Source organism: Phacochoerus africanus, chromosome 8 (assembly GCF_016906955.1).
Source record: "Phacochoerus africanus isolate WHEZ1 chromosome 8, ROS_Pafr_v1, whole genome shotgun sequence".
Lineage (NCBI taxonomy): Eukaryota > Metazoa > Chordata > Mammalia > Artiodactyla > Suidae > Phacochoerus > Phacochoerus africanus.
The window spans coordinates 116859743-117148100 of NC_062551.1; the positions used below are offsets into that span (position 1 = coordinate 116859743).

Consider the following 288358-nt stretch of genomic DNA (forward strand, 5'->3'; position numbering starts at 1 on the left):
CCAGCTGCCCTTTAAAATAACTACACACTGATCCAAAGCTGTATTCTTAGTTGTATTTGTTTAATCCCTATACCAACCACAGGTTCTTTTAGCTAGAAAAGCAGCAACAAAACTGAATGGATAAATTGATTCTTATAGCAAATGGATATGTCTGTATGGTATAGATATGCTAAAGGTAAAAGTAAATAATCAAGCTTCTGCAATGTCTGCCTTTCCTGTTATAGAAATCTGTTGTAAACATAGGAAAAATGGAATAATTACACTGTAACTGTCAAGATTCTCCATATTATGAATAATATTTAGAATTTAACTTCTGCACATAGAAGCCTGGGATTAGTTCACCCTTACTAGAGAAATTCTCTAAATGTGAGAACAATTTTCTAGGAGTTGAAATTGGTAAAACATTTGCAAGTTAGACTTATTTCCAGCCCCTGCCACCTATGGAGTGGAGTCACCAGGAAGAGCAGTGCATGTGATATGTGTGCCCTTCTCACTTGCTTCAAGGGCGTAATTGAACCATGTTCTTACCTCCCCCATTGCAAAGAAAGTGATGTTATCTAAAATCTGAGTACTGACTTTCCAATGTTACTCATTTATGGAAAGAAAGGAAACTTGCTAGTTAGGAATACCATTAACTTTAAATCTGAGAAGTGAAATATGGAGTTCCCTACAAGGCTCAGCAGAAACAAATCTGACTAGCATCCATGAGAATGCAGATTCAATCCCTGGCCTCACTCAGTGGGTTAAGAATCTGGTGTTGCCATGAGCTGTGGTGTAGGCTGCAGATGCTGTGTTGCTGGTGTGGCTGTGGTTGTGGTGTAGGTTGGCAGCTACAGCTCCGATTCGACCCCTAGCCTGGGAACCTCCACATGCTGTGGTGTACACTTAAAAAAGAAAAAGAAAAAAGAGGTGAAAAATGAAATATGTCTATTTGCTCTTGGAGCTGCTTTGGTTTAGTTCAATGGAAACTATCCAGAACTAGGAATAAATAGGCATTGATTCTGGGTGCATGTCCCCCATGGATACTGGGTCTTTAGCCACATCATCCTCTGGATTTTAGTTCCCTCATGTGTAAAGCAAGAAAAAGATGATCTCTAAGAGTCCTTTCAGTGCCATAATGTAGCAACTTTGGGAAACTAGTCTTTAATCAGTACCTTATAGTTACATATATTTTAAGAATTCAAAGCTCATTGACCTCATTGATTAAAGAAGCATAATAATTATAATGTATTCCCAATGAGGTCTGTTTTCAACATACATTTTCCTAAAAATTAAGTAATACTTCTCAACCTGAATGTTAAATTGCAATTATAAGTCAAGGAGAATTGCAACAAGAATTATTGATATTATACTTTTCATGGCCAGTCAGAAGAGACATTATAATTTTTAATAATTGACAGATTAAATATATCAAACACCAAAGTTAAAAGATAAGCAACATATTAAAAGATATTTGCAGCATATTAAACAAGGATACTGTTTAAATCTAGAATATATAAATAACTTATGCAGATAAGTAAGAAAAAGACAAAAGATGCAATAAAACATAAACAGGATATAAATAGGGAATTCACCCAGAGAAAGTCTGAGTATCAGAAACAGTGCAACTAATACTGTAAGAAAAATCTCTCACTTATTATGCCAACAAATGTTATATGTCCACCACCATCATATATTGACTAACAAGTAAGCAAACTAAAACTTCATTCACAGCTTGTGGGAATGTGTAATGGTATAAGCACTTTGTTTGACACTTAAATGGAATCTAGCAATTTGAAAACATCCATACTCTACAACCCAACAAATCTCCGTGATGTCTACCCTAATAGAAAAATACTTCCAACAAGGTCATAAGGAGACATATACAAAGTTATTCACTGCAAAATTGCTTATAACAGCAAAGACATGGCTGTCAGTATAGAAATGGGTTTAAAAATGTAAACAATAAGCAGAATGGAATAGCGTACAGTAGTAATTTGAATAAAGTAGGTCTATACTTTGGCAAGGATAAATTTTTTAAAAGCCAGCAGCAGAATGATTGAATAATATGTCATTTATATAAAATTTTTAAAGCATCTACAAATCGTATGTTATTCATTGATGCACATTCACATGTAAAAATGTAAAATAAGAACTGATAGAACTTATATCAAATACATAATAATGAAGAGTGGAACAGATGAGAATGGTAGATAATGGAAATTTTAACTATAATTATAATTTTTTATTAAAATTTATGAAGCAAATAATACAAAATGCTAGTGTTTATTAATTCTAGTATGTAATTATTTTAGATATGTCTGTATACTTTATTTTTAAATATTTAAAAAGAAATTTTGAAAACGTGATTTCTAAGTACAATTAATTACTTATATGCTTTGAAATTGTATAAATATTTAGAAATCTAAACATATATTTAGTTGAATAAATTATAGAATCTATACATTATTGTGTATTTGTTGATGCTATTATTTTTTGATCATACAAATTACAACAAAAACTAAGATGAACACACTGCCTTTTTGTTTAATTGAATGCAGGATAGAATGAGTTCATTCAACAAAATTGATGAGAATTAAGCATAAGCTTGGGATATAAAATCTAAAGAATGTCAAGAAAGTGCCTTTGAATTCTCACCTCTACAGAGACTGGAGAATTAGTGTTCTGATAAATGAATATTGCATATTTTTAGAGTATTTTAAACTTAAAGAACTGACAGATTAGAACACATAACTGAAAGACTCTAAGTTAAGAACTTTTAAAAGCATTATATATGGCAAGTGAGTGAGATTGCAAATTTTACTGGTGAAGTCTGATATATGTCAGCCCAGCCTTTGCTTGTAATGAATGTCTCAGCTAAAGGAAAAGTGAACTTAAAGTATAGCACAAAACAATCTCCAGAGATATGTGACATTTACACTGTCTAAGAAAATGTAGAGAAATATTGTGATCCTTTGTAGGGTACTCAGATATTAAAACAGCAAATTTTAAAGTGTAAATTTGTATATTAAAACAGCGAAAATTACAACATTTCTTGGATGTTACATCCTTCAAAATAATCTGAATAATGTCTTTTAAAAAAACAAGGAGAAAATTACTTGTACTTTGCGAAAAATGATAAACAAAATAATAACAGGTGGGTGGAAGCCTTCCACACTAAAGATACTTGTACTAAGACTTTGATTGTCAAACTTGAGCCTGTATCAGCAACACCCAGAGAGCTTATTGAGCATGAATTCCTGGGTCGCACCCTTGGAATTTCTGATTCAATAGATATTGGGGTGAGTAGAGAATCTGTTCCCATGTGCTGTTGCTTCTGCTCCAGGGACCTCACTTTGAAAACCATTGATGTATAAAATGTACATAGTTCAACACTGCCAATTTTATAATGGAAATTCTCAAAATTTTACTTATATATTTCAGTAGGACTTTGTTTTTTTCTGTTTCTAATCTTCTGCTTTTGGCGGGGGTGGAAAGGTGGGGTGGTACAGGGAACTAGAGGGACACCTAGACAGAAAGGACTGCAATATCAGAAGAGGAAGATAATTTCTCCTCATTGAAGGATATTTCCCAATAATTTGACACAGAAGAGCCCTCAGAGATGGAAAGTGTATCCTCTTCGAACAGATTTATTTCCAGACCCTCCAGGAAGACCCTTACCAGAAAAACATTAAAAATTGCCATGCATTTTCATCACTCATGATCATCTAGGCACAGCAGGGTCAATTTTTAAGAATTTGTGAAATTAAGGAGGTTAGTTCCAGTTCGCATAATGTTATAATTTAGAAACAATGCGTCAGACCAATCCAATGTTAGTGTTAATAAAACATGTTTAACGCATCAGTCCCAGAGAAAAATCTAAATTAACTCCAATGATCGCAAATAACTCACCAATCTGTGTGAAGAGAAAGAGTAAGGAACATGAGACTTCAAAAGGATGTTAAGTGGGTAAGTGCTTAGAAGTTTACTATATCCAAGCTATAATACTCTAAATGCCTGTGCTTAAGACATGCATTGTTGTTACTTGTGTTTAAGTCCTTCTTCCAGCTAGACTGTAGACCCCTGAAAAACAGAGTGTGCCTAACTTGTCTTATATTTTGCCATGACCATAACTAAGTTCTGATTTTTGAGAGAGAACTCTCATTTGTGAATTACAAGGAAGGTCTCTGTTATTCATTCAGACTCAGAAAGTATAGTTTACCTGGGAGCTCTGTAGGCTATTGGATTTCCTGTGGCACAGTGCTTGCTAAATTCTTAGCTCCTTACGTCAGAGCTATACTGAAAGTTTTCCTATAAAATGGGGGGTAAGAAATATTGATGTCTGGGCCTTTATAGTCCCTGGGTCTTAGATTATGGATTAGGTGCAAATATCAAATGATCCTGGCAAAATACAAAAGCTAATCTAAATCCAAAATTATACAATCCACCACCCCTTCTCCAAATGCTACATATCCTTCCAACCAGTGATATGCTGGGGCTGAATCACACCAGCCGACAAGATTGTTCACATTTCTTCCCAACTCTGTTCAGTGACATCCATGTTGGAAGTTTGAAATTGGCCATGGTGGGACTACTTTTAAAGCAGAGATGGCAAACCCTACAAATCAGGACTTCTGGTTTTCTAGAGAGCCAACTGTTAAACATTTGCCAGCACACAACTGCTTCCATCTCAATACAATACTACAGCATGTGTTTGTGACAAGTCAACAAGTTTCTGGACTAATTGTCCAGACGGTGTCCCTGTTTCTTATCCATACTCAAAAGAGTTCATAATATTTGGTGAAAGCACATATGTACTCCCAGACTAAGGCACTACTGAGCCCCATCCAGCAGTGACTGAGCCCCATCCAGCAGTGGCAGACCTATCAGGAAAATTCTCCCCTGAATCCTCTATCTATTCAGCAAAGGAATAGTAGACTATCTAAATTAGAGAGACCAGTGCCAGATGTTTGTTTTATACATGTATCAACAACTTATCACCAGACCATTTAATGAATCAACTTTTTTTTTCATAGAAGCACTTTATTTTATAGGAAAATCTCAGGAGTACCAGCAATATGATCTTATGTCTTTTAACCTCTTTTAGATGCTTTGTTTTCTTATTTTATATAAAATAGAGAAGAAAATCCCTTCTTTGTTTATCCTAAAGACTTGTAGGAATCAAGAGACCATGCTATGTAAAATGCTATATAAACTTTAAAACAATCTGCAGCTATTCAGCATGAGAGGCATTTCTTAAAACTAGGAAAGATAGCCAGGCAATTCCTCTTCTTTCTAGTTGACATTTTGAAAACAACACATATATTCCTAAAAATGCAACTTTTTTTCTACTTGAATATACTATTTGGATATATCCATTATTAATGTTACATAGTAACATCATGTACTAATTATATATGGTCTAAGTGAAATCATCCTGGATAAAAATAGCAATAGGTAAAATAAATTTATCCATCTAATATTCAGGATAATAACACATAGAAAGAAGTGATTAATGACAGCAGTTACATTTTCACTTGAAGAATGTCAGAATATTTTGTAAACAATAAAATTACTCACACCTTACAGTATTCATTGTGTTTATTCTCTTTCAACTTGCCTCATTCAATGAAATAAGCCACTTACTTAACTTCCTAGTGCACTTCATTAAATTAACTTTAAAATATCTTGTTAGAGGTAATTTAGCGAACAAAAAGCTCAATATTGTATTCATTAACATCCATTTAGTCAAAGAGACTGTGGTGGATTTACCCATAGATTCATCCAGAATGTGTAGTAAAACTTCAAAGACAGAGCAGTAAATTGATTAGGGGATGAGAGAAAGAAATTTGTTTTTAAAACCTGAATCACCTGGCCAATTAGCATAAAATCAGGCTGTGGATATGACTTTTGCAATCAAACAACTCGGTTCAATTTGCCAAAAGACACTTTTGCCTTAGGCTCTGAATTTACAGCAAGACTCAAATGTAATTCAAATAATGGAAGTGTATGTTTTCTTTTAAACTACCAAATGGATGATTCCATGTGAAAGACATAATTATGATAAAGAAATTTCAGAAATAAAGTGAATAAATTGCTCTGATACTTCTAGGTCAAGACAGTCATTGTGAAGCTATCCGTGGTTCTTTATATATTAGGGATACTTTAGCTGTAGATTTTTACATTTAGATTTTTCTCCAGTTTGTTATTTGTTTTTGGATTTACTTTATTGTGTTTTGTCATGAGAAAGCTTGTTTTTTCAAATATAGTAGAATTTAGCAAATTTTCAATATTACATCTGGATTTTGAATCATACTTAGAAAGACTTTTCTACACTCAGGTTTTTGAGGAGCTCACGCATATTGTCTTTTTCTATTTACATGCAGTTTTTGTATGTAAGTCCTTGGCCTATTTGGAGTTTTTCCTACATATGGTATCTGACATGGATCATCATCTATATCCTTTTTAACCTGGCTAGCCCATTACCACAGCACCATTTAATAAAAAGCTTATCTTTGCCTAGTGATTTTTGATGCCATCTTTATTACATGTTTAATTTCCATATGCAGCTTGGTCTGTTTCTGAAATTTCTATTTGGAACTAGTCTGTGTCTATTTATGGGTCAACGCTATACTGCTTTCATTACATATAGGCTATTTGATGTTTTAATGTCTTGTGAGGCTGGTCTACTATAGTTTCTCTGTTTTTCTCTAGTTATTCTTGCATGATTATTTTTCCACATGAAATTTAATATCAAGTTTTCTAGCTGCATAATGCTAGCTTATTGGTACTTTATTGAATCGTATAAAATGTATAAATTACTTTTGAGAAAACTGACATCTTTATGATGTTGACTTCTTTAGAAGTATAGGGATGTGATCCCTTTGTACAAATCAACCTTTTGTGAATATTTTAAGCTTTTCTTCGTGTTGCTTTTTCTCATTTTCTGTTAAATTTATTTCTTTGTATTTTAATTTTCTTTAACAACTAAAAATGGGATTTTTGCTAACATTTTAATTTCTAACTAGTTATTCAAATATATGAAAATTATTGACTTTTTTATCATATGTATATCCTGCTATGTTACTATTTTGTTGTTTGATAATACGATAATTGACTCTCTCAGGCTTTCTAAGTATGCTATTGTGTCTTTTGCTAATGGAGAATTTTACTTGTTTTTTTCAGATGCCTCTAATTGATTTCTTTTATCTAATTGCCTTAAAGTGAGACTTCTAGTACAGTGCTGGATAACTAAATGATAGAGAGGCAACAGAGGGGGGAGTGGGACTATTTTCCTTTTCCTAACATAATCTATATCTATATTTATATCTATATAAATAACTAACCTTGCATTCCTGAAATAAATACCACTTACTTTTCATTATAGAGTGGGTTTACCTTCATGAATATTTTATTTACTGTTTTGTAACTTTTGTGCTTTTTTATTTGTTTTTATTTATTTTTATTTTTATTTTTATTTTTTGTCTTTTGTCCTTTTAGGGCCACACCCACGGCATAAGGAGGTTCCAGGCTAGGGGTCTAATCAGAGCTGTAGCTGCTGGCCACAACCTCAGCAACGCCAGATCTGAGCTTCATCTGCGATCTACACCATAGCTCATGGAAACGCCGGATCCTTAACCCACTGAATGATGCCAGGGACTGAACCCAAGACCTCATGGTTCCTAGTCAAATTCCTTTCGGCTGAGCCACTACAGGAACTCCATGGTGCTTTGTTTTTATTTAATGGCTACACCCTCAGCATATGGAAATTCCCAGGCCGGGGACTGAATCCAAGCCACAACTGTGACCTACGCCATAGCTGTGGCAACACCAGATTCTTTAACCCACTGCTCTTGATCAGAGACTGGACCTGTACTTCTGAGTGACCCAAGCCACTGTGATTGAATTCTTAACCCACTGTGCCACAGTGAGAACTCCCGTGCTATTTTTATTTGGTTTAATTATTGATTTTAAACTAGTTTCAAAGAGAAAAATCAGGGCATCTTTCTTCATTTATTCTCTCAAAACGTTGTGTTTTGCATCATGATTATCTGCTCTTAGAGGTTTGTAGATTTCTTTTGGGAAACTGGGCCTGGTGCTTTATTAAAGTTACTTAGTAATTTTTAAATTTCTTCTGCAGAAAATTTTGTTTTTTCATTTTTCTTCTATAGAAGCACTTTTATCTCTAAAGATCAGTTTTGGTAAAAGTTATTTTCTGACACATATTAACATAAATTAGGTTTTAAAATTTAGTTGCATAAAGGTTTTCAAAGTAGCCTCTTCTGATTTTTTTTTTCTTAAAGGGCCACATCTACGGCATATGGGAGTTCCCAGGCTAGGGGTCAAATTGGAGTTGCAGCTGCCGGCCTGTGCCAGAGCCACAGAAACTCCAGATCCAAGCCGTGTCTGTGACCTACACCACAGCTTGCAGCAACGCCAGATATTTAACCTATTGAGGGAGGCCAGAGATGGAACCTGCATCCTCATGGACACTAGTCGGGTTCCTGTGAGGCCGCAATGGGAACTCCCTGATATTTTTTTGTATAGTTCTTCTGTTTCAGTGTTATTACTTTTATGCCATTTCTTACTTTGTATGTCCATGTGTTCTCCATCTTCTGTACTAATTAAGAAGTCTAGCACCCCTAGGTAGAATTTCATTAAATTAGGTAAATATTCTGTTTTTTTTCAAAGAACCAATATATTTATTAGTTAGTTAAAGCCATCACTTTTTGTGTTTTACCGCATTAATTTTTTTAAAAAATACATTTGACACAATTGACATACAAAAGACTGTACACATTATATATATAAATTAATGATTTGAAGATACATATACACCATAAAACCATCATAATCTATGTCATAAATATATCCATCACCTGTAAAATTTTCCTTTTGCCCTCTTTGTTTGTTGTTATTACTATTTTTGTGATAAGACCACCTAACATAAGGTATACTCTGTTAGCAAAGTTTTAAGTTGTAAAAAATTAATGTGCACAAATATCAATTAAATAGAGTTGGGAGATGAGAAAGGGGAGCTCTCACACCCTGCAATGATAACAGAGCCCAAAAGGAAGAAAAAAGATTCTTTCCTATGTGACAAGCACTCAGCCTCTGAAAAGCCAGGGACTCTTTTATTCACTATAGCCCTCCCAGCTTCCTTTTCCCCTCTGTAAAAGTGTTCTCTCCCTTCCTGTGTGGCAGCTCACATGTGGCTTTCATGGTTGCAGATTCCAAATTGTAGTTCTCTTCTGATCCCAAATAAACTCATCTTTGCTAGAGAAATATCCGGCAGGATCTTTGTTTTAGGTCAACACTTTGGTGACCCCTGCAAGGACCAGAGAAGACTCTAACAGCTCTGGGACCAGAGAGCAAACAGGGGCTATATTCACAATTGGGCCTATTGTCACGCATTGTTTTTCTTGCCAATCCTAGAGTTTGAAGGTACCTCTTTCTTTTGGATCCAAGCTCCACCCACTTTGCTTCTGGAGGGTTTTATCTGGGACCTATTTCAAGGTTTTATATTTCTAAGTCCTTGTTCAGTATGCAGGTATTCATGTAGCACTTTGGGCAAAGTTTAAGATCAGAATGTCTCATCCAAAGCTGGCTGCAGTTGCCTTTGGCTCCTTCAGTTTGGAGCAGGGGCTCCTTCTCTGAAACTGTGCCAGTTTTTCAGCCTTTGGCCTATTCCTTTAGAAGGTGCTGTTCTCTGGAAACTGGCTGAAAAAAGCCTTTGACTGGTTCCTCCAGGACCAGGCTGTCTCTTTAGAACTGCCTGGGATTAGCTTATTTGAATTGAGCTGTTTGAGCTGTAAACTGAGCTGTTTGAAAATTGTTCTTTACTCTAGAGGGAAAAAAAACCAAACAAAAATCCTCTGAGAAAAGACATCCTAGTTATCTAAATAGTTTAAGGGTACCTCCCTACAGAGACTTGGCTGATTTTATTTTTAAAAACCACAGACCTTCCTGATGTGCATTTCTAAGAAAATGGACCAAGGAGACCAAAGGCAATTTAGAATATCAATGGCCATTATTGAAAACTTTTGAAATACCCAAACTTAATTTCCTTAAAACTGACTTGGACTACAGTAGTTCAAAAATTTCCAGAACTGAATGGAATGTTTATTCAATTGGTATTTTGAGGCTTCTTAATGTTATCAGTAATCAAAAATTGCTTTTCTGCCGAATAAGATTTTTAAGATTGGAGTTTCTCCTGTGGCTCAGTGATAATGAACCTGACCAGTATCCATGAGGACTCAGGTTCAATCCCTGGTCTCCTTCAGTGGATTAAGGATCCAGTGTTGCCGTCAGCTGTGGTGTAGGTCATAGATGCGGTCAGATCCCAAGTTGCTGCTGCTGTGGCATAGGCTGGCAGGGCAGCTCCAATTTGACTCCTAGCCTGGGAGCTTCCATAGGCCATGGGTGCAACCTTAAAAAGACAAAAAAAAAAAAAGACAAAAAAAAAGTAAGATTAGCTTAGGCAAACAAAACTATTAAAGATAAAATGGATCCCAAAGCCATGAGCTCTTTTTCCACATCTTCTTTGTCTCAGGCTCTACCTCCTATGCCATCTTGTCTCCTCAATTCCTCATGGTCAGACTCACCTCTGGCACCATCTTTCTCCTTCCCTTCTACACTGTCTACACCTCTGCACTCTAGCGTCCCACACTAATTCTCTTGTCTAACTTCCCTTTGTCTCTGAAACTCTCCCCACCTCCCTTTCCTCTGAACTTATCAGAAAGTTCTAAAATTTACCTTTAAAATTAACCTTTCTGAGGATCCAGTAATGAAACCTTTAATATTTATTCTCTGGATTAAAGCTGAACTGCAAGCCATAGTCAAAGATTTTTCCCCAAGTAACCCAAGTGCCTCACAGATTTGATGAGGAATTTAATACAGTCAATCAAACTTTTTTTTTTGTCTTTTTGCCATTTCTTGGGCCGCTCCTGCGGCATATGGAGGTTCCCAGGCTAGGGGTCTAATCGGAGCTGTAAGCCACTGGCCTACGCCAGAGCCACAGCAACTCGGGAGCCACAGGAGAAACTCCAATCTTAAAAATCTTATTCAGCAGAAAAGCAATTTTTGATTACTGATAACATTAAGAAGCCTCAAAATACCAATTGAATAAACATTCCATTCAGTTCTGGAAATTTTTGAACTACTGTAGTCCAAGTCAGGTTGTCTGCAACCTGCACCACAGCTCATGGCAATGCCAGATCATTATGCCAGATCATTAACCCACTGAGCAAGGGCAGGGACCGAACCCGCAACCTCATGGTTCCTAGTCGGATTCGTTAACCACTATGCCACGACGGGAACTCCAATCAAACTTATCAATCTGGTTTCTCTGATTCATATCAGCTACTTCATATACTTGTTAGTGAAGGCAGGCCCAGCATTAGATGACAACTTCTAATTGGGAAAATCCTGAAAGGTCTCTAAAATTACAACCAGGAGACCAGCCCACTAGTTATTATATGATCGGGCTCCAGTACTGCTAGGCAACTTCATCCAGCAATTCCCAGGGCTTTTCCAAAGCCTGTTGATTGGAACAAAATTCAGGCTTTCATGCAAAAACCTGATGAACCTGATCATGAATATTACAATCCACTTCAGATTTTTTTTGTAAAACAAACAAACAAACAAAAACTTTGGTCTTTCTGCAGATGTTGATTCCATCTGGGTAGCTTTTAATTCTTATGTTTATTAACAGAGGGAACCATGACCTTTCTCTTCTAGTAAAAATGACCAAGATGGAATGGGAAACTCTGTCCACTCCAGATTTAATGTCTCTTCTACTCTAGATGATTCATCTCAAAGGAAGACTGCCAAAATTCTTAGTCTTCAACTCCAGCAAATGAAGGCTCCTAAATGAAACCAAAACCCTCCTAGTTTCTACTATTATTGCAAAGAGCCAGGACATTGGAAAATAAATTTTTGCAAGTTTAAGCACTTTAGGCAGCTTTAGTCCTCTAACCAGCTTTTTCAATGTCCTCCCCATTCTCAATGACATGGCTCTGAAAATCTATAGGGGCTTTTCACAATCTTCCTTCTTAATTGGTTTGGAGAAACATTTCTCCAGATTAGGAATGAACCTCTTTCATTCCTAATGGACATTGGAGCCACACTCTCAGTGCTCCACCCCACTACCATAAAGTGCCCCCTACCTCATGTACTAAGGCAGTTCAATTAGTTCAAATGAACCTCAAGAGGTTCCTGTCTCTGAACCTATTCCCATTTGTTTAGGCCTTTTGAGAGATACATATTCTCTTCTCCTTAGTTCCTCCACCCCTATCCATGTATGAGGTCAAGAATCCTTACAGAACTATCATACTGGAATTTCTCCCTCCCAAAAGAGTGCAATAATTTTAGAAATTGACAGCAATCATCAAAGTAACCAACCAGGAAAATTAAATGAAACTTTCACATATTTTTTCTGTCTCTGATGACACTAGAGCAGATTCTGGAAATACTGATCATTTGTGCCTATTGAATTAGCTACCATTTTCACTACGGGCAAAATCTCTAACTGATATTGGCAGAATTCACCTCCCATCAAGATTCAAATCAATCCCTCAAAACTTCTTCCCCAAATTAATCAATACCCTATAAGATGCCCTTCAAGGCATAAAGCCCATAACAGGATATTACAAAGCTCGAGGCCTCATTATCCCACGTACTAGTCCCTGTAATTATCTTATTTTGTGGATGAGAAAACCTAAGGGCTGAGCCTAGAGATTTGTCCAGAACTTCTGAGCAATAACATTGTTATCCCTCAACATTGTTATTGTTCCTAACTCTCATACATTATTAATACCCATGGGAATTACCAAAATTCTTTACTGTAATTGATTGCGCAGTGCATTCTTTAGTTTTTCAGTTGATAAAGCTAGCCAATACCTTTTTGTCTCTGCTTAGGAAGTAAAACGATTCATCTGGATAGTAATGCTTCAGGGTTTTCCAAGAGTCCTTTATATTTCCTGCAAATCCAAAAAGCTGATCTGGATGATACAAAGTTTCCCAGTGGCTCTACTTTGTTGCAATATAGGGATGATTTGCTTCTTTGCTCTCTTTTTCAAGCCTCTTCATAGGAATACAGCATTCACTTGCTAAAGCTTCTAGCCTTAAAGGGACCTAATTTTGTCAAAGAAAAATTGCAGTTTGGCCACACCCAGGTTCAATATTTAGAGCATCTGTTAATCGTAGCAAAGTCTACACCTAGATCCAGATAGCCATCATGGTGTCCTAAGTTTTCAAAAACACAAAGCTAAGCACCAATGCGAAGATTTCTCAGACTAGTTGGTTACTGCTGAAATTGGACTTCAGATTTCTCTCTTTTGGGCAAAACTTTATATGTTTTATTAAACTATAACAACCCTGACCCAATGTTATTGGAAGAACCAAACAACCTAGCCTTCATGGCATTAAAGTTGAGCTTGATGAACACACATGCCCTTGGGCATCCCAATTATTGGATTCTCTTTTTCCTTTTTGTATATGAAAGTTACCCTTGGGATACTCACCCAAGAACTTGTAGACCATGATTGACCCATAAGGTATTAAAGCCAGAAACTGGACACTGTGGCATAGGGGTACACCTTTGGCCTTAGAGCCATTATTGCCTCTTTCCTTTTTGTTCTCTGTAACAATGTTTGTATCTCATGCAGTAGAAATTGTCTTGAATTCTCATCACACTCAACATGTCTCAGTCAGCCACTTTACCTCCTATGAAGTCTTTTTGTTAATTGCTCCTCACACAACATTTTTACACTGTAGTAACCGTAACCCAGCTACTCTTATCCCTTCCCTCACTGACGAAGCCCCTCACAGTTGCTTAAAGCTGAGGGATCACCTCCTGATTCCTTGTGATGATCTGCAGGAAATTCCTTTGGGTAATGCTGACTTCTCATAGATCACTGATGGTTCTTATTTAAAAAGTGGCATGGCAAATGTTGTGATGAGTGTGCTAATGCTATTCCTTTTGATATTGTTGAGACTGCATATTTACTTACGGCTACTTTGGCCCAACAAGTTGAATCATGTAGTCTTATATGGTTTTGCACATTAGCCAAGAGCAAAACTGCCAATATTTAGACTGATATTAGATATGATTTCAAAGTAGCTCATGATTTTGGAATGTGGGGGAAACAACATGGTTTCCTTACTTGTAGCAGATATAAAATTTTAAATAGCCATTATGTTCAGGAATTATTGGGTGCCATACTTTTGCCTACTGCTTTAGCTGTTATTAAGATTCTAGGGCATTCTAAACTTGACTGTCTGGAATCTGGGGAAATCACTTTGCTGACATTTCCACAAGGAATGCTGCCATTAACGGAACCAAGAACAGCCCAATCTCTGTCACAAACCAAAGGAATAGTTCCTAAAATGATAACTTAGAGACGCTGGCTAGAGAAGGCCAAAAATTGACCTCAGAAAAGGAAAAAACAAGATTGAAATTCAACAATTTTTGAAGAAAAGAGAAAGCTCTGATTAGGAACAAATAGCAACCCACTACTACTAGAGACTCCTCATCATAATACATGCATTAAACCATTTGTCTACTGACAAAATGATAGCATAAATAATAAAAAGTACCTACTTCACGTATCCCACCTGTTCAAAGTACAACTCGGGGAAGCCTGTTTGTACAGCTCCCAGACATTTTAAACTGCTTAAGGGACCATTCAAGGTGTAGCAAATGGATTTTATATGACTTCTTCCTTCTAATATATATAAATGTTTTAGTCATGGTCTATATGTTTTTTATACTGGACTTAAGCTTTCCCTTACAAACAGGCTCCTGCCTTTTCTATGGCTAAAGTTTTTTTTGGAAAAGATTATCCTTAGAGTTCCCTGGTGGCCTAGTGGTTAGGAACTCAATGTTGTCACTGCTGTCAGTGTTGTCACTGTTTGACCCCTGACCCAGGAACTTCTGCATGTTTGCAGGAGCAGCCAAAACGCAAAAACAAAAACAAAAAACCTTACCTGGAGAACTCCTCTCAAACTTCATAATGACTGAGAAACCCATTCTTCTGGTAAGCTACTTTGACAAGTCTACAGAGTTTGGCCGGTTTTATGGCACTTTCACTGTGTTAAGCACCCTCAATCTTCTTGTTCAGTCAAATACAGTAACAGCATTATTAAAATTCAATTGGCAAAATTTGTAGAGGCCCTCCAAATACCATAGCCAAAGGCATTGTCATTAGTCCTTCTAAATCTCAGATCTACATTTTTGGGAACTCCTAATCTCTCACACTTTGAAATACTCAAAGAATCAGAAGATGTTCAATGCCTCTTTTCTTTCTTTTCTTTCTTTTTTTTTTTTGGCAGTACCTATGGGTTGAACCCGAGCCACAACAGTGACAACACCATATCCTTAGGCCACCAGGGGACTCCAGCCGCTGACTCTTTTGAAACATAACTGATTAAAGGAGAGATACTCCAATATTGCTAAGGCCTAACTGTTTCTATTTAAAAAAAAAAACGAACAAACAAAAACATAGTTTGGTAGAGCAATCTTTTCATGGCGTGCTCTCAGGAGATAAATATCCTAAGCATCACACTTTTCAACCCAGAGATTTCATCTATTGGAAAAGCTACCTCTAGAAGAACACTAGTCAACTTCATTGGAAAGGCTTTTATTGGGTACTTCTACCCAAATTTTGTGCTCCCAAGTCCAAATAATAGACTCTTGGATTCAAGTGATACATACACTTGAAGAAAGTGTGAACTCTGTCTGGATCTGCACATCACCTGGCGATCTGAAAATAAAGATTTCCTAGAATTGAAGCAGAATACCTGTGTTGAGAGTGATTTCTCAAGATAATCAGACTAGGCCTGTTGGAAGTTTGTTGTCAGACCTTTGATGATGTTATAATGCTTCAAAGAATTGCTGATATCCATGATCTTGATAACATATGGAGTTTAGATTTAAAAATTCCTAAGTGTTCTCCCTCCTACCCCTCTTTGTTATTCATATGTGACCTCCACAGATTTCCAGTCCAATCTGAGACACAACACTCAGAAAAGATCTTCCCTGATATTGAAGGACAAAAAGCCACTAAAAGTAAAAATCCGATGCTTGATCAGTGATGCTTTCAGAAAAAAAGATCTTGATCAAAAGGGAGAAATGTAAAAAATTAATAAACAGAAACTTCAATTAAATAGAGTGGGGAGACCAGAAGAGGGAGCTTTCATGTCCTGCAAAGGTAATATAACCCGACAGGAAGATGAAATCTTCTTTCCTGGCAAACCCTTAGCCAATGAAAAAGCCTCAGACTCTTTTATTTACAATAGACTCCTTTTCTTCTCTCTAAAAGCATTCTCCCTCCCTTTCAGTGCAGGGACTTGCATTCTCTATAGTTACATGAAAAGTTTGATATATATCAAATTACTAAATTACTAATTCATTTTCCTTAGTTTTTCTGTATCCTGACCTATATTATGTTATTAACTGTGGTATGTTTAAAATCTCCTATTATTAGTATTTATATCATGTCTCTTTCCATCTTTTTCTTTTTAAATGTAGTTGCTGGAGCAAAAATATCATTTGGAGCAAAAAATATTCGTAAGTTATATATATTGCAAATATTGCTTCTAGAATTAAAATGTGTTCTTTATTATCAAGATTTAATGCTTTATCAGTTGAGTTCTTGTACCAGATTTGCAAATACTTTCATTGCTCCATTCTTGTACCGACATTTGTTTTAGTCTTAGATCTACACTTATTTACATTAAATAGTGTTTTTTCTCAAGTTTTCACAGTGAAATCTTAGACAATTTTGTTAAAGTTATGAAATTTAAGGTTGAGATTTATTTCTTTTTGCCTATGAATATCAAATTGTTCCAGCACCATTTGTTGAAAGGACTATTCTGCCCCCATTAAATTCCTTTTGAACCTTTGTCAAACATGAGTTGACTCTACTTGTTTGGGTTATTTCCTGGTTCTCTATTTTGTTCCAACGATCCATGATTCTGTTTCACTACCAATACCACCTAATATTGAGTAGTATGGATATATAATTTGTGAAATAGTGTAGACTCATTCTTCATACTTTATTCTTTTTTCCCCTTAAAATTTATTATATTAGTGATTACAGTTCCTTTGCCTTTCCATGTAAATTTTTAAAAATCTGTGAATATTTGCCAAAAAATCTTATATTTTTCATGTCTTCCTGTGGGTATTTCAACATCTTTTAGCATCCATTTTGATATATTTGTAGTGATTTTTTTAGTGTCTCTCTATAGTTTTTTTATGGTTCCTCTAGCTATTACATTATACATACATAACTTATCAGTGTACTAGTGTTGGAATTTTACCATTTCAAGTGAAGTTAAAAATTTTGCCTCACTTTATGTACCTTCACCATCCTTCATTTAAAATAAATTTTCTAAAATGTATCTATATACTATGAGAAGCACATTACACAATGTTATAATTTTTACTTAAACTGCAAATATAATTTAGAAAACTCAAGAGAAGGAAAGTCTATTGTATTTATCCCTAGTTTTGTTTATTTTGTTCACCCTTCCTGATATTCAAAGACTCCACCTTTTATTGTTTCCTTTTGTTTATAGACTTTGTTAAAGTCGTTTTTGGGGGTAGGTATGTTGGAAGCAAATTATCTTAGTTTTCCTTTATCAGAAAATGTCTTCTTAGGGATTTTTACCTAATATGGGATTCTAGGTTAAGTATTTTTGTCCTTCAGCACCTTAAAAATTTGTGTCACTTCTCTCTGGCCTGTTTGTTTGTTTGTTTTTGTCTTTTTGTCTTTTCTAGGGCTATATCCATGGCATGCAGAGGTTCTCAGGCTAGGGGTCTAATCAGAGCTGTAGTCGCAGGCCTATGCCACAGCCATAGTAACACTGGATCCAAGCTGCATCTGCGACCTACACCACAGCTCACTGCAACCCTGGATCCTTAACCCACTGAGAGAGGCCAGGGATCAAACCCACAACCTCATAGTTCCTAGTCAGATTTGTTAACCACTGCACCAGGACAGGGACTCCCTCCCTGATCCTTGACAAGAACTTTGCTGTTCAGTCAAATTGATGTTCCCTTATAAATAATGCATCAATTCTCTGGCTACTTTCAACTTTTTTTTTTTTTTTTTTTTTTGTCTTCAGTGTTCAGACCTTTGACTATGGTGTACTTTAGCATGGGCTTTTTTGAGTTTAAGTTTTACACAGATTCTTGAATTTGTAGATGTTTTTCTTTTGCCAAGTTTGGCAAGTTTTCAGCCATTATTTCTCTGAGAACTTTTTTAGCTCCACCATATTTCTTCTCTCTTTCTGGAATTCCAATAATAAATGTTAGATTTTTTTTGTTTAAGTCTTAGAAATCCTGAGTGTCTGTTCATCTCATTTTGGTCTATTTTCCTTCTATTATTAAATAATATAATTTCTATTGTTCTACTTTTAAACTCTGCTGTTGAGCCCATCCACTGATTTTTTTTTTATTTCAGTTATATATTCTGGATCCAACATTTCCATTTGTTTCTTATTTGTATATTGCATTTCTTGCTGAGACTTTCTACTTTTTCATTTGTTCTGAGTGTGCTTATAATTACTACTTAAAGCATTTTTATGATGATTGCTTTAAATCTTTGCCAGACAGTCCTGATATATGTGTCATCTCAGTGTTAGCATCTATTGGTTGCATTTTCTTATTCAAGTTGAGATATCTTTAGTCTTGGTATGAGTGATTTTGTATGCATATATAAACATTTTGGGTATTATGTTAGGAGACTCTGGATCTTGTTTAAATCTTGTGTTTCAGCAGGTGTCTTCCAATGCTGCTCTCATATGGGAAAGGAGGGCTCAGACTTCTCATGTGGTCTCCATTAACACAGCAGAAATAGAAATTTTTTCACACCTGGCATGGATAAAAGTTCCAGATCTGCACTCAGTCTTTTCTGACACAACCCTGGCTTTGGGCAGGGAAGGTAGGGGACAAGGGGTCTTGGGCATCTCATTATAATCGGGTGAGAGTAGAACTGTAAGTTCCCTGCATGGCCCTTGCTGGCATGATTGGGGATGTAGTCATGTTTTTTTCCTGGGGATATTTGGCTGGAATAGCATAATAATGCTCTAAAAGTGTTCTGTCTTATTAGATTGCCCCTTTCTTGTCCCTTTGGTGAGAGAGGCCAGGCCTTTAATGGTTAGGTTTTTGTTTTGTGTTTTTTGTTGTTTGTTTATTTTTTCTGCACTCAGGCATTTTTGGATAGTCTACTTCTCCAATACCCTGTTTGGGATATGTGAGAAAAAAGCAAACCCGGGAAACTGGGTTCCAAAGTTTCCAGCCAATCTTCATTCTTCTTTCTACCTTCCAGAGTTTTCTTACATTTGTTTATATATAATGTCCAGGGTTTTTAAATTGTACTTAGTAAGAGGAATATGGGAATGTATGCATAGTATACTCTATCTCCCCCAAATATGCAGTCTCTAGAAAAATCCTCTTTTTAGTTTAAGCCTAGATAGTTATAAACATTTGAAATTAGATATATGTATTTCATTTATCAAATATTGAGACATTAAAAGTAATAATGATACCAACCAGTTATTAAGTACTTAAATATGTGAAACACTGTATTAGTAACTTTAAAAATAATGTATTTAATCTTCAGAGCAAATCTATGAAGTAGAGATTAAGGAAACTGAGACTCAACATGGCTATACAATTTTCTCAGTTCACACAGGTTGTAAATGATGGAATTTGCAGGTCAGAATGTGAAGTCCTTTTTATTCAGTAGCCCCTTTAGGAATCTTAAACTAGCAGATAAAGATAAGCATGTAAAATAACTTGACAGTTACACTGAACATGAAGCTTGACTGAGTTTGTCGCTCTCACTATACTACCTTCCAATGGCTCACAAACATTTATAATAATATCTCACAAAATGTAAGTGCATTTGTTGTCCATATTTTAATCAGCCTCTTCTTGCTGCTTCTCTCACATGCTGCAGGCATAATAATTTGGAATGAGTCATGACTGAGGAAAGAAGGATATAGCACAGCCACAATCACAACATACAATGGATCTTGAAATAGTCAAACTCAAACCTGGGATATAATGGTCTGTCAGGGCTACCCTGTTCCTTCATTCCCTCCCACTCCTCTCCCATCAGACTTCTCCATTGTGAACTAAGCCTGATCAGGTGTGTCAGGGCAAGCCCCTCCTGCTCATTTGGCTCCTGGTTTTTGGCATGCTCTATCTGATTGCTCTCATCTTGATTTCTAATCCATGAGTTTCGTAGTGCAATTCTCTCTTGCAGCATGAAAGGCAATTTCTTCGAATGACTATCCTTGCTCTTTCTTCCCCAACCTCTTTCCAAAAGACTCTACCTGCTGAATTTTCATTAATCATGGCAGATCTCCTGGAGAGATGCCTTCCTGAGCCCTGACCTAAAGTAAAATCTCCTGAAATAGATGTTCTTTAGGACATACTGTACCTCCTGTTACTAAAGACTGCTTGAATCACATCCAAGTTTGAAATATCCTTCATACTTGTGGTTTCCAAAAAAAAGGATGCACATGTCCCAGGGAACTTGTAAGATCATGTATTAAGGATCTGGAAACAAAAATTAGGTTGTCTGTATTTATAAATTTTTTCTTATAAAAGAAAGAAAAAAACACATTCTTATTTATAATACTTACAGCAATGCTGGTATATATGTCATGAAGGGAATGTCAGGTATGCTGAAGGAAGAGAAAAGAAATTATATGACACAAAAGGCCTGATAGTAGCCTTCTAAAGTCATTGGTTCTGTTTCAAGTCATTCAATGTACTACAAAGTAATGGTCTTATGGAGCAAAATCATCCCTTGCTATCTGCAGGGGATTGGTTCCAGTATCCCCACTGATACCAAATTCTGCTGATGCTCATGTTCCTTACATAATATGACATAGTATCATAGCTTACAATAAATTCATGGATTTGGAAGCCATAGGAAAGAGGGCCCACTGTACATGCTTTTAAATAGCAGAATCTTTGGATCACCTTATAAAGAAATCAGAAGTGACCCTGAAAACCTTTTGTACCATACAGGAGTTTGAAGATTATCCAACGGTGAAGTTCTTAAAACAGTCGTTGAGCTTAAAGATGAGTTACACATTTACACATTTCTTTTTTTAACAAAAATATATTTATTCTGATTTTGCAGATCTTTTATGTGCTGTCAAAAGTATGCTGTGGCTCTCTATATATAGCTTTAAGGGAGAGATACCTTTTTAATAATAATTGAGAAAATAACTGCTTTTACAAAAGAATAAGAGAGAATTTTGAAAATAGATGTTTGAAAACGTTACTGTCATTAAATGAATTTTTTTGCTGACATGATATTAAGAATTCAATTCTAAATAAAATATTTCCATATTTGGCCAACTTTTTTAAAAAAGAACTTGGAAATAGGATTTTCTAACCTGTAATCTTTCAAATGAAGAATTTCAGGGATTTATATTTTTAACAAATTTGCTAAAATGATTACAATCCAACATCATCTTCCAATCAGTTTGCTAAAGCAAATCATTGGCATTGTATGGAAATACATTAGCTGAACTTCAATACAAAATTTTGCATTCATTATTGGCGAATGAGGTTGAAAAATATGTATTATCATTTAATAAGTGCAGCCAATGAAACTTTCATTCCATTAGTTTTATGTATATTTATGAAGCACCTTTTTCAGTTCCATAGCCATTAGAAACAGGACTTGAAGTAAACCTAATTAGAACTCAATTAGCTTTATTTATAATTTAATTAGTTAATTAATAAGTTAATTTAGGAGTTCCCTTTATGGCTCAGCAGGTTACGATCCCAACTAGTATCTATGATTCGATCCCTGGCCTCACTCAGTCAGTTAAGGATCCAGTGTTGCGGTGAGCTGCAGTGTAGGTCGCAGACATGGCTTGGATCTGGCGTTGCTGTGGCTGTGGTGTAGGCCAACAGCTGAGCTCTGATTTGCCCCCTAGCCTAGGAACTTCCATATGCTGCAAGTGTGGCCCTACAAAAAGCAAAAAGAGAAAGTTAATTTAGAATTAAACTATATATTAAAAATAATAAAATATTTAATTACATGATCTCACTAAAAACTAATATTATTTTTTTCAGTGAGAACAAAAAAGTTTTAAATTAACTAAATGAAAAAGGACAAATATCTTATTTAATCTTTAAAACTTTCTTTTTATTGTGATTTATGTATGTTTGATAATTTATAAATTCACTACTGTACTTATATAGTAGACAGTGGTATAGCAGCACATGTAGTGGATTTTTATATATTTAAAAAAATTCTTTGGGGTGTGCACTTGGAAAAATATATTGTAAGACCATTGCATTTGACCTCGTAGGTGCTCTCTAGGTGTTACCTGAGACTAACTGTACATATAGGACCCCATGCCAATGTGAATAGGAATCAAAAAAAAAAAAAAAGCTCCTCATCGCAAACTCACACATTTATAGCTAAAACTATTTACACATAAGGACAACACAGGCACATAGAGCAATACAAAAGTAACACTATAATAACAATAATTATTAAATCTATTATGTTCATTAAACTTTTAGCATTGTTTAAACATTTTAAGGTAAAAGTTAAAATAAAGAAGAATAAAGCTCTTTATGCATACTTTATTAAAATTAATTTTTCAATATTAATTTATTTCCTAAATATCACTTCTGGTCAACAAGTAGTTACTTGGCTCCTATGATATGGAAATACATATTTAAAAGGAAATTTTTCTATTTCCCTTAATTTCCCACTTTAATCTGCATAAAAGTTTCAACTACAGCTGGAGTGGAATCTTCACTGAGTAAGAAATGTCATAAAAAGCATTTTCTTTCCCCTATAAAACAGTTTTAATACATTAGCAATTCTAACATCGATTTATTCTTGGCAGAATACATTCTACAGCTGCTATTTATATTCATTCCATTTTAATATTTTCTTTATCAATTTGTAAACAGGAAGCCAGATAAAAAAGATGAAAAATTCAAGAGGGTTGATGTTGCCTGAAAAAAGGTGCTGAATACTCCTCACCATGGGAACCATCCAGAAGACAAAAACATACACAGATTTCCAAAACAGCCTTCCCAACATTCAATGGCATTAAAGTTGAATTTTATAGGTTTTTTTCCTTCTACATATGTATAAACTGAGAATAGGAACTATTCCCTGTTAGGAGGCTTCTATACATATATCAAAGGATTTTGATGACATTATAATAACCAATAGAGTGAAGCTGGGGCAGTTTGTGATGATTTTGAAATCTCAAGACATTTACTTTCTGTCATAAAATATAAATGAAACAGCTGACAAGCCAACAAAATTCTAAGGGAGCACATTTCACAGGAGAGAAATTTGTTGACATCGATTTGGACTTCGAAGTAGGTTTTATGAACTCACTATCATGGACGTGCTTACTATTACCTTTGTGTTAATTGTGTATTCAGTGAAAAGGTTCAGCACTTCCAGAGGTCAACCTCATCATAGCCTCTTTCATAATTCGATGTATTTCAAAGCTATGGGGCAGGACAGTACTTGGGCTGGTGCTATTTTTATTTGCTTTTAAGTAGAAGTGACTTATCCTGCAAAATGAATATGGACAGGTTATTGTTTTTTTACAATTAGCCATTTATGGTTTAATTTTTTTTCTGCTAAAATTGCAGGCATGGTGTTTTTTATTAGGAAGGAAAAAAAGGCCGATGATGATCAGAAACACTTTCATTGAGCAGTGGTATAAGTCATTGTAACCACAAAGTTCAAGTCAACAGGATGACCCCTAACTGCTGGGAGCTGAAAAGTGCTGGGATAATACATACCAGCAGCAGAATATATATATATATTTTTTTCCCTTTAGTTCTTCATGGCACCCTTACTCCTAGCTCTAAGAGCTAGGATGGTGAACTGCAATATCAATAGTAGCCACCAATTCTGTTGCATAATGAGAAAGGACAACTTACATCCAGGGTATTTGGCTACTAGTCCAACACGTTTACCTATCCCCCTGGTATTTTTTGTTATGTTTTATGTTATATCAACAGTGCAATAAAGACTCACCATTTTACGATATATTCTTTGTGGTGTTGGGTCTTATCTGAGTAAGATATCTAGAATATTTTATCACTTTATAAGCAAGTATATCCATCAGCAAATCAGAATGTACTCTATTTTTGAAGGTTTTTTTTCCCCTGGGGATGCTGGTTAACAATTCTAATATAGCTATGCACGTGTACTGGAATTGAACAATTAAATAAAAGGCAGATGATGGGAGCTAGGTTTTAATTGTTGTACTAGAAGATTATATATATGCAAGGAAATGAGGCTAGAATAATTGAAGTGGTAAGAATTAGTTGAATAAAAATTATATGGACTCATGTTTAGCTTAAATAAATACAGATGGGTACATTTAGAAATGTAGATAGTTAAGATCTATATATAGCATATAGATTAGTATTCACACATATATTTCCTTACTCTTTCAGCTCATAAGAGCTAGGGAAAAAAAATACCTTAGAGCAGCTACCACTCTGGTAGTTTTGTATACATTTCTCCAATTAAAGAACCAGGCTTCTTAGAGAAATGGCTGACTCTAAGATTGGGGCATGAATTATACAAGGTGAACCTTGAGCATCTCATAGTGTCAGAAGGTAAGGATGCAATTAAAAAAAACAGCAATAGCAAAAAGCAAAAAATATAGGAATGGGGTACATCAAAAGGACATAGAAGCCATCTGAAAGAGTTGCAAGTGGCCAAAATTGGAATAATTTGAGTGCCAAAATAAATAATTTGTATTGGTTTACAACCCAAAGTATAAAATATTCATGACTCCATAGTGATTTTAATAATGATTGAATTAATAAAACATGAAGAATAAATATCTCATGCAGAAGAATTCAAAAATGCATGCCCACCTCTCCTGAAGTGTGGACTATATGTAGTAACAACTTTCCAAAAAGCACAATATGGAAAGGAATGAAGAGAAAAGGAAACTTGTGGAGAAATCTGACAAACACTACCTCAGTCAGGTGATCAATCATGTTGATAGTCTGTACTCTGAATTACCTTGTGGTTTTCATCACAAAACTCATAACCCCAGTCTAATCATAAAAGAAACATCAGATAAATTCCAATACAGGGGCATCCTACAAAATATGTGAAAATCTATCTGACCAGAAGTCCTCAAGACCTTCGAGCTCATCAAAACCAAGGAGAGTCTGAGGAACTGGCACAGCCAAGAGGATCCAAAGGAAATCTGATGACTCTGTGCAGTATGGTATCCTTGATGGGATCCAGGAACAGAAAAGGAACATTAGGTAAAAACAATGGAAACATGTTTTAAAGTATTAAGTTAATAAAAATGTATCAATCTTAATTCGCCAAATGTCACAAATACACCATAATAAAAAATATATTAATAATATTGGAAACCGGGTGTGGGCTATAAGAAGAATTCTCCGTAGATCTTTGAGATTTTACTGTAAGTATAAAACTCTTCTAAAATACAAGGTTTATTTAAAAAGGTTATTTCTAAGGAAGGTCCTGAGGATGTTAAGCACCCAATGGATAAGCTTTTCTAAATAAACAAAGATATTCATGCATAAACATAAAGAAAACAGTTTCTTTTACAGCTATAAGTGGATAAATTATGTCAGTAATTTAACTGACTATCCTTGTTTTTATCCTATATTTCAGCAGAATCCTAGATATAATTAAATATGTAGAAATATTTTATACTAGGAAAAAAAAGTACACCATTATGCTGAGGTGTGCTTAGTTGTAGTAGGTGAAAGTATGAAATTTTGACTCAAATTGCTAAAGTTTCACCACAACTCTGTCACTTGCAAGTTGTATGAACTTTTGCAATTTACTGAGTCTTTCTCCAGTCAAGCTCCCTCATCTGTAAAAGAGGTATGACGATCATATATAACTCATAATGTTCTTGCAAATAGTAGGACAAGTCTTTATAACAAGCCCCTCTGACATAATAAATGCTCGATCCTTGTTGCTCTTAAAATTGGCATAACACCAAGAACCATCCATTTCCACGTATGCATTGTCCTTAACATGGACAAATATTTGACTGTATTGATACATAAAAATAAGTCAATACAGCAGTTCCCTGGTGATTCAGCAGGTTAAGGATCTGGCATCACATCTGTGGCACAGGTTTGATCCCTGTCTCAGGAACTTCCATACACCTCTGGCACATATCCACCCTCCCCCTCACCAAAAAAAGTAAATACAATTTCTCTAAATGTAGCCTTGTGGATATGGTCAGAAAATTCCACATTGATAATTAAGGAATTGTAAGGGAAAGTCTAATTTCTTCACTTCTCCACTCCTTTTTCTCTCACTTTTTTTCTTTTTTCTTTTCCTTGTTCCTTTCAAAGGTGGGAGTGACAGTGATTACAAAAGAAACATAAAGAAAAATGGAGAGATCACATTTGAATGTCTTGGCCTAAGATGGCTGGACTTAATTGCACAAGCCTGAGAATTATATTAATCCAAAGTGGTGGATGTAATCACTTAATTATTTGTAACTAATACAGAGACATTCAGAGACATTGCTTAATCAAAATAAGTTAATAGAACAAATGCTGTTTTTGTTGCTTGGAAGTTTATGCATTAGTTCACTCATATATTTGTTAATAACTAATATGTATTAATTCTAGGCTAATCATGGTACTACAGTGCTGGCAAAGAAATACATCATTCCTTTCCTTAGGAAGTTAGAGGGGAGGATGCTAAGGATTAAATACTAAACAGAAAAGCCATTTGACCCATTTCCAACTTCAATGGAAACTATAAATTCAGATGCAGGAAGTTCAATGAACATCACACTTAAGAAACATGAGGCAAAGTACACCCAAAAAAATTTATAAGAAAATTGCTCAAAACCCACTAATAATTTTTTTGAATTTTTAAACAGTCAAATGAAAAGACTCCTAAAGAACAGAGGAACAAAGGTGAGTATTACTGCAGATCTCATAAAAAAATGCAGGTGAGAAGACAATTAAGGGATTTGATAGGGATTGCATACCAGTGGTCTCCTTCCAGTCCTTTCTTGGCAGAAATCAACAAACTGATTCTAACATTTACACAAAATCTGAGAAATCTTGAATAGATAAAACAGCTTTTAAAAAGGGGAACAAGGGAGTCCCCATTGCGGCTTATTGGGTTACAAACCCAACTAGTATCCATGAGGATGTGGGTTCCATCCCTGGCCTCGCTCAGTGGGTTAAGGATCCAGCATTGCCGTGGGCTGTGGTGTAGGTTGCAGACATGGCTTGGGGTCTGCATTGCTGTGGCTGTGGTATAGTCCAGCAGCTATAGCTCTGATTCGACCCCTCACCTGGGAACTTCCCTATGTAAAATATAAAAAATAAAAATAAAAAGGGGAACAAAATTGAAGATCTTATACTTCCTGATTTCAAAATGTATAATAACACTATGATAATTAAAACACTATGATATTGATATAAGAATATAAATATACACACATACATAGGTGTATATTAATATATATGTGTGTATATATATATATGTAACCTAATAGATTGCCCAGAAAAATACATACATAATTAATTACGGTCAATTGATGTTCAACAAATGTGCCATGACACTTCAGCGGGGGAAAGGAATTTTTTTGTCAACTTACGGCACTAAAAAAATTAAATATCCATACGCCAAAAACAATAAATTGATAACTACCTCATACCATACCCCAAATCTATACCATAACATAAAATTGATCATATACAAATATTTATGAGCTGCGACTAGAAAACTTTAATAGGAAAACATAAGAAAATATTTGTGATCTTAGGTAAGGCAAAGATTTCTTAGCAACAACACCATTAAGGATACTACCTAAAAAATTGATAATTGGATTTTATCAAAATTGAAATTTTTTTTGCTCTTTAAAATATACCCTTAAGAAAATAAGAAGATAAGTCATAGACTGGGAGAAAATATCTTTAAATCATATATTTGATAAAGGCCTCATATGAAGATTACATGAAGAACACTTAAAACTCAATAATAAGAACACAGTGACACAATTTTAAAAATGGGTAAAATATTTGAACACATACTTCATCAGAGAATATAGTGTCACTTGGGAAACCAGTTTGGCAGCTTCTTTAAAATGTAAATATATATGTAAGAGACAGTAATTTGAAATCTCAAACATACACTTATGATAAGATATAGTAATTCCACATATAGGTATTTATAAAGAAAAATGAAAACATATATCAACCCAAAGATTTGTATAGAAATAGTCATAACAATATTATTTATAATAGCAAAAAACTAGAAACATTCCAGATGTCCTTTAACTGGTAAATGGATAAACAAAATGTTGTATGTCCATACACTGTAGAATACTACACAGATAAAAAAAAGAAACAAACTACCAATACATGCAAGGAAATAGTTAAGTATAAAATAGATTATGCTAAGTGAAAGAAACTGGATATAAAATACTATACATTGTGTAATTCCATGTCCTGGAAGTAGGAGTGGAGTTTGACTTCACCTGGGCATGAGGTTAATTTTAGGGGGTGTGATCAAAATTTTCTAAAATTAGATTAGGTAATGGTTACACAACTGTATAAATTTCAAAAATAAAAATATCAAACTGTATAGTTACATTGGGTAGATATGTGGTACATAAATTATTCCTCAAAAACTGATAAAACAATAAAATAGAATTCAGAGAAACAGTGGAGTGAATTATAAACAGCTTTTCATATGTTACAGAAATTGAATTTGTTCTCAAAAACATTTACACACATACAATTCTAACGCCAGTTCCAGGCAGTTTCAACAATGAATTCTGCTAAACATCTAAGGAAGAAATAACACTAATATAAAAAAATTCTCAGTATTTTGCTATACAAAGGAGGAAGAGACTTTCCAATTCATTTTATCAGTTCGTCAATACCATAATAGTAAGTATCTCAAAAAAATCTCAAGAAAATAAAATTAAAGACCAATATTCATCATAAACATAAAGACAAAAATAATTAACAATATATTAGAAAAATGAATCCAGCAGCATGTAAATGTATAATAAAAAAAGACCAAGTGGGATTTATTGAAGAAATGCAAGCTTGGTTTAATATTAGAAAATCAATGTAACTCACAATATTAAAAGAATAGTAGAAAATATTCTTATGATCATTGCAATAGATGCAGAAAAGATTTTGATAAAATTTAAAACTCACCCATAGAGGGGAAGAAAGAAACTCTTAGCCTTCTAGGAAAAGAGGAAAATTTTCTTAACCAGGTAAAGAGCATCTTCAAAAATCACATAGTTAACCTGATACTTAATGAAATATGAATCTCTTTACTCCAAAGTTTGGGAATCAAATAACTGTGTTTACTCTCACCAACTGCATTCAGAATTGTTCCAGAGGTCCTAGCCAGTGTAATACAGCAAGAAAATGAAACAAAATGTATTGTCAGAAAATAAGTAGAACTTTATTATTTGTAAGTAATGTAATTGTAGACACAGAAACTCTACTTAAATTTGTCACACGAATAAATGAATTTAGCAAGACGACACTATACAAGATCAATATTAAAAAACCAATTTTACTTCTATATACCATAAGAAAATAATCTAAAAAAAAAAAACACCCTAAAATACTAAACATAGAAAACACCAAAACTTGGTAAGGTAATAAAAGAAAGGAAAATATCTTCTTGAAGTTAGGATAGGTAAAGATTTCTTGGACAATACTCAGAAGCTCCAATCATCAAAGAAAAACATATAAAATAGACCTCATTAAATAGGCCATAACAAAAATGAGTAGACAAGTGACAGCCAGGGAAAAATATTAATAGTCCATTAACAAGCCGGACTCATCTATGGAAAATGAAGTCTGAAAGTAGTTATTTCTCTGAGGGGTGGGGAATGACTAGAAACAGAATAAGGAAACATTCTGAAGATGATGGAAATGTTCTCTACCTTACTGTGGATGATAGTTATTGAGATATATACACTTATAGAAAGTCATCAAACAGAACACATGAGACCTATGCATTTTATTTTATGATAATTATACCCCAGGTTAAAAAAGAATATAAATTGAAGAAAAATTTTTTTTAATTTTACAAAGCAAATACTCCTTATCTGGGGAGAGAAATCAGCAACAAACCCACAACTAGAAAGGCAGAAAGAACTATATTTATGAAATGGGAAACTAAATAAATGATTATGGGTTAGGCAAAAAATGTGTTATATGATCTACACATTTTGGATCTACTACAGAGTTAATCACCTCTGTGTGATTAAGGGGGAGAGTCTCCAGAGAAAAGAATTTTCTACTAAAAAATGCGCATTGATCAAAATTTTTACCAGCAACTCAATCCAAGGTATTGTTAAAAATGCATGATTCATTATTTTGACATCTAAATGTCATAACTATCTTTGATCCTTTTCCTTGGGGATACCTTACCTAAATGTGATAGAATGGTAGAAAATCAGGGGGAGTGGGTGAATAAGAATCTTTTTCTCTGCATCTCTCTACTCTCATACAAAAGGTAAATATGCTTAGCTCCATCCCCACCCCAAGCTGCTCAGGGGCTGTGAAAATCCTGGATAGATTTCAGACACTTCAGGGTCATTGTTCTCTTTTCTGAAATTCGGTCCTGCTGCTTTTCCTTGCTGCTAGGTGAATCTTTTTTTTTGAGTGGAGGTGGCAATTCTTGCACACACAAACACACACACCCTCCATACACACACAACTCTTTCCTGTCATCACGTAAAAAGAAGACAATTATAGATGGCATTTCTCTGGCTACAATGGGCTCCGAAGAGATCTTCCAGTTATTCCTGCTATTTAGCTAATCAATCATGTCACCCCATGGTTACTGGAAGTGTGTTGGCTAAGATGATTGGACATGTCCCCTGCAATAAAACTCGACGGGAAAGCAATAAGAATTCTTCAGTTACAAAAGGAGCCCTATGTCCCCGTCACTTCAATCCAACCTTGTAAAAGTTTCAGAATGGTCTTCTATCTTCCTTTGAGCTTTTGGTGCTATGAATGGAATGGAGAGGATGTTCTACTACTAAATTAACACCCACAGTGTAGACTTCATACACTTTACAACTTAAAATAGCAGCTAGGTGAAACATTAATGGATAAATTACTTGTTAGTGAATTCCTCCGAACTTCTTTTTCAGGGAGTTTCAATTGCAAAAAGTTACTCTTCTGATAAACATGGCAACTGAGGCAAACAGAGTATCAGTAACATGGCCAAGATTCCTTTCAAGTAGAGTCTGAGATAGTAGTACTAATCAGAATTCTAGTCTTCTCCCTTGTGAACTAAGAACATTCTTTCCATACAAAGATGAATTTAGCAGCATGTAATTTTCCTTCTTATCCACTAAATGTGGGATTGAATTAGAGTTTACCTAGAGAAATCTAATTTGTAGTTTTGAAAATAAGCAAAAAGCTGTTAGACTGCAATGTTGATATTCTGATCACATTACATATGCATAAGAAGATAGTATCAAGCAAAGCTTTATTTACATTTCCTAAGTGTTTTCTTCTTTTTTTTTTTTTCATTTTGTGTAAACTAATGAGTGGTGCTGTTAGGAAATATGTGTATCCCTCTTTGCGTAATGGATTAAGTGTGAGTCCTGTTAAACGCTAGGCCATAAATCAGACTGTGTTCTCTATGCCTAATTAAGGGTTTAAAGGGGGAAAAGGTAAATTCTTGAATGAAGGGCTCTACTCAGGAGCAGAGTTTGTTATTTCACAAAGGAAGTAGATAGATAAAGCAAAAAAAAAAAAGCAATTTAAGAAAATGAAAAAGGAAAACTATGAAAATGCTTTAGCCATTTTCTTCTACTTTGCCTCAGATTTAAGAATACTTTAGCTGCTAACAGGTCCAGACATAAGATGAAAATCTATATTTTTTAATTAATGCACTGAAATGTAATAATACTACGAATTGGCCAGAGAATTTAAAATAAGTCTCAACATAAAGGAAAACTGTATGCATTCACAATGCAAATAAAATCAGTTACAGAAAACTTATGAAGAAAATTTACAATTTTTTTCTTTTTAGCTACATCTATTTCTATAATTAGAGTACATTAAAACCTTAAAATAGTAAACTGTTATAGATTTAAAAAACAAAAAATGTTTATCAGCATTTTGACTCTATGTAACTAATAATACTGATATGTGGCTTTACTTCACTTTGCTTTGTATTTCTCCTGAACTACTCAGAGAAATGTGGTGGTGGGGGCAAAGGGGCATTTTGCTATTAAGATGAAAAAAAGGAAACATAACTTAATTGGCTGGACTTTCATGGTATTTACAATAAAAAGGATTAATTTGCTAGATTTCCAATTATTTCTTTTTAACTCAGTAAATATTTATTGTGGCTTGGATTATGACAAGTAATTTGCTTAGTGCTGGAAATTCAATGAATTGACAAAGAAGATAAGCAGTTACCTTCATGGAACTTCCAGACTAGTTAGATCCTAATTTATCATTAACAAAGATATTTTAGGAAAAAATAAGAGTATTAAATGTTCTTATTTGTAGAAATCAGAGATTCTCAGCTGATGCATAATACATATAGTTCAGAAATAAATGTTGCATGGTCATCAAGACCACCTCAGACTTCTCTCATCTCCTCTTCAACCCTTGACTCTATTCTCACGCTTCAACTTTTATTACTCCTTCCCCACCCCACCTTCTGCTCCTTGCTGTGCCTGCTGGTGGGCATATGTGGGGGAGGAGTGGAAGGGATTTCCTTTCATTCCAGACTTCCACAGGCAATGGGCCTGCAGAGATGGCAATGAAACCAATCCTAGCCCTTATTCTTGCCTGGAAGCCTTAAACTTTTCCATCTAGGGTCAACACTTTGATTAGGATTCAGGGTGAAACCTTGTATTTCCTAAGAGATCAGTCTATAACACAACCACTTCTGTTGCCATATTTTGAAGTCTCTCTTTAGAACACTTCTCTAGTATAGCCAGCTCCTCTGTTTTGTTTTATACAAACTGATATTTATTACTGTTTGGGTTTGATCTGTACTGAACACTTATTGATGTTTAAATATCTTATAATAAAGTAAAATAGCATTCCAGGAGATAAAAATATCTGCTGGAATTGATGAGGGGAGACATGCACACCAGGAGGTTGAATTGTGAACCTAAAAGCAGGAATGGAAATAAAGAAAGCAAGGGAATGAAGAGAAGGTGCTGTTACATGCCAAATGAATTTTTGAGCTATTCCTTTTGCTATGTAATTGGAATGGGGTGCTCAGAAAAGGAAGAATTTATAGGACAGTTCTAACTAGAATCTGTGCTCTTTGAGTTATTCTTCTCTCCTCATTTAAAGGAAGGGTTCTTGAAATACATGTCATCTTATATGAAATTTAAATGAATGTTAGCAGTGCTTGGTAGATGTCATCTATCTGATTGAATATTTTCCTAGTTCTAAATTGTCCTGACTTTTACTGCATTTATATTTGGAAAAGCTTCTCTTCATTCCTACAAACTTGAATGTTTAAGTCCTACCTATCCTTCAAATCCCACTTCAAAGGACATCTCTTTCTTAAAGGCTTCTTTAATATCCCCAGCAGAGAGTTATTTCTCTTATTAATTTTCACAAAATGTTACTTGTACATTTCTTGTGACATTCATCACTTTCCACTTAAGGATATTCATGGAATTTAGCAAACTATAAAAGATCTGTAATTGATCCATATATTCTCTCTCCTTACCACAAACATTTATTGAGGGATTTAGTCAGTCATAAAGGAAAGTATGGCTGGATATAGATAGCTATATGATGAAGAAAAGAATAATAACAGCAGCAGTGTCTCCGGAATGGTGGCCCACCTCTGTTCTGGTGCTATGTAAGATACATGCTATTTTGGCTTAGAATATTGACCAAATCTTTAACCAGATTGACTTAATATGGACTATTTGTAATCACATATCCAAAGGTGGTAGAGGAAGAATCTAAGAGTCACTTCATAATACTTGACTCACTGTCAAAGTATGGGTGTAAAAAAAACAGCTTTTCATAAAATGTACAATCAATTTGCATCTGCTTAAGTGGGATTAGATATTTTCTTTAATAATCAGAATTGGTTATTAAAGAATAATACTTTACTGGAGTTCACGTCGTGGCTCAGCAGAAACAAATCTGACTAGTATCCATGAGGACGCAGGTTCCACCCCTGGTCTTGCTCAGTGGGTTGAGGATCTGGTGTTGCCATGAGCTGTGGTGTAGGTCACAGATGCAGCTCAGCTCTGGCCTTGATGTGGCTGTGGCATAGGTCAGCAGCTACAGCTCTTATTCCACCCCTAGCCTGGGAAACTCTATATGCTGAGGGTGCAGCCTTAAAAAAAAAAAAAAAAAGAAAAGAAAAGAAAAAAAAAGAAGAAGAATTTACTGCAAAGCAACTGAATATATATGTTTTCCTTTAGCTGGACAAAATTTAAGCACTATTTCACAGAAAATAACAAATTACAAGTTATAACATATATATGTTATGGTCTGATTGCTTAAAATAGGCATTTCTGAATAGAAGAGAAAACAGAATGGGAATACAGATGTGGACAAAATTCAAATTTATTTGAAATGTAAAGTAAAAATATAATACACCTGGATAGAGTCATGCACATTGCATGGGGAACTTTTTGGCCTATGGAAATCTTTAGCGTGTTTTCTAAATCCATTTTTAAAAAGACAGAAAAGGTGGAGATAATATTTTCATATCTTAAAAAACTAATGTGTTGCTTTTTCTTATTCTAATGAATAAAGTAAATATTTATAAAGAATTAATTAGCTCTTTATGTACTGCCTATGCTTAATTTCGGACATTTTTATTACTTCAGTCATTGGACACCATTCTCAAAGGAGTTACTTTAATTGTTTTCATTCTTAGACATATGTCTTTTCATTAGATGTAAATGTTTGAATTAGGAGTATTTATTTTTAAGCATTGCAGTTTAGAATAATAGAAACAATATGGGATTAGGGTCAAAAGACTTGGTTCAATTCTTAAAACTAATTTAACAGGAGACCTTGAATTCAATGTAATGTTTTTGTCTTATTTCCTCTTTTGTACAGTAGAGGGAAGAATATATGTTTAACTGTGTTGTTTTGAGGATGAAATGAGATAATGTATTTGAAAAAACACAAAGTATTCTTTATATACTTTATTATTACATTCAGGAAATAACCCTGCATAAATTATCTAGTATGAGTGATCTTTTTTTTTTTAAAGAAACTCAAGATAAATACACACATTATTAATGTGTGGGTTATAGAGCCAATTTCTTTCTTTGCTCAACCATAACTTGATTGACCTAAACACTTCACCAGCAATCTACGAAGTTGGAAAGGTTACAGTAAACTTTCAATGCTTACCACATTTTTTGTAGTTCTCTAACAAGGTTAACAGTCCAACTCTTCGTGCACTCCAAACCGGGCAATTACAAATAACTTTTAAATATACAAGCGTTAGTTGCGCATTTGTTTACATATGCATTACGTTTTAAGGTATAGAATGATGACTTGAGGCTCTTTAAAACTTAATCAGTGCTAAGGCACTGCCAGGCATTGATCCATGGCCACCGTGCTTTGGTCTTTCATTAAGATGATGTTGGTGGCTCAACATTACGTCAAGTTGCACCTTCGATAATAATTCTGTTATCAGAAGAGCCTGTTTTTTTGTTTTTGGTTTTTTTGCACCCTTTCAACAAGGCTCTGGGAATCTACCCAGCCCAACAGAAAAGGGTTAAAGAAGTCCAGCAGAGGGAAGTAGTGCGGAGTGAGTAGTGAGTGAGTGTGTGGGTGTGAGCGCACAGGACAGAGGCATCGAGTTGCGGAGCGGACTCACAAGTTCCAAAGGCTATCGTGTCCGTGTCAGACGGCCCTTGGGGGGCCGAAGGGGCATGGCCTGCACAGAGTGGGCAGCGCCCTGCGGATCTGGGGGGTTGGGTTGGAGGTAGAGGGGTCTCGCGAGGGTTTCAGGGCGTGGCTGGAGGGGGGGCGAGCGGCGAGTGTGCGCGGGTGTGCGCGCGAGAGAGGGCGAGTGTGAGCGCGGCGAGTGTGAGCGCGGCGAGTGTGCGGCCGCGTCGCCATTCCCCGTGACGTCAGAGTGTATTGTTGTGAGCGGGGCCGAGCGGAGCATCCCCGGAGCTGTCACCGCGGCGGCCGCGGCGGCGGCGGCGCAGCGCGAGCCCCGCACGAGCAAGCCCGGCCGGCGCCGCCCCCGCCCCGTCCCTGGCCCTGCCGCCGCCGCCGCCGCCCCCGCCCCCGGCCCGCCCGCCGCGCGCCGCCGCCGCCCGCGCGCCTCCACCCCCGACTCACCCCCCTCGCTCCATCCCTCCCACCCGCCGCCGCCGCCCGCGCGCCTCCCCCCGCGGAGCGAGTGCGGGTCACCGGGTCACTGGGTCATTGTCTCCGCGCCCGAACCCCGAGCACCCGTGGAATCCCCCACGTCATCATCAGAACCATCAATGAGATGCAAACATGAAAGACAAGAGGAAGAAGAAGGACCGCACCTGGGCCGAGGCTGCCCGCCTGGTACGTACCGCCCCCCTCCCGCCGCCCGCGCGTCCCACCGGCCCCGCCGCTCGCTCCGCGCCGGCCCGCGGCGGCGAAGACGGCCACTTCCAGCCCGAGCCGCCGCCCGCTTGCCGGGCTCCTGCTCTTTGTTATTCTGCGGGAGTGGGCTCGCCTGGGGGCCCCTCTGTGTGTGTGTGTGTATGTGTGTGTGTGCGTGCGCGCGCTGAGGGGCGCAGCGATTATCTCGGGGAACCCGGCGCCCGCCGCGCCCGGGACCGCCCGGGACACTTCTCCCGGTACTTCGCTCCTGGGGCTCGGCTGTGCCTCCTCCACGGGTGAATTTCCGAGCGCTCGGCCCCGCTCCACTTCCCTCCCTGCTGCTCCGGAGACCTTTGTGTGGCAATTACCACTCCCTCCTGGCCCCTCCACCCCCCGGAATTTCATCAATAACTCTCTGTGCACGGTCTCTGTGTATGTTCGGCGTTTGTGAGTTCATACATTTTACACGTGCATGCACGGTGTGTCCGATCCGGACTTGTGGGGCGTGTGCATGTGGGCTCGGTCGTTGCGTGTCTGTGTGCCGTGTCGTGTGCATTATGTATGCACACTGATACGTGCATGTTTTGTGTGGATCAAGTTCGTCGGTGTCTGTAGGTATTGTGCTCTGCCCGGTGTTTGTGTGTACATTCCATGCACGTGTGTGCAATTTGTGAGTGTGTGTGCCGAGGTGTGTGTGTTTGGTGAAGTTGGGTCAGTGTCATTTGTAGCGGGAGGGTATTAAGAGTGTACAGCTAGGTGTGTTTCACTGCTGGCTTCCTGGGCGGTGTTACTTGGCTGCTTTTCCTTTTCTTTAACCTTTCGGAGCTTACGTTTTAATCAGCGAAAGAATGTCTCTATAGAAATGCTGTTTGGCAGAGGGGCGTCGGCATCTTTGGATTGATGCATGTGTATGTGTGGGTTTTTCTTTCTTTTCTTTTTTCTTCATTTTCTTTTAAAGGACAGCTGTAAACGTTTTTTTTTTTTTTTTTTTTTTTTTTAAGGATATTTCTGTACAGTGTGTCTCAGGGGAATGCAATTACATTTGAAGCTCAGCCTTTCAGGGTTTCGGCTGCATAAATTAAATATTTATTCACTAACTTAACTATCGGTTATAAATTGGCCAAAAGAAATTAGACTACACGCAGCAGTAGGGGGAAAAGACCTCAGGGTATGTTATTGGGTTGACTTTGTAAAGATTGTTTTACTATAACTGGAGTCTTTTTTTTTTTTTTTAAGCTTTTGGGTAACTACATCATGTTCAAGGAGAACATTTGTCAAAAGTGATTATCTGAGTTTGGTTGAAGGGCCTTGCTGGTATGTCTCTGGATTCTGGCAAAAGGGTTTTAGATAATTGGCCCTATTGCCCTGCGAAGAAGTGACAAAAGTCCTTCTTAATTATAGTCTAGTTATTGGTAGCGGAAGTGGCCAGGCCCCTTTACTTAATCTTTTAATTTGTAGTAGTGTATGTTATGATTTCTCCCCGTATCTGCGATTGTGTTAATCACTAAATCACTTACTCTCCGTGGATGAATGGGCAGGTGATAGTCATTTTCTAATGAACTGCATCTGGGAGAGGAAACTTATTTGTGAGGAATATGTGAAAAGTAGCAGTAAGTGTTAAGTAGATGCCAGATTGATGTTATCGCAGAGTTTTTGCTAGAGCTGAGTACATTACTTATTGTTTGCTCAGCCATTAATTCAGAATTGTGTGGGAGTGTGCAAGGCTTTCGAAAATCCATTATTCAGGTTCCTTGGAGTGGCAATCAAGTATTATTATAGAGCTTCAGTGTATGTATTTTAAACAAGTGAACGAGTTGATTTATAAATATTTTAAAATAGTGATTCATGAATTAGCTATGTCTGCCTGCAGCGAATTATTTAATAAATAACAGAATTCTGATGGAATTTAAAGCTAACCATTTGTATTTAATCAGTATATTGTGCTATTCTTGAAAGTACTGTGCTTTATTTGATCTGATTATAATATATCTTGTATTGATAAATCTTGAACTACGTTCCTGAGTTACAGTGTTTTGTTAAAAGTTGCATTTTCCTCTTACAAAGTTCATTGATGGGAAAAGACACTCTAGGAGTCATCAACACAAAAGAATTAATGATAGACCAGATGTCTCTGTTTTAACCAGACATATTGAACTAGTAGTTATAGTAATTTTTCAATTTGGTTCAAGTTATTTTTCCCTTGGTAGTTGTACAAATGTGTATGTATTCAGAGTGTGACAGTTGAAATAAAATACTGAATAAAATAGCCAGTGATTGTTACTGGAAATCTTTTCCAGAAATTTGCCATTTATAGTAGAGACTTATGATCATTCTTAACTTATTTTGTGAAAAAAGAGAAATGGTTCCCTTTGGGTAATAGTGACAGTTTTTCATGTTTTCTTTATGATTACATGAATGCATATAGACTCTCTTCTAAACTTGTGTGAAAAACATTATTACTCTTATAATTGATAGTATTAATTTAACTCAGTGAAAAAGGAATGCCTTTAAGAAAAATTTCCGTGATAGAAATACTGTTCTGTATTGTATACTGCCACTGCTGATTTTGCTGTGGTTGTTGTTAAGGAATTTTAGCCTTTTCTACATCTAATGTTAAATCGAATGTCTGCCTGATTTTAAAACTGGAGACTAAGGATGGATGGAAAAAATACAGCTCAGTATGTGGTTCTTGCAATATATGAACTAAAGAGGGAGTATCCTAATTAAATTAAGAATAACCTTCCAATTGATGCAGCATATACTATGTTTTATATGTATCTATCTATCTGAATCTCTACTGGTTGTGTGTGTGTCTGTGTGTGTGATTATCTTGAACAAGAGGATATCAGGACAGAGGAAATGCAAAATATATTTTCTGAATTAAGACCAAAAGCTGATGTTTAAATGTAACTCCGTATTTATTTTTAAGAAAAATGCATATGGAAGAACAATTCTTTCTAGAGTAACCTAAGAACTTCCATTTGACAGCAGATTTTTTTTTCCTTTGTGAGAAAAGTGTATAGTCTCCAAATCTATAAACTCTGAGGCATAACTCCAGGGATTTTGTTTTAGATAGAGATGCAGCTATCAAGCTCTACCAGTTTTCTCATAGAAGTATGTCATGTTTGTATGTGGTGGGGTTTATTTTAGGAAAGGAGGAATGATGGCATAATTCCCCTGCATTTTCAGGAATGTGGTGATTATTAACAGGCTGCCATTTTAAAATAGTAATGTAACACACACCCCCATTTTTTTTCTTTCTGCCCTGCATCAGTTGCAGAAATTTCAATCTTCAACCTCCCTCCCCCTCGGCCTTCTGCATTGTGGTTGTTACTTAGTGCAGTGCCATTTAATATGGAGTCTGCTCCCAAACCAGATGCATTTTCATCTGTTTTATCTGCTCTTCTAAGGTTGTAGAGTCTCAGAGGATCTCACAATCACATGGAAATATCTTCTGTCTTAATATTTGTAGACCACAATAAGAATAAAAATCAAACCCATAACTCATGTCGAGCTGGGGCTTTGACTTTAATCCTTTTGACTTTTATCTCAAGTCTTCACTCTGTTACTATAAATACAGTTTAAACCATTGTGAAAGGATCTTCATGCTTCTTTGTAAAAAATGGGGATTTGACAGGACTTTGTTTTACTGCACTAAGGGGTTTCTTTGTTACTGGCTTAACATAGAACATACTGTTATTTATATATTTATTCTAGGTTAATTCTTTTTTTTTTTTGACATGCAAAAATGTTGTTGCTTCCAGAAGTGCTTTTTGATAGTTTCATCACTTTGTTCTACAGGGAATGCTGCTGTTAGGATAATGGTTCAATGTATTAATTTGTTCCCTGAGTTTCCTTCTGTTTGTTTCGTTCCTTACAATCTTTGTTTAGTCTCACTGGCACCTGGAAATAAATCTTAACAATCTTCAATAGCTTTGTGCTTGGTAACATGCCTGATTTATTTGCTAGTAGTTTAGATACATTCACACAGATAATGAATATCAGTGGGGTTTTTTTGGTAGTTCAAGGTGACCTTTTGAAAAAAATTTTAATGACAAATTTGCCTCATTGTTGGGAGAAAACAGGCGCAAACCCCTTTATGCCATAGCAGAGTTAACTGAAGGTTTTAAGTAAATTGAATTTTTGAAAATCATATTGTATTAAAAATTAAGTAGGGGGTTTATTAATTAAAGGAAAGTCTGTATGAATCTTTTGCACAGTGAAGATTCTTTTGCATAATGCGTTATATTCTAAATAAACTGCTAGGGTTTCTATCAAAGCTGAATGATAATGGTGGCTGTGAAATTAGAAAACAGTTCATAATTGTTAATTTGGTGGTTGCCTTGCCTTTTGTCTTTGTATTTTAGACATAAGTATCCTTTTTCAGGACGATGAACATGGGGATGAAGGGGAGAGCATTGGTCCCTCTTTTGGTGCTTTCTTACTGAGCTAATGGCACTCAGATTGGAGGTTATGACCAGACCATAGCAGTTGAGAACATTTTTGACTTGTGATTTGGGGTAAGTCTCAAAGGTGCACATGAGCATAACTGTGACCATGCTTACTGGTTTAGGAGCCTGGCTAATGTGTTGAGCAAATGGAGATTTATTTTCAATAGCTTACATTTCGGTTGGCTTGATTCAGCTGTTTTCTGTGATCCACACATAGCATCATCTTTTTATGTCTATATCTCATCATCTTTCTTTCAGATATGGAACCTAAATTTTCACTTTGCAATTTGAAAGATGGGAAAACATTTAGCAAGCTCTATGCCTCTTGCGAAAAAAAGCATGAGTTTCAAGTTGGAAAAAAATATGCTTGAAATAATGAGGAATGTGAACTTCGGCCTAGTCTATAGGTTTTTAATTTTTTATTTCTTGCTGACATGAAAGAGAATTTTAAGAATTGATTCTTTCTTAAGTTTTTCTCTTTTTGACAAATTCTTTGGTAGCAGAGGAGCTAATTGTAGCTTTTAGACTTGTAGAGTTATACCTGTAAAGGAATTTCACCACAGAAAAGCTAACTAAGGTAATTTAATTTTTAATAATGTAATAGTTTTAACGCTCAGTGAAGTGCATTAGAAATGTGAAGTATAGTCCCCAGATATTTTGAGGGCTACATAGCCTGTGGTTCAAGTGCCAGGGACGATACAATGAGATATCCTTAAGGAGTGTAGAGTTCAGTGGAGGAGGCAAGAAAAACTGGAGGGTGACTGAGAAGATACTATCTGTGGGCATCATAGGACCAATCAAGAGGTGCCAGTTTACAGATTTACCAAAGGGAGCAGCTGTGCAGTGTGCAGTGATTGTGGAAGGCTTAATGGAATAGGTGAAATTTGGTTTGTCCTTGAAATGAGTAAGACTAAACAGGTGATGAGGAAATATTCTAAGAAGATGGTACTGCATGGGTGAAGGGTCAGGCAAGAGGGTGAGGCAAGAGGGTGGGTTCAGGGGACAATGAGCAGACCAGCCTAGAAATATCATAAGACTTGAGGAGGTGGGCACTGAAATAAAGTTGAACATTAAGTTATGACCCAATTGAAAATCATTTTAAGATGATTGGACCTTTTAAATTGTAGCATGGGGCTCTTGGGATCAGGGGTAATAGAAACACACAGGACATGCACACTCACACACACAAACCAAAATGAATATTCATTATAGAGAGGGGACACCAGTAGTCTAGGAGTGTCTCTGAATGCTTGCATTACTTGGTAATTAAGTCTAAAACCAAATTTGATGTTAGAAAAATTTCATTTTAAATAACACAACTTTGTTCTGCCCCATAGCCTTTGCCAACTGAGGAAAAGTAAACATCAGTAAGTACTCTACTTTACATTTGTAGAAAACATACAGAGAGCTTTTATTTGCAAAAAAATACTCCTTTGAGATCAATAGGCAGCTAGGGTTATCTCAGTAACTCATTCCCCTAGTGTGCAGTTTAATGATGCTCTTCACCTTGCTTAAAAGGAGCAGGGCTGGTGGCATAGATCTTTTTTAAAATTCTGTGCTACCTTTCTAATTAATAATAATAATAATAATAATAATAGTAACAGTAATAATAGTAATAATAATAGCACAGGCATGTTAACTGATGTGAATGTCTCTCATCTGTGGAGGCATGGAGAGGATCCAAGCGCACATCAGACTTATTCCCTGCCTTTCATTTCTCTCTTTTTTTAAGCATCAAAAGTTTGCACAGTCGTTATTGTTAATTTATAATTTAAAATTCCCTCTCCCCAACCCCAGGGTCTTCAGTAGCAGATCCTGGCTCCTTCCTGATAGGACCAAGAGGAGGGGCTTTGGTATAGAAGGACTTTCCGCTATTTGCCAGCCCTGAGTGCCTTGATTGTTTGGCTTTTGTCCTCGCACAGTTGGTAGCTGTGGAAATCTAACCCTGACTGAAACTTTCCCTGAAGAGCCCTTGGGGAACAAATAGAAACATTATATGATTAGCCACATTGTTTTCATTATTAAACAAATCTACATAAAAGGGTAGCAATTAACAGCTTTATCTGCCTGAACTTAGACACCTACCTCTCCTCTGCCCTCAATATTCCCACTTGAAGTGGTAACAATTAACTGTTGCTGGTTTTAATGTCAGCAACTGACAATGGCTAAATTGGGAATAGGCACTTCTCCCAGTTGATTGACATATAGCCCTCTGACACATTCTTATGTAGTTTTAAGGCAAATTCATGCCCTGGGGTTAGAGCCAAAGGGCTTGTCAGAACATTGACTTTAATAGCTGAAATATATAACTTAAATGACATCCAAGACCTTAGCTTTGGTGGAACTTTTAGAACCTGAGAAATTCTCTAAGGCAGTGCAATTTATACTTAATGGACAGGCTTAGAACTTGAAAGATTTTTTTCTAAATATATAGATGTGTAATTTACTTTATGGTACAGTTATTTACCATGGGTTTATTTTGCTTGTATTTGGCATAAATTAGTTCCAGGAAAAACTAGATAATGATTTAAAGAATAATTTCACAATTGATATTTTTTGGCAAGTGTTCCAGTCTTCTTTACTTATCCAATAGTTGATTTCTGAATATATTATTTATGACTTAAAAAAGGGAATAGAATGGACCCACTTCATCTTTTTCAGAAGACATATGGTATTTCCATGATTTTGTTAACTATCATGTATTGAAACCTATTTTAATAATTTCAAAGGATTGGAAATTGAGATTGGCTCTTTGGACTTGTTTTCCAGCTCAGTCATAGGAAGACATGTATGTTGAGGCTGTTGGTTACTGTTAGATTTTTCTTTTGTTTGTTTGTTTTAATGTCAAGAATAAATGACTACACATGTAATTTGTGCATACATTGAACCTTGATTGACATGGTTGCAGTACTGTTAATTGAAAACTGGATTTGGCTCTTGGTGGGTGACCAGTAGACAAATAGACACAACCAAGCCAAATCAGGAGAAGAAAGAATTTATTACTTGTAGCAAGTAAGGAGAAACCAGATATCTTTCCCAAAGCAGTGTCTCCCTGAACAGCAAAACTGGGGAACTTTTAAGATTAGGTCTTGAGCAGAGGAGAATTCTGTGTGGAATTGGGACAAAAGTCAACAGAGTTCAAGCTTTAGTTGATTGAAATTGGAAGGGTCGTTGTCGTCATTCCATTTTCCACCTGGGTGGGGACCTTAGTTCCTGCAGAACTCAAAGTTTTATTATTATGTGTATCCCTTGAGGAACCAGGATCCTGCCCCAAGACTGTAGTATTGTTTCTTGTCTGCTTCTCTTGCATCCCCTCCCTTGATCTTTAACTATTAGATTTGTTTCAAGGGCAACCCTTGCAACCAGGCTTAGAGCACAAAATGGCTCAGGCCAAAATGGGTTCTTTTAGGTCCAGAAAGGCATTCCTGGTTCTTTCTCTGGGGGAACTGCTATCCTATCTGCTGGTGAAACTAAGTCACAGTATGAACCATCAATACTCTGTATGACTCCCCTCCCCCCCACCTGTACACACATAACACACATTCTCTAACTTTAGAAAGTATTTATAAGATCTTCCTTTATAATATCTTCAAAAGCTCGCAGTCAGAAATTGCCATTCCAAAACTCTGTTTAGTCTAATTTCCTATCCCTTTTAAGTCAGTTCTAGAAATTCAACTTAAACAGTGTTGAATTAAATTCTTTCATATTCTCTTTATTCTCTTTCAGTCACTCTTGCCCTTTCCTGCTTGCTTGAGGGTCTTCTCTCAGTTTCCCATTGAGTGCTAATATATCTCAGAATTCCGCTCCCTGTCCCCTTTCTATTCTCATTTTTCTCTTCTCCTTGGGCAGTCTCACCCAACTCAGTGGCAATTATCTCAGGATGAGGACTCTGGACTGGATCTTTGCCTTAGATTTCAGACTTTATACTAACAATTTCTGTTTATTTTTATGTGCTATGACTATTTCAATAGAGATTTATCCAGTTTGGTTAAATATGGTATACCTCACACACATGTGCCATGCATTTTGTGCATCCAAACAAAGAGTAAAGTAGAGCATTCCCGTCTGGAGGGGACTTAACTTCTATGAACCTAAGCACCTGGTATCTGTGGAGGGTGGTAAATTCTGTCTTCTAAATAGAGCTCACATTTAGCTCCTCCGCTCTTCATTCACTATATTTTACAGAGTTCCGACCTTCCAACTAATTTTGTCTCTGGTTTCTTTTCCAAATCTTACTTGGTGAATGAAGCTGTGTGTATCTTTCTAGAATAGATCTGAGCTTACTTACACTTTTATGGTTAAGTTAAGGTCCAACAGGTTATGGGATGGCCATTTCAATATCAGCAATTCCTTTTTTTTTCTTTTTAAGTGGGTACATAATTGTTTTCCCTAATATGCAGAGTTTAGCATGCTCTGTCCATTTTACATTACATTAGCCTTCCCATTTTGTAGCAATCTATACAACCTTAGATTTATTTTAAATGCTTGTAAAGGACAACAAAGTGGTTATTTTTAACATGAAATAGTTAAATTTATCAGCATATTTTAGCACCTGTGCTCAATTTTATTGCTTGTATCATAGTCACTCTTCTTTCTAAATTATCTCCTTTAACAGCTTCTTTTTTTAAGTGAGGGTCTCTAGGTTCATAAACAGTCTTTGAATTTCTGAAATGTTTTTGTTTTTCCCCACCCCTTCAAAGTATTTCTCATTAATAAGCTTTTGTGTTTGAGTTAGAAACTCACATGAAATATTAAAAGAGTGAACAAACGGCCAAGTCTGCCTATTAGCCATACCCCACTCCCCAAATCCTCCCTATCCTCATAATTTTAATCTGAATACAACCAAGATTGGGTGGACAGAATGGTCAGTGGCAGCCTTTAGGAAGCAATGTCTCTCAAACATGTGGGTTATAGTTCAAAAATCATTTTATTTGCAAAGGTCAGTACATTTTTCATTAAAAAAATTGGAGAAACTTGATAGGAAAAAACTAAGAGATTGCATGTTCTCTCACCCTTGAGTGATAATTTAACTAGTTATAAAAGTCTTAGTTGACAGTTTTTTACCCTTAGTAATTTAGAAATATTTCTTCATTATGTTTTGCATCAGTGGTTGTTATACCTTGTCTGTGGTGAGTTTCATTGTTATTTTTTAAGAGGTAATATGCTTTTTTGTGTCTGAGAGTTGTTACATGGTCTCTTTATCCTTGAAGTTCTGAAGTTTTAATACTCTGTATTAAATATTTGTCTTCATCATACTTCGTACCTATGAAACTGACAACCCTTATGACTTAAACTTATCCAGAAGCCAGATTGAGACTTGAACCCACAGTTTTGTTTGTGTGTGTGTGTATGTGTGTGTGCATGTTTGTATGTATGTGTGTTTATTAGAATCATTCAGCTCGTGTCTGGACTTACTGAAGTTCAGGTTCTTTGTGTCTCAGCACAGAAAGAATTCAGCAAGAGACAAAGTGATAAGTAGGAAATAGATTTATTAAGATAGGATGCTTGTGAGAGATATAATCAGACAGGCAAAGAAGCACTGCCCCGAGGATTAGGTGGGCTATATTTTTATAATCCACAGGAATTCGGAAGAGGAAAAGACTGCCTTCTTCCTCTTTCTTGGAGTAGACATCAGGTTTACTTCATTAGCTCCTCTGGGTCTGGTAAAGAGTGTATTTGACTCTAAGACTAGGACTAACTAGGACTGTCATAATGCTTATTCAAATCAGCAGAAGGGTGGTAACATGTGCTAAAATATGTTGAACCATCTCAGGTTTCTGTATGAAGGTCTCCTACTTTGGAATGTCTTCTTTCCCTTAAATTCCTGTCCTTGGTCCTAAGGATCATTATCTTGCGGAGCTTGAATGCAGGCCTCATTTTACCTTTCACTTAATGACCTCAGGCATCTTGTGCTTTTATTTATAGCTTTATAGTTAAGCAAGCCTGCTTCGTTCTGATGGCTTTTTTGAGTGATTATTAACCTAACAGTGGTCTCCCAAACTTCCCTGGTTTCCCTCTCTATCTATGGTACCTACTGGCACTTCTACAACTACCTGTATAACTATCCTACTAGAGTATACTTTTTTTTTTTTTTTTAGGGCCACACCTGTGGTATATGGAAGTTCCCAGGATAGGGGTCGAATCGGAGCTGCAGCTGCTGGCCACAGCCACAGCTAAGCCAAATCTCAGCCATGTAAGTCTCAGACTTACACCATAGCTTGTGGCAACGATGGATCCTTAACCCACTGAGCAAGGCCAGGGATCGAACCTGGATCCTCATGAATGCTAATTGGGTTCTTAAACTGCTAAGGCAAAGCAGAAAGACCTAGAGAATGATTTTTTTAGAGTATATTTTAATTGTGTTTTTATGCTTTAAAATTTTAATCATGTTGTGATATAGAACTTCTTGTATCTTCACCACGCCATAAATTCTTTGAAATCTTCCAAGAGTTACCTTAGCATCTAATAGTTTAGCTTATAGGTTAGAAATGATTTAAAAGCCATGTGGAAAAGACATCCTAAATACATGGAGCAGGATACAACAATGAAATGTGCTGGCTTTATCAGTCAGAATTATGGATTGCAAGCAAATAAAAAACAACCCTTGCTACCTTAAGTAGAAAATGCTTTTTTTTTTGGAGGCCATAAAGTTATAAAGTCATGTATATAATTGTCAGGGAGAATTTAAAAAAAAAAAGCTAGGAAAATAAGCAGAGCTTATTAGAGGCTGGGCAGCAAAAACATGCACAGTCCTGCTACAAGAGTTGGGATATGGCTTGGGCACTGCTACCACCACTAATGGTCACCACTGTGACTTAGTGCTGACATAGGACACTGCTGTTGTTCCCAATGTATCATCTGAATGTATCACAGTTTGTATCACAGTTTGCTCTGTCTTTATATCCCAGGCTCAAGATTCAAGTTCATACACAGATGCATCTAATGCAGACTTTAGTTCCAACATCTGTACCCTAGCTACTTGGGACTGATGAGAAGGAGTGTGTGGCCTCTTCAGTATTATAGTAGGTACACAGTAAAGGCAACAAGGTTAAAACTGAATACTCCGTCTCTTTCCCACCTCCTGCTCCCAGAAAGTCTGCTCCACCCTTCTCCTCTCAGTGGAAGTGATCACCATCTTCACAGATGCTCAAACTGGACACTTCCTTGTCATCATTAATGTCTTTTGGTATTTTTCTTTCCTTTTTATCCAGTAGTCCCTGAGTTCTGCCAGTTTGATTTTCTTTCCTTCAAATCTTCAAACCCTTATCTTTACATGCTATATTTATATCCATTTCTGCTGTAATTTACTCTGACTCAGGCAGTATATGGGTTAAGGAAAGAATGTAGATTAATGACAGGCCTAAAAGTCAAGGAGATTTATGTTTGAGTCACAGTTCTGCCACTTACTATGTGTTTGACCTTGGGCAAATGATTTCACATCTCTCAATTTTAGTTCAATTGTCTATTAAAGGGAATAATGACATTACAGAGTGTTTAGAATATTTAAATAAAATAATGCACATAAAGTACTTAGCAAAGTGTCTGACTTTAGAAGGTGCCAGTTAATGTTAGTGTCTGGTAGTTCCCTTCTTCTCATTAAGTTGCTGCAATCACCTTATGAGTGGTTTCACTGACTCCAGACTTGCCTTCACTTAGAATTATTGTTCTTATTGCATCCATAGCCACTTCTTTAGAGGTAGAATTGGTTCATGGTGTCCCCTTCAGTCTGACTTAGTCCCTGGAGGAAACATATGGCATTATTTTAAAATAGGTGATTAAGGAAAGTTAGGGCACAGTAAAAGAAAAGAACAAGGAATAGTGAGGGAAAGCATGAAGATGTCATTATCCTTGAAGGGTCAAGAAGAGCATGGAGTGGTTAATGCAGTGATATGGACTCTGACTGTGGGAGAAGGGTGCCGGACAGAGACTGTGATGATAGGTAGTAGAACATAGCCACAGCAGCCCTCACCACTGCAAGGTGGAAAACATGGACATCAACATGCACTTTGACTCCTCTCTCCCTCCATCCACTGGTTTCCAGTTGGCATGACCTATTGGCTGAACCCATCCGTAAGCCAGGAGACATGAGGAAATTCCTACATGTCAGCATCCTGGGTCACGGAGATGGGTGGAGAAGGGGAAAAAGTGAATTTGGAGTGGCTAATGAATATATAAAATACCTCTTTTTTAAAAAACTTTTTCATAGCTTCTCATTTTTCTAAGAGTCTAGTCCCACTTGTTTGAAGATCTTCTTTGTCCATCTCCAGTTTCATTGCTTACTTTTCTTACCATTGGCATTCTAAACCCCAGTCATTTAAAAGCGCAGTTAGATTGTTGAACTAATCAGACTGTCCCATATTTTGTCTTGACTTTGTACATACTGTTCCTTCTCTCTGTAAAATTCTCTCTCCCTCCCCTTCTGTTTCTTTTTATCTGGTAAATTCCTATACTTTCTTCAGATTTCAGCTTCCCTTGAGAATTTTTTTATGTGTTCCCAAAGCACTTCATAGTTGGGACAGTATATTATAATTAGTTTTTTACATTCTTGTTTATAATTTTTTCCTGAGTGCCTCATGCACCACGTCATGTTAAGACGGTGCTGATTATAGTTGAATAAAGTGAATGAGTCAAAGAATTTTTGGAGGAGCTGTTAGAGCTAAGTCTTTCAAAGTTTTCGGAAGATCTATAGAACTATAAAACTTAAAAGTCCTCTTGATTTATTTCTGTGTCCTTACAGAATTGTCATTGTACAATCTAGAGAAGGGATCAGATTTCCTGAGACTTAGACAACTGGTAGATTTTGAAAGTCTCTGTCCACTGTCAGCCCAGTAGCCCTTTTTCATTACTTTGGAGTAATAATTTGATGAGATTAATAGCAATGAAAAATATTTTGTTCCTGCCATTAATATATTAGGTACCATGTGAATGAAATAAGATATGGACCATGACCTTTGGGAAATTAACATAAAAAACCCTTAGGGCCCAAAAGATACTTTTTTGTAATTTTAAAATTGTACAGTGTATAGGAATACAGTAACCTAAAATTAATATTCTATGTTTAATTTTAATAAGGTACAGTGATGATCTATAAAGGCTTTCTATGACTTGCAAACCAAGAGAAGAATTATCTAGTACATTGATCACAGCACAGATTGGAAATTGCAAAGTAAATAATCTCCCTTATACGTGTAAGTAAAATATTTATAAGCCTGATGTCATAGCCTTTTGACAGTGTAGAAGAAATCTGATATAATGATGCAATAGTCTTCATATACCAATTATCCTAAAATACTGCTATTACAAAGTAACTATTAATTAAAGTAACTACCGCTAAAGGAATTAATGGTAATGGCTAATAAGAGCTAATGCATATTGGATAGTCACATGCCTGATGCTACACTAACTTGCTATGTGCGTTGCATTGTTTAATCCTAGGAGCAAATGTAGAAGACACATTGTAATATTATCCAGTTTTTTAAATGAAGAAATTGAGATTTAGAGTGTCTGTTAAAGTTGAGTTTCTCTCAGTTACAAGTGAAATAAATTTAGTGCAAGCTAGCCTAAGTAAAAAGGCTCACATAACAGAAGTCCTAGGGGTGGACCTCAGTTGTAAGCGGGTGTAGAAGTAGAGAATGACATCAGAGTATTTGCTTTCTCTTCATCTTGGGGTTTTGTTTTTTTCTTGACTTAATACTGTAGACAGCTTCTGATGAATTCTCAGGCAAAACAAGATGGTCACTGGACCATCTTTAGAGGACCTGCATCCTCTAAGCTTAGCATACCAGTGTAAAAAGAATCACTTTCCCTCCACTCTCATTATTATTATTATTGTCATTATTTTAAATGCCCTCCCAGGGAAGTATTTGACCTCCTTGGCTTGTATGCTCCTCCCTTACCAACAGCATTGACTAGGATCAGGTAACATGATTGATTACTGCAGAAAGGTCCCATAGAGCAGAAGAAAATTACATAGAAGCACCAATATAAGGCAGATGGAAAGTATGCTGGGAAAACAAATTATAGATGCCATTGCCTTTACTTTTAGAGTAGGTGAATCAACTTGCTGAGCTAGTAAGTAGTGGGGCAATGATTAAAATCCATGCCTGCCTAACTTCAAAGCTCTAGACCTTAGGTGTATTAAGTTTAGATACTTTCTTATTCATTCTTTCTGGTATTGTTTTTATGATATTTGTTTTGCATTTTCGAAATGTTAAAGCCAAGGCAGCCATTGCAAAGATTCTGAAGATTTCCTTGGAGTGTTTTTTCTGAAACATAATTTCCTGATTTAGAGGCTGGAAGTTAACAATGGATGGTTTCTGTTCTGTTCTCCCTCACAGTCCAATTTCTTTAAATAGAGTTATATATGAGTGGTCTTTATATAATATTTATAACATAGTTTAGCACAATTCATGATCTGAATTCATAAAATCTATTATTATTCTGGATGAAGCTTCTAGGTACTTTCTGGATGTAAGTAAATATTTTTTATCCACTGTTTAAATGCCAAATTTTCTTCACAGGGTTGATCATGACCCTTAGGGAATACCAGGGTAGCAAAAGATAGCAAACTATTCTTTCCTGTGGTGGAAAGCCTCACTCATTTCTTTGAATATTGAGATAAGATCAGCATAAAATAATTACTCCTCATTTCATGTAGAATTCTATGGATGTCACAGTCTTCTTGCTGTCACTTCTTGTTTATTCATTTATCTTTTCCTGGAGCTTAAATGAAACAAAGTTTGTGTGCTGTAGAAAAATTCTCTCTTTCAAAATATCGTATATCTCCTGTTCTCATCCTTTCTCTAGATTTTATATGTCTGTCTTGTCACTTTTAGATAATGCTATCTTCACAAAACAAGTTCCAGTAATGAAATAGGAGTAGCAGGACTATGAGCAGGAAAACAAACAAACAAACAAAAAAAATTAAAATCAGTGAGGAGGTACAGATAACTGCATTACCTTTTAATCTTCTAATGCCTTTTCTTTTTTCTTTTTCCAGAATTCACTATTTAGTGAGCTCAGCTTCATGGTAGGAAATACAAGATTCATGAAAGTTAAACATTTTTTTTTCAGTTGTTAAAAGCTTCAGTGGAGAATGAGGCCCTTTTTAAATTACTCCAGTTTTCTCACTCCATCTTTTCATGGTATTTTGTCTCTTATTCTCTTGGTGCGAGGTGATAATCCTAGGTAGCTTTACAGAAAAAGAAACTCGAAGTCCATTAAAGGTGTCATCCAGAAAAATGAATGATGAAGAGGCTGATAGGAGGACTTTAGTAAAGCTTAGTATTTTGTTATAATTTTTTTCTGTGTGTTCGGCATAAACATTTGATTCTTGAACACCATGATGGTTAGGGGCACAGACCATCTGCATGTTCCAAAATCTGTTTAACTTAGAGTTGACACTCCCTACCTGTCATACCTCTGTATTTTTGGTTTACATATCAATAAATTCAACCAGCCATGTTTGAATCATGTAGTATTTATTATTTTTTTTTTCTTTTTGGGGCCACACCCACGGCATATGGAGGTTTCCAGGCTAGGAGTTGAATTGGAGCTGTAGCTGCTGGCCTATGCCACAGCAAAACCAGATCTCAGCCACATCTGTGACTTATACCAAAGCTTGTGGCAACACTGGATCCTTAACCCACTGAACAAGGCCAGAGATCGACAAATCCTCATGGATACTAGTCGGATTCATCTCTGCTGAGCCACGTTGGGGATTCCGCATTTATTATTGAAACAAATCAGGTTGTAAGAGGACCCACACAGGCATGTTGTTCAAGTGTCAGCAGTTGTGTTGGATAGTCTACAGAGAGAGAGAAAAATTGTTTTCTGCTAAGATTTTTTTCTTCTTCACATCTCTTCTTTAACGAATGATTGACTAGGTATTTCATTACAGACTATAGGTTGGCGCATACCTTTTGATTTATCCTCCTTAGGGCCGTGTGCTAGATGGCACTTTCTTTGCCTCTTAAAGTCAGGTATTACCAGGTGCGTGGTTGTGGTTTTGGTCCCTCTAGCCAGTGTTTGATTCACCTTTTTCTCTCTTGTCGGTCTTGATCACAGAAGCTGGTGACAAGATGGAATTTCAGTCATCTTGGTTCTTGATTGGACATAGAGATGTGAGTGAGAAATCAGTGTTTGTTTTAATCTGCTAAGATTTGGAAGTTTTTGTTTGTTTGTTTGATTTTTATACTGTTTTGTGTCTCTACCTGTCCTGACAGATACAGGCCTGATAGCACAATGGATGTTTTTGTTCCAGGCCACCTTTTCCTCTTTGTTTATGGGACACTAAATGCTTAATTACATGTTTAAGAGGTAAGTAAGGCAAACAAGGTTAAGTCCTTTTTTCTTATTCATTACATTCAATGGCTTCGTACCACCATCCTCTCCAGCAAAAATCCTTGATATTTTTAAATCAGAAAACAAGAGAGGATTTTCATTACAAGGAAAATTCTTTTATAGTCTTTCTTCGGCTAATTCTGTTTATGGTTTTTCCTGATAAAATCATTGCCTTTCTTTCCATCTGTTTACTAAGGAGGAAAGTTTTCTAACCAGAAATAATAGAACAATTATGGTTAACAGGGAATTGAATTCCAAGATAGTTGAAGAGATAGTTAAAGGGCACCTGGACATTTTCAAGGAGTTTAGGTTCCTAAGTCCAGACAAATTGTGTTTCATGTTGAAAAGGTATGGCCAGATTTCCACACCATTGAGAAGAGGAAAGCAGACACTGTAATAACACCTCCTTCTCTCTCTCTCTCTTTTTTTTTTTTTTTGGCCTAGAGGAGTACTGGTAGAAAAGAGCACCCCCACTAAGGGATTATATTTCCCAGTCTGTCTCGAAGATTCCTGTCTCCATTTCCCTTCCATTGAGGGCTCGGTCACCCTCGGGCTGTTTCCCACCAGTTCCCACTCTTCTCTAGATACAGTACACACAAACTCCTGACAGCTGACAGACTCCCCTATTGAGCCCTACCTTTTCATGGAAGAAAAAAATGTAGAAAACTTGCCTTGAAAGCCTGCAGACTTTCAGACCACAAGGAATGTGTTGACCATATGCATCTTAAACCAGGCGAACTATGTTGGTCCCGACCTTCAGCTCACCAGTATGCAGCCGTATCTGTGCCAGGCTCAAGAGCAAAAGCTCAAAACCAGATTTCCTAGAATTTTCTACCCATCTTTTGCTCAAATGGAGGTGGAGTTGTTAATGCACAATCCCTTACGTGTCCAATTACATTTTTTATCATGGCTAAATTTATCTGTAGGGATGTTGATTTTCACAGTGAATTCCTTATCTTCAGAGTACTTTTGGCATTTATATGAGGGTGTGGCTACTTTGTTATAGTTTTTATAGGCAGGGCCATGACTGAATTGCTAGGGTCACAAAACAGACTTTGATCTCCTCGTTTTAATTCCCGATAACATAGAGATGGCACATTTTGTGTTTGTCTCCCCTTTGCACCAGGTTACCTACAGACTTTTCCAGTGTTTGTTCTCTCATAGGTCCTCCACACTTGATGGCAGCCCTAGTTATCTCTTAAAACCTGAATATCATGGTAGTTAGCAGAACTCCCAAAGCTTCTTCTGAAGATAGTTTCCACAGGGAGGAATTGATTCCTTGTGGACCTAGTGCCCACTGGCTTTAGTTGAGTGAATCCAGGAGAAAAACATCTGGCCTAATTTATCTTCAGGTGTAATTCAATAAGGCTGAATGGCAACCTCTGGGGGAAATCTAAGTAAGACTTGATGTAAGCACTAATTTAGGGTTGGTTAATAGGTAATTCTTATTTGTATTTCCTTCAAAGGCATAGAGATTTTGATCACTGACAGAGCTTGTCATTTTTCTTCATTGTGACTTCTAAATGTGGCATTATTGTATAATGAGCTCCCTGCCTGGTTGTATGCAAAACTCAACTGGTAAAATCAGGGCTGAAGAAAGCTAGAAAGCAATAGGGACTATCTGATTTCATAAAGAATCTTTTGTTGGCAAAGGTAAGTCTTAATGTTCCATTGCCTCCTGAAAGAGACTCAGCCCATGCTTCATATCAACAAATATGGGCTGACTGAAACCAGTTCTGTTTGCTTTGTGCCCTGATAAATATGGCCTCATTCCTCTAGCACATAGTTTAAGGAACAGGACCAGAAAGGGGAATTGGATGGAAAGTTGGAAAACTTGGCTAATATTACAGTGGGTAATACATCAAGTTGAATATTAAAGTAATTTCCCCAAGACTGTATTTAGTATACATGGTGATGCAGATACTTTAATTATGTCTTAATTACTTGAGTACAATAAATCTGCTGGGAGATCTTTGACTTGGTTTTTCGTATAAATATTTATGGTAGATTTTTATGCCCAATTCTAATTAGAGACAGGAAAGCACATATCACATAAACCTTTTGGTTTATAGAAGACCCGTAGGTTGTATTGCTAAAATATTGAGATACCTGCTTCATATTTTTAAAATGTTGGCCCTCTTTCAGAAGCCTGGGATTCAGAAATTCTGTTTAACTATTATTCATCAAGTTGAGTTCTAGATAGAGACCTCTTACTGCCAGAATTATTTATAGGTTTGCCTGATGAATCCCTAATTTAATATGATTGTTTAATTTTTCAACTGCTGTCTCTGGATGATCAAAGTGCATGTTTGACAAAGGGCTAACATACTGCATTTCCAACTTATTTTGTTAAGAATTTGGGTTGCCAATGATGAAGAAGTAAGTTTTAGTAATAACCACTTTTCTATTCATCTTCTAAATCAAAAATTAACACCAGGTTTAAAAAGAGAATCTATTTTGTGTGTTTTTTTCAGTATCCTGTGAAAGAGGGCTCTTTAATCGCTGCTTCTCTCTGTACAGAAGCCTCAGTTTCTGAGCCTGGCTGCTTCCACAGGACTAGGAACATGGCTTTCAGCACATCTCAGCATCTCATCACATGGCATTATTACCAGAAAGCCACTGTTACCTGCTCTCCTGAGTTTTAGTCTCATGTATGCTGGAGAAGGTCTCTCTTGTGTTCCCCTTGCACCTCTCCGCCATCCCATTGCCTCAGCCTTAGAAGCTAATTCTTCAGTATCTACAGAAATAGGGTAGCTCCCATTCAAATGATGGTATGAGAGGGTGTTTTTTAGAAGAAGAAAATAAAAAGTTGTGTCCACAAATTTAATACATCAATTCTTCCTTGCCTTTTTCTGGCGGTGACGGGGGCAGGGGGTGCTGTACCTGTGGCATACAAAAGTTGCTGCGCTAGGGAGTGAACCCACACCACAGCAGTAATAATGCTGGAACCTTAACCCTCTATGCCACGAGGGAACTCCTCCATTTATTCATGTTGTTTTCATTAATTAGGCAAGTTTTTCTTAAGTGCTTACCATGGGCCAGATAATTAGAAATAAAACAATGACCAAAAAGCAAAAAATATCATGATAATCATCACCATCACTGGAAGAGGGTAGGAAAGGGTCATTTCTATGTAGACTAAATTAGCATTTTGAGTGAATGTGAAAGAAGAGGGGGCTTAGTCTCTTTCCTTTTCAGTCATTTCTAAGTCAATTAGCTGTTTACCACCCTCCCCTCCTCAGCTCTAGTAAACCAGAAGATGTGTCTCCAGAGATGGTAATGACATGTTTTATTGTATTTCATTTTGGTGTGTGTGCTTGGTAAATATTTGTTAAATCAATGAATTATTGAGGAGGTGATGCTGTTGTCTAACTAGTCAGGAGAAAAGGGTTACTATTAACTGTGACAAAGCAAGCATCATTGTTTTTGTCATTCTTCAACATGTAAGTGGTCAGAATCAAATAATCCCATATAACAAAGTCATTTTCTACAATTATCTCAGGATACATTTTGCAACTAATTCCTTCTGGCAGCTACATCTGGATGCTGTGTCATTTCAGGCTAGTCTGTGAGCATAACACTGAAGAATTTTCCTGACTCAGATTGAATGATGAGTAATGTTTGCTTTGGAAAAAATTCAATATACCTGTCTTTTCTTTGCTCCACAATGCTCTACAGTATAAGGTATATAGCTGTGCCTGTTGTTTGAATGTTCATTTTTATTTTGTTTTGGAACTTATTTTCAAGTTGGTTATTAAATATTATGTAATTTATGTAATATATGCATACAATATAAATTATATAATATAGACATCATATTAATATATAATTTAAAGATTATGGAATTAATTTGTACTTCTAAATACAAAAATGATTTAAAACTATAGAATTTCCTCCTTCAGCTTTTGCTCTTCTGTCACTCTCTGGGGTAATGATTATTAACTGTTTGAATATTTTTATATGGTGTGAATGTGTGTGTGGCTGGGGTTTGTGGGTATATGTGTGTGGATGTACTCATTGCTTTCTCCTGGATATCTTTCTGTATTTTCTTTCCAGTGGCTGTGTATTGTTTTGTGGTTTGTGTGTGCCTTCATATATTTAGCCCTCTTCCTCTTGGATTGTGTCTTTGTAAAAAAAATTTTCAAATGATGCTGTATTGAAAATGCAGGATTGAACTGAAGATTTCTGTAAGAAAAATACCTAAAGATGAAGTAGGGTCAACAAATGGGACCACTAATCATTTACATGTTAATAGTACTTCTAAATTACCCTCCAAGTAATTTTGCAGTGTTTGCTACAAGGTAGTATTCTGTGGGGATAGCACATTGTGGTGGTGCAAACGTGGAGTCTGAGGGCATGAGTTTGAACCCTGGTTCTGGTTATTACTTGGGACCAGCCAGATATAAGCAAATTAATCTCTCTGCATCTCACCTCTCTCATCTACAAAAAAAAAGGTAATACGTACTTTGGTAGGTGATTATGAGAGCTAAATGTGTTCACGTAAGCCAAGTTCTTATAAAAGTGCCTAGCCTGTTTTTTATTACAAAGTGCTTTCTAGCATTATGTATTACCTGCTGTTATTAACATGGGCTTCTTGTAAGGATTCCCAAGATAAAGAAATTTGAGGTCTCATCTGATTGCTGCCTCAGAATCAGGAGAATTGTGGCTTTTGCTGTAGATGTCCATATGCACAAGTGTTTTGTCTCCCATATGTGGACAAAAATCCACATTAAGCTTTGTAATTTTTGTAGTATTTTCTTCCGCCATCCGCTAGCCTGCTTTTCAGAGTCATCCTATCTACCTGTAGTACTAAAATATAAATAAACTCCAGGTTGTCATTAGGATATATAATCTCAATCATATTGGACCTTGGGTAATACTATCTAACTGGCTTATTTCACCTAATTAGTCTCAATTGTTATATTTTTATGCTGTTTTTAGATTTTTATGATTTCTACCATCAGATTTATATGTTTGTTTGCTTTTATCAAACTGTCATTGAAATTGCTGTCTCTTTCTACCCAGTGCCTCTGTATGAATTTCCATGAGGCAGTTCTCTTAGTTTAGAAATAGGAAAACTTACCAGCTCTGACAAACCAGTGTTCCTTTCATTCAGCTAATAGGGGTTAACTGATTGTTTGCCTCTGTATTTGAGCTGCCTTGGAATTAGTACCGTGTTTGTGGTCAGAGTCACAATAACGTTGTCATCTTCCATGGTTTCTCATTTTTGAAACATTTCACTGTATTTTCTTCTTTAAACTAATACATATTTTAAAAAGAAGATGTGATAAGGACAATAATACAGAATGGGATAGGAAACAACAGAACATGAGCTTGATGATAAGATAGCAAAAAAAAACTACAGATAATGATCAAGTGTGCTGCTGATAAACCTGGGGAAAATCACAGAGAACAGGGGGGTAATTGTCCAAGAATTTAACCACCTGGGTTTAAATCTTGGTGCCACCACTTTGTTGCTCTGTGACTTTGGTAGAATCAAATTAACACCTCCGTGTCTTACTTCCCTCATCTGTCATCCATAAAACGGGCAGTCATAGTCCCTATATTTGATTAAGGTGGTTGTTTTGAGAATTAAGTGAGTTTATATGCTTGTTAGAATAATGCTTGATTCAAAGTAACTCTTGGGTATTCCCTATGGTTATTTTAAAAAGAGGAAAAATTAAAAAAAAAAATCACAGGCTGTTGACCTTTATCTCAACTCTCAGTCAAATTCCAGAGTATATTAATAGTCAGAAATGGAAGTAGTGATCCCTGGAAGGTATTATGGATTCTCTAAGTTAATTCATGTCAAACTAAATTAATTTATTTTTGATAGGATTATTAGACATCAGCAGGAGAATGTGCCTGTCAGAGCTAGATTTCAGCTGGTCATTTGACACAGTCTCTTGTGGAACTCCTATAAAAGTTATGGACAAATATGAACTGGGCGGTAATATAATTAAATGAATTTTTCACCAGGTTGAACTTCTGTAGACAAAGTATATTGATTGGGTGATCAGTATCATTTTGAAAGGAGATCCCAGCGACAGACACACAGTTTGTTGCTTCGTTTTTCATTACATGATTCACCTGTCATGAAAAACTTGGACTAATTCATCAAATCCTTCTTGTCAAATAGGTGGACATCATTGAATAAAAAGGGAAACTGCACAGTTGGACAAGAAAATAATGATTCCAAAAGAACTTTATAAGCTTGGATGAACAACTTGCACCTGAAAAGATGAAATTTAACTGAGACAAATATTTCTCAAATTTGTGGATACCACAAACCTTACCTATTACATTAAATAATTAGATATTAGGGAGTAACAGCATTTCAGAGCCTGCAAAAATGGATTGAAACAGACACTAGCTCATTAAAGATACATTTCTGTCCAACAAGTTTGGAAAATATACCAGAGAATTATGCATGTGGTTTCAGAAGCAAATGTTGAAAAATGTGGAAGTTGTAGTTGATTGACAGTGTGAGGATGGCTGAAAAAGAGCAAGTGTTGTTTTAGGTTGTATTAGTGTAATTGTATGAGTTAAGAAGAGGAGAAGTAATAATTTTACTATGCAGATCACATTTCAAGAAAACTATATTTAGAATATCAATGGTATTTAGCTAATTTATTTCAGTTAGTATAGTTCCTGAAGATGTCATGTTTTATAAGTGATATTGGTAAACTCAAGAATATTCAAAGAAGGGTGTTTTGGGAAGTAGCCTGCAAGCTAATTTATGTGAGGATTGATGGAAGACACCAAGGAACCATTAGCCTAAGAATAAAGGGAGGCTGGGCCCCTAATAGTGCTTTCAAACAGGTGGCAACATATGATGTGAATAAACTGTTGGATCCCGTTTTACAAATTCATGTAACAAAACTACCTTACTTTAAGCTTTCATAGTAGGAAAATGCTTGTAATTTAATGTTAAATATTTTCACAGTCAGGAGTTCCCATGGTGACTCAGTGGTAACGAACCCTACCAGTATCCATGAGGATGCGGGTTCAATCCCTGGCCTTTCTCAGTGGGTTAAGGATCCGGCATTACCATGAGCTGTGGTATAGGTCATAGACATGGCTGGATCTGGTGTTGCTGTGGCTGTGGTCTAGGCTGGCGGCTGTAGCTCCAGTTCGACCCCTAGCCTGGAAACCTCTATATGCCATGGTGTGGCCCTAAAAAGACAAAAGACCAAAAAAAATTTTTTTTCCCACAGTCCAAGGGAAAATCTGGGGCTATGTAGTAGAAATAATAGGAAAACAGAATTTTTTTCAATACACAGAACAAACTTTTTAATAATCAGTAGGTTCTGAGTAGACTATCTTCACATTTCTGTGGCATAAGTATTTCTTTTTCATTAAATAGATGTTTGACTTTTATTTTTTTGCATTTGAGGGCCACACCCCCAGCTTATGGAGATTCCCAGGCTAGGGGTCTAATCAGAGTTGTAGCCTCCGGCCTATGCCACAGCCACAGCAAGGCCAGATCTGAGCCACGTCTGCGACCTACATCACAGCTCAGGGCAACGACGGGTCCTTAACTCACTGAGTAAGGTCAGGGATCGAACCCGCAACCTCATGGTTCATAGTTGGATTCATTTCTGCTGCACCAGCATGAGAACTCCCAGATGTTTGGCTTTTAAAAATATATTTCATAGGTATCATTTAAATAATCATTTCATATTTTTATTTTACCTTTTTAAGAACATGGTGGAAATCCTGCATGTCTCTCACTTTGTTTTCTTTCTGTGCATAAAAGGAATGTCAACAGTTTGGAAAGATTAGGAACTTACTGAGGTAGAACAAGGTTGCCAGAATCCCACAGGAAATTAGAAGTCATCTCTCAGTTGAATAGAATTTTATCTACAAATAAATAAATAAATGGTGATCACTCTCTGAAACTCTTCTAGGCCTAGAAAGTCATCTCGCTACTCTCAGCTGTGCTCAGGTTTTATGAAGCTGGGCAATCAAAATAATTTCCTTGTAAGACAATTTCCTTGCCAGGTATTCTATGATACTATATATCATAGTTGCTCGAAAGTTTGTCTTTAAGTATGTATTGTTGGAAGGAAGTTGTTTCTGCTGATATTCTCTATTTTTCCTTGGTTTGTAGCACAAGCATAATAGGATAATTTGTCCCTGCAGGGTGCTTTTCTTCCTAGGTGACAGAGCAGTGTCTAAAAGAGTGCCGCATCATATAATCCCTCTCGTTAAACACAGAGAGAAAGGCTGTGGGGTGATGAAACCCGGCGCCGCGTGGTGCAGGTTTGCATCTGAATCCTCAGTGGGATAAATTTGGCCGTGATCAGGCTCTGGGAGGGGTGGCAATATGTGTCTAACCTGATTTGTAGAAACCCTGGTGCAGTCTACACAGAAAATCTCAAAGAGAGACCACATCCAGTGTCTTTTTAAAAACTTTTTTATAGCTCTCTTCTTTGTGTTGAAAAGATTCATGTTTCTAGGCCATGCTCAAAGGGTGAGTATTTTCCCCCAGCCGGTAGTATTAGCCAATGTTTATTAACACAGGTTGCTGAAGGCAGTCATTTGGCACACTGAAATAATAAGCACTTTACACTCACCAACTCATTTAGTCCTCACACCATTTTTATAAACAAGGAAATGAAGAAGCCGAGATTCAGGGAAGGTTAAATATCTTATCTAAGATCAGACAGCTATTGAGTAGGGGCTCCTGGTTCATCTGGCTCCAAAGCTTGTAACCTTCTTTATTATTCTATAAAAAATTCCTAATATACAGCAACTCAAAACTGACTCGGTCTTTATCAAAGCCTGTGGAACGGTGCTGTAATCTGACAAGGCAGACATGAAGGAGGACCAAGGTTTTCAATCTCATGAGGCTGGCAGTGTAGCTGGAAGAATCATTAAACAGATAATGCTAATTAATGACAGTTCCAATAGGTGCTACCAAAAGTACAGTTTAAACCGTTACCTGAGAATTCAAGGAAACATCTGATTCTTAAGGTATGAGATTGCTGAAATGGGGATCATGAGGTAGATCCTGCATATAATATAATTGCTTGATTGGAGGTCCTCAGTTTTTGCAAAAGCCTTGTGCTCATGAGGAGAGGCAGTTCAACTTAATAGAAGGAGCAACCTTCAGTGTTGGCTAAACTCCCCACTTTATCATCTCCGAGTCTCCTTTCTTCTGAGTGAAGTAGGTCCAATTTTCAGGTTATTATAACAAATTTCTGCATCTTTTAAGTCACACATTCACAAATACTACTACAGAATGTCATTTCCCCATCAAATGCATGCAATTGGAATAAAAAATTGTAAGAGTCTTCTTTAAACCCTTAGCTCGTAACCTCGTGTGTTAGGAGCAGAGAGTAACCTAATGGAGGTACAGCTATTGGGCAGTGGACAAGGAGCTGTCACTTTTTACGTGATTCATTTCCTCATCTCACTACTACCATCCATTCAAATTCATGTTTTATCAAAATGACATGGACCTTTGAGATTTCTCAAGAACAGTAACAATAAGGAATGTTAAATATATGAATCCAGGAGTCTATTGTACAAGTGAAACCTCAAGAGACTTAGCTTGGAAGAGTTGTCTAATAAGTGTTAGCTGCTCTTATTGTATTTAAACATTGTCATGATCAATATCATCATGTATACAAGTCCTGTCCTTCCACTTTATGACCTTGGGCCAATTACTGCAACTTTGTACATCTCAGAGGAAGTTAATCCTGCTTATTCTATGCATCTCACAGAGTTCTTATAAGGATTAAAAAAATAAATGTTGTATGTAAGCAAATTAAGTAATATATGTATTGTTCATAAACACTCTGTAGAGAGCTGTATTATGGTTTATTGTTATAACCCCCAAATCATTATACCTAATACATGAGACCTTAAATAACTAATAAAAATTTTGATGATCTGCCAACATGGTTTAAAGGAAGATGCTTTATGTTAGAGAAAGGGAGAGAGCCTGATGTTTCATACTCATTTTAGATTCTACAAATCCAAATGTGAATCATTGATGTGATTTTAAATTATGTAAATCTTTTTTTGTTTGTTTGTTTTATTAGGGCTGCACCTGCAGCATGTGGAGGTTCCCAGGCTAGGGGTCAAATCGGAGCTGTAGCTGCTGGTCTACACCGCAGCCACAGCAATGCTGGGTCCAAGCTATGTCTGCAACCTACACCACAGCTCATGGCAATGCCGGATCCTTAACCCACTGAGCAAGGCCAGGGAATGAACCTGCATCCTCCTAGTTACTAGTCAGTTTTGTTAACAACTGAGCCATGACGGGAACTCCTAAATTATGGAAATCTTTTTATTCTGCAGTCCAGTAACTAAGTTCAGAAAATTTTCTTCAGGGCCTAAAAGACCAAGACTTCAGCCCCTAGTTGAACATCGATGTAATGTGTTTATCTTAGGGATAACTTGAGATGACTTTCTGTTTGAGAGACACCAAAAAAGTCTTGAGTAAGCTTTAAAATGTTTGAGAAATGGTATTCCTGGACTACAAAAGTACTGAAAGAATGAATCTAAAGCAGAAAAATACAGTTTTTACATGGTCTGTGTCCTCAGTGATTTAGCAAACATCTCCTTCCTTCTTTTAACCATGTTGCTGTCCTATTTTGCAGGTTTTTTTTTTCCTCCTATTACTGGGGCATGTAGAAATCTGGGGAAAGAGGTTTTGGAGACGACAGTCTGTCTTGCCTCCAAATTGCATGAATCTAAATGTCTTTGAGATAGGCTCTTATAGAGTTAGTCACCTCAGTAAAGAAGGTGACATCCAGTGTTGTGTTCGCCAGTTCTGTACATCTGTTCACATCCTTCGAAAAAGACAAGGGAATCCATTGCTAGGAAGGCTGCTGATTGTACGTGTGCTTTGTGTCCTAATTCCCCTTTTGGAGAGCAAAGCTGAATTTGAAACCTGTTGGGAGCAGCAGTGCAGAAGAAAGAAGGTGGTTGAGAATTGAAGGGACTTGAGTGCATGAGGCAGAAGCATGAGAAGTGCAAGACCCAGCTCTTGAGGAGAGAGAGTCGAGGGGAATCACAAATACAGCTCTAACACCGGAGAACAATTTATTTTGCAAAGAAAGAAAGGGCATTTTATGTGAGGATTGAAGGCTGTAACAGACTCTGATTTGTATAGAAGAGACAGTGATATCTGGCCAGTAGTTTCTAATGACAGCCTTCTCTTGGCAGTGCGAGCTCTAATAATTCTAGCCGTGGATATTCTGGGGGAAATGGCAGTTGTAGGGGCCTGTTTTTGAAGAAATAAATTATAAACCATCTCAGTTCTCAGCAAAATGTTTTTTTGAAAGAGACTAGAAAAGATTACTTTTTATCCAAAGTAAACAATGTAGGAAAGAAAAAACATGGGGGCTTTGAAAAGGTGGCACGATTCTCAGCATTTGTAGAAAATATGATGCTGTACTTCTGTACTATTGAAACTATTACAAATTCAATTAACTGTTCATATAGATAATAAGTATCACAGTTCAGTGGCTTTTGTATATATGAACAATAAAATGTGAGCATATTATATGGAAAAGTGTATTCATCATAGCAACCAAAAGTATAAAGCACTTAATAAAAAGCTTACTACAGTTTATACAATAAAACTTAAACACATGGAACAATGTGTGTACATTTCTTAAAATTTTAATTAGATGTCTCCTTTAATTCCAGTCTAAATTTCATCTGGAGATAGAAAGAACTGAACAATGAAAAATTTAAGAAGGAATAATGAGAGCAGTGTGTCCTGTCCAGAGAGTGGAGTGTATTGTAGTGTTATAGCAGTTTAAACAGGCTGTTTCTGGTATAGCAATTGATGCAAAGATCAGAGGAACATTGCAGGACCCTTGGATGAGCCCCAAGGACAGTGGTTTGCAGTTTATTTCAGAGACCCTGAAAATTCCCAGAAGTGCCTTTAGCTATTAGAGGGAGTTAAGTATGGAGGCTCTGAGCACTCTCATCTCCAGCTCAGCATCAGCTCTGCTTTTGTACATTTTATGTATCAGGTTCCCACATTTATATGTTGGCTTCACCTCCAAGAGAGTTTTCATCATCCTAGTATTAGTATATGGTAGAGATGTTTGGCTGGCTTATAAAACAAATATATTGGGGAATCTTGACTAACATAAAGGAGGTAGTGGCATAAGTTAGTGCTTTACCTTGATGCAAAAAGACACATTCAAGATGAATTAAAACATGAAAGCATAAAATACTTGCAAGAAACATTTGAAGATAATTATATCCTGTTTGATAAAAGGAATTTCTAAACATAAGAGTAGAAGTCATGATGGAAAAGTCTAATGGAGTTGTTCATGTGAATATAGTAAGCTTTGCATATCTCCCTAAATATCCAAAAAATAAACAGCAAATGGAATAAAGATCTATTATTCATATGCACAGCAATGAATGCTATCCTTACTACATAAATAACTTTTTACACATTAATAAGAAAAATAGTACTCTCCCATGTCATGTCCCATATGATATTCATTTGAGAAAAAAATCTTTGTTCTCATAAGTATTTACAAAGGGGTAATTAGTATAACAATGAATTACACTTATTTGACCTACTCTGTTGGCAAATATTACTAAAAAGATAATATTTAATACTGGCAAAGTTGGGGAGAGAGGTGGGTTCAGTTCAGCTTGGTGAGAGTATAAATTGTTAAAATATTTCTGGGAACAGTTGGCAGTGTATCAAGAGACATGACAGAGCTCACATCCTTTGACTCAACAATAGTCTAAGAATGTTACATTCTCTATGTTCTTCAGAAATGTATTTTTATTAATTGAACATTCAAAACAAGGTCCATGCTTTTCCTCAGTTAAGTGTCAATTATGGTGGCTGTTTTGGAGAATTTAAATTACATGAAGAAAAGTAAGACAGCTAACAATACATACATTACTATATATAAGTATAATTATGTTTTAAAAGTATGTATGAATAGAAAAAAGTGGAAGGAAAACACAGGTATTAGCAGTGGTTAATATTCTTGGTTGTAAGCTTATGGGTACATTTTATTTTCTATAATATAGGTATGACTTTGCGTTTTTCCAGTTTTTACAATCAGAAAAGAAGATTATTTTAAATAACTATGATTCATGGTGAGCTTTAAAATTGGATCTCCTACTTTGTCACAGTTATATCATTATTGTCCAAGAGGTTTGAACCTGTTTTATCTGAAATATGTATTGGTCTTCTTTCTAAAAAAATCTTATTATGAGACATAATATTAAAAGCTATGAATAATCATACTCCTTTCCCTGCTCTGTTGCACCCTGACCCCTGTTTCTAAGGAGGTATGTACAAGGTGGAAAGCAATTGGAAGAAGGTATTAAATTCAAAATAAGTATGACATAGCCATGAAGACATATTCAAATACTAGTTGTATGCAAAAACATCAAGAAAAATAATCCAGAAAGTATAATTTTGCACAATATATGAAGCCATAACACTTCACAGCCAAGACACCCATCATGAGAGCAGTGGGAAGTTGCTCAGTCTGACATTTGGGGCTGGAGATTCACTTTGACTGTGGCTTCTTCCCACTGTCGTGTTTGAGTATGGCTGCCTGAGAGTCTGTTTCATGTCTCTGGCATGTGTCACATTATTTTGATGCTATCAATGTCTTGTTCCATGAAAGTAATTTCTCTCTACCTTTTGTTCTCTGAATGTTCACACAGCTAGTTCAGTGAAGCTTGTTCACCTCCAGGACCCTCTCCTTCTCTGTCACCTTTCTCTGTCTTGCAGGAACTGAGGGTGCCTTCTGGTGTTTTGTGTGGCTTCATCATTTCCTTCCTGCCTCTCATCCACTTCATGATGTAATTCTTGGCACTTTTACTTCCTTTGTAGAGTAGGATGTGATGTCATAGAGAAGGGGACAGGGCTATCCAAATTCTCTCAATTGCTGGGAGGAGCTGCCCAGGTGTGCTGAGGGGCCTGTACTCAGGAAGAGAAACAGGGAGTCCTCCACAGTGAGTAACCCCACTTTCGAGTGCACCCAACTTTCCATTAAAATGTGACCTAGTACACTGGGGTTTCCTCTTCGGCCCTTTCTAGATTGAATCAGTTGGCCTTTTGGACATTCCCAGTTCAGCTCAATTTTCCTCCTTTCTCTCTCTTCTCCTCTGTCCCCCTCTTTCTGCCATTCTGTGTCTCTCCCTGCCAGTTTCCCCTCTTCCTTGCTTGCTTACTTGTGTATGTCTGTTTCTATTGACCTTCTGCCCATATCTTTACTAAGAGACCATTAGTGTCCCCAGCATTGCCTCTCATTTGGGGTGGTGCCCACCGTGTATATAGTCCATGTGACCACAGCATCTCCTTTCAGTAATTCATAAGTACGCACTGTTCTACTTAGTTCTTCTTATTTTAAAAATTCTGTTGGCTTTTTTGTTTTCATGTCTATATCTATGCCTTTCTTTGTGACCTAATCTTTTCCCCTTTCAGCTCTATTATGCAGTTTCCTTCTTGCCTTTTTGTAAAACCAATATTTTTACACTTGAGTCCTCTTCCCGACACAGCTATGCCTATGTTTCTTCCCCCTCCTTCACAGTTTTCAGCTCAGCTCTCCCGTATTCTCCTCCTGCCTATGAGGACAGTTTTCCTTCTTTCCTGTTGACATACTTGTTGCTATACCCTTTCTCCAGTACAGCTCCTGTTTCTGTATTCTTTAAAGAATTTACCAACTGCAGCTGAGCGATTGATCCAGACTGGGGAAAATGGGGGCATTTCCTGGGAATGAGAAAGGGGAGAACAGGAGCGTGGCCCTAACGGTGAAGCAGGGTAGGCTTATGGAACTCATTGGAGAACCTTGATGAGCAAAAGCTTTGCTTGTGACCCAGTTGAAATGTAGCCATTGATAAGAAGAGATCATTTGAACCACGTTTAGAAGCCTTTTCAATTTTAGTTTTTAGAGTGACCCTGTTAATTATTAATAATTATGACAACTCTGGTGAATAATCATAAATTAGGAGTCTAGAGTTACTAAGTTGCATGGGGCCATGACTTCTGCAGAAGCTCCTGTACAGAAAATTTTGGTATCATCTATCCTTGGAGGAAGTCATTATGAAGATGTGTATAGACTTGTTTCTTGGACGCAGAGGTGGCCCCTATAGACCTTGTTGGTGAGCAGTGTGGGCACTGTTGTTTACCGCTTTCACTACGTGTAGTTATGTCCCTGGATAAATAAAGGAGCTTGCTTTCCAGAGCTGAGGGTCTAATGCCTGTGGAAATAATGAACTACTGTCCCATGTATTCCCCATACTTTGTTTAAGACAATTCCCTTCCACTCCAACAATAGGGAGAACAAAAGGGGAGAGAAAGAAAATAGGACTCAGTTCATAAAACTGAGCTAGGCTGAAGGGAAGAGGCAGGGGTTTATTTGAAATAAATTGGAAAAGGCAAAAGAAAGGAAACTGAGCTGAACTGGAAAAAACACTGTAGTGAGATACTTGGGTTTCTGTAGGATTTTTTTCCATTTTGGCCGTGAAGGGTTTTTTTTTAATTAATTTATTTTTATGCAAAAGAAGTTGATCAAAGTGTGAATCCAGTGAGGTTACTTTTGACCAGCAGTTTGTTCTCTGCTATTGGTAGTATTCAGGCTTGTGTTTCCAAGGCCCCGGAAAATTGGGAAACATTTTAACAGCCTGAAAACATGACTTTAAAGATAAAATATTAGCAATTTTTAATAAAGGAAATTATATACCTTTATTAACTTGGTGCTACTTGATTTAACGTTTCTTTTTTTGGTGTGTATGCCTTTGTGACACTTTTATAGAATGGCCCCTATATGTTGCAGAAATTGCCATAAATGTCCAGAAAAAAATTCTCACTTTGGACACCTGATCTGTGTGATGGGACCTAGTTTTGGCATAACAGCCCCTTCCCCCTTTAAAATGTTAAGGAAACATTGCATGATTCACACATATTTTCATCTTGTGTGCTTCCATGCAGTAATCTAGGACTCTTATGTTTATTTTTATTTTTTAGGCACTAGAAAAACACCCCAACTCACCAATGACAGCAAAGCAGATATTGGAAGTCATTCAGAAAGAAGGGTTAAAAGAAACAAGGTCAGTATTCATATTTACATTTTCTATTTTCACGGAATCATAATTGCTACTAATTGCAAAACAACAAGTGTATCTAGATTTTGATGTTATAGTCTATTGTGAATTAAGGAATTACTTGCAAGTTCTTTTGTGACTGCCAAATATTTGGGCGACCCAAGATTTCCTTGGAACTACCTGCTGGCTTAATAAATTACATTAGATGGATTGCTATGGAATGTACTTCATTAACAAAGAACAGCACTGTGTGAATTAGCCTGTAATTGGAGTTATTCCTCTTTCTTTTTTTTGTAAGAGGAGATTTTGTTTCTGAGAGTAGTGAAAGAGAAACACTTTTACAGCCTTAGTAGATAAATTCCAAGATCCAAAGATGAACTCGCTCTGATAAAATTCCAAGTGCCAATGAATGTGCTTGAAAATTTAGTCCTCTTATATTTAGAATTACTCCACTCAGAGCATCATTAATCAACTACTGAGCCTTTTAAAAAGGTTTATGGAGATAGTCACATACCATAAAATTCACCCTTTTAAAATGTACAATTCAGTAGTTTTCACTATATTCACAAAACTGTGCAATCATCACCACTATCTAGTTTTTGAACATTTCATCACCCTAAGATGGAACCCTGGACCCATTAATGGTCAGTCCCTATTCTCCCTAGCCCCTGGCAACCACTAATGTACTTTTTATACCTGTGGATTTGCCTATTCTGGACATTTCATATAAATGGAATTACCCAGTATGTAGCCTTTTGTGACTGGCTTCTTTCATTTAGCATCATATTTTCAAGGTCCATCCATTTTGTAGCATGAATCAGTACTTCATTTTTTTTTTTTTGCTTCCAAATCATACTTTATATTTTACTGCAGAGATATATACTACATTTTGTTTATGATGATTTTTATGTTTATTTAGTTATGGATTTTTTCAGTGTTGGCTTTATACAGCAGTTCAGGGCCATATTACCATATCAATGATATTACTTGAGAAGAAAAAAAAAGTTTGTTCCTGGGTAGAATAACCATAGAGCTGTCATATGTGAATCTAATCATCCATGTTACATTGAGTCAAGTTTTTAATTGTATGAAATTGTCTACCTGTAAGCCATTGAGAAGACAGTGGTCCCAGCTTGGTGAGCAGTTCAGGACCATATCAGTGATATTACTCAAGGAGAGAGAGACACAACTTAGAATAGATTTACAAGGAGATCCTGCTGAATAGCATTGAGAACTTTGTCTAGATACTCATGTTGCAACAGAAGAAAAGCTGGGGGAAAAATGTAATTGTAATGTATACATGTAAGGATAACCTGACCCCCTTGCTGTACAGTGGGAAAATAAAAAAAAATAAAAAAAAAGAGAGAGAGAGAAAAAAAGAAAAGTTTTGTTACAGGGTAAAATAACCATAGAGCTGTTGTCATATGTGTATCTAATCATCCATGTTACATTGAGTGAAGTTTTTTTAATTGCATGAGGTTGTCTACCTATAAGCCATTGAGAAGACAGTGGTCCCAGCTTGGTGAAAATCAAGCCTGCAGAGCTACCTTTTGAATCTGATATGGAGATGGAACCTGCTGAGAGAAATGAGTGTCCTCCTGGGACCAACTTTTCCTAGAAAATCAGTATTACCTGTAACTCCTCTGGCTGTAACATGAGTCACATCAGCTTCTAACTGTTTACAATGCATCTTTTGCAAATTCGAACATCACAATTTAGTGGCGTATAGGACAGCTAGGCTCTGTTTTTCATCTCTGTTTCAGAGGCTTTTTCTGCCTGTTCTGAAGAAAGAGCCTGAGATGATGTAACTAGGCTGTTTGCAATATTTGTCCCCCGACAAGGTGGAGGTAACGATGGGCAGGGAAGCTGCTGACAGAGCCTAGCAGCTCTCTTAGAGGGGATCCTGTTCTTCTAAGCCAGATGTCAGTGTGAGGAGTGAGGGAACAAGACGGGGACACCTGGAAATGAATTTTCTCCTGATGTCTGTCAAAAACCCTTGAAAATATTTATGCCATTTAGAAAGCACTGAAAAATGTTTGTGGGGCAGCCAAAATAAAAGAAGGGGTAAAAACTAAGGATATCAACTCCTGTCAAATGCGGGCTCTGAGCCAGAGGAATCTGCCTATACAGGCATAAAAAGCATCTCGTATACCCAGACATTTGAAATTTGTTCCTTATGATATTCTTCTCCACGGGAGCATGTGGTCTGTTATCCGTTATTATGTACCTTGAGATATAAAATTCTTGTACCATGGCCCTGAACAGGATTTTAATTGCACTTATGATTGTAACAGCCTTTTTTTCATATTTTTTCAAGATGCTGGTCTTCCTAGAGTGTTATATTAAAGGGCTTTAAGTTGTTAAACACAACACAAAACAGCTTCTTTATAAAGACTCCAGACATTGAAATGGAAAGCATAACCCATTCCTCTAAATACAACCCTCCCTCCTTACCATCCCCCCCCCGCCCTGTTATTATGTCCTTCTGTGAAGGGAAAAAAACCCATTTGTTGTTATAAGTATTGATGAACCTGTACCGTACTATTTGAGGTACGAGCAAGAAATTCGCAAGTTAAATAGGAAAGAGGACAGGTGAAGAAAGAGCCCCCAGTTCTGTTTTTAGTTCTAGTCTGTATAATCAGCTTTGTTCAAAGGGCCTCAGACTGTGCATTTTGTGTTCTCATTTCTTTGTTTCTTTGAATCCTCCCTCTTGCCAGTTGCGACAGTTACTTATGCTAGTGTATCTGTGGCCACTCTCCCCTTGTTTTCTAGCTTGCTTCTTAGGATCATCTCTAAAATAAAAGGAGTATATAGATTTTGAGAGGGTTTCAGCTTTCCTCCATGTTATGTATATTGCCTTAGGGAGCAGATTCTGACATTTATTTTGCCTGCCTAAGGTACTGTTGTACTACCTTCCAAATTCTTAGCTATTTTCCAAGTATTTATGGTAGCTGAGTAAATGAAGTGTAACTGTATCTACTTTTCTTAAGTAAAGTTACATTTAGAAATTCCATCATCATGAGGTCACACATAGCTGTTTCATTTCTAGGTATTTATTAACGGTGTGTTTTTTAAGAAATGCAGGCTTTCAGATATGCCTGATTAAATGCAGGGGAGGGCCTGGGGGGGTTACTAATGTGTATTCTTCTGGCGGTCTCTATGAGTGAGAGGTCATGCCGATGGCCTCCCCAAACAGCCAGCCCACCACTGTACCTAGCATTTCTGGAAAAGAGAAGATTGGCCCTTTAGTCATCATCACTCCAAGACCATTTGTTTTGAAGTAATGCCATTTATTTCGTGTACTATTGCACTGACCTCACTGTACCGTAAATTTGTCCTTGTTTGTCTTCCCGCTGGTCTGTGAACTCTTTAAGGGCGGGGTACCCAATCCTCCTGGCATTCAGAAGATACTCAGTAAATATTTGTTGAGTAAATAATCTTCCTCAGGATGTCAATTTGCTGGTCCTTAGTGATAACTTTGGCTTGCATTTAGAGTTAGAAGCTTCTTTTTTAACATTCCAAGTTGTCTTTTTATCCTGTTTAATTGTTTGTTTTAATCAAAAGGAACCTACTGGTTTTGTGGGAGTTCCATTAAATTTATGCATGCCAGTAGTCTCTAGCAGATTAGCTGTGAACAAGTAAGGTTATTATGCTGTTAACTGTTTTCAAACACTGTAGGTGCCTCTGGTTTAAACTTGGAACTTACAATAAAAAAATCCCAATAATTTTGACAAAGCAGATATGAGTATTTGAATGTGTTCAGGATATGTGATATTATTAATTCATTTGACTAAGGTGAAATTCTCGACAGTTTATGGTACCTTTTCCTCTTTTCAAGCAATACTTTAAACTGCGTAATCTTCAAGTAGACAGGATAAAAAGAGGACAATGTTTTAATATGTTCTGTGTATCTTCAAGTTATTGATGAAATGTGTAGTGCATGATTAAATTCTATTTTGAAAGGCTGGGTTGAAATAAGCACTCTCCATGTGTCTTTAAAAAGGTATATGGATATAATAAATGGTCAGAAGGACATAGGGTTTTTGTAGGGGAAAATTAACAATATGATCACAGCATGATCTCCTAGAACTGTATCTTTTAATGAAAATATTTTTGGTAAGTTTTAATTCCCTTCTATGTAATAATAAGATTTCTAGCAATGTAATTTTATTCTGGTCCATCTGTACTGTACCTGCTTTCCTGATTCTCAGTATTTCTGTTACTTTGTGTTTGTGAGTTGTCAACAATTGATAAGACATAGCTGTTTGGAATGCTTTTCAGATGATTGGAATCTTATAATCAATCAAAGAGCCATGTTACTTGTATAAAGGGGATAGAAATATGCACATTGCAGCCTGCGGCTTTTATGGATGGACATTTGATATGCCTGTTTGAATGGCTTGACTAAACATTCCCACTTCCTCAGGGAGAGAGGGTGCTACTGTAGACTGTAGTCTTGTCTGCAGTAATTAAACATATGTTCACAGAAAAAGAGAAGTTCCTGCAGGTACCATGTAGGTTTGGATGACTTTTGGGGTTGTCCTAATTCTGCTTTGCTGTTTTTGGTTTGCTTATTGAGAAGTTATAATTCCTTTATCAAGAGGACTGGGTGATTTTCGATGCCGAGGATATGTTTTTCTCTGCTCATGTAATTTTAAAAGTGATGTTTCCGTAGAAATGTGTGCTCTGTTTTCGTGACACATCCAGGGGCAGTAGGGTCAAGGAGGTGAGGTTTGCAGCACTAACCTAGCGAGAGCCAAACAATCATTCATCAGCAGGGGATAATTTCTTACGTGGAAGGCATTATTGTTACAAGATACCCGCCATTAATGTAGCATGAACTGTGGTATAGTTTTCCTATTATTTGGTAATAGGTAATAGGTAAATAGTTTTCTAATGGAGGCGAGGAAGTCATAAAATAAAGGCATATCACAAAGCAATAAAAAAAAACCTATTGGGTTGGGGCAGGACAATATTTATGAGGTACATTTTTACAATACCATAGACACTTTAGAAGAAATCTATGTTAGATTTCATCAGCCATTTACAGAGCAGCAGCCTATAATAACACATCACAGTAGGGACATTTGAAAAGGTTTATAAACAATCTCTCTTTGCTTGGTATTACTCAGAATATTGACATATTTTTGACTTTGCAATGTTCAGCATGCAATTGACAACCCACGATTTTGAAATTGCCCTTGTATCCATGAGAACTTTTTATCCCCCCCCCCCCGTAATCCTTAGAATAAATTTGCTTTTAGCTACTTGTCTTAAGGTTTTTCATGTTCTCTGTTTTTGTAGTCTGTTATGATATGCTGAAATTAGGATCTCCACTTTGTAGTCTGTTTTATTAAAGATGTTGCATTTTTCTAGTGGGATAAAATGTCAGAAAATTCCATTACCATGTATCGTGACAAACAAAATTTCTTGGCATTTCTCTTGGTGAGATTTACGTTTCTAATTAGTGCTATAGGAGATGATTCTTTCTCACTGCTGAAATGTTTTGTCTAAAGATAAGAAAGAAACACAAATAACTGCAACTGAAAAATCAATTCTTATCTCCAGACTCCATGTCGCACCCCCCTCCCTTTCATACTGAAAGGGTGGTCTCATTTGTTTGTGTCAGGGCATTTTAGAATTACAGTGTTAACTCACAGTGTCATCCCTGCCATTGGCTCACATCTAACTCTCTCCTTGTGTAAATGCTCTGTACAGTTGGCTACTTAGAGAGGGATGAATGAGACAATGGAGTTATTAAACAGAGCCATAGGGCACCTGCATATATTTATGTGTGTGTATTGGTGTGTGTACATCAGTGTGTGTTAACAAGCCTTTAGAATAATTTATTTTAGTTGCCACAGAATTTTACGTATCATTACTCAGATTGGAAATCTCACTCAGGGTCATTCCTAACTCTCTGGCCCATCCCCCCATGGCCGATCGGCCCTTGGGTAGTATCAGTTCTATGCCCTTTTGCAGCTCTTTTTCTCTGTGTCTCTACTGTTTGCCATTCCTTCTTTGCACTTGTAATTTTTTGACTAGACTAATGCAGTATCTTCTTATCTGATCTCTTGAAATCTGGTCTACCCTTTTAAAAATCTTTTTTTTTTCTCAAACACTGACATTTATAGTAGTGTTTCTTAACTGATAATCAGAAATATTCCAAAGAATATATTGCACCTAATAAACTATGAATCAAAAGCTATTGTCAGTTGTATGTTCGGATATAATTAGATGAAATCAGGCATGGTACTTTTTTCTAGTCACATGATACCTGAATAAACATGATATTCTGATGATGTTGGGTTTAGGATATGAATGCATACAGTATTCTTCAGATAAGATTTTGAATTTCTAATATTTGAATTTGGTTCTTCCCGAAATATGTCATTTAGGATGTCGTTTGTTAATATTTTATGCTTTGTACATAATTAGTTTTGAATTAAATGGTGTAAGACTGGTTAAATCCAAATTCATAATTTACACTGTTTTAAAACAACTAATCTATCATAATTAATTTTTTTAACTTAAAGTTACTTTTTTTGAAACCACTCTTCAGAAGGGTGATAAAATTATCTTTGACCATGGAAGCATTTCCTGAGTTAAAAAATGATTGTTGAAACCATTCAAGGTCAGGTTTCAACTCCTCAGCACAACTCTAATCAGCCTGGACTTGGGCAGCTTTAAAGCCTTTGTAGTCAAGCATCTGATGTTGCAGCCACAGTTGACTACAGCTGAGCCTTGAACAACTTGGTTTTTTGAAATTTGTGAGTCCACTTATACATGAATATTTTTCAGTAGTAAATGCTACAATACTACACATTCTGTGGTTGGTTGAGTCTGCAAACATGGAGGAACTGCAGATTCAAAGAACTGACTCTAAATTATATGTGGATTAACCCCCGTGTTGCTCAAGGGTCAACTGTACTTGCCTTTTGCTGTGAAATTTCCTCCATAATCTTTTCACAATTTGGAAAGTACAAGTAGAGCCCCATGAGACGTTCAGGTACTGTGTGTGTGTGTGTGTGTGTGTGAGAATATGTGTGTTGCAGGCACTTCTGATGGTTATCATATTGTTCTACAAGAGTCTATGACATTGGATTGCTGAATGGGGAGGAAGTACTTTTTGGGTAGAATATCTCAAACTAATGTAATAAATTTGCAACAGGACTCCTCCTGGTTCCCATGTTGAAGTCATAAGAACAGTGATTAGTTAATCTGCTCTAGCTGCCATAACAAAACACTGTACACTAGGCGGCTTAAACAGCAGAAATGTATCTTCTCACAGTTCTGGAAGCTGGAAGCCCCAGGTCAAGGTCTCACAGGGTAGGTTTCTGGAGTGGCCTCCTTCCTGGCTTGCAGACAGCCACCTTCTAGTTGTGTCCTTTCATTGGTGTGTATGTGCAGAGGGAGAGGGAGCTCTTCAGTGTCTCTTCTTATAAGGACACAGCTCCCATCAGATCAAGGCTCCATCCTTATGACCTCTTTCAGCCTTAATCACTCTCTTAATAAAGCCACACTGGGGACTAGGGCTTCAACATAGGAACTTGAGGGGTGGGCACAAAAATTCAGTTTACAACAGCGATTCGAAATTTGAAACTTTACACTTCTAGAATTTATGGCTTACCATAGAATTTTTCTAGAATTTTGAGTATCTGATTCAACTTTAAAGGTATTCATAACAATATGTGTGTACTGTGTACTGTGCTTCTGTTTTTACATACATCTAATATGTATTTTCACATGTTGTTCCTAACATAAACCAGTAGAATACTTGGCTTAAGTTTCATGTTCAAATATAATGTGTATATTAATATAACAAATTGATTTGGGTTTTATTTGAAGCCTTTGGTAAAAATAACTGTGGTGATTGCATATAACCCTCAAGACATCAATATTCACTAAGGTGTACAATTATAGCTCTGAAATGGCCATTTCTTAATGCAACTTTTTATTCTGTCAAGCTTTCTTTCTCCATTCTTCCAAATAATTGAACAAAAAAGGTAATTTAGGTGATTTCAGCTTTATCAAGATCTAGGTATAATTTACTCCAGAAATACTGAGCACTCTATAAATATTTCAGTGCAGAAATAGGAGCAGAAATGGATGTAAAATTACATTGTATGAGAGTCTTTCTAAGTATCCTATGCAGGTGAAAATCTTTGGGGAGGAATAGGCATTTAACTGGGGTGATTTTCTTTAATTTTTTTTTCTAGGTGGTGTTTTTCTTTTTATCTTTTATTTCATTGCTTATGCTCTTAATTGCCACATGCCTAACTGATTTTAGTTTTGCTTCGTTGTTTGAACTTGACAACATAATTCAAATGCAAAGCAGTTGATATGCTGACATGGGGACTTCTTTTTATAGTTGATTTGTTTTCAGAGGAATAAAAATTATGACATTTTGTTAAGCCAGGTTTTTTAAAAGCTGCAGTGCATAATTCTCAAGAATAAGTTCTAGTTCTTTCAGGACAATTAGGACTATCCTCTACCTCCTGAGATACCTATGCAAAATCAGATCAGTAATTGTGGGCTGGGATTTTCTCTAAAATTGGGATGATTTCTATTAACATTTTTTAAAAAGGCTTGTGGCTTGTATTTAGGCTCAACTCTGTCTTTGGTGTGTTGGTAAGCAGCTTCTGGCCAGGTTCACTGTGCTCAGGTGTGTGGGTACCAAGCTTTTCCAGGTGCTTAGTGCTCAAATGAGAGGACATCAGAGGAAAGGAAAACAAGTTGGGGAGATGTTACTCAATTAAATACCTACCAAGTGCCTCCTTTGTGCTCAGTGGGTAAGACCATGGGGGGTTTGTGGAAGCTTTAAGGCATATCTTCATTCCATTATTAAGCACATGGTATGTTCTTGAGACTGTGGAAGTTGCTGGATTAATAGATGAATAAAATGAAGTTCCTGCTTTTGAAGATTTAACAGCATGGTTCTAGACCATTCTTTTCTCGTCATTCAGTTATGCCTTTTAACCTTTCCTCTGTGAAGTATATCTTCAGCCTAGTACATAATTGTTTTGTATTTTTATTAAAAAATAAATTTAGGAATTTCTAAGTTCTTTCCTGAATTCTTAAAAAATATGTGATATTCCGAAAAGAAGTGTATTTCCATCATGAATATAAGTTCATTAAGGTTAGGGACACACATCTTTGTGTCCTTAATTTATTTTACCTAGTGCCAAGTTACCATGCTTTATATAGTATGTCAAGCAAATTAATGAGTCAGGACTTGATGACTAAAAAAATACCTAATATCCTTTGATCATTTACTTATATTAGGCCCAATACTAAGGATTTTACATTTGTTATCTTTCTAAAAATTTTCAAAGCTGGTACGCTGATGATATTATATTTACCTTTTTACAGAAAAGGAAACTGAGGCAGATGAGAATACATAGTTTGAGATAGTTCATTCAGCTGGTGAGAGACAAATCTGAGATTTGATGTCTGGTTCAGCACCAGCTACACTTAGCCTTTTTAAGTATTTTTGGCCTGAGCTTGATAGCATTTTTATTTTAAAAAATATTGGTCATATGATTCTATCAAGTAAATGCTCCCCACCCCCACCCCCTTAACAGCCTTTCTGGCTAACTGTTGATTATCGATGCATATTACTCACTGAGATTAAAGTCTAGTCTGAGGATTTGTGTATACTCTTTCCATTTATGGCCTAATTGTAAATAGGGTTGAAAACTTTTTAAATTTCCATTTAGATTTGGAAGATGCAAAGCCTTCTGTGAACTTTAACTGTTATGACCTTGTACAACATGAGGAGGATGATCTTGAGTGAAGATTGGGCTTATGGACAGTATCGAGACATATATGAAAGGCAGCTTGTTATTGTTTGATTTAGAAGGTGATGCTGTGAGGGTAGGAAACATACTTCAGGTAATGGAAGAATGGTAATGGAATCTTTAAAGCATTTCTTCATAGGACTCTCACTCTTTTGTTGATATTGGAGGTATAATTGGAACTTGTTTTTGGGGAAACTCACTAACTGTGACCAGTCAAAGCATAATTGCTGACAAAGGCAATTTTAGAGAGTATCAGTTACTACTTTTGTGAAATAACTGAATGAAAATAGACAAGATTGACTAAACCGTGCTTAGTAGAGGAGGCTAAGTTATTAACATTGCTCTCCTTTTAAGACATACATTTAGGGTAAGAAAAGGAGGTCCAAATGAAAAAAAAAAATGAGTATGGTCAAAACCAAAATGACTGCATTCTTTAGGAAATTTTCTTAAGCAGAGAATAAGCTTTCCTGTTATTGGTAATCTCTGTCATGATCACTTATCCATCCTTCCTCATCCATCCACTGGGAAGTAGAAAAATAACTACTCTTTCATTTTTCTGTTTCTTTTTTCCATTTACAAAAGACAGATGGAACATGCCCAGGCACAGTGCTTTCTCTATCAGGCCACTGCACAGAGCCTGAATTCATGACTTCATTCCTCTCTAACCAGTCTGTATGAAATACAACAATTTGTACAATGATTATATTTCAATTTGTGCTTAATTTGTGTTCCTTTAAGGTGACCTTCTGGTTGCTAGATGTAGAAAAATGGCATCATGAAGATTTGTTGGAGTAAATTGTTGCTAGTGGGATGGTCTAAGAATGGCTCGAATCCTAAATTCAGAATTAGGATTAGCAAAGATTGTTTTGGAATACCCCTATACCATCTCCCCAAGAAGGAAAGTGCTGAATCAGGTACATGGAAAGCACTATTTGGAATTACTTAGAACAGTTCACATGGTTTTATTTTAATTTTTAATTATTTATTTATTTATTTGTCTTTTTGCCATTTCTTGGGCCGCTCCCGTGGCACATGGAGGTTCCCAGGCTAGGGGGCGAATCGGAGCTGTAGCTGCCAGCCTACGCCAGAGCCACAGCAATGCAGGATCCGAGCCGTGTCTGCAACCTACACCACAGCTCACTGCAACGCCGGATCATTAACCCACTGAGCAAGGGCAGGGATCGAACCTGCAACCTCATGGTTCCTAGTCAGATTCGTTAACCACTGCACCACGACGGGAATTCCTATTTTAATTTTTCAAAAATTAAAAATTTTTGGAGTATAGTTGACTTACAGTGTTGTATTAGTTTCAGGTGCACAGCAAAGTAGATCAGTTATACATATAATATACCCATTCTATTTTACCATATAGGTTATTACAAACTGTTGAAAGGATTTCCCTGTGTTATAAGTGGGTTCTTATTAATAATCTGTTTTATGCAGTAGTATGCATATGTTATTCCCACCCCTCTAATTCATCTTCTCCTGCCACATTTTTGGTTTTCCCCTGTGGTGTAACCATAAGCTTAACTTTGTTCGTTTAAAATTAGGATTGGGCGTTCCCATTGTGGCTCAGTGGATACAAACTTGACTAATATCCATGAAGATGCGGGTGCAATCCCTGGCTGCTCTCTGTGATTTAAGGATCCAGTGTTCCATGAGCTGCGGTGTAGGTCGCAGACGTAGCTCGGACCTAGTATTGCTGTGGCTGTGGGGTAGGCTGGAAGCTGTATCTCTGATTTGACCCCTAGCTTAGGAACTTCTATATGCCATACCTGTGGTCCTATTAAAAAAAAAAAAAAAGAAAAGAAAAAAGAAAATTAGGATTGATTTAATTAATTGTTTTTAGATATCATTCTTTTGACTCAAACAACTTAAAACTTTTAGTTTTCAAAGTTTTATAAATTAGGTTGTATGTTAGGTACAGTGGTTCATTCTTATCTTTTCTCATACGAGAGTGATGAGGAGTTACAAAATGGTGTCTATAGAATTTTGAATAGGAGCAGATAATTATCTAAATTTTAAAACTGGCCTTTCCCTTACCCAATTTTCCACCACCTGGTAACCCAAGGAATTTCTGGCCCTTATCTGAACCGTTTCTTGTGGTAAGGGAGTAATGGGCTGAATAATTCTTAATTCTTAATACCTAAGGAGTTACACCCTTTGATAAAGTCGAGACTAGTTTACATAGAAGGCCATTTGCTATTGTCATTATTATCCCAACTTTTAGCCATGCTTTTGAGAATTTATTTGAAAGCAAGCTTCCTGAGAAACAGGGCATTCAGAGCAGCCTCTCCCACAGTAGGATGCAATCTAAGATGTGAATGAAGTTTAACTCAGAGCAATAACATTTTTTTTTTGTTCCTCTTAAGGACTTGTATGTAGATCGTATAGCCTTAAACTTTTATTTTATAGATCAGTAAACCAACGCTTGGAGAAGATGAGTTGTCCACCATAATAGGACTAGTAAATATGTGACGTATCTTTAAACTTAGAAAAGGCTGATCATTTCAGAATTTGAGAAGAATGTGCAAAAGCCCTGTAGTAAGTGAAGGACAAACTGAAAAAGAAGATAAGTCTTCTAAGATAATATTAGAAGGGACATGTCTTTCAGTTGGTTTTCCTGAAGTGATGGTTTTCATTGATCCTGTCACCCTCTATTACCCTGATTTTATTTGCTTCCAATACTACATACTTATAACAAGTTTGGCAGAAGTTAGGGGTGCAAGAGAGATTGTGTTGTAATTTATACTTCAAATATAATCTTTTTTTTTTTTTTGGTCTTTTTAGAGCTGCACCATGGCATATGGAGGTTCCCAAGCTATGGGTCGAATCAGAGCTATTGCTGCTGGTCTACACTTGGGATGCAAGCTGCATCTGCAGCCACACCAGAGCTCATGGCAACGCCGGGTTCTTAACCCACTGAGAAAGGCCAGGGATCGAACATGCATCCTCATGGATGCTAGGCAGATTTATTTCTGCTGAGCCACGATGGGAACTCCAAATGTTATCTGGTATTTTTGTTGCCATCAAGACCTTGCCCGAAGGGTGACTATGAGAAGAATAAGGGCGGGGTTGTGGTTGCCTTATGTTCCTGCCTCAGTAGTAAGCACCACTAAGCTCAGGGAGACACAATGCCTTTGATCATTTTATTGAATATGCTTATTCCAGTTATGCTCTGAAATGCCTATAATATGAGTAATTTGTGAAGCAAGGCTGAATAGCTTTGCCTGCAGACGGTTTGATGCAAACAGGCCATCATCCAGCCTCCATTTTCCCTTTTCGGGTTTTCCTTGTGGACTCATGCAGCCCACTCCATTTCTTCACTCACACCATGATGATATATTTAATTTATGTTTACTCATTAAATTTTCCTCTGTTCTCTATAAAAAAGAATAGCAATCTTTAAATGTAATCACAATAAAATTGAGTGGCTGAGAAGTCCAATGAATAAATGAAAACATTGTCAACTACTGTGAACTTACAGCAAAAATCTAGTTTTCATTTATTGATTCATTTTCCCGGCATTAACTCATTTGACTTTTCTTTATAAATGGATCTTAGTATATCAATACAGTATGAATTATATATAGTGATTATTTTATGGATTAAATGAATTTACACCCAATACAATTTGGAGAATGAATCCTGATCTGTTGTTTTAGTCTTCACTTATAATATGATAATACTGATCTCCGACCTTTCCCCTGCTTATGGTTGTCATACAGATTAAAATTTAAAAATAGATTCAAAGGCCTATTACAACTGCATATTGCTGATTATAATAAATCCTTTGCAATTAGTTTAAATATTTTCAGATTATTTTTCTCAGGTTTTGAAAATTGAGGTCCAAGAAAATATCTCTAATTTGTATTTACTTTATAGCGTAGATATTATATAAGGATAGGTATCATGAAGTCCCAAAGTAGTAGTTAAATACAGTTTTACTTCTCACATTACAGTCTGAAGGTGGAGAGTCCCAGGAATGATGAGATAGCTGTGTTAAGTCAGGATATCCAAGAAGCAGACTCCTCTTGTCTTGTTGCTCTACTGTCCTCAGGATTTTGTCTTCATCTGGTGGTCTAACATAACTTGCCACCAAATTCGTGTTCCAAGAAGCAGGCAAAAGAAGGGGCACACACAGTCCCTTGGTAGATAGGTGTTAAACATTGAGTGCTATAGCTTTCCTCATGTCCTATTTGCCAGACACATTGTTGCATTTAGCCCAAGGGGAAGCTGGAGAGTATAGTGTGTTACAGGAGGCATGCTCCCAGCTAAAAAGTGGGAGTCTTAGCTGTAGGGAAAGTTGGCTATTGGAGAACAGTCACCAGCCTCAGCTGTATTTATTTTTAAATTAAACCTGGTGCTTGGCTTGATTTAGACTAAATATTTATTAAAATTTGTGACATTTGAAAAAAATTACCTATATACTTTATGCAAACACTAACATATTCTTTAAAGTCTGACTCTACTCAGCCTGTTAGGACCTTTACCATTTCTTGTCCTCTATCCTCCACCTCCACAGTCCAATGCAAGTATTAAATACCACCTCCTCAGTGAAGAGGTTTTTAATTCTAGCTTTAAGTCATCATTTTATCCGTTATTATTCCATTATAATATGTGTGTTCCTTTGTTGTACTATCTAATAAACTCTCTTAAATATTCTCTTGTTATAATAAGATTGCAGTTTCCTTAATGGTAGAGTTCATGTCTCATTGATCCTTCTCTTCCCTGTGGTGCCCTTCATATAATAGGCTTATGATACTTTCTGAATGGAAATTTGAGTTCAGCTCTATTTCTGTTTCCAATGTAATGTGTTATCCTGGATAAATCACTCAGTCTTTGTGTATGTGTGTCTTTCTTCTCCAGAAAAATAGGAAAAAATATAGGTCTTTATATGCACCATAGAGCTGAAATGAAGATAAAATAATTTTTAAGTGTACTGTCGATTGTATATTTGATTTGTGAGATTTCATACTTTGCCACATTATTAGGACTTTAGAAAAATTAATCAAGATGGAATGGATTATCAAGTCAAATTTGTATTCCGAGATGTTCTACAGTAGTATTTTGGCACATTTAATAAGAAATATATAATATTTAATACTTAATTTTTAATCTAAAATTTCGTGATAAATTAGGAGAGTGATTCTCATTACTTGGTGTTCTTAATTCTGATTCCATGATTAGATTTAAAACCATTGTACTTGATAAAGCAGAGCCTGAATTGTTTTTAATTACAGTATCTGACAGTGACTAATGTTGGGATTCTGGGATCAGGGATTTTTTCGATTTACAGTATACTAATGGATAAATTGTTCTTCACTAAATGAAATACTTTGGGGAGGATCTTATTTGTAATTTAGAAGGTATATTTCTCCAGCTCTCATACTTGGGCCACGTTAGCTTTTTGAATGTACAGTATAGATGTTCTGATTCTTCTGCTTTTCCACCCTCCAAACATGTATGTTAACGTGTCATATCCTGAAAGTACCTCTTACTGATTATCTAACTGATATTTTTTGGGGGGAGAGATGTGTCTCACAGTTCTATGTATTTGTACCATCACCCAAATTTTGTTTGAAATTTGATTCAGAAGCTTTAAGTATACAAAATGAAATTTTGGAGAATAGTTAGCAAAACCACTTTGCTGTATTGGCAGAGGTCTGCATTTAAACATATAGGAAATGATTAATTTCTGGGAAAATCCACATCATTGTGTGTGCTTCTGTCATTAAGGTTCTCAAAGTTTTGTCTCGTTTAGTACTTTCTGAATATTCATATTATATAAGAAGTTTTCCATTATACTGAAATAGTCTTGCTGTCCATACTACTATAGAATAGAGTGTATTTTACTTTTGAATAGCGATCTGATTTCCAAGATTCTTTTAAATTTCACATATGCTCATCCCTTAGCTTCTGTTGGTTATTACCATCACTGCCTCCCCAATAGCTATGTGTCATCTAAGATCAGATTATCTCCCCTGGAAACTGTTCCCTCAATTCCTAGGCAGAAATATAGTCCCTTCTTTTGTATCACAAGGGAGGTTTTAATGTAACTTTATCACAGTACTTTTAGTTTATGTGTCTTTCTCCCAACTATACTGAGAATTCCAACATAGCTAGAGATGTATTGTACTGTTTATATATCCCTGTATAGTTCCTAGATCATGGAAGACATCTCAGAAGATATTTCATTGAACATGTATTACATTCAGATATGTTTATCTGACAACTGTAAAAGGGATGGTTTGAGGAGACTTTTATTCTTGAATTTTTTTTTTTTTTGTCTTTTTGTATTTCTTTGGGCCGCTCCCATGGCATATGGAGGTTCCCAGGCTAGGGGTCGAATCGGAGCTGTAGCCACCGGCCTACACCAGAGCCACAGCAACGCGGGATCCGAGCCGCGTATGCAACCTACACCACAGCTCACGGCAACGCCGGATCATTAACCCACTGAGCAAGGGCAGGGACCGAACCCGCAACCTCATGGTTCCTAGTCGGATTCGTTAACCACTGCGCCACGACGGGAACTCCAAGACTTTTATTCTTACTATATTTGGTCGGACTCACAGGTTATGCAACAGAGGGTCAATATGTCAAACTTAAGGACTTAAGATTTTAGAGGAGAAAAAGCATCGCATATTGCTAAGCACCAAGAGAACTGTAAGTTTGAGCTAAGCAAGTGGTCTCTTCTTTTCAGAGTGATATTTTCTGAGTCTTTTGCCTAGGTGATGAATTCAATGCATTTTCCTTATGAGAGACATGCCATTTTTTAAATGAGATGCAGTGCAGTTAGTGGAGAGTGTCCAGAAAAACATGAGTATTATGTTTGGTTCAGATGTCTACACAATTTCTGGATATTCGACATTAATGGAATAATGGACTCTAGAACCCAAGTATATCCTGAATGGGTAGAGGAAATTGTGTACTAGATGGACATTACCAAGCCTTTTCCTTTTAGTAACTGGCAAGAATGGGATGAATAAGGCCAGTAGAATAAGTGAAATAAAATTAGAAGACAGAATTCTATTAATTTTAAATGGGACTATTTATGATGAACAGTCTTGTAGTCATTTGCTTGATGCAAGTAATAATTTGGGTAAGCACATAGAAAATAATGCTGCAGTGATTTTACCCATTTAATTTTATTTTAGACATACTCTGGAAATTGAGAAACTTGGTAAATTTCATACTGGGATTGTTTCAGTTTTCAGTATTATATTAGTTTAGGAGAAAGGGGCAAGTAAAAAGGAAATATATAGTCTTAAATCTTGTCTCAGGAAGATAGAAAAAGTGAATTCTCTCATTAAACTTTGAAAACTATATATAATGTCACTTAGTTTCTAAAAAGCCTGTTCACTAAGAAATGAGAAGAAAAATGAGTATTTTTTAAGTTGGCTTGTTCTTGTTCTTTGACATATAATCGCTCCCGGGGCTCATTGATCATTTTTTTAATTATTCCTACCATTGGAAGTTGTTACTCATTCAAAGGTTCCTGGCACTGTCTGCACAGTGAGCAAGTGCAGTCAGTGTAGGGCTCCTGAATCTGTGGAGTCTGGTAATGCTGTCAGGGCAATGGTAGTTAGGATTACAACAGTGGGATTCAGGAGGAAGAAGGCATATTTGGTATTACCAGGCAAAGCTTCATTGGTTAATCTGGCTTTGCTTTCCCATCTCCTGGTAAAGCTAAATTTTTTTTTTTTTTGAATACCGGAATAATTTGATCCTGTATGCCAAGTTTAGAAGACTAGCCTTGGAAACCAATATTGTGTTTTCTCTCTTCCCTCAGGACAAAGTATGTTCCATTTGGGACCGCCTCAACTACCTTACCAGGCAGCACCAGGTCTTCATATGCTTTCAGTTTACCTTCTGCTAAAAAGGATCTTTCCTTGAATGTTCATATTTTTACCTTGAGAAGGCAATATGTCTATATAGGATGGGTTAAGCAGCTATAAATAAATGTGACGTAGTAGAAGCGTGGTTTGTGGGAGTTTTACTTTATATACACATATATAATATTTTCCAGTCTGGTTTCAGACCCCGGCATGGCTTGGAGACAGCGTTGGTGTGTATGAAGGATCTTCCTCGAATGAAGGATTTGGGACAACTTTCCATGATGATTATATTAGAGCCTCAGCTGCTTTCGTGTTGGTCATGAGGTGATGCTGAACCGAATGCTTGAACTAGCAGGAGTGGCTGGGATTGCATTGGAGTGGTTCCGTTCATTCCTTCCGGGTAGGTACCAGCTAGTGATGTTGGGTGCAAATGGACATTGAGGGTCCTCCCGTATGGAACCTGTCGTTGTCGCTCATTCCCCTGTTCACGTTCCGTGGGTTTGAGAAGACAACTGGACACCTGGAGGCCAGGCAGTAACTAGAATGATTGTGAAGAAAGTTAGGAGGGTGATTCCCAGCTTGGTGTCGCTCACATACGTCATTTCTGTTTTGTCAGTGTGACAGTGCAGACTAGAATTGAAACTGAGAAAGTGTGACTTGTTGGAAAGTGAAAATCTGGGAGGCCCCACTGTGCTTTCTGATTTCTCTGTCTGAATTGTGTCAACTGTGGCCATATTTTGCCTCCAAATTCATCTACACACTGAAATCCTATTGCGCCATTAGGTAGAAATATTTTATTTTCCTTTCTGGTATATATATATCCGGAGCCTTCTTCCCTGTGAACAACGACTACATCTCCATCATCTTTCTTGCTGAAGTTGTAGTCTGCTTGTTCACCCTTTCGCTTGGGGCTCTTTTAAGCAGTCTGACTACATTAATAAATGTTCTTAAGGGTGATGGCTGATTTTTCCCAGTGAATGTTTTGCTTTATCTTCACTGGGAGCGCTTCCTTTTTCTAACCCTGTTTTACTAAGAATCAAATTGGGCTGCACTTGTTAATAAATACTGCCTCTCCTTCTCCTTAAACTGCTCAGGCATTTTAAGTTTTTAGAGAGAATTTGCTGGAGTTTCTTCAATTTTGAACAAGGTATTTAGAAGTTTGTTGCCTCTTCTTGGTTGTTATTTATTTATGTAATATTATTTCAGTTATTTTCCTTTATGGTAACAAAAAGCTTGCTGAGTGTTGAACATGGAGGAGTTTTTATTGGGTCCAAGAGTGGAATACAGGTAAAGAAATGAAAAGAACAAACACAGATGTATGTGTCTGTAAATATCATTAGAACTGTCTATTGACTGTCATTTTGGCAAAAGGGCAGGAAACTAACATTTATGCAGTAACTGATCAGTGTCAGGCACTGAGCCAAGCAGTTTCAATTTTTTAGCTCATTTAATCCACACAGTAACATTGAGAAGTGGATGTTATGTCTTCATTTTACAGATGAGGAAATTGATGCTGAGAAGTTAGGTATCTTGCCTAACTTCACACAATTATAAGTAGAAGCTCGTATTTGAGCCTGGATCTGGCTGATTCCAAAGCTCAGTCTTTCCATCACAGCCAAACGTTAGGCCACAGGCAAATATTAGACATGAAGTGGGGAGGGGGTCCCAAAGGGGGGGAGAAACAGAAGAAAAAGAATGCCTATTAAAAGTCTTGAACAAACCAAGAGGAAATGAGAGACATAGGAAAGTATTAGCATAACATTTATTTTGAACATTTCCAGAATTTTCTTAAAGCTCAGTTTAACAAGCTAAGTGACAAAAAGAGCAAGTTTAGCATCATCAGGTGTTTACATTTATGAGATGAAGAGGTTAAGAATTTCAGATTTTTTATCATCTCTTTGTTTGGACATTTGTTCGTTCTCTGTTTGGAAATTGAAGTAATGATACCCCACGGTGGTTCCTAGGGCAACTAGAAAGATTGGGGCATGGAAGCCGATCAGGTATTAGTAGTTATCTGAGGAGAGATAGCAGTTGGAGACCAACACCAGGTGTTTACTGTTTATAAAAACTTTTTTTTAAAAAATGCATTTGCAAGCTTTTCTTTGTGGAACCTCAGCTTACTGTTGCCTTTTGTGTATAAATGGTGCTTGAGACTGAGGAGGAGGTGAATTTTTGTTTTCTTAAATAGTAATATATCTGGATTTCAGTAAATACCTATTTACCTCTTTGAATGAAATTTGGATCAACATTGTCAGTTTTCCTTTTTATATTGATAGACAGCTGTCTCCCAATGTCCCAGTAGATTCATTTCAGGTATAGCCAGAGAGAATGTTGTTTCTGTGTTTATAAACTAACATTTGGCAATAGAAAGGTACTATATTACATATTAAAGTTATTACTGTTATCCTAATATGTCATGCTCTTTTTAATTATGTTCATGGTACCTTAGAAAACACTCAGCCTCCCCAAGGAGGTAAAGCTCTTTAACTGTAATAATTTTCACCTTTAATGCTATGTTTTATCTCCTAGCAGCTCATGAAGTAATGGTCATAATTGAATTCAGCACCTTAAGATTTCCTGACTTAGCTTAAGTGAAATATTGATTTCATGAAATTAAGTGGCAGGTGCATCGAGGAACTATTTCCTGAAAGTTTTAACAGGCTATTTAAAGCCTCAAGAATAATAATTCAGATTAAATGAGTGGGTTGGAGTTGTACTTACTTAAATAAGATGTTTGCCAAATGGCCAGGAGCCATGGTATCCAAAGTTTTGTTTTTTGAAACATTGAAAAATGAAGGCAGAAGAACATTTCTCTTCTCTTATTTTTCCATAAACATAGATATTTCTCTATAATTTTAGTAGCCATTTAATCAGTTACCATTTAATTAGTTGATTAAATAGGGCTCCAGGTTTTAAGTAATTTTTCTTGAATTATTACCTTGGCTCACAAATTCTCTTCCTTTCTACCCTCATTATATTTGCATATTGTTTTCTCTTTTTGTTGCTGGAGTTGTTGTCTGGAGGGTCTCTGTGTGCCTAGCTGAAACATTGATGTTGCTGTAAAATAATGTACAGGAAATCTTGTTTTGTCTAAAGATACATTTCTCCCCATGGGTCATCAAAATGCGCATTTTTTCCCAAAGGAAGATGTTTATTTCTGTAAAATGAGGTAATACATAAATAACATATTAGTAGCATTACTTTTGAAATTTATCAATATGTATGGGTGTATAATTTTATAGTTTTCAGAAAATGTTAGCCTCAAACAGTATTATTTATTCTCTTTTGACATGCATATTGATCTAGCCATTCTTACCTTTATTTCATTGTTTTCCTCTGTAGGGAAGAGTGTTAATTTGGGTTGTAGCAGACATCAGCTTTCTGCGATCCCTACTCCCAACCAACTACATCTCTCATGAATCATATTTCCCAGAGGGTGAAATTAAAACAAGAACTAGGTGTATTAAATTTCTTTTAGGCCTACTGCCAGATTCTTAGATGTATTTTTAGGTGTCGAATACTCAGTTTGGGAAGGGGAGGATGCTTAATTCATTGCTTGTTGTATTTATTCTTCCTTTCTCAGAGCATATTGTTTCCAAAAGAGATCTTACTAGGCCCCTTATAAAGTTTGTTTTTACTTCTGTCTGAATTTTGTGGATGCATTTCATGCTATTCCAAGTAATTATGGTGTTTGAATTTCACAAAGCTTCTATTTCATAGCAGAAAGCTATGTTTATTAAATATATTTTTATGGTAATACTTTTAATCAAGGCAGACAGCTGCACCTGAATGTGTTGCCTTGAGAATGCAAGTGGTCAAAGAAAGAGGAGGTGGAGGGAGGAAGGGAGAAGAAGGCTAAATTAAATTGACATTTGTCCTGTGGTATGACTGCCCATCTTAACAGTAGTGGTTGGTGTAGTTATTTTTAGACATTTCCTTTATCAAACATTTAAAGGTAGAAATTTTCCCATAGCCTGCAAAACTCTGAGTTGAATTCTTTTGACATCCCGCTGATTAAGGCATTTCCGATGAGAAGTACCAGAGTCCTTCTGCAGAGAAGGGGTAGGAGGATGATTCAGAAATGAAATAATGGACAAGGGAAAGCTAATTAAAATGTCCATGGAACATATAATGTGTTAGTTGTGTGTAATGTTCTCAATATTAGATATAAACATCATCAAAATTTAAACATGAATGTCATACCGTTGGAAGAAATTAGAAAAATTCAAATCACCTTTGAGAGGGAATGACTTTTCACAGTTAGAAGCTGTAAAATAAATTACAAAGGGAAAGGTGGACATAATTGACTACATAAGGTTTTATGGTTGCATATCCAAAAAAAAAAAAAACCCATTATGTGACAATGGAGAACATATTTTAGTTACTATTTTTAGTAAATATAGGCTTGCAGTATTATATAGAGATCAATAAAACAAAAAATGTTAATAACTTTAGAACCCTGTGGTCAAAGGTCAGAGGTGCTTCAGTGCATAAAACTAGGGAATAAGTAAGTGCGTAGATAAGACTTGATCTTATTAATCATAGAAATGTAAGGTAAAGTAACCACTGGAGATTGTCTATTAGTTTTCCTAGTAAATTAATGAGTGCAAGCACTTCGACCCTGGCTCCAAATGAGGTGTTCTGCTTGCATACTATTAAGGAGAATGTAAATCCAAACAGCTCATTTGAAAAGCCAATTGGCATTATTTGCAAAAGGTCATTATATAGCTTATATCTCCTAAATTAATAATGCCACTTCTGCAAGCCTATCCTAAAATATCCTTGAATGTAAGTGAAAAAGTATCATATACACTAAAATATTCAAATCAATACTATTTCAATTATAAATAAAGGACATAATTTAAATGCTTACTGGTAGTAGCAGTGGTTCTCAAACTTGACTGCAGTGTAAATCATTTGGGAAAATATAAAAAAATGTGGATGCCTTGGCCTTCATTTAGAAATATTTATTTAAAAAGTTTGGTGTTGCCTCAAAATTTGCATTTAAAAAAATTCCCCTAAAAATTCTAATACACCGCCAGACTGGAAACCACTGACTTAAAACAAGTTGATTATTTTAAACCATTTGATATATTTATTATGGTTGTGTAGTAGTATGGACAGAGTGTAACATAAAATGAAATATTGTGATTCAACATTTAGGTAAATTATAACTTTAAAATAGAAACATACTAGAAACATAGGCTAGAAGAAACTTCATAAAATGTTCAGAGTAGTTTTAAGAAATTGAATGTTTTTTAGTGTTTTTTTATCTTTTCTTAAATTGACAGATATGTAGTGATGTTCTTATTAATTTTTAAGAGAAAAACTATACTTAAAAGAAGGGTTCCTGCTCTCAAGATTCTGGCAGGATCCTCTAGGTAATTTCCTACTTATTGGTTGTTTCTCCCTATGAATATGAAGATTTATTCTGACTTCTAAAATATCATATCCTGAAGTTAGAGTATTACCTCATGTTATTATAATGAAATCCTTCATAGGATTCTTTTTTCTTTTTTTTTTCATCTCAGAAATATTTTCTCATGTAGTTTTTTGACTTTGGAATGTAATAAGCTGAAGCCAGTCATTTTTCTCTTATTACTCTATATCCATGCCTCTCAGTTTTCACCTTTCTGAATACCATCTATAGGCTGATGGTTCCCTAGTGTTTGTCTCTAACCCTAGCAATTAACTCTGTGATGCGTGTGTGTATATCTGAATTTAGGATGCATACCTTTACATTAGTAAGTCCAGAACTAAATTCACCACATTGTTTTCCAAACCATCTCTTCTAAACTGCCAATTTAAATTAATTATACCACCATTTACCCTCAGCCTCTGAAGTAATCCTAAATTCCTTCTGATCCCTTATCATACACATCTAGTCAGTTTCTGTGTCCTACTGGTTTTTGTCTCCAATGTATTTCTTCTCATGTATTTCTTGATTTTCTTTTTTCTTTTTCTTTTCTTTCTTTTTTTTTTTTTTTTTTTTTTTTGTTCATCTCTCTTCCTTACCATCATTGCTCTGTTGAGGTTCTTATTATCTGCAGTCCAATACTGCAGGCTCCTAATGGATCTGTCTTCTAGGTATGTCTCATTCTAGATCTGTCCTCAGCAGGACAAGGGTGTTTTCTTCCTTAAAATCTTCTGGGGCTCTCCATCATCATTTCCTGCATGGAACTCTTAAGCTCCTCTCCATGGAGTTTAAAATGGGAATAAATGTCATGCATATGGCGTGGTATGTACCTTCCATTTGGAATCTGATCTTAACCCTGTCCCCTAACTGCCCTGGAAATACCAAATAATCATGTTTCTGCAGACCACGTTTGGTTCTATCTCTGTGTGCCTTCTTCATGCTGCTCTCTCTACCTGGAATGACCACTTTACAGCCCTTTGATTCAATTAGCGAAATTGAAAGATTAATACCATTGACTAGGGTGGGGAAAATAGTTACACTCAGGGAAGGTAATTTGGACATAACTAACAATGTTTTTAAAGTACCTTTTAATATAAAAATTGTATTTTCTGGAATCTATCCCAGAGAAAAAGTTATACATACTGCCTTAGTCTGTCCAGGCTGCTGTAACAGGATAACATAGACAAGGGTGACTTAAATACAACAGAAATTTGTTTTTCCCTCTTCTGAAGGGTGAAGAGTCCAAGGTCAAGGCACCCTTGGATTTAGAGTCTGGTGAAAGCCTGCTTTCTGGCACAGAGATGTTTGACTTCACATTGAGTCTTTACATGGGATGGGGGAGAGAGCTCTCTAGGGTCTCTTTTGTAAGAACACTAATCCTATGCATGACAGTTCCATCCTCATGACCTAGTCACCTCCCAGTGGCCCCCACCGTCAAATACCATCTCACTGGGGATTAGATTTCGACATAGGAATTTTGAGGAGAACATAATCTATAGCACATATACTAAGGAGAAGTATATGCCAGATTCTTCATTACTTTTGATAGGTAAAATTAGATGCAAACTACATGTTAAATAATAAAGACTTTAAAATTATGATACAACCTATCTAGTCTATAGAATAATATGAGCATTGTATGAATATTAAGAGCATTTAATATTCTATAGAACATGAAGAGCAAAAACTATCCCTTGGGAAAATCTCTCAGTCATGTTATTAAGTAAAAAGCATGTACCTACCAGTATGCACTAACTGCTCTCATTTGTGTTGAAAATAAATATAAGAGACCAAACCACAGAGTTGAATGCATGCATATGTATGAATGAAACTAGGAAAAGCTCTAGGAAGAAACAAGATAGATCTTTAATGGTCATTATTGCTGAAGCAGTGGGCGGGTTGGGGAAGTTGAGAGGAATTTATTACTTTTAACTCTCAGTAATGACCTCCCTTTACACTTTCATATAATTTCCATCATTTATTTATTTGCATAAAAATGTTTAAACATTAATATAAGTCGAAACAAGGTAGGAGGATCTGATAGAGAGAAGCCAAATTGTGGGTTAAAGAACAAAATGATTAACAGTCTTTTTTTTCTGTTTTGAAATTTTTCGAAAATGCAGAACAATATCACAGACCAGTAACCACCAGCTGGAATTAACAGTTGTGGACATGTTGTCATAGTTGTTTTGGATTTCTTTTAAATAAAGTCTGGCAGAAAAAGCTGGAGTCCCTTGATTTTCTTCTCTTCTCAGAGGCAATCAGTGTCATAGATTTGCTGTATAATGTTGTGGTTCAGAATTCTGTAGTTTCACTATGAATATATAGATAAAATATATTTCTGCTTATAGTCACAACCTATTGGTGAACATTTAGTTTATTGATAGCTTTTTTCCTTAACAAATTATGACTCTTTGTGAATTTGCACTGAGTTTTTCTAGGATCTACACCAAAAAGTGGAATTGTTGATCTGTTAAGCATGCACACCTGTTTTTTGGTGGATTTTTTAAAAGTAGATATTGCCAGATGTCTTTCCAAATACGTTGTGTCAATTTATATTCTCACTGGAGTATTTCACAATTTCTATTTCTGTACATCCTCAACCAATATTTGGTATTGCCAAGCTTCAGAGTTTGTTCTGCACTATAAATCATGAGATGTTAGCTTATCACCAGCCCCTGGATGTTTTCTGAGCATCTGACTGGGCCCCGGGGCAGGGGCACACAAAAGAATCCTAATGAAGTCAGAGTCCTAAGGAGCCGATTGCTATGGAGCAGTAAGGTTTTGGATGGCACAGAACTAAATGCTGCAGTCCTAGGACAGGCAGTAATGCCTACAGAGGTTCAGAAACTCTCGCCCATGGACAGGAAAGTTAGTTAGAAGTTTCTAGGAGGAGAAGGTGAAGCATTCTTTACAAATGAGTAAGAAGAAAGGAGGACAGAGGGCACTGAAGTCACGGAGTGTGAAGGCAGAGGCAGCATGGCTAGAATGAACAGTATGCCAATTGTCTAACCATTATTAATTGCCCTTAAAACCTTAACCAGGAAGAGGTTAGCAGAGCTTTAATGCATGCCTGTTTTCAACTCATCATCTTACAGATGAGAAAATTGAGGCCCAGAGAAGTGAGGTCAGCTTGTATGAATCACTTAGCCTTTCTATTATGGATAAGTGTCAAAAATAAAATAAGCAGGGCATTTATTGGCTTGGACTTCCAATAGTTGATCTTCAACCTGACTAGATAATGCAGGAGTCCAAGTAATATCATCTTTTCCCCCACGTTTTCTTCCTGTGGTTTGCTCTGCTTGCCTGTGGTTGGTTTTGGGCTCAGCAGGCTCTGTCTGTCCTCGTGGAGGCAGAGGTCATCACTAGCTAATATTTTTTATACCTTTACAGCTAAGGTTTCTACTGAAAATAATGCTCATTTCCTATATTTCTCTATCAGTTCCCCAAAAGACAGTGAAACTCCCACCATTTGGCCAGATAGTGTAACCAGGCTGGCCTTTGAGGTAGGGAAATCAGGATTGTTTCATTGATGGCTAAACTAGAATAAGGGAAAGTCCCTAAGAGAAAGGAATGGCAGGGCATGAAAATACACGATGGCCACGTAGCCTGTATGGCATGGAGGGTGTTTGACACACATGATGCAGTTGGGAGTTTAAAGAGAATAGAGATAATATTCATTGTGAGTGCTTTATGTCCACAGATCCATGATAGCAACAACAGTGATTAAAATTCTTGTTACCAAACACCCTTTGAGTACATTGGGATTGCTTGTCAAATAATATAAGGATAAATAAATATGTGTCTGTTCCCTGTGGAGTTCCCAAACTTGTTGGAAGTTGTTCAATCGGGAAAGTTAGAAGTGTAAACAGTTTGGATGAAAGGAAACCATGAGGGATATGCAAAGTGTTGAGATTGTAATACTGTAAGGAAGATAAACCTGGGGTCACAAATCACCATACAGGTGGCAGTTAAAAATTTTGTTTTGAATGGTAAATGGAGCAAGGGGTGTGGCATAGTTCCACACAGAGGGTTTCATGGGAGCCAAAACTGAGAGATGAGAAGCCATGGGAGGTGCAAGAGTTGGATCCAGTTATAAGAGAATAGTCTGGGAGTGGGGGAGTAATTTGAGAGTTGAGGAAAATGAAGATGAGGGAGGTGCCCAGGGTACTGTAGAGGATCCCACTGTGAGCCAAGGAGTTTGTGCTTTCATTGGTGGGCATTGAAAAGCACTGACTTAAAACAAAAGGAGTTCCCTGGAGGCTCAGTAGGTTAAGGACCTGGTATTGTCACTGCGGTGGCACAGGTTCAATCCCTGGCCCTGGAACTTCTGTATGTTGTGGGCATGGCCAAAAAAAAAAAAAAAAAAAAGAAAAGAAAACTCAGAAAAATCAATCCAGTGTGTGACATAGCCTGAACTCTGAGCATTGTTTTGTTTATTTTTGTTTTTTACATAGGAAAACTACTCTGGCCACCAGTGGGTAGCTGAATTGGAGTAGGGATATAGTGAAGGCAGTGTTAGGGATGGGGGCTACAGAATTGTCCTCTTGTGCTGTTAAGACTGTTTGAATTAGGATGTGAGAAAGTAAAAATGAGGGATAAAAGTTGTTGAGGCAGAATAATTCACGTGGTCTGAGAAATACTTCATTCCTGGGTGATGAAGAGGAGGATCCTACCCATCACTGGAGGAGAGAAATAGAGAATCAGGAGGAAGATCTCCACTGGGAAAGATGAGAAAGATGAATTTTATGTGGGGTAATGTAATATTGCAAATATATAGTATTTTCTTTTATATGTAGATACTATCTATATATTTTTCAATGTTGTTTAAAGTACCTAGAATTCCCTGGTGGCCTAGCTGGTTAAGAATCCATCATTGTCACTGCTGTGGAGTGGGTTCAATCCCTGTTCCGGGAAATTCTGCATGCCACATGTGCAGCCAAAAAAAATAAATAAAATGCATGGATATTTTTCAATTTTATAAGTCTAGACAAGGAAAAAAATCATTGTCACACAGGATTATTTTTTTCAGGGAAAAGATATTTATTTTATATACTTTTAAAATAATTTTAAGCATTTTGCTAATAAAATTAAGCATTCCCCCTGGGAGTATGATCACTTTTCCCTAACAATCCTAATCATAAATATAATTTAGCATTTCCCCAAGTATATTTTTTGGCATACTGTAATCAGGGATGTTACTACATATTATAGTGGGAAAGATTTTTAAATTATGCTTAGCAAACAGAGTTAAGCAGTTTCTGAAGTTATGTAGGATTTTTTTCAGAGATTTTAATGTATATTTTGAATGGATTTGGTGAGTTTGCAAGGGAAGAATACAGCTTTTATGAAACTCCTTTGACAGTTTTTTTGAGCATCACTTGGGACTAATATCCCACAGAGCACATTAAGAAATGCTGCAATATTAGTCATCGCTAACAAAATACCTGCAAGTAGAGTATAGAAATTTAAATTTTTCAGAGTTCCTGTAGTGGCTCAGTGGTAACAAACCCAACTAGGATCCATGAGGTTGCAGATTCTGTCCCTGTCCCTGCTCGATGGGTTAAGGATCTGGTTTTGCCGTGAGCTGTGGTATAGGTTGCAGATGTGGCTTGGATCCTGTGTTGCTGTGGCTGTGGTGTAGGCCAGAAGCTGCAGCTCTGATTCAGATACTAGCCTGGGAACTTACATATGTCACGGGTGCAGCTCTAAATAGCAAAAAAAGGAAATCTACATTTTTATACAAAACTAATTTATCATACCAGATATAATTAGTGTCTGTTCTTTTCTTTAATATATGGAATCTTTTTATTTTGGAAGATTTTTTTTTGGCATAACTGAACATATTCTCTTTGAGATTACAGTTGTGGGGAAATCGTATAAAGTCCTAAAGGGCTGTCAAAGGCCATGAGTGGGCTGCCTCTGCATTGGAGTTGGTGTTAGAAGAAATCCACACACGATCCCATCTCAGTCATCTCCTTAGAATAAACTAGGGATAACATCTAAATTCCAGATGATTTTCTTCTTGTTGTGGCACATGCCTCAAGGCTCCTTTCTCCTGAATCCCTTGTCATTTCATATGTATTCAGAGAACTCAGTTCAACTCAGCCTGCATTTCTGTTTCGTGCAAAGCACTGTCAGAGTGCAAATTTATTTCAAGATGAGCTTGACATATATAATGTGCTCAGAAAATATTTATTCAACTAATGGATTGTGTTTTCTTTAATGATTCAGTTCTACAAAGAGGTATCTCAATTATGGACCTGAATTCTCTACTGTATTCTCTTAAAGTTCCTTCTCCCTTGGTTTTCATAGAGTACCATCACCTGAGCAAGACAACCAACAATGTCATCTTCTGCATTCTAGTTCTTTCTTTATATTATTTGAAATCTATCCTGGGGGAATCATTGCTATAGGCACCATTGAGTGAAGATGGAGCCAATGTCTTACCATTTTTCAAGCATCTGACATTTCTCTGTGTCTTTCCTTCAAGTGCTAAATATTCTTCTTGGTATCCTCAGTTAGTTAAATGGAAGAAACAACTGTGTGAACAGAGAATGTGGGTTAGTGGAAAGAACATGGGCTGTGAAATCAGAGTAGAATCGAGATTTCTTTTTCATTTTTTAAAGTTTTGAAGTATAGTTGATTTACAGTGTTACGATTATTTGTGCTGTATGCAACAGAGTTATTTCTACATACAGAAATGTCAGAATTTGGGAGTTCCCATCATGGAGCAGTGGAAACAAATCTGACTAGGAACCATGAGGTTGCAGGTTCAATCCCTGGCCTCACTCAGTGGGTTAAGGATCCAGCAGTGCTGGGAAATGTGGCGTAGACTGCAGATGCAGCTTGGATCTGGCATTGTTGTGGCTATGGTGTAGACCAGCAGCTACAGCTCTGATTAGACCCCTAGCTTAGGAACCTCCATATGTTGCAGGTGTGGCCGTAAAGAGACAAAAAAACAAAACAAGACAAAACAAAACAAAACAAAAAAACCACAACCAAATGTCGGACCTGGGATTTCAGTTTAGATGTTACTTGATTCTTAACCTCTCAGCCTCAGTTTCAGCTGTAAAACTGAGAACCATGCTTACATTTTGTGGTGACTGTAAGGATTAGATAATAGTTGTGAAAGCTTGACTGCATTAGAGTTACTCAATGAATGGTAACTATAATAATAAATATGCATTATTATCATCCTTTTCTCTCTACCTTTACTAAGTTATTTTCAGTATTAATCACAAGTGAAAGCTCTGAGATAGGAATGTGTACACTCCCATATATTTATTTTTGCTAATGAAACAAAAATGACATTAGACAAAATGTTACCTGAATCAAGTCTTTAAAGAAGCTACAGAATATTTAATTTCATTCCCCTTGCCATCCTTTGTACCTCTGGATGTTGGTTACTTTGACACATAGTAGTATTCATCACCACCATAAGTCACAATTTTTGAACATGAACAATATTCTAGACACTATTCTAGGTGTTTTACATGTTTAAACTCAGTAAGTATTCAGAACAGTCCCCTATGAAATAGTGACTTTTGTTATCTACATTTTGTAATAGAGGAAGCTGGGACTCAGAGAGGTAGAGTTCAAAGTCATAGAGGTAGGAGACAGTCTAGCTTCACATGAAGTCAGGCTGTCTGGCTTCAGAAACCACAGTCTTATTCATTGTACTCCATCGCTTTTCCTAGTATAGCAGTGGTAATATGGCATGTCACGACATGAATAGTTGTAGATAAAACAGTTGCCAGTATACAGCCATACATGTGCTATGTTCTTTACTTAATGTCTATAATCAAAGATAATAACCACACCTCATACTTTAGTTGAAAGTCTTTAAAATTATAATTTAGATTATATGCTTTCACTTACACTTTTAGAGGGCTGTTTCTTTTCTTTCTTTTTCTTTTTAGGGCTGCATCCACAGCATATGGAGGTTCCCAGGCTAGGAGTCACAGGCTACAGCTGCTGGCCTACACCATAGTCACAGCAATGCAAGATCTGAGGCACGTCTGCGACCTACACCACAGTTCACGGCAATGCAGATCCTTAACCCACTGAGCAGGGCCAGGGATCGAACCTGCAACCTCATGGTTCCTAATCGGATTCGTTTCCACTGCACCATTATGGGAACTCCCTGAGGGATATTTCTTCATTTCCTTATAGATTCTATTCTAAAATGATACTAAGCAAATTCTTGTCCTTATTGATGTTTTGGAATTCCTTTTTTTTTTTTTTGTCTTTTTGCTATTTCTTGGGCCACTCCTGCAGCATATGGAGGTTCCCAGGCTAGGGGTCGAATCGGAGCTGTAGCTGCCAGCCTACGCCAGAGCCACAGCAACAAGGGATCCGAGCCGCGTCTGCGACCTACACCACAGCTCACGGCAACACTGGATCGTTAACCCACTGAGCGAGGCCAGGGACCGAACCCACAACCTCATGGTTCCTAGTCGGATTCGTTAATCACTGCGCCACGACAGGAACTCCAATGTTTTGGAATTCTTGTCTCCTAAAAAAAAGGGTAATTTTAGTGAAATGGTCCTTTTACTGAAATGTATGAATCACTATAGACTATCTAGTAGTAGCTCGGTAATGTCCATTAATTAAGGAATGACAAGTCTAAGTTCAGATGCCTGTTTATATGCTCTAAAGAATATATTTTTTTGTTGTTCAAGGCAATCAGAAATGCATGTTTAGGTCTGGAGTCTGACACTTTCTTTAAATTTAATAATTGCACAGAGTATGTCACTTGCTAATTATTTCTTGCCTCAGTATCCCCACTTCATAAAAAGAATACTTGAGACTATGTTTCTAATTTTACCCTAAAGACATGTTAAATATTGAAAAACATGTAGGTAGTCTTTACATAGAAATTATGCAAAATATCTTCCTTTTAAATATGAGCCATCTCTTGAGTTAATTGGTTCCATTTATTTTTATATTTTTATGTGGGTTTGAAATCAGAGTAAAATTTGGACTTCAGCTATATCACTTAGATCTTTGACTGTGGTAAGATTCTTAACCTCTCAGCCCCAGTTGTATCTGCTGAACTGGGAATCATATTTACGTTTTATAACTCTAATCTTTGTTATTTGCCATATGTCAGTGTCCATGAAAAACTTTCATTAGTGATCTTCTTAGAAGAACTGTGAGGTTTGGGATACTGTTCTTGTCTTGAAAATCAAATTTCAGAATTACCATAGGTCAATCTTTGGCTGACATTGTATGTGCTGGGATTCTTCAGAGAGCATTTATGAAGGACTCTAACTTTTAAGTTTTTGTTTTCAATCATTTTAGGGGGAATCCAGACTAGTAGCAGTGTTTCTCAAGAGTAAGAATGGCCTTGATTTTCTAGGATAGTTTGTTTGTTGTTTTAGGGCCGAATGTGCGGCATATGGAAATTCCCAGGCTAGGGATCAGATCAGAGCTGCAGCTGCTGGCCTACACCACAGTCACAGCAGTGCAGGATTGGAGCCATGTCTGTGAATTGTGCCACAGCTCACGGCAACACCGGATCTTTAACCCAATGAGAGAGGCCAAGGATCGAACTTGCATCCTCATGGATGCTAGTCGGGCTTCTTACCTCTGAGCCACAACGGGAACTTGATAGGGTAGTTTTTAATCATCTGTGTTACTGATTTATCAGCTGAAGTCCACTGTGAATATGTGTGTTTAGGAATCATCCACATTTACTGGTAGAAATAGTTTATTCTTCTCCACTAGTAGTGACCTGCTCATTCAATATGTAAATAAATAAATAAATAGATTCAACAGTGGATTTATTCATTTTTAACATTTTGAAAACGTTTTTATGAAGTGTTAACATATATTAAATTAAATGTGCAAATCCTAAGTAAACAATGTAATTTTCATGTAGTGAATGCTGGAATTATGTTCAAAGCATTGAAACATTACCTCCACCCCAGAGGCCCACACAATTTCCTCTTAAAAATATATCCCTTATAATTAAGACATTTTCTCTGGGCTATCAACCCTGAAAATACTTGAAAGGAGCTATTATTCTTTTTTTTGAAAGAGTGAACAGAAAATTGCTTCGGTTAATTTGTATTAGTATCACTTAGTGCAATAACTGTCTAATAATGCCGCTTAATAATTACTAGTTAAATTTGTTAAATTTTTAGACTTACATTGTTCAGGATTACTTTTTTGATGTTCCCATAATTCAAAAATGAGATTTTAAGATGTTTCCAGGACATAGCTTTCATCTGAATTTTTTATTGAGATATTTAAAGAAATAAAGTCATTTAAGATTTGGATTACTTAAATATTGAAGTCTTTTAAAACATTATTATTTTAGATGGAAAGGAGCAGAAGACCACAAAGATGATGTTTTCTTTGTCATGTCTGGATGTACTGCATTCCCCAGATATTCTTTCTGGCTTTTAAAATTATTAAAATAGACAGGTCATTCAGTCTCTTCATTTAGTGTGCACTATTAGTAAAATTTTGTGTTCTGTCAACAATTTGATGCGATAAAGGAATGGTTTTTCTGTAGTTCACACAGCACTGGGGCTCTGCAAAGCATCTCTGGGGGTTCTTTGATGTCTAGACAGTTTAAATTATGCCTGCTCCCCTGCCTCCAAATTCCACCCCTGTTCTGCTTCAGGGGTTGTGGGAAATGAAAACAAACCAGAAGGGTTCCACAACCCTACAGTCTAGGGAGAAAAACAAACAAATAGAATAAGCTGTATATCTACCCTGGCAGGTGTATAGGAAAGGGCCTAATTACAGGGAATAGCAGAAAGAAAAGAACTGGGGACAAATAGTGCCCTGCTTATTTCTTTCTCATTATATTCTTCGTATGGGTATATATGTGCATTGTGGACAAAATGAGAAAGTTATGGATGTGTTAGAGAAGTGGAATTTACCTTATGCCCCAGTCCTCCAGTTTTTTCCTCCCTCCCAACAGCCAAATCTAAGAGTTTGATGTTATCTTGTACATTTTCTTATGTATTGAAATGGTAAGGTGTAGAATTGCATTTTAAGTTGAAAAACTAACTTCTTTTTTTCCTTCCTTTTTTCTTTGTTTTCTTTTTATAAATCGGGATCTCGCAATTCTTCTAATTCATCTTTTTAGAAAGTAAGTAACTTTGAAATTTTAAAGATGTTTTTGGTTAAAATGTTTTATTGCTTTATATGTAATATACACTTACATATTCCAGGACAGAATTCTGAGCTTTTAAATTCTGATTTTGCATTAAGTGCGAACAAATTTTTTAAAAATTTAAAATAAGAAATATTACATAGAAGGTATTCCTGCTATCTAAGAATCTAGACTATGACATATTTGCCTCATCTTCTTTCAGACCCATAGTAAATCATTGTGTTTTTTAATATATACAGATGTGTAAGTATATATTTATATATTTCTTAAAGCAGGCCTAGGTATACTTGGTAGTTCTATTTTTTTCTGAATATTAAAATAGTAATATATAAATAAGACTTTTATTTATTCCTGTTCAATGACAGCTAATTAAGACATCCATTTTTTTAGGAAAAGCAGTCTAAAATTTCTAGACTTTGTGGAATAAATATTGAGTATAGTAGCAAGGAGTAAATGTTACAAAAGATTTTTAAAATTCACCACTGTATATGCAGTGGGTCAGTTGCCTTTTTAGTAAGCACTTCACTCTTTATCTGCCAGTATTTAATTGTTTTTAAATTAAATGGACCATATAATGTGCTTTTTTTTAATCTGTAGAGAAGTGCAAGTGATATGCTCAAGACTAAATGACTAATTGCCAGTGATTTGAATTGTAAAATTTGCATTTCATTGCAAAATATTCTTAATTCTTTTGAAATGCCAATGTTGTATTGTTTTAAAATGAAACAAACTTCATAGGTTTGTTTGGGGAAAGATTTGGGAAAATTGCAGTCGTCGTTGAGACTTTTGGAGATATATTATCATGTGATTGTAAATTATATATTTTCTAATATTTCCATAGTAAATCTTGAGTTTATTGAGTTAATAAATAGTAATCTAATAACATATTCATGTTCTTATTATATGAAACTGGGTGCTAATCACTTATGTTTGCAACAAGCATAGCAATAAACTGCTTTTTAATAGTTTACTACAGTTATCTTTGGTTTATTGTACTTTAGGAAGCAAATGTCAGTTATAACATTGAATTATATTCAGTATTTTTTAGTTGTCTTTAAATTTGTATTATTCTTTAATATTTTCAGTCTGAGTTCTTGGAATTGTGTGTATTAGGACCTTAGAGGTAAAGAACAGGGAAAATGTGTGTGAGGTTTGATGTTAGGTGGACAGTTTTATTAAGTTACATTTTAAAACCATCTACATCGTTCCATTTTTATGTAAAGGATTCTATTTTACTTGTAGTGTTAATATTTTCTTGCCAAGTCCCTACAGAAAAATCTGTGTTTCTGACAGTTTCACCAAATTAAAACTCCACAAATCTGGTACAATAATTCCCAGCTTCAAATTGTCTGTGCTTTTTCTGAAGAGAATAAGGATAAAAATATATATTTTGCAGTATTCAGTAAAACATGTAGAGCATTATTTATCTGGAATGTATTCATGGACAGATATTTCTGGGAGATGCATATATTTTACTTTATAAGGGATGCCTGGCCTGTTTTACATATGAGCAGGACATCTTTTGTGAGGAAAAATAATGAAATGAGGTCTGTAAGCTTGTAGAAGCTTCGTGAGGAAAAGATATTACATAAACACCCAGCATTGTTACCATGTGTACTGTAGTGTTCTAACTGCCTTGTGCTGTGACCAACTTCTTGCTTCCTGTCAGACCATTTGGAATCATACTGATGTGTTGGCACAGAGGAGCTATTTTCTAAAATAATAAAGAGTGTTCTTGTTATTATAATACTTGTAAACCTTTATGACCATGATGTGTATATATGCTGACTTGCTACTAAGCGTGTTGTGGCAACTCAGCAAATTTGGCTTTTTCATTTTACTGGGTTTTCAATATTAAGGAAGCGATTTGATAATCTTGGGATTTAGAAATCTTTTAATTTAATAACATGAAAGTATATTCTTATCATAGGAAGTCAGACCTTAAAACCTTAGGACCCTAAAGGTCCTCGTGTTCCGGAATAGTTTGGATTAAATACCCAAACCCCTTAACGGGCGAATGGGATGAACTAGGGCTTCTAACCTATATTGGTTCAACCAAATATGCAAAAAAAAGTTCTACAGTCTACCCAGGATACACATAGGTATTATACGTTTCATAAGCATCTTTTTAAGTATCTGAGTGTATTTCAATAATATTTCGGTTTCGATATTTTAATGTTTAGTGTTTGATTTCTTAAAAAAAATCTATTTTCATAACTCAGTCACTTACATCTTTACTAAAACAGAACATAATTATTAGCTGGGCAAAATTCCCAAACACGTATTTTTTTTTTAATTTGACAAAGAACTGAGAAAAGGATGTCAGTGTAGAAGCCGTCAGAGATATAAACACAGATACACATTTGTATTTGGCCTTGTGAGAAATGCAATCCCACGAGTAACTTAAATACTTGTAATTTCAAATCAGGTCTTCCCTGGTTTCTTATTATTCTTTTGTTGCTTTTCAACCTATAGGATGGGGCTGTCCTTGAACTTGGTGTTTTGATCATTCAAGTGCAACCATCAAGTTGTCTGTAATATTTAAAAACTGAGGCTTCATGGTATTTGCAAAATAATACCACATAAATGTTTGGGCCTTGGTTTCTTTGAAATAGAGTGTTGGTTGCTTTATGAATAAAAGCATAATTTCAATTCAGGAGACTTTTTGCCTGAAGCCTATAAGACAGATGTATCTGATTAACTTTGGTGAAACTGGACTGGCCCGTTATTGTAATGTAGATGTTTTCCGGGTTGGGAGGATATTTTAAAAAGGCATGTGAGAGGGTCCTTTTTTTTTTTTTTTTTCTTAAGAGACTGAGAACACTTTTGCCACAGAAACTGCGTCTCAGACTGCTTCGTTTTTTGCACACTTTTATTTTCTAGTGGAACTTCTCCATTAGCCTGTCTGAATGCAATGCTTCACACTAACACTCGAATAGGGGATGGAACATTCTTCAAAATCCCTGGAAAGTCAGGCCTCTATGCTCTCAAAGTAAGTTGGATTGTTCTGCGTATTATATCTCTTATTACTATGTATCATGCATTTTTTCCCGACATGTGAAGGTAAACAAAATTAGATTTGGGTGAAGGGTAGAGTGACCCCTGTGCCTTTTAAATGTTTTCAGATGTCTTAAAAATGATTTCATATTCAGAATGAACAATGACATTTTTCTTTAAAGAAAACATATCTGTGGTTTCACTCTAACATATGGTAATGGAAAAATAGCTGTGGCTTCCTTAAAATTCTTGATTCTTAAAAATTGACATGGAGGAGTGCCGTGGTTCATCAGCCAAAAGTTTAAGATGATCACAGTTGCCAAAAACTGACTTAATGACCATCGGTTAATATACAGGCTTCACACCTGTTTGCCTTTTTGTCTTTTATAAAAATGAAGAAATATACCCATTCTTGAAAATTCACTGATTTAAATCAGTTATTCAAATTTAAAACCACCAGTAATCTCAGAGAAGTTTTACTGTTATTGTATACATGTTACATGAAAAGAATAGAGAAAATTAAAAGCTTCCGATAACTGAGCCTTAATTATTTTAGTGTGATTCCCATTCTCATCTAGAATGGAAATGCTAAGGTGCAGAATTCCAGGGGACAAAAGTTGATGATTTGCAAATAGCTGCATAATTTTAAACAAGCAAAATCAGTGTACCATTTGTAATAAATTAAAAAAAAACCTCACTGCTTTAATAAATGATGAATTACATTTGAAGTTCATTAATTTCCTTTTAGCTTTTTTTTTTTAATTCAAAACTTATACCTGGCAAAGAAGCAGGGGTTCTTTCTCAGCTACTAAGCACCAGGCTCTTGTCTTATATACCACAGGTTAATCAAAAGACATGCATTGTTTCAGTTGATTTTTGTAGCTACTTGAGTGTTTAAATTTATGATTAAAATTCTGAGTTGTTAAGCCATTTTCAAAAATAAGGATGAAGGAGGAATTGAAAAAAAAAATGGAAACGACATACATCCAAAAGAAACATTGTAGAGATGTTAAAGGTTATTAAAAAAATCAGCTATGGCGATGTGCTTCTCCCAGTTATTCTGCCGCCCCCCTTCTAAGGAGTGATTTTTACATTAAAAAGTAAATCAGTATTGAAATTCCAAATCACAAGTGACTGTGATAATTCCCAGGACTCTGGAAGTGTTTTGAATGTTTTCAGTTGCTAGTACATCTCCATAAATCATTATTTTTAAAATAATATAGAAAGAGGAGTCGTCATGCCCAGCTGATGGAACACTGGATTTAGGCTGTGAGTCTGAATTGGATGGTACAGAGATGGCGGAGGCCAGTGCCAGTGGGGAAGGGAATGGTGAGTGTGACAAATTTCAAGATATACTCAACCTGTTCTCATAAAGATTAAATAGAATTCTAGTAACTTGCTAATTGAATACTCCACCGTTATAAATACGATTTTCTTCTAAGTTTTTACCACCTGCTTAGATTTATCATCAAACAATTCTTTTCTTTCCAGAAAAGTTAGCCTCTAAGGATACAGTTCTTTGCTTTTTGTTTAGTTTTTTTAACTGTGTGGATTTCCTTGGATAGTATTCTTGAATGTTACCAGTGTATTTCTCCTGCAAGGTGAGAAAGCTGTTGGAGTATATAGTGATTTTATTCTTTATAAACATTTAAAAAATATTTTATTATAGTTGATTTATATTGTTCTGTCAATTTCTGCTGTACCGCAAAGTGACCCAGTCATACATATATATGTATTTTTCATATTGTCTTTCATCATGTTCCATCACAAGTGATTAGACATAGTTCCCTGTGCTATACAGCTGGACCACATTGCCTATCCATTCTTAATGTAACAGTTTGCATCTATTAACCCCAAACTCCAGATCCATCCCACTCCCTCCTCCTCCCCTTGATTTTATTCTTACATAAGTACTGAGAATGCCATTGTTTTATTTCTGATTATGCTGATTTTCCTGTGATCACAAGTAGTTTTATGATAGCTTTGTTCCTAGGTTTGTCCTTATTAAATTAAGTCCTCACAGTGAAACAGGACAAATAAGTTAGGAAATGCTTTTGAAAAGTGAGCAACCTTTCTAGAATTCGAAGGGGGCATTTTCCACCTATGAATTCTGTCCATGTGGATTCATTTTTATCTTTCTCAAGACATTTGCACTTTGACTCTTTTGGTCTATGTACTGCAGTTTTGGCAATTATTTGCTCCACAAAACCTGCTATACTTTTTTTTTCTTTTTTAACATTACCCAGTGGTCCCACAAGTGGCCTCAGATCATGATTTGGGAGGAAGACTGTGTCATTAAAGTCTCTGTCAGTGGACTCCTAGAAATCAGTAAATTATCTTTAAACAAACAAACCTTAAAGGATCCTTGCAGAAATATCGTATTTCAGTAATAGCCCAAAGCCATTCATTTTATTAATGGTCATAGGAGTCCCTTTGTGTTCTCACTGGCCACTCCTGCCCTTTAAACTGGTGTGCTTTTCTGATAGTCCCCTGGAGACTGATTCTGCTCCAGTCCATCTGACCTGCAGCCGGGGTGGTGAATTAACTGAGGAAACAGATTCTTGTCTTAGTAAAATCACTGAATTCGGCTTTGTAGACTTTTTTTTTTTTTTTTGAAACCAGCTTGCATTTAATTTGACATCTTTATTTCTATACATTTTGAAAACTCAACTTAGAGGCCCACTATTGTTGTGGTAGTGCTGTGAATTTGGCAGGTCCATGTGGTTAGTAAGAGAACAAAGCAGAGATGCATGATAATTTCTGGATTTCTGGAAGGGATAGTGAATGGGGCACACCCTTCTCCATCAGTAGGATGAGCAGGATCTTACTGGGTCACTCCTTGTACTGCCTGCTTGCATGGGGACTTGCATGTGTTCTCTTCCCCTCCCCACCCGCTTTCTGTTACTGTATACCAATGTGTATATTGAGTTTCTGCTACTTGCCAAGTACTGTTCTCTACGTTATAGTTATAGCAGGGAAAACAACAAAAAGAGACCTCTCCTAGATTTTGTGTTGGTAGGGAGAAAGTAAGCAAAATAAGTATGTAAAATTTACAGCTTATTCAGTGCTGGTAAGTGATATGGAGCAAAATGAATTAAGAAGATAGGAGTGAGGAATTCCCATTGTGGCTCAGTGGTAATGAATCTGATTAGTATCCATGAGGATGTGGGTTTCACCCCTGGCCTCACTCAGTGGGTTAAAAGATCCAGCATTGCCGTGAGCTGTGGGATGGGTTGTGGGCGCAGCTGGAATCCTAAGTTGCTGTGGCTGCAGATTGGATTTGACCCCTAGCCTGGAAACTACCATATGCTACAGGTTTGGCCCTACAAGTTGAAAAAGAAAGAGTGAGAAAGGAGGGTACATTTGAAGAAATACCTGAGGGAGTGAGAGAGTTTGTGCTTGATGGGAGAGAGTTCTAGGTAAAAGAAGCAAACAATTTCAATGACCTTGAGGCAGGAGAGTGCCTGGACTAATCCAGAAACATCAAGAGGCCAGTGTGGTTGGAGTCCAGAGTGAACAAGGGAGAAAAGATGGTCAGATACAAGGTCAGGGAAGTTATGGGGCCAGATTATATAGTGCCTTGGCATTGGCTTTTGTTTTGAGTGAGATATTCAACTGTTGTAGGGTTTTGAGCTAAAAAGACAATGTTCTCACTTAGGGCTTAGTAGGATCACTAAGTACAGAAAACTATGTATAGAAGAACAAGGGCAAAAGCAGGGAGATCAGTCAGAACTATGTTGGTGTAATCTAGATAAGAGGTGATGGTGGTTTGAATAACAGGAGTAGCAGTGGATATGATGGAAAGTAATTGGATTCTGAATGTGTGTGTGTGTGTCTACCCAACAGGAACTGCTGAAATTGGTATGGTTGTGAAATAGAGAAAGGAGTTGGAGATAATTCCAAAGGTGATTATCAGCAAATAGAAGCACAGTCTTGTCTTTAACTTAGATGGAAAGTCTGTAAGAGAATCACTTTGGGGTGGGAGTTGTTGACGGGGGGCTCGGTTTTGGACGTATTTAAGCATGAGACTCATTTTTCATCATCCAAGTAAATATTTTATATGATTGGATTTTTCCATCTTTAATTTATGGGAAAGACCTTTCTGGAGATATACATTTGGAAGTGGTCAGTTTATAGATGATATTTAAAGACAAAAAAACTGGATGAGATCGCCAAGGAATTGAAGGTAAATAGAAAAAAGAAAGAGGCCCAAAGAATGAGCTCAGTTTTGAAATTTAAGAGGTAGGAGAGATTATAGGAGCCAGCAAATGAGACTGAGGATAAATGGACAGGGGAATATGCTGTCTCTCCTGAGAACCAAGTGAAGAAAGTGTTTGTGGGGAGGAAGTGACTCAAATGTGTCAAATGCTTTTGATGTGTCAACTTACAGTGAAGACTAAAAAAAAAAACCGTTGAATTTAGCTTTGTGAGGTTATTGGTGAACTTGGCAATGACTATTTTTTGTCCAATGATGAGACTACAAGCTTGAATGGAGCGTGTTCAAGAGAATGAGAAGACAGAAAGTGGAGGACCTCAGGTGTAGATAATTCTTGCAAGGATTTTGAGGTAAAGGGAAGGAGTGAAATGGGAAAATGGCTGGAAGAGAAATTGGAATAAAAGGAAGTTTTCTTGAATATGAGAGGTAAATATTAGAATAATCATGTACAGATGGGAAAAATCCAGTTGAGGAAGAGAATTTGATGAGGAGGAGGGCGACCTGTTGCCGTGTGCTTGATTAAAGGAGAGGGAATGAGACTGATTAAATAGATGAAGAGATTGGCTCTATTTAGGAGTATTGACCAGTGCTGTAAGGAAGCAGTAGGAAAAATCAGGGTATTTGGACAGAAATGAAAGTAAGTGAGTGCATGTGGGAGGGGCTATGGAAGTTTGCTTCTTATTACTCCATTTTTCTCAGTGAAAGAGGAAACAAGTTCATCAGCTGAAGTCAAGGATGTGAAGGCAGCTTTGTAGATCTAAAGAGAAGATAGAAAATGTTTGTCTAGAGTTCAACAGCAGTAAGGACACTCCTAAGGTTCCTAGTCCTGAATTTAACATGAGACCAGTCAGTGTGGTTATACATTTTTTCTACAGTCATGTTCATGACTACTGTACGCATGTACAGAGTTGGGATTTTCCCAGGTGTGAATGATGAAGCCAGAGAGGGATGCAAGAGTAGAGGGTTCATGGAATGGAGTGTTAAGATCAATCTGCATAGAATTTAAGCTGGTTGTGAAGGTAAGCAAAGACACGACTGCCAGAGAGATGGTGTGGAGGAGGAGGTAGAGATCTCCTTTGGGTGGAAGGATTGTTTGCGTTGGTGTTCTAGAGAAAATGAGTTAGAGGGATAGGTGACATGAGAGTGGAATGCATGAAATTGAGTTTAGGGTTACAGTCTGGGATGTATGTCTGAGATGAGAAGAAAGAGGGAGGCTGGGTTAAAGGCTATAACGAATGGGTAGGCAGGGTGTGTGCTCTTCAGAGTGGCCTGGCTAAGGTGGCCATCAGTGGCTGAAATTCAGCAGCCCATCCTTTGCCCAGCTTAGTGTCATGGGATGGAGCAGGGTCTACCTGAAGGAAATGTTGTCATTTCTTATTTGCAGCATGATGTTGTAAAGGCTGGTGGTGGCCCTGCCATGAGATATTAGAAATTACCTGTGTGGATATGGAAATGTTCACCTGTGATAAAACTAGCATTGAAAGGGTATGACATTTAGGGCCAAAAATCTTCCAGAAATGAAAGGGAATAACCTAGGAGTTGGTGGATAATTAAATTAAGGGGGAGTAGTTGGTGCCATAGTCTGTTGACATGAGATACAATGCTGGAGGCATCTAAGGATTGGGGTGGGGGGTGGGAGATAGAAGTCACCTGTCCCATTTCCAGGCCCAGCAGTACAAGATGTGTGGAAAAGAAACAGGCTACTCCCTGAGAGGGTTCCAGGGGACGTGGTGTCCATAGGTGAGAGCCAGGTTTGGTACGTCAAAATGTGAGGGAGAGTGTTCAGAGAAGAGATGAAGGTTATAGGAGATTTTTCTAATGACTAATCCCAAATTTCAGAGGAAACAGTGGGAGTGTTTTAGTGGCTGGAAAGGGGTCGAGATCAGGGTGAGAGCACTTAGCCAATAATTAAACCAAAGCAGGGATAAGCAAACTCCTCTAATTTGAAATGTGAATAGCTACTTCATCAAATAACACGTACCCACACATTTCCAGCTAATGTGACCCAAACTAGATTTCCTGACCTCTCCTTTGAAGTTGTATTAGGGAAACTGCTTTGAGGAATCACTGAAAGAATAGTAAATAGCCTATTTCCTTGACTATTCCTTGGCTTGCCCACTTTTACATCTTATTGCAAACCACAATTGCTTCTTGTAGGATAAGTATTTTTCTGCATATAACCCATTAACCTAGCCTTAGGATACATTTTCAAACCTAGGAATTGAAAATCCATTGAGTGCTCACAATGCCTAGCCTTTGTAAGCTGTTTAACATGGATATTGTTTAACCCTCATGACATTCCTTTGAGTCAGTCAGTCTTGCTAGGCTCTGTCATTCTATTTGATTTAATTTTTCTATTTCTAATTTTATTTTTTGTATTAGAGTATAGTTGATTTACAGTGTTGTGTCAATTTCTGCTGTACAGCATAGTGACCCAGTCATACATATATACACATTCTTTTTCTCATATTATCTTCCATCGTGGTCTAACCCAAGAGATTGGCCATAGTTCCCTGTGCTGTACAGTAGGTTGTCATTGCTTATCCGTATTAAATGTAATAGTTTGCATCACTCAACCCCAAACTCCTGGTCCATCCCACTCCTTCATCTCCACCCTTGACAGCCACAAATCTGCTCTGTGAGTCTGTTTCTGTTTTGTGGATAGGTTCGTTTGTACCATATTTTAGATTCCACGTATAGGTGATATCATATGGTAGTTGTCTTTTTCTTTCTGACTTCACTTAGTGTGAGAATCTCTAGTTGCACCTTGTTTGTTTGGGGCTGTACCCAAAGCATGTGGAAGTTCCCAGGTCAGCAGTTGAACCTGTGCAGTAGGGTCAACCTGAGCCACAGTGGTGACATTGCCAGATCCTTAACCCACTGTGCCACAATGGAACTCCAGTTTTAATTACAATTTTTTTAACCAGTGAGGAAACAGACTTAGAGGTTAAAAGTTTAATCCAAGTCGCAAGCCCAGGTAGATGTGAGTGACACTTAAAAGCCAGGCTCAGACTATTCTGTGACTTTGCCTAGGACCATAGCCAAGAGTCACTGATGCAGTTTGACTTTCCAACATTTGTCCAACTCTATTCTGATTATAAACTTGACAAAGATGGAGTTCCCGTCATGGCTCAGTGGATAGTGAACCTGACTAGTATCCATGAGGATGCGGATTTGATCCCTGGCCCAACTCAGTGGGTTCAGGATCTGGCCTTGCCGTGATCTGTGGTGTAGGTCACAGATGTGGCTCAAATCTGGTGTTGCTGTGGCTGTGGTGAAGGCTGGCAGCTACATCTCCAATTCATCCCCTAGCCTAGAACCCTCCGTATGCCCCAGGTGTGGCCCTAAAAAGACAAAAGACAAATAAATAAATAGATAATAAATAAATAACTTGACAAAGAGGAACCACCGGTTTATTCCAAAGAAGGACTAGGCTATCACACAATTTCTTACAAATCAGTAATAAATTCTGTGAAACTGAACTGGTTGAGATGATATCCTTGCTTACTCTCTTCCTAGTATGTCATTGAACTAGAAGTTAGAATGGATATAATTTCCACACTTCTTACAGCTGTATAAATATACTTTGAAAATATAGTTAGAGAAGCAAGTGGGGATGTGTGGGGTTGTGAGGACATGGGAGAAAGGGCAGGAGGGGTGAGGGGGAGGGTCCTACCATCTGTTTTTTAAATCTTTTATCCACTTCCTCCTTTGGGATGAAAGAGTGAAAAGTATTGAGGTGAATAATAACTATCAATCCGTAAGATACCCTTGTGGCAATCCAAAGAATAAGCCTCTGCTACCAGAGTTATTTCAAATTAACAAAGATCAGTTGACATTTGATGCACCACTAATGTGAGAACACCGAGACGTCTTTAAAAAGCAAGCACTTGGCAAAAACTGGTAACCAGAAAGAAGTCTTGCAGCTTAATTCCAGTCAGTAACATTTGAGTCTTTAGGTAGAGTTGGGATAACAGTCAGTCTTTAGTCCTCTTACGGTCAGTTGGCTAGGAAATCAGATTCATTTTAAATGAGATGCCTTACCAAGAGATTTTGTTTTCAGGTTTTGTTGAAAGTTTTTACCATGTGGGAAAAATCGCATATATTATCAATTATAGAATTTACAGCATCAAAACTAGAGTCATGCATTGTTTCATTGACTCCAAAACAGTTTTTCAAGCTAATAAGAATTAAACATAAGACTCAAAAAAGTAAACTCTTCAAATTTTACAAGCTTAGCTCTGAAGAGGGAAGAGTGATTTAGGTAAATCACTTGATATATCTTTGTTGACAATCCATGACCATTTATGCCAATTCAAGTATAGATCTATGTCAGCCAAAGAAAATATTTAGAATTTTATGGGCTATTTTAGTCAGAGATTTATGGTTATGTTGGTATCTGAGTTGTTTTCTGACATAATACATTGGTATATCATGAACTTGCTCACACATAGTAAGTTGACTTGCATTGCTGGCTGCAGAACCCGTACATATTTTATATGAAATGATACCATCAGTAGATCATCTTCTTTACATTCTATTTATAGATTATTATTAACAAGAAAAGATAAGCTTCTCTTTTTGTGGCCCTGATATATTTCATGTTTAAAATTGCAAGCAACCATCCACTTCTAAAATGAGGAAACTGGAGAATGTACAATTTTCATCCATAGAGATAAAAAAAAAAGGTTCTGCTTGTTATTAATCCTAATGGCTTTCAGGGAGGAAGCAGCACTCTAGCTGAAGAATTAGTATTTTTAAAAGTCTCTATTTAGGGAAAAAAGATTATAGAGAACACATATCCTATATTTTAGTCCTCAGATCCCAGGGTGAATAATGATTCCAACATTCAAAGAATTTTATGTGGTCCCTTTTCATTATTCCTTATGGCCAGTTTTATAAGCAGGTCTCTGATTGTATGATTCTTGGCAGGGTCATGTTAACTTAATGAAACATTATTCAGCCCACTCTCTGTTTTCGTTGGCTCAGAGGCCCCAGTTTGAGGGGTCTTTTTTCGGAAGTGAAAAGTGCTTTAAGATGGCCTGAAGTGTGTGGCTAGGATCTCAGTTGAGACATCAATTATACAGACGCAGAGCTTCCTGGAGGAAGTGAGGAGGGTACTAAGGAAGCTTGTGGCGCCCTAAGGGAGTAATCACATGACAGTTTATCAGTGGCAATGTTATACCAGGGGAGGGAAGGGAAAATGAGGGGACTGTGGAGCTGTGAAGGGAAGGTTTAAGAAACTTCTGAACGTGTCGCTGGATTCTGCAATGTCTCTTTTCTCGTGGTGTTATTTGTCTGGTCTTGTGAAGGCTTTTCAGGAGCTTGTCTGTGACTGCTCCCCTGTGATTTTGCAGAAGATGACACATAAGCCTTCTTTGTGTTCACAATCAATTTCTACCTGACAGCCATGCTGGAGAATCTTGTAGGAGAAGAGGGAATTCCTTCGGTGACTCTATCAGGTCCCCTGATTTTTCTTAGGTTAAGCTTATCTGCCTTTTATCCAACATCTGCATTTTTGTTAACAGCCTTGTTAGCTCGTAGAGACACCTGTTCTACCTTGGTGGGCCAGGGCAACTTAAGTGTGTGAAAATGATGTTGTTTTAGTTATACATGGAAGAAAGTACAGAGGAAAAAGAAAGCTCTTCATGGTTAGAAATGACCATTGGCAGGATATAAAACTTCCTCAGCCCACTCTTTCTCATTCTTCTTTCTTTCATCCCAGCCCACAGCTTTCACAGTTCATGAGAAATATGAGGGACTTCAGAAGTTCATGCAGGCCCAGATCATCTCTTATGCCAGCATTTTACTTAAGCAAGTCAATTAAAGTAGACATTACTCTAATAGTAAATGCCCAGAGGGATAAGAATCTCATAGCCTCCTTGATATTTGTCTCTGTGTTTTTGATAACCCTTATAGTCAAGAATTTTTTCCTTATGCTGAAATCTCTTGAGCTTTTAATTAAACCAATTTTCTCTTTTTCTGCTTTCTGATGATGAAGAACAGCTGGGCTTTGTGTGAACCCCACCCCCTTCATCTTGACTTGGCCCAGTGACTTACCCCAGCTCTTTCAAACATTACTTGTAGATACTAACTATATTCCATCTCTTTTACCCATTAAGGACCTCTTTTTCTTACATATTTCCCCTTGAACTGTGAACTTTGTTCTTGTATTAATGGATTTTGGTCACTTTTAACAGCCCAGAGTCATGGAGGAGGAAAACAAAAAGGCTTTAAGTGCAGATAAAGTGACCCATTTAAGTGTACTTCCTCATTTTTTTTTTTTGGGTGCTAGGAGAGAAATACTTCATAATTTAAAGATTGGAAAGAGTATGATCTCATGAGAAAAGCAAATTCCTTCTCAAATAAAACATATTCCCCCAATTACTCATCTTGACTAGTCAAATTTCTTTTCAATTGATGTGATTTGTGATTGGTGTGAAGGAGCAAAGTGCCGATGCTCTTAAAAAAGTGAAGTTGTTTTTTTTTTTTTAAATTGATGTCAGATAATCTATTCTTTTTTTTCTCTAAAGTGACAGTGTATAACCATTTCTCCAACAGTTAACCATCTGTTTAGCTAATTCCCTTTATTGTATGCTGCAGTTTTCTTTTATATGTTGAAGTAATTAGTAATGGTGCCTGTGAATGAAGTACTTATGCTTCACCTATAGCAACCTTTTAATGAAATTCTTCCTGTCTGCTTTTTCTGTTTCTCATTTTCTAGGTGGGTTGCTGTATTTCTGTGTAGATGTTTCAGGAACATGATGCACTGTGGAGAATCACAGATTTTGTGTAGTAGAAGAGAAATAGCTTCTAATCCTCTCCCTCCCCCTGGCAGCTTTATTGTGTTATTGCTCCCCATAATTCTGATAGAGGAATCTGTATTGGTTCTATGGTAGAAGGGATTAGGTAGTTAAAGGCTGGTTCCTAGAGAATATCCTTTTCCTAATAAATATTCTTATTTCTAGTTTGAGTTTCTCCTTTCTCATCTCAGTTTAGAAGGATTTTTTTTGGGATATCCAGAGATATTTGTATAACTAACTTGCCCTAGTGATGAGTTGGGTGCTTATTAGAAGGGATTCCAGAGCTATACCTTCAGTGTATAAACCATTCCTCCTAGTTAGCTGTGGAGATTCAATGTCCTGTCTAGTGCAAACCAAAGTGGTAGTGCACCATTTGTAGACATTGTGATGAAACTGTGAACTAGATATCCAGTTCTGGGGTATCAGATGATGGTCATGTGTAGCCATGAGATCAGCCATCCAAATCACTAAGTTGTCCTGTATGATTACATCTTGTGGAGCATGTTCTTTTTTTTTTTTTTTTGTCTTTTTAGGGCCGCACCCGCAGCACATGGAGGTTCCCAGGCTAGGGGTCCAACTGGAGCTGTAGCCGCCATCCTAAGCCAGAGCCACAGCAATGTGGGATATGAGCCGCTTCTGTGACCTACACCACAGCAGCCCAGATCCTTAACCCACTGAGCGAGGCCAAGGATTGAACCCGCAGCCTCATGGTTCATAGTTGATTTGTTAACCACTGAGCCATGACGGGAACTCCAGTGTTCTTAAGGCTATATATTGCTGGTATACTTATTGTCTGCTTCACTGCTCCTCCTGGTTTATTTTGCTTACTTTTTTGCAGACCTCATCTGAGTAAGAAGAGGACTTCATTGGCTCAATGAAGCAGGCTATAAAATATAGTAAAACTTTCAGTTATATGGGATATATTTTATTCACAGACAATATTGTTCAAATATTATCTAATGTCAATATGTACAGTGTTTAGACCCTGTCTCCCTTGTAAGTTTCTTAGGGGAAAATGGCTCCTTCCATTATTTTCTTGCCATTATTTCTCTATTTAATTGCTTGCCTCTCACACCCTTTGAATGTTTTCTTTTAATGCAACAAGAGAAATTGTTTAAATCTAGACACCTATACCTATCTTAGAATAAGGAATGCTTTGAGAGAGGTGGTTTTCTATAGTCTGGGCCCAAACAGGATTCAGGAGTTGTCCTTTCTCTGAAAGAAATGGAGTTCTGGAATTACTTAGTTGGAGTCAAATTGGTCTGGTTGTCATTAAGTCATCTTTAACAGTTTTTGGCATGTGTTTTGTTTCTGTATATATCCAGAATATCTCATATGTGCAATTTCAAATGTAAGTATGATGCATAGAACATTTTACAATCCAAACATAAGCTTTTTTGATTATTTGCCAATCCAGGAATACTTTTGAATTACCTGCTTATTGATCTTTTAAAACCAGTTTTAGTTGCCACCACTAGGTCTTTGTAGACTTGGTTATTCTCAGGAAGAATAGTATTTTTAAGAAATCTTACGGTCTCAAAGTCTTAGTTCTTAGTCACTGTTCCCCCCACCACCACATTTTATGCAGTTCTTGACAGGGAAGTACTCAATGAAAATTTTGCAATTGAATGAATGATTAATACATAAACAATTCAGCTCCTTCTAAGACGCAGCCCTTTTTAAAAATGTGATTAAATTCTAACAGTGTGCCATGGTATTATCCCTGATATACTGTGGGCTTTTGATTTATTTTTTTATTTATAAAAATTGTATTAAGCCTATAGTGTATATAAGGATCATTTTGATAGAAAACTGTTTTTCTTTGAGAGCATCTAGTTTATTCTGAAAATAGAAAGGGAGTAGTGGGAAGGAGAATCGAAAAATGAAATTGGTTAAAGGATGCCTGTCTCCCCACCCCCATTAGCCCTTTGAACCCCAGGTACCTCAGATAGCCGGTTACTTAGTGTGTGGTTTAGTGGACATATAATGATTCATATGTTTGTTGCAGTGACTGTCTTGAGCCCAGATCCTGGGCTGTTTTGTGGTTCTGCCCCCATTCAGCTCCTGCCATTTCAAGTAAGCATTGTGATTTCTAATTTTGACTTTTAAATTATACTTATTTTTATTTTACCATGCAAAATCTCCAAACTGTGACTTTCCTCTTAAAATAAGACCATGAATAAGGATGGCAGAAGGAAATTTATATACATTTAGTGTCAGGTCATATGACTTCTCCCTGACTTGCATAGGATGTTTTGTAGTTTGGTTTTCATATTTTCCCTAATTGACTTCAGGATAATTTTTTTAAATTTAAAAATGTATCTTTTATGGATACTTTTCCATAATAAAAAAAAATATGCTGACTTTCCCTTCTATGAATTCCTATAAAAAACTGTAATTGACAGTTAACTTTAGAAATAGATATTTTAGATATATTTAATGAAAATCAAATTTGACTCTTTAGTTTAATAAACATTTGTAGATTAACTGCTCTGTGCCTCTCTTTGCACATAAGTAAGTCCTCAAGATGCTGAGCCTGTGGGTGGTAAGTCAGACTCAAGTACTAGTATTGCAGAGGTTGCATCAATTCATGCGCTCAGTTCCAAGGAAACATGGGTAGGAGAGGAATAAGTCTACCTTAGGGACTAGGATAGTTGAGAAACCTTTGGGGAAGTATTTGAGTTTGGTCCATCAAGATGAGTTTGCTAGGCAGAAAGGTAGAAGAGGACAGCCAGCAGTACAACAAAATACAGCAAGTATGTGTGTTCAGAAGATGCCACGGGGTCTCAACAGGCTGGATCAGAGAGGGTGGGAGTTGGGGAGGTGACCAGAAGTGAGAGGAGAAGTAAAGACAGGGTCAAGATTACATTCTGCCTTCTCCCATCTTTGTGTCTTGGTCTGAAAGTCAAAGCCCTTGGTATGCCTGTCTGTGGTTTGGTTCTTAGTTTGGGAGGAATATCACCCTTACCTTCTCTCTAGCACCAACTTTAAAAAAATATATGAGCTCAATCCCAGAGTTTCCAGTTCAGTTGTGTTGTCAGGTTGAGTGGTGAACGAAAAAGAGGGACAACTTGGAGACTCAGAGGAAGGAGGCTGGAATCCAGTCTTGCTGAAACACAGTCACCAGTTTCCCTAGCCTGCAAGGCTGTCTCATGGTTACCTGTAATCCTCCATCTCCCTTGGATCCCAAGTCTTCTAAGAAGAACATTTTGGAGGCGGGGTTGGGGATCTGAGTGTGCATGAGAGTGGAGAGAGAGGAGCAACAACTACTGAAAAAAATCCCATTAACCCATTGAATTAAAAACTAGCAGATTAGCTTTTAACTATGTTTTCAACTTGCCTACTTTTGGCAGGCAAGCAAAACATAGATGGAAATAATATTTCTATACCCTTAAAAAAATATTTTCTTGTCTTTTGTTTGTCCAGCTATGAAAAGGGCAGGCAGTCTTGTGGGGTTTCCAGGTATAAAATCCTGGCATTCGTTTTGTGATGGTGCCAGTGCACAGTTAGGGGGGAAAAAAGCTCCTAGTCTGTTTGAATGCCAAGAAGATATCATTTTCTAAGCTGCTTGTCAGTGTTAGATATTTATTGGATAAAACATCTGTCCTAATTCTTCAGTTTCCTGGCTCCTGTTGTAATTTCACATACAGAGGATTTCCCCTGGTCCTTTCTTTAACATTAATTTTTCTTTGGCTTATATTTCAGAGACCAAACTCAGGCTCTTAGATAAATAGTCAGGCAACTGTTTAAAATAAGCCTTGTATTATTTATTTATGACATCTGCTAAGAAAGCTGCAAGGATAAGTAAAAGTGAAAACTGTGTTTTATCAGAATGTGAATCTGCAAGAATATATTTAACTGCTGCTCTATCTACCTAGTGAATGTTTTTAGATTCACCCACCCTCATCAGATACATGGAAGAAGAATGAATCAAGTCAATTATATGCCCAAGTTTAGGGTCTACATTGTCCACACACACACACACACACACACACACACACACACATGCACGCACACACACACGCGCACACACACTGGAGCCTAGGGATGCATTACATTGTGTCCTACCCATTTTTACTCTTGAATTTTTTCACTTAAAAATAAGTTTTTTGTTTTTAAATCCAAAGGAACACTCACTTATAGATTTTATTTCCTATTATACTTCCTTTACATTTCTATAATTATTTTATAAGGAATAAATAACTGGATGAAAATGGTTTTACCTCAAGAAGTGGGACCAAGTCTAGAAAGAGGAAATTGGGGAGTAAAATGACTGTGTTGTAAAAGAATTCTCATGATGCTTCACTTGGGCTTAGGATGGAATGTAAGAAAAGGCAAAACAGAGTTGAGTTAAAGGAAAATGAATCATCTCGAGAAAAAACTTCATAGTATTTTTTGATGCTGTTTCAGTTTTATTGTCCTGACTTCCCACTGAAATTATAAGCTGTAAACTGAACCAAATCTCTCTTTTGGAAACACTGTATGTAAATTTATGTGACTCACTATTAACACAGAGCAACAGTGAACTTAAAAAACTCTGTACAGCGTATTTGCTGATACTGAAAGAGACATCACAATACCCTGTGGCTTCCTAGTCAGGAAGAAATAGAGCAAGTTGTAATTTAGATATCTGCTATCCTTGGGGGATGACAGCTGATTGTATACTGCTTATTGTAGCAGTCAGAAAATATGGGGACATAAGGCTTTAATTACATCTCCACTGATTCAGGATTTGTTGTTTTTGATCCTGCTGCATTGAAGTTTACCTTTGAAACACTTATGAATAAAATTATTTCCTAAGAAAATTGATAAATTTGCTTAGATGCCCAGGAGGCAGAAGCATATGTTCTACAAATTCCCTAAAATCCACATACTGTATTTGGTTATCCTTCTTAACTACCATTAAGTTTCTGTTTTTCTAGGTGGAGACACTACCCTAAGAATGTGAAAGTAATAAAACGTATTTGCTAATGTACACTTGACTTCTGGCTGGGCTTACATTACATCCATTTAGGTCTGTTCACTTGGGTTTATATATCCTGTCTGATGCCTTACTCTTACCTCTCCAGTTTGTCACACTTCATAGCAGCTCCAGAACATTGAAAAGGTCATCTACATAATCAGCTCAAAAATAAATTTGTCTTTAGAATGTAAACTGATGATTATTTCTAATATCTCTTGTTAAGTAAGCTTTGGCGAAGTGTTACAAATTACTCCAGTGATGACTTCAAGGAGAGAAACCAGGAGCCATGGCTTATGGAAGCAGTGTTATAAAATGTTTCTTAACTAGAACATTTAGACTGTTTTAAAGGAAAATGTGATATTGTATCAAAAAGTTACCTGATCTTTAACTCAAAGACTGCTCTCACTGGGAAAATCCTTTTGGTACCTCAACCTTAATGTTTCCTGGACCAATCTATTTTCTCATGTCAGGGGTAAATTTCTTGTTCCCTGTGTCCTTATTAACTTCCTGTCTCAGTACCTCCAACGTGACACAAATAAATTAAACTTCTTTAGACATTAAATCTTCTGCATTAGTTCTTAGCTTTGAGACCAGATATGTTAAGTGGAAAATTATGCACCCAGCCTTGGATCCCAGCTCTGAAGTTTCTCTGGCTGTGTGACCGTGGGCAAATTACTGACCCTTTCTCAGCTCTGGTTTTCTCTCTCCAATATGGAGATCATACATTTCTATCTCACAAGGAAGCTCTAAGGATGAAATGCAATCACATATCAAACTCCTGACATTAATAACAATTATTTTACCTTCCGAAAAGTGCTCATTTTGGCTTCTGGATTACTTTTTGTTATTAAAACGATTAACTTTTTTCCAAACATTCTCTTTCATGAACCACATTTTCATTCTTAGAGAGTAGGAGCTGGAGTCTATCTAAAACAGTGCTTGATACTTCCACAGACATCGGCTTCTTTTTTTTTTTTTTTTCCTGGTTGTACCCATGGCATATGGAAGTTCCCAGGCCAAGGATCAAACTTGAACCACAGCAGTTACCTGAGCCACAGCAGCAATGCTGGGTCCTTAACCCCCTGAGCCACCAGGGGACTCCCATAGGTTTCCATTTTTGACTAGAATAGTTTTTTATTCCTCCACCTTCCTTTAAAATTCAGATCAGAATCCTCCCCCAGTTACTGTTCCTTGGAAAATTTTCTTGGATTAGTGTGAACCCTGGTGCCCTTAAGAAGTCTTATTTTGAGCTTTTACAATATGTTCTCAAGTTATTTTCTTCCGCCTAACTTCCTCTTGCCTCCTGCCTTTAGCGTATGCCTCTGTTCTGCCACTAACCGTAGTGCTTCTTCACTTTGATCTTCCAAATGACCTCCCCTCCCCTCGTGTGCACAGGAAAGGCCTGTGTCTGTGCAGCTGCCAAAGTCCCTCCAGTGTTAAACCCAGTCCCCCGGGTGGAATGTTGGAAGAGGATGGATATTAGCACTGGAGCTCCAGCACAGGTGTCAACAGAGCAGAAAGTGATAGGGGGCTTGACTTCTGTAGACCAGGTGGCTGGAAAGTTTGACTGGCAAAAATGGGCAGATCTTGTTATAATCTGCAGAGGATACAATTTTCTTGAAAATAATTGTCTTCAGTTATTAAATGATCCCGTCTTTGAAATTCTTTCAAATCTAGAGACTCTTCTTTTTACTGTGCTCTTTTGCTTTATTTTCGGATTCCATTTTCAATTGGAGAAAAGCTCTGAGTGAGTTAATTATGGTGAATATAAAAAAAGGAATTCAAATTAGTAATATCATTTTCTCTCTGTTTCTAGTGTGTGCAAAGCAGGTAACTGATGAAGCATCTTCCACTCGTGAGGCAAGCCTTACCAACACTGCAGTGCAGAGCAAGCTAGTGTCTTCCTTCCAGCAGCACACCAAAAAGGCCCTCAAACAGGTAAGGTAGCTGGCATCTCTCCCTTGGCCTTCAGTTCTGCCTGCTTAAGATGAGGGAGGTTATGCAGAGAAAGTAAAATAAATAAGAACATAGTCTTCAGAAAGCCACAGAGGTGTTCCACATTCAGCCACTCCCCTAACATTCAAAACACTGACTTTAACCTGTGCTAAAAACTAGGAGCGGCTTGGCTGAGAACTCTGATGTCAAATAGAAGAGGGAAAAATGTGCTCAGAAGTATATGAAATTTATATTAAGATTGTGTGTGTATGTGATTGATGATAAACATATTGGGATTGTACACGAATTGCATATTTTGAAAAGAAGGTCTCTGTGGTCTATTTATGGTCTCTATTTATGTTTTTCTGATGGTTGACATTAAAAATAAATGTAATTTCTTTCTTGTTCTTAAAATGTGCTAAGTTATATGTAAGAAAAATAGCAACCAGGACTCACTTATAGGTAGACCATCCATGTTTGGTGCTTAGTGGAGGCTAGCTTTGCAGTATCGTGCCAGTATTAGGTAAGCGGTCTTGACTTGGGTGTTTCTGTCCAGAGATGGTGGTGGGAAGCAGGCGTGGTAATGTTGGGCTCTGAGCTCTGACATACCCTGGTGTCAGTTCTTTCTCCTCACTCTGTGACTCTGGGCAAGCCACTTTCTTTCTCTGAATCTTAAATTCCTCCCCCAGAAGATGTGGAAAATAATAGTACCTTTGACCTGAGAGTGCTCTGAGAATTAGGTGAGGTGACGTATTAGAAGCCTATTTTAGCCTGAATGCCTCGCCTAGAATCATCACTCTGTAAATGTCAGCTACTGCTCCACCCCAGAAATGCCGAAAATGCCCAGAAGAAAAAGGAAGAGATGCTTTGGTTAGAGGGGGACATTACACAATTGTATTAGTAATAGTATCAATGAATGAGAAGCTCACATATTTAACCCTGAACTCGTGGTTTTCCCTTGTTTGACTTTCCTCATGTTTTATTTTTATCCTTCTGTGACAGCCACCTCCACTTCACCCCTTGCTGACCCTCACCCAGGCGAGGAATTGAGGTGTCATTCTAGTGATATATTTATAACAAGGAAAGAGAAACCATGTTTTTAAAGTTTAAAAAGTTTTGAAGGCCCACCCACTTGAAAAGCTACTTAATCATCACATCCAATCTGGTAAACTTAGAATGTCTACACCTCCTCCTCTAGTTCAAACAAGGAAACTTAGGAAAGAAACTTAACATTTCTGTACTGAATTCTGTTACTTATTAATAATTCTGTATTAATTGAAATTGCAGTGTTTCCATTCATAGGTATTATATTTAAGGTAGTGACAGCGTTATATCCTATGGAGGTCAGATAATCTTGAGCAAGCTTGCCCTTTGTATCATTGCTCTGGTGGATGTTTAGATGCCAACGAACAAAACTGAATTCAGTATTGAGATCCTTTTTAAATTAATGGCATAAAGGATGGGTGATGGTAGGGAAGCCTGGCCAAAGGCTGATTCAGGTGGCAGATAGGATGCAGGTACTGGGATACTAACCAGGATGGAACAAAAGTTGCAAAACCAGATGCTGGTACCTGTAGATTTAAGAAACACAGATGCAGTCATAAATGAAACTCAAACTTCTGAAAAGCAGTGATTTAGAAAGTGTATACACTGAAGTCTTCCTGTGTGTGAATGTAAAGACAAACATTCAAGACTCTGTATTGTCATTTCTCATCATTTTTCACTTTCTTTATTTCAGTTTCATAGTCTTTGAACTTTTTGTTTGTTTGTTTGTTGTACAATTTCTAAAACATTACATAACTGAGTCAGTGGGGTATTTTTGTTTTGTTGTGCTTTAGAAAATATGTTCAAGGGAAGCGCCACTTCCTTGATTAGAGTCTAAGCCTTGTTTTAAGAAACCTGTCCTGTATGTTTCTTAATGTCCTAACAGAGCTATTTATTAATTTCTTAAAACTTCCTTTTGTACAACCACGTAACAGATTACTCAGATAATATGGAACAATTTATAGTAGATATGTTAATGTTTGATTAATAATCAAAATTCATATGGGAAATACATTTGAAAGAAAAGCTGTTCTTGCAGAATTTTGCCCAGATTCCCTGTAATTGCTGAATTTCTTAAGACAGCATTTCAAAAATTGACTGAACTTGTGGCATTTTAAATTGTAGCAACCTCAGCAAATCTGCAGTTTTCTTTTCTTTTTTATAGTTGAATGGCTGTGACCATGTAGAATTCTTTATGTGTCTATATATCCACATATTTCAATGTATATGTGTTCTGTGGTTGTGACTATGTCTTGTGTGTATGCATATAGAGACAAATCATAATCTCATGAAGGTTACGGCCAGCTGAATGACCCTAATAACAGTTACATTAGCTGTCATTTGCTTTTCTGAATTCTAGACATTATGCTCTGCATTTAACAGGCACTATGCCGTTTAGTCCTCATACACATCTTTTAAAGTAATCCTTTAAAATATTTTTCAAATGAGAAGCCAGAGGAGCTTCTGCCTAGAAGATTTAGAAAACTTGCTCAAGATTGGCCAGTGAGTAAATCTGGGAGATGATATTTGAACTCAGAATCACAGTTGTAGGTCCTGCCCTCTTAACCAATAGTTCCTTTCAGCATATGCTATATAGTAGAACAGATGAATTTTTGACATTATCCACAGAAATCTACATTCTTGAGAATTTGTATAATGGAAGGAAAGCAATATAGCATAGTCGTTAAGAATATTATTTCCCAGGAGTTCTTGTGGTGGCTCAGTGGTAACAAACCCAACTTGTATCCATGAGGATGCAGGTTTAATTCCTAGCCTCACTCAGTAGGTTAAGGATCTGGCATTGCCTTGAGCTGCAGTGTGGGTTGCAGACATGCCTCAGATCTAGCATTGCTGTGGCTGTGGCATGGGCTAGCAGCTGCAAATCCTGTTCAGCCCCTAGCCTGAGAACTTTCATATGCCACTGGTGTGGTCCTAAAAAGACACACAAACAAAAAGAATATTATTTCCTGGGAGTCCCCATTATGGCACAATGGGGTAAGGATCTGGTGTTGCTGCAGCTGTGGCATAGGTTGCAGGTGCAGCTCAGATTCGATCCCTGGCCTCAGAACTTCCATATGTGATGGATATGGCCTATGGCTGAAAAAGAAAAAAATAAATAAATAAAAAGAATATTATTTCCCAACAAAGACTGCCCATGTTCAGTATTACCATGTATTAAGGGGAGGAACTCAAATACATTAGCTTTTGTCATTTTACTGAAGTACATTCTGAGTCAGTAGGGCTTAGTAATTCAACTATACATTGTCCAGTGTAAATTCTTAGAAGTAGGCAAAAAAACCAGAAACAAATCCCGGTAGCCATAAGCTATTAGGTAACATAAGCATAGGTATTGTGAAAAAAAATAATTTAAAACAAACCTCATGTAAAATAAGACAGGCATAATTTCCTAACTCTGAAGCCCCACCCCAATCCAAAGCAAGTTCTTTCAGAGGATGGATGCTTTTTCTTTGCACTGCTGTTGGTTGCAGTGTAATTACAGGATGGACAACATGGAGGCTATAATGCCTTTTGGCTGTTGGCATAGAGCATTCTCATTGCTTCAAATATTTGGATCCTTTTAATTTTTTCTAATTATCACATTAGTTAACATCATATGTTGGGTATAATTGCATGAGTAATATATTATAGTTATTTTTCTGAATAGGATTTTCACATATGCATATTCAGAAACCTCTGAAGAATAGCAGATTGCTGATTATTACCGTGTTCCCTGTTGTCTTTCTGCCTAGTATTTTAGCTGTAATGATCCTAAAAATTGTGAAATGATTAGCTTTTGAGTTCCAAGGAAGAAGAATTAAGAAGAATTAAATCTTGGAAGTTTCTAAACAGAAGAATTAAAAGATCAAAAAGGGATGGGTTCTGTTTTGGGAAGTAACATGGTAGAGAACAGAACCTTTCTGTGTTGTTTCTGTTGGTTTCTTTGACTTCATTATTAATTTAGGGTGGTGGAATTTATTCATGAAGTTGCAGATCCTTTTCCCTCTTCATATTGCAAAGCAGACATATCCCTGGGTATTTTGCTTTTGCTTTATATGTTTGACCAATACTGTGAAATTCAAAAGGTTATGTTGCATGATAGCACTTTCTGGATGTGGGTGTTGACATTTAGCGTACTAGCAACAATGCATGTTTTTGGTGGCTGACAGAGCCAGCTGTTTCATATGTGTGTATTTCTCATCATTTTAGCATTCACAGCATGCGGTATTTTCAGATTTTTCAGGAAGGGCTTATTGCATCCGGTGCATTCTTAAGTTACATTGTTGGTATTCTTTATTAAAACAAGGGAGGTATTACTTATTTATGCAAATTCCAAGTTAACATAGAAGCCTCTGGGTTTAGATCTTATTTTATTTTTCTTTGGAGTGGAAATTATTTTCATGGTTATCTCAAACTTTGTTTTAAAAATAAAATGTTCCTCTAAAGGTTTTCCATCTCTTTTTACAAGAGACTATTGTGATACATGTCTGGAGGATGGCATGCTTGCTCAGCATCTTCTGATTTCTTTCTTTTCTCTTAAAGTTAGAATTGTAATTTTTTTAAAACTTATCTCAAGAGTGTATTTATTTATTTATTTATTTATTTATTTTAATTGTTATTTCCCCAATACAATTTTTTTTTTTTCTGTACAGCATGGTGACCCAGTTACATATACATGTGTACATTACTTTTTCTCCCATTATCATGCTTCATCATAAGTGACTAGACATAGTTCTCAGTGCTACACAGCAGGATCTCATTGTTAATCCATTACAAAAGCAATAGTTTGCATCTATTAATCCCAAACTCCCAATCCATCCCACTCCCTCCCCCTCCCCTTGGCAACCACAAGTCTGTTCTCCAAGTCCATAATTTGATGTGTGATAATGATATTTACTTTCCTACAACTTGAGCTCTGTTATTTTGGTTTCATTTAATAAGTTTATTTTCAAGTCTAAGCCTGTAAATTTCTTTAATATTGAATAATATTTGGAAGTATTAAACTTGGCAAGTTCAGTGCATTCTGTGTAGTTTGGGCATGAGGTCATTATCCATGTGGGCAGCTTGAAGGTACAGCCCTTTAGAGTAGACTGAATTTACATTTGCCATCTGCTTATTTATTTCAGTTTCCATATTGCTTCTTTTCTAGTTTTGAAATTAGGGTTTAAAATTGTTCCATAAGATGTTCCATTGGCACTCCAATGAAATATCCTGGAGGTTGGAAGTACCTCCGGGATATCCTCTTCCAAAAATAAATCTACACTAATATAGTAAGACTTAGAGCGTCAATGTCAAAGCAAAAACATGTTACAGATGGATCAACAGGGCTACCACTAACAAGTTAAAACCTTTGGTGTGGAATAGAAAAAGCCATCCCCTCCCCAGTTTGTCACAACAAATAAATCTCCCTTTTCCGCATATCCATGTGCAAAGCAAATCTTCCTGAGCATCTCAAGTGGCCTTCCTAATCCTATTTTCTTAATCTGTTACATGGAGGTATATTTTCCTGGCTGGGATCCCCCAAAATTAGGTAATTACAAGGTAAATTGCATTTAACTTCGATTATATTTGTAGTGTAAAATAGGAATTTTCTTGTTCTCTTGAAATTTTAGTTAAAGCTCAAAGTTAAAAAAGTGGGACGCAGGTGTGCCCTGTTGTGAAGGGGGTGCTAGACGTAGCCTCAAAGGAGGCCAGATGGCTATTGGCCATACCCCCCAAAGCCTATATAAAAAAAAATAGCTCCGTGGAGTTCCTATTTAAAATGTCTTAATGTCTTATTGTCTCTGTTTTACAGGGACATTTACCCAAGTAATTTCCCAGCATTACTCAGCTAGTTAAATCTTTCTCTGACTCTCCAGTCTTGTACCTCATAGTCGTTAAGATAACTCTGTAGCATCCGCTGTTCCTCTACAAGTGAGCACATTAGAAGGGGTAGGGGGTTAATACCTCTCTTGAGTAGTGATCAGGCTCATTTACTGGGGAGGTAAGGAACATTGGGAATGGTGTTTAGAAGGTACCGAAAATTGGTGCCCTCGAGCTGAATTTGGCTCAGAATCCTCTTTGTTTTGTCTGGAACATTGTTTAAAACAAGAAAACTCACCTAAAAATTCAGTTGTGTTTTCTTGAGTATTACTACCACCTCTAAAGGGCTATGTATGTGCCTTCCCTCTCATCAGCCTCCTCTGGGTCATTGTCTTCCCCCAGCCAGTGTGCCCTGAAAAGTATTGTACATATGTCAGGAGATTGTAAGAAGGAGACACACAGCCATGGTTGAGTGGCTGATGTGCTCATAGTTGCAGGAGTGTAGCTGCATAACCAAAGCCAACTAACCAACCAAACCATGAACAACCAGGTCCTTTATTTGCAGGCCCTGCACTGAGGCATCACTATACCACCTGCCTCACGGACATAATAGGTACTAGCGTTCTTGTGTGTGTGTGGAGCCAGCCCAAACCACCTCAGAATCTGTTGAGTCCATATTGTTTTTTTCCCCTCCATCCTCATTTTGATCTGCTTGGAGGCTATTTCCAGTGCCCATGGTCAAATAAATCCTGCTTTCTAGAAAGGGAATTGGAATCTTCAAGGTGGCTTAAAATGACTTTGCCTGAAAGGGCTGTGGATCTAGTAAATGTGATCAAGATGCCCCCAGGACAGCTGAGTTCTGATACTTCTGAGTTTACCTAGGAGCCTGCTGCTTTCCCATGATGACCAGCATCAGAGTACAAAGACTTCACAATTTTTCCTGATTTCATCCTAGCTATGTTATTTGGGAGTAAAATAGAAAGCTTGTTTTTAGGGGTAAAGCAAAAAAGTGTGTATATTTTTAATACACTTAAAACAATCATGTAAATGGTAGGTATAATTTTAATTACCTACAGGTACATAGTGTCGCATCTCAGTATTTTAAAAAAATATTGTTTCATGAAATATTGTTCAAATTTATGAGTTGGAAATACATATTCAGAGAAAAAAAAACACTGTGATCATTAAAATGGGCTCAATAAGCATTCCTTTATCCCTACTTTGGCCCTAGCTTGCCTCTTTAAAATTCAAAATAGATGTGGGTTTTTCTTTTATTATATTATTTATATCATAGTTTATTTCTGTATAGCTACTGATTTTTCTAGAGTCTTCTCAGCTCTAAAAATTGAGGACAAAATTTTTGTTACTTTATTATTTATCGCAAATGCTGTAAAAAGACATGTCATCTTTGACTTTATGATTCCAGCTTGTAAGCCTCTTATTATTTCATCTCTTTTTTTTTCTTAATGAACATTTTCCAAAATATTACCTCCCCACCCTGACATAAAATGAATAGACACCTATTTGGATTGCCAAGGGGAGAGGTTGAAGTGTATGATGGATAGATGCCTACAAACTAATCACACTTTATATAGGCTTTAATTGTTTTGTGAAGTCTTACATAGTGGGCAAAGATGGGCTTAATTGTAATTTAAGGTACTGTGCTGCCTTATTCTCTTTTATTATTGGATTGATAGGTTAATGTCTATGAAGTGCTTGGAGTTCTTACACAGGGCTAGAGAGATTTATGCAATTATGTACACACCTTGTTGAAGGAAAGGATAAATGTCATAAATATTTTATAGCACACATGCTCTTGTTAGATATATTATTTACAGCAAGCTTAGGTGAGAAGGATAGCATCTTATTTATCCTTATGTCCCCTGTACCCACCCCCACCCCACCTCAGAGCTTGGAATTTTGTAAAAGCTCAATAAGTGTAAGAATTGAAGGGAAAAGGTTTCCTGTTATTATTAGCAATAGTATCATTTATAATAGGTTTCCCAATCCACTTGCCTTTCCATCTGATTTTAAATCTCATTTGAATATGCCTTCTCTCATTTAAATGATATTTAATTTTTCACATCTGTGATTATGTGATTGCTAAATCTTGGGATCAACAAGTTTGGACATTCAGCTAAAACCCTTTGCAAATAAAATGGTGTCGTTTCTGTCAGCAGGGAATATACAGTCAATGCAGTATTTCAGGAGATTGTGACAACTCTTGGTCAAAGAACATTAATCAAGTAACTGAGATGTTATAAAATTGGTAAAAATTCCACAGAAACCAGGAATTTAAAAGTCTGAGACTGTCCATGGTCAGCGTTTTAACCTTTGGAGGAGTTTTAGCCTTCCTCGAACTGTGAATGTAATGTCTCTTCACTTGTGTGTGCTTAAGACCCTTTTTATTACAGGTAATTTTCTGCGTAAAATGATCAGCTAGATAAGCTCTTTTCAAAACTTTTCAGTGTCTTTTTATTCCATTATCATCATCATGGTTGATTCACTTATGAAACACAAAGCACTCCCATTTGGAGAGATTTATTCTCGTATCAATTTTTCTCCCCCCTCTGGATTTGCCAGAATGCCATCATGTTCGTGTTCTGAAGGTTAATGCCCAAAGTCAAGCAGACAGAAGCCAAGTGCTGCAAGGTTTCCAAGATTAGGACTGATTCCCTTCACAGAAATAAATGATTCCTGCCATGTTCAGTGATTTTGTGCCGCGCTCCCCACGGCTGAGTGAGTGCATCAATACTGTAGTCCTTACCTGCTGTACATACTGATGACACTCGGTGTTAACTTGATTGACTGAGCAGCCCACTGGAGAGGACGCACCTGCAAGAGAAGTGCAGACACATATATTTTTATCCTGGTCTCGAAACATTTATTTTACATTTACTTTCCTGGGGAGTCATGGCTTAAAATTCCATGGGCTCTCGAGCCATACTGTTCAGGTAGAACAAACCTTGAAGTGAGGCTTTGTTTTCAGAATTAAACCAAAAAATGGTCTCAGGTTTATACCATTTGCCAAAGCCTGATTTTATGCTTTTGAGGAAAAATGACAGGAAGATGACAATGAAGAGTCCTGACAAATTAGTGACTCTGGAATATAATAAGTCTCTTAAGAGATGCTACCTAATGATGGGCAAGTGGATCATTTAATTCAATTATGAGAAAGCCTTTTGATGATATTCTTCCATGTTATGTTTTATCATGTTTTGTAGGCTTTGAGGCAGCAGCAGAAGAGAAGAAATGGAGTCTCGATGATGGTAAACAAGACTGTTCCTCGTGTTGTTTTGACACCATTAAAGGTGTCTGATGAGCAGTCGGATTCGCCTTCAGGTAAAAAGCTAAAATATTGTATGCTTGGCCAGTTTCCTTCTGGAGGAGACATCCTCACTGAGAGAGAGATGTCATGAATTTTCTCTGAAACTGAATACTATTTCCACTTGAGGTTTCATTTCATTTTTTTTATACCTTTGACTCTTTCAGTGATTCAAAAATAATAAGATATTTTGCTCTTAAACAACAGAAAAAAAAGCATCAGCTTGTTCATCACCAAAGGATTTCATTTGCTAATGTCAGTAGATGTAAGAAAATGTGTGATACTGCTAGGTAGATTTTTTTGTTGTGGTTGCTTTGGCTTCTGTTTGCATGTTGAACTTTAATGGTGGACCACATGCTGATGTGTAATGCCATCAAAAGCCGTTCTTCTGTGAGTGCGAATTTGTTTTTCAGTCCTCTCCTGCAAAATCAGGAATCCTTTATTAGTTTTTGTGTTCTGGCAACATTCTTCTCACCTCAGTGCAGCTCTGACCTTTTCTTCTAATTTACCTTCTGTCACTTTATCAGCTACGTACCATTCTATTTATTATAGACTGATGTTTGCGTTTGCTGTTCCTGCCTCGACATAAAGTTATTAATAAAGGCATGATCGCTCCCTCTCGTCAAGCCTCCCCTCATTCTTCATCTTTCTGTCTCGGTCTTGCATCGTCTCCAAGTGGCATGGTATTGTTGAAGTTTATTCGTGTATTTTCACAAAAGAGCTGAGTGTTTCTTTTAAAAGCTATCAGATAGTGAATGAGTTTGTGACTCCACTATTAGGCCATCTGTTCTTGCTTTTTGTTCTGTTTGATTGATTTATTGGGCTTTTCTCTTTATATCCAGTAGAAGAATCAGATGGTGGCCAAAGGTAGTATATTAACTCTTAAGAAAAGGAGATTATATCTATGGTTTTTAAAACAATTTTAGATTTTTCTTCTCAAGGACAGCAAGAGGAAGATAATGACATAATAACTATTTCCTTTTTTAGGATCTGAATCTAAAAATGGTGAAGCAGACAGTTCAGATAAAGAAATGAAACATGGGCAAAAATCTCCTACTGGAAAACAAACAAGTCAGCACTTAAAACGATTAAAAAAGTCTGGTTTAGGTGAGTGTTCAATAGACTATAACATTCCACATTTTAGAGATTTAAATCTTTTTGAATGAAACGATGGAGAATTAATTCTCAGAACGTTTTTTAATAGTTAAACAAGGAAATTTTACGATCTTCCCAATTTATCTAAACCAAAAAGGGTGCCAAATAAGGCAGCCTGTTACAATGGAATGATTTCAAGCGTGTTGCTAAAATTTGTGAATGATATTATTGGATGATGCAGAGGTTAAAGATAAGAGATTTAAAATGATATATTCAAGTAATTATCTGTCAAGTCATGATTCTAACATGCTATGTTTTGTTCCTGTAACTGGGTTTCACTTTATTGGAATACACTGTATGAGGGGAAAAATGCAACTTTTATAAAGAGTTCATTGAACTGGAGAGTACATTGTCATCGGAGTCTGCTGCAGTAAAACTGCTCTGCCTCGTTTTTCATCTTTTCTGCTTGAAATATTCCATGGTGCCTATCTGAAAAATCATGTGCAATTGCTGAGAAGTGTAGGAGGCAACGTTAGTGGGTCTTGCAAGTCAGTGCCAGATTTTCTTCTAAAGATTTCCTTACTGATAACATTTATCGGGGACTTAGCAGCGTGAGGGGGGAAAAGGAATACGGAAATTTAAAAGAGGAAAGTAAACGTATCCTAGGCTGAACATTAAAATTCTAGACCAAATCCGCCTTGCTGGATGTCTGGACCTAATGGCTTCATTTCCTTCTCTCAGTTATTTCATCTCTGCATAAGGGTAATGATAATGACCCGGATCATTGTAACATTTTGGAAAATGGTTGGTAGAAAGTACAAATTTATTGACCTGAACTTTATTACTGGTTCTGCCATTTACTTTCTTGGCAACTTAGGGTAATTCTTCTTTGCAGGGTTTATCTGTTTGTGAAATTCAAGCAAGATTTTAGCCCATTTCTTTCTTTCTTTAGTAAGGGTTTATTGATTACCTACTGTATACCAGGATTTTGTTAAGTTCTGGGAGCAGTTTCAGTAAAATCCTTGAATAGGGTTTAGATAGCCTTACAAAAGAGATCTTTGGGAAAGCAGAATTTATTTTTGTTTTAAATTTTTTAAACATAGCCTATTTTTTTTTCATAAGCCTAAATCATGTTATATTTATCGTCTAGCTCAAAATGTATGAGTGTGTGTTCATGGATAACCACTTGTACATATATACTGACATCTTTCCCCTAGTTTTTTGAGTATTATAAAGTGTTTTAATATGAGTAGCTTCTGAAATTGAAAACTATAATGGGAGAGTGAGTGATATGTAAACAACATACTAAAAAAAAAAAAAAAGCAACAATGGCAATAAGCCTGCCCCCTCGCCCACATATCATGATACCCTAAGTAATTTAAAAGTCAGTGACCCTCAGTTTAAAACAGTCTGCTACCAACCTCAGTAAAGTCAATGCCATATCATAAGTTTAAGACAATTAAAATTAAGGGACCTTTTCATTTCTTTACTTAGCTGACTTCAGGGCTGGTGGTCAGCAAGACCTTGTCCCTTTCTTAGGATCCTGTCACGTGCTCAGGTCTTCCATCAGGATCTCCTGTTCTAACTGTGGTAACCTAGGAGTCCTGCATGCCTCTAAACATCTTGTCTTTTAAAAGTTAGGACAGTAAAGGTATTTCAGCTAATTTGTTAGCAGATTTTAAAGGCGATAAAGGAGACCACCATGTTCTTTTTCACCATGTTCTGCTTGCTTTCTTTCGACCACCAAGTCGTAGAATTAATGATGCAGTTTTAATGAAGGAAAGGAGAAGTGGCATCCTCTTCACTGCCCATGTGTAATGTAGCGGTCTGGGTATTTCGACACATCGTCTCATTGAGTCCTTCAGTTAGAATTGATTTGTATTTTACAGCTGAAGAAACTGAGGCCCTGAGGGTTGAGGAGGTTGTCCTTAAATGACACAGCTAAGATACAAGCCAAGGCACAGCTAGCTCCACAATCTGAACCATTATTTTGGGAGGTGTTCTGAATGTCTGTCACGCAGCCTGTGTTGTAGACCTGTGGGCACCAGTGGGGAGCAGCATAGCATCTATGACATGATGAGCTTGCCATGGGTCTTAAAACGTGAATATACTAGTTATATGTAGGAGAGCTGGCAACTGAAAGATTTCCTGCCCTATCCTATAAAATCAGAGCAAGAAGATGCGATTTAAACTAAGTCAACTAAGGTAAAAATCTGTCAAAAATAAACTGAAGGTGATTACTAGGAAGGAGCTGTCAGTGACTAAGTAACCTGGCAAGTGGCTGAAAACAGTACTTGGAGGTCCTTGTGGCACTAGCAGGTTAAGGATCTGGCATTGTAACTGCAGCAGCGTGGGTCGATGCTATGGCGCAGGTTTTATTCCTGGCCTGGAACTTCCATATTCTGTGGGCATGGCCAAAAAAAAAAAAAAAAAACAAAAAGCAAAAAACCCCTAGTGGCTTATTTTGTGCAAATGAAATCGGTAGCACTTAATAAGCCTCTAAGTTATGTCCAGCAATATAAAGTGAAAAGTGAAAATGTAGAAGGAAAAAAACAAAACAAGACATATAACCATGTAAATGTAACTATCTCCAGATAGTATCTCTTATCTTTTTTGGAAAGTAATGTTTTTGATGTTCTTTGACCTTAGGAATCTTACATAGTAAAAGATTTTCTGTACTGTGAAGCATTTTAGAATCAGGATGGTGATTAGTGTTCCATAAAGCATATTTATCTACATTTTACTCTCTTCCTTGCCATTAAGTTGTTAATTCCCATCCATCTTTGTAGTACCTTTTGCACCCCTTCCATCCCTTTTATTTAGTAGTTATTGAATAGGTTTCAGATGAATTACTGATAAGTAACAGAATGGCTATTAAGTTTGTCCAGATGAATGAGACATCCATAGGTTTTAGCACAGTAGGGCAGTTACTTATATATCATTGAGTAAGAATGATCCTGTGCTCTTGGGGAAGGTCATTCTTTGTTGAACCAACATATAGCTGCAGAACTAATGCAAAGAGAGATGAGCTCACCTGACATCCCTCAGCCAGCCAGACAGGGAATCATCTGTTTCTCCCATTAGGTAGACATCTAATTCACGCAGTTTCAGAAATGTGGTTTGAACTTTGCCTTCTCTAGTAAAAGTAACTATATAATTCCTAGAGTGTTGAAATCATTCTGAATTCAAACAAATACGGTAAGTCTGTTCTAACTTAAATTGGTAATTATGAAACTAAATCCAGTCCAAATCAGACTTTAGGCTCTGAGTCTAAATTTTGATTCCCATTGTGAGATTTTCCTAGTAGGATGTAAAATACCTCTAATTGTCTCTGAGTGCTTCCTTTTGGTCTTTGGCAATTTTATTTCATTTGTCAGTTGCAGAATGTTCACCCTGTCTGAGGTACAGGTTTCACCTGGGTTCTGGAATCCAAATGTGTGTAGCTCAGAGCACAGTGAACCCCAGTGTGTTTCCCTGAGGACTCTGCTGTGGGGGACACACTACAGACTTCCTCAGCTTCCTTTATATGCCACCTTCCCTAGAGAGGCTTAGGAAATAACTGAGCTTCGGTTTCCCTCAGTCGTTCTAGTTCTGATGATGATCTTAAAATTCTTAGGAGAAATGTATCACTCTGCATGGGAACTAATTGCTTTTTTATTTTTTATATCATGATTTTAATTTTTTTCCATCATAGCTGGTTTACAGTGTTCCATCAGTTTTCTACTGTACAGCACGGTGACCCAGTTACACATACATGTACACATTCTATTTTCTCACATTATCATGCTCTGTCATAAGTGACCAGACATAGTTCCCAGTGCTGCACAGCAGGATCTCATTTGCTAATCCATTCCAACGACAGTAGTCTGCATCTGTTAACCAATAGTCTGCATCTATTAACCCCAAGCTCCTCATTCATCCCACTCCCTCCCCCTCCCCCTCCCCCTCACTAATTGCTTTTGACAGATTTTTTTGCTTGTTTGTTTCATTTTTTGTCTTTGTTTATTCTTAGCCAGGTTTATGTATGAAACTTATCAGAATATTTCTCTGAGTAGCCCTCTGGCTGAGTAGACATGGTAACATGAGTTGCCATGAGTGAGTGCACTTGAAAAAACATTATGGATCCAAAGAGTATTTCTCTGATGATGCTATATAATAAAAAAGAAACAGGACTGTGTTGGTCCCTCTCCTGTTTCTGAATCATGCATGGTAGAAGGTATTTTTTGACTTGCATGACAGCAAATGGTAATAACATCTACTAGGGCCCTTTTATTGTCATAGGGCTAGAAAATTAGTATAGAATTAGACTACCAAATAACCAGGCAGTAGAACCCACATCTGGTGCGATGTATGGTAGGTATAGGCTAAAAATGGAGTTTGAAGTACATGGTTTTCATCCCTAATCAGTTGTTTTAATGCCCTTTATCCTTATCTTAGCAAAGGATAAAACTTGTTTCAAATCTCCCCTATAGATGCAGACTGTTGCCTTTGGAATGTATTAGCAATGAGATCCTGCTGTGTAGCACTGGGAACTATATCTAGTCACTTATGATGGAGCATGATAATCTGAGAAAAAAGAATGTATATATGTAAATGTAACTGGGTCACCATACTGTACAGTAGAAAATCGACAGAACACTATAAACCAGCTATAAAGGAAAAAAATACAATAAAAATCACTTTATATATTTAAAAAAACCTCCCCTGTGGATTTTTTTAAGAGATGGATTGTAAATATTTTTGAAAACTGTTTAATGATATGTATTCCTTCTTAACCACTTTTTTCTGTTATAAATTTCTCACATTTTTCCTAAATGTTGAACTAAAACGTGAGTTCCTCAAGTTAGGTCGTTGACCTAAACTAGTTTTTAATCATGTTTCTTCCCGTTCAGTAACACAGTAGGAGTTTAAAAAGTGCTTGCTAAACAAATGCAAGTTTCTAATGGATGTCTCTGAGGGTTTTTTAATAAATGTCCTTGCTGAGCCCAACTTCTGGGATTCATTCCAGTATATTTTATTTAGTTTAATCTTTTTGTAGTGAAGAATTACAACTTTGCTGGTTTCATAAAATGTTCCATACTTTTAAAATAAATTAATGCAGGAAAATAAAAATATATTTGAATAGTAACTCTAAATCCTGTCATCAAAGATAATTTCCACCAGTGTTTCATAAACATTATTTGACATCTGCTAATTTGTAGTCATAGAGGTCATCTTAGAAAAACTCTGTTACACCATTTTAATTAAAAATACTAAATTTAATTAAGTTTGGCCTGAATAGTAAAAAAGAATAGAAGTAAAACCAAAAACAAAATTGCTAAACATTGCCACGAGATATATTCATATCTAAAAGTTCTCTGCAAAAGATATTAAAAATATGAAAATCTGAAATGAGTGATGACCCTTTTAACTACTGAAACTTTGGACAATACATTATAAAGGATGGGGAGATAATTGTACTCAAAGCCCCTCTTATCTACGTTTTTGTTATTTTATTTTTTTAAATCAAGATTGTTAACATTTAATTTTTTTTTAACCATAATCCCCATAGTTCACTAACCCTAATACTGTATTTTGTTGTTGTTTTTGTTTTTGCTTTCTAGGGCTCCACCTGTGGCATATGGAGGTTCCTAGTCTAGGGGTCCAATTGGAGTTGCAGCTGCCAGCCTACACCTCAGCCACAACAACACCAGATTTGAGCTGTGTCTGCAACCTACACCACAGCTCACAGCAACGCCGGATCCTTAACCCACTGAACAGGGCCAGGGATTGAACCTACCTCCTTATGGATACTAGTTGGGTTTGTTAACTGCTGAGCCACAACAGGGACGCTTCTAGTACTGGATGGTAATAGATTCATTGCTCCTTGATAGACTTTGTACAGTTTCTTCATTTGTGAAGGGTCCTAGGATTCATGTTGTAGATGATTCAATTTCATCCTCTGATAATTTTTTCCTCCTTAGATTTTACTCTTTGAAAGCCTGCTTTTCTCCTCTGAGCATTTTCAGAATCATCCTCTCTATTTTCCTTCAAACAACAAAAACTAACTCTTGTTTTCAACTCTTGCTGAGTTTCTTTGCACAGTTCCTCCTATAACAAAAGGCCTTGGTTGGCCTCTTTCATGTGCCCCTTCTCTCTGTGTGCATCTAAGGGAGTGTGTGCACATTTTCCACAGAAATTCTGTATGGCTTTCCTTCTGGGAAACAGGAGACTTTAAACCAGCAGAATACTCACCCATCACCAAGAACTCCAGAGTCTTCAGCGTCTACTCAGATGGGTGCTCTTCAAACTCCCTATGGTCAAAGTAATAATTTCCCTGACCCTGATCAGACACTTCCCCATGATTTTTATCATGAGGTCAGCCTAGTGTCATCATCTATAGCATAAACTCTTATGTGGCAATTTGACCATTGTCACATCTCTGCTTCTTTCAATATCAGCTGCTTTACATTCTCTAGTGTCCAGGAGTTAAATGCTAATATCTTTTTTTTCCTCTGCTTAGTCTAGGGAGATGAGGTATCAGCTTTAATGAGATAAGACAATCAGACATAATGAGATTGTTCTTAAGCCAGTTAAGAGAAAGTAAGGATAATCAAAATGGAATTAATCATCCACTGTGGCAGCAGATTTAGCAATAAATTCATCTGCTCTTTGTTCCAAAATTATAAAAAAAAAACCCATGTTTTTACTTAGTTGGACATCTTAGAAATAGATCTTTTGACTTTGTCCTAAAAGACTATGTAACCTTCTGTATCTTTTTTTTCCCTATGATACTCCTAAATATTTTGAACCTTAAAAAATAGTAACCAACAGCATAAGTCTTGCTTATTGCATTATCCGTAACACATTGTTTCTAAAGTTTTAGAATTTTTTCATTTCCCGATACTCCCTCCCAAAGTCACTTTTGGTAAATGACCTCAACCAAGAGAATATTTTGGCCATCCATAAGATTTAAACAAATTGCTTTCCTATATTTTCAACATTTCTGTCTCTGTGTTTTGCCTTTGTCTCCTCTGCTGAGAAAAAAAAAAAAAAAAAAAAAAGCTTTTTCCTAATTCTCTCCTTGTAGTCTCTCTTATTTTACTGTTGAATACTTCAAACATATAGAAGAATACAGATACTAATAAAACATACAACTATATACCTGTCACCTTGTCTTTGCTCCTAACCAGCGTTAGGAATTTGTTGGACCTGATTTAGGTTAAAACAAAAATGCAATATTTGTACTTTTTTTTGTGTTTATAAGTGAGATTGGCCAACAGACTTTCTCATATTGTCCTTTTTTGTCCTTATTTTGGAATAAAGGTGATATTTACTTCATAAAATGAAGAGCTTTCTTTCTTTACCTATTTACTGGAATATGTGTAAAATTAAGTAGTAGGTGATATCCTTCATGTTTTGGTAAAATTCATCTTTAGAGTTACTTGTAATATGTACTGTATATGTATGTGGGGTAGGAAGAGTTGTGTATTTTACAAAAGTTTTCACAAATTTATTGAGACTTTCTATTTTTAATAGAATTTGAAATTTTGTAAACTTGAAATACCTTAGTTTGTCTTCAAAGGTATTAGCTAAAGTCATAGTAGTATGCTTTTTATGCATATTATACTTTTTAAAATCTAACTTTAATTGTATTTGCCTTGAATCTATGCTGTATCTCAAATCACATGCCTTTCGTTCCCATTCATGTTTGTTTAGGCCATCTTTCAAGAAGTATGCCTATTTTATTAATCTTAATTTTTTAAAAGCCTTTTTCTGTTGCTGATGGTTCTCATTGTCCTTTTCTATTTCATGAATGTCTATTCTTATTCTTTATAGTCTTTTTCCTTTCTTCTTTCTCATGTTTTTATTCTGTAGTTCACTCATTAACTTCTTAATTTGCACACTTAACTCTTGAATTTTCAATATTTTCCTACTCTGTAATATATACAGTTTATCTTTTTTTTTTTTTTTGTCTTTTTGCTATTTCTTGGGCCACTCCAGCAGCATATGGAGGTTCCCAGGGAAGGGGTCAAATTGGAGCTGTAGCCACTGGCCTACACCAAAGCCACAGCAACTCTGGATCCTAGCCGTGTCTGCAACCTACACCACAGCTCACGGCAACGCCGGATCGTTAACCCACTGAGCAAGGGCAGGGACCGAACCCGCAACCTCATGGTTCCTAGTCGGATTCGTTAACCACTGCGCCACGACGACGGGAACTCCTACAGTTTATCTTTAAAACCAGTTGAGCTGCATTTTATAAATTTTGGCATTGTCATTTAGAATCTAAGTATTTTGTAATTTCCATTACAATTTTTTTTTTCATTAACTCATGAAATACTTGGAAGAGTACTTTCAAATGTCCAAATATATAATGGGTGTAGGAGGATTGCACAGTTGCTGTGTTTCTGTTCTTTATACCTAATTTTACTTCTTTGTGGATAGAGAGATGAGATTTTATATTATTCTTCAGTATTTGTTGAGACTTACTGGTTGTTTTTTTTTTTCCCCCTTCCTTACTCCTCCTTAAAGGTTTAGTGCAATGTCCTATGTTAAGTTCATTGGTTTAAGGTTGATTATTGAGATTTTAAAGTCTTCTGTATTATTATTATTGTTATTATTAATTATTATCATTATCTTGGCTGTTCCCATGGCATGTGAAAGTTCCTGGGCCAGGTATTGAGTCCATGTCACAGCAGCAACCAAGCCACAGCTGCGACAATGCTGGATCCTTAACCTTTTAACCAGCAGGGAACTCCATAAAGTCCTCAATATTAAGACACGTTGTTTGATATCACAGTGTCTGGTAAAATACGTTCATACTTCCCACTAGCATTTTATAGTGTGACTTTCTCTTTTTAATTCTGTTCAATTTTAAATTTTGAATGCTCTGCTGTTTAAATGGATGCAGGTTTACAGTCATTATATTTTTCCAATGAATTACTCCTTTTATCCTTAAGGAATTGTCTTTCTTATCCCCAATAAGGTTTTTTTTTGTTTTGTTTTTGTTTTCTTTTTTTACCTTTATCTTTGTCTGGTGTTAATATTGTCATATTGCTTTTTTTGTTGTTGTTTTGAATGTCTGCCTGGTATTTCTTAGTTTATCTCCTTTTCTTCTATTCTATGTGATTTTTATTTTAAATATATCTCTTATAGTTAGATTGTGTTACTTTTAAACCTAATACGAAAATCCATTTGTGTATATTTTATTGTGTTGGACTAAATTAAAATTGTTTTTCTCCTTTTATGCCTTCCTTTGATTGAATTTTCCTTGCATGAATGTATTTGGAAGTTAGAAGTCTTTTTCATTTCTTTCATGGGTGACCTATGGAATTTTAACAAAGTCAAGAACTAGAATATATCATATCTCTCTTCTTCCCAACCCATGCCAGGGTTATATAGTATTATCATTTTCATCATACCTTCCCATCTTGCATGCAGTCGTTGTCTACTGGATTTTGTTTTACTTTCTTTTCATTTTGGTTTAATTCTCATTAGGTATTAGTTTTATTTTTCACAGTTAATATTTATTTGGGGCTACTCATGTCTGTTAGTCATAGTATATCATTGCTCCTGCAACCCACTCATTCTGTCTCTGATTTAAGTTTGTTTTTTGTTTTTTGTCTTTTTTTGCCTTTTCTAGGGCCGATTCCAAGACATATGGAGGTTCCCAGGCTAGGGGTCTAATTGGAGCTGTAGCTGCCAGCCTACGCACAGCAGCAATGTGGGATCCGAGCCACGTCTGCAACCTACACCACAGTCCATGGCAATGCTGGATCCTTAACCCACTGAGCAAGGCCAGGGATCAAACCTGCAACCTCATGGTTCCTCGTCGGATTTGTTAACCACTGAGCTATAACGGGAACTCCTGATTTAAGTTCTTTATAATAACATCCACTAATGGTTTTTTAGAAAGATTCTTTAAGGGATAGAGTTTCCATTTTGGATCCTGAAAATATTCTCGTATAATGGCTGTCATTGCCATTTAGGGGGACTTTATTATTAATAAATTCTAGATGGACACTTACTTTCCTGTGGTCCAGTGTCCATGACATCGACATTGATGGTATTTCATTGTCATTGTTATTTATTGATAAGGTGCCTGTGTCTTATTGTGATCTCTTTGGATATAGTCTGTTTCTGTTCAAAATTGTTTTAAGGTATTCATTTTATTTTTAATGTTTTGTGATTTCAACCTATCAGATGGGGGATAGATATTTATCCTTTTTAAGATTTGGTATGTTGCTTTATCTGAGGACTCTTGTCATTTTTTTAGATTCTGAAATTCAGACATTAGTTCTTCAAGTATTGCTTCTGTACCATCTGCTGTGTTTTTTCATTCTGAAACTCCTATAAATGTACATTATGTTTATCCCATTCCCTGTATTTCTTCTCTGTCCTGTTTTTTTTTTTTTGACTCATCATTTTTAATGCTTATTCTAGATATTTTTATCAACTCTATCTTTAAAGTATTCAATAATTATTTTATCTACTTTATTCATTAATATTTAAAAAATTTAAACCAAATTTTATTTGTAAAAGTTCTGATTCTGTTTCAAATCTGCCTTTTTAAAACCATAGTGTCCTGTTTTATTCATAGTGAGCTTACTTCCTTTTTTTCCTTTTAGAGCTTACTTCCTCTAATTATTTAAAACAAGGGCCAGCAATTTTTCCTTCTGGGGGCCAGAGAGTACATACTGTAGGACTTGTAAGTCATGCAATTTCTGTCATGACTACATTCCAGTAAAAGTTTTTTTACCAGTAGCCACTGGACTGAATATAGCTCATGGGCTATAATTTGCTGACCCTTGATTTAGAATATACCCTATTAAAATCACCCTCAAGTGTTTCTCTTAAGCAACTGAGAGTGGCAGTTCTTCTGTTTGATGCCTCTGCTGACTGTCCCTTATGGTGGGTTGTTTTCTTGTGTGTCCTAATTTTAATTTGTGGTTACTCTTTACAACATTCTGTTGGAGGCCTGGGTGCCTGAGTTGTAGAATTATCCTACAAAGCATATTGACATTTCAGACCTTACAGCTAATATTTATAAAAAGGATTACTTTTTAAAGTATTACTCTCACAGTTCAGATCCCAGAATAGGAATCTTCTGAAATAATCTGGGGCTTAGTCTTGTGTGTGACACATGGGGAACAGGCAGCTGTCAGCTATCAATGCTATCATTATCTCTGTTAAAATTAACAGCACTGTTATTATTGTTATCATTAATCCTAGGTCTTATAGAATCTTACAAAACTGTAGTTGTTACCATTTATGGTCCTAAAGTTTTGAGAATGCTGATTAATTGGAAGATTGTAATTAAAATACTCCCTTATCGAGACCTGGTGCTTTGAGTTAAAAATATAGATGGTATTGAGAGAAGTATACACTATGAAAATTAAAGACAACTAAGGCAAGACAGAAATGCAAGGAAACCTTGGAGATTTACTTTGGAAATAGCCTTTTTATTTTTATTATTTTATGGCCACACCTGAAGCGTATGGAAACTCCTGGGGCTAGGGATCAAATCAGAGCTGCAGCTGCCGACCTACCCCACAGACACAGCAACACCAGATCTGATCCACATCTTCAAACTACAACACAGCTTGTGGCAATGGTGGACCCTTAACCCACTGAGTGAGGCCAGAGATCAAACCCACATCCTAATGGATACTATTCAGGTTCTTAACCCATTGAGCCACAATGGGAAAACTCCTGAAATTATCAATTTTAAAAGAGAAAGAATTAAATGCATTATCGAATATATATATGTTCAATATATACATATATATGTGTGTACAGGTGTATGTTTTTCCCAATCCATAGTGAATCCATGCCTCTTGCTTGTTTACACAGGACACTTGAAGTGGACCAAAGCTGAGGACATTGACATAGAAACCCCAGGATCTATTCTTGTCAACACTAACCTGAGGGCATTAATAAATAAACATACATTTGCCTCCTTACCTCAGCATTTTCAACAATACCTCCTGCTTTTGCTTCCAGAGGTGGATAGGCAGGTAAGTAGAAGTTTCAGACATTTGATATTTGTCACTAGTTATATTATTATGAAGTGGCAGGTCTGTTATTGAGGTTGACTGATAACACAGATGGATCATTTTGTAATAATCTTAGTATATTTATGTGATTTATATACTTATTGCTAGCATTGGTATGTTTGTTTAATCTGCCAAAGCAGAATCATTTTTTATTATCAGTAGTGAGCCAATTCAGATTTTAAAATACAGCACATTGCCATAGAGTGAAAACAACAGACCTACCCACAATGGGAAGGAAAAACAAAGAAATCAAACATTCCATTATCAAATAAATCTCTGAAGTAGCTGCTCCTTTGCCCTGAGGGAATATTGAAATATAGCAATAAAAAGCCAGGGTTTCAAAGAAATTATGTAAATGTTTTTATTCTCAACTCTTTCCAAAAAGCATTTAAAATTTATGTTTGGAATTGCCTTCTGAGAGTCTATCATCAGGAATATGATTGCCTATAAATAATCACCTTTTATCTTTTTTTTTAGTGTAACTGGAAATGCCTTAAGTGTATTTTTGTATTTTTGAAAAGCCTCTAAAATAAGGAAATACAAATATAGACTCATAATAGCATACATCAATCATCTTCTAAAGCTGTTCCCTTTGAAAAGAAAAAATATTTCATCACATAAACTTTTATTAAATTTCACAAAAATTATTAAATGGCAACTAGGAAGCATTTCCTTGTGATTCTCAGTTCAATAAATTTTTACTCTGTATATAGTTTCCAGTTGATGGACATAATGTGTGTGTTTATGAATTTGCTTCTCAAAATAATAGGTACCTCCATAAATTGAAATGGGCAAGACTGATCCAATATTTCCATATTACTTTGAATAAATTTTCTTAGCATTTGATTCTGTTTTCTACTAACTTACCTACCCTTTCATAAATACTTAAAATTTGATGAGTTACTATTTTCTGCATTCTTTTGTATCCCTGGTGGAGATTATTGGAGATATTTAGAAAAATACTGTTTTGATTTTGGGTACCTTTTTGTTTTAAAATTTGTTCAGTTTTTTTTGTTTGTTTTTAGTGCTTTGGAAATATAGTAAGTGCCTATTATATGTTTTTTGACTCAGTGATTATATACACTGTAGTTGGATACAGAAGCTATATTCGTGAATAATGAAAATATGAGTTTGAAACAGGTAAGCTTAGGGGAAAAAGCCCAAAGTAAATTAAGCTTTTATATATAGAAGGGAAAAATCAGAGACAAATTTGAGGTACCTGAATGGAACCTTGAGGTATAGGCAAAATTTGAGTAAAATAAATAGAACTGTATTTTATGTGAAAGATTCAGAGCTACAAAATCAAAACCCAATTCTGAGGGAGTCTGGATTATAGGAAGAACTGTACAAATGAATCTGGAAAGACAAATTAGAAGCCAATTTAGGAAGTTGCCTTGAGTATAAGGCTAAAGAGTCTGAACAGTGTTTGCCCTGTGTTTGCAGGGCAAAGCCATTGAGAGCTTTTGAGGAGAACTATAGTATAATAAGATGGCTGCTTTTTAAGAAGACAGTTCTGGCAGAACTGAAAAGGGAATGTTAGAGACAGGAAGCATGAAAGGGGAATGAGTCATTAGAAAAAAAGTTTTAATTGTTCCAAAAGGCAAAATGAGGGCATGGATTTAGAGAAAAGCATTGAAATGAAAGAGGAGTAGGATAATGCAGTCACTACCACCATCATCCTCTGGTGGTATTAATTGTACATTTTATCAAATAACATTTGAAGCAAGGTGTAGGAAGAAGCCACTGATGATTTTCATATTTCAAGCTGGTATGACTGAGCATTGAGTTCAGATATTTAGGAAAACTTTGTTTATTTTTTTTTGGGGGGGGGGGAGAGGGAGGTGGATTTATAAGCTGTCTGGCTATTTCCTCCAAATCCAGATATGTGTGGTTTATTTTGTTTATAGTTCCACCTCCAGCTCCTGGTATAAGATTTGGCATTTAAAAGGTACTCACATCTTTTTGGAGTGAGAAAATAACAGATAGTCCTATAATTAGCCAAATATTTCAATAACCTATGAGGCCAGTCTAAATCAATCTAATATTTAATTCAACCTGTAGCAGTTTCTGTTACTCAGTTTTTTTCAGTCACTGCAAGAAATGTAAATGAGTAAGGCACAGTACCTGTCCTCAAATAATATATAATCCATTGTAGAATTATTTAATCAAGAAATATTTACTAAGCACATGTTATGTGCTGCATACACTTTGCTAAATATGGAGGATACAAAAATGAATCTTGCAGAACAATAATAGACCGAGGAGAAAGACAACCTCATGCTGAAATACAGTTTCATCTTTACTAGGAAAGAAGTCTAATAACTGGATAGAGCTATACCAAATTTAGTGTAAGACCAGGCAGGGTAACATAAATGTCAAATAAAAGTATAAAGAAAGTCCTCTGAAGGCACAGAGGATGAAGAACTTTCATCTGAAAATAGTATTGGAGAAGTTTTTATGGCAGAACGGATACTTAACTTGAACCTTAAAGAACTGATAGGTATTTTATAAGTAGAGCCAAGGAAAAATGAATTTTGGCAGAGGAGGAACATGTCATTATTATAAAGACTTGCTGCTTGTGTGGTACAATGCTGCGCCATAGGGTAGCATGAGCTACCACCTCGATGAGCTGGTTGCACATTAAGCTCTGTTAACTTTTTCTGAAACTAGCAGGTACCATTAGAGAGAGTAGGATGGACAGGGAGTTTGGGATTGGTGGATGCAAACTGTTATATTTGGAGTGGATGGGCAATGGGATCCTACAGTACAGCACAGGGAACTGTTCATGACTGGGTCACCTTGCTGTACAACAGAAATTGAAGGAACATTGTAAATCAACTATACTTTAATAAAAAACAAGATTTTTAAGAAATGAAAGAAAATTTAAAGAATACAAATAAAAAAGATTTCTCAAATGAGAAGTAGCATGCATAAAATAATTTAAATAAATATTTTAGTACATGGACATAGGGCAGGAGCAGAATATCCAAAGGGATAGTTAAATATGGTCCTTATTTTCTCTTAGAAGCCAGTAGCCCTGTGACTAATGTAATGGACAGGCAGAAAGATAAGATCCAGAGAGACTGGGTAAGAGACCATGGGAGTAGTTGAGATAAGAAGTAACTTGGGCATTGGCCTTGGAAATGAAAAAAAAAGGCCAGAATTCCTGGCATATTTTCATATTTCAAGTGTCAAGGAATGACATTGCCTATATGGTGGGTTTATAGAAGGTCTGGAAGGCTACTGGAGATTTTATCTAGGGTGATTTGGGAGGACAGAAAGCCTATCAACTTTTGATACCAAAAAATTTAGCACTCTGTCTCTCTCTGCCCTGCTGGAGGTGAGTTCAACCCTCTCTCATAGCAGATAGGAACAGGTGACTTGATGCATTAAGTTTCCAAAACTGCTCTATTTCAGTTCAGTTTATAAAAATCCAAAAGGGGATGCACTGAACATCCCCATCTAGACCAGAGAGTAGAAAAGGCATGAAAATGTGAATCTGATTACATAAGTTTATTTGAGCCAGTGGGAGGTACTATAATTATGTGAAATACCTAAGAATCTCACTTGTACAAAAGCTTGTTTTGAACCTGAGTGGGACCCCGTGGGCTGGCTCCCAGGGCTCCCAAGTACAAATCCTTTCTGTGTCCCCCATTCTTATTTGTAGGAAACAGGCTTCATTCCACATCCTTGACTCTCCTGAGCTCCTAAGGGCAGGTTCTAACAGTTGCTAATCAGGGAAGGAAGGGGATGCAGAGACTAGGCAGGGGAAAGGAAGAAGCAATAGTACCCTCTTGGGGCAGGGTCCTGGTCCCTCCTCAAGGCATAGTAATATCTTTAAGTTCTGCTGAACTGAAGCTCCCCCCCAGGTGGAGGTTGCTAACTTGCTGAGCACAAGATTCCTGGAAGCACCTTCCTGTTACCTCATTACCAACGAATCCAAAGAAAGTCAGACACTTGGAGTTTTCAATTTAAATTTTGTCTGTAAAAATTTTCCCCCTGAACCACTGGGGAATTCAGGGTTTTTAAGCAAAAGCCATCTGTTCTTCTTGCTTGGCCCTGCAGTAAAAACCTCTCCCTGCCCCAAACTCCTACATTTTGGTTTATTTGACCTCACTGTGTGTAGGGCACACAAACTTTGATAACTTTTTCACATAAAATTTGAAATTCCCAGCTTTATTGTTTCCTTCCTTTGACTACTTCATGTTTCTGCCTGATTCTCCCCTGAAGCAGTCCTATAGGCTCTCCTGTTCTGGAACAGGTGAAGCCAAGACATTTCATTATTACATCTTTAAAATAAGAGAAGCTAGATTTCCCATTTGTTTTGCCAGTGCCAACTATCATTAAGCAAACCTGTCTGTTTTTTTTTTTCCCATATTTCTCCTACTTCTTTTTTTTTTCCTAGAGGTCTGTTTATCGTAGATTACAATTTTTACTTACTCCTAGTTGTTTTTAATAATGTTGTCTCATCTAGTTTTGTATTTAATTTTACTCTGCACAGAGTATACTGCAAATAACAGAAAATCAAACTCTAACTAACTTAAATGGAAAGAAGATTTATTGGCTCAGGTAGATATAAGATAGAGGTTAGAGTGGACTTCTGATTATTGGTCTTGGGAGTCAGTTATTATCAAGGACCCATTTAATTGGTTTTAATGAGTACATTTAAAAAAGCTTCTCCTGTGTTGTTGGCACTATTCTAAACTTGAATCCCTTTGTGGTGGGTTGGCTACTTTAGTCAAAAAATGAGTACTTGCCTGTTGGTTCACACTCATGGAGAAAATACTTCTAGCCTAGTATTTCAAAGATAAGATTTATGCAAATGGTGCTATGTACCATTGTACATTGTTACCAAATGCAAGTTCATGTGCCTGATGCACAGTGAGGCCAAACAAACTGAAACATCAGAATTTGGAATAAGGCCAAGCAAGGAGAACATGTGGGTTGTGCTCAACTAGCATTGATCATTTTACCATGTTGTTACTGAACTCAGGTTTGGCTGCTTCCTACTCAAAAGCCAATAATCCAGGGGCAAATGTTAGTAGAAAGGAAAAATGCTTAATTCAGAAAAGCCAGCAATCTGAGGAGAAGGTGGACTCGTGTCCATAGACCAACACCAGAAATTTTGCTCAGCCATGGCAGTTTTTAAAGGGAAAAATGAGAAGCAATCTCAGCTAATCATTAAAGAGGTCAGATTCTTCATCATCTTTCCATTGTGTGTGGACCTGCTGACTCCTGATCTTCCTTTTGATGCTCTCTTGCCTGCATGGTCCACCCGCAGATTTGCTAAGGGGAAACGTGGGGGCAGAGAGTCCGTCATTCTGTAACTACTTAATTTTTCATTCTTACTCCTTTTATTTATTTATTTTCCTTTTTATAGCCTCACATGCAGCATATGAAAGTTCCTGGGCCATAGGTTGAATTGGAGCTGCAGCTGTGTCCTCTGCCACAGCCATAGCAACACTGGATCTGAGCCACATCTGCAACTTATGCTGCAGCTTGTGGAAATGCCAGGGATTGAACCCACCAAGTGAGGCCAGGGATTGAACTTGCCTTCTCCCAGAGACAATGTTGGGTCTTTAACCTGCTGAGCCACAACAGATGCGTCTCACTCCTACTCCTTTTAATCCAGGAAATGAATTAACAGGTTAAGCAAGGCATCATGTCCATTCAGTAGAGCAGAAGTCAGGAATTAGTTTAAATGTTACTTATTAAGGTGTAAGGGGAACAGAGATAGACAAACAGGAAAGGCGAAAAAAGCTGCTTACAAATCCACACTGTCAGACATCATTCCATGTCTATGAAATTAGGGGCAAAGGTCTATCTTCTGTAACTTCATCCTGACCTAGGGTGCTGTATTTTCAGAGTAGAAGATGTTGACATGTGTCTGTAGCATCTCTTAGCTGACAGTTCTAATTGCCCGCTTACATACATGGGCAGAGTAAGCTGCAATTATTCTAATGCCCATAAAGATATATATTATTATGAGCAATAGTGTTATTCTTCTTTCATCAGATACTGAGTCTGTGACTCCATTGTCCTAGTCACTAACTGCTCAAGCTTGCTCTTTTTCTGACTCTGGGAGGCCTGAGAGACTTCAACTTATCCACAAACAAGAGGGACCTTTGTAGTTTGGGGTGGGGGGAATCACATGGTGCTGCTCAGTTCCACTGCGATTTTTAGATTCTATTAAAGTTTAGCCATCTGTCCCAGTAATGTCACTTTTAGCAATAAGATCCAGTACAGAATCCATCATTGCATTCAGTTGTCATGTCATTTTAGTTTCCTTCGTTCTGGAATAGTTCTTCATTCTTCCCTTGACTTTGATGATTTTGACATCTTTAGAGATTATAAGCCAATGCTAGTTTGTGTAATGTTCCATAGTGATCAGTTTTAGGTTGTGTACTATCGGGAGGAATACAGTGAATGATGCTGTATTCTCCTTGCACCTATGAGGTGGGACACAGTTATGATTTGTCCCAATACTGATGAATTTTGATTAAAATGTATCCATCAAGCTTCTCTTCATTCTTTGTAATTAAATAGTATTTCGTGGAGTTCCCATTGTGGCTCAGAAGTAAGGAACCCAACTAGTATCCACGAGGATGCAGGTTTGATCCCTGGCCGTGCTCAGTGGGTTAAGAATCCGGCGTTGCCATCAGCTGTGGTGTAGGTCACAGACACGGCTCGGTTCTCAAGTTGCTGTGGCTGTGGTGTAGGCCGGCGGCTGTAACTCTGATTCTTCCACTAACCTGTGAGTATTTTGTGAGGATGGTCTTTTAAACTGTGCAAATATGTTTCTCTTCAGACTTTCAATTTACTCACTTATTCCTATACATATAATTTCACTGTTTCCTAGTCTTTCAATAGGTTATTATGCTCAGTTGTCCACATTTGGTCACTAGGAACCTGTTCATGCTCTCTTCTGTGTCTTCTGATGGTCTCCATCACTCTTTGAACACTTCCTTACTTTGAAAAACACGTCAAATTATTCCAGTCTCATCTTAGAATTTCCCTGTCCCAGTCCTGCAGTGAACCCTTTTTCCAAGGAGCCATGGTTCCCTATAGTGAAAGATGGTATTTAGAAAGCAAGATCTCACTAAACATATGCTCTTTGCTCTTGGGGTGTGGCTGCTCCCAGGTCTAGGACAGACCCAGGAACTATATCTATGTATATACAAGAACGCATGCATGAATAGGTGTATGTGCATGTGTGTGTGTGAACCCTCCTGTGTTCTGGAGACAAGGTACAGCTTACAGAAGAAAGGGTATGAGCCTATTCACAATATATAAATATATCACAATTTATAAATATAGAAATATCTACATATAAATATGGAAATATCTAATCTGACTAGTATCCATGAGGACACAGGTTTAATCCCTGGCCTCGCTCAGGGGTTAAGGATCTGGTGTTGCTGTGAGCTGTGGTATAGGTTGCAGGTGTGGCTCAGATCCAGCGTTGCTGTGGCTGTGGTATAGGCCAGCAGCTGTAGCTCCAAACCATATGCTGCAGGTACAGCTGTAAAAAGACAAAATGAATAAATAAATTTTCAAAATAAAAGGGAAAGTGGGAGGGGGAGAGACCACCCTCTTCCTCATTCTTTGAGCAGATGTCAAGCCTATGTCAGACAGGGTTTTTTTGGCTGTGCCCATGGCAGGCTGAAGTTCCCAGGCTAGGAGTCAAACCTGGTCATGGCAGTGACAACACCAGATCCTTAACCACTAGGCCACCAGGGAACTCGCCAGGTGGGGGAGTCTTTTTCCTTATCTAGTCAAAATGTGTCTGTTGTGGCACTATTCAAATCAGCAGAAGAGTGGTAACGTATACCAACATGTGTTAAATCATCTCAGGTTTCAGTATGATGAGGGGCTTCAACTTTGGAATGTCACCTTTCCCCTATATTCCTGTCCTTGGTGTGTGCAGAGGTACATGTCCTAAGGTTCATTATCTTGCTGACCTCCACCAGCAGGATGCAGGCCTCATTTTTTCGTCTAATGGCCTGGGGCTTTTATTGCTTGGTTTCATGGTTAAGCAGACCTGTTTCGTTTCAAGATGTTATGATTCCTTTCTTGGGTGATCATTAACTTACAGTGGTCTCCCAAAGTTCCACTTCTGTCTTTAATTCCCTAGTAGGAGTTCTAAAACTACCTGTGTAACTACCCTACATACTCCCTTAATATATTAACTGTTGCCCTTACTTAATATATCTAAATAGCTGATTATCCCTCTTGGAGGTAGTCAGTCTTCCATCTTGGTCCCCACAGGTCCCCACGGGGATGGTCTCCTTACTACCCTCAGGCTCTGAGTCTCCATGACAGCCCACCTACCCATCCACTTGGGCTCCTTGCCCTTCTTGCTCAACCTCTGACACTGCCCATCTGGCCCCTCCTGTGCAGGTGCCCCCCTCCCACCATGCTCTGTCTCTGCAGCTCCTCCTGGGTGCTCACATGAAATCTTTTCTAACTCTCACAGACAGAATATAATTAATCCCTCTGTGTCCCCTTAGCACAATGCATATACAACCACCAGGACATGGTTCTGGACCTATAGGCTTTTCTCTCTCTCACTGAACCCCCTACCCCTAGAACCATTACATCCCTCAGGGTAGGAACTGTGACATTTAACACTATCATCAGTGTTTATCTGGTACATAACAGGGATAAATAAACATTGGTTGAATGAAGGAACCCAAGTCTTATTCCTCCTTGAAGCACTAGAACTTGCTTATAACCATCAAATTCTGCTTTCTCCATACGGATACTCACCTCACCCCAGTGGGCTCTGCAGTCCTGCTCAGGACCACTCCGAGCCCCTCTGCTCCCCCTCTAGACCAGAAGCCTATATTACTTTAGGCTTTGGGCCTGAATTATTTAGAGGTGGAAAGAGCAGGCCCTCTGGATTCTAATTGGTTTCAGCTGTTGGGAAGCCCCAACAGAGGACTGGGCAGAAGAAGGGTTAGACTGAGCCCTTCTGTGGGCTCTGTCCTATGTGGTCAGCCCAGGCTGCATCCACTGACCAGCTTCTATCAGAAGGTCCTCTCCACACAGCCTTCTCTGTCCAAGTTCTTATAACCACTCTCCCGCTTCCCCGCCCAGTCAGATACTAGCCTTCTTTATTAACTCTGGATTTCTGCACTATTCTCTGTGGTTTTGCTGCACCCTGTCCTCACCTTTATTGTCACTTTAATCTACTCTCTTCAAAGGATGCTGAATTGGAGTCCCCTTCATGGCTCAGTGGTTAAAGAACCCAACTAGGATCCACGAGGATGTGGGTTCAATCCCTGGCCTCACTTATTGGGTTAATGATCTGGCATTGCTCTGTGCTGTGGTGTAGGCCAGCAGCTGGTGTAGGTCACAGATGCGGCTCGGATCCTGTGTTGCTGTGATTGTGGTGTAGGCTGTCAGCTGTAGCTTTGATTTGACCCTTAGCCTGGGAAGCTCCATATGCTGCAGGTGTGGCCCTAAAAAGACAAAAGACAAAAAACACAATAGTTAATTTTCTCCCAGTTCTGGAGGCTGCAAGTCCAAGCTCAAGGTAGTAGTGTGCCTGGATTCTCCCGAGGCCCCTCTCCTTTGCTGATAGAAGGCCTCCTCCACCGTGTGTCCTCATGGGGCCTTTTCTCTGCACACCTGCATCTATGCTAGTCCTTTCTGTTCTTATAAAGATACCCCTCACATTGGGTTACGACTTCATCGATATGACCTCATTTAACCTTAATTACCTCTTTGAAGGCCCTGTTGCCAAATATAGTCCTAGGGTTAGGGCTCCAACCTATGAATTTAGGAGGGGATTCAATTCTGTCCAATGTACACATTTTAGAAATAAAATCACTATGACTTGGTTAATTGGATTTGAAGGAGAAGGAGGAATTGAATACTCACTTTAGGCAGTAAATAATAATTGCACATTTGAGAATAGCAAAAGCTTGGTATGTCTTTAAAGCTAAGATGGACTTAAACATCTTTTTTTTTTTTTTAATGGCTGCACCTAGGGTATATGGAAGTTCCTGGGCTGGGAATCGAACCCATGCCTCCACAGCAACCTGAGCTGCTACATTTGGATTCTTAATCCACTGTACCACAGTGGAAACTCCTTGAACATGTTTTTGTCTAAAAAATTGAGGCAATTGGTAGAAGAAATTAAGGATAGAAGAGGGAGGATTTGATTTATAGACCAGAGTGGTTTTTTTATTATAGTTTATTTACAGTGTTCTGTAAATTTATGCTGTACATCAAAGTAACCCAATTATACATATATTTTCATTCTTTTTCTCACATTGTCCTCCATTATGTTCTATCACAAGTGAGTGGATATAGTTCCCTGTGCTATACAGCAGAAACTCCTTGCTTATCCACTCCAAATTCAATAGTTTGTATCTACTGACGCCAAACTCCCAATCCATCCCACTGGCTCTCCCTCCCCACAGCAAACACAATTCTCTCCTCCATGTTCATTATCTGTTTCTGTCTTGTAGATAGAACATTTGTGCCATATTTTAGACCCTACATCTAAATGATAGCATATGGTGTCTGTCTTTCTCTTTCTGACTTACTTCACTCAGTATGAGAGTCTCTAATTCCATCCATGTTGCTGCAAATGGCATTATTTTGTCTTTTTATGGCTAAGTAGTATTCCATTGTGTATATGTGCCACATCTTAATCTATTCTCCTGTCAGTGGACATTTAGGTTGTTTCCATGTCTTGGCTATTGTGAATAGTGCTGTGATAAACATATGGGTGCATGTATCTTTTTGAATGAAAGTTTTGTCCAGATATATATGCCCAGGAGTGGAATTGCTGTATGATACGGTAAGTCTATATATAATTTTCTGTGGTATTCCCATACTGTTTTCCCTAGTGGTTGTACCAATGTACATTCCCACCAACAGTGAAGGAGGGTACCCTTTTCTCCACATCCTCTCCAGCATTAAGAGTTTTTGAATAGATGGAAAGGTGAAGAAACTGGTTTAAGAGAAAAAATAATGCTGATTTCTGAGACCAGAGAGAAGAGAAGCAGGAAGGAAGGAAGGAAGGAAGGAAGGAAGGAAGGAAGGAAGATATAACTAAATGTGAAGAGCACGGTGAAAAGTGAGGGGTTTTCAGCTGGTTGGTGGTGTATCTGCTCAGAGACTATAGGATTAGGGGTTTCAGGAGAGTAAAACAACTTCAGAAAGCAGCTGGATAGATCGTCCTCTGCGTTCATCTTGGGGAAAAAGTGGTTGCTGAACAGCCCTGAGGCCCCATTTGAGGTTAGATGACAGTAGACACACTTGGTCTACTTCTCTTTTCCACCCACCAATACTGAGTATTTGTGCATTTAGCTTGGTGCCAGGAGTTGGATTTTGCCAGGGTTGTTGGAGGTTTGCAAAGGCTCCAGTTGAAGGAGCCAGGAGATTTTAGGGGAGTTGTGAGATGCTTGCTGGGTGGTTGATTATGGGTGTCAGGCTGGATAGGGAGAAAGGTGAGGTCAGTAAGGTAAGGCTGGGCATAGTGGTCTTGGGGAAAGGAAAATGTGGGTGAAAGGGAGAAAGATACGTTACTGAACAAAAGGCTATAGTCTTGGAATAAGACACTTTGAATATAATCAAGTTTGGGCAAACACATGAATCCAAAGTCATCTCCTTGGCCATAGAATTTTGGTTTAGGGATCAAATGCAAAGAAACGATGGGCCAGACCATTGGTCAGTCCAGTGAACAGGTAGATTTGTAGCTAAGCCTTCATTCAGTTCCCATGTATGAATATTGGCTTAATAAATTCAATGCTTGGGTTTATAGCCGGACGTGGCTGTTTTGCCTAGCTCTCTGCGAGATGTGCTTGGAGAATTTTTAGAACCTTCTTGATTATACATAACAGATCCCTTCTTTCTTTAAGAATTTGTACTTTACAAACTGTGTCTACATAGAACAATTTTGTACCCATTTTTAAAATATATGGCAGCTGGTAGAATAAATGTCAACTAACGTGAAGTTGTATTTAGGTTTTTATTATACTTTCAAATCGAATGTCACTGATGAATAGGTTGTTGTCATTTCTGTCATCTGTGTCATTTTTAAGTTATGTTCATCTCTGCCTCCATTTGATGGTATTGGGCGATCAGGGCTATCTCTCCAAATATTTATAAGGCCATCCCTCAGCTGCTTCTAAATAAATTATGCCTATTATTATTTTTTTTGTCCAAATGGTAATTGCTGCATTACAATCCATTCTTACTGATCTCCCGATTTTGTTCTGCATTTATATCTGTGTGTCTGTGGTCTGTTAAATGACGGGCCACTGAAGGATATGTACTGTGTAGGCTTTTAAAATCCTATCTAGCTTTGTGCTCTTCAGGTTTTTGAACTCACTGGCAATAATGCACATAATTTTAACTGTGGAGAATGTCATTAAACTAAAATGGAACATTTACACAGTCCCTTTTGCAGAGAATTTTGGACCAGGAAAATGAATGTGTGTGTCAGACATTTTACGGCACATGAAAATGTGATTTATTGATTTCTGATGGCTCTGTTGGCATCAGTGTATATATTTAAAGAAGTCACGCAGCCTTTATAAATGCAAATGGGAAAGGGCTTTCCATCTTTTTCCTCCATGGAAATAGCTCATACAATTTGCAATAACTCAGGCTCTTCTTAGAGATTGCTCTATGTACTGTATGTATTGATTTTAAAATTACACCGTTATTTTATTCTACAAATGGCATATATAATGAAATGTCAATTTACCTAACAGATTATAAAAATTCAGAAGTATTAAAGATATGAAAAAATACAAGTATCTTAAGCCTTTAGGTAAAAGTAAGTGCATACTTGAGATGTAATTATTTTAATGGAACTGACACTTTGGCTTTTTCCCTGCTTCTGAAAGCATATCTTAAAGTACTTAGGAAATCCAATATTCCTTCTAGCCTAAGACACTTACTGGTGATAGTAAATCATATATGGCCAAAGACATCCTTGCAGACCATGCCTGGATATTTCCATTCTTGACATTTGAGTTTTATGCTCACAGAGGGAAGTGATTTCATCTGGATATTATTCATTTCTTGGCTAACTGGATAGTTACCATCAACTTTTGCTTATCAAGATCTGCTTCAATGTATATCAAGTAACATTTAGACTGGATTGAATTACAGATGTGCAAGTAATTGCTCATAATAGGCAATCCAACCAAGGGAACCTACTTCCATCCTGGGCATAAGGTGGTTTATTGAAGAACACACTCATTTAACATGGAGAACACTCCATTCTGTGCATTAAAACACTTCCCCCCGCCCCATACACTGGATAGTAAGTAGCAACCCCATGGTCTGAGGGGGGTATCTTGGTCCTGTGAGATCAACTGCCACTAGCATATCATATCAGATTAATAAATATTTACGAGTTCCCTTGTGGTCTAGTAGTTATGATTCATTGCTTTCAATGCTATGTTCCAAGTTCAATGCCTGATCTGGGAACTGAGATTCCACATCAAGCTGCTGCCCACCATGGCAAAAACAAAAGCAGATTAGTGAATATTTAATAGTGTCATCTAATATTTATATAATTATTTAGTTATGTGTATGCTTAATACTTAACTACCAGTTTATATAGGAGTGGAAAATAAGGAACTTTAACCTGGCCTTATCACAGAAATGACTAGGGTGTGCGAAAGGGAGTTGTGCATGTGGCAGATTACACATTAGTGCCTCTCATTTTGATAAGGAGCATTCTAATGCCAAGGTCACCAATGGACCATTAGGAACAGATGTTGTGCAATGACTTTTCTTTAAATTAGACTCAAGGGTACAAAAAAGAGAACTTATTTCACTTACTAAACCACCTTTAGAACTCCTAGTAGTTAATAAACTATTCAAATGATAAGTTCCCTGACAAAATATTTTAATTCCATTTGTAAAATTTATTAAAGATCATTGTAAAGGAATAAAGAATCAATTATAAGCACAGAGTGAACAGGGTAATAGGGTTTGAACCTATGGATTAAGGTGGCAGCATATCTGCATATTTAATTTACTTCCCTGCTTCTAAATTCCCATTCAAATTGGCACTGGCTTTTTCCCATTATTTTATTTCCTTATCAGTCCTGAAACCTGGGGGAAGAAGACCATCCTGATGCCAAAAACTATGGGGAATTTCTGCTGGACATAATGAAGGTGAGACTAGATGGAGCTAAGAGATTACCACCAGGAAGACTGCCTGGATAGGAGAACTCCATGTGGAATCTACATTTACCTTAGGCAAAACCAGCTGAGTTGTCAGGGCCAGAGACAAGGGTGGAGCCTGCAGGAGGAACAAATCTCTTTTTTTTTCCAAGAATCATAAAAATTTTATATTTTTAGCTAAACACCTCCACCCGACCCTCCACAAATATGTAATCGGCATTTATAGTCTTTACCTCTAGGGCCAAAGCCCTTTCCGTTCATTTGTTCTTTCTTTCTTTCTCTCTTTCTTTCTCTCTCTCTTTCTTTCTTTCTTTCTTTCTTTCTTTCTTTCTTTTTCTTTCTTTTCTTTTCTTTCTTTTTCTTTCTTTTCTTTTCTTTTCTTCCTTCCTTCCCTTCTTCCTTCCTTTCTTTCTTTCTCTTTCTCTCTCTCTTCTTTCTTTCTTTCTTTCTTTCTTTCTTCTTCTTTCTTTCTTCTTTCTTTCTTTCTTCCTTCCTTCCTTCCTTCCTTCCTTCCTTCCTTTTCCTTCCTTCCTTCCTGTCCTTCCTTCCTTCCTTCCTCCTTCCTTTCTCTTATTACAAATGATTACCAATCTTAGTTGCCATAATGATCATAACAATCTGATTTCACAGGATTTCCATCCCAAGCACATCCCCCTACCCCCCAAAATGTCTCCTCCAGAGACCATAGTTTTTCAATACCTGTGAGTCAGCATCTGTTCTGCGAAGAAGTTCAGTCTGTCCTTTTTTCAGATTCCACATATCAGTGAAAGCATTTGATGTTGGTGTCTCATTGTATGGCTGACTTCACTTAGCATGACAGTTTCTAGGTCCATCCTAGAAACTGAAATACTGGCATGTTGCTAAAAATGCCAGTATTTCATTCCTTTTAATGGATGAGTAATATTCTGTTGTGTATATGTACCACATCTTCTTGATCCACTCCTCTATCAATGGACATTTAGGTTGTTTCCATGTCTTGGCTCTTGCAAATAGTGCTGCAATGAACATTGGAGTACATGTGTCTTTGCAAGTCATGGTTTTCTATGGATAAATGGCCAGGAGTGGGATTGCTGGATCAAATGGTAATTCTATATTTAGTTTTCTGAGGAATCTCCATCCTGTTGTCCACAGTGGTTACACCAATTGACAATCCCACCAACAGTGTGCTAGAGTTCCTTTTTCTCCACACCCTCTCCAGCACTTCTTGTTTATAGACTTTTTGATGATGGCCATTGTGGCTGGTATAAGGTGGTACCTCATCGTGATTTTGATTTGCATTTCTCTAATAATCAGTGATGTAGAACATCTTTTCATGTGTTTCTTGGCCATCTGCATGTCTTCTTTGGAGAACTCTCTGTTTAGATCTTCTGCCCATTATTTGATGGGGTTGTTTGATTTTTTGGTATGGAGCTGCAGAAGGTGTTTATAAATTTTGAAGATTAATCCCATGTCAGTCGATTCACTTGCAAAGATTTTCTCCCATTCTGTGGGTTGTCTTTTCATTTTGTTTAGGGTTTCCTTTGCTGTGCAGAAACTTTAAGTTTGATTAGGTCCCATTTGTTTATTTTTTGTTTTTCTTGTCAATAGTCTAAGAGGTGGATCTGAGAAGATGTTGCTGTCATTTACGTCAGAGAGTGTTTGGCCTATGTTTTCCTCTAAGAGTTTTATAATGTCTGGTCTAATATCTAGGTCTTTAATCCATTTTGAGTTTATTTTTGTGCATGGTGTTAAGAAGTGTTCTCATTTCATTCTTTTCCATGTGGCTGTCCAGTTTTCCCAGCACCACTTATTGAACAGGCTGTCCCTTCTCCATTGTATATTCTTACTTCCTTTGTCATAGATGAGTTGGCTGTAGGTGTGTGGGTTTAATCCTGGGCTTTCTATCCTGTTCCACTGATCTCTATTTCTGTCTTTGTGCCAGTTCCATACAGTTTTTTTTTCTTTTTTTTTGGTCTTTTTGCCATTTCTTGGTTCTTAGTTAGATTCGTTGACCACTGCGCCACGACAGAAAGTCCCCATATGGTTTTGATGATTGTTGCTTTGTAGTATAGTGTGAAGTCCAGGAGCGTGATTCCTCCACCTCCATTTTTCTTTTTCAGGATGTCTTTGGCTATGCTGGGTCTTTTGAGCTTCCACACGAACTTTAAAATATTTTGTTCGAGTTCTGTGAAAAATGTCCTTGGTAGGAGTTCCAATCCTGGTGCAGTGGTTGATGAATTCGACTAGGAACCATGAGGTTGTGGGTTCGATCCCTGGCCTTGCTCAGTGGGTTAAAGATCTGGCGTTGCCATGGGATGTGGTGTAGGTCGCAGATGCGGCTCAGATCCCATGTTTCTGTGGCTCTGGTGTAAGCTGGAGGCTGCAGCTCCGATTTGACCCCTAGCCTGGGAACCTCCACATGCCGCGGGAGTGGCCCAGGAGATGGCAAAAAGACAAAAAAAAATGTTCTTGGTAATTTGATAGGGATTGCATTGAATCTGTAGATTGCCTTAGTTAATATTATCAAAATGACTATACTATCTAAGGCAATATACAGATGCCATGCAATCCCTATCAAATTACCAAGGACATTTTTCACAGAACTCGAACAAAATATTTTAAAGTTTGTTTGGAAGCACAAAAGACCCAGAATAGCCAAAGACATACTGAACAAGAAAAGTGGAGCTGGAGGAATCAGGCTATCAGACTGCAGACCATACTACAAAGCAACAGTCATCAAAACCGTATGGTACTGGCACAAAGACAGACATATACATCAGTGGAACAGGATAGAAAGCCTGGAATTAAACCCACGCACCTACAGCCAACTAATCTATGACAAAGGAGGCAAGAATAGGATAAGGATTGAATGAAAGAAGAAAAGAAGGAAGAAATAGAGACAGGCATCATAAAATGAGTTTGGGAGAATCCCTTCCTCTGCAATTTTTTGAAATAGTTTCAGAAGGACAGGTGTTAGCTTTTCTCTAAATGTTTGATAGAATTTGCCTGTTCAGCTGTCTGGTCCTGGGCTTTTGTTTGTTGGAAGTTTTTAAATCACAGTTTCAATTTCAGTTCTTGTGATCGGTCCATTCATCTTTTCTATTTCATCTTGTGTTAGTCTTGGAAGATTGAACTTTTCTAAGAATTTGTCCATTTCTCCTAGGTTTTCCGTTTTATTGGTGTATAGTTGCATCTAGTAGTCTCTTATGATCCTTTGTATTTCTGTGATGTCTGTTGTTATTTCTCCTTTTTTATTTCTAATTTTATTGATTTGAGTCCTCTCTTTTCCTTGATAAGTCTGGCTAAGGGTTTATCAATGTTGTTGATCTTTTCCAAGAACCAGCTTTTTGTTTCATTGATCTTTTCTATGGTTTTCTTTGTTTCTAGTTCATTGATTTCTGCTCTGATCTTTATGATTTCTTTCCTTCTACTAACTTTAGGTCTTGTCTGTTCTTCACTCTCAAGCTGCTTTAGATGTAAAGTTAGCTTGTTTATATTTGAGCTTTTCCTTGTTTCCTGAGGTGGGCTTGTATTGCTATAAACTTCCCTCTTAGAATGGCTTTTGCTGCATCCCATAGGTTTTGGATTGCTGTGTCTTTGTTGTCATTTGCTTCAAGGTATTTTTTAATTTCCTCTTTGATTTCTTCAGTGATCCATTGGTTTCTTAGCAGCATATTGTTTAGTCACCACGTGTTTGTGTTTTTTGCAGATTTTTTCTTGTTGTTGATTTCTAGTATTAAGGCATTGTGGTCAGAGAAGATGCTTGATATGATTTCAATTTTCTTAAAGTTACCAAGGTTGGATTTGTAGCCAAGGATGTGATCATTCTTAGAGAATGTTCCATGTGCACTTGAGAAGAATGTGTATTTATTTCTGTTGCTTTTGGATGGACTGTCCTATAAATATATATTAAGTCCATCTGGTTTAATCCATCATTCACGGCCTGTGTTTCCTTATTGATTTTCTGTCTAGTTGATCTGTCCATTGCTGTAAGTGGGGTGTTAAAGTCCCCCACTATGATTGTGTTATTGTTGATTTGTCCTTTTAAGGTTGTTAGCAGTTACCTTACATATTGTAGTGAACCTGTGTTGGGTGCATAGATATTTAAAGTTGTTATATCTTCTTCTTGAATTGATCCTTTGATCATTATGTAATGACCTTCTTTGCCCCTTAAAATATTCTTCATTTTAAAGTCTATTTTGTCTGGTATGAGTATTGCTACTCCAGCTTACTTTTGATGCTTGTTTGCATGAAATATTTTCTTCCATCCTCTCACTTTAAATTTGTATGTGTCCCTAGAAGTGAAGTGGATCTCTTGAAGACAGCATATACATGGGTCTTGTTTTTGTATCTATTCAGCCAGCCTATGTGTTTTGGTTGGGGTGTTTAGTCCATTAACATTTAAGGTAATTTTTGATATGTATGTTCTTATAGCCATTTTATTAATTGCTTTGGATTTGTTTTTGTTGTTCTTTTTTCTTTCCTTCTTCTCTTGTTCTCTCCTCTTCTGGTATGATGACTATCTTTAGTGTTGTATTTGAGTTGATTTTTCTTATTTGTTTGTGTATCAATTGTAGATTTTTGGTTTGTGGTTATTCTGAAGTTTTGATATGAGTCTATATGTATATGAGATTGTTTTAAGTTGTTGGTCTCTTAATTGCAAGTGCAACTCCAGTGTCCTGCATGTGTACTCACCTCTTCTCATGATTTCTGATTTTGGTGGTATAATTGTGCATGGATGATTTTGTATCTTTACTGTACATATACCTTTACTGGTGAGCCTTGTCATTTTGTGGTATTTTTGTTTCCTGTTTCTGTCTTTTCTTTTCTGCCTAGAGAAGTTCCTTTAGTATTTGTTGTAAGGCTGGTTTAGTGTTGCTGAATTCTCTTAGCTTTTGATTGTCTGTGAAGGTTTTTATTTCTCCTTCAAATCTGAATGAGAGCCTTGCTGGGTAGAGTAATCTTGGTTGGAGGTTTTTTCCTTTCATCACATGAAGTATATCATGCCACTCCCTTCTGGCCTGCAGAGGTTCAGCTGAAAAATCTGCTGATAACCTTATTGGGGTTCCCTTGTATGTTATTAGTTTCTTTTCCCTAGCTACTTTCAATATTTTCTCTTTGTCTTTAATTTTGGTCAGTTTGATTAATATGTGTCTTGGGGTGTTCCTTCTTGGGTTTATTTTATGTGGTACTCGTTGTGCTTCGTGGATTTGAGTGGGTGGTTCCATTCCCATGTTAGGGAAGTTTTTGGCTATTATCTCTTGGAATATTTTTTCTGTCCCTTCTCTCTCTCTTTTCCTTCTGGCACCCCTATAATACAGATGTTGGTGTGTTTAACTTTGTCCCAGAGTTCTCTGAGACTCTCTTCATTTGTTTTCATTCTTTTTTCTCTTTTCTGTTTCACATTCGTAATTTCTTCTAATCTGTCCTCCACCTTGCTTATTTGTTCTTTTGCCTCCTATATTCTGCTATTAGCTGCTTCTAGTGAATTTTTTATTTCAGTTATTGTATTTTGCATCTATTCTTGTTTAAATTTTATATCTTGTATCTCTTTGCTCAGTGTTTCCTATAAATTATCCATCTTTGCCTCTGGTTGATTTCCAATGTCTTGCGTCATCTTCAGCATCAACAGACTAAATAAAGTCTTTTTCCTGGAGGCTGAGAATCTCTTTTTCGCTTAGCTGATTTTCTGGGGTTTTTTCCTTTCTCCCTCATCTGAGTTATAGTTCTCTGTCTTTTCATTTTTATGGGTTTTTGGTGTGGTGACCTTTTTACAGATAATGGAGTTGTAGACTCTCTTACTTCTGGTGTCTGCCCCCCTTGTGGCTGAAGGCTTGCTGTAGGCTTCCTGATGGGAGGGGCTGATGCCTGCCCACTGGTAGGTGGAGCTGATTCAATCCCTCTGGTGAGTGGGGCTTAGTCTCTGGATGGGATTAGAGGCAGCTGTGTGCCTGAGGGGTCTTTAGGTAGCCTGTTTACTGAGGGGTGGGGCTGTGATCCCACCTGGATTGTTGTTTTTACTGGGGCTTCTCAGTGCTGACTGACAGGTGGGGCCAGGTTTTCCCAAAATGGCCTCATCCAGAGAAAGGCAAGCTGCTGAATATTCCCGAGACCTTTGCTTCCAATGTCCTTCCCTCACAACAAGCCACATTCACCCCTGTTTTCCCAGGATATCCCCCAAGAACTGCAGTTAGGTTTGACCCAGATTCCCATGGAGACTTGACTTTGCCATGGGACCCAATGCACGTGAACATCTGTGTGTGCCTTTCAAGAATGGGGTCTCTGTTTCCCCCAGTCCCATGGAGCTCCTGCACACAAGCCCCACTGGCCTTCAATGCCAGATGCTCCAGGGGCTCTTTCTCCCAGTGCCAGATGCCTACACATGAGAGTTTGATGTGGGGCTCAGAACTCTCACTCCTGTAGGTGAGTCTCTGTGAACCCGTTAGTTTCCATCTGTGGAGCTTCCCACCCAGGAGGTACGGGATTGTTTATATCGTGAAATTGCCCCTCCTACCTCTTGATGTGGCCTCCTCTTTGTCTTCTGGAGTAGGATATCTTTTTTAAGGTTTCTGGTCCATTTGAGTGAAGATTGCTCAGCGTTTATTTGTGAATTTTGTTGTTTTTAGGAGAGAAGTTGAGCTCCAGTCCTTCTATTCCACCATCTTAATCCCCAGGAGGAACAAATCTCTATCTAGTTCTTGCTCTCTGTAAGTGTTCGCTAGGATTTAGTCTCACAACTGCGCAAGTTTACTGCTGCAGAAAGTGTTCCCAGTCTGTGCTTGCCTAGGAGTTGGCTTGTGTTCCATGTCCAAAGGCTAGCTCTTTGGCCAGCTAAAGGAAGGCCTAGCCTCACTGATGTATCCTTAAACATGTGATTAATACATTCCTTATTAAAGAATCAATTGCTGCTCCTCACAAGTGCCAAAATTTACTGGGGGAAGTATCGATGGATAAACAGGCATTTTTTCCTGATTCCTTATCTAACCCTGAAAAACTGGTACAAGATCCAAAAGAGTTTCTGAAGAAACCCTCTCAGGGTTCCCTGGTGGCCTAGTGGTTAAGGACCTTGCATTGTCCCTGCTGTAGCTCAGGTCACTGCTGTGATACAAGTTCAGTCCTTGGCCCAGGAACTTCCACATGCTTTGGGCTTGGCAAAAAAAATAAATAAATAAAATAAAAAGAAAAGAAAAATAAACTCTCTCAATATCCAGCAATGATCCAACACCTATAGCCCTTTCTCTCTTAGGATGAAAAAACAGGTCAATAATGTGACAGAAAAGATTTTGTAGTTCCAAAATTAAACCCAATGTGACAGTTCAGAGAACAAGACCTTCTATATACTGCTGAAACAGGAGAGAAATGATTTCAACAATATCTTTTAGTAAGCTGAAAGTTATTTAGGAGAAATTAGTCATACTTATGAATATTAATTGAAGTTTTACAGTGGGCTATGCAATGCACTGGACTTTGGGAATATTATGTTATAGGAGACTGGCCTGCATCTGCCTTCATTGAGCTTATAGTCTAGAAGGAAGTATGACATTGAAGGAGAGAATGTACAGGAAGCCCCCTGGGAATATAATTTTTAAGAAGAGAGAGGAAGCTTGTGAGCAGGCATGGAAGTGGGCTTGATGCAGTTAAGTTACAGGTGTATCTCTGAGATATTTTGGGTTTTGTTGCAGACCACCGCAATACAGTGAATGTTGCAAAAAAGCAAGTCATGTGAATTTTTAGTTTCCCAGTACTTATAAGAGCTATGTTTATACTGTAGTCTATTCAGTATGCAGTGGTTTCATATCTAAGATAAAAATGTACATATCTTAATTAAAGAATGCTTTATTGCTAGCAAAAGCTAACCAGCATCTGAGCCTTCTGATAGAGCAGTCAGAACCCACACTTTGATTGATTAAGTTTTTCATCTTTTTTTTTTGTCTTTTGTCTTTTTGGTTGTTGTTGTTGTTGTTGTTGTTGCTATTTCTTGGGCCGTTCCCTCGGCATATGGAGGTTCCCAGGCTAGGGGTTGAATCAGAGCTGCAGCCACCGGCCTACACCAGAGCCACAGCAACGCGGGATCCGAGCCGCGTCTGCAACCTACACCACAGCTCACGGCAACGCCGGATCGTTAACCCACTGAGCAAGGGCAGGGACCGAACCCGCAACCTCATGGTTCCTAGTCGGATTCGTTAACCACTGCGCCACGACGGGAACTCCTGATTGATTAAGTTTGTCATCTTATATAGATGTGGTTTGTGGTGCCCTAAATCAGTTACACTAGTGGAGTTCCCGGGTGTCCTAGTGGTAAGGACTTCCTGTAGTCACAGCTGTGGCTTGGGTTACTGCTGTGGCTTGAATTCAGTCCCTGACTGAAGAACTTTTGCATGCTGTGGGCAAGCCCCCCCCCAAAAAAAAAGTTCATCAAAATTCACTGATAACTTATTACTATAACAAATATAATAATAATGGAAACTTTGAAATACTGTGAGAATTCCCAAAATATAACACAGAGACACAAAGCAAGCAAATGCTGTCAGAAAAATGGCACTGATAGACTTGCTCAATGCATGATTGCCACAAAACTTCAGTTTGTTAAAAAAAAAAAAAGAAATGAAATGTATTCAAAGTGCAGTAAGACAGAGCACAATAAAATGAGATGTCTATATTTGGAAACAGTTTGATGCTTTGGAATCTTAAGATATCATAGGCAAAACCAGAAGTGCTCAGGCTGTGACATTCTTGTCTATCCCTGAAGCTTTTGTCTTTCCAGTCTGCCTGGTGAAATCAGACTTTGTGAGTAGTTCTTGCCTGGCCCTTGACGATTTCCTTCAAGAAAAACTCCAGAACTTTTCTATGGTTCTCTGGTTTTCTTCTTTGGTCTCTGATTTTATTCCTGCGAACTCTAACTATATCAGTTTCCTCGATACTCAGCTTCAGTATCTTGTTAACCCAGTAAATGGATGGTTGGTACCCTTTACTGGAATAGATGAAAGTGGAAGAAAAGTGTGTTTTTAGTTTTGGATCTGTTGCCTCTGAGGTGTCTTTGAGAAGTCTGTATGGAAAATTTGAATAAGAAGTTGGCTCTAGGAGTTCCCGTTGCAGCGCAGTAGTTAACGAATCTGACTAGGAACCATGAGGTTGTGGGTTCGATCCCTGGCCTTGCTCAGTGGGTTAAGGATCTGGTGTTGCCGTGAGCTGTGGAGTAGGTCACAGATGCAGCTCGGATCCTGCGTTGCTGTTGGTCTGGCGTAGGCCGGTGGCTGCAGCTCCAATTCGACCTCTAGCTTGGGAACCTCCATATGCTGTGAGAGTGGTCCAAGAAATGGCAAAAAGACAAAAAAAAAAGTTGGCTCTATAGGTCTAAAATTTAGATCTCTAAGCAGGAGTTTAAAAAAAATGGGAATCACCAACATACAGATGTTAACAAAGACATGGGTATAAACAATGTGCACTCTAGAATCAAACGAGAAGACAACCCAAGACTTAGGCTTGAGATTTCCAGATCTCAGTGGCTGAATAAAAGGAATTAAACTCGCAAATAAAAGTTAAAAGTAATAGCCAGTGAAGTGAGCTAAAGAAAAACCAAGTGTTTTTATCACTGAAATCAAGGGGGTAAATATTTAAGGAGTGTGTGATTCATATTAACATGTAAGTATTGAATTGATGGCAGTGGAGAGTTCACCATCAGACTTCACATAAACAGATCGTTGGTGATCTTTTTTGGTCTTTTCTTTAGGACCACATCCACAGCATATGGAGGTTCCCAGGCTAGGGGTCGAACTGGAGCTGTTGCCCCTACCCTACACTACAGCCATAGCAACTCCAGATCTGAGCTGCATTTGCAGCTTAACTCACTGAGTGAGGCCAGGGATCAAACCTGCGTCTTCGTGGATACCAGTCAGATTTGTTTCTGCTGAGCCACAATGGGAAGTCCTGCACTGGTGATCTTGACAAGCATGACAGGGAGGAAAAACCAATGGCTTTGAAGGAGAGTGGAGGGAGAGAATTGGATAGACTCCATCATTTTTCCCTGTGTGTAAGGGTCATAGAGGTCTGAAGCAGTAGGTCTGAGAATTTCTTGTTGAGTACATTTAGGCCATTGTTCTCTTTTTAAAATTGCTATTGCAGATGGGCTCTTCTATAATAGAATTATTGTCTTGTGTATGTGAAAGCTATTTTTTTTTCTTAGCCATCTTACTCAATTTTTGAGAATGTTTTGTCTTTCATTTCGTACTCTTGAGTTTTCCACATAATCATATCACTGTCAATGATACTTTTAAGTCCTTCTTTCTTATTAATGTACTTTTTTTTGTCTTTTTGCCTTTTCTTGAGCTGCTCTTGCATCATATGGAGGTTCCCAGGCTAGAGGTCTAATCGGAGCTGTAGCCACTGGCCTACGCCAGAGCCACAGCAACATGGGCTCCAAACTGCATCTGCAACCCACACCACAGCTCATGGCAGTGCCAGATCCTTAACCCACTGAGCAAGGCCAGGGATCGAACCCGCAACCTCATGGTTCCTAGTCAGATTCGTTAACCACTGCGCCATGACGGGAACTCCTTAGTAATGTACTTTTTAGAACGCATTTCATTTATTTACTTATAGTGAAATAAACCAGATTGGAATAGGATAAGGATTGAATGAAAGAAGAAAAGAAGGAAGAAATAGAGACAGGCATGTCTTTTAAGAAATTTCTTATGAAGTGTGAACCATCAGAAGGGTAACTGGAACCGCTTAACTGAAGGAGAAAGGTGGGTTTTTGTTTGAATTTTTTTTCATGTGGAGGAGGATTTAGTATGTTTATTGCCAAAAGAGTGGAGGACCTTTTGAGAGGGAGCAGTCAAATAATCAAAGAAAGAAATGGAGATTGGCTACTTACTATAATGACCTCTTAAAAGGCAGGGGTGGAGAAAGTAGTCATCAAAGCAACGGGGAGAGATGTTCCTTAGAAAGGGGAGGAAGCAGAGCCCTGTTTCGAGGAAGACTGAAGGAGAGGATGAAAAGTGGGTGAAGAGAATGGCTGTGACAGGCATATCTGAATGATGGCAAGGGCAACAATCATACAAACATGATAAGCCAAAAAATCTAAACTTAGGAAAGGAATGATGAAACAGAAACAGTGGTCTGGGTGGAAGTAAGGGATACGTGGCCAGCAGGTCAAAATGAGTTCAAGAATGGTCATAGGAGTATGTGAACAAGCAGACTGCAAGGAGGAAACTGTGTCAGCATATTCAGCATAATATATGATTGAGTGCTACTGTGATAGAGCAGATGGGGGGGATTTTTATCCCCCCCCACTTATCTGTAGTCTTTTGTCTTTTTTAAATCGTTGGTAGCTCGATAGAAAATTTGAGTTTTCCTTTGTGATGTAAGGTTTCATGTCCAGCTCAAGAATATATTTCTTACACTGGTTACACTAATATCTCCCAAAGCATTCTGATTTTTTAAATATATTTAAAATATTTTCCCTTTAGATTTTTAGAAGTGCAAGTCCTGCGATTGTGTTTTTTTTTTTTTTCCATGATGATTTTGTCTGTTCTAGGACCCTGAATTTCCAAGTGAATTTAGGATTAGCTGGCCAATTTCTGTAAAGGAGCCAGTTGTCATTTTTTTAAAGTGACATTTTTATTAATAATGAATAATCAAGTATAGAAATAGAAACTAAAGCATTGTGGAAATATTAATATTGTGACCCATGTAACATTAGAACTTATTGAAATTAATTTGATGATTTGCAAATGTGCACCTGAACTAAGGGGCTATATAGAGAGATTAAGCCTGTATTTATTATACTTCAACTATCATATGGGGAAAATATTTCAAATTATTTGTTAGGTGCAAGTTCAGAACCTCAATTGTTAGGCTGCTTTTAATCATAAAGTAGAGCCAGCTTTAATTTTGATAGAAATTGTCTTAAATCTGTGGATCATTTTTGAGAATATTGCCATCCTAACAATACCAACTCCTCTGATCTGTAACTATGGATGTCTTCCCATTTATTTAGCTATTCTTTGACTTCTTTCAACTATATTTTTTAGTTTTCAGAATAAAGTTTTACATTCCTTTTCTTAACTTTTTCCATTACTGTTTAATTATTTTTAATGTTATTGTAAATGGATTTTTTGGGGGGGATTTATGAGAAGTCAGATGTTAATGTTATTGTGTTTCCCTTTTACATAATAAGTCTTTTTTTTTTTTCCTCTTGCTTATTTCAAAATTTTCTCTGGGGCTTGCAGCAGTTTTACTATGATGTGTCTGGGTGTGGATCTCTTCACATTTATCCTACTTAGAGTATGTTAAGGTGCTTCATTTGTAGATTAATGTTTTTTATTAAGTTAGTTAAGTTTTGGACATTGTTCTTTGACTTTTTTTCTGCTCCCTTCTCTCTCTCCTCATGTTATTACTCCTATTACGTAATACTTAATTGTGCCTCACATTTATCTGAGGCTCTGTTTGTTTTTTTCATTCATTTTTCTCCGTGTTCTAAAATCATAATCTCTTTTGCTCTATCTTCAAGTTTTCTAATTCTTTCTTCTGCTAGTTCAGATTTTGCCATTGACCCTCTCTAGTGAAATTTTTATTTTAGTTTACTTTTCACTCAGAATTTTCATTTGGTTCTTTTTCATAGTCATTATCTCAATCGATATTCTCTATTTGATGAAACATTGTCATCATACCTTCCTCAACTTATTTAAGCATGGTTTTGTTTAATTATTTAAAGGTAGTTATAATGGCTTGAAAATGTTTGGTCTTAAATCTAACCTTAGGGTGTCTCACAAGCAGTAGCCTGATTGTTTTCCAGCCTATGGGTCACTCTTTTCCTATGTCTTTGTGCTACTCTCTCTCCCCTTCTCCCTCCCCCACTTCCCCCCTCCCTCTCTCCCTCTCCCTCTGGATATTTTAGCTTATATCTTGCAGCATCTGTATATTGATTCCACTCCCAACCCCTCTCCAGGGATTGTTTTTGTTGTTTCCTTCTTACTAATTTGATAAGAAATTTATCTAGATTATTATAGTAAAATTGGTTTTTCCTGCAGTATGAAAGCTTTGAGGTTGCTTCTTAAGGGGCGCAACCTTGCCCATGATCACAGTCATGATGGAGTTCTTTGTTTCTTTCTCTGATCTCTCTGTTAAACCACTATAAATACCTATACTAAATCTAGTAAGTGTTTAAAATATTTTTTTCCTTAAAGAGGGAGAATATTTCTTTTGATTGTAACTTTATCATTGTCTATGATAATTTTGAGGAATTTATCTTTGCTGTGGAGAATGGAGTAATCAATTTATATTAGGTTTTCAGTGGTCACAATAAAATTACATTTGCCATTCATAAACACTGTGAGCCTCTTTCTTAGTATTCTGTTTCCTTGGTAAGCAATGAGGATAGAATTAATGGGTAGTTTTAATGACTGTGCTGAAGGATTTTACAATCTCATTTGGTATCACACTTAGCCCTTAGGCTTCAGTAATTACTGCCTAATTGCCTTATTATTTTTAACAGTGGCCTGGGGCATATATTTCTCCACAGTCTGATCCTGTTAAATTATAGCCCCTTTGCAGGGATGGCTTTGAGGATACTTTTTTAGGTTTTTTTGACCTCTAGGAGGATATGTCATATCTGTCTCTTTCCCTGGTTCTTTCTGATGGATTAATTGTCCCATGGCTTAGCATGTTTCTCTCAGAGAGCACCCTTCCACTTAAACTTCCCTACACACTCTTTTAAGTATAATCAGCTTTTGGGGTGAGTCTGTTTCTTCTCTTGGTTTGGGAAAAAATCTAGAGCCACTGTTTCAGGGAGAGGAGTGACACTCCTGCCTTAGTAACAGAGCTTGGTAGGGGTGATAGCCTCAGGTGGAATGGAACCTCCACCCTATGGGTGAGCTTAAATGAGGACATTAAAGGTCCCAGTATTCCTGACCTGCCACACCTGGAGTAGAACTCCCACTCTAGAGTGATCACTGATGGAATAAAAAGACTCCCTGACCTTTTGGCTATACTTGCCAGGAAATTAGCCTCTGCCCCTCAGGACTAGAAGTGGATGAGAAATGCTGTTGGCCTGCCCTTCCCATTCAGCTATTACATTCCTTTACTGGGGGCTGAGCAGAGAGCCCCCTATCCTGGGTCATGATCACCTGGAGAGGAGCTTCCATCACAGGAACCTGTCCTATCAGGGCTTAATTGACACACTTGCTGTTGTTACCAAGGGTTAGTAGATTTTTGGATAACTCTTTCTTCCCTTGCTATATTCCATTAAGATAAATTCCAGAAACTTTAAATGGTTGTGGCTTTTTTTTTTTAAGAATAATTTTCACCATTATAGTTATTTAATTGGGGACAGGTTCACAGAGTTCCTCATACCATCATTCTGAAAGTGGAACTCTATTACTTTTAGATTTTAATGTAACTTTTATAGATGGTAATAAATATTGGTTCAAATTGTTTTTCTCTGCTGAATTGCTAAGTATGCCAGAACCATTTATTAAATAAGCCATCCTTTTTCTAAAGTGGCATATTAATAATGTATGGATATTTTGATATATGCTGTAATATAGTACGTACTCAATAAATATTTTTCAATGAAATTTAAATTAACATCTTATTTCTATGAGTAAAAATACCTCAAAAAAGCTTTATATTCTTCCTGTCATCTTAAATTATATTTCACATTCAGACTTCAAAGAGAAAAGTTGCAGTTTTACTGAGCTCTTTTATGTCACAGAAGCTTGTAAAGAGAGGGTTATATTACAGATTATCTGAAAAACATCATAAAGAGCTTAAGAACTTGACAGTTTCCATTATTAATACCTACATTAATTACCTATAGTAATTGTTTCAAATACTTTTTCCTCAAAAAAGGGAAATATTTCTTTTGATCTGTAATTTTGAGGAATTTGTTTATATTTGTTCTGGAGAATGTGATAATTAATTTATAGTAGATTTTCAGTGGTCACAATAAAATTTCATTTTTGCAGCTCATAAATATTGAGCCTGTTTCTATATCTCCTATTTCTTTGTTAAGCAGTGGAGATAAAATTAATGAGTAAATGCCTGTACTCAAGGACTTTACAAGCTGGAAGTCAGATATGCAATCTTTGAAGAATAGCATGATGAAGTCTGAAACAGAATTGTGTCATTGACATGTGGGAGTTCAATGGTGATAATGATTCTCAGAATATATATTTCACTTATTTTTCTTTCCTAGAGTAATTTTGCATCAAGCCTTTATATATTAGGTTTTTTTTTTCTGTGTTTTTTGGGGTCACACTCGCAGGAAGTGGAAATTCCCAAGTTAGGGGCCGAATCAGGGCTCTAGCTGCCAGCCTACACCACAGCCACAGGAATGCAGGATCCTTAACACACTGAGCAAGGCCAGGGATCAACCCAAGTCCTCATGTATACTAGTTGGGTTCCTTACCGATAGCCATGATGGGAACTCCCAGATTTAATTTTATTAATTGATGTTTTAGTGCCAAAATTTGATTATTTAAACCTGGTGTTTTGAACATAAAGATATGATTAAGTGGTGAGAGAAAGAAAGACTCGATGCATTCATGGAGGGCTGAGGAGATGCTTCAGGTGGTTCAATTTCCCCATTTTCTTTAATCTCCTCTTGGAATTGTTTCCAGAATGTTACTTTTTGTGCTGTGAGTTCTCATTTAAATTATTCATCTGATGTTTTATCTATTCAGAGATTCCACTGAAAGGAAAAGGAAGCTAGAAAAAAATCTGTTAAACAGGATTGAATAAGCTATTGTTAATACTCAGATATTATTTGATATATTTAATAGCTTTGAGATATGTTGATATATTTCAATATAGTGATATACATTTAATTCTTAAAAATAAGGAATATTTTAAAAAAAGAAGTAAGGAATATTTTTGCTTTCTGTCTATTTTAAAATGCACGTGCATATACTTAATGTTACAAAAGACAAAATAACTTCATAGCAATAGTAAATCTAACCTTTATTGTATTTTTAATATCAATTAATATTTATTGTAGAAGAAAGTATTGGAATACCACCCTACCAACGTTACACAGATCCATTTTCAAAACTTGAAGATATACTGCAATTTTTATTTAACTGAAAATACTTTCCTTATATAAAATGTGTTTGACAGTTTTATTTAAATTTAATAATGTGGTCAGTGAACTACTATAAGCATTTACTTTATATAAAAGAAGCCATATTCAGCAGCAGGATCCTGCTTTTACTCTAGCTTTTTTTAAAGCATGTCAGACTACAGATAATTGCAGAAAATGTTAAATCTGTATTATTTTAAGCAAGCCCCTGAATTTACCTCTGCCATTTCTGATTTTATCAATGCTAGGTCTTTCTCACCACATTTCTCTTATTTGTCGTTCTGTATGCCAGCTATTTCTTAAAATGAGGGAGTAATGGAAGGAAAACATAATTATTTTTATGTAAATATTTTATTGAAATGCAACATACAGACCACATGAGTGCTCATCTGATACTTGCATACTTGTATGAATTTTTGAGAAGTGAATACATCCTTAAAACTGGCATACAGATTTTTTAAAAGGAGGAAAAAATGTCCTAGCATTTCAGAACTCTGCCTTCTTTATAAACATTCAGGTGAACTTATTATCTTGATTTTTGTCACCATCAACTAGTTTTGTCTGTTTATGAACTTATATGTAAATGAAGTCATTCTGTGTGTACTCTTTTATTAAGCTAAACATTGTATCTGTGAGATTCATACTTTTTGTTGTGTGTGACAGTAATTAATTTGTTGCTGTGTAATATTCCATTGAGTGATTACATCATTATTTCCTTATCAATTCATTCTCTTGATGGACATTTGGGTTGTTTTCATTTTGGGCTTTTAAGTGCTGCTTTGAGTATTTTTGTGCCTTTGATTTTTGATTTGCCTGAGTACAAAGGTCTTTAGAGTATATGCCTATGGGTCTAACTGCTGGATCATAGAATTTGCATATATTCAGCTTTTTTTTTTTTTTTTTAAAAATTAGACATCTTAGTATTAGTATTAGACAGCTTCCCAAAATGGTTTCCCCAGTTCTACCAGTAGTTAGTGAACATTTAGGCTATTACACATCCTAACTAGGCCTGGAAATTAACAGTTTTTATAATTTTATATTGCAGTTTTAATTTGCATTTCTGTGATGACTAATGAAGTTGAGCACTGTTTTATGTGCTTTTGAATATTTGAATACCCCTTGGTGAATTACCAGTTCAGTCTTTACTCCACTTTAGTCATTTTTTCCTTGTTGATTTGTGGCAGTTCTTGATGGCAGTTCTTTCACATTGTGGCTTGTCTTTTGATTCTCTAATTTTCCTTGATGAAGAGAGAAGTTCTTAACTTCAAGGTACCCCAATTTGTTGATTTTCATTAATATATTAAGCCCTTTTGTGTGTTGATGATAAGTGTCCATATTATACCTTTAGGTTGACATCTACAAATCACCGGGGATTGAATATGAGTGTAACATGAAATACAGATTGTTTGATTTCTTTAAATGAGATCCAGCTGGTCAAACATGGTTTATTGGAAAAAACAATTGTCAAACATTCTTTCCCCCATTGTACTATAATGTCACCTTTGTCAAAAACAAGTGACCAGGCACGTTTGCTTCTAGTATAGACACAGTTCTTTTACATTGGTCTTTTTTGTCCATTTCCAACCCAAATCATCTTATTTTTATTATTTGTAGCTTAATATCTGGTAGAGGCAGTGCACCAACTTTTTTTCCCCCTCGTTGTATTTTCATAAAAACTTTGAAATAATACTATCAATTTTAATAACAATACATGAATTTTGATTAGGGAATGCATCTAATGTTAGGCTAATGCATCTAATGCTAGGCTAATTTCGGGAAGAATTGAAACAGACTTTTAGCACACTGAATCTTCTAATGGATGAATAATAGCTTTCCCTTCCATTGATTGAAACCTTCTCTAACTTCTCTCAGTAATGTTTGACAGTTTCCTTAGGAAAGGTCTTGTACATATTTTAATAGATTAATTCCTCTGTATCTGATGATTTTTCACTGTAAATTTTTGTATGTTGATTTTTTTTCCAGTGACTGTACTAAATCATTTGTCAGTTCTAAAGTAGTTTCTTTTGTGTCCCCTGAATATATCATTGTATTTTATATACTAATTACTGTTTTACTTATTCTTTTAAAACTTTTTATTGCATTATTGCAGTGAATAATATCTTCAAGACAGTGTCGAATAGACGTGAAGTTAGCTGCCCACTCTGTCTTGTTTTCAGTCCGAGGAATAAAGATTTTTATGGTTTCACATTTATGCAGGAGGCTTAATGCAGATTTTTTAATAGACTTTTTTCTATCATATTAAGTAAGTTTCATTCTTTTCCTAGTTTTCTGAGTTTTAATCACAAGTGATATTTTCTGCATCTATTAAGATAATTTTTTTCTCTATTAATGTGATAAATGACAAATTGTTTTTCAGATGTTAAACGCACTTTGTATTCCTAGAATAAACACATCACACACACATACACATATAAATGCAATTAGCTAATAATTTGCTTAGGATCTTAACATTTATGATCCAGGGAGAACTTGACTTGTAATAATTCCTTTTTGGTAATGTCATTGTCAGGTTTTGCTAGTAAAAGTAATGCTGACCTCTTAAAATTATTTAGTAAGTACCCTATTTTATGGGAGAGTTTGTATAGAATTTTTTTCCTAAATGTTTGGAAAAATTCACTTACAAATTTATCTAGGCACGGAGATCTCTTTGTGGGAAACTATTTTTTTTTAGGGTCTCAGAGATGGCATATGGAAGTTTCGAGGCCAGGGGTTGAATCAGAGCTGTAGCTGCTGGCTACAGCCATAGCCACAGCAGTGCCAGGTCTGAGCCGCATCTGTGACCTAAACTGCAACTCATGGCAACACTGGATCCTTAATCCACTGAGCAGGGCCAGGGATCAAACCTGCATCCTCATGCATACTAGTCGGGTTCGTTTTCACCGAGCCATAATGGGAACTCCTCTTTGTGGGCAACTTTTAATTACAGATTCAGTTCTTTGTAGATGTAGAACTTCAAGTGAGTCATTTTTTAAAATTACGGGTTTTTTGAGAATTGAAAAATTTAAATAGTTCTATTGAAGTACAGTTGACATAAAGTAAACTGGACACATTGAATGTTGATGAATTTTGACATATGTATATACATCCATGAAACCAGTGCCACAGTTAATGAACATATTCATCAGCCCAAAGAATTTCCTCATGCCTTTCTGACATCTGTAAAGTCTCCCGATACATGAAAATTGTATACCCCATTCCCTCTTTTATTTAGATATTAATTTTTAAAATGTTTTGTAGTTTTCAGTGTACAGCAGGATTTGTCATTCTCAGTACCAATGATATGTTGTGTTGCATCATCTTCCATTGAGGTGGTGGAGAAGGGGCTTGGGGAGGGTTCCTGTGCATTGTAGGATGTTTGCCAGCATATTAGGTCTCTACCCACTAGATGTCAATGGGATCCCATACCTCTAGTCCTAACAATTAAAAATAGTCTCTGCATGGAGTGCTGCTGTGGTGCAGTGGGTTAATTAATGATCTGGCTTGTCTCTGTAGAGGCACTGGTTTGATCCCTGGCCTAGAATAGTAGGTTAAGGATCCAGTGTTGCTGCAGCTGTCACATAGGTCCCAGCTCCAACTCTGATTTGATCCCTGGCCCAGGAACTTTCATATGCTGCAGGGCGTGGCTGAAAAAGAAAGAAAAAAAGAAATCTCTAGATATGGCTGAATATACCCTTGGGGGAAAATCTCCCAAAGCTGAGAGGTTAAGAACCATTGATACAGAGGGTCTGTCTCACACATTTTTCATTTGGATTTCTTTGTCCCAAAGTATTGCTTATGCTGTTGTATCTCTCTAAAGTTTCATTTTCTATTTGGTACTGGCATTTAGCAATGTCATTAATTTCTATGAATTGTGATCCAGGAATTTTGCTAAATATGCCTGTTAATGCTTATAATTCTTATAAATTTAGGAAAAAAAAGTTGAGGTGAAACTTCAAATAGTATATTATAAAAATGGCCAATAATCATATGAAAATGTTTTCAGTTTCATTAATCATGAAGTGAACACAAATGAAACCATGGTGAAAATGGCTATACACCCAGGAAGATGGCTAATAATGCAAGCAAAAAATATTAAAAATTTAAAATCTATATTGGAAGTTCCCCTGTGACACAACAGGTTAAGGATCCAGAGTTGCCATAGTTGTGACCCAGGTCACAAGCATGGCATGGGTTCAAGCTCTGGCCCAGGAACTTGCACATACTTATGTGTGGCCAGAAAAAAAAATCTTTTTACAGGTATATAGATTATAAATGTTAGAGTTCCCTTATGGCTCTTCAAGTAAAGGATCCGGTGTTGTCACTGCAGTGGCTCTGGTTACTGCTGTGGCGTAGGTTTGATCCCTGGCCTGGGAACTTCTGCATGCCATGGGTGTGGCCAAAAACAAACCACAAAACAGACAAACAAAAAACCCAAATGTTGGTAAGGAAGTGTGAAGCACCTTGAGCTCTTGCTTTGGTGGGAGTTACAACCACTTTGGGAATATAGTCTGACAATGTGTATGAAAGTGGATTCAGCATTTAAATTCCTATATTTGTACCCAATGGAATCATGTATTTGTTTACCAAAAGACATGAGAAAAAGTGTTTATAGACATTCTGTTTCAAAACGTGGAAAGATTCAGAACCTGTAAACTACTGGTCTACCCATGGACAGCAGGATGGATAAATAAATTGCTGTGCAGTATTCCACTTTTTGAATTTCCTGCAGTGAGAATAGATGAACTATCTCTGCTCACAACAGTGTGGATGAATCTCACAGTCATATTGAACATATGTGCCGATATAAAATATGCATATATATATATGTGTCTGTGTGTGTGTGTGTGTATATATATATATGTATATATGTATACTGTGTAATCAATCTACATTAAAGGTCAAAATAGACCCAGCTAATCTGTGATGGTATGTTATCCTTGGGGATTGATACCTGGGAGGTGACACTTCCAAGTGCTATTACTCTTCTGTCTCTTAAACTGGATGCTCATGACATGAGAGTGTTCAATTTATGAAAATGGACCAAGCTAGATATTTGTAATTAGTTCAGTTTCCATATATGTTGCACTTTAATAAAAAGTTGTAAAATTTAAAAAAAACCATGTATTTTTCTTGCCATAATTTTGCTCTGCAATAGCCAGCCTGTTCTATGATGCATGCAAGGAGAATTCTCTTGGTCTTCCTTCTCCACTTCCTGGTCACCTCCACTCCCATCATACCCATCATACCCTTAGCAAGATGTTGAGGTTGGTAGGTCTGTCTTAAAAGCTAAATCATGGCTTTTGATCTGGACAAAGTGTGTTATATGTCATTTCTTGTTGTACCTTGTTTCACTGGTAGCTCATTAAGGTCAGCTGGAAAACCGTAATTGGCATTAGTGTCAGATTGAAAAATGGGGTCCACATGGGTCCATAATTGGAATGTCTTAACTAGAGTTGTTCATAATTAACTTTTTTTCTTGTAATTTGAGTTTTCTCTTTCACTTGATCATAATTCACTTGGAGAGTGTTGCCTATGACCTTCTGAATACATTTTCAAAGACACAAAAAGTAGATTCCCTTCTTAAGCTTGTTAAAGATGCGTGTCTCTATAGTTATCTTTTTAAATAGTATTAATGTATGTATAAATTTTCCTTGAATATTTGTCCTTGATTTGAGTATCTAATTTACAATTCCCTACTTATTTAGATATGTGTCTATTGGTGAAAACCTTTTTTTTTTTCCATTCAAACATGAGAGATTTATGTATCAGATTATTGCCTTTTACCATAAAAGAAATATATGGATTTTCAGTTTACTTGAGCATATGATATTTTGATTCTTTCTTTAGTTGAATATTTAGGGAGTTTTGTTTGGTTTATTGTTTTTGGGAAAAACATTTTTACCAAATCTTTATGAACCATTTATAAAAATTTATGATAAAATAAATGTATATGTAAAATACTGTCTCATGTATATCATTGTATTATTTAATGCTGTTTTAAAATATTCTTTTTTTGTTTTTCCAGATTTATTATTTCATTTAGATTTTCTATTTTATTTCCTGTATTTTAGCCCAGGAGAGCAATTTTGCCATTTTAGAATCAGTGTAGGTAGATACCATGTTTTTTCTTGATTTCTAAATTAAGTAAATTACATCTTATTTGGTAAACAGATGTTTGAATTTATTTTATTGCCATATTTTGCTATTCCTTTTGGAGCAATAAAATTATTTTTTAAATTTCTAATGTCAATGGCACTTACATTTGCTCCTTTTTTTGCCTTTATATGTAAATGTGGTGAATATTCTTTCTATTTAATTTTTTGCTTTGATTTGTGCCATGTGTCTCAAATTGGCTCTCAAAATATATATGATTTTCTTCCAAATTTAGTTTGGCTCCCCTGTCCTAATTGTGTACAGTATTTATATAACTGCATTTGATTCCTCTTTATGAAGTAAGAACCATATCATGAAGTTTCCAAACTCCCAAATGACTGATTGTTTACTTGTTATTATCTAATGAGATGGAAACATTTTTCAGTTGTTAGGATAATGAATTGTGTCACTGGTAACTGATTTTTAAAACAGCTTGGAATTTTAAAAGCCATTCTTCCTTTTTATCATTTGAATACAGTTTGGTGGTTGAGTTGATTGCATGTAGGTCATATGTGTCCCCTGGGTGAGAGCATATGGTGTGATTAGATCACTCTGCATTTGAGGTGGGGCTGGGGGTCTGTGGGTATCCCTTGCAGAGGCAATTCTGCATTTTTACAATATTGCTTCCCTAATTGTCTCTCCATGTTCCCATAGTCTCACGTTTTTGGTCTAGTCATTTGTATATTGTTCAGCAATTCAAAACTTCTGTTAAAAGATTAAAATTCTATCCATTCCAGTTGCTGGAAAAATAGTAATACAGTCACACAATATGCAGTCCTTATTTTCTTACATTTTCATACTATGTGAAATTAATTCATTTCACATACTCCTGCATTTTCTAGTTAATGGACAATACATTATTCTTGAGGCATTATTTGCTTACTTGGATGAGATATGGAATTAAAGGGAAAACAGATAATGTTTTTGAAAACTTTGAGAACTGTTGTTGATCCTGCAATTGCTATAATTTTGCCATATTTCTCATATTCCTCTTTAAGTTGTATCTGTTCATAGTGGTTAATCATAAACTATGATTTTGGCTCTTTGTTTTCTACTTCATGTACTTATGGCGAGATGGTCACATTAGGGATTCGTCCTTTGTTAATGACAGAAAGAGAATATGGCTGATGACTTCTTTCACATTTAAAGAAGCATCATATTATAGTTTTAAAGTCTAAATGATTGTTTAGACTTTACGTTGACACACCTATGTAGGAATGGTATTCATGAAGATTAAGGGGCTAGTAGACCTGAACATTGAGATGAGAAACATGGAAGAATTTAGTTCATAAGGGAAAGAGCCAGTCATTTGGCATGCTTTCATATTTCAGAATGCTTTCCTGTTTTACCTGTTGATCAGAATACTAGGTGACACAGTGAGTTTTCTTGTGACTGATCCACAACAAATGCTCATCGGATGTTTTCTAAGCTAGTTTTCCCAGGAGACATTTTAGCTACCCAGTGTACTACGAAATTTTTGGTTCATCGCACCAAGAAAGGCTTCAGGGGTCTTTATTAAATTCCTGAGATTGTTTGCATTACATTGTGTGCATGTGTGTGTGTGAGTGCTTTTGTCTGTTTATTTCCAGGATGTGTTAGTCAAGGTAGAGGCTATGGTGCTATAACAGTTTCAGAAAAGGACAGCTTCAACATTATATTGTTTTTTTTTTTTCTCTTACATAGTATAAAGTTGTTCCATGGGGATTGGGAAGTTGTCTCCTTTAGAGGTCCTCATTCTGAGTGGTTGAAGCCGGCACATCTGTGTTCTAGCTCAAGGATCGTGGAGGGCAGGTCTACAGAAATAACAGACAAGATATGTCGTGTTTGCTCACATTCCCTTGTTGAGAACTTAGGCTCATGGCTACATCTAAGTGCAAGAGAGTCTCTAATGCTACTGAAACTCATTCTGTCTGCAATGATGGACAGAATGGATGCTGGGAGATGAGTAGCCTGCCACACTGAGTTTTCATCTGTAGTTTCATCCCTAGTTTTCATCAACTATAGAAAAGGCATTGTGAACCCAAAACATTTAAGACCACTGATGTAAAGTTCTAAGAAGCAATGACCCTGTTTTAAAGTGCATATTTCATACTGTCTTAAAAATCTCAAAAAAGATTTTCCCACACACACATTTTTAAATCTATAAATTATATATTGTGATTACAGTATACAAGAGAAATAAACAGAAATTATTAGTAGTAAGCCCTTATGTGTTCCAGTATGTAAACAGGCATGAGATCTGGGAAGCCATGGGGGGGGGTGCGTAGAATAATGCACATCTACATAGAATGACTTGCCGTGCTTGCCATGGCTAGTTGGAGATACAGGTACAGCAGACTGTCCATAGAAGGTTGAAGTTAACTTTAATAACTCAATTTTCCATGAACAACTTTCATAAAAGTTCTGAGCTGCAGTTTTCTCTCAAAATACACATTCAGTGCATTCCAAGAAAGAAAACTCAGTAGATAACAAAACCCATGTAAAACAGATGGTGTTATAGTCTGGGCTTGGACCATCATAGCAAGTGTTTTCCTAGCATGCACGTCCCTTGAGACATGTGCAATGCACTTCTCCATCCTGCAAGTGTGGGCCCATTTCTGGGCCTTTGTATCTTTCTAAAGGCCGGGAATTTCCCTATAAGTGGGAACATACCCATCCCACCCACCCCTGCAACTTACACACTTCAAGTAGCATTTCTTATTTTTAGAAAGCTTTTCCCTTAGGTGTCATCCTTGTCTCTTGCTCTTGTGGTTCTTCAGCAGTAATCCAGAACTCACAGACCCTCCAGTCCTTTTCATCACAGGTTTTAGGACAGCCACATTCAAGGATTAAGACTGTCATCAAGGCAGTTGGCCACAAGCTCATGGAATCATGCCACTCATTGAGTTGTCAGCATCTACCTTCTTCTGTGCTTCGTTTCACCCTATTATTTATTTTCTTGGCTGCACCCACAGCATAAGAATGTTCCCAGGCCAGAGAGTGAACATATGTTAGAGCAGTAGCCAGAACCACAACAGTGACAACACTGGATCCTTAACTCACTGAGCCATCAGGGAACTCCTCACCCTATTTTCTTTAACAGGTGTTTCTTTAGGCTTGATCTGAGAGGTCATTTTTTTACCCTTTAGTCTACCTATGGTGTAGAACATTGGGTCTGGAAGAAACATTAGAGGTCTTCTATTTTAATCACTTAATTTCACAAACCTTGTAAATGAGTTTCATATGGTTACAGTAACTTGCCTAAGAACATACGGTTAGCTCCAACTCTAAAAGAGGCCAATTATTGCTCCCATATTTCCCTTGAGAAGCAAGCATCCTTTTTATTCTGTCCAGATTTTCCCTAACTCAGCTTTAGACCACAGCTCATTTCCTGAGTTGGTGATATTCTCTATACCTATGGCGTACACGTCTCCCTGCCACTCCTTTCACCTGTCTATCCCATCCTCCTCATCCTGGTCCTTTTTTCTGTATGGTTCACATTGAATTATCCTGGAAGGATCCATGTCAGCTCTACTCTATTTCCTTTTCCTTAAGTTTGCTTATTAGTGTTTAATTTTTTTCTTTGCAGGGGCCTTTCCAATCCCTTTGTCTATGTTTTGGTTACTCTTTAGTTAAAATTTATGGTTGGAAAAGCTCTTTACTAGGAAATCAGTTGAGTGCACAGCTTGAAGTTCACTGAGCTTAAATGAAGAAGGAGGGTTCTTCCACTTGGCAGAAGGTCCCTCTCTCCCTTCCCTCAGCACACCCCCCTCAAAAGTAAGTGACTTAAGACAGTGGACATGAGAGTCAAGTGTCAGTGTTTTACTTGTATTCCTGCTTCCCAGTGAAGCAGTTCATGGTGTCCATACTCTGGAGCTAAATACAAACACAAAAAACCACATAGACCTTATTTTTAAAAATGAGAATATGGAGGAAATGAATTTGACTAGCATCCATGAGGATGTAGGTTCGATCCCTGACCTTGCTCGGTGGGTTAAGGGTTGCATTGCCCTGAGCTATGGTATAGGTCACAGATGTGGCTTGGATCCTGAGTTGCTGTGGCTGTGGCATAGGCCAGCAGCTACAGCTCCAATTCAACCTCTAGCCTGGGAACCTCCATATGACACAGGTGCATCCCTAAAAAGACAAAAAAAATAAGAACACTTGGTTTACATAAAGGAAATACCCAATAACATTTAAGTTATATTTCTCTTTTTTGCATAGATTTTATTTTATTTATTTAAAAAATTTATTGTAGTTGATTTACAATGTTCTATCAATTTCTGCTGTACAGAAAAATGACCCAGTTACACAATCTTTTCTCATATTATCCTCCATTGTGTTTCATCACAAGTGGTTAGATATAGTTCCCTGTGCTATACAGCAGTGAATTATATTTCAATGGCAATTTTGTAAGAATGATGAGAACATGGTTCACAAAGTCTGTTTTTGTCCTTTTTTGCTTTTTAGGGCCAAACCTTTGGCATATGGAAGTTTTCGGGCTAGGGGCCAAATCGGAGCTACAGCTGCTGGCCTACACCACAGCCACAGCAATGCTAGATCCAAGCTGCATCTGCAGCCTACACCACAGCTCAAGGCAATGCCAGATCCTTAACCCACTGAGCGAAGCCAGAGATCACACCCGCATCTTCATGAATACTGGTTGGGTTCACTTCTGCTGAACCATCATGAGAACTCCCACAAAGTCCATTTTTTGTTCTGGTCTTTGGCAATAGTGTGAGAGTTCAATGAATTGGAATTTTGAAGATTTTGTCCATTGAGGGATAGAGTAATGGAGTCTAGCTCTGTGATTCTTGAGTGTGCTGACTTGCTGTACTTGAGATACCATAAGGTAGCCTTTCCTATGGTGAACACCTTCCACACAACAGCATTCCCACAGAATATTCTATGGGGAGCAGAGCTCTGAGCTTTCAGGAATTTGAGAAAGGCTACACTCTTTGGCATAGGAAAGGCTCCAAACCTTTGTAGTAAAGAAAATTGTTGAGGAGTTTCTGTCATCGTGGCTCATCAGAAACAAATCTGACGAGTATCCATGAGGATGCATGTACGATCCCTGGCTTTGCTCAGTGGGTTAAGGATCCGACATTGCTGTGAGTTGTGGTGTAGGTTGCAGATATGACTCTGATCCTGCGTGGCTATGCCTGTGGTGTAGGCTGGAAGCTACAGCTCTGATTCGACCCCTTGCCTGGGAACCTTCATATGCTGTGGGTACAGTTTTCAAAAGACACATACAGAAAAAAAAAAAAAAAAGAAAGAAAGAAAAGAAAAGAAAAATAAAAATTGTTGAACTTTGTGTAAACAAAATTATTTGGCCATAAAATTGTTTATTTCCCTAGAAATGTCTCAAGGCTTAGATCATGGAATGTATTTGGGGACATGAAGAAGTAAAGGAATGGAGGTTAGGCATGTCACTCTCTGTGACAGCAGTAATTCAGATACCAGGGATGGATGGGCAGTCTCTGTTGTTAACACAAGGAGAGTTGTGTGTCTTAGGATGTTCATTTAGGTGCTTGCTGTCAATTTGACTTAGATGGCATGTTTGGCATTTTGTTTGGAAAATTTAAAGGTTGGCTTCGTCTTATCTTTATGAACTCTACCCTTATAATGTGCTGTAAGTTGAAGTACTGGCTTGTTATTAATTTGCACTGCAGTCCAACTTTTTTCATGGTCTTTGGCTTTCTTTGCAAATGGAATTTCTTTCTCCAGCGAACTGCACACTCTCTTCAAAGTGGAAAATGATTGCTCAGTGTAATACTTTCTAGTTGTATTCGTTTGGTCTTGCTCAGGTTGCAAGAAATCAAAATCTGCTGGGGGGATGGGGGGGCATTTAAGTAATTTCAGGGGAGGTGGAAGGAGTTAAATACATAGACGTCTCTGTTCCTTTGCTATGTGATCTTGGGATATCTTGGTGCCTCTCAAGACATCTCATGGTATTTCAGACCTCATCTCTTTCCCCGAAACTGGAAGGAGGTGATTAATTGATTATCTTAAGTCATAGAATGTCTCTCTGTGACAGCTTTGTCTCTGAAACTGATCTCTGGGCCAAGCAGCCCTGACCCACACAGTGGGAGTGATACTGCTCAAGGTTAGGGAAAGGGGCCAATTTCTCAGAAGGGACTGGTAGCGCTCACATGACCAGCCAGCACTAAGGCAGCAATGCCTGGCTAGTACACTAGACTCTCCAGCTTGGATAACTAGTTTCCATATGTTGCTTCTATGGTTTCTATGTTCAAGTGATGTAAACTTAAAAAGGACATACTTGAGAATTCCCAGACTTAAAAGATCACAAACTAAGCACTTAATAAATGATGGTTAGTATTATTATGTATTAATCTTTACAAATTCTCACTCCTCACCAGGTAGTATATTGGGTTCTCTACATTTATTATTTCTGATGCATGTAACAGCTTTGCAAGAATGTTCACTTTTCCCTTTCGAATAATGAGACAAACAGAGACTGGAAACTGTTAAGAAATCGGAGCATCTTCAGACAGCTGTGAAAATGTAGAACTAGGATCAACAGCCCACTTTTCTAACTTTAAATCCAGCCCTCTTTCCACTGTGACATTCTGGGTTGCTTACCTAAGGAGACTAACAGGGAACATCTTTGCACATATCAGAGGTTTGTTTTTATTGTTTTGTTTTATTCTATTTTAATTCATTAAAGGATGTTGGAGGAACACAATACACATAAAATTTAAATTCATTTTCTGTTTTGTGCACAACTGATGGATTTAATTTGAAAATATACATTGTTCACACTTGGGAATGTTGTGTTATAGTAGCACAACTGTGGTATTGATAACATCCTAGGTGAAAGCTGAAGTCCATTGTCTGTTTTTTTTTTTTTTTCTCTTTATTACTTTGCATCAAACACAATAGCTAGGAGTTCCCTTGTGGCACAGTGGGTTAAGCATCCAGTGTTGTTACTGCAGTGGCTCGCCTTGCTGCTGTGGCTGTGGTTCAGTCCATGGCCTAGGAACTTCCACATGCCTCAGGTGCAGCCAGAACAACCAAAAACAAACCAAAAAACCAGCAACAAAAAGTAGTTCCTGCTCTCTGTAAGTTCCTTATAAAATCAGTTGTTTATATACCCTCACAAAAGTATCTTTTTGGTACCATCAGCAAAAGACTGGATAGGGTTACATAGGTGTATCAAATAATGATACAGCTAAACCACAACAGAATTATTATAATCTACCATATTTATTAAGTACCTACTTTGTGCCTGAATGCCAATCCCTGCCTTCATGGAAATTACAGTTTGCTCTTTCTTTGTAATCTATCTTCTTTGATAATGCTGCTTTGAGTCTTATATTCTCTCCTCCTATCCCCTATACACAGATACACACAGGGATATGTGTGCACGCACGCACACACACACACAGAGCCATCAGCAGATGATTTTCTCTCAAAAGATAAAAAAGAAACAATCAAATGAGTTTCCTTTACTTCCCTGGTATTAGTTCTCTGTGCTGTGTAACAAATTACCACAAATTTAGTGGCTTAAAATGGTACTTATATGTTATCTCACAGTTCCATAGGTTAAAAGGCAGGGCGCAATTTAGCTGATTTCTCTATTCAGAGTTTCATCAGGCTGAAATCAGGGTCTTGGATGGCTGTGTTCTCCTTGGCAGTTTGGGATCCTCTTCCAAGCGTATTCAAATTGCTGGCAGAATCCACCTCCTTATCAGCTGTGGGGCTGAAGCACTCAGCTCTTAGAGGCCACCTCTCTCCATAGGCAGTTCACAATATGTTTTTGTTTGTTTTTTTGTTGCCTTTTAGGGCTGCACCTGCGGCATATGGAGGTTCCCAGACTAGGGGTCAAACCTGAGCTACAGCTGCTGGCCTACACCACAGCCCCAGCGATGTCAGATCCGAATCATGTCTGCAACCTACACCACAGCTCACAGCAATGCCCAATCCTTAACCCAGTGAGTGAGGCCAGGGATCGAACCTGCAACCTCATAGTTCCTAGTGTGATTCATTTCCGCTGCACCACGATGGGAACTCCATTAGTCAAACCATTTTACATATGTTTATTGATTTAATCTTCACAGAAACTCAATGAAGTAACTAGCTTGTTAACCTTGGTTTACAAGTGATGAAACTGACACATATAAAGTTGGATCCTTCTCAGCTGAAAATATCCATTAAAGAAAAGTAAACATGCACAAACAACAACAAAAAATCTTGATGTTGCATATTCCTGCAGCTACCACACTCTCACTCCATTTCTCTTCATAACAGGGTTCTTTACTCTCCTTTCAGAGTTCCGATGACTTCATTTATACTTACCCCAGGGCTTTCCCCTCCTCATCCTTAACACACATCTATCTCTGCCTAGAAATTAATACCTCAGAGAATCCTTCCTATGCACCTAGAACATATGCACCTAGAACACTCCCTCATTGTACATGTTTTCATTTCCAGGGCCGTAACATAATTTGTGATTATAACTGTATAGGACAGAGACCTATCTTTCTGTTTATTGTTTTTTCCAAGATCCTAGTACATAAAGATTTTGAGTAGAAGGATGAATGCCAGCATGTTAGTTAAAGGAAGCCCCATGGTATAATAGAAGAGGTATTATATTGTGGGGTCAAATCCTGTTCCATTACTTACCTGCCTTCGTGGTTGTAGGTACTAAATTAATTATAGTTAATATTACAGTTAAACATTATAGTTAATCCTGACCAGTAGTGTGGATCAGGCCATTGTTTAACTGGGAGTAACCTTCAGGCATAGATATTAACAGACTACAAAGGGGAAATGAAAGGCATAGTTGGACTGAGGCTTGGGAATTCTTATAGCATCTTTTACTTCTCTGGGTACTTATACTATTACAATGAACATGACTTCTTTACTGTCCCATCTGCCGGTCCATTTCACGGTTCCTGGCAAGTAGTAGCTGCTTATGAAATATTTGTTAAAGAAATGAATGACTAATAGATAATCACTTCAACACAGCTGTTCAGTGTATTACAAGTGGAAACAGTGATTCATTGATTCCCACTACAGTATAACAGAACCTTATTTATCTATACAAGAACATGAGCTGGATTTTCACTAAATAAAGCATTAGTATTCTGTGGTTGCACTGGAAGTTTATTTTGTTTATTTTCTCCCACAGAGGGAACATTGATGAAAATACAATTATATGAGAGAACTTCTTTTAAAATATACATGCATTCTCATAGTTGCTAAAATGTGTTCAAATTTTATTTATCTGTATTGGGCCCCCCCAAAAAAATCGTTTCTCATCAAGGCCTATCACATTGCCCCAATATTTAGCCAGATGTTGTCCACAAAGTTGTTTTTTTTTCCCCCCACTGTACAGCAAGGGGATCAAGTTATTCTTACATGTATACATTTTTCCCCCACCTTTTGTTCTATTGCATTATGAGTATCTAGACATAGTTCTCAATGCTACTCAGCAAGATCTCCTTGTAAATCTATTCTAAGTTGTGTCTGATAACCCCAAGCTCCCGATCCCTCCCACCTCCTCCCTCTCCCATCAGGAAGCCACAAGTCTATTTTCCAAGTCCATGATTTTCTTTTCTGTGAAGATGTTCATTTGTGCTGGATATGAGATTCCAGTTATAAGTGATATCATATGGTATTTGTCTTTGTCTTTCTGACTCATGAACTATAAACATCAAAACATATTTCTTGGGAGTTCCCATTGTGGCTCAGCAGAAACAAATCTGACTAGGATCCATGAGGATGCAGGTTCTATCCTTGGCCTTACTTAGCGGGTTAAGGATCTGGCATTGCCCTGAGCTGTGATGTAGGTCATAGACTTGGCTCAGATCTGGCATTGCTATGGCTGTGGTATAGGGGGGCAGCTCCAGCTCTGATTGGACCGGGAGCCTGGGAACCTCCATATGCCATGGGTGCAGCCCTAAAAAGACAAAAAACAAACAAACAAACAAAACAACTTCTCTGGTTTTGAGAGGTTGATTAATTAGAGCTTGATCTCTCCATTACTTGATGTCTGTCTTTAAATGTCTTTATTTCATTATTTTAACCTATTTCACCATAAGCCTGTGCAGGATACTGAAGCATTAGAGATACTATAGCACTTTGAATAGAGATTCCTTCCTTTGAAAATTAAAACAGAATGATTCTTATGAAAGTGGCAGAAGGTAAAAGTATAAAACAATGTCATTAGAAAGTGATTTTTGTTTTTAATATTTTATAGAAGATTAAGGTAAATCCCATGTAAGCAATCGAAACTCAATAATTGAAGCCTTTTAAGAAAATAAAAATCAAGATTCTTATTTCATATGTTTTTAATGCCATATATATTCCTCAAGTGTGGATCTTCTGATTGTATATGCTGAAATTCATAGCAGTAGTTATAAGAAAACATTTTTCTCTTATTTCTAGGAAATTCCTTTTTTTCTATAAACTGGGGCCTGAGAAATTACTTGTAGCAAGCCTTACTCTAGGGAATGGCCTTCCCAACCTCCAACTGAAGACCTTCACAGCATACTTGGAGGCTTGGGCGAGTGTCTGGTGGAAAGGAGCTCCCATTCTAAAGGAAATTGTTATCTTAGCCAAGTGGTTGAATTGTTTACAGATTGTGTTTCCAGAGGAAGAAGAAATTGAAGAAACCTGTATATACACACACACACACACACACACACACACACACATGCATAGGTATGTATGTTCAGATAACATATAGATACACACATATGTATATATGTACAGATAGTAGATATACACACTTATGTTTATATGTATCTTTATATAATTTTTATTTTTTCCATTACAGTGTTCTGTCAGTTTTCTACTATACAGCATGGTGACCCAGTTACACATATATGTATATATTCTTTTTTCTCACATTATCATGCTCCATCATAAATGACTGACGTAGTTCCCAGTGCTACACAGCAGGATCTCATTGCTAATCCATTCCAAAGGCAATAGTCTGCATCTATTAACCCCACGCTCCTAATCCATCCCTCCTTCTCCCCCTTGGCAACTACAAGTCTGTTCTCCAAGTCCATGATTTTCTTTTCTGTGGAAAGGTTCATTTGTGCCGTGTATTAAATTCCAGATATAAGTGATATCATGTGGTATTAGTCATTCTCTTTCTGATTTTATATGTTTCTTTAAATGAGAATGTGATAATCAATTCCCACAAGACTAGCTGATATTTTGTTGTAATCTTCTTTGGTTTTCAAAGCCCTTTGCAATTTACATATTCACACATCTCATTTCATAACTAAATGTTACCTGCTGCTCTGTCCCAGGACTTTATTCCAGTTAAGAATTATACCTGCCATCATCCTACGTACAGTGAATCTTTCATCCCCAGATTCTTGCCTGCTGAACATCACACCTTGTGGTTTCAGTCCTAGTGCTCAGCAGTGGTCCCCAGAGCAGTAAGTAGTAGGAAGAAAAGGAATCACCTGGATTCAGAACAGAGGCTTTTATTATAAAATCAACTTTAATGGCCTATCATGACAGTAATAACACAAAAAATCTTCTGCTTTGCTGTCTAAATTATTTTGGGGGCTAATATTTTCTGTGATTTTAGATTAGCTAATTCCATGCACAATTGTTTAACCACTAGGAAGAACAGTATGGAGGTACCTTAGAAAACTATACATAGAACTACCATATGACCCAGCAACCCCACTCTTGGGCACATATTTTGACAAAACTTTCCTTAAAAAAGACACATGCACCCTCATGTTCATTGCAGCACATTTCACAATATCCAAAACATGGAAACAACCCAAATGTCCATTGACAGATGATTGGATTAGGAAGATGTGGTATGTATACACAATGGAATACTACTCAGCCATAAAAAAGAACAAAATAATGCCATTTACAGCAACATGGATGCAACTAGAGACTCTCATACTGAGTGAAGTGAGTCAGAAAAGGAAAGACAAATACCATATGATATCACTTATATCTGGAATCTAATACAAGGCACAAATGAACCTTTCCACAGAAAAGAATCATGGACTTGGAGAATAGACTTGTGGTTGCCAAGGGAGAGGGAGAGGGATGGATTGAGAGTGTGGGGTTAACAGTGCATACTGTTGCCTTTAGAATGGATTAGCAATGAGATCCTGCTGTGTAGCAATGGGAACTGTGTCTAGTCACCTATGATGGAACATGATGATGTGAGAAAAAAGAATCTATATATGTATGTGTAACTGGGTCACAATGCTATATAGTAGAAAAAAAATAATGTATTGGGGAAATAATTAAGTGGAGATAAAAATGGTATTGCATTTTTTCTTTACTCTTCATGTAGTTCCAGATAGTCTTAATTACAACTTTATAATGACAGTCTCTATTTATTTAAATAAAAGTTGTTATATATATATATATATATATATATATATATATTTTGGCCACACCAGCAGCATGAGGAAGATCCCAAGCAAGGGATCAAATGTGTACCACAGCAGTAACTTGAGCCACAGCAGTGATAATGCCAGATCCTTAACCCAGTGAGCCACCAGGGAACTCCTATGTGCTAATATTTTGATATAATTTTTAAAGTAATGCCAATAATTGTTTCCTGCAGTGGGCTTTGAAATTGAGATTGCTTAGGATTATAACATAATCCTTTAATTAGTTTCTCTATTTTATTTATTTTGAATATTTGATTTTTGCAATGCATTGAAAATTATCCCATGTCCAGATCTTAGAAATTTTCATTCATTTGCTTAACAAGGATTTAATATCTAGTGTGTGCAAATTCATTGTGTTAGGTTTATCTCATTTGACTGCTTCTGACATGATACTTTCACAACTTTTAATGCATCATTTCCCAAACTATAGTCTGGAGAACACTTTTACATATTCCATGAGATATTGGTAGTTGTTCTTTTTCTTTTTTTTGTCTTTTTAGGGCTGCACCCACAGCATATGGAAGTTTCCAGGCTAGGGGTCGAATTAGCTACAGCTGTGGGCCTGTGCCACAGCCACAACAATGCCAGATCCGAGGCACACCTTCAACCTTCACTGCAGCTCACGGCAGTGCCAGATCCTTAACCCGCTCAGTGGGGCCAGGGATCAAACCTTCATCCTCATGGATACTAGTCAGGTTCATTACCACTGAGCCACAACGTGAATTCCCTAATAATTGTTCTATAAGAAGATAATAAGGTTTAAAAGTTTGGGAAATACCGCATGATAGATATATTGTTAAGGGTTTAAAATAAATTCTAGCATACTCAAGAATACTTAGTGAAGAAAACTATTTAACCATGTTTAGTATATATAGGCCATATTTATTGAATGATGGAATCAATTCCCTTTTAGATAGATTACTCATTAAATTATAATTTCCCATTAAAATTCCTATTTTGCAAAGCACAGTTTGGGAAATATTATCATAATGCAGTTTTAGAAAGAGCATCCAAAAGTTGTTGGCCCCATTGTCTTTACTATATCATTAATTCTCTCTCCTCTACTAGTACTATCTCTGTCAGCAGCCCTCTTTCATTTTTTTTTTTTTGCCTAACTTTATGCTTAAAGAATTATATTTTCTTTTATGGATAAAACTTGAGCCATAGTTACATAGCTCCTGAGCCGTCTGAATCATACTTAATGGTAAGGTAAAAAATGAAAAAGTACCCTTTTGAGAGAATGAATACCCTGACTTTAATTGCTTCTGGGGTATGGAATACAAGGGCGCTGGATGCTTAATCAGGTTATAAGAGGGTCAGTCATAACAGCTTAGAGTCCACCTGCTCCTTACTCTTCTGCTATTACATTCAACTCCTGGTTGGTCTGTCATGGACTAGGTTGTCTTGGCTCTGAAGACTCTGTTGCTTGTTTTATTGGACATGACAGCCAGCATAGTGTACTGTACAGTGTAGATCTAAATAATGCCACATGGCTTCATAGCTATTAGCACATAGTACAGATCATCTTCTCGAAATGTTTCCTTTCCTTTCAGCTATGATAACTGTGATTTTCTTCCTACTCCTGACTGCTTTTTCTCAGTCTTCCTAACAGGATTGACTTCTGTTCATTCTTCCTATGTTGGTGTTCCTCAGGGTCCTGCTTGAAGCCATGTTCTTTTTCAGTAAATTCTTCCTGGATGTTCTCATCCATATCCATGTTTTCAGTTATACTTTCTTTGCTAACAATTATTAATCTCTGTGTTTGATTCCTTCTTCACTATTGAGCTTCTTCCCTGAGTTTAGGCTCTTGATTTAGATCATCTTTACCTGGATGCCTCAATGGTATCCTTATGTTGCATATCCAAAGAAATACCCATCATTTCTTTGTCCAAGACACTGCCCTTCTCTGTGCCTTTTCGTGTTCTGATGTCTGCTACCAGCATCTACCAAATTATTCAAACCCTATTCCTGGGAATCTTATGTCATGCCTTTATCTCATTCACTAGCCTCATACAGACTCACTCAGCCCCCTCATTCCTGGTTTCTGTACTTTTCCTAAATGACATGCATCTTTGACCCCACTGCCTTAATAGTCTTAAGACTTTTCATCATTTGTTTCCTGGCTTTCTCTTGGATACTTCTTGACAGAAGACCATGTTTCTAGTCCTGCCTTTATCCAGGGCACTTTTTACACTATGTGCAAAACGTCATATCTAAGACATTAATTTAGAATTATAGGAGTTCCCGTCGTGGCGCAGTGGTTAATGAATCCGACTAGGAACCATGAGGTTGCGGGTTCAGTCCCTGCCCTTGCTCAGTGGGTTAACGATCCAGCGTTGCCGCGAGCTGTGGTGTAGGTTGCAGTCGCGGCTTGGATCCCGCGTTGCGGTGGCTCTGGTGTAGGCCGGTGGCTGCAGCTCCGATTAGACCCCTAGCCTGGGAACCTCCATATGCCGCGGGAGCGGCCCAAGAAATAGCAACAACAACAACAACAACAACAACAACAACAACAACAACAACAACAACAAAAGAATTATAACCAGCATCTCAATCCTAATTGGTTCAGAACTAATCCTCCTGCTCTCATAGTTTTCACTATTTTAATAAATGGCAATTTCATAATTTTAAGTGACAAGGCCAAAAGTCTTTGCTGTCATCCTTGCCTACTCTCTTTCTCTCCCACCACACATCCAATCCAGCATCAAGTCCTGTTGGCTCAAATTTCAGAATAAAACTAGAACCCAACCATTTCTCACCACCTCTGCAGCTGTCAACCTAGTTAAGCTACTGTCATCTAATTTATTTTTTCTGGATCATCTCAGTAACTACATACTCATGTCCCTGATGAGTCATTATGTTCTAAAACTATGCTTGTACTTCCAGTACAATAGCGACTAGCCACCAGTAATTTTTGAACATTAGAAATACAGGTAATCTGAATTGAGGTGAGTTGTAAAAATATATACTAGATATCAAAGAATTAGTATACAAAGAGAATGAAAAATATAGCATTAATAGTGTTTCACATTGATTATATGCTGAAATAATAACATTTCAGATAGGTTGGATTAAATAAAATATGTGATTAGAATTAATTTCATATGTTTTGGGGTTTTTTGGTTTGTTTGTTTTTGGCTGTGCCTGCAGCATGTGGAAGTTCCTGGGTCGATGTTTGAACCCATGCCACAGTAGTAACCAGAGCTACAGCAATAACAATGCCAGAACTTTAACCCACTGAGCCACCAGGGAGCTCCTCAAATGTTTCTTTTTACTTTTTCAATGTGATTATTATAAAAATTGAAATCACACGTCGCCACATGTTGCTATTGGACAGCTCTTCTCTAAAGTCTTTGTTAAACACAGCAGTCAGAGCTCTCCTTTTGAAATGTCAGATCTTTTCATTTGTCAGGCCAAAAATCTCCCAAAGGCTTTCCAGCACGCTCAGGTGAACAGCCAGTCTTTACAGTGGGCTACAAGACCCAGCTTGATCCTATCTGCTTGGCTACTGTTCCTTCTGCTTCTAAGGTCTCTCCACCTCCTCACAGTTCCCCCCCAACCTACCCCGGGCCTCTGCATTTACATCCATCCACTAAACACACCCCCTCACCTGGCTGCATGGCTCCTTCCTTCACATGTCTGCTTCAGTGTCCATGCTCAACAGGGTGCATTAGAGAAGCCCCTTCTGGACACACAATCTATGCTAGCTGTCTCCTTCCCCACACACACTCAGCATGCATTTTTCCATCTTATTTTAGCTTCCCTTTGAATGACACTCCCCTCATCTGTAGAATAAAGCGCAAATCACTTGGAACATCCAGGTGTCCCAATATGATTTAGCCACTTTCTGACTCTCCAGCACATGTCTCATTCTTCCTGTAAGCAGCCCAGTACCATGAATTCCAAATCGCTTGCAAGAAACCCAGACTAAGAAAAAAAGTGATAAAGAATCTATTAGAAGTGCAAAGGATAATTATTAGATGTTGATAGAGTCTTGTACAGAATTAACATTCATCGAACTTCAAAACATTGGATGGTATGCAAGTAGCAACCATATTTTAATCCTTTCAGTTCCACTGACATCTGTCCCATAAAATATATGTTAATCAACACCAAAGGCAAGTGATATACTCGCTAATAGAGATTTAAATCTTTATAAAAGGATTTCTGTACGAATAAGTTTTCCTCTACTGCTCTTTATTTTCCTCTGTAACAATTAGCACAGTCAGAATTTTTTCTCCTAATTACAAAAGAACCCTAGCTTATCAATATCATGTTAGATACTTTGTTATAAGAGAGGGGAGGTTTTAGAATGAATGTTTCTATTGTGGGTAATCAGAACAACAAGAATTTATAGCCCAGTGATAAATAAATAAATAAACCTTCCAGAAACATTTATTGTTCCAGATCATTAAAATGCCATGTCTTTTGGACAGTATTTCTTAAAGGCCATAAAATTAATAGTGTATTTTAAAAAGTTTTATTGGCATGTATTTCCTAAGTCTCATTTAGTCCTAGTGTTTCCTTGTGCTGTCTCATTCAGGCCAGAAGTCTGGCCATTAATATTATTTTTCTTTTTCAAAAGAAAAACATTTTCCTCCAGGGCTAGCTTCCATATTCAGGAAAGTGTTTATTTCACACTGCCTTGCATTTTCATGTGCTGAAATCTTGGGACTCTGTCAGAGCTAATCTGGTTCCAGTATTTCTTTGTGTCTTGAAATAATGCTGAAATTTCAATTAACAACTAATCATGCCCCCGGCCTGGCAAAATACACCAGACTAAAATCCTACATGTCAGCTACTGGAGTTAAATTTTAAATCTGTCATTTATTCAAAGCAAAGACAGTCCAATAAACATTTATTGAGTACCTACAATATAATAGGCATTGTGCATGGACTCCAAATTATAAGGCACCATACATGTCCTCAAATGTAGAAAATCTAACCTTTTCTATCCTGCCTTCTGTAAGCACACTTTAAAATCTGTGCAATAAGAATACCTCTTCCCTTTTATTCTTCCTAGGTGGCATTGCTTTTTCTCAAGGCTCCCAAACCACAGGAGAGCTATTGAGTCAATATTCACAGACAATTTCAGACTTCTTAGAGGCCTATCTTTGAGATAGACCATCTTCTTCTCCTCCTTCCTGTCTTTGCTCACCCGACTTGATAGCAGTCTCTGAAGACTTGTCCTCAAGCTCGGCTGCCTCTGACACCCACCCCACCTCACAGAGTCATCCTGAAATATTAGTCCAGAGCCTTACCCTCCCCAGTCCTGCAGGCCTTCACCCAGTCTTGAGGTGCTCTAAATTTTTTTATCATCTTTTATGAAGGTATTTTCATTATCCTGCTAGTGACATTGTTGTGTCTGTCTTTTCCCCTCCATTCCATCCTTTTCATCGCTCATAAGTCGTCTGTTTAAGAAATTTCCCTAGGCTCTTCCCAGGCGGAAGGGTTCCATTACCTAGAGCAGTGCTTCCCAGCTTCAAGGCAGACTTGGAAAAAGGCAATAAATGTGCAGGATAGACTGAGGGGCGAGCTTGGACCTGGAGGCCCCTAACCTGGGGCCTTGTGCTGATTCCAACCCTGCCTCAGGTCTCAGGTTCACTTTTTGATACATCACTCTCCACTCCATTCCCCCCAGAGGATGAAGCCCAAACTCCTAGGAGTCTCCCTTGCCCCTACCGTCCTAAAGTGAAGCCTGGAACAAGAACTTACGTTCAGGTAGCTTGGAAGCAGAAGTTAGGATTGGACAGTGTGAGGCAAGGAGAGGAGAAACCCTATGACCAACAAGGGCTCGAATCTACTGGGGACCCTCTGAGAAAATATGCAGAATGAGCCACAGAAGAAAACAGGAGAACGAGGCCTTTGAGCACAGGCCCATCTCTCCCATTTCCAGGCTTCGTCTGTGTGACACCTCCAAGGCCTTCATGCTTCCAAGAAAGGCCTAGAGTGTTACAGGCTTGGGTAGACAGATGTTTGGATGGGTGAGCTGTTTCCCACAGCTGCTATGGAATGGGCATCACAGATGTCCAGGGAGTTGTGCCGCTGTACCACTCAGATCTTGTTATGGTTCACGTTAAGTCCACTCTGTCATTAGGGCTTTAAGGAGTGGCTACTCATGGTATTTGGAAAGGGGAAGGGGAGACAAACTAAGACTTCTGACCAAGTGTTAGCAGACCAGCTGTCATCTCCACATGGGACCTCAAGCTGGTCTTGAGCTGTGATCAAGGTTCCCCATCTTCCTTCTCTGACACTGATGTCTGATTTCCCAGATGTACTGGTGGTTTGCCCAGTGATATTTTTAATTGACATATCTGGGAGGGAGGTTGCTTCTGATTACTAGTGAGTAGAAAAAAGGATGCTGTAAACATCCACAGTGCACAGGACATGCTCCCACAAGAAAGATCTATCTGAACCTAAATGACAATGGTGCCAAGGTTGAGAATCCTACCCTAGTAGAAACGATTCTTCCCTGGGAACATGGACTTCAGATCCTGCATAGTCTTGAGCTAAGGGGACAGGAAGTACACAGTCCACCAGTGGTTCTTTGGCAGTGATAGTACAAAGGTTCATTCATTCTACCTGCTGTTTCCTAGATCCATATATTCTAACTGTTGGGGGCCCAACACCAAATAGCATCCCTTGGTTCCATTCATATCCCACATTCCAGAGGGTCCTGTCCTGGAATTGTCCTGTCAAAAGATGGAAAGGCTAGGACATTTTCCCACTCATATCTTCAGGCTCTGGGACACTGGCATGGTGATGTCATCATATGTTACAGCTGTGCTGAACTCATGTGGATGGAAGAGATGTCCAAGGACAGAGGTATCTGCTGTAGGTAGGATCTCTTCAGAATATAAGGACAGAGGCTTTTTCTCCACAGCCCCTGGATTGCCAGCACTCATACAAGTCCCAGGTACAGAGGTTCATAGGAGTGGCTTAATAAATATCTGTTGAATGAAGATGATAATAATTGTGAGTAAACAGTGAGTCAATGAATGAATGGAGTCTTGCCTGAAGTTTTCCAAGTGTATTGAATATTATAGCGTGATTATCAGTATCTTCTTAGATGAGGAAATGTAAGATCTCAGATTTGTGGCTCTCTTATAGATGTCGTGGTGGAAGCATCCAGTATATCTCACATCTATTCCCAGTCTTTCTCTTTTCTGGATCTGATTGACCATTACCCAGTTTAGAGTAGCTAGTATAATATTTTAGTATTATAATATGTTTAATACTTACTTTTAGAGGCAATATTCTCCTTTGCTCCCAAATGATAGTTTAGCTGACACATTCATGAAGGCATGATTTGAATTCAGTTTTAAAAAGAGGGACAGTATTTCAGTGGGTAAAAATGGAGTGCAGGTAAGACCACAAACCAGCAAAAATATGGCGATGAGAAATCTCTGAGTGTGTTTTCTGATAGCAGTGACTTACAGCTTAGGAGGCACAGGTGTGTATATGAACGTAAGAGGAAATCTTGGAAAATGTAATTGGAGCTATGGTTAGTCAAGCCTTTGAGTAGCAGGCTAAGACATCTTCATACCTTCATGAATGGCCCAATTACCGATTGTTTGTGATGCCCTTACTCTACAACAAGGTGCACACTCTGTACTATATGCTTTATATAAAACCATTCTGTTCAAATCCTGTTAATCTCCCAAGACCCTGTACCTGTTTCATCTCTGGCATCAAGTTCTTCCTAACCACTCACATCCACTTAGATACTCTCCCCTAACTTTGATTTTTTTTTTCTTCCCTTTTCAGATTCCACTAACCTAATACTCAGAACCATTTAACTTTTTATATGTTCCATGTTTACTCCTCAACTACATCAGAAGTCAGTCAAAGGCCATGCTATTCTTTTTGCCCCCTGTGTCAGCAAGCAGAATACATGCACAGAGAAGATATAGTAAATATTTGGAAAGTTAAAAGCATCCATTTTGATTATGCTTATCTGAATCACTCCTCCACATGAATTTTAAAAATGATATGTTTGTGGGAGTTCTCCTGTGGAGCAGCAGGTTAAGGAGATCTAGCATTGTCACTGCTGTGGCTTGAGTCGCTGCTGGGGTATAGGTTCGATCCCTGGCTCAGGAGCTTCCACATGCCATGGGTGCAGCCAAAAAAAAAAATATGTTTGAGGGAAAAGGTTAATAGCATATAATCATCAATATTTTATTTATTTATTTATTTATTTATTTATTTATTTATTTATTTCAGTCGCACCTGCAATAAGTTCTCAGGCCAGGAATCAAATCCGAGCTGCAGCCACAGCCTATGCCACAGCTGCAGCCACACTGACAACACTGGATTGTTAACCCAACATGCCACAGAGGGAACTGCAAGATTTTAGACTTTGTTGTATACCTGTTTTTTTGTGTACATCCAAAGAGGTGAGAAGAGGGATATATATGACAGTGTGGATGTATTTGTTTTAATATGTTACACCTTTTTTTTTTTGTCTTTTTGCCATTTCTTGGGCTGCTCCGGCAGTATATGGAGGTTCCCAGGCTAGGGGTCGAATCATTGGAGCTGTAGCCACCGGCCTACACCAGAGCCACAGCAATGCAGGATCCGAGCCGCATCTGCAACCTACACCACAGCTCACGGCAATGCCGGATCCTTAACCCACTGAGCAAGGCCAGGGATCGAACCTGCAACCTCATGGTCCCTAGTCAGATTCATTAACCACTGAGCCACGACGGGAACTCCTATGTTTAAGAACTTTCTGTCCTCCAAACCTCAGACAACAAAAGAATCCAAGTGGTCACACTGAATTTCATTAGCTTTCAAAAATTCTAGAAAAGTTAATTTAAAACGCCTAATCTAAAGCTGTACACCAATGTTGACTTTTAATTTGTTACCATTTAAGGCATATTAAAATGATAAAGATATAGAACTTTTTTGATTAAACCACATACTCATCAATGTCATACTCATCACTGATAACGGAAATGCCTAATTCAGAGTTTCTTTAAATTGATGAATTTAGTCATTATAATTGTCACTGTAAACAATGCTGTTTTCCTAGTAGGAGATTCATCTTTTGTTAGATTCCTTTCCTGCCTGCCTCCTACCCTGTTCTCTGTCTCTGTCTCTCTCTCTCTCTCTCTCACACACCCTCAGTTACGCTTCTTTCCTGCATACTTTTGCTTTGAATTATTCGTCATGGAATCTTGTTTTTGTCGGCTTATTTCCTAGATGGGAAGTGATGGAATTTTACGCCTCAGTACTTCAGCTCTAAATAATGAATTCTTTGCATATGCAGCACAAGGCTGGAAACAGCGACTGGCAGAAGGTAAATTTCTGTTTTCCATTATTATTTGACATATTTGGGTATACATACTCTACTGAGATGTGCACTTTTCTCTGATTCCCAAGTCATTCCCCACCCCCAAATGTATATTTTTGTAAAAACTCACATCCTGTTTCAAATGAATTCATTAATTCTTTTGTTGTAACATGGGGTTTTTGATGTCCAGTATTTTTTAAGAAGGCATGACGTTGTCTGAAGCATAATAGTAAAATTTTGACACCGCAAGATTTTCTTTGGAGTAGTAATGTTAATTATGTGTTTGATGTATTATGTATTCTCTCAATAACTGAGAGCCTGAAAAATCTTCTTTTATTACTATCTTCCCCTGAAGCTACCACTTCACCTTAACCTTCCTTAGTCACCAACCTTCTGGAAAGATAAAGAAATACCCAGTGCTATGCATTTTTTACTCTCTTAACCACTCACATTGTTATAATTGGGTCCCCTGCCCACCAGACAGAGTGGAGGTAGAAGCCCTTCTAGAGAATATGAAGGGCTTTCTAATTACAGAGTTCACTTTCCTCTTCTCAGCCCTTAACATCTCATGTTCTCTCTCCAACATCTCATTTGTTTTCTATCCCATCCAATTTGAAACCATCTCCCTTAGACATTCATAATATATTTCAGTTGTGTCCTGGGGCTACCTTTCGGACAGCTGTTTCTTAGCTTCCTCCAGGAAGCTTCTGTTCATCCATCTGATGGTAAATGGTGAGAACACCACCATTCTCTGCCATAGTATTTGCTTTTGTAACTATACCTGCACTCTAAGCAGCCCCATTCACCACCATGGATTCAGCTGTGGCCCAGATGCTGAAAATGTCCAAATCTAGCTCTAACTCCTCTTTCCCAGCCCTCAGTGTTCCATTCCAGAAGCCTGCTGGATGTTCCTAATATTGGGCACCTTAAAACCAAAGGGCCAGTATTAAACTATCCTCCTTTTAAAATTCTGCTATTCTTCTACCTCCTGTCTGTGAAGGTCACTCTAGTCCTCGTGGCTCCTCACTTAGAAACCTTGGTGATGTCTTTGTTCCTTTTCCTTCTCCCCAGGTCCATCTGGTTAGAAACTGTGACTTGTGTTTGCATCTGAATCCTCTTCAGCATTCTCACGATACTGGCCTCACAGTTACCTCCGTCTCTCATCTATGCTGCACAGTGGCCTCATAGCCAGTTTCTAAGTTGCTTATTTGGTCATATTCCACCCTCACTGAACACGACCAAGGACTCCCTCTGTCTTTTGTAGGGAAAGTTCAGGGCTGTCTTTAAAATGTGTATTGGGTACTTGGCGGCAACCTTATCTCTCCTGTTTCATCTCATCCTGTGTTCTACTCACTGTTGGCCACTCAAAAGAACATAACTCTGCATATTCATACCTCTGTGCCCTGTGCGCTGATTACTTCATGAAAGCTTGCTCATCTTTCAAGAAGAATCAGGTTCTATTTATGGTCTTCCCTAATCAATTCAGGCAGAGTTAAGTGCCTTCCCTTCTAAACTTTCACTACATTGATTCTTATAGCCTATACAGGGCTTTTGACATTGTATTTTTATAGTCACCTGTGTGCTTTTTCTTTCACCAGACTGGTTTCATCAAGGACGTCAAATATACACTCTTTCCTTCTCAACCCTTAGCACATGGTATATTTGCTAAATGCTTTAAAGTTCGCCTATGACTTGATGACTGAGTGGTGTTCTTAAAAAGAGAAGCTGTAGAAATATTATCAGTACTCAGGCCTTTATTTTTCAACATCCATAAAAGTTTACTCATATTAGTTAAATGTCCTCTTTATTGATTGGCAAAAGATATGACAACTTTTACCCAATATCTAAGCATTTTCTTTCTAGGAGAATTTACTCCAGAAATGCAATTGCGGATAAGGCAAGAAATTGAGAAGGAAAAGAAAACAGAACCTTGGAAAGAAAAATTCTTTGAACGGTTTTATGGAGAAAAGTAAGTACTAGAGCATTCTTTTTTCCTCACTTCTCTTAGAAGGAAATGAAAATGTAATTCTCTGCATCACATAGCACACTCATATGCTGTAAAACTTAATAAACCCGTGATAAAAGCCAATAGTCCCTCAGTGTAAGAAATTGCAGGTAAAATTATAGAGGCATATCAGCACTTAAATTTTAAAAAATGCATTTCAAGGGTTTATAACTTGTCCATGAAAATTCATTTGGGGACTGAAAATAGCACATGAAATCCTATAGAATTCAGTTTGGGCTTTCTTAACCAGATTTCAGGGGAAAAAATCTCATGTTTTTTTTTTTTATCTAAGCGTTTTCATTAATGAATGCATTAGAGATAAGTAGTCGCAGACACAAATTCTCTCATTTTTCAAAGAATGTTAATTCTGCATGTATATTTATTTAATCCTTATTTTGGGAAGATCCTGAGATGTTACCATTTACTCTACCCATTTTCCTCTTTGTGTATAACCACTTTTTAATTTATTATTTTTATTCGTGTGTGTGTTTTTTTGGTTTTTTTTTTTTCTTTTTTCGCTATTTCTTGGGCTGCTCCCGCGGCATATGGAGGTTCCCAGGCTAGGGGTCTAGTCGGAGCTGCTGCCACCGGCCTACGCCAGAGCCACAGCAACGCGGGATCCGAGCCGCATCTGCAACCTACACCACAGCTCACGGCAACGCCGGATCGTTAACCCGCTCAGCAAGGGCAGGGACCGAACCAGCAACCTCATGGTTCCTAGTCGGATTTGTTAACCACTGTTCCACAACGGGAACTCCAGTGTGTTTTAAAAATAATACCAGCTGCACCTAAGTGTGGTGGTAACTGAGCTAAATTGAAAGCGGTTTCTCCATTGCCTCCCAGTTAACGGGGACATATTTTACTTGGGCAGAATTCAGGTGTCACAATCAGACCCCTAAGAAGGAAACAGGGATTTAAGAGCTGACAATTGACAATAACTTTACATGGTCCCGAGTAGAGGAACTTGTGCTTTAATTCTCAGATACGCAGTTAACTCTTGGAAGTCTCTGTTTTGTGTAAGAGACCCTGAAATGGTTGCCGGCAACAAAACCTGTACCGTTTGATCTAATTTCCCACCTCCCACCACCCTGCCCCCATAAATGAGGAAAAATGTCAGGGGAGTCTCATGTGAGTGATCCTCATAAAAAGGAGTCCTATAATGAGCAGCCTGTTTCCTCGGAGTAGGTGAGCCTCTGGTGACTTGTCCTGAGTAGCAGCCCTCATGAGTCGGAGTAGACAGACTCCTTTTCACTTGCTGCCCAGACCTTGGGTGCATATACATATTTCAGAAACTAAAAGGAGATAATTAATGTCTTTTCTCAAAAATTAAAATCGTGGCCAGCTAATCATACACCTTCTTGCATAGTGACCAGCAGTGTGACTGCAGCATGGCTGCATCATAATCCTCATTGGAACTTTTTAAAATAGATACGGATTTCCGACACGCACCCCAGACATGATGATTGGAGATATCCAGGAGTTGAGCCTGGAAATCTGTATTTTCAAATGCTTACCCATCATGCTGATACTCAGCAGGATTAAGAACCCTGGAAGGAGTTCCTTGTGGCACAGCGGGGTTAAGGATCTAGCATTATCACTGCAGTGGCACAAGTCACTGCTGCGGCACTGTGGCACAGGTGCAGTCCCTGGCCTGGGAACTTCCATACACCATTGTGGCCAAAAAAGAAAAGGAAAAAAAAAAAAGAAGAACTCTGGAAGATGGCATTGAAAACCACTCCGGAGGCCTCTCTTGCCTTTTCTGACAAAGGGAGTGTTGGGGGTACTTTTGTCACTAATGGCAGAAGTGTAACCAAGTTCGTTATCTCCAAAGCACAGGTCCCTAATTTTTGTTGTGTGTTGGGCCTGTTCGTTTATCAGTTCAGCAGTTTTCATCCAGTATCACCTCTGCCTTACATCATCCGAGATGCCACAGAGCCTGCGTCATAGAGACCATACAGAGAGCATTTCCTCAGTCAGGAAATATCATTGAGCATCCTCTGGCTCTGATATGTTTCTAAGAGCTTTGGAAATTGTCTCATGTAATCCTTCCAACAGTTGTATACAACGGATACCATTATTGTTGTTATTATTTTCAAAAGGGTTTAGGAAACTGAGAGGCAGTGAAACTAAGTCATTTCCTCAGGTTTAGATGATGTAGTTAAGTAACTGGCTTAGCGTCTTAATCCTGCAAATCCTTCCCAGAAGAATTCACTCACCTACAATTTTTCACATGAAATTTGGGGCTCCATAGACTCTCATGGATATCAGGTTAGAGAACCCTGCCCTTGAAGATAAGAACTGCCAGACCATGAGTAAACTCAGCTCCCCATCAGCATCCTTGGGTTCTGAATCCAAACAATTCTTGTATTTGATTGATCCTTTGCTTGTAGTTTATCCATAGAGTTTCTGTCCCCTTACATCACTGGACTTCTTATTTGTCTTTTTCTGTCGTTGATTATATATTGGATGACATGCATTTTGGACATTTCACTGGCAGCCCTTCTAATTTTGTTACTTCTAGATTACCTGCATTCCTTCAATATGTGAGGGATATTTTCCCACTGTCACATAATGTTCAGTTGACTGACACCATGTGCCTTCTCATTGCACTAATTTTTCCCAAAAATGTTACCAATGAAACTCGGCTTTAGTTAAGATCTGCCTGGTTTAGTTTTCCACTCTTGGAGGTCTTTATTTTGGTTATTAACTTCCTCTGCCTATAATACTGTTCTGTTCTATTTTTGTTTTAGTTACTTATAGTGATCCCATGTAAATGCTAACGCAAAATCAGAGGACTTGGTCTGTTGGTTTGTGGTCTGGATTTCTGCAAGACAGGGTTTTCCTTTGTGTGGTTCTGTGGTGTGTTGTGAACATCCTCCTTCTAAGCCTTACTCTATCTTAAATATGTTTTCCCATGAAAATTATAAGATGTTTACATGTGTATCTTATACAGTGCTATTTTCCTTAGGAGATATATATCATATACACATATGATATATAATAATATTCTTATTAATCAACTAGCTGAAATTTGGCTGCCAGTGGATAGATGCTGTATGTTCCACATCTAACCTGCTAACTACCATAGTATGTCTGTCTGATCTAGCCCCAAGGAACCTAATTTCTAGCTGATTATTCTGTTCTAAATTCATCTATAGTGTAGTTCTTGTGTTCTTCTCAATATAATGTAAATTGTGGTTTAATTCAAACCCATCTTAGAGAAAGTTGAAAGAGAAGAGACTATGAAGGCAGGTATCCTCACTCTTCCTCCCACAGCCTTCTTCATTTTAATAAATGAAGTAGTGATAAAATACCCCGAAAGTGTATTCAATTTTATTTCCCTTTCATTTTGAGGATTTAATTTAAGCGAAAGGTTGAAGAAGATTTCACTGAGGTTATTTTCCTGCCATAGCTTTATTTCTTCATGTTTCTTCCTCTGGAAATGTTCTGTCTTTTGCTTATCTTTGTAATTCCCTGTAATCTAATTTAACTTCATTTAGAACAGCATATTTTCCCACCCTCTGATCCTGACATTATAGTGATTTACAGTATTGTTTACTGTAATTCTGATTACCTTTGTCTTATGACCTGTACTTTAGGCTGAGCTATTTCTTGATATTGTGTGCTGTTTATGGAATATCTTTCCAAGAAGAGGTCTACATGAAAGATTTAGTAGTCTTGTCTCACACAAATGTAATCTAGTAGAATCAGAACTTCAGTGACCCCAAATATGTTTGATATTCTTTAGTTAAATTTCCATATCATCCTAGGTTAGACACTTAGATACTAAAATAAGGTGATTAATACACCTTTTACATTGGGTTAAGAGAACTTAATCTTTGGAAGTCATTTCAATTTCAAGATCTGACAACATACCTATCTATTGATCTTAATTATTTGACTATGTTATATCTTTTGAAGACTGTAGTTTTCTATTATGAAGACTTTTTTTGGACTGGCAGTTTGGAATTAGTAGATGCAAAGTAGTACATTTAGAATGGGTAAGCAGTGAACTTCTACTGTATAGCACAGGGAACTACATTTGGTCTCTTCCATGATGGAAGATAATATAAGAAAAGGAATGTATATATGTGTGGGTCACTTTGCTATACAGCAGAAATTGGCACAACATGGTAAATCAAGTATACTTTAATAAAAAATAAATTTAAGAATTTTAAAAAATTGAACATATTTGTGCTTTCTGAGTAAATTGAGATCTTATGCATTCTTTTGCTTTTCTTCCCATATGTTTAAATATTTTTAATATGGAATTATTTGCTTTTACTAACACTTGGTAAGGTTCGTATATCCTTTCTTACAAATGAAAATAAATACCTCTTTCATACAGAAGTAGAGTTCAATTTAGTTATAATTATAAAAGCAGTAGAAAAACTAAACCATCATAAATTAGTTTATATAAATTAAGCATGTTACTTAGTGATTATAAAATTAATTTGATGTGTTTACTTCTGTTGAATTCTGTATTTGGTGAGAGGTCCAAGTTGTACCTTTCACGTTTTGTGGTGGAACAATAATTCAGTATTTCTAATTCCCATTCAGGTTGGGCATGTCAAGAGAGGAATCTATAAAGCTAACATCTGGACCAAACAAGGATGGGGCTGAAAGTAGTTCTTCATGTGGGACCTCTGGCCTTCCCAGTCTTTCAATACAGACTCCCTCACAAGAACAACAGCCAAAAAGCATGAAAAGTCCAACTTCTCCTGAGTCTGATTTCTGTGCTACACTTTGTCCTATGGTAGATGTCGGTAAAGATGTAATGACTGAATCAGAATCAGAGGACATCTTGATCCCTGAAGAATCTGTGATTCAGGAGGAAATTGAAGAAGAGGTAGAGACTAGCATCTGTGAATGCCAGGAAGAGAATCACAAAGTGGTACCCGAATTTTCCGAGGAGTCGGAAAGTCCGGCCCATTCTCATGAAGAATCCCAGATAGCACCTCCTGAAGATAACTTGGAATCCTGTGTTATAATGAATGATGTTTTAGAAACCTTGCCTCATATTGAAGTTAAGGTGGAAGAGAAATCAGAATCTTCCCAGGAAGAAATGTCAGTTGTTATCGATCAGCTGGAAGTCTGTGACCCTCTCGTTCCTTCCACTTCATCTGTGACACGTGTCAGTGACACGGAACATGTGGAGCCAGAAACTGCAGTAGAGACCAACACTCCAGAAATAAAAGCAGGGTCATCTTCTTTGGAAGGTCAGTTTCCAAGTGAAGGAATTGCTGTAGATATGGAGCTGCAGAGTGATCCTGATGAACAGCTTTCTGAAAATGCCTGCATCTCTGAGACTTCCTTCTCCTCTGAGAGCCCAGAGGGAGCCTGTACCAGCCTGACATCCCCAGGAGGTGAAACCCAATCCACTTCAGAAGAATCTTGTACTCCAGCCTCCCTTGAAACAACGTTTTGTTCTGAGGTGTCCAGCACTGAAAATGCGGACAAATATAATCAGAGAAACCCCACGGATGAAAATCTTCATGCATCTCTGATGTCAGAAGTCTCTCCAGTATCCACGTCACCAGAAATATCAGAAGCATCTCTGATGTCTAATTTACCTTTAACATCTGAAGCATCCCCAGTGTCAAATTTGCCATTAACATCAGAAACATCACCCATGTCAGATTTACCTTTGACGTCAGAAACTTCTTCCGTGTCTTCCATGCTTCTCACATCTGAGACCCCTTTTATATCCAGTTTGCCACTTCCTTCGGACACTTCTCCGATTTCCAGTTCTTCCATGAATGATAGAATGGTGCATCAACAAAGGAAGTCAACTTCCATACCCGAAGAACCACTCTCCCCACCGAAAGATGAAGGTTCTGCCCCTGCCAAGCCCTTGGGAGAGAGCCTCATCTCTCAGCAGAATTCTCTATCAAATACTCCTGAACCGATCAAAATGGGCACTTCTTCCACTGCTCCTGACGCTTTTTCATCTGAAGCATTGCACAATAAGACCCTGAATCCACAGCCTTGTAAATCACATGTTGAAACTGAGACACCCTATCCTGCTTCGATTCCAGAACTTCCTTCGACAGAAATGATAATTGTTAAAAATCATAATGTCCTGCAGAGGACAGAAAAGAAAGGGATGCCTTCACCTTTGGAATTACCTGTCTTTTCTGAAGAGACAGAGAGTAAGGGAAATGAGCTCCCATTGGCAAAATTACAGGACAAGCAGTATGTCTCTGTAGTGGATAAGGCGTCATTTTCAGAAGGCTCTCGAAATAAAATGCATAAGCAAGGGAGCTCACAGAATCGGTTGGAGACCTCCCATATTTCCAAGTTGTCAGAGCCCTCCAAGTCCCCAGATGGGGTAAGAAATGAAAGCCGAGAATCTGAGATCTCAAAGAGGAAAACAGCAGAGCATCACAGCTTTGGGATCTGTAAGGAGAAGCGGGCTAGGATAGAAGACGACCAGTCAAACCGGGGCATCTCATCCAGCAGCCCACCTGAGAAAGAGCAGCCGCCCAGAGAGGAACCAAGGGTTCCACCTCTCAAGGTATGGTATTTTTTTTTAAAGGAAATTCCAGGGGGTTCCCATTGTGGCTTCAGCTGCAACAAACCCAACTAGTATCCATGAGGATGCAAGTTTGATCTCTGGCCTCACTCAGTGGGTTAAGGATCTGGCATTGCCACAAGCTGTAGTTAGTATTGGTTGCAGATGCTGCTTGGATCTGGCGTTGCTGCGGTGTAGGCTGGCCACTGCAGCTCCAATTTGACCTCTAGACTGGTGCAAAAAAAAAAAAAAAGGAAAAGAAAAGAAAATTCCATAGATAGGCTTTTCCTATTTAGAGGCTTAATTTTTCAAAAATAAATGTAATAGTTCATAATCTAATACTCCCAGCACCAGTCTAATATTAGATGATCCTTTTTCAAATGGTGTTGAGCTCATATGATAAGTTTAGATACATGTCTGTATTTAGACCTTGACATTTAAGGAAAAAGAATGGGGAGGGAGAACAGGGCTTGGAGGGGCCCACAGGCCACTGAGATACAGGGTCTTTGGAGGACTCTAAGGTGTAGGACAGAGACCTATGTAAACCTGGAAAATTTGGAAGATAATTCAGGGCTTTATGAAAGTTAAGTAGGATTAGAGAAAGTTGTCAAAAATCAAAGGCATGCATTCAAGAAATGAAGGTATTCCTTCATTCATTTTTCAGCCAACACTGAATGCCCTCATTGACTAGCAAAGAGGCCCTAGCTTCTGAAAGAGCCTTATTAAATATCCCTTGAATAAATCAATGAAATTGCTTTGCCAAACCCTGAGGAAAATGCAGTAGACATATAGGTGTACAAATCCTACTATTTTATTTCCAAGATAGTAAAGAAGTATTTAACTTCACAAAATAATAAAGCCTGTAGACAAACATTCCTATTGATATATTTTATTTTGCTCCCAGGTAGATTTTTAACTCAGAGAAAACAACCCTTTTGTATAAATGGACTCTGCCTGAGTAAACTGAAAATTAAGGTTAATTCAAAAGAAACTCTATTTTTAATAAAAGAAAAATCCTGTTCCCTGTAATTTATACTTACTTCATGCTCTTGTCTCAGTCCATTTATATTTTACTACAGTAAAATGAATTATTCCATTATAGGATTGGTCTAGAATTATAAACATAATCAAGCATTGTTTTTCTTAATCTCCTCTTTATTTTGCTCTGCCCTGACATCTACTTTTAATATGTGATTCATGATCTCCCTAAGGTTGACTTTTAAGACTGTGATTGTAGTTCTTCTATTTAATAAAACAGTCCCTGTTAAGTAAGATCCTAGAGATATAAAAGATGAACATTAAGCTCCTGTTAGAACCCTGCTCTGCATTTTAATTTCTGAAGCAATGGAAAGAAAATATAAGCAGGCTTCTCGTAGGAAATATATTTAGACATTCCAGTCTAATTTTGTTTCGTCGAAAGCTTATTTTCAAAGTGATATACACTTCATGTAACAATAGAGAGATGGAAAGAATAAGTGTATTTGATATTTGTTGGGTTTAATGTTTTTAATTCTTACACCAAGGGAAATATTTAAAAGGAAAAACTGAATTCCTTCTCAAGTACATCTTTCTTTGGAGGCTTTGGATTAGAAGAGAGACATCCCAAGTTTGAAAATGACAAATGAGATAGCTCAGGGAGATAATTCCATCTACTGGAGTTTTCAAGTGTAATTCCAAATTGATATGATCTTGCAGTAGGTATCAAATGTTTATAATGTCAATATATGTAGATATACCTATGTTAAGGAGAGAAATGTGGGTTTTCTAGGAAAAAAAATTTTTCTAGAGTGAAAAATGAAAGGAAGCATAATACATGTCAGCCGCCCAGAATGGGCAGCCCAGAGACTGTTACTGCCTAGTTATAGGAACCAAGGGCAGGCTGTCTCAAGAGGCTTAGTTATTTCAGCTGTAAATGAAGGGCTTTAACTATATCCCTCCCAGCTCTGCAAATCTGTGACTCTATGAGCATCACAGGCAATGCTGTGGGATGTTAGTCATTAGGTCTTATGCCTCATGAATTTGGTGATGACTCTTAATTAGCATGAATAGGTAAACAGTGTGGGTTGGGACACTTATGAAGTTCAACAAATCGTGGATTTCCAATATCAAATAAACTGCCCAACCCACACTTTCTTTTTTTACTTTTGGCCATGCCCACAGCATGCAGAAGTTCTCAGGCCAGGGATGGAATTCACGCCACAGCAGTGACCTGCTGCTGTGAACTGCCGCAGTGACAACACTGCATCCTTAACCTGCTGCACCACAAAGGAACTCCCCAGTACTTTATTTTAGAGGCAGAAAACCAGAATTGTCCTTGCATCATGAAAACATAATAATAATAATAATAACATCCCTGCGGAGAGCAGTGCACTCTCACAAATACAGTCTCATTCCATCTTGAAAACAGCCCTGTGAAGGAAACAGACCGGAAATAACTAGTCTGTTTCCAAATGCTTAACGTGTGCTTATTATCTATGCATAAGGAGGCACACTATATGGTACCGGACTACATAAAGCTACGGAAACCCTGACTCGAGAAGGTTATTGGAGAAACCAGAGCACACGGTGGTTTTCTGGAGTGTTCCTTTGAGTCAGGCCAGGCTCAGAATTTTAGTCTCTTGACTCTTAGTTAGAGTTTTGTCCTTGATGTCAAATTAAGAATAATTAAACTCAAATAGAGATAAGGTCCCACTTTTTCACACCAGCAAGGAAGATAATTTGAAAGCTAAATATGTCTAAGACTTTTTAAGCTAACCTCATTTTAAGAAGCCTGGGTTTTGTTTCTGTCTATGTGAGGCTTTAAAATGCTTCATTTCTGTGCCAAGTGAAGTCACCAGTTGATATTTTATAGATGAAAAACAGAGATTAAAATTTTTAATTTTCACATTTCTGCTGCATGGATTGCTGCTTGATACCCCAGAGTCCCATTGAGGGATTTGGGTCACCCCACATTATGAGACAATGCCACAGGGCCCCTCCTTCGCCTGCCTTGCCACATGCCTCCTCCGTGATCAGGTACATGCACCTTATCTTTCCATTTTCCTCCTTCCTATAGATCCAGCTTTCCAAAATTGGGCCACCTTTCATTATCAAGAGCCAACCAGTCTCCAAGCCAGAGTCTCGCGGGTCCCCCAGCACATCGGTCAGTGGCGGGCGGAACACAGGAGCCAGGACCCTTGCAGACATCAAGGCCCGAGCGCAGCAAGCAAGGGCCCAACGAGAGGCGGCAGCGGCGGCAGCCGTGGCGGCAGCAGCAAGCATTGTCTCAGGAGCCATGGGGAGCCCAGGAGAGGGTGGAAAGGCTAGGACCCTGGCACACATCAAAGAGCAGACAAAGGCGAAGCTCTTTGCAAAGCATCAAGCCCGAGCCCACCTCTTCCAGACCACTAAAGAGCCCCGGTTGCCTCCTCTCAGCTCAAAGGAAGGACCCCCAGGCCTAGAAGTCTCTTCTGCCCTGGAAACAAAGATTGAAGGCTCACCTGGCGTCATCATTGTCAATCCAAACTGCCGATCCCCCAGCAACAAGGCTGCGCACCTCCGGGAGACCACCGCTGTATTACAGCAGTCTCTCAACACGATGAAACTTCCAGAAACTGCCACGGACTTAACTGTGCATAGTTCTGACGAAAACAGACCTGTGTCACACTTATCTGAGAAAATTATTTCATCTACCTCTTCTGAAAATAGCAGTGTGCCCATGCTTTTTAATAAAAATCCTGTCCCCGTGTCTGTTTGCAGCACTGCTATGTCGGGAGCAATTAAAGAACACCCCTTTGTGAGTTCTGTTGATAAATCCTCTGTCCTAATGTCTGTTGACAGCACAAACACTACAATCTCTGCTTGTAACCTAAGCATGTTAAAAACCATCCAGGGAACTGACACTCCATGCATAGCCATTATACCAAAATGTGTCGAGAGCACCCCTCTTCCGGCCACCAAGGAGGGCTCCAGTGAGGTGAGTCCCCTGGATGACAAGCAGTTACTGGTTCCCAGCAGCAGCACTGGGAACTTAGTCTCTGGTCAGTACACCTCTGTGCCAACTCCCTCCATTGGAAGCAACTTGCCAAACCATCTCTCCACTAACTCTGTCCTGATCCCCGCTACGGGAATGAACCACAGATTTCCCTCTGAGAAGATAGCCATGTCTGGGAGTGAAGAACAGGCCATGGGATCCATGGGCACCACTGTGAGAGCCACGCTTAGCTGCAGGGACCCTGGGAACCCTGTTGCAGTCACCGACGCCCTGGTGGCCCGTCCACCTGTCGCAGTGTTTACTGGAGGCATGCTGACCATAAACTCTTATGAGAGTCCTCCCAAGCTAAGTGCTGAAAGCTTGGACAAAAATTCAGGGACTCGGAACAGGGCAGACACTTCTGGGAAACCTCAGCAACCCCCAGGGGGCTTCGCACCAGCAGCCATAAACAGATCGATTCCATGTAAAGTCATCGTTGACCACAGCACCACACTGACCTCCACGTTGTCGCTGACTGTCTCCATTGAGAGTGGGGAAGGCAGCTTGGACCTCCAGAGCCGGTCTGGGAGGACGGAGGCCGCAGTCCAGCCGGTGGCCTGTCCGCAGGTATCTGTCATCAGCAGGCCTGAGCCAGTGGCAAATGAAGGCGGAGATCACGGTTCTAGTTTCATTGCTGCATCTGCGGCAAAACAAGATGGCCAGATGATGCAGGCCACCTGCTCGAGTCTCCGTGATGTCCCCCTGGTGGTTCCGGATAAATTAAGGGAGGGGACCCCTCCTAGTAACAGCTTTGCTGAGCAGGCGCGTGGCTCAACTGCTTTCAAAAGTGAAGCCGACATGACCTGCAGCAATCAGTATACACCGGGCAGCCGGATCTGTTGGAGCGATGACGGGCTGAGGAGCACAGGCCAGCCCCTGCTCAGTCACGCTGGGCCAAGCAAACCAAAGGAATGTCTGGAGCAGAGCTGCGCGCAGGCTATCAAGACTGAGCACTCCGGCTACCCGCACGTGTCAGAGCTTCACCCCAGGAATCTCATCACCAACGTCACTCTCCCTGTGAAGTCCGAACCTCACGACGTGGACAAGGGCTTCAGGATGGATACTGAAGACTTTCCTGGCCCCGAGCTGCCTCCTCCAGCAGCAGAGGCTGCCCCAAGTGTTCAGCCGACACAGACTGTGAAGGCTTCCGCCTCTGGCCCCGTGGAAGAGGCCGTTTCTTTGGCCACTGACCCGCTGAAAAGAGTTCCCAGCGCTGGCAGCTCTAGCTGCCGCCTGTCCTCTGTAGAGGCCAACAATCCCCTGGTCACACAGTTACTCCAGGGCAACCTGCCTTTGGAGAAAGTGTTACCACAGCCCAGGTTGGGGGCCAAGCTCGAAATCAACAGGCTTCCTCTGCCTCTTCAAACTACCTCAGTGGGTAAAGCACCCCCAGAGAGGAACGTGGTTGAAATGCCCCCCAACTCTCCCAATCCCGACGGGAAGGGCTACTTGGCGGGAGCTCTTGCACCACCGCAAATGCGAAAGCGAGAGAACCACCCCAAAAAGAGAGTGGCCAGGACTGTGGGGGAACACGCTCAAGTGAAATGTGAGCCAGGGAAAATTCTGGTGGACCCAGACGTGAAAGGGGTGCCTTGTGTCATCAACTCTGGCATGAACCAGCTAGGACACGGCCAACCACTGAAGCAGGAGTGGCTGAACAAGCATTCCCTGCAGAACAGAATCTCTCACAGCCCTGAGGTTAAACAGCAGAAGCGGCTGCTCCCCTCGTGCAGCTTCCAGCAGAACCTGTTTCACGTGGACAAGAACGGCAGCTTCCACCCCGATGCTGGCACCTCCCACAGACAGCAGTTCTACCAAATGCCTCTGGCTGCCAGGGGCCCCGTTCCTCCAGCAGCTCTGTTACAGGCCTCCCCCAAGCCCCCAGTGGGCTGTAACGTGTTTGCCTTCAATAGGCATCTTGAACAAAAAGGCCTGGGAGAGGTTGGCCTTCCCGCAGCACCTCACCAGATAAGGTTAGCCAACATGTTATCCCCCAGTATGCCCATTAAGGAAGGTGATGACGTGGGGGGCGCAGCACATGCAATGCCGCCACACAAAGCACTAGTGCACCCCCCGCCCCCACCCCCGCCACCCCCTCCACCCCTGGCTTTGCCCCCACCTCCCCCACCGCCTCCTCCACTACCTCCACCTCTTCCTAACCCTGAAGTCCCATCCGATCAAAAACAGCCACCGGTTACCATGGAAACCACTAAGCGACTTAGTTGGCCACAGTCCACGGGCATATGTAGCAATATAAAATCGGAACCTCTTTCTTTTGAGGAAGGTTTAAGCAGCAGCTGTGAACTGGGCATGAAACAAGTTTCCTATGACCAGAATGAAATGAAAGAACAGTTGAAGGCATTTGCGCTGAAAAATGCAGATTTCTCTTCCTATTTGCTTTCTGAGCCACAAAAGCCTTTTACCCAATTAGCTGCTCAGAAAATGCAGGTGCAGCAACAACAGCAGCTCTGTGGAAATTATCCAACAATACACTTTGGTAGCACGAGCTTCAAAAGGGCAGCCTCTGCCATCGAAAAGTCCATTGGGATTTTGGGAAGTGGCTCTAGTCCCTCCACCGGCCTGCCTAGTCAGAATGCTCAGATGCCCGTTCAGAATTTTGCCGACAGCAGCAACGCAGACGAATTGGAACTGAAATGCTCTTGCCGGCTGAAAGCCATGATTGTGTGCAAAGGCTGCGGGGCCTTCTGCCATGACGATTGCATAGGGCCTTCTAAACTCTGTGTAGCTTGCCTGGTGGTGCGATGAGAGCTGAGTGAAAGATGCAGTATCCCTTTTCGCCATGGAAAAGCCAAAAGGTGTCAGCAGCAACCAATTGAATAACTCGGTGGTGTATTCCATGATAATTTATTTTACTTCGGAACAGATGATCTTTGATTATTTTCTTGCATTTTAGGGAAAGGAGAGATCGCGTCCCAGCCACGGGGCTCAGCAGCATGTTTTTTATGTATTTAGTTGCCATTTGCAGCTTAGGAAAATTTCTATTCGTGTGTATACAGGCCACTTCCAGTTTTTTTTTTTTTTTTTAATCCAGGTGTAGATAGGAAAAGGACATTTTTAATTACTGAAAGTTTACCAGGAATGGAGATGTAGAGAGAGACCCATCAAAGCAATTTAAGGTGGTTATGCATTCTTCTGTAGATTCACCTTTACAGCAAGGGCTTCCAGAGTTGACTCTTTTGGACCTACCTTTATCTTAGTGGTTAAATCATATTTGGAAAGGGGAATCTTATTTAAGTGTATGATTCCTTGTATTTACTCATCTAACAAAGGATATATTAAAGGAGGTATGCCATTAATGAACTCCACTGTCCTTATTCTCTTTGCTCCCTTTTGACTCTTTATGGAGACTGGCAGATTAGCTGGATCTGCCTTGACATAGTGCACACATTGTAGTGAAATATCTCTTCTACCTGATATTGCAGTGTGGGCCTCCTGCCCAGCAATCTGGTTCCAGCCCTTTGACATCTGAGACTTTTAAGGTCAGTGGGCCAACAGAGAGCCATCGGCCCAGAGTATTTCAGACTCCTTGTGTGGTTTCTAAGAGCAGGAATGAAAAAAATGCCCTAAAATTTTTTTGCAGGCAAGCAAAATGCTGTGTATGCAAACACACATAAATGGGTTGATGATGTAAATAGTGGTCTGTTCTATTCCACTCTGATACAATTACTAGATATTAAAAGTTGGGGGAAAATACCATAGCCCTTCTTTGATGAGACCAGTGCATTCTGGCCTCTGATTGTGCAGAGGTTGACCACCTCTTTTTTAAAGTGTCAATGATAATAAAAAGGGATTATAGAAGGCTGAAGTGTTGACATTTTTCTGAGCAATTTTTTCCTCATGAGTCAGGATCTAAGTTAATTACATTTGACTCCAAACTAGCCCTTATTTTAAAAATTGTTCTGAGGGTTGCATGTTTTGCTCCCCCCCTCCTGCCCCCTTCAAATGAATTCAGTGCATTCTTCCTCTTTGGGGGAGTGGATCTGCTTTTGAAAAAGGGATACTGCATCTTACAAGTATTGGCAGTGTTTATCCAGGAAAGTCTGGGTATTGAGTATTTGAGCTACATTCCATATACTTTGGCCAGAGAACAGCTGTAGTTCAGAGGCTCTGTTCCCTAAAGCAAGTTCAAAAGCACATGCACATTGTGGGAAGATGAAAGACAACAAAAACCATGTCCATTTAACTTCAGATTACAGAGCACAAAATGTGGAGTACCATTACCCATCGATTGAGTGTGGCTGCAGAATTAAAAAAACCATGTGGGGAAAATCATCTGTACCCAGGGTAAGAATGACAGCTATTTTCTCAAGGGATCATCCTAATCAGTGTTAACTTTTGACATCCCTTAAAATATGTCTTAAAAATTAACTGGAAGGAGTAGAAGTTACATTCCTGGGGAGAAAACAAACAAACAAACGAAAAACAATTTGTGATTTTTTTTTACAGTAATCAATCATGGTATTTTTTTCCTCCATATTTATTATTGTGATGTTGCCAATTTTCACTAGGTGATAGAGACATCATTTTTAGTAACAGATTGCTGATAGTGAAAGATAATTTATCTTAGAAAGAGAGGAAAGAAGGCCTACCTCTATGGCCGAGATCAGTGCTTCTGTTGATGTTACTTCTGTTTTTCACATTAAAAGTAACAATATTAACAACTGAGAATATTAGCAATGCACTTAACCAGCCCTTCCCAAGGGACACAGTGTAAATTCCAGCGTAACCTGAGTTCACTCTGCACCAAGTGGTTTGGGTGGTGTGCTCGTCAGCGGTGTCTCTGTGGTCTACTTGACTCTGATGTCATCTTGGTTCAGGAGAACATGCTCTAGTTTGACAGAGGGGCACCCTTAAAATATAAACACTTGCATGCCACCTCCTTCCAAATTCAGTTGCCTCTCTACCAGTGTCAGATACTGTATACACCAGCAGATTCAACACTACCACATCAGTAACTGACACCATGTTGAAACTCTGGTCTACAAAACCTTTGCACTCTGCATGTGAGGCATTTGAGGCTGATGTGATACTGAGCTCGTTATCGTTCTGTCACTGTGGAATACTGCCTGCACGTTACTTACTGAGAATAAAGAAAAGTGTCCTTCCCTATGTTCTGATTTTTCACATAAGTTTGGAGAGTCAATTGCTGATTGTGTGTGGATTCTATCACCCTGGTACAAAGAGAGTAATTTTTCTCTGCCCTTTGCTTCTTTTTTTTTGCCCCAGTTTAAATCCCTTGTGTTTGCATATGGTTTATATTACTGAAGAATTAATATCTTTGGGCTAGAAAAAAAATGGAAAGAAAAACTCAGAAGTAAAATGTGGGTGAGATATTTTACAATGGCCATTTAATATATATACAACAGCCAGTGTATTTGGATGAGGTGAGCAGGTTCTTAGTTTCCTGATTTTCACAGTTATCTGCCTATGTGCAAATGGAGTATGTTATTTACTACATGGTTGTTGTGGTATAATGTGCAAAATTTAGTGTGTGCATTATCCTGATGATTGGACACTATGCTATCCCTGTCAGGAATAGAGCTTGCACATGTAACATGTATTTTTTTTTTTTTATTATGATCACAAAGGATGTATTTCTCTATGTAGCACTTTTGGAGCAGGGGAAGGAAGAAAATTGCTATCCCTAACCCCCTCCTACATGATATGCATATGCCTGAGTTTGTGTAAAGACATTTAGGTAGTTAATGGGCATGTTAATACGAACATTCTGATGCAAATTGATTTTCAGAATGAAAATATTTTTTCTTCCCCAAAATGAGAATAGCAGAAATGTTGGTGTATTCAGCACCATTGTTATATATATACTCTTCCCCTGCTAAGGTCTAGTTTGAAGAACAAAACTTGAAAACAAACCTATGAGGTTGAGCTGGTTGGTATAAAGACTTTGTGGTGGTTGTGTGTTTCTGGGATGAGCTATAGAAGGTTTAGTTGACTTCTAGAGCTTGGATGGTCTCACTTAAGTTCAAAATAAACACAAACAAGCTGATACATATGGGGCTTCATAAAGCAGCCAAGAGTACAAATACGAGTTGTTCCAGCCCCACGTCCTTTACAAACACTCGCACAATTTCTAAAGGGGAAGTTACCGTGGCCTTGGATTCCCAGTTCCTCCTTGGTCTGGCCAAGACCCAGGTGACAGAAGCTGAAGCCCAGTTAAGGGTTACGTCGTCTCTGGTGTGGAAGCCACAGCACTGCGCTCCCTGCCCGGTGGGGTGAGCCTGCTGAGCCCAGAGTCACTGTCCATGTTTCTAGAGAACAATGTGAAGAGTCCTAAGAAAGGAACTCGTCAGACTGTCAGGGGCCCATGTAGCCAAAATGTCACTGAATATAAAAATCTCGTCGTCTTCAGTCCTCATGCTTTGTCACTGTAAATCGAACAAAAAGCATTTTTACTATAATTTAAAGGAGCTGCTTTTTTTTTTTATAGCACATGCTATTTCGCTTTGTACTCTATTGAATAGTTGCAGAATACTTTAGACTGTAGAAAAACTTTGTTGTATTTGTACTGTTCATGAATGTTTCAAAGAAAGTGCTTTACTTGGTTGCCATAATTTTTCTGGTACTGCTGTATTTCACCCTCCCACCCCCACCCCGGCTTCATGGAAACCTAATCTGATTCCTATTTTCAGTACAGTTTTTGGTTGGTTTTTTTTTTGTTTTTTTAATATGTGTGTGTATTTTTTTTTTCCTTTGGTCAGTATTCTGAATGTTTACATCTGTTTGACATTAGCCATTTAATGCCTTTTTTTTTTTTAAAGGCGGTATTACTCTTACAGTGTAACAGCAAAATGTGAAATTAACCCAAACATACCATGCATGACAAACACAGATTGGGGAAAAGGCCCTGAACATACATAGACATTTTATATCAGCATACAGAAAAGCAAAACCCTCCTTCAGTCCTCTACCAAAGAATATATTATTCCCACAGGAAAAACTCAGAAAAGGTGTGTAAAATCCTCGGAAGGGAGAGCAGTTGATACAGTCAGACTGCTACAATTTAATCCTGTTATGCTTGCTTTGATACCTGACTAAATGTGACTGGAGTGCAACAAGCATTGAAACGATTTTTTAGACAGTGTTTTGTTTAGAATTCAGGGATCATGCATTCTTTAATGGTGCTGTTTGTTTTTTTATTTCTTTTCTACAAAGAAAAAAAAAAAGTGTTGCCTACGGAAGTGACTGCTCACAATTCCATAAGTTAAATGAAATGAAATGTTTGTCTCTTCATGTTTCTCTGTTTTTCCCTTTCTCTAACAATTTGGGATTCAATATTAAAATATTCTGGGAGAAAATAAAGAAATTAAACATGAAATTATTGTCATTTTTAATTTTTTTAATGAAATGAAGTAGGTAACATATTATACATAAAGTGTACTAAATAGATACATTGAAAATTTTACTGAATAAAAAAATGTAAAAAGAAAACAAACCATATAGAGTTAGATTATCTACCCTTTTTGGTATGGTGAATTGTCAACATATAACTATTGTATGTTGAAACTTCTTTGAAATTAACTATATCCACTATGCTTATTTAAAAATATATTTGAACCTTATTTTTGTAAAAGTGTTTTTAATTCTTTATACCAAAAGGCATGTAGGTCAAGTAAATTGTCATTACCATATTTCAGTCTACCTTTCAAAATGAATTATGTCTCAAAATTCGTTTTTTAAAGAATTGCTCTGGTTAGTTTTTCTTATCTTGCATTAAATATTACAGCTAGAGGGATTTGTATAATTGGTTATATCTATGTTGGTTAAGAAAATATGCATATCTTTACAGTAGGCATTAAACATAATTGACTGTTAAATTTGAATTCAGCTGTTTTCATCTACACGGAAAATGCTGTCTTTAGCCACCAGATGGCGAAAGAGGATGTTTGCTTTGGGAGGAAAAAAAAAATAAACATACTTCTTCCTCCTCATAAATTAAATGATTAGAATAATGAAAGTATGAGTTATTCAGGTAAGGCAACGGAAGGTAGATACTTCTAAGTTTAAATTATATTCACCACAATGATGGCATTCCTTTTTTGTCCTTTTCTTTTAAAATGTATATAGAATGCTTTCTTAATTTTATTTAGTGTTATGGAATTCTTCTTATCACATTACTCCACAGGCATCATCTGTTTCAAAATTTGTTAGAGAAGATTGAACAAGCCAGCATTCTTTAGCTGACGTTTCTTGAAACTGATCTGAATGCTTTGTTTTTAATTCATTTATTCTCATAAAATAGATACAATATTAAGCAACTTTTATCTAAATATTTCACTATTCTTAATACATTAATGGGTCCTAATTTGGGTAATGGTTGCTCTTAGGATCTATAGTTTGCATTTGTATCTATCCTAGACCTTATCTGAGAACAAGTGATTTAGCCAGTGTTCATCAATTTTCATATGGATACTTCATTGTCAACAAACATTAAGTATGTTATTTTGAAAGAACCTAGCCTGGAGAGTAGTTGATACGACAACTTGGGGCTCCTTTCTGCAGATAGCAATTGAACATAAACTCTCAAAAGGGTCTCTCCGTGAAATTATTTAAAAACTTTAGTTATAGCTTGCTTGGGTGTAATATTTCAAGTTCAGAGAACACAGTAATCCACAGTGATGTGTGGAAATGAAAAGTTGGAGTCATCCAATGTCACAGCTAATCTGGAAGTCTAAATCGGGCAATGAACCTAATACTTTTCTGCATAGAAACTTTTTTCCGATTGTTAGTGTAATTACCATACACTCTCACTAACTGGAAAGCAAGGCTGATTTTTTTTTCCATTTTATTTAAAATAGTTTCATTGTGTTTTTCAGATGTATTAAATAAAATCCTGTTGTGATACCTGACTGAAAGTAAAGTTGACATTGAATATATTTAACAGTCCTGCAAAGATCCAAACAGATGCCAGACAAGTCAAAAGAGGTGACTCTATTACAACAAATCAGGTCTGTGAACAAAGGAGCTCCCTGAATCTGCTTTTATCAAAGTGTTTATGCTTTAGTATATCCATTGCTTGTATGGGGAAGTTTATTTCTGAGGAACTTTCTCCTTAAGCTAAAATTTCCATTTACAATCTCTCTCACTTTTTTTTTTTAAGGCAATCATTTAGAGATGGTTCAAAGGTGAGTTTTAACCCAAGCACAACAAAATGTCCAGGAGTTCCCCCTGTTTGCTTTTTCTGAGTACCTTTTTCAGTGGACGCTCCCCATAAATGGCAACTTGGCTAGAGGGTGGAAGCACCAGCTGCTTTGACAGAAGGTCCAGGACTGTTGAGATCACGTAAGATTCACTTCATTTTCTGGGTGCTCAGCACAAAGTCTTGATCAAAAGCTGGCTAACAGGGAATAGGTTTCACCTTTGATCAAAGCTTATATCTATAGTTTGAAATAACGGTTTTATTTCAGGAAAACGCTGTGTTCCCAATCATTTTTCTTTTAATGACGGAACACAGAGGGATTTCAGAGGAGGGCAGAACTATGGTTGTATTTTCCTTAATTGATTTGGCTTTCGGTATCCAATTCTGGGATGCTGTAACATCTTGCAGGAGAATGTGGTTGGCTCAGTGACTGTGGGACCCACGTAAATTTTTCCTGGATGTTCGAAAGCTGAACATTTATGCGTGTCCATTTATGTAGAAATTTAAAAAACATGAATTCTTACTGTAATATAAAATTCACTTGCCAATCAATTTAAATCTCCAAGTGAGGAATTGACAGGCTTTGTGTATGAGTGGGGACAGTTCTCCACGATGGCTTCTAAGTGGAAACCACTGACGCATTTTATACCTCTTCTTCCTTTAACATGTGAGATCAGTGTAGATTTTTTCGTACCATATGTTTGGTTTGGTAAAATAATCTTTATATTTTTGAGCGGGAGAGGGAAGCAAGGGAAATGAGTTGGCATCTTAAAGAGTCAATAATTCAAAAACATTTCAAAACTACATTTAGAGTAGAACTCTATGGATAATTTATTATCTCTAATCTTCAAATATTTAAGTTCCTCACTGTCAGAGAGGGCCAGTCCAGAGCATACAAGGCACTTTTTGACCAAGAGAAGGAAGGACAGTGAAAGAGGTAGCAGATATAGTGTGTGCTACACACACACACACCCACTAATATATATAACAAATATATATATATTTGATATTGGAATTGTTCTTTTTGTCTTTTTTTAACAGGTAAAATTTGCATATAGCATTAGTTTCAGGTGTATTAAATAATTTGATATTTGAATATATTTTGAAATGACCATCAGAGTAAATCTAGTTAATATCCATCATAATGCCTGGTTACAAAGGTTTTTTTTTTTTTGTGGTGAAGACTTTCAAAATTACTCTCTTTCAACTTTCAACTATGCAATTCAGTGTTATTAACTGTGGTCACAGTGCTATATATTACATCCCTGAACTTAGTTACTTTGTAGCTGAAAGTTTGTGCCTTTTGTCTCCCTTCACCCATTTTGCTTTCCCCCCACCCCCAGCTCTGACAACCACTAGACAATCTGTTCTCTGTATCATTGAGCTTGAAAATATCCTTCGGTGGAATTTTTTTTTTTCCCCCAAAAGGTTTTATTTGGCAAAAACTGGGAACAATCAAAGACACCACACTCTGCAGTGTCAGTTTTCTAGTTGCAATTCTCTCAGCAATAAATCATTCCCAAGTCTTTAGCCTTCAGTGAGGGAGAATTTGTAAATCCTCTTCAGGGAGTTCCTGCCGTAGTGCAGTGGGTTAAGAATCTGACTGCAGTGGCTTGGGTAGCGGTGGGGTTTCAGGTTCGATCGTGGGCTGGCACAGTGGGTTAAGGATCTGGCATTGCTGCAGTTGCCATGTAGGTCATAGCTCCCACTTGGATTTGATAACTGGCTTGGGAACTTCCATAGGCCATGGGGGTAGCCTAAAAAGAAAAAAATAAAAATAAATTATGTTCATATAAATAAACTTTCAGAGATTTAGCTATATACTACACCCAATAGAGCAGTTTCCAAGAGTTGTTCCCAAGAGGCAGGTTGTCTTTATTAAAAAATAATAATAGATAGTACTTGTGAAGTGCTAGGAATTTGTTTAGATACTGGTAATGCTTACAATTGATTTCATAAAATTTAATGAATGATAATGATCTCTGCAAGGTGTACCATCCTTTACACAATCCAGAGCCCTGTCCCCAAGCCCTTCTTATATGATTCTAGGAATTTGTTTAGATACTGGTAATGCTTACAATTGATTTTATAAAATTTAAAAGCTGCAAAGCATTTCATAGGGGTTAATTATCACATTTATCCTAAGCAAAATCCTATATCCTTGTAATAAATGAGGAACCTGAGGCTTCCGGAGTTTAAAGAAAAGAGTAACAGCTGAGATCTGGAGTATGAAAGGTTTTTCAGAGGCCACAGCCCATCCTCTTTGCCACAAGATGCAATGGCTGCTATACATACTGCAAAGTACTGGGGACACTGAGAAAATTCAGAGGGTCCCAAATCTTAAAAATTATGATAGGCTATTGAAAAAGATGGTTGATAGTTTTATTATAACAAGAGTGTAACCAGGACTCATATAAGGTGCAGTGGGGGAGATAACTAGGTGAAACCATTTAAGATTGCCTTTGGATGAGAATGAAACATCCGGGGGCATCCATTGCCCACATCTGACATAGTTTCAGGGCTTCAGGGCGCTCCCACTGAGGGAGGCAGCATCCCAGTCATTCCCCTTGAAGAGTGCTCCTCAGTAAAGACACAGTCCTCCTGATAATGATCTCTGCAAGGTGTACCATCCTTTACACAATCCAGAGCCCTGTCCCCAAGCCCTTCTTATATGATTCTAGGAATTTGTTTAGATACTGGTAATGCTTACAATTGATTTCATAAAATTTGAAAACATATTAAAACAATGTGGTACCTACTGGTGGTACTTTTTAATACTTTTATTTTTTTATTACTCAATGAATTTATTACATTTATAGTTGCACAATGCTTTTAAAAAAAAATCAATGTAATACATATTCCCATATTAAAAAGTCAGCTTACATTACAGAGACTATAGCCAAAAAAAAAAAAAAAAACAGTGTTCTGAAATACATTGCAATGTAATTCTTTTTAAGGAGTTGACATTGCTTCCGACTATTCATGTGATCATGTTATTCAATAGGGTTCTGATTTCAAAAAACAAAAAGCAAGCCCTACACATACAAGTTGCAGGTTTGGATGGACGTCAGGGAACTCACAACGCCTGGACCAGTACGCCTGAGAAATAAAAATTCCTGATTTGCTGGGGCTCACAAGAGGGAAGCATTTAACCATGGGAGAAATGACAGAGGCAGACAACAGGTAACCCCCAGACACAAAGTGCCAGAGATAAATGTCATCAGTAGCAATATTTTTCCAAGCCAGCCTTGACTGGTGAAGGGAGCCCCACTGCCCCATTCATTCCAGCCTGGGAACTGGGAACATAAGTGATAAGCTGTTACCATAAGAGACAAATATTCCAGAGCCCCAGTGGTGTCTGCCACCCTGTGTGTTATGCTACCTCTGTAAGAACATGACTTTGAATTATTTACCTTCCTGTTTAGTGTCTGATTCACCATCTTCCCCACAGGACAAAGCTTTCTTTTATCAGCTCTTATAAATATTTTTCTTAAAGCCCTCTGGCAAGCTAATAATTTAAGCATTTTAATAAGTAATTACTTGAAATTATGTCAAAGTAACAAATTTATTTAGAAATTTAGGTGGTAGGAGAAAATGCATTTTGCTATTTCCAAAAAAGAGATGCTTTAACTCTCCTCTCTCTTTAAGGAGAGAGTGTCATCTCACTGAATGTAAGCAGTTTTCTCCTTGATCCCCAGCACTTGGAAGGGGGCTCTAACGACTGGGGCACTTTTGGTGCCAATAGTCATCCAACATTCAATGAGCAAACATTTTCTGGCTGCCCACTGTTATAATTGGCTGCTGAATTTTAGGGGACAAAAGCTTTTTACTGATGACTTGATTCTTCAAGAAGTATAAAGTTACCATTCTTTTAGTGTTTTGTGCTTCAGCATTGTAGCATTGTCATACGATGAAGGAATTTTCTCAGAAAATGTCATTCAAAGCTACCTTTCCAGGAAACATCCTATTTCCCAGAACAGCGTGGGTGTGGAGGGGAGGAATAATGAGAGAACAAAAGTTTCAGAGAGATAAACCTCCTTTGAAGTCATAATTTATTGACTACTTTATCTAGGTGCAGAGTCAAAATATTTCAGCAATACAGTATGAGAAGCAAAAATACTTTTCTGCATCTTCCACTGGAGGAATTACACTCTTCCCCTTAAGAAAGAAAATGAAAAGGAAAACTCCTTTGTGTGGAGAAAGATTTGTCACCAAATTCAGCTCATCTGGAGAAAACAGGACAGATGGTCTGGTTCAATTCAGGATTGTGGTTTCATGCCCTGCATGATTCACCAGTGAAGGTAAATCAGCATTTCATTTCATTTGGGGTTCACTATTGGAAAAATAGATAGCAATGTCAATAACATTCTTTAGACCTTAGCAGGAAAATGAAATTAGAAATTATTTTTCCTATAATTTTACATTCAAGTGGATGAGGTGATGTTTAAAAAAAATACCTTCGCGAACTTAATAAATTCAGTGTGATTTGACTTAAAACCCTCTCTGGCTGAGATCTAGTAAATCATTCTTTTTTTTTTTTTTTTTAACCGGATATCAAACAAATTTATCAGAAAGGAAAACCTGGGCTGTGCAATTGGCTATTCTTACACATGGTCGTTTCTTAAAATATTGTCAAAGGGACATTTCTGTGTATAATTTGCCAGTGAAGATGGATATTTAAAATGTACTTGAGCACATAGATTTGACCTATTCTTATAGTTTGCAGTTGGCTCATTTAAATAGTACCAAGGATGAATGATAACTTTAATAATGGGAAATCTGATTTCCTAACCTAGTTCAGCAAATAGATTTATGCAAATCTGAAGAGGTTAACTCCTGTGAGAGGCAGATATATTCCTGGACTATGCACAATACAGATTTCAACTTTCCTTGTTGATCATTTCCTGAATTTCAGTTTATAGTTAGAGAGCTTCACTCATTTATACCGAGCCCCATCTATGTAACTGGCTGAAACCTCTGGAAGGGCAGGGGTAGTGTCTCATCTGTTTGGGTTCCATGATGAATAAGAGAGAGTAGTTCATCCTCATAGAGAGCAGTCCATGGGCATAGCAGTATTTATATTGTTGGCTTCCTCTGTGCCAGGCTCTGTCGTGGCTGCTACAAGTACCAAAACAAAGAGTCAACTTTTTATTTTTGTGTGGCGAGACAGGTGGCCAAGGGATAAATATATACTATGTAGGTTTGAGGATGGAAAGTGCTGTGAAGGACCATGAAGCCTAGTAGTGGCGAAGAGAAGCTCGTGGTATGGGGGTCGTAAATGTAAATGGGTTCCTGGGAAGACCTCACTGAGAAAGTGCTGTGGACTGAACTCTCCCCCCAAATTCATCTGTTGTGACTCTATTTGGAAAGAGGTCCTATCAAAAGATAACTAAGGTTTAATGAGTCCGTAAAGGTAGGGCCTGATCGTATAGGATTAGTGTGGTTATAGATTAAGAGGAGTCCTCTTGTGGCTCAGCGGGTTAAAGATCCAACGTTTGTCACTGCAGGGGCTTGGGTCACTGCTCAAGCATGGGTTGATTCCCGGTCAGGAAGTTCTGTATGCATGCCGTGGGCGTGGCCAAAAAAAAAGAAGGTTACAAAGTACTCCCTCTCCCACCCCCCTTCCCCTGCCATGTAAGGACACAGTGGCATCTGCAGGACAAGAAGAGAGGCCTCTGCAGAAATCAAATCAGCCAACCTTGATCTTGGACTTCTCAGCCTCCCAAATTACGAAAAAATAAATTTTTGTTATTTCAGCCCCCAGTACATGGTCTACTGTTGTGGTTTCCTGGGTTGACTAATATAAAGGCCACATCTGAGTAGAGAATTGAAGGAGATGTGAGGGCACAGAAGTGGGCCAAGTGGGCATCTAACTGAGAGCTTTCAGGGTCCAAGCCAAAGCAAATAGAATGCCGCATGTCTCTATGCTGTGGTAGATAATTTACATCAAGCTATCCCAAGTCAGAAAAGCCCTCAAAGAAGGAGAGACTCTCACACAAGGCAAAATAATGAACTTCCAGGCCTTGCATTTACCAACGCTCTTTCATGACTGATGAGATCAGCTGTTTCCAAAGGCCCAGCTTGAGGAGAAAGTGTAGCTTTCCCAACAGATAATTAAAATCAATGATTTTTCCTTTGGCCATGTTAGTAGACCAAGAAACTATTATTTTTTTCTAATAAAAAGTTAGATTATTTATTTATTCACCCAGCAGATTATTAAAAGGACATCACCTATCATATCATCTAGGTCTAAAGCCACCTCCGAGGGCTTAGAAAGTATGACCTCAGGACCCTCTGTCCACAAAGGCCTTGCCCTTTATAAACCATGCAGTTCTGGGTATGCAACAGCAAGCGTGAACTATTCCGAATTAGCTTCTCTGTCATTGCCCCCCCTGTTGTGAGTAACTAATATAGATTTTAAAGAAACTGTTAGCAGGGATGTGATTTTCCTGCTGGAGCATCTTGTTACACTTTTTACTCAAAACCTCCAAACAGTAGATATACTTCTTTCTGCCCTATAACTGATAATTGCCCATCTAGAATGCAAAGCTTACAAAAAAAGAACAAATAAATCCAATTTTTGCCTCTCAATTCACTCTGTCACATAAGACAACATCAATTCCGAAGTATTCCCTTGCCATTTGCAAAGAGCATGGGGAAGAAACAAACCAGTAAACATAGAGTAAATTTGCTGAACCAGGAAAAAACTTCCTCTGCCTACCTGTATGTGCACCTTTCTGCATACAGCTTGATAGGGTCCCAGAGATGAACAAACATAGGTCATAGCACCAGAGTGAGTTCTGTTTTTTTCTTTTTCTTTTTATAGTCACACCTGGAGTATATGGAAGTTCCTGGGCTAGGGATCGAATTGGAGCAGCAGCTGCTGACTTGCACCACAGCCACAGCAACCCTAGATCTGAACACATCTGTGACCTGCACCACATCTCAGAGCAATGCTGGATCCTAAACCCACAGAGTGAGGCCAGGGATCGAAAACACATCCTAACAGACACTATGTTGGGTTCTTAACCCACAGATCCACAACAGGAACTTGCAGAAAGAATTCTTTTTTTTTTTTTTGGCTTTTTAGGGCCACACCGGTGGCATATGGAAGTTCCCAGTGTCAGCGGTTGAACCGAACTGAAGCTACAGCTGCCAGCCTGTACCACAGCCATGGCAACACCAGATCTGAGCCACGTCAGCAACCTACACCACAGCTCAAGGCAATGCAGATACTTAACCCACTGAGTGAAGCCAGGGATTGAACCCACATCCTCATGGATACTACTTGGTTTCATTACCACTGATCCACAGTGGGAACTCTCAGAAGGAATTCTTTTTTTTTTTTTTTTTAATGATTTTTATTTTTTCCATTATAGCTGGTTTACAGTGTTCTGTCAATTTTCTGCTATACAGCAAGGTGACCCAGTCACACATACATATATACATTCTGAATTCAGATTTTGATGTTGAAAAACAGTGTGACCTGGGTTAATTTACTTAACCCATCTGAACCTCTGAGCTGATCCAACTAACCTGGAAAGATTGTTATGAGGGATAATGGTACATGTAAACTGCTTAGCATAACGTTTACTGCATATTACACTCAATACATGATCTCTGGTAGTCAAAGAGGCATGTCCTTCCCCACAGTGTCTCCAAAGCCTGCATTTTAGTTGGAAATGGACTTTATAAATACTGGTATTCTGTTGACACCACACTAACCTTAGGATTTATCATCATTTCTGTTTAATATAGAAGAAATGGAAACAAGTGAAATGTAAATGCTTTTCCACATTTGTGAATTGCCTATTAACAATATTATTGAGGGTCCTCTAACTGTATAATTTTATTCAGAGAGTGAATAATTCTGAAACTTCAGTATGCATTTAAGTAACTCAGGTAGCTTGTTAAAATATGCAGAAATCTGGGCTTCAGCCCTTGAGTTGTGATTTAGAACCTATCTAAATAATTCTGATCAGAAAGTCTGATGAGAAAGCTAGAAACACGTTGTACCATTATCTCTCATTATATGAAATATCAATTTACTACCTAACATTGGAAGGCTACCTAGCCTTCAAATTTAGCAATGGTGGTCTATAAGAATAAATACTGGAAATTTTGGCTAATAATGGGTAAATTCTTAATAAGAAGAAATTGGTTATAAATTATGTTCTCTCATAATGAGAGGGAATATTATTCCATAACGAAATATTATGTTCCAAAAGTATGTCAGATGACATGGGGAAATAATTCACACTATACTAAATGGAAAATAAAAAGCAGTTTAAAATGTTATATAAAGATAGACATTAATATGGAAAAAAAAAACAACCACCGTACGCTGAAAAAGATGATATAAATAATAGCCAGTGACTATCAATGGTTAATTTAGGTAAGAAAATTTTGATTAATCTTGTTCTTTGTCTTTTCTGAATTCTTCAACAGTTCTTCCTTGAATATATAAGATTTCTGTTAGCATATTTTTAAAGCTATTAAAAGTAATGGCAACTTTTAATTATTAGGAAAACAACTTAAATTCATCCTGAGTAATGTTAAAACTTTATGCTATATTCATAGAATATTGAGTAACAAGGTTTAATCTTTTGAAGTTTTATTTTCTCATAGTTAAATATTGCTAGCTTACATTAGAGAGATAAGGTAGATGAATATTATCTATTATAAGACATTTTGTTGAAAATAATGTCTTTTTGAATGCTAATAGTAAAAGATAAGCTAAAACAGTAAGAAAATATAGTCACACAGTATATTTATCAAATTTCTGCTGCCACCCAGTGGCTGCCCAATCTGTTTTACATATTCTCTTCTCCTAGCTGATTGACCTGTAAAGTTACTCTACATTTGTAGGTAAAATCAGCCTGCCTCAAAGAAGCAGTGATTTTTTTTAGTTCTAAGAATGACAAGTGAAACCATATCAAGTAATAGAATTTTTTTTTTCAATAGATCAGCACTAAAATGTTTTGGATCCATGAAAGTAATTTGCCAACAACTCTCTTTGTTCCACAAATTCTAGAATCTCTTTCCTGCTATAACAGGGTCCTTCTTAAACTAATGTCCCATGAGTCCCATGCAAGGGACAGTTGCCACACAGTAGCAATTAACACCTGCTCACTGAATTGAATCCAGTCACTTTTAAATCTCAGAGAAGAGAAAAGCTGAGGATGAGGCCAAATTACATTTGGACATCTCCAGAAGGCAGCCATCTGCAGTTCAATAAGGGCTTAACTAGATAGAACAGGACTGGCAGGTCTGCTAAGAGCTGAAACAGTGTCCTCAGTGTATGGTGTAACTGAAAACATGTAAAAGAAAAAGAAAAAAAAAGCATGAAGGAAAAAGAAATATATCTGAACAAGTTTTAGTTCCAGTGAAAAGAAATTTTAGAAGATAAGCCACGATAGAAGACCATATGAGAAGCATAAAGGTCAGATCTGTAAATCAGTGTTTACATAGGTTTGCAAAAGTCTTGGGAGGAGAATGGAGAGATAAACACCAAATACTTTCACTGGTTACATGATGTGGGTGGAATAAAAGGAGAAAATGACCTTTCTTCCCTCACTGCTTTTTAAACTGTTACAATCAACTCAGATAACAAGAAATATACTTTTTTGAAAAACCCTATGAAATATTGTGAAATGAAGGAATAGGTAATATGCAGTGGTCTAGTGACCTCTTGTATTTCTTTGAGTAGGAAGAGAGAAAAGCTACCTGAAATTGTCTTCAAGGCTGTAAAAGGCCGTTTTCCCCCCAAAAGACATGAATGTAAGAAAGAGGGAGGGTTGAGATACTTTCGCACAAAGGAAGGCAATTTGGGGCCCACAGAGAACCAGGTCAACTAATGTAAAACAGAGACATCTTTTGACTCGAAGGTAACTCATGAAGTTGAAGCCAATACTAAATCAAGCTTAAGAAAGGGCATTGTCAAAAAGTAATTTAGGAGCTAAAGGAAAATGAATAAAAAAGCCCTTGTATGGAAGTATACACTTTTCAAATTCTAATTGAGTCACAGTGCCCAACAATGGTTGCCCTGCACAGAGCAGACTGGAAAATCCTTTAGTAATTGTGACAATCATGCTCATGACTGATTCTTATGGGTTATTAATTCTAAAGCAGGGAGGTGGCCTTAGAGGATATGGAGGGTAGATCATGGACCGGTCAGCTGTAAAGATTTTCATCTCAGAGTATTTCATTCCTGTGTAGAAACCTTTTTTTTTAGCCCAGGGGGTTATTTTAAGCTTAGTTTAGGTATACTTTTCACTTGGTGTGTGTGTGTGTGTGTGTGTGTGTGTGTGTGTGTGTGTGTGTGTGTAAAATTACCACAACTCTTGACTTTAAGGCACCCTTTTGATTTGGCTCTTGCTGACAGATTTTGGCTTTGGATGGCTATGACCTCAAAGTCTCCTCATTTAGGCTTACTACAACCTAAATGAGGTAAGCTTTTGATTGTCTTATTAATTTTAAACAATTTAGGCTTATAAATGACTTGTATTCTTTTTTTTTTTTCCTTTTTACTTTTTAGGGTAGCACTTGCAGCATATGGAGGTTCCCAGGTAGGGGCTGAATCGGAGCTGCACCTGCCTGCCTGTGCCATAGCCATAGCAACGCCAGATCCAAGCTGCATCTGTGGCCTACACCACAGCTCACAGCAACACCAGCTCCTTAACCCCCTGAGTGAAGCTAGGGCTTGAACCCTCAACCTCATGGTTTCTAGTTGGATTCGTTTCTGCTGAGCCCCAGTGGGATCTCCTATATTCTTAAACTAAGTATATGTAAAAGGACTTAGCACATTTTTGTTAATGTTTCTGAGCTGTTTGAAAATCAATTAATTGAAATTTATCTTCTTAGTTTCACAACAGTAAGAGTTGATATACTTTTATATTCCTAATGAAACTACCAAAGTCGAGTGAAAAACACAGGAAATACATAAAGACCAATTAAAGTCTCTGCTTTCATGTCTTGATAAGATTGAACACTTGCTGACCACTTGTATATGGTGGACTTCCCCACTCGCCTCTCTTCCCCTGACCTGCTTTTTCTCCTCTGCGTAATTATCACTACCAAAGACAAACCTTTTAGAATGGTTTGGGATAAGAATAAAGGCACAGCAGGAGTCCCCTGGAGTCCTAGAGGGTTCAGTCACTGTTATGGCTTGGGTCACTGCTCTGACGGGTGCAGACCTGGAACTTCTACATGCCTGGGATGAAGCCGAAGAGAAAAGAATAAAAGCATGGCAATCAGTTACATAACATAGATGTGGTGCTTTTCTATTTTTCTGATCTCAAAGTTAGCTCAGATATGAGACTTTCAGTTTTTCTCAAGAAAGAGAAAAAAGAAAGAAGGAAAAAAGGACTATTGTCAAACATGAATTCTTCAACCAGTGCTAAAATCCATTTGGAATTTGATCCATATTACTATAATTTAAAGTATATTGTGATAGTCCTTGTCACATTCTCATTTAACTTTGTAAACAAACAAATCAAGACATTAGCTCCTTAAACCTTTATGTCTTATTTGTTTTTACTTTTTGTTCCTCTCTGGTAGTTAAATATCTTGTGCTATATTTAATTAGATTAGCTTGAAGCAAAATTCTTTAGCATTAGTATGCCAAGAATCGCCTTGGATGCTTGTTGAAAAGGTGGATTCTGGGTCTCTGATATTAGAATTAGTATTTTAGGGGAGTTCCTGTTGTGGCTCAGCAGTAACAAATGCAACTAATATCCATGAGGATGCAGGTTCCATCCCTGGCCTCACTCAGTGGGTTAAGGATCTGGTGTTGTTGTGAGCTGTGGTGCAGGAGGCAGTTGGGGCTTCGAATTGGTATTGCTGTGGCTATGGCATAGGCTAGCAGCTACACCTCAGGTTAGACCCCTAGCCACTGCCATATGCTGTGGGTGTGGCCCTAAAAAGACAAAAAAAAAATAGTATATTAGGAATAGAACTCAAGATTTTATAAGTTTTATAAATTTATATAAAGGCATTTTTTAAAAGCAACTCAGGTGACTCTGATACACATAGTCTAAAGATTGAGTATGTGACTATCATCTTCTTTTACTATACCTGCTATGTAGTATAACTCTAATAATCCCTTTAGAAGTTAATGATACCTAGAGAAAAGTGAGCAATTAAAGACTTAATACTGATACCTCTGACAGGTAAGCATACATTAAAGAGAATGGTTTTTTGGATTCGTGGAACACTTATATGGGTTGGTACTTTTCAAACATATGAAATGAGTTCATTTCACAGTTTTGCACATTGGTAAATGATATTTTTCCCTTTCCTTTCCTTTTCCAATTTAGTTTCAGCTCCAGGGTTGCTGTCTCTTCCATTTTACCTTTTTAATTTATGTGACGGTTCACCCATAGGCTATTTGAGTAAGGTGATAAAAGTAAGTTTTTGACAAATTGAAATATACTCTCTGAGTTTTCATGTACTTAATATTATTTTCTATTAGTCTTTTCATTCAAGAGCATTTTACTTGAAAAGCAAATGTGCCCTACTGGTTAAAAGTGAAGTCTCTTAGTTTTAATTTATTTTCCAACTTGTAATCAGCCCTTACGCTGAATCAACAAGAGTTAGGTCATTTATCTCTTCTTGTAGAAACCAGAAGTATATATTTCTTGAAAGGAAATTTCCATCATTGAAAAAGGATGTGATATTCTAAATATGTTTTATCATCTTTGTTTAAATATACATGGAATCATGTGCTACAAATTTAACATGGGAGTTAACCTTATTGAACTTCATTCTTAGGATTGATAGTATTGTATTCATAATATCCTCCAGCTAACTTTTAAATTTGCTCAGCTAATCCCTAAACAAGATTTTGGCTAATTGTGTAACGCTTGCCTTCATAAATATTAATACTCAATTTAACAACTCTAAGTTTCTTATCCTCTCTACTTTTTCAATTTATGCTGTAGAAAGAAGTCCTGATGGTCAGAATTTGAAAAGAGGGTATTTCAGATATTGGATAATTACAGGCTGCAGTGTTAAAAATTTAATGTTGGAAAGTGAACGTATTAAATTTTTCTTTTCCTTTAGACTATAAAATAGTAACAAACCATAACAAATTAGATTCTAGGTGAAGACCTTAACCTTTTGATCCACAGTGACCAGAAGACCCTAGATAAAAGTTCATAAAAAGCACAGTAATAGAGAATATTTTGATATGAATAATTGAGGTCACTACCTTCTCATTTCATTCCTAACATTCCTTTGGTTCTTTGAATCATACAGACATGAATTAGACTTATTCTCTTCACTATATATCTTACTATTTCTCGTGTTTTTCGCCTTAAGTATAGTGTAGCTTGTTCAAAAGAAAAGAGTGTGTTTTATTTTTGGTAAAATTTCCCAGAGTGCTTTTTATATGTAAAGTAGAAAGAACTTGGACGCTACAGAGTCGGAAATCTGGGGTTTGAGTTACAGCTCTGTCATTAGTAGCTATGTGGTTTTTAAATCTCTGATTCTTAACTTCTTTGGCTCATTTACACACATTACTTTCAGGAGTGCAAAGAAAATGTGTCATCTTTATGTTCTAGCTGACGACAACATGAGGGAAATTCAAAAATTTAGTCAAATCTGGTAGCCTCAGTCTGATCCAATTATTTAAAGCTATTTAAATAATGCCTTCGTTTTCAGAAAAAATCAATTGACTTTGTTTTTTAGAACAGTTTTAGATTTATGTAAAAATTGAAGAGACAGTAGAAATTGCTTATAACCTGTGTTCAGTTTTGCCTGTAATTAACGTCTTACTATGATGTGTTTATTGTGACTAATAAAACAATATTGACGCATGATTATTAATTAAAGTCCCTAGTTTATTCATATTTCTTTAGTTTTACCAAATATCTTTTTTCTGTTCCTGGATCCTGTGTAGAATATCCCATTATATTTAGACAATATGTCTTCTTAGTTTCCTGCTGGCTGTGACAGTTTCCTGGACTTTTCTAGTTTAAGGAAATAAATACTTAAATGCTGTTTAAATACTTTAAATACTGTTAAGGCATTTTATAGAATCTCCCTATGTAAGAATTTCTCATGTATTTTTCATGATGAAACTAAAGACATGGGTTTTAGGGAGGAAGAACAGCATTAAAGTGCTATTTTCATCCCACAATGCCAGGAGTTTATAATATCAACGAGATTTATCCCTATTGATGCTGACCTTTTTTTTTTTTTTTTTTTTGGCTTTTTAAGGCTGCACCCATGGCAGGCATATGGAGGTTCCCAGGCTAGGGTTCTAATTTGCGCTGTAGCTGTCAGCCTACACCACAGCCATAGCAACACCAGATCTGAGCTGAGTCTGCAAACTACACCACAGCTCACAGCAACACCGGATCCTTAACCCACTGAGGGAGGCCAGGAATTGAACCCACAACCTCAGCGTTCCTAGTCGAATTCCTTTCTGCTGCACCAAGACGGAAACTTCCATGCTGGCCTTGATCACCTGGCTTAGGTAGTGTTTGTCAGGTTTCTCTACTTTAACATTACTCAACTTTCCCCCACTTTCCATACTGTAATTTATTTTATTATAAATTTTATTGGAGTACAGGTGACTTACAATGTTGTGTTAGTTCCAAGTGTAGAGCAAAGTGAATCAGCCATACATGTATATGTATTTGTTCTTTTTCAGATTCTTTTCCCATATAGGCAATCACAGAGGTTTTTTGCTTGTTTGTTTGTTTTTTGTTCTTTTTTTTCTTTTTATGGCCACACATGCAGCATAAGGAAGTTACCAGGCTAGGGGTTCAATCAGAGCTGCAGCTGCTGGCCTACATCAGAGCCACGACAACACAGGATCCAAGCCGCATCTGTGACCTCTACCACAGCTCATGGCAATGACGGATCCTTAATCCACTGAGCGAGGCCAGAGATCGAACCCTTATCCTCATGGATACTAGTCGGATTCATTACAGCTGAGCCACAGTGGGAACTCCAGGCAATCACAGAGTACTGAATGGATTTCCCCGAGCTACATAATAGATCCTTGTTACTGATGGATTTTTTGTATAGTAGCATGTATACACCAACTCCAACCTCCCCATTCTGTATTTTTTGCAAAGAGGTCACTATGAACAAACCACACTAAAAGAGTCTCTGTCCATGTTTGTTTCCTAAGTGTCTTGCTGTATAATTACCACAGACTTGGTGGCTTAAAATAGAAATTTATTCTCTCATAGTTCTAGAGGCCAAGGTCTGCAATCAAGGTGTCAGCAGTGTTCTGCTCCCTCAGAAAGTTCTAGGAGAGAATCCTTTTTCACATCTTCAAGCCCTGGTCTTTCCTTGTCTTATGGTAACATAACATTAACATCTGCCACAATCTTCACAGGGTCTTCTTGCGTCTGTCTTCTCCCCTTCTTATAAGGACTTCTGTCATTTTCCAATGGTATTGGAAACCAAGGTTCAAGCACTTAGGTGCACTCATTGCTACTAAGTTGTCATTGCTGGGAAACCTAGGATGATCTCATCTTAAGATCTTTAACATAATTACATCTACCTTTTCCCAGAATGAGGTCACATGGACAGATTCCAGGTGGACATATCTTTTGGCAAGCCACCATTCAACCCACTACCTCCTCCTTGAGGGGGGTGGGGTTTCTATATAAATTACTTCAAGGGAGATTTTTCTCTTCTCCACATCTATGTATTTATTCAGTTCTTTATTATATCAGTATGGACTCATGGATATTTTATATTTTAAGTTATAATGTAATAATATTTATGCTCTTGCTCAAATGGTTCTAGCTTTAGCCATTGGGAGAACCTTCAGTTAACTCTTGTATTCCTTTGTAATATCCACATTAATGTAAAAGTTTTGTGGGGTTTGTTGTTGTTGTTGTTGTTGTTGTTCAAAGGGTGCTAATGGTGGAGAGCATTTCCTTATTTTCTGGCACTACAAGCTGCTCAGGGCTCATTATTTTTCCCATTCTTGCCCTATAATCAGCCATTTCTCCAAGGAGCCTTTACTCCTTTTATTGGAGAATGGTATTGGAAACCAAGGTTCAAGCACTTAGGTGCACTCATTGCTACTAAGTTGTCATTGCTTCTAGAGCATGGAGGTATGTATAGGTATTCTAACTCATATATATACACCTATATATAAATATTTCTATATGTAAGTATCTGTTTCTATATTAAGTTAAACATAAGTTCCTACTGATGTCTCCAACTCTAACTCATTACTAATGGGTCATCCTGTTCTCCTCTACTTGCTTACCTCTAAATTCCCACTCCACAGTGAGAAAGCTTGCTCCTACCATCTGCAAGCCTTTACTTATTTTGTTAATTCCAGTATAACACATATGGCAGTATCAGAAATGCCAGCCTATAGGAAAAAATTAATCAACTAGAGTATAGTGCTTATGTGAACTTCTGCTTTCCTTTAGTCTAAGAAACTACTTCCAAAGTTACTTAGGTCAGCATCTTTTCCTATAACTCTTATTGGTGAGGTTGTTTCATACATTTGTAATACAGTTGGATTCACTGAGTCCTATCCTGCAATCCCTTGACCTCATTAATTATTGTTTTAGAATTTGTTTATGTCAATGTCACTCTTTGTTCTATGGGTTTTGACAAATCCATAATGCCATGTATCCATCATTATAGTATTTTTTTAAAAATTATAGTTGATTTACAATGTTGTGCCAATTTCCATTATAATATTATACAGAATAATTATATTGCTCTAAATATAGCCTGTAATTTATCTTTCTCAGCTTTTCTTCTCCCCTCATCAGCAACCACTGAGGATTTTTATGCTTCTATAGCTATTCTAGATGTAATATAATTTATATTATATGGTCTTTTCAAAGTGTTTTCATTTATTTAGCAAAATGCCCTTAAGGTCCATCCATGTCTTTTCTTGGCTTGATAGGTAGTTCATCTCTTTTTGCACCAAATAATATCCCATTGTATGGATGTACCACAGTTAGTTTATCCATTCATCTATTAAAAAGCATGTTGGTTGCCTCCAGTTTGAGTGATTGTGAATAAAGCCTCTACATATATTTGCATGCAGGTTTTTGTGTGGACCTAAGTTTGAAAATCAACTGGGTAAATACCTAAGAACATAATTGTTTAATTATATGATAAGATTATGTTTAACTCTGTAAGAAAATGCCAAGCTCTCTTCCAAAATCTTGTACTGTTTTTTGCATTTCTACCAGTATCAAATAAGTATTCTGGTTGCTTTGCATTCTCAAATATCTCATTTGATATTGTCAGTTTTTTGAAGTTAAACCATTCTAATACCTGTGTAGTGGTATCTTTTGGTTTTCATTTACAATTCCTTAATGGAATTTTGTGTTCACACTCTTTTCTTTTTTTCTACTTAGGGCCATAACTGCAGCATATGGAAATTCCTGGCCTAGGGGTTGAATCGTAACTGCAACTGCCACTTTATGCCACAGCCACAGCAACACAGAATCTGAGTGAGCTGTATCTGCAACCTATACCGCAGCTTGCGCCAATGCTTGACCCTTAACCCATTGGGCGAAGCCAGGGACCAAACCTGCATCCTCAGGGACACTATGTTGTGTTTTTAATCCACTGAGCCACAATGGGAACTCAAGCAATATTAACATATGGTTATCATATGCCATCTGCGTATGTTCATTGGTGAGTTTTCTGTTCAGATCTTTTGTCCATTTTTTAGCTGAGTTGTTTGTTTATTGTTGAGATTTAAGAGTATTCTTTGTATTTTGAACACATGTACATTATAAAATTTGTTTTGAAAATATTTTCTCTAAAGCCATGGCTATATTTTAATTCTATTAAAATAATTTTTTGCAGGATAGAACTTTTAATTTTAATAAACCCAATTTTTTCATTAATCATGCTTTAGTGTACATGAAGATTCATCTGCAGACTAAAGTTCAAAAATATATTATTTAGTTTTTCTAAAAGTTTTATAGTTTTTCTTTTTGCAATTAAATATTTGATTTATTTTGAGTTATTTTTGTGAAAGATATGTGTAGTTTACTTTTTGCACATGAACATCTAATTCTAGCATCATTTGTTGAAAAAACTGTCCTTTCTATATTTACTTTCCCTTATTCCTTTGCTAAAGATCAGTTGATTATGTTTATGTGGGTCTGTATCTGGCCTCTTCATTCTGTTCCACTGATCTATGTGTTTATTCTTTCATGAATAGACATGCTGCCTTTATTATTGTAATTTTATAGTGTTGAAGTCAGGTAGCATTGGTCCTATGACTTTGTTCTTCTTTCTCACGATGGGGACTCCTTTTTCCTTTCTTTTTTTTTTTGGCTTTTTAGGGTGATTTCATGTCTAAGATGAACCACTCTGATGTCACTGGGGAGAAAAAGGAGAGAGAGAAAATGAACAGAGACACTCATGAACTCGTACAACAACTCAGGAAAGAGATGATGAGAATCTGGTCTCTAGCATCAGAGATAACAGGAGATAGATTTGAGAGATGATGTGTAGGAGCTAGAATAAACAGGATTCGGGAAATCCTATCATGCACGTGTAGTTCTGGGGGTGGGGGTGAATAAATGAATGAGGGGAAGCATGAGGCTGGGATAACCTTTAGTTTTCAGTGTTGAGTATAAAACAGCACTGACATCTAATTCATCCAACAAAGGAGGAGAATCCATTTAGGAGAACAGTGTAAAATTCAATTTGACACACATTGATCTGGATGTGCCTGTGAGGCATCAAAATTGTAAGAGTAATAGGCAATTGAATAAATGATTCTGAAACTTTGGAAAAAGATGTGGGCCAGAGCTACCTATTAACGTGTCATCAGCTTATAAATAATTGTTCATATCATTAGAATTCAGGAGAATGTTCCAGGATAGCGCGTAGAGAGAAGAAACCATGGCCTGAGGACATAACTGTGGGAAATTCCTGTTTAAATGGGGCAGGATGCAAAGCACTCCCAAAGGGGACTGAGAAGTGATGGTTTGAATAAAAAAGGAGCAAGAAGAAACTTAATAGAAGACAAGTGTGTCAGCAGTATCCTATGAGCTAAAAGTAGCAGTAAAAGTCAGAATCTAAAGATGTCCAGTGGGAGTTCCCATTGTGGTGCAATAGTAACAAACCTGACTAGTATTCATGATGATGCAGGATGCAGGTTTGATCCCTGTCCTTGCTCAGGGGTTAAGGATCTGGTGTTGCACTGTGGTGTAGGTCACAGACGTGGCTTGGATCCCACATTGCTTTAGCTGTGGTATAGGCCAGCAGCTACAGGTCCGATTCAACCCGTAGCCTGGTTTTATGTGCAAAAGCAAAATAAATGCATAAATATATAAGTCCCGTGTATTTAGAATCATGGATTCAAGATTTTCCAAAGCTTTTTGTAATTTATATATTAAATGACTGAATGAGTAAAAAATAAAATTCTACAATAATTCAGGGTATTTTTTGATGAGAACAGAGGCTACCACATAGCATTTAAGGAGTGAATTAAGTGAGAAACTGAGGGCATTCCCCTGTGGTACAGTGGGTTAAGGATCCAGTGTGGCCACAGCAGTGGCTTGGGTCGCTGCTGGCGCGTGGGCTCAATCCCCGGCCTGGGAACTTCCACATGCTGTGGGTGTTGCCCCCCAAAAGTGATAAATTGAATACAGTAGATATAGAACTTTCCAGAAAATTGAGGGAAATGGGAATATAAGACCAATAGAAAAAGAGTGATGCAAGGTTAAGTGGGTTTTGTTTTGTCTCTCTTTGCTTTCTTTTTATTTTTAAGTAGAAGAGATTTTATCCTGTTTATGGGTTGATTTTCTTTCGGTCAGGGGAGACACTGAACCTAAAAGGAAGTGGGTTTTAGAGAGACAGAACAAAGTGGTATGGAAGCGAGTCGAAGACATTGGACTTTGAAGGGATAAGATTAGAGAGAAAGAAGTTAGGATGGCTGCAAATTTAGACAGAATGTGGGGCCGGGAGAAAGTGATCTGCTAGGAGAGAGAGGGGGCTGGGCGTGGAATTCATATGTAAATTTTTCATGAATCTAACTGGGTAAGGATTGCCCATTAAACCATTTAATTAGAAGTGCTTATTGACTCAATGCTTCAGAGCTCCGAGGCATTGTGTTCGCAAAGATACTCAGAATGAAAGCCCTTTATCTGGACTGTCAGGTGGAAATATAAAAACAAGTAGTCATAATATTGACTTTCCTTCTGATGAGCCTGCCCATGCCATTTTAGAGAGAGTAAGAAAAATTCATCCGGTACTGGAGAGCTGTTTGTCCATCGCATTCTGGGTTCTGTTGTGCCATGTTTACTTCCTGTCTTTCCCACTAGGGGCAGTGTGACAGAGTGGGAAGAGCCCACGCTCCGGAGCTCTTTCTGAATCTTACTCTTTCTGTTTAGAAGCTGAATGTCCTGGGGCAAGTTACTTCCAATCTCTTAGCCTCAGTGTCCACATTTACGAAATAGGTACAGCTACTGTATGGGTTCAGTGCAAGACACAAACTCTGAATGTTGCCCAGTACTTGGAACATCCTAGGGTTACCAGTCTCAGTTCCTTTCCTAGGCTGTGAACCCCTAAAGGGTGGGGAATGTCTTAGTCGCTGATTCCCAGTTCTTAGCAAAATACTGGACACATACATGTGTGCACACACACTCTTAAAAAATGCTGGTTTCTGATAGACACAGGGGACAAATAAATAACTAGGAAAGTACTACAGCCATTAATATTTTATAAGTAAAAGGAAAATCTTTTTTTTTTCTTTTTTCTTTTCTTAGGGCCACAGGTGCGGCATATGGAAGTTCTCAGGCCAAGGGTTGAATCGGAGCTACAGCTGCCGGCCACAGCCACAGCCACAGCAATGCCAGATCCAAACCACATTGCCACCTATACCACAGCTCATGGCAACACCGTATCCTTAACTCACTGAGCAGGGCCAGGGATGAAACCCTCATCTTTATGGATACTAGTCAGTCAGGTTCCTTACCGCTAAGTCACAATGGGAACTCTTTTTTTTTTTTTTTTGTCTTTTTGCCTTTTCTAGGGCCACTCCTGTGGCGTAAGGAGGTCCCCAGGCTAGGGGTCCAATCGGAGCTGTAGCCGCCGGCCTATGCCAGAGACACAGAAATGCAGGATCTGAGCAGCATCTGTGACCTACACCACAGCTCATGGCAACGCCAGATCCTTAACCCACTGAGCAAGGCCAGGGATAGAACCTGCAACCTCATGGTTCCTAGTCAGATTCGTTAACCACTGTGCCATGACGGGAACTCCAGAAAACTCTTAATGAAAATGGTATACACTAATTTGTATCTCTGTCTTTAAGCAGAGGCTTTTCAGCATCCTGACCTCTCCCCTTTGCCTAACATAATGATATATAGTAACCTTTTTGTTTTTCTTTAAAAAAAAAATATGGTTGCTAAGGTTGCCTTTGACACCTAATGAAAAATAACTGCACATTTCATTCTGGTTATCATTCTGGTATAGATCAGTGCACAAGTGTATCCCACAGTGGCAAAGAGTTGACTGTGTAATTGTTCTCAGTATGAGATTTCCTCCGTAGCCTACTTGTTAGATATAAACACTTAACATATATAAAGATAATGTGCAATTCTCTATTTTTGTTTTAAAAGTGTCACAGACACTGTCAGGGCTCCCAAAGAAATCTAATGAAAATCTAGCCTGGTTAAAAGCTTCTGTTCCTGGGTTATCAAAAACTGAGTGGAGGGGGAAGGTACACTATAAAGAGGGAATATGAGCATTAACTCTTGCAGAAAACAGATTTTTTTTTTAAAAAAAGGATTGTATCCTATTTTCATGGTTAAAACTTGTTTATTTATTTACAGAGAAATTCATTAACAGCACAATCAGTGGCTGAGTGGTAAGTACTGAGTTTTCTGTGCACAAAACAAGGCTGAGTGCAAGGGATCATGACATTGGCTTGCGGTGGCTGTGGCTACAAGGCTGGCTCATTAGTGAGCGCTTGCATTCACCATTGTTCTCTGTTTCTCTATTTCTGCACATACAAGGGGAAATCTGAAACCAGAACTCTGGGTTGTGGTACTGTTCCCACTAAAGGCAGTGAGTGGAATTGTCACTCATAGCTTTTTTTCCCTCCACAGCTCAGTTTGTCACCTGGGTTTGCAAGTAATTTGTTTGTTTGTGAAATGCAAATCTTATCTGACATTCTGTGTGCAAGAGAGAGGACAGTGGAAGGGACCTGTCAGGCCTTGCTCAGGACTCAGTGGATTTCTCTCTCTTGAGGCTTGGCAGGGAACTTTGAGGAGCACAGGCTCCAATGGGCAGGAGTGGAGAGCTGAAAAATCTAAGATGTTTTATCTGTTATAGGTTATTTTGCCTCCTTCTGTCTCTGTCATATGGTATCCAGGGGAGTGTTACCCCATGGCCTTATTTTAGGAATTGCTATGTCTCTAGTCATTATAACTCTACTCTGTACAGGAAAATTGTTGCAGTGCAATCACTGAGCAGCAGTGATTTTGGCAGAAAATTTCTTTGAATGGGTTTAAAGATGGATTCATACTATGTCATAAAAAGGGAAGAAGTGTAATTTGTTTGTTTAGTTTTGCTTTCTGTACCTTAATTGACCAGTAGAATATGAAACAGGTATTCCCCCCTTTTTTTGAAATTACCCCTGTATATAAGGATAGCATTTATTTTAAAATTGTCTACTATTTTGCCAGTCATCAGCTTTTTCTGTCTATGAGACAAAAAGCATTACTCTCCTCCTTAGAATGTTTTTCCCCCCAAACTGCTTTTCCTTATCTAATAGTTTTTTCCAAATGGTCTTGACTTTCATTCCATCAAGAAAGGACTTGATTACATATTATTTTAGTTCAATTTCCTTGGTATTGATTTTAACCTCTTCAGAAATGTAAAAGTAAAACTGGCATTTCATTACCCAAAGATTTATTCCTTTTGTATTTTATTATACTGATTTTTATCTTTGGCCATATTTTAGTTAATAATTGATTTTTTAATTTTTTTCTAGTCTCACCTTCTTTCCGTTGTAATCAACATTTCAGGATGACAAAGATAGTTGTTACAAATGAATGAGCATATACCTATAAAGTGCCTAATTGCCTAGCAGACATTCCCATTTAATTCCCCTAACAACTGTAATGTATGGAATTGTCACTGTGCCCACTTTACACCGTCAGAGAAGTTACACACAGCTGCTACATGGCTGACCTGGGATTCATGGCCACTTATGGCTAATAAACCTCCTGTTCTTTCCATTGCACTTAAGTGAAACATTTCAAGCCTTGATGATTATGGATTAAATATTTCAGGAACCAAAAATTTCAACCAAAAAGAAAGCTTAATTGCTGGCACATAAACACTGATTAATGCATTCATGTGAATCAGTACCAGGTAGAACACATGAAAGGAAACCCATTAAATCAAATGAGATAGCTTCAATTTTTTTTTTTTTTTTGGAACTCAGAATAACTTCCTTTTTATCTATTAAAATCTATATTTTATGTTTTAGAGATCCTTTTTTAGGAATGTTTAAATATATAATAAGAAGAGTAATGCAATGAAAATGGAAAAGACATAAATGGCATCAATAGAAGGCTGTTAATCTAAATTGTGATTTGTCGGGGCAGTGGTATTCTTCATAGCAATTAAAGGAACAAAAACCTATATATTTTGATTTAGAAGGGTGACAGTAACAAGTTATAGATAATATGTGTTGTTTAATCAATGATTTGGGGTTTTTTGTTTTTTGTTTTTTTTTTTTTTTGCTTTTTAGGGCTGCACGCACGGCATATGGAGGTTCCCAGGCTAGGGGTCTAATCGGAGCTACAGCCACCAGTCTATGCCACAGCCACAGCAATGCCAGATCCGAGCCACATCTGTGACATACACCACAGCTCTTGGCAAGGCCAGATCCTTAACCTACTGAGCAAGGCCAGGGATTGAACCTGCAACCTCATGGTTCCTAGTTGGATTCATTTCCCCTGTGCCTTAATCAATTTTTAATAAAAGTATAAATATGATTATATGGACATAGGGCAATGTCTGTGTAAGGGTAGCAAAAAAAATTTCCAGTAGGGAAATATCTTAAACTATATTCACCAAAATGCTAATAATGATCACCTTTGTGGTCTGAAAGCAGTGATAATTTTACTTCATAGTATAAATACTTTAAAAGAAGTAGATGATAAGTCAAAAAGAAAAAGATATCATATGACAACACATATGTGGAAACTAAAATGTGACACAAATGAACATATACAAAGCAGAATCAGACTCAAATAGAGAACAGACTTGTGGTTCCAAGGGGAGGAAGTGGAATGGACTGGGAGTTTGGGGTTAATAGATGCAAACTGTTAAATTTAGAATGGATAGATAACAAGGTCCTACTGTGTAGCGCAGGGAACTATATCCAAGATCCTGGGATAGGCCATGATGGAAAATAATATTAAAAAAAATACTGTATGTATTATGTATATGTATGACTCAGTCACTTTGCTGTGCAGCAGAAGCTGGCACAGCATTGTAAGTCAACTATAGCCTAATAAAACATTTTTTAAAAATTAAAATAAAAGAATTAGGTGAGTTTAAGGGTAAGTTTTGTAACTTTTTTTTTTTTGGCTGCACCTGCGGCATGCAGAGAAGTACCCAGGCCAGGGATGGAACCCATGCCACAAATATCTGCATTTAAATGTTTATATTCTATCCATGATGGCCAAGAATTGGAAGTTAACTAAATATCTGTTAACATGTGAATAACAGATATTAACACAATGGAATGCTAGTCAGCAATAACAACAAATGAACTAGTGATACATGCAGTCACGTAGATGAATATCACATCCGTACTGGGCAAAGCAGCCTGATAAAGGAATGTATACTGTATGCTTCCATTTATATGAATTTTTGTAACAGGTGAGATTAAACATAGTTGCAGAATTTTGATCAGAGTTTGCCTGTTAACTGTGGGAGGAGAGAGAGAAATTGTTGGTATGAGAGAATTTTTTTGGGTGATAGAAATATTCCGTATCTTGATTAAGGAGGTAATTTTATAGGTGAATACTTTTGCTAAAACTCATGAACTACACATTTAAGATGTGTATTTGTAGGTAAATTATAACTCATTGAATCTGATAAAAAATTTTAATCAAATAATTATTTAGTTTCTGCTATGTATAAGACAAAGTCTTGAAGTCATGAAGTCTTAGCATTTCAAGTTCCTTAAAAAAGATGGTCTTTCTTTTCTATGTAGATGTTAGTTAGCCTCCCCCTCAGCTCTATTCATTGATCTCTCCTTCCTGGCCTCCACCTTTCTTGCCCACATGCAGTATCAGTTATTTTGTTTTTGTTTCTGTTTTGTTTTGTTTTGTTTGAAACTGGTTTGACCTAATAGTAATCATTTTAAGTTTTATTTTGTTTGCTTTGTTAATGTTAAAAAGATGTGGTCACATCCATGGTTTTGAAAAATTGGCACACTATAGAGATGAACAGATAAGCATCCAGCTTTCATCATCATCCCTACTAGTTATTTTATACAATAAATCCTTGAATATCAGTTTGTTACTGATGCTCTGATGCTCAGGCCAAATAATCTTCTCAGATTCACATATCAAGATTCCCAAACACTAGGACTCAGATGTCATTATGCACCCTTTCATATTTATGACAATCAATTTTCATTATAAAATCCCATTATATAACTCAAATGCTTCTTTATAATTTTCAAGAATAAAGAGTGCCACTTCTGTCCTACTATAATCCAGATCATGAAACCTGCCTCTTCGTTGTATCTTAAGTATCTATTTTCCTTTTGATGTTGATATTAAAAGTAAGGATACAATAAGAGAAAAAGTTGGAGTGATTTTTTTTTCACTGTCTTCTTTACACTCCATTTATATAATGTATAAATCTTGGCTAAAATTCTCTAATTCTTCTCTGGAACTTCAACAGATTAGATCTAACGAACCCTAGAGATTTCTTCCTACATTTCTGAGTCTATTTCTCTCTGTACACTGTGTGTCTTTTAGTGGTTAGTATGACCGAAGAGAAAGTCCAAAAGTGAAATTTAACATTCTTATATGCTTCATTTATTATGCATGAGGCATGTAATTTATATGTTGCCTTACTTAAAATATGTCTGTGTTTGATATAGCACACTGACCAGCTGCTTCATGCATGCTATAAAAATTTTTCTTTGGTTTAACAATAACTTTGGAGAATTGTTATATAAATCTTAGAAATGTTAACATGGAAAAAGAAATATATTTTGATTTTGCAGAAAGGTCCTCCCAAATCAATAGTAGTAAATAATTAACTTACTTCATTGGAAACATTCTTTAACCTTGAGCTAGCTTACAATTGCATTATTCTTTTTGATGAAAATGGCATAAACAAGTCATAGGCAAAACATTTATTTGGCTTTAGGATGTGAAATAGACTTTTAATCATTTGCCTTCAGGCCTATCCAATCTTTGTTCTACTTGGTTGAATTTTCTGTGAGTTTGTGATGAAAATGAAAGAACCTAAAACATTGCACATTCTGGTATGTTTCCACCCATAATTCACAATACTTCTTTTTTATCTCTCCTTCTCAAGGTTCAGCTTATATTGTTGTGTGCTTTTCTTGTTGAACGTGTAGTAGGTCTGATAAACCAAGCCCTTTCCTTTATCATCTTTAAAAATGGTCAAGTCACAAGGAGACTGATTCTAAGGATTAAACTGTGTACAAATAAATACATACCAAAGCCCAATTAGTTCATGGTCATCTGCTAACTTGGAGAATATCAAGTGATTTTCTCTATGATTTAGCCTTATGTAGTTTGTCTTTTCCTACCCAGAATTAGGATGTGCATGTGTGTTTTAGTCAAATCCAATGGTGAGAGACTTCTGGAGTTCTTGGAAGACTTGAGCAAGGGGTGGGGATGGGGACATTCCTATGAATACCCTGGGGTTGTGTTTCCATATTGTCCCTTTTTTATTCCATTTCTCTGGCCTGTATTCCCCAAAGCCTGAACTGTGTTTCTTTTTTTTTTTATATAATTTTTTTTTTTTATTTTCCCACTTTACAGCAAGGGGGTCAGGTTATCCTTACATGTATACATTACAATTACATTTTTCCCCCAGCCTTTCTTCTGTTGCAACATGAGTATCTAGACAAAGTTCTCAATGCTATTCAGCAGGATCTCCTGAACTGTGTTTCTTAAAGAGACTTGGCATAGATCTTGCTACAAATCTCAGAATTGTGGATGTGAAAGAGGGGTGGATATCAAGTGGGAGGCAAAGTTCAATGTGACTTCACTCCAGCTTCAGCAGGTAAAAACTGAGTGGCCTGCTTTTACTTCATAATAAAAGGAAACCTATATACAAAGCTGTAAACTACTGAAAACATCCTTTCTGAAAAAGCCAAATACGGACTTTTTGTAAACAAATATATGTAATTGCAGCCTCATTTTTCTTCTTTTTCATTTAAAATTTTGTTTTATTTTTTTCATTATAGTTGATTTGCAGTCTTCTGTCAGTGACTGCTGTACAGCAAAGTGACCCAGTTATACATATACACACATTCTTTTTCTCACATTATCTTCTATCATGTTCCTTCACAAGTGATTGGGTATAGTTCCCTGTGATTGTTGCTTATCCATTCTGAATGCAGTAGTTTGCATCTACTAACCCCAATCTTCCACTCCCTCTCCCTCCCCCCACAGCCTCATTTTTCTGGTCATGGAGGCAGAGAGCTTAAATATTTGAGTGGCCAGTGGTAGCATGTTCATTGCCCACCCCCCATTCTCTAATAGGTGTTGTAGATTACACAGAAAATGGAAAATGAGAGTCAATTTTTTTTCCTTGTTATAATCCCCAAAAGAAGGCAGAGGAAGGAAGAAAGAAGAACAAAAAAGAACTGCAAATTTATCCAGATTTTTGTATGGAGCGGTTGAATTAAATGCCCTCCAGAGGCAACCAGGGAGCAAATATTACACACCTGAGGAAAAGAATCAATGCTGATAGACAGCTACTAATCTCCTAGGCCACTTGCATTAGGACAGCCGGCCCGAATTACCTGGGTGTCACCTGATTGGCCAATAGTAAGGTCAGGATTTTGGTCCAGCAGGTGCAAAACCTGTTGTTTACTTAACAATGTTGGCAGCAGCTGCTGCTGCTTGTGCTGTTTCAAAGCAATTAAAGAGTGTGCTGTTTATAAGGTTGCCAGGTGCTGGCTTCCTTGTGTGCTATGACAGGTGGGGCAAAATTTCATGGAAACACCTGCCAGCCTCCAAGGCAGACCTGTGCTAACTGGCTATTATGTACATAGCATTTAATCTTTCATGGGTTTAGCTGACAAAGCAGGAAACATAGCTACGACATCCACAAAGGGCTGAAGAGATATGATATATAAGTACTTTTTGCTTGCCACTGCAGACAGGTGTATTTTGGATGTTAGGAAGATTCTATGATTTTACATTTATCAGTGTGTTTGGAGAGCACAGAAAACATCCCAAATAGAAAAAAAGTTACCTAGAGACATCATATATTAATCATTATTGTTATCAAACTGATTTATAAAATTTTATAGCAATTACCTCCCAGTGTTGAAAAGCTTCTTACTGTCTTTCCCTCTAGTTATAGTTTTCTTCTTCTTAGAATAGTTGACACAAGAAAAGTACCCAGTATGCATCCTAGAAATAAGTGAAAATAACTACTACAGCTTTTGGATTTCTTTGGGGTTTTTTTGGAACACATAAGTGACTTGGGTCTTTCGTTTTCTTTACATGAACAACAGAAAACTCCTTGTGGAAGAAATAGAAATCTAGAGGTTTTCCAAAGCTTAGATAATAACTATTTTCTCTTTGATAAGTAAACTCACGTGAACTGAGGAGACACATATAGACTTCCATTTAAAACAGGCTTGACATTTCTTAGCCATCTACCAAGAAAAAAAGTTCTTCTATTTTAGAGCTGTGGAAACTCGATAAACTCAATAAAGAAGTCTAATGATGTTGTCTTAGAGCTGTATTTTTTGTTTCTAATTTTCCATTGAGAAAGTGCCAAGGGGGTGGGGGAGAGAGTGGGATGGACTGGGAGTTTGGGGTTAGTCCATGCAAACTGTTATATTTAGAATGGATAAACAGTATAGCACAGGGAACTTTGTATAGTTCTATATATAGGCTGTGATAAAAAATAATATAAAGAGAATACACACACACACACACATATATATATATATAGACTGTGTCACTTTGCTGTGCAGCAGAAATTGGTACAACATTGTAAATCAACTATACTTTAATAAAAATAAATAAATCTTCTATCGTTAAAAAAAAGAAGTACCTGATGATATTCTGCCCACAGACAAGGTAGAAATAAGTAGCTATCAGTTTGTGATATTTGAAGTGTATCTTCAATCTATCCCTCTTACAACCTTTTCTTCCATTTTCTTCCTTTTTTTTTTTTTTTGCCTTTTCTAGGGCCGCTTCCCTCAGTATATGAAGGTTCCCAGGCTAGGGGTCGAATCAGAGCTGTAGCCACTGGCCTACGCCAGAGCCGCAACAACGCAGGATCCGAGCCGCGTCTGCAACCTTCACCACTGAGCAAGGGCAGGGACCGAACCCGCAACCTCATGTTCCTAGTCGGATTCGTTAACCACTGCGCCACAATGGGAACTCTACATTTTCTTCTATTAATAGTTGCCTTTCCAGGGAGTTCCTGCTGTGGCAAAGTGGGTTAAGAGTAAGACTGCAGGGGCTTGGGTTGCTGCTGAGGCTCAAGTTTGCTCCCCAACAGCAGGCTGAAGGATCCAGTGTTTCCTTACTGTGGTATAGGTTGCAGCTGTGGCTCAGATTCACTCCCTGACCTGGGAACTTCCAAATGCCATGGGCGTGCCCAAGAAATTTAAAAACTAAAATAATTTAATACATTGCCTTTCCATTATAGATTATTATAAGATATTGAATATAGTTCCCTGTGCTATACAGTAGGTCCTTGTTGTTTATCTATTTTATATTTAGTAGTGTGTATCTGTTAATCCCAAACTCCTAATTTATCCCTCTCCCTCTTTCCCCTTTGGTAACCATAAATTTGTTTCGTATGTCTGAATCCATTTCTGCTTTTTAAATAAGTTCATTTGAATCATATTTTAGTTTTCACATATATAAGTGGTAGCATATTTGTCTTTCTCTGACATTATTTAGCAGGATCATCTCTAGGTATAACTGAATCACTTTGCTATACACCTGAAACTAATATGACATTGTAAATCAACTACACTTCAATTAAAAGTTGTTTTGAAAAAAATGTTGAAAAAAAAGCCAAAATAATGTGTAAGCCAGAAAGTAGCTTAAGAACTTATTCATACTAAAGCATCAGTGATTGCTGTGGAATATTCTATTTCTTATCCCTAAAACACTTGCACTTTAGGAGTGAATTATAAATATTAAGTCCAGGGAAATTAAAAAAATAAATCACTAATTCTGAAATGTGAAGGATCAGCAAAAGGAGAGGGGGTATTTGGGAAGCAAAGTTTTTTCTGATTTGCATGCATATTCTTAATGACTGATTCTTTCATGTCAGTCCTTAATGATGCTCACATTTGTTATCTTAGAAGCAGCTGAATGTTGGTTAGAGCAGGGATTGGAATCCAGTTTAGCTATTTGCCAACTAAGTCAAGCATTATAAGGCTCTGTTCCCTCATCTGTGAAAATGGAGATAATATCACCACCTTCAGCTGAAAGCTATTGAGGGAATTTCAACTAAATGACAATATATGAAAACACCTAGGATAATACTAGACACAAGTGAAGCACTAGATAAATTGCAATTTTCTTTCTTTTCTTTAATTCTATTCAAGTTGAAATTTCTTCAGTAGATAAAGTTCATTCTACAGCATCCTTGCTGGTTCATAATCACCAAGGTACAAACTGACCACAACTTGGCATTTATGGATGTAGCAGACCACTCAGTAATGATGTGTTACTTTCCGTGAGAAAGGATTTTGGGTGAAATGTGAATCTTTGATATTCTCCTCCCCATCTTTCAAGGAAAGATTTCATAACCATCTGATTTAATTGTGAAACTCAAAATTAGTTTTATTAAATGTATTGAGTTTCATGTGACCTTCGACTTCCCATTTCATCTGGCATGAACTTTCATTAATGTTCAACATTGTGATTTTATTTTATTTTATCTTATTTTATTTTTGGCAGCATCTGTGGCATGTCCCAGGCCAGGGATTGAGCCCATGCCATAGCAGTGACAATGCCAGATCCTTAACCTGCTAAGCCACCAGGGAATTCCTAAACTATCACATAATAATTTAGAGGTTATTTTACCCAAGAGAAAAATATGCCTCCATTGCTAAATTTCTCCTAAGAATCTATGTTGTCTCCATCAAAAATTCTTTTAAACCCTGTAGAGAAGCTGATTTTTTAAATCAGGAAAAGCAGCAGGTGTCGAATACACATTTTCTATAAAATAGACCTGACCTTTTGCCATTGTTAAACATAGGGAGAGAAGAATAAAAAGATGTGAAGTAGAAGCAGATAGAATTCACATAGGAAAGAAAATTCTCTCTAGTGACAAACCAAAGATATGCCCCATCATAGATACTGTAAGAAGTTAACATTATCGAACTTATATGGGAGAGTGGGTCTTATGCGAAAACAGGGCCATGTTTTATAAGAAACAAAAGTGTAAAAGTCATTTTCTTGGTAGGGAGGCAGGAAGAAAAATAATAATGAACTACGTGGGGAATGAAAAGATCATAAAGGAAATATAGCACAGGAGTTCTCTTGTGGTGTAGTGGGTTAAGGATCTGGCATTTTCACTGCAGTGGCTTATGTTGCTGCTGTGACACGGGTTCAGTCCCTGGCCTGTAAATTTCCATATGCCACGGGAGAGGCCAAAAAAGAGAAACTATAGAACATATATGTCAGAGAAAAGGATATAAACATATATTTATAAAATACCTAAGGCTATATTTGCACAGGCTAGAAATAAAGGGGAAACTGTTCTTTGTGCACTTTAGGTTTTAGAAAGACTCAGGACTGTAGGCTAGGCACATGTTTGTCTTTGATATTCATATTTTCAATTTCAGGCTTGTTTCTTTTTTTATTGACAGCAGATGCAGATAAATAAGGATACTGGGTGTGTTCTGGATACTACACAACAGCACCATTGATGTGAGTAAGATGTTGGAAACAATGATGGTAAGGTTATAAGGGCAAACTTGAGCCAAACTGACTGGCTATGAGTCTTTGCAATTATAGCTGTGTGCTTTGGGTGAGTTATGTTCCCTGTTTATCAGGTTTTATCTTTAGTAAAATGAGATAAAATTTTATACCTCATAAGGCTACTGAAAGGATTCAATATGCAATGCAAGTAAAGTATTTAAAATAGAGCCTCTCAGCAAATAATTGCTATTTATTAACTATTAAAATTAGATTTTAATCTCATTTATTTTCTTTTAACAGGTAATTTTCTTTGAAGAAATAATTTCTGCAAAACACAGAGCACACAGTCCTTTTCTTTCTTATTTACCCTCTGAACTCCAGAAAATAAATTTTATCTTCTTCTTAGGTAAAAATGTGAAAACTTCTTATTTCAGTTGTAAAAAATCTTATAATTCATTGTTCCTAATGTAATAATCAATAAAAATGAAATTTGAATTTATATTAAGATGTTAATATCTTAATATTTATGGACTTTCCATGTCAGATAGTCAATAAAAAAAGGAAATGGATGCTAAGAAAAAGTATCATAGTTAAAAGAATGATATTAATGATTAAAGACCTTTGGGCATGGGTGGGAAAGAATAGCCAATTAGAATAGATGTTGTTTCATCATAAAGAAATCACCCCAACTTAGCTTAAATAATTTTGATTTAAAGAAGAAAAAAATAATTGAAATTATGCCAACACACAGATTTTCTGTATGATTGTCAAGAACCTCCTGTTGAAATATAATTGTGATCTGCTAGAGGCGCTGTTAGATTTTATTTGTAATCTATAGGAGAAAACTAGACCCAGAGGTCTGTGTTTTTCTAACAGGATAGTCTATGTAATATCTCTGGTCAGTTCATTTTCAATTTTGTTGAAAATATTCCACTTCCTGTAACAAATATATTCTACAGACTAAATTAAAAATATGATGTTTTCATGCCTTCTGAAGGTTGCATGTTCTGTTTGGGGATGAAGGAAGAACTGTTTAATGCCCCAGGAGAAACAAACACCAAACTAACTTTCACTTCCTTCGTACTGAATATATCCTGAAGATCACTGCTCCCTTTTCAATATAATAACTAAGACATAGCAAGAGACAGAGTCTTCACAAATGTAAATGGAAACTTTACCTGTTTCTAACTTGTCCCTTGCCCTGTACTTGGTTTTCTTTGGGTCTATGATCACTGAATATAAGTATTCTAACACCACCATCATAACTGTGAAATATGAAAGTATTGACCAACATTATTCTTCCACTACATTTCAAAAATATTTTTGTGACCTATAGTTGATTTAAATTCTAACATCACTGAATAAAAAAAAAATTAAGGTTACATTTTCTATCTCAAAAATATAAATATTAAACTCTTATAAAACTTTAAATGTTAAGCAGCCATTCAAGAGTCTAACCAGCTCTCTTACGCTATCTCTGTTCTTTCCCTAAGCAAACCCAAAATATGGGATAAATGTCTCTTTGAGATGTATTAACCAACTACAGGTGAGGCAAACATTTTTCAGATGGCAGATCCCCTCCTTTGGGAATTTCTTTGAAGGAGATTTTCATGGGCAGAGGTTCATAATTATACCCTATAAATATACATAGAAAACAAAACCATTAGGCATTTCATAAACGTGCCATGATGCTATTCCAGGAATTTCATGCTATTCAAAGAACTCAAGTTCCTGTGTTGCTGAACCATCATCTCACCCTTGACTCTATTTACTGCCCAGAGACTCTCGAGTTCTCTCTACCTGGACAAGTCTACCACAATGAATTTTAAAGGAGAGAGGATTCCTCACTTCAGGACCTCAAAACTTGAGTGTTTCAGTTTGAAGCTTTGAGTCTTTTTCTTACCCTATTTACTCTCACAGTCTCTTCTTATCACTCCTCCTCATTAACTTCTTACTCTGATGTACATTATTAACATATATAGAGTTTAAACATTTTAGGGGAGGGAAGCAATGTTATTCTATTACATAAATAACAAATAGATTTTTTGGTAAAGTATTCAAACAATTCATAAACAGGCAAAGTCTCACATGAATTTTTTTGTTTCTTTTCCTCGAATTAAAGTTGTCCCCTCCAAGGTAAGTGTCACTAAAAGTTTGATATATAAACCTTTGTGTGTGTTATAGCCATATATACTCATATTCAAATGGGCTCGTTTCATTCATATGGTTTTATGATTTGCTTTCTTAAAAAGATGTTTGGGGGATTTTTCCAAGTCTGTATACATAATTCTACTTCATTCATTTTAATGGCTATATTGTATTACAAAGTATGGATGTTCATTTATTTTGCAATATTTAAGATAAAAGGCTGCTTATGAAATTATTGTCAAGGCTAAGAAATGATATGTTACCAATATTGTGGAAGCTCTGTGTAACCCCCACTTCCTGCCCTTCCTCTTCTCCAATGACTCTAAACTTGAGTTGGGACTTTATTATTCCTTTGCAATTCTTTGTATTTTCTACTTTCTGTTGCCTTGTTTATGTATGCCTTAACACTACATAGTACTTTTCTGCATATTTCTGAACTTTATGTAAATAATATCAAAAGAAATTTGATGTTTCCCCTCAGCAAAATGTTTATGGCATTCATCAGTGTTGAGATAGAAATTTCTAGTTCATTAGTTTTTAATTTTTATTGTTGTTGGATAATTTAGTATATAAATACAGCATAATTTATTCACTCTCCAGGTAATGGATATTTACATGTTTTCAATTTTTATAACTAAAAATAACATGTTGAGAACTTCTGGTGTCTGGTCTAGTGTGTAAGAAGTTAGGAACCCATCACTCCCATTCTTACAGAAGCTGAACACATTGAAAATCAATAACTGTCATTAGGCGCTCCATCTGTGGTGTAGTAAGTTAAGGACTCTGACTATAGCAACTCAAGTCACTGTCGAGGCACAGCTTTGATCCATGGTCTTTCACAGTGGGTTAAGGATCCAGCATTGCTGCAGCCATGGCATAGGTTGCAGCTGCAGCTCAGATTCAATCCCTGGAAACTTCCATATGCTGTGGGTGTGGACATTAAAAACACAAACAAAAAAAAAAAACAAAACAAAAAAACTCTCCTTAGATTTAGCAGAGAATTGAGGTTGCAAGGTAAACTACTAACACTAAAACTGAGGAGACAGACAGGTGGATACAGATACAGACTCTGCTCTACAGGTGTTGGAGCAAAAGCCCAAGAGCAGAAATAACCTCAGAAATAAATACCAAGGAAGAAAATACCTAAACCACAATGAACAAATTGTTAGGCAAATCTGAGAGGAAACCTCTAGAGTACCTAGCCTTAGGGGCACCTGATACTTTTGTGGGTATTCCTACAGAGTTCGCATAGTAAAGCTCAGAAAAAATTCCCTTTGCTTATGGAGACACAGGGGGAAACTAGTCATATTTAATTTTGTCCAGAGCGTTCTGTCCTCTTACCAAAGCCTATCATCAAGGAAAACCATTTACCAGAGCCTAACCGTCCTGAGGCAAAGGAAACATCTAACTCCAGACCCCTCTAGCCTTTCTGCCTCACCTAAAGGGAGAACAACAGAAACACTGGTAAGAGTCACAGAGCAGGGGCACAGCTCAGTAAAAGGCTGAGACCTAATTCTACAACTATGGAATGCATTCTTCTCCCTACACTTACGTTAAATCAACACGTCTCCTGTGAAATAACAGGAAAATACAAAAGAAAGAACTGCATGGGTTTGACTTTAAGGAAAATTTTCTAGGAAAATCCAAAAACAGCAGTAGAGACAAAAATAAGGACACCAGAAGAAATTTTAGCCTCTGACACTCACAATTACAGAAAACATTAAACACAGACTAACTCCTAGCCAGAAGAACATAAAAACTCACATTAAAAACTATTTCAGGAGTTCCCATCATGGCGCAGTGGTTAACGAATCCAACTAGGAACCATGAGGTTGCGGGTTCGGTCCCTGGCCTTGCTCAGTGGGTTAAGGATCCGGTGTTGCCGTGTTCTGTGGTGTAGGTTGCAGACGTGGCTCCGACATGGTGTTGCTGTGGCTCTGGTGTAGGCCAGCAGTTACAACTCCAATTAGACCCCTAGCCTGGGAACCTCCATATGCAGCAGAAGTGGCCCAAGAAATGGCAAAAAAAAAGACAAAACAAACAAACAACAAAGAAACAAACAAAAAACTGTTTCAGTCAGAACCTTTAACTAAGAACATCACATCTGGCTTTTAACAAAAAAAATACCAAAAAGGCAAAAAACATTGTTTGAAGAGATAGAACAAACATCACACCCAGACTCAGATATGCCACAGCCCTTAACATGTTAATGATGGTTGTTTTAAATTCTAATGGAGAAGTAGGCAAAGTGCAAGAACATATGGGTGATGTAAGCAGAGAAATGGAAACTGAGAAAGATTCAAAAGGAAATGCTAGGAGTTCTTGTTGTGGTATGATGGAAGGGAATCCAACTAGTGTCCGTGAGGATGCAGGTTTGATCCCTGGTCTTGCTCAGTGTGTTGGGGATTCGGCGTTGCTGTGAACTGTGGTGTAGGTTACAGATGCGGCTTGGATCTGGTGTTGCTGTGGCTGTGGTATAGGCTGGCATAAGAAAATAAATAATAAAAATAAAAGAAATCAATGATTTGGAGTTCCCATCATGGCCCAGCAGAAAAGAATCCAACTAGGAACCATGAAGTTGCAGGTTTGATATCTGGCCTTGCTCAGTGGGTTAAGGATCTGGCATTGCCATGAGCTGTGGTGTAGGTGGCAGACATGGCTTGGATCCTGTGTTGCTGTGGCTGTGGCATAGGCTGGTGGCTGTAGCTCCAATTAGACCCCTAGCCTGGGAATCTTGACATGCCAAGAGTGTGGCCCCCCCCCCCAAAAAAAAGGAAATCAATGATTTAAAAGTAGATAATCAATAGAGAAAAATCATTGAAATCAAGAGCTGTTATTTGAATAGATCAATAAAATTGATTAAACTTCTTTCTAGGTGTAAAAAAGAAAGGAGAGAAGACACAAATTGCTAATATCAAAAATTAAAGAGAGGCCGTCATTACCAATTCCATGGACATTAAAATACTGCAAACAACTCTATGCCCACAAATATGATGATCTAGATGAAATGAACTAGTTCCTTGAGAGATACCATCTACCAAAACTCAGAGGAGAAATAGATAACATCAGTAGGTCTATACTTGTTAAAGAACTTTAATCTGTACCTAATAACTTAACAAAAAAGAAAGCACCAGGCCCATATGTGTACCCTCAGGAACTTTAACCACATTTAAGGATGAAATAACAATTGTCTAAAGACTCTCCCAGAAAGTAGAAGCAAATGGAATACTTCCTCATTCAGTGAGGCCAGGATTACTGTAATACCCCAAACAGACAAAGACATTGCTAGAAAGGAAAATTGCAGGCCATTATCTCTCATGAACTTAGATGTAAAATTCCTCAGCAAAATATTAGCAAATCAACTAACTGTGTGTAAAAAGGTTTATGTACCGCTGCCAACTGGGACTTAGTCCAGGTATTTAAGGTTGGTTCAACATTTGAAAATCATTTAATGTAATCCACCACATCAGTAGGCTAAAGAAAAAAAAAACCATATGGTCATATCAATAGATGCAGGAAAAAAAATGAAAAAATTCAACACCAGTTTATGATTAAATTCCTGAAGAAACTAGAGGAAGAACCCTCAAACACCAGCTGCTTCTGGATGATGGAGTCCAAGTAAAATTCAGGGTGATTATACTGTCAAACCTCTTTTGCCACAAAACGTTTCAAGGTCAAAGATGATGTGTTGGATACTGTGGCAGTAAATAATGCATTCAGCCCTTCCAAGTATAATGGTTTGGCAGTAGCATGTTGAAAAGGGATGGCAAATTCACATCTAGAATACATATCATGAGGAATGCAAACATTCTCAGAAGTATTGCAAGGCAGATAGGAAGACAAGGGAAAATACCATAGCCTTTCTCTTTCCACTTCTGCTTTTTTCCTATGGCCCACATTAGCCAAACCCACATGAGAGCCAAAAGTTAGGGCTCCCCAGTTTGTACAGAGTAAGTCATAAAAGGAGAATATAGTTCAGGAAGTGTGGAAAGTTGAGAATAACAAAACACATTCACATTCTTATATTCTTCTACTTGCAACAAGGAGATGATGCATTCTCAATCTCTGATTCAGTCTCTAATACTGTATTGGGACCAAAAGACATTATTTCAAATAGGAGAAGGAGTGAGGCAGCCCGAGTATTAATTGCCTACCAGGCAAATCATGGAAGAGAGACACATCTTGATTGATTGTTCTAGTAAACTGTCAGCAAGCATGTGGCCAACTTGAACAGGAAATAATAAATATAAATAGATCCTTCATATAAGAAAGCAGCTATCATTAAGCAAATATGGCTATTGACACTTGTTGCCTCTCTAAGAATAACCAAGTGCTGGAACCAAGTGATTATTGTGAATGGAAATGTATTCTATTCACAATCAAATGAAATGAGGTGGGCCCAAAGCCAGAGAATATTCTTGATTGGACTCTTATTTTATTGCCCTAAATTTAGCTAGCTGAATTTTGTTAAGTATCATCTTATTCAATTTTTGAAATGGAGGCCTTGGAATTTATCATAAAAATCTCATTTTCTTTGCAGAGATATCATAAGGCTCTATAATTACCCACACAGAAAGTAGTCTTTCTTTTTTTTTTTTTAATGGTTGCACCCTCAGCATATGGAAGTTCCCAGGCCAGGGATCAGAACCCAGCTGCAGCTGCGACCTACCCTGCAGCTGTGTGTTGCAGCTCTGGGTCTTTTAAGCCACTGTTCGGGGCTGGGGATGGAATCTGTGCCTCTACAGTGACCCAAGCCACTGCAGTCAGGTTCTTAACCCACTGTGCCATAGTAAGAACTCCAAAAGTTGTCCTTTTTTTGGATACAACGCACATAGCAAATAATGAAGTCCCAAATTACATTATTAACAGCTTGCTCTGGAGGAATCCAGACATGAAGATTTGGAACCTTATGAGCAAACATGTGAAAAACTATTTATAAGTTGCTAGTGGTTCTTCTATTTTCTAGAAATAGAGCTTTCAACACACATTTTAGGCAGATTTTTCTTTCATGTTAAGGAAACTCCAAGAATTAGCCTTCAGTTACACAAATATAAAATACACAGCTATAGGCTGTGAGGCAGAATGTCATTTCCTATACAACTTTAATACAGTTGTAATATGTTTATTTTGGTAATATTATATTTATATATCTTTAAGCCTGAGCTGGAGGATAAAGTGTTTTTAGAGTTTATGAAAGGAACCAAGACTTTCCCTGAATACTTATGTTTCTAAAAACATTTTAAGAACTTTATATTTTGATGTAATTCTAGGCTTAGAAAAAACTTACAAAATAATAGAATTCCTGTTTACTTTTTAACCAGTTTTCCCTAATGTTAATATCTGGCATAATCATAGCACTGTTTTCAAAACTAAGAAATGAACATTGGTCTTTGAACAATTTTGGTCACTTTTTTTTCCTTTTTTTTTTTTTTTGGCTGCACCTTCAGTCTATGGAAGTTCTTGGGCCAGGGATTGAATCTGAGCCACAGCTGTGACATATGCCATACCTGTGACCTATGCCACATCTTCAGCAATGCAGGATTCTTAACCCACTGAGCCCAGCCAGGGATTGAACCTGTGCTGCTGCAGAGACAATGCTGGATTTTTAACCCTTTGCACCACAGCAGGAACTCTGAATATTGATCATTTAAAAAATGTTTTTAAATAGATTCTATCTAAATTTGAGTTTGCCTGATGTTTTCAATAATTATATTGAGGTTATACATTTTTGGCAAGAATATTGAAAAGGGATGTGGCTTTCTTAATGCTTTATCATGCCACAGGGCATATGAGTTTGATATGTCTTAGTAGTGATGTTGACTTTGATCAGTAGATCAAGGTTGTGTCAGGTTTCATGCGTCCTATTTTGCTACTATACACATGTTATTTCTTTGCATGCTTTTATCCCACTGGTGGAGCTTGCCTATAATAATTATTACTGTGGCATTCTAATGGTGATTTTCTCTTACTCCTTCAATACTTATCAATTGCAATTCTGGAAGGAAGAATTCTCCTCTATAAAGTCATAATTTGTTCTCTGATTTACATTTGTCAGTATGGGCTTATGGGTATTTATTTTATTCTATGTGTTATAATCCAAAATTACAGTTATTTATTATTTGCTGAAATCATTCTCACTTTGACCATTGAGAGCTTCTTTTGGTTGGGTCCTTTGCTTATTCAACATGCCTACATCACATCCTATTTGAGAAGTTATTTACTTTCTGGAACCATGCAATGCCCCAGCCTTATCTTATTTTCCCTCCCCCATTCCTGGGATTGACCACTTCTCTGAAGAATCCTGGTTCCATTTTATTTGGAGAACAATATTTATAAATCAAGGTCTGGGCTTCTAGGTGTGCTCATTCCTGGTAGAGTGTCATTACTTCCAAACCTGTCATTGAACAGAGGTCGGAATATACGCATATATACTAACTCATGCATACAAACACATCAATTTTTTTTCCTGTGGTTATATAGTTTTTAAAATGATACCTTTGATTCTAGTCTTAATACCAGAAAGTTCACTCTATGTTTTCCCTTTTTCTTATTTGTAACTTCTTTCTACATTGAAAAGCCTGGCTCTCATCATCTGTAAGATATTTACTTGTTTGTCCAACTCCAGTGTATACATAAAGTATCTTCAGAATATCTAACCCATCTCTCTGTGAAAAATACATTTGCTAACTAAAGTACAACAATTGTATACAAATCTTTCAGTCTTTAGCCTTTCGTATATGGTCAGATTATCATTTTCCTACATTAGTAGTTTAATTCTATACTTCACCATCCCCTTCATGGAGTCATGTCATTTTTAAATTTTAATTTAATTTCATTAATATGTATAGAACTATTCAGATTGTTAATTCTTTTTGTGAAAGTGATGGCCCTTTCTTCTAGCATTAGTATTTCTGATATTAGTACTTTTTGTCTTTTGTTTTGTCTTAGCCTTTCTAGAGGCTTATTAATTTTACCGGTCTTTACAAAGAATCAGTTTTTGATTTTGCTGATTTTCTCTATTGATTTTCCTATTTTAATTTCATTAATTTTGCATTCTTTTTTTTGGTTGGTTGGTTTCATTGTTTTTTAGTCTTTTACTTTTTAGAAGTACAGAAAAGTTGTGAAATAAAAAGAGTGCACTCAAATACCTTTACCTAGATTCATCTATTGCTAATATTTTACCACATCTGTTTCATAATTTATTCTATTTGTCTATCTATTGTCTGTGTACATATACATATATAATATTTTTCTGATTTATTTGAGGGTAAATTACATTAATCTTGACCCTCAATTTTGCATTAATTCTTATTATTTATTTTCTTCTGCTTCCTTTGGATTCAATTTGCTGTTCTTTTTCTACTTTCCTAAGGTAGAAATTTGAATCATTGATTTTAAAGCTTTCTTCTTTTCAAGTATAAAAAAAATGCTATAAATTTCCCTCTAAGCCCTGATTTTATTGCATCTCATTCATTTTGTTAAGTTGTGTTTTCATTTTCCAAATATTTTTAAAGTTTTCTTGCAGTATCTTCTTTGAACCATGTGTCATGTAGAAGTATGTTTAATCAGCCCATGTTTTGAGACTTCCTAGTTATCTTTCTCTGATTGATTTCCAGTTTGGGGTCTGAGAGCAGACAATGTACAATTTCTCTCTTTTAAATGTGTTAGGTGTGTTTTAGGGCCCATAACACATAAGTGGTCTATATTGTTGAGTATTCCAAATGAGCTTGAGAAAACTGTGTATTCTACTTTTGTTCCTTATGTCAATTATATCCCATTGGCTGATGGTGGTGTTGAAATTAACTATGTCCTTACTGATTTCCTGCCTTCTGGATCTGTCCATTTCTGAGAAAGCAGTGTTGAAGTCTTCAACTGTGATAGTGGATTCATCTATTTCTTTTTGCAGTTCTATCAGTTTTTGCCTCATGTAATTTGGTAGTCTGTTGTTAGGTGCATCCATGTTAAGAATTATGTCTTCTTGAAGAATTGACCTTTTATCATTATGTAATGATGATATATCTTTTTTTAAATTTCTCATCACTTCCCCTACTTTGAAGTCTGCTTTGTCTGAAATTAATATGCTACTCCTGATTTTTAAAATTATTTCTGGCATGGTTTATTTTCTTTATCCATTACTTTTAATATCTTATGTGGCTTTATATTTAAAATGTGTTTCTTGCAAAGAAGACATAATTGGGTCATGTTTTTTGACGCACTATGCCGATATTTTAACTGGTATATTTAGACCACTGATAGTCAACGTAATTATTGAACAGGGGGATTAAGATAGACTATATTTATTGCTGTTTTCCATTTGTTGCCCTGGTCCTTTGTTCTTATTTTTGTCTTTTACTTTTTTCCTGCCTTTTAGTGGTTTTATTTGAGCCTTACATATGATTGCATCTTATCTCTTAGCATGTCAGTTATAATTTTTTTAAACTTATTTTAATGGTTGACTTAGAGATTGTAATATACATATATACATTTACAACTAATCCAAGTACACTTTTTTTTTTTTCCTTTTTACGGCCACATCTGTGGCATATGGATGTTTCTGGGCTAAGAAACTCCAGCTTCACTTTCAAATAACACTCTACCACTTCACTGATAGTGTGAGTACTATTCATAAAAAAATAGCCTAATTTCTTCCTCCTATCCCTTGTATTACTACTCTCATTCATTTACCCTACATGTAAGCATACATATATACACACATTATATATAAAAATAAATAACTGAATACACTGTTGGTATTATCATTTTGTACAGAATGTTATATATTAGATCAATTAAAAACAAGAAAAGTAAAAGTTCTTGAGCTCCCTTTGTGGTTCAGTGGTAACAAACCTGGCTAGTAACCATGAGGATGAAGATTCGATCCCTGGCCTCGCTCAGTGGGTTAAGGATTTAGTGCTGCTTCAAGCTGTGGTTTAAGTCACAGATGTGGCTCAGATTCAGTGTTGCCATGGCTTTGGCATAGGCTCAGCTCCAATTTGATCCCCAGCCTGGGAATTTCCATATGCCGCAGGAGCGGACATAAAAAGAAAAAAATATGTTTTAATTGCTTTCACTCATTCCTTCATCAATGCTCTTCCTTTCTTTATACAGATCTGAGTTGTGTATTATTTTTCCTCTACCTAAAGAACTTCTTTAACATTTTTGCAAAGCAAGTCTACTGGCAACTAAGTCCCTCAATGTTTGTCTGAAAAAACCTTTACTTCTCCTCCATTTCTGAAAGATAGTTTTGAAGAGTACAGAAGTTAGTTTGCTAGAGTTTTAAAAAATATTTCCCTCCACTCTTTTCTTGTTTGTGTGGTTTCTGAGAATTTGGATGTAATTCTTAATTCCTGTGTAGATAGGTGGGTTCCCCCCCCCCTTGGCTTCTTTTAGTATTTTTTCTTTATCTTTTCTTTTTTTATTTTTGTAATTTAAAATGATATGCCTGAGTGTAGTGTTTTTTTGGGCGTATACCCTGCTTGGTGTTCTCTGAATTTCCCAGGTCTGTGGTTTGGTGACTGGCATTAATTGTGGGGAAATTCTTAGTCATTATGTTTCAAATTATTTCTTCTCTTCCCCTCTTTTTTCTTTTATATTCCTATTACATGTCCATTACATGTTTTATAGTTTCCCTCCTCTTTATTTGCTCTGTTTTTCTTTTTAGTCACTTTTCTCTTTGCTTTTCTGTTTCTGAAAATTCTGTGGTATATCTTCTAGCTCAGAGATGCTTTCCACAGTTCCATCCAGTTTACTAATTAGCTTATCAAAGGCATTCTTTATTTCTATTGCAGCTTTTTAATCTCTAGCATTTCTTTCTTGTTTTTCCCCCCCTTAGGATTTCCTTTGCTTTCCTTACATTGCTCATCTGTTCTTGCATGCTGTGTACTTTATCCACTAACTCCCTTGCAATATTATCATGTTTTTTCTTTAATTCCTAGTCCGCTAATTCCAATGCTTCTGCCATGTCTGATTCTGATGTTTCTCTGTCTCTCCTAGTTGTGTTTTGGGGCTTTTGGTGTGCCTTGTAATGTTTTCTCAATAGCTGGACACAATTTATTGGGTAAAAGGAACCATTGTAAATAGGCCTTTGGTAATGTGGTTTGAGGTGGTTGTGGCAGGGCAGCATTCCAGAGTCCTGTGATCAAGTGTCAGTCATTTAGTGAGCCTGTGCCTCTGGATTGTGCACATCACAAGTGTTTCAAGGCTTTTTTCTCCTTTCTCAGGTGGGATAGGGAGCAGTTTTTCTTGCGTTGACTGGAGTTTCCTTTCCCAGGCCAGTTAGGCTGAGATAAAACCCCAGCAGGTCAGGCTCTGGTTAATTAGTTTCTCCTGATGGCAGGCTATTTAAGAAGAAGGAATGTGTTCTTGCTTATTTCAAAATGGTTCCTTTACCTCCCCTCCGCCTCATGCCCCAGGAGATTTTTCTCTGATACTTTCTGTGAGAATTTGGTTGTGCTCACAGTGGTAAATCTCACATATCACAAAGGAACCCTCTGACCAGGTACCCCTGGACTTTGTAACTCTCAGACTTGTTCACACTGAACCTCCAGCAGTTCATCAGTTACAGTTCAGGTTTTCCTGCCCCAGCACTCGTTCCCACAGTGGATGCTGCTCTTCAGTCTCTGCCTTGGTAAGTTTTTATTCTCTGTAGCTGCCGTCAGTCTCTCTAATCTTGAGTCCAGCGATTTACCATGCATTCTTCCCTCTCTTAGGAATCCAAGAAGAGTTGTTGATTTTTTGGTCTGTTCAAATTTTCACCTTTTTTTTTTTTTGGTCTTTTCTTGGGCTGCTCCCGCGGCATATGGAGATTCCCAGGCTAGGGGTCTAATTGGAGCCATAGCCACCAGTCTACGCCAGAGTCACAGCAACGCAGGATCCGAGTCACGTCTGCGACCTACACCACAGGTCACGGCAATGCCGGATCATTAACCCACTGAGCAAGGGCAGGGATCGAACCCGCAACCTCACGGTTCCTAGTCGGATTCGTTAACCACTGCACCACGACGGGAACTCCAGATTTTCACTTGTTAGGACAGCATGGTGATTTCCAAGCTCCTTACATGAGGAAGTAAAACAAAGCCTGATTTCTTAAAAAATGTATTTGCTGTTAAATTCACTCTTTGTTGAGTACAGTTGTATGGTTTTGACAAATATGTAATAAAGAGGATATCCATCATTCCCCCCAAATTCTCTCTGGTGTCCCTTTGTAGTCAACACAACTCCATATCCCTTAAAACTAGTAATTTGTTTTCACTCTTAAAATTCTCCGAGTTCTATAAAGGGGATCATGCAATATGTAGCCTTCTGGATCGGGCTTATTTTACTTAGAAAAATGCATTTAAGGGTCATCCATAGTGTTGTAGGAACCACTAATTTGCTCCTTTTCATTTCTGAGTAGTATTCTGTTGATATGATAGACTGATGGTAGTTTATCCATTCTTAGATTTCAGGGCATCTGGATATTTCTGGATTTTGGCAATTATGAATAAGACCACAACAAATATTCACATATAGATTTGGTGGTGACCATAAGTTTTTATTCTCTTTGGATAATAAAGAGAATGGGGTTGCTGAGTCATATGGTAAGTATGGTTTACTTTATCTGAAACCACCAAATTGCTTTACCACCAGCAATGTATAAGAGCTCTGGCTGCTTTGTTCCCTCATCAGTGCTTGGTATTTTAGCCTCTTTTTCCCTATAATTTTAGTCATTTTGAAATTAGAATTGCCATGTAGTGGTATCCCATTGTGGTTTTAATTTGCATTACCCTAATGACTAATGATATTGAGTTCTTGTGTAAATTTAACTGGTTGGTAGATAGGGCATTGGAGAGTTTCCTGCAAGAGTAGAGGCATGGAGGGGAGCTGCTGAGGGAATTTTTGCTTGTATGTGGTGAGAAGGCATGAAATACTAGACGTAAGCTATGACAATTTGCAGCCCCAATAAAACTGTGTGGATTTCCCCCCCCCCAGCCCCTAACATAGAACCTGACACAATTCTGATGTCATGTAATAGGTGGAAATACAGAAATCATTGGTACACCCAAGACGTAAAAAATAACTCTGTTGTGAGGGGTGCACTATTAAGAGGCTGCCATACAAGTTCATTGGTTGCTGGAGCCCTGGTGGAATAACCCTGGTGACTGTCACTCTTTATGTTTTTCTGATAGTGAAGTTGGGAAAGGTAAATTTTTTCTTCTAGTTGTATTAAATATGATTGACATACAATATTATGTAAGTTTAAGGTGTACCATACAATGATTTTATTTAAATCATGAAATATTATCACCATAATGATCAGCCTTTATCTTGTATAGATACAACTTAAATAAAAAAAAATTTCCTTGCAATGAGAACTCTTAGGATCTACTCTCTTAACAACTTCCATATATAACATACAGCAGTGTTAATATCATGTTGGACATTGCATCCCTAGTACTTATTTTACAACTGGAAATTTGTGTCTTTTTTGACTGCCTTCATTCACTTCCACCTCCCCCTACACCCCAGCTCTGGTAACCACAAAACTAATCTCTTGTTCAATGAGTTTGTTTGTTAGTTTTTAAAGTATAATTGACCTACAACACTAAATTATAGTTTCTGTTGTACAACGTAGGATATGTTGCCATACAAAGATATTACATAGTTACTGACTATATTCCCCACACTGTACATTTCATATCTGTGACATTAATTTTTCAACTGGAATTTTATACCTCTTCATCTCCCTCATCTATTTTTTCCCTCCATCCCCTCCTCTCTGATAGCCACCTATTTTTTTTCTCTGTATCTATAACTCTGTTCCCATTTTGTTATGTTTGATTTGTTTTTTAGATTTCACACATAAGTAAGATCACACAGAATTTGTCTTTCTCTTATTGTATTTAGCATAATACCCTCTAGGTCATCCATGTTGTAGCAGTTGGCAAGATAGCATTCTTTTTTATGGCTGATCAGCATTTCATTATAAATATATACCACATCTTCTTTATCCATTAATCTATTGATGAGTACTTAGGTTGCTTATGTGTATATGTATCTTGGCTATTGTAAATAATGTGGCAATGAACATAGGGGTGTATCTGTCTTTTCAAATTATTATTTTTGCTTTCTTTGGATAAATACTCAGTAGAAGAATTACTGAATCCTACAGTAGTTCTATTTTTTTAATTTTAATTTTATTTATTTATTTATTTATTTTTGTCTCTATCTAGGGCCACATCCATGGCATATAGCGTTTCCCAGGCTAGGGGTCTAATCAGAGCTATTGCCCTCAGCCTACGCCACAGCCACAGCAATGCCAGATCCAAGCAGTGTCTTCGACCTGCACCATAGCTCACAGCAACGACGGATCCTTAACCCACTGAGCAAGGCCAGGGATCGAACCCGCAACCTCATGGTTCCTAGTTGGATTCATTAACCACTGAGCCACGACAGGAACTCCCAGTAGTTCTATTTTTTTTTAATTTTTCGAGGAACCTCCGTACTGTTTTCCACTGTGGTTGCCCCAACTTAACAGTCTCACCAATGGTGCACAACTGTTCCCTTTACTCCACATCCTTGCCAATATTTGTTATTTGTTGTCTTATTTTTTTATTCATTTTTTATTTTTTGCTTTTTAGGGCTGCACCTGTGGCATATGGAAGTTCCCAGGCTAGGGGCTGAAATGGAGCTGCAGCCGCTGGCCCACACCACAGCCACAGCAAGTTGGATCTGAGCCACATCTGTGACCCACACTGACGCTTGCAGCAATGCCAGATCCTTAACCTACTGAGCAAGGCCAGGGATTGAACCTACATCCTTGATACCAGTTGGGTTCTTAACCTGTTGGGCCACCAGAGAGAACTCCTACTTTGTTGTCTTTTTGATAATAAGCATTCTGATAGTCATGAGGTGATATCTCATTGTGGTTTTGGTTTCCATTTCCCTAATGATTTTAGCGATGTTTGCATCTTTTCGTGTGCCTGTTGGTCATCTGTATGTATTTTTTTAGAAAAAAATGTCTATTCAGACCCTATGCCCATTTTTTTTTATTGGGTTGTTTGTTTTTGGATGTTGAGTTTTATGAGTTCTTTGTATGTTTTAGATATTAACCCCATGTTGAATCTATAGTTTCTGTAATTTCAAACCATAAAAAGCAACAGTGATTAAAACAATATAGTACTGGCACAAAAAAATACATGTAGATTAATGAAACAGAATAGAGAGCCCAGAGAGGAACCAACACTTATATGGGTAATTAATCTACAACAAAGGAGACAACAATATACAGTGAGACTACATCAAACAACAGTGATTTTTGCAACAAAATGTAAAGGCCATCTCCTGAGTGGGAGAAGATTTGCAAAAGATAAATTTATTTTTGACTACTGAGAGAGGCATTACATTTTAAAATATTCCTTTTCTAAGATTGTAAGTGCTTTCAGAAATACTGAGTTAGACCTTGAAGTGTGATCTTTATTGACCCTCCGTTGAAGCTCCCCATACCCTCTCAGTGTGATCACACTGCTTCTGATGACAGTTATGCTCAGAGTCTGGAGTTAGAAATGGGAGCACTGGGGCATCAGAGACCTCTATGATTTCTGTCTGCAAAATGAGCGCAATGGGACTAGGCCTGAGCCGTAGAGAAGGAAAGGCTGTAAAAATCAACAAACCATTCAACCAACACCAAAAATCTTAGACTATTTTTAGCAAGGATGTTTGGTAGAAATTGTGTTGCTTCAGTCTCTTGTAGGCATTAGTACAACAGGAGTTCTGGAGGAGTTCAAATTCTTAACTATGTGGAATATGGTGTGAATCTGGGATGATGAAGATTGAAAGCAAAGCAATGCACACCTCAAATATTCTTCCAGCAGAACCTGCCATGGAGCATGAAATGCTATTGCCCCAGAGGATGAGCACCAGCTAGCCTGTGACTTGATATGTTCATTGGGGAATTGTCCACTCCACATAGGAGACGTCCTGGGGCTCCCAGAAACAAGTGAGGAGCGGAGGGGTTGTTACTGAGGTCCTGTGGTGAGGAGCTATCAGCTTAGCATCATCCTATTATCATAATACGACCTGTTCCACCCACAGGCTGATGCAGCCTGGTGAAAGCTAGGTTATACCTGAATTACTCTCTACTGGCAGAGAATTACCTTCTCATCAGGAGCTTGATTAGAAATATGTGTTTAGGTGCATTTAAAAAGCAGGCTCAGGACTTCACTGAAGAACACTGAAAGTTCTACCTTATGTAAAAAAGTAAATGAAAAAAAATCCCAGCTTTCTCATTGATGGACTTCTTTTATGTGATTGAACATCTCAGTGGACTTCTGTTTTCCACAGTGGATATTTCTCTGTACCTCCATTCCTTATAAGCAAAGTTTTTTGCTCTTTCAGTAACAGCATCATCTGTCTTTCTAGGATAACATAGTAAATTTTTTTTATAGGCCATGTGACCACACACACACACAATTCCCATGGATCAGGACAAAATATGGTCAAATGTCTTCATTGCAGAATAAGTCAGAAAGTAAAGCTGATATTAGTCATGTTTTGTATAATTACAAGGAGTGGCAAAATGACTGGCAACATAAATATCAGAGGCATGAATGTTTTGTTTTCACTGTTCCCATCTGAGCTCATCCCAGTAAGAGAACTACAACAAGAGCCCCAGATCTAAGTATTCATGCATCAGGAAGAAAAACCCTTCCCTGCTGCTTTCCTAATAACACGTGTCAGTAGACAGTGATTTAACCCCAGCCCTTGCTCAGATGGCAGCCTCACAAACCCATCTTCTGGGTTGACAGGAAGCAGCTGGTGATCTCTTCTTATCCCCACTCACCCTATCCTGCTACCAATACCCAGAGATAAGGGGGCATGTGCCTTTATCTGGCTGAATAAGCTGAAGACTCTTGAACCTGAACAGATGTGGGAAAATCAGTGACTCTAAGAAGCTGTTTCATCATAAGAGCACATTTCGCATGTCTTACCTAGGTTCTCATTGGTGTTTGTATATCTGAAGAATGTAATTTCAACTCAATGGGAGGAGCCAGGGTAGTGCAGACTTTCTATTCTGTGACTTCCTTTCTGTTATAAAGTAATGATGATGATTCAAAATGCCATACTTGGGACATGAATAAAGCCAAAATCTCTAGTCTCTGCAAGATTTAACATCTAAAGCAATGGTTACAGGTTTCCATATTTAATGAAGGAATAACAAAAATGGAAAGATTTTTTTAAATTTTTTATTATAGTTGATTTACAATGTTGTGCCATACTTTTTGTTCTGTACAGCAATGTAACTCTGTCCTACATATATGTAATACAAATATGTATATAATATATATACACATTATTTTTTTCATATTATCTTCCATCATGTTCTATCCCAAGAGATTTGGTATAGTTCCCTGTGCTATGCAGTAGAACCTCATTGCTTATGCATTTTAAGTGTAATAGTTTGCATCTGCTAACCCCCAATTCCCAATCTACTCCACTTGCCCCCTCACTCTTGGCAACCACAAGTCTGTTCACCTAGTATGAAAATACCTACTTGCATCCATGTTATTGCAAATGACATTATTTCATTCTTTCTTATGGTTGAGTAATATTCAAAATGGAAACATTTTAATAGTTAAACAGGAATGAAAACAATAGCAATGGTTACAGTGTCTTGAATGTTAATACCAAACATGCATTCAGTCTGTTATTCACAACTCTCAGCATCCTAAGCTCCATCTACCTTTTCATCCTTAAATCTCCATCACATTCCATCCCCCCTGCTACACAGTCCAGCTCCAGGGTTCTGTCCACTCTGGACTACTCAACCCTCCCCTCACTACTCTATATTTTTTGGATTTCACATTTTGATTTGCCCCCTCCTTGCCCTGCTCTCTCTCTCTTATTTTTAATCTCTTTGTTTAGATCTTTTTGATGTATGAAGAACTATTTCTCCTGATGGTGAAATCTACTCCAATTCCAAGAGAATTGCTTTCTCTCTTCTATGTTCATTCATTATGTTTGTTTGTGTGTCTAGTTTATTATTTATCATACTTTTCTTTAGAGTTTCCTACCATGCTAAAGAATGCTTCCTAGTATCCATTCTCACATTATTCAGTATCAGAACTTATAAATTTTTTAGTGGTTCATTTCACAACCACCATTGCAGCTAAGAGCAGCTTTGTAACTAAGTTTTATCAAAGAAGAATGAGTGATATTGGTGTGTCAGAGATCCATATAATGTCATAAAAGGGGGAAATGTGCCTTTTTTATTACCTTGTTCAGAATGTAGATGCAATGGCTGGAGCAGGAATAACCATACTGGGCTGTGAGGAGAAAATAACCTGTGATCTTAATTATGATGGGACTCCCATAATTATATTGCACTACTTATATTTAATGACAAGATAATGAATTTCTGTCTTACCTGAACCCCTGTTATTTTGGATTTTATGCCATTTGAATGAGAAGCTAATTATAACAGTTGGATGTTTGTAAAAGAATTCTCTCATGAGATTGTAATACCTGGGTGGTAGGTCTTATATCTTATTTTGCATCCATCTCAAGTCACTTCTCAGCAACTATCACAGTGCATAATGTATATCAACTGCCAAAATGTTTTAAAATCATACATTTAAAGACTTTAGTCAAGGTAAAAAATGTACTTTTTGATACTTTATCAAAGCAAGCAAGAACAGGAAAAATAATGGATAATTTAACAGTACATGAAAGCAATGACTATTTGGAACAGAACGGACTTGAAAAAGTGTGAAGGGGGATCACAGTCCACATATATTATACTAGACATATACTGAAGACATTTCAGTGTGAGCACTATTCTTATGGCATAAGGAGTATTTAAGAGTGACTTAATGTATATACTGAAGTCTATGTATTGATTCTCTCAATATAAATACTTTTTGAAGTATCTACTATTGTCAGGTGTTATAATGGTTGGTAGACATAGAATGGTAAACAACCAGATGTGGCTTTGCCCTCATGAACAATTTAATGAGTAGATTTTTATTGATTAAAAATTCTCACAAAATAATAAATCATTCATATAATTCATAGCATATAATATATAACAATTCATATAATTCTTTTTAATTGAAGTATAATTGATTTGCAATATTAAATTAGTTTCAGATGTACAACAGTGATTCAATATAATTCTAGATTATACTATCTTTAAAATTATTACAAAATAATATTTTCCCATGCTGTACAATATATCTAAACAATGTTGATTGTATCTCTCAATTCCATACCCCTGTCTTCCCCCTCCTCTCCTTCTCTCTTCCCACTGATAACCACAAGTTTGTTCTCTGTATATGTAAGTCTGTTTCTGTTTTGTTAGATATTTATTTGTTTTATTTTTAGATTCCACACATAAGTGATAACTGATTATTTGTCTTTGACGTTTCACTAAGCATAGTATTTTCTAGGTCCACGTCTATTCATGTTGTTAAAAATGGCAGAATTTAATTGTTTTTATGGCTGAGTAGTATTCTATTATGTATATAACATATATAAATAATGTATAATGTGTGATTTATATGTATGTATGTGTGTGTGTATATACATACATATATATATATATATAAAACTTCTTCATTCATCTTGTTGATGCACACTTATTTTGCTTTCATATATTGGCTATTATAAATAATGTTGCCATGAATATTAGTGTGCATGTTTCCTTTAGAATTAATGTTTTTATTTTTCTTCAGCTATATACCCAGCAGTGGAATTGATGGACCATATGGTTATTCTAATTTTAGTTTTTTGAGGAACTTTCATATCATCCTCCATTGTGACTATACCAATTTATATTCCCACAATGTAGAAAGGTTCCTTTTTCTTCACATCTTCTCCAGCATTTATTATTTGTAGACTTTTTGATGATGGCCATTCTTACCAGTGTGAGGTGATATCTCACTGTATTTTCTACTTGCATTTCTTTAATAATTAGTGATGTTCTACATCTTTTCACATATATGTTGGGCATCTGTATGTCTTTGGAAAAATATCTATTTAGATTCTCTGCCCACTTTTTAATCAGATTGTTTGTCTTTTGATTTTATATTGAGTTGTATGAGCTTGAGTATTAACTCTATTGATCACATCACCTTCAAATATTTTTATCCCATTTCTTAGATAATCTTTTCACTTTTTCAGTGGCTCCCTTTGCTTTTCAAGAGCTTTTACGTTTAATGAGGTCCTAATTCTTTTATTTCTTTTACCTTAGGAGACAGATTGAAAAATACTGCTATGATTTATGAAGAGTGTTCTGACTATGATCTTTTCTAGGAGTTTTATTGTCTCAGGTCTTAGATTTAGATCTTTAATCCTTGTTGAAGTTTTTTTTAATATGGTATGAAGAAATGTTCTTATCTCATTCTTTTACATGTAGCTGACAAGTTTTACCAGCACTGCTTATTAAAGAGACTGTATTTCACCATACTTGCCTTCTTTGTTGTAGATTGATTGATCATAAGTGCAAAGCTTTTTTTCTAGGCTCTCCATTCTTTTTCTTTGCTCTATGGCTTTTGTTTGTTTGCTTGTTTGTTTTGGCAGTATCATTTTGTTTTGATTACTGTAGATTTGTAGTATGGTCTGAAGTCAGGAAGCATGACACCTCCAGCTTTGTTCTTTTTTCTCAATATTGTTTTGGGAATTTGGGTTTTTTTGTAGTCCCATAAAAATTTTATGATTGATTTTTCTGTTTAAAATGTCCTGGGTATTTTGATAGTGATTGCATTAAATCTGTAGATTGCTTTAGTTATTATGGATATTTTAATAATTTAAAATTCTTCAATCCAAGAACATAGGATATCTTTGCAATTCTTTGGATCATTTTCAAATTCCTTCATCAGGATTTTATAGTCTTCAGAGTATAAATTTTTCACTTCCTTAGTTAAATTTATTCCTCGGTATTTATTCTTTTTAATGCAATTTAAAAGAGATTGCTTTATCTTTTTGGCAGTTCATTATTAGTGTACAAAAAAGTAACAGATGTCTATATATGAATATTGTATCCTGAAACTTTACTGAATTCATTTCTTCTAATATTTTTCTGCTAGAGACTATGGTTTTTTATATATAGTATCATGTCATCTGCAAACGGGTTTCTTTCTTCCCTTCTGATTTGGATACCTTTTATTTATTTTTCTTACCTGATTACTGTGGCTAGGATTTCCAAATTATATTAAATAGAAGTGATGAGTGTGGAAATTCTTGTTTTATTTCTGACTTTAGAGGAAAGGCTTTTAGCTTTTCACCATCTAGTATAATACTAGCTGTGGGTTTGTCATAAATGGACTTTATTATGTTGAGATATGTACTCTAGATCAAGTTTGATTAGAGCTTTTTATCACGAATGGATGTTGAATTTTGTCAAGTGCTTTTTCTGTCTATTGAGATGATTATGTGAGCTCTATTACTTCCTTTTGTTAATGTGGTGTATTACATTGCTTGATTTGTGAATACTGAATCAATTTTGGAATTACCCTATAATGAATCCCCCTTGATCATGGTGAGTGATCCTTTTTATAAATTGGTCAACTTGCTGGTATTTTGGGGAGGATTTTTGCATCTATATTCATCAGTTATAGTGGACTCTAATTTTATTTTTTTTGTAGTGTCTTTGTCTGGTTTTGATATAGAGGTAATGGCTTGATTTGGGAGTGTTCCATTCTAGACAATGTTTTTTAGAACAGTTTGAGAAGGATATGTATTAGCTCTTCTTTATATGTTTAGTAGAATTCCCCTGTGAAACTGTTTAGTCCTGGATGTTTTTTGTCTGGGAGTGATTTGGTTTTGATTTTTTTTGGGGGGGGGGGCAGCTTGATGGGTGTTCTTATGTGGACACATTCCTATACAGCTTACATTTGCTCAGTAGCTTTGGTGAGAGAGCTGAATTCGATGTAAACATAAATCACATCTTTCCTCAGGAGATGTTGGCAGCTATCACTTTGATAGGGTGTGGGGCTGGAGAAGGAGGGGCTAGGGACAGAGCCAGCGTTTCTTCTCTTCTTGGTGCTCTACTACCCTATCCAGGGTAGAGTCAGATCCCAAGCTGCTGGAGCAGAAGCCTTGAGAGTTGGGGCCAAACTGGCTCTGTTCCCTTCAAGTGTGTGCTCTATCCTCTGCCCTCACCCCTGCTCCCAGCACTGGGACCTTTGCATTGATGCAGAGTTGCACCACAGAACAAGTGGGACCTATGTGGGCTCTTGGCATGGGTTGGGGTGTGAGCTGTGTCAGTCTGGCAAGATCTGAGACCTGGATTGCTTCTGATTCACTGGTTGTGTATGCCCCAGCAATGATTGTCCCTACCCTGCTCAGATGCCACTTCAGGTGTGAGCTACCTATGAGTCTTACAGCTGAGCTCTCTCCTTAGCCTTGGCAGACCTAGACCCAGGGTGGAGCTGCATTATAAAGCAAGCAGGGCTGGAGCATTTACTTGGGTCTGGCTGGGGTGTGCACTGGAAAACAAGTTAACCATTTGTAAAGTTTTCAATATGCCCTCTATGCCCTGCTTTGGAAGCAAGAAAGCATGTGTGCACTCCTCTCAAGCAGATTCTAGGCTTCTCACAGCCCTGTTATTAGTCTCATTGGTCCTCTAACCAGCTAAGTGTGATTGTCTTCCCTATGTTGAACCTTAGGGCTGGGGCACCCAATGTGTGACTTGAACCATTCACTCCCTAGAGAGAATCATCAGCTGTGTGATCTCCCTTTTCTTCTGACTCCCCTGCTGGGATAAAGGTCCTGACCTGATCTCTTCTCTTCATCCTACCCAGTTATGTGGGACTCTTTCTTACAGCCTTGGTTGTATAGCAGTCTTTCTCCTAGTCTACAATTTTCAGTGAGAATTCTTCCACATGGAGGTGTATTTTCAGTGTGTTCATGGGGGGAGGTGCATTCTATGTCCTCCTACTCTGTCGTCTTGATTCTTCTCCTGATTCATATAATTTATAATGCACATTACATTATATTATAGGAACGTATAAATTATAACTATAACAAGTACAATGAAAAAAACATGTGTATTCCTTTAGAGAACTAAAGGTAGAATTGAAAGATTGAAGAGAGATGGTGATAGGTGTAAAGAGAATATGAGAATGAATATACAAATATGGGGAACTAAACTTTTTTTAATTATGAAAAAGTTTGAAAATAGTAATTGTGAAGAGTGAGTTTGGAATATTAATGTTCTTTTTTTTTTTTTGCAGTTCTTAGTACCATTTGAATCCAGCATTCATGAATTTGCTGTGAAGCTGTTATTCCACTAAATGTGACTTTCTCCAACAGCTCTTGGTTTCATTGATGCAGCCATGAGGAAATTATATAGATATATTCACCTAGGTTTGGGGCTTTGCCCAATGGCTATGACTAAAAAATGATGGACCAGTGAACTACATTGTTAAGCTATTGGAAATAATTTATTCAAATGATCACTGAAATGATCTTGGCTACATAATATAAAAGGGAGAGTCTGGAGGTTTGGGAAAAAGGAGAGAGGTCAATGGGCCAAGTCATGGCTACCATTTGAGTAGTTGAACAGGATATGGATATTGAGTGGATAGAGTGGGTAGTGAGTGGTTGGGAAGATAGGAGGTTGATTGAAGGTGTGAGATCCATGGATTTGTGATTTTTAGAGGTAAAGCATTGACAGATGATAAGAGCCAGGGTCTGGCCATGATGTTGGAGGGCTTGGGTGGAGGAAAGAGGGCCACTGGAGATGAACCAAAGTGACCTGAGCATCCAGGACACTGTGTGATGTTACTATCACCAAGGATGACAGAATGTGAGCATGTAGAATAAGGCATAAAACCAGGCACCATAGTCTAAAATAAATGAAGGAGCCTGAGAAGAACATTGGTAGAGAATCACAGAAGGGATGAGAGAGGGATAAAGGGTCAGAGTGGAAACTAGGGTTTGTTTGTGTCCTTGTTTCTTTCATTCTAACTCTAAAATTATAAATGTTCTAAAATGAGCCATTAGAAACTTGATGTCCACCAAATCCTCTTTTACTTCTAAATAAGCTTAAGTGAAATAACTCACAAATAACCAGGAACAAATGCATCTCTTAAAAATGATCAGCTTTAAATTGTAATTATGATTATAATCAGAAGCACTGGTTATAATTCTCCTCAGGGTCAGCAATTGAAAATGAATTAAACAACTGAAGCCTTTTTTAATTTCTATTTTTCTGAAAATAGAAATTAAATAGCCTTTTTGAGTCTAAGCTGGTTTGTAAATACAAGTACTATAGTTCTACTAATTAAAACTTCTGTGGCAGATAAGACTTTTGGACAGGGAAAACAATAGGCTGGCTGAGAAGAAGAAGATCTGGAGATATTAACCCCTGTTTTTTGAGCTAAATCATATTACCCCTTCCTAGAAATATGAAAAATAAAGTCAGAGTTTTTGCAGGTCATTGCAGGAACTCAAGCTAATAGTTAATGTTGCATATGGGGAAAACCCACTAAGGTTAGTTGGGATTCAGGTTTTAAGGAAGGGTCTAGAGAGAGAGAAAAACAACAGATACATGAAGAACATCAGGGCAAAAATTTGTATTACTTTTAGAAGGAGAGAAATAAGACACAGGACCTGATACTTTGTTCCCAATGATTTTCCTTGTGAAGACCATCTATATTTCATTTCCTATTCATGGGTATATATACAGATTTCCATAGTATACCAGATCATAAAGCTGTATTTTTATAACAGCTATTTGGATTCTTCATTTGTATGAGTCAAGTAGAAAGTTTTTGTACTTATTTTTTACTTTATTAAAAAAATTTCGTTAAACTCTGGAATTTGTTTTGTTGAATCATGTGAGGAAAAAAAAATCTCGACTTGAATTTTCCATATATTTAGTCAATTCTTTCAACATTATCTATTGGACAGTAATTATTAATCCATTCATTTTGAGGATTCCTTTATTTGTTCTTTGTGAAGTTTTATTTATTACTATTTCAGAGCCTTATACATTTTATCACAATAATCTACCTGTTGACTTTGTTGTCAATACCACACTATAATTAGTGAAGGATTGTGATCTGTATTCATATCTGATAGTGAGAGCTATATTATTTTTTCAAAAATTTAATTCCTTCTTGTTTGATCAGCTAGAGAAAGTTTTTTATATATATAATGTTTTTTTTCCATTATAGCTAGTTTACAGTGTTGTGTCAATTTTCTACTGTACAGCATGGTGACCCAGTTACACATACATGTCTATACTCTTTTTTCTCACATTACCATGCTCCATCATAAGTGACTAGACATAGTTCCCATTGCTACACAGCAGGATCTCATTGCTTATCCATTCCAAAAGCAATAGTCTGCATCTATTAACCCCAAGTTTCCAATCCATCCCGCTCCCTCTCCCTCCCCCTTGGCAGCCATGAGTCTATTCTCCAAGTCCATGATTTTCTTTTCTGTGTAAAGGTTCATTTGTGCCTTATATTAGATTCCAGATATGTGATAATCATATTGTATTTGTCTTTCTCTTTCTGATTTACTTAGTATGAGTCTCTAGTTCCATCCATGTTGCTGCAAATGGCATAATTTTGTTCTTTTTTATGGCTGAGTAGTATTCCATTGTATATATAGAATATATACAATGATATATCTATATCTATCTATCTATCTATCTATCTATCTATCTATCTATCTATCTATCTATCTATCTATCTCATCTTCCTAATCCAGTCATTTGTCAATGGGCATTTAGATTGTTTCCATGTCTGGCTATTGTGAACAGTGCTGCATTGAACATGTGGGTGCATGTGTCTTTTTCAAGGAAAGTTTTGTCAGGATATATGATCAAGAGTGGGAATGTTGTTGGGTCATATGGTAGGTCTATGTATAGATTTCTAAGGTACCTCTGTACTGTTTTCCATAGTGATTGTACTAACTTACATTCCCACCAACAGTGCAGGAGGGTTCCCTTTTCTCCACACCCTCTTCAGCATTTGTTCTTTGTGGACATATTAATCATGGCCATTCTGACTGGTGTGAGGTGGTATCTCATGGTAGTTTTGACTTGCATTTCTCTAATAATCAGTGATGTTGAGCATTTTTTCATGCGCTTCTTGGCCATTTGTGTATCTTCTTTGGAGAAAATGTCTCTTCAGGTCTTTGGCTCATTTTTCCATTGGGTCGTTAGCTTTTTTTGCTGTTGAGTTGTATGAGTTGTTTGCATATTTTAGAGATTAAGCCCTTGTCAGTCGCAACATTGAAATTATTTTTTTCCCATTCCATAAGTTGTGTTTTCGTTTTCTTTTTGGTTTCCTTTGCTGTGCAAAAGCTTGTCAATTTGATTAGGTCCCATTGGTTTATTTTTGCTTCTATTTCTGTTGCTTTGGGAGACTGACTTGAGAAAACATTTGTAAGGTTAATGTCAGAGAATGTTTTACCTATATTCACTTCCAGGAGTTTGATGGTGTCTCGTCTTATATTTAAGGCTTTAAGTCATTTTGAGTTTATTTTTGTGTATGCTGTGAGGATGTGTTCTAGTTTCATTGATTTGCATGCAGCTGTCCAGGTTTCCCAGAATGCTTGCTGAAAAGACTGTCTTTTCCCCATTTTATATTCTTGCCTCCTTTGTCAAAGATTAATTGACCATAGGTGTCTGGGTTTATTTCTGGGTTCTCTATTCTGTTCCATTGGTCTGTATGTCTATTTTGGTATCAGTACCACACTGTCTTAATGACATGGCTTTGTAGTATTGCCTAAAGTCTGGGAGAGTTATCCCTCCTGCTTGATTTTTGTTCCTCAGAATTGCTTTGGCAATTCTGGGTCTTTTGTGGTTACATATAAGTTTTTGGGTAGTTTGTTCGAGTTCTGTGAAAAATGCCATGGGTACTTTGATAGGGATTGCATTGAATCTGTAGATTGTTTTGGATAGTATAGCCATTTTTACAATATTATTTTTTCCAAGCCAGGAGCATGGGGTAGCTTTCCATTTCTTTACATCTTTAATTTCCTTGATTAAAGTTTTATAATTCTCAGCATGTAAGTCTTTTACCTCCTTGGTCAAGTGTATTCCCGGATGTTTTATTTTTTGGGGTGCAATTTTAAAAGGTATCGTATTTTTGTATACCTTTTCTAATATTTCATTGTCAGTATACAAAAATGTGACTGATTTCTGAATGTTAATCTTATATACTACTAATTTGCTGAATTTGTTGACCAGTTCTAGTAACTTTGGGTAGGGTCCTTACAGTTTTCTATATATAGTATCATGTCATCTTCATAGTGACATTTTTACTCTTCTCTTCCTATTTGGATGCCTTTTATTTTTTTTGTTTGTTTGTTTGTCTGATTGCTGGGCTAGGATTTCCAGTACTATGTTGAATAAGAGTAGTGAGAGTGGGCATCAGTGGGAAGCCTTTCAGCTTTTCTCTACTGAGTATTCTATTTGCTGTGGGTTTGCCATAAATAGCTTTTATTATGTTAAGGTATGTTCCCTCTATACCCACTTTGATAAGAATTTTTATCATAAATTGATGTTGGACTTTGTCAAATGCTTTTTCTGCATCTATTGAGATGATCATGTGGTTTTTGACTTTTCTTTTGTTAATGTGGTGTATGACATTGATTGATTTGCGTATGTTGAACCATCCTTATGAACCTGGGATTAATCCCAGTTGATCATGGTGTATGGCCTTTTTTATATGCTGTTGGATTCGGTTGGCTAAAATTTTGTTGAGAATTTTTGCGTCTAAATTCATTGAAGATATTGGCCTATAGTTTACTTTATTGGTGGTATCTTTGGTTTTGGAATTAGGGTGATGGTGGCATCATAGAATGTCTTTGGGAGTGTTTCTTCTTCAACCTTTCAAAAAAGTTTAAGGAGGATTTTTATTTGTAGGGAGTGTTTTCATGACATTCAATTTCATTTCTAGTGATTGATTGTTCAGTTGATCTGTTTCTTCTTGATTCAGTTTTGGCAGGCTGTAAGTCTCTAGAAAGTTTTCCATTCTTCTAGGTTGTCAAATATGTTGGCATACAATTGTTCATAGTATCCTCTCATGGTTTTTTGTATTTCTGTAGTATCCATTGTGACTTTTCCTTTTTCATTTATTATTTTGTTTAGTTGGGTTTTTTCTCTTCTCTTCTTGGTGAGTCTGGCCAGAGGTTTGTCAATTTTGTTTACCTTTTCAAAGAACCAGCTCTTGGTTTTATTGCTTTTTTTTTTCTATCTTTTTTTAATCTCTATTTTATTGATTTCCTCTTTGATCTTTATGTCCTTCTGCTGATGTTAGGTTTTGTTTGTTCTTTTTTGAATTCATTTAGGTGGTGGGTTAAGTTGTCCATTTGAGATTTTTCTTCTTTTTCAAGGAAGGTCTGTATTGCTATGAACTTCCCTCTGGGCACTGCTTTTGCAGCATCCCATTGATTTTGAGTGGTTGTGTCTTCATTACCATTTGTCTCAAGGTATTGTTTAATTTCCTTCTTGATTTCCTCATTGACCTATTTGTTTTTCAGTAGCATGTTGTTTAGTC

General features: G+C 37.3%; 1 protein-coding gene across 1 annotated transcript; it reads left to right on the top strand.

Moving 5' to 3' along the window:
• Positions 1–69358: 69358 nt before the first annotated feature.
• ASXL3 (ASXL transcriptional regulator 3) lies at positions 69359–220434 on the top strand. The gene is made up of 11 exons (XM_047794092.1): positions 69359–69435; positions 106501–106609; positions 107838–107943; positions 124413–124534; positions 133600–133717; positions 134688–134807; positions 146631–146794; positions 204800–204896; positions 206754–206859; positions 211456–213412; positions 216465–220434. Exons 1-11 carry the CDS (start codon positions 69380–69382, stop codon positions 220185–220187), a joined length of 6678 nt encoding a protein of 2225 aa, XP_047650048.1. The 5' UTR covers positions 69359–69379; the 3' UTR covers positions 220188–220434.
• The last annotated feature ends 67924 nt before the right edge of the window (positions 220435–288358 follow it).

Coding starts and splice junctions, on each gene's coding strand:
- ASXL3 (XM_047794092.1), top strand. CDS start 69,380: ATGACAGCAAAGCAGATATTGGAAGTCATTCAGAAAGAAGGGTTAAAA. Junction 106,610..107,837: donor CAGGCCTCTATGCTCTCAAA/GTAAGTTGGATT, acceptor AAAATAATATAG/AAAGAGGAGTCGTCATGCCC. Junction 146,795..204,799: donor TTCCAGAGGTGGATAGGCAG/GTAAGTAGAAGT, acceptor CTTATTTCCTAG/ATGGGAAGTGATGGAATTTT.